This window comes from Bidens hawaiensis, unplaced genomic scaffold (genome assembly GCF_021521415.1).
Source record: "Bidens hawaiensis isolate Kalapana, Puna unplaced genomic scaffold, B.hawaiensis_p1.1 tig00004599_1, whole genome shotgun sequence".
Taxonomy (NCBI): Eukaryota; Viridiplantae; Streptophyta; class Magnoliopsida; order Asterales; family Asteraceae; genus Bidens; species Bidens hawaiensis.
Window position 1 is genome coordinate 353,703 of NW_027491280.1, and position 243,972 is coordinate 597,674.

The 243,972-nt window shown below is 36.4% G+C and overlaps 19 protein-coding genes, 1 long non-coding RNA gene and 4 pseudogenes across 33 annotated transcripts; 14 read left to right on the forward strand and 10 right to left on the reverse strand.

The window, feature by feature from the left end:
• Positions 1–2,640: 2,640 nt before the first annotated feature.
• Positions 2,641–6,487, reverse strand: LOC143627143 (acid beta-fructofuranosidase 2, vacuolar-like). The gene is made up of 7 exons (XM_077097033.1): positions 5,617–6,487; positions 5,092–5,100; positions 4,144–4,997; positions 3,831–3,992; positions 3,469–3,707; positions 3,236–3,323; positions 2,641–3,127 (listed from the first exon to the last, which is right to left on the reverse strand). Exons 1-7 carry the CDS (start codon positions 6,005–6,007, stop codon positions 2,852–2,854), a joined length of 2,019 nt encoding a protein of 672 aa, XP_076953148.1. The 5' UTR covers positions 6,008–6,487; the 3' UTR covers positions 2,641–2,851.
• A 128-nt stretch (positions 6,488–6,615) lies between these two features.
• LOC143627141 (uncharacterized) lies at positions 6,616–9,802 on the reverse strand. The gene is made up of 13 exons (XM_077097032.1): positions 9,706–9,802; positions 9,507–9,624; positions 9,340–9,418; positions 8,596–8,671; positions 8,437–8,520; positions 8,228–8,332; positions 8,073–8,153; positions 7,932–7,996; positions 7,631–7,700; positions 7,371–7,448; positions 7,188–7,285; positions 6,973–7,108; positions 6,616–6,885 (listed from the first exon to the last, which is right to left on the reverse strand). The coding sequence occupies exons 1-13, from the start codon at positions 9,763–9,765 to the stop codon at positions 6,739–6,741; spliced, it is 1,197 nt and encodes a 398-aa protein (XP_076953147.1). The 5' UTR covers positions 9,766–9,802; the 3' UTR covers positions 6,616–6,738.
• Positions 9,803–37,240: 27,438 nt separating this feature from the next.
• On the reverse strand, positions 37,241–42,443 carry LOC143627117 (putative trehalose-phosphate phosphatase F). Of its 2 annotated transcripts, XM_077097005.1 has the most exons (12): positions 42,297–42,443; positions 39,544–39,639; positions 39,044–39,471; positions 38,812–38,952; positions 38,659–38,730; positions 38,435–38,560; positions 38,283–38,339; positions 38,112–38,213; positions 37,954–38,031; positions 37,804–37,873; positions 37,656–37,726; positions 37,241–37,584 (listed from the first exon to the last, which is right to left on the reverse strand). In XM_077097005.1, the coding sequence occupies exons 3-12, from the start codon at positions 39,296–39,298 to the stop codon at positions 37,429–37,431; spliced, it is 1,128 nt and encodes a 375-aa protein (XP_076953120.1). In that variant the 5' UTR covers positions 39,299–39,471; positions 39,544–39,639; positions 42,297–42,443; the 3' UTR covers positions 37,241–37,428. The 2 variants fall into 2 exon arrangements, with proteins under 2 accessions (XP_076953120.1, XP_076953121.1); XM_077097006.1 differs by having other exon boundaries at positions 39,044–39,639.
• Positions 42,444–46,617: 4,174 nt separating this feature from the next.
• Positions 46,618–49,247, forward strand: LOC143627119 (uncharacterized). Its single transcript, XM_077097007.1, has 3 exons — positions 46,618–46,686; positions 48,634–48,840; positions 48,917–49,247. The coding sequence occupies exons 2-3, from the start codon at positions 48,655–48,657 to the stop codon at positions 49,106–49,108; spliced, it is 378 nt and encodes a 125-aa protein (XP_076953122.1). The 5' UTR covers positions 46,618–46,686; positions 48,634–48,654; the 3' UTR covers positions 49,109–49,247.
• A 3,052-nt stretch (positions 49,248–52,299) lies between these two features.
• LOC143627144 (protein SWOLLEN 1-like) lies at positions 52,300–61,360 on the forward strand. 3 transcript variants are annotated; one of them, XM_077097036.1, is made up of 16 exons: positions 52,300–52,695; positions 54,733–55,477; positions 55,559–55,675; positions 55,759–56,121; positions 56,490–56,752; positions 56,837–57,252; positions 57,345–57,397; positions 57,486–58,858; positions 58,976–59,084; positions 59,183–59,363; positions 59,461–59,528; positions 59,607–59,707; positions 60,304–60,792; positions 60,832–60,891; positions 60,972–61,044; positions 61,148–61,360. In XM_077097036.1, the coding sequence occupies exons 2-16, from the start codon at positions 54,742–54,744 to the stop codon at positions 61,156–61,158; spliced, it is 4,413 nt and encodes a 1,470-aa protein (XP_076953151.1). In that variant the 5' UTR covers positions 52,300–52,695; positions 54,733–54,741; the 3' UTR covers positions 61,159–61,360. The 3 variants fall into 3 exon arrangements, with proteins under 3 accessions (XP_076953151.1, XP_076953149.1, XP_076953150.1); XM_077097034.1 differs by having other exon boundaries at positions 52,302–52,695; positions 60,304–60,891; XM_077097035.1 differs by having other exon boundaries at positions 52,302–52,653; positions 60,304–60,891.
• Positions 61,361–62,013: 653 nt separating this feature from the next.
• On the reverse strand, positions 62,014–66,236 carry LOC143627145 (O-fucosyltransferase 29-like). Its single transcript, XM_077097038.1, has 9 exons — positions 65,776–66,236; positions 64,801–64,891; positions 64,548–64,624; positions 64,154–64,242; positions 63,874–64,063; positions 63,554–63,735; positions 63,284–63,386; positions 62,865–63,193; positions 62,014–62,631 (listed from the first exon to the last, which is right to left on the reverse strand). The coding sequence occupies exons 1-9, from the start codon at positions 66,079–66,081 to the stop codon at positions 62,253–62,255; spliced, it is 1,746 nt and encodes a 581-aa protein (XP_076953153.1). The 5' UTR covers positions 66,082–66,236; the 3' UTR covers positions 62,014–62,252.
• A 22,637-nt stretch (positions 66,237–88,873) lies between these two features.
• LOC143627120 (metalloendoproteinase 1-MMP pseudogene) lies at positions 88,874–90,061 on the forward strand (annotated as a pseudogene).
• Positions 90,062–92,673: 2,612 nt separating this feature from the next.
• On the forward strand, positions 92,674–95,428 carry LOC143627121 (protein NONRESPONDING TO OXYLIPINS 2, mitochondrial-like). 9 transcript variants are annotated; one of them, XR_013152539.1, is made up of 4 exons: positions 92,674–92,861; positions 93,562–93,680; positions 94,274–94,338; positions 95,250–95,428. XR_013152539.1 is itself a non-coding variant. In XM_077097008.1 (3 exons), the coding sequence occupies exons 1-2, from the start codon at positions 92,710–92,712 to the stop codon at positions 93,710–93,712; spliced, it is 303 nt and encodes a 100-aa protein (XP_076953123.1). In that variant the 5' UTR covers positions 92,674–92,709; the 3' UTR covers positions 93,713–93,733; positions 95,250–95,428. The 9 variants fall into 9 exon arrangements, 8 of the variants coding, with proteins under 8 accessions (XP_076953123.1, XP_076953128.1, XP_076953130.1 ...); XM_077097008.1 differs by lacking the exon at positions 94,274–94,338 and having other exon boundaries at positions 93,562–93,733; XM_077097013.1 differs by lacking the exon at positions 94,274–94,338.
• A 173-nt stretch (positions 95,429–95,601) lies between these two features.
• On the reverse strand, positions 95,602–97,316 carry LOC143627122 (putative pentatricopeptide repeat-containing protein At5g47460 pseudogene; annotated as a pseudogene).
• A 7,849-nt stretch (positions 97,317–105,165) lies between these two features.
• Positions 105,166–107,525, forward strand: LOC143627164 (peroxisome biogenesis protein 19-2 pseudogene; annotated as a pseudogene).
• Positions 107,526–110,315: 2,790 nt separating this feature from the next.
• Positions 110,316–114,525, reverse strand: LOC143627146 (asparagine--tRNA ligase, chloroplastic/mitochondrial-like). The gene is made up of 15 exons (XM_077097039.1): positions 114,113–114,525; positions 112,899–112,967; positions 112,682–112,792; positions 112,492–112,596; positions 112,254–112,391; positions 112,079–112,159; positions 111,915–111,992; positions 111,764–111,832; positions 111,586–111,660; positions 111,354–111,437; positions 111,170–111,256; positions 110,996–111,091; positions 110,846–110,920; positions 110,647–110,773; positions 110,316–110,529 (listed from the first exon to the last, which is right to left on the reverse strand). Exons 1-15 carry the CDS (start codon positions 114,497–114,499, stop codon positions 110,414–110,416), a joined length of 1,698 nt encoding a protein of 565 aa, XP_076953154.1. The 5' UTR covers positions 114,500–114,525; the 3' UTR covers positions 110,316–110,413.
• Positions 114,526–116,433: 1,908 nt separating this feature from the next.
• On the forward strand, positions 116,434–119,429 carry LOC143627147 (peroxisome biogenesis protein 19-2-like). 2 transcript variants are annotated; one of them, XM_077097040.1, is made up of 5 exons: positions 116,434–116,595; positions 116,676–116,724; positions 117,974–118,262; positions 118,850–119,166; positions 119,272–119,429. In XM_077097040.1, exons 1-5 carry the CDS (start codon positions 116,556–116,558, stop codon positions 119,315–119,317), a joined length of 741 nt encoding a protein of 246 aa, XP_076953155.1. In that variant the 5' UTR covers positions 116,434–116,555; the 3' UTR covers positions 119,318–119,429. The 2 variants fall into 2 exon arrangements, with proteins under 2 accessions (XP_076953155.1, XP_076953156.1); XM_077097041.1 differs by having other exon boundaries at positions 117,977–118,262.
• A 951-nt stretch (positions 119,430–120,380) lies between these two features.
• LOC143627123 (V-type proton ATPase subunit F) lies at positions 120,381–123,017 on the forward strand. Its single transcript, XM_077097017.1, has 5 exons — positions 120,381–120,475; positions 121,530–121,610; positions 122,133–122,214; positions 122,435–122,517; positions 122,639–123,017. Exons 2-5 carry the CDS (start codon positions 121,548–121,550, stop codon positions 122,801–122,803), a joined length of 393 nt encoding a protein of 130 aa, XP_076953132.1. The 5' UTR covers positions 120,381–120,475; positions 121,530–121,547; the 3' UTR covers positions 122,804–123,017.
• Positions 123,018–136,533: 13,516 nt separating this feature from the next.
• Positions 136,534–138,787, reverse strand: LOC143627165 (protein FAR1-RELATED SEQUENCE 6-like). Its single transcript, XM_077097051.1, has 3 exons — positions 138,352–138,787; positions 137,479–138,244; positions 136,534–136,966 (listed from the first exon to the last, which is right to left on the reverse strand). The coding sequence occupies exons 1-3, from the start codon at positions 138,785–138,787 to the stop codon at positions 136,534–136,536; spliced, it is 1,635 nt and encodes a 544-aa protein (XP_076953166.1).
• Positions 138,788–142,194: 3,407 nt separating this feature from the next.
• LOC143627166 (uncharacterized) lies at positions 142,195–142,728 on the forward strand. The gene has a single exon (XM_077097052.1). The coding sequence runs from the start codon at positions 142,195–142,197 to the stop codon at positions 142,726–142,728; it is 534 nt and encodes a 177-aa protein (XP_076953167.1).
• Positions 142,729–165,094: 22,366 nt separating this feature from the next.
• On the forward strand, positions 165,095–169,655 carry LOC143627148 (chaperone protein dnaJ 13-like). The gene is made up of 13 exons (XM_077097042.1): positions 165,095–165,311; positions 166,229–166,515; positions 166,609–166,806; positions 166,891–167,005; positions 167,275–167,361; positions 167,555–167,643; positions 167,775–167,859; positions 167,932–167,985; positions 168,130–168,210; positions 168,291–168,368; positions 168,446–168,685; positions 168,886–168,993; positions 169,331–169,655. Exons 1-13 carry the CDS (start codon positions 165,165–165,167, stop codon positions 169,385–169,387), a joined length of 1,626 nt encoding a protein of 541 aa, XP_076953157.1. The 5' UTR covers positions 165,095–165,164; the 3' UTR covers positions 169,388–169,655.
• A 1,860-nt stretch (positions 169,656–171,515) lies between these two features.
• LOC143627126 (vesicle-associated protein 1-1-like) lies at positions 171,516–174,362 on the forward strand. Its single transcript, XM_077097019.1, has 8 exons — positions 171,516–171,855; positions 171,939–172,009; positions 172,100–172,181; positions 172,927–173,042; positions 173,202–173,294; positions 173,380–173,421; positions 173,774–173,851; positions 174,152–174,362. Exons 1-8 carry the CDS (start codon positions 171,804–171,806, stop codon positions 174,260–174,262), a joined length of 645 nt encoding a protein of 214 aa, XP_076953134.1. The 5' UTR covers positions 171,516–171,803; the 3' UTR covers positions 174,263–174,362.
• A 2,285-nt stretch (positions 174,363–176,647) lies between these two features.
• On the forward strand, positions 176,648–178,365 carry LOC143627125 (small heat shock protein, chloroplastic-like). The gene is made up of 2 exons (XM_077097018.1): positions 176,648–176,932; positions 177,761–178,365. The coding sequence occupies exons 1-2, from the start codon at positions 176,698–176,700 to the stop codon at positions 178,195–178,197; spliced, it is 672 nt and encodes a 223-aa protein (XP_076953133.1). The 5' UTR covers positions 176,648–176,697; the 3' UTR covers positions 178,198–178,365.
• Positions 178,366–179,264: 899 nt separating this feature from the next.
• On the reverse strand, positions 179,265–180,176 carry LOC143627127 (uncharacterized). The gene is made up of 3 exons (XR_013152540.1): positions 180,108–180,176; positions 179,938–180,019; positions 179,265–179,443 (listed from the first exon to the last, which is right to left on the reverse strand). It is a non-coding gene; the product is annotated as an uncharacterized LOC143627127 (long non-coding RNA).
• An 8,880-nt stretch (positions 180,177–189,056) lies between these two features.
• On the forward strand, positions 189,057–191,349 carry LOC143627128 (uncharacterized). Its single transcript, XM_077097020.1, has 4 exons — positions 189,057–189,396; positions 189,720–189,834; positions 189,927–189,973; positions 190,695–191,349. Exons 1-4 carry the CDS (start codon positions 189,274–189,276, stop codon positions 190,851–190,853), a joined length of 444 nt encoding a protein of 147 aa, XP_076953135.1. The 5' UTR covers positions 189,057–189,273; the 3' UTR covers positions 190,854–191,349.
• Positions 191,350–195,062: 3,713 nt separating this feature from the next.
• LOC143627129 (uncharacterized) lies at positions 195,063–197,305 on the reverse strand. The gene is made up of 5 exons (XM_077097022.1): positions 197,027–197,305; positions 195,855–195,932; positions 195,678–195,762; positions 195,440–195,528; positions 195,063–195,319 (listed from the first exon to the last, which is right to left on the reverse strand). The coding sequence occupies exons 1-5, from the start codon at positions 197,282–197,284 to the stop codon at positions 195,176–195,178; spliced, it is 654 nt and encodes a 217-aa protein (XP_076953137.1). The 5' UTR covers positions 197,285–197,305; the 3' UTR covers positions 195,063–195,175.
• Positions 197,306–199,309: 2,004 nt separating this feature from the next.
• LOC143627130 (uncharacterized) lies at positions 199,310–199,874 on the reverse strand. Its single transcript, XM_077097023.1, has 2 exons — positions 199,639–199,874; positions 199,310–199,557 (listed from the first exon to the last, which is right to left on the reverse strand). The coding sequence occupies exons 1-2, from the start codon at positions 199,822–199,824 to the stop codon at positions 199,366–199,368; spliced, it is 378 nt and encodes a 125-aa protein (XP_076953138.1). The 5' UTR covers positions 199,825–199,874; the 3' UTR covers positions 199,310–199,365.
• Positions 199,875–210,892: 11,018 nt separating this feature from the next.
• Positions 210,893–221,355, forward strand: LOC143627150 (putative aquaporin TIP-type RB7-5A). Its single transcript, XM_077097044.1, has 3 exons — positions 210,893–211,101; positions 220,493–220,743; positions 220,931–221,355. The coding sequence occupies exons 1-3, from the start codon at positions 210,975–210,977 to the stop codon at positions 221,303–221,305; spliced, it is 753 nt and encodes a 250-aa protein (XP_076953159.1). The 5' UTR covers positions 210,893–210,974; the 3' UTR covers positions 221,306–221,355.
• Positions 221,356–228,002: 6,647 nt separating this feature from the next.
• Positions 228,003–229,368, forward strand: LOC143627153 (putative aquaporin TIP-type RB7-5A; annotated as a pseudogene). The gene is made up of 3 exons (XR_013152544.1): positions 228,003–228,170; positions 228,552–228,802; positions 228,994–229,368. The product of XR_013152544.1 is annotated as a putative aquaporin TIP-type RB7-5A (transcript).
• The last annotated feature ends 14,604 nt before the right edge of the window (positions 229,369–243,972 follow it).

Genomic DNA, 243,972 nt, shown 5'->3' on the forward strand with positions numbered 1-243,972 from the left:
ATGAATACTTAACTCCGTATTCACGGCTGTTTGATATAATAATAGGAAGGTAATTATTTTAGTTATTCCTTTTAAAAAGATTATTTTAATTATAAATTTTTGAACATGCATGAACATTAGCAATAAATTATAAAAATACCTTTATTTTTTTCAAAGCCGTGTCCGAAATTCATATAACTCGGCCGGAACGAAATAAAAAGATTTGTACCTAATGAGTAACAACATATATAAATTGAAATTTTTAAACAAAAATAACGTTATAACAATAAATATAATAATAAAATCAAATAAATTAATAGCCAACGATTAATCGATGATTTGTTCTCCTAACATTCTTTACCAAATTAATTATGAATAAAAACATTCTTCGGGCCCAATAATTTTAAGATTCTCAAATTCAATTATATTATATATAGTTTATTTTTTTTAATAATAATAATAAGAATAATTTTGGCCACCAAAAAAAGATGTGACTCGGCCAAGTGCGGCTCACACATCTTAAGAGCCGGCCCTTGATTCTACATATTTCTATAAAAATAAAAATAATGTCTAATCTAAAACATAATTCTGTAAGCTTATTTAACAATTAAACTATTAAATCTCAATTAATAAAACTATGTTTTATTAACAATTAAACTATGTTTTATTAAGGCCTAATTTTTTTCTCTTGTTCACCTAAATTTTTTTAAAATATTTATTTTTTTTAATATTAGATACGCAAATTTTAACATAAAAAAAAAGTAGAAGAACGTAACATTAAAATTTTAACATAAAAAAAAGTAGAAGAACGTAACATTACCTTTTCAACACTAATTATAATGAGAATTACTTATTTTTAGTGAAAAAAACATAACAATATCATACTTGATAGTGTTTTTTTTTAAATGGAAGTGAAAAACTGAGAATGTAATACAATATCCATAAAAATTGGTAAAAAAAGAAAAATCACATTTTTCTAACGGATATGTTTGATACTACATGTGAAAATAAAATCTATATTTGTGATTTTAATTGTTATTGTTATTTTAATATTTGTGTTTAATTGTTATTGTTATTTTAATTGTTATTGTTATTTTAATTGTTAATATAACATGGTGGTTCAAGTTGTTGAGATGAAACACCTCAAAGAATTCATTTAGAAATGGGGAGATCTTGTTCAAGTCTCATCCATGATAAAACTTAAAATAAGAAAATAGAGAGTTTTAGATTGAGTCAGGGTTTTCTCATCTTAGTCATCTATGATGGGTTTTCTCTAAGGATCGTCTCCGGTACTCCAAGAATAGAGAGGAACAGATAAGTTAGTGAAATCTCAATGATCCAAATTAGCCGCTAAAAAATATAACATGGTGTGAGAATGAATTGCATTTTAACTGTTTCTTTAAAACAAACATTTAGAAAACGTTTTGATGGAAACTTAAACATTACACATTACAACATTACGTGTCCTGTTTTGGAAAATGACTAGGATATTATTATATCACGATCAGCCAATCAGGTGAAATTTTCTAAATAAAAATAATATTATCTAGATGCTTGATCTAAAATCATGTACTATACTCGACTTCATTAGCATTCAATTCCCATTCACAAATAATTAATTTGCAACCGACACATTTGTTTGTTTGTTGCTTCTCATATTCTTACATGACATATTGACATGTCTTATTCTTTTTTGTTCATGATTTGCGAAAGAACTTTAGTTGAATTCTCATATAATAATTGCGGAAATAAAGTGAATGCTATAATTTGCTTCACATTCTTAGGACTATGTATGTAAGTAATAATGTGTAGCAAGAACACTCAACATATAAAGATAAGTTCTTAAATAATTTTACAGTTCTGTAATGATACTCATAATATATGTATATATATGTGTGTGTGTGTGTTTAAATGTACGGTTTGACCTTGACATTGGTTGTGTTTGTTGTGTAACATAAACACTTAACCTATAAGTAGTAACGTGTGACATGAATGCTTAACATATAAAGCTTATTTATCTATAGCTTAACTATTCATCATGTAGATGTATAGCTTGACAGTGACATTCACGTCGTGCTTGGTGTGTGGTTGTGATATCATTGATCTGTGCATCGACCATGGAACATTTCTGAATTTTTCTTGCAGTTTTTATTTATCAAATCTTGGGCACACACTATGATGGGTTCATTCATCGACCATTGAGCTTGTGTATCCACATGAGTTATTCTTTAAGAGCAACATTTATTAATATAAAAAATAAAAATACATTCTAAATCAACCAAATTATAATATAAAGATGTTTGTTGTCAGAATTGAGACTTGAAAGTATGGCATATGATAAAGGTCAATGGACTCGTGATTTTTTCACTTTGCCATTTTACAAAACTGTTCAATAAACTTGTGGCATTTGATTGTCATAAGCATAATGAACACATGAAACATATAAAAAAAAATACTTTAGTCGAGCCCTATGTGAAATGTGAGTGTATGTGTGTATGTATGTAAATACTTTTTCCTTTAGCTAAATTAGTTTGCTAATATGTGTTTATATCTTTTTACCATCATCATTAACCATAGAGGATATTTAACATGAATATAAACATAATAAATTCACCAAATGTCTACAAAAAGTATTGGGTTAGATCATATGGGTCAGGATAGCCCAAAGTAAAAGAAAGACGACCCTTTAATGATCTACTCAACATCAACCTCAGGCCCACATCTCTTGATGGGCCCAAACTAGCCATCCGCAGTCCGTCTATTTCATAATCTTATTTTGTGGAGTCTTTTCAACTTATTATTGCCGGAAGCCCGAACGCAATACCATACGGGCTAAGGGCCCGAGTTTGGGTCGGGCCATTTTTGTTCAAACTTAGGACCGGTTCTTTCTCTGATTTTGCCATGTCCATGCCACAAAGAGAAAGACAGCTAGTAAGATAAGTGTCGGGCCGATCCAAGCCCATCCGTTCTCATTCTTTGACGTGATGCCCATTTGCCATACCTTGAGCGAAGCTTTCACGGTAAGCTTAGTGGCATTGTTGAATAAGAATAGTTGAGCATCATCGTTGATCGCTTCTGTTGGATAAACACGTGAGGTAATGCATGTTCTTCCTCCTTGTGCGTAGCCTTCGACTATCGAATGATCCACCTAGCGAATGCCTCAACATTAGTAGATTGAGCTTTGAAAAGCTTGTTTTGTTAAAGGTTCTCATTTCTAAGTAGGAGTAGCATAATCTACTTATAAAACAAAATTTACCAAAATTCTCATGGATAGTTTTTCCCCTTTAAGAACGGGGACCGTGCTACCATAAATCGACTTATCGACGTCCTTTGCAATGGAAGATCTAACCAAAAACAACATTAACCAACAATAAGTAAAACAATGACACTAGAAACCCCCATATGTTCCATTTGTGTGGGATGTGCACCAATTGATCATTGATGCACACGCAAAACGCCTAGAGTTAAGTAAATAATAAAAAACAATACCTTGATTGGTCTATGCAAAAGAATGTATCAAAATCGCCATGTTTGTCTTTGACAATGTAAAAGTAAGCCGGCGTGTGTTCAGTTAAGTTCTTGTTTGCAAGAAGCAACAAACCAAATGGACCTAGTGCATCTCTCACACCAGCTCCACCGTGACCCGCACAATTATATGGGACAGAGCCTTTGCTGGGTAAACTTTTGGTAATCTTCTTGTCCAACTCGAACTCGACCATTATATCAACCTATCAATAAGATAATTCATCTATAAGTTACTTTTCAGATACAAAATAATACATTTTCTTATACAAATACAAAAGACTGGCCCATACTTAATGGTTGAGTTGGGTTAAAGATTTATAACATACCTGAGATGTTGAGCCCACATTAAGTGGAACAAGTGATCCGGGCTCTAATTTAACCTCATTGAACTCATTAAGATTGGACCTAAGTTTATCCAACTCTTCAATGGGCCATTGAAGCAAATTGGTACCGGTTAATGGATCTAGCGCAACCGTTCTTGGAACCGCCTAAAACATAGCCCAATATTAAGAATAAGAAGCCCAAAATTTAGCAATAAGAAGCCCAATTGAATATTGAAAGAATATATATGGTATGTATTTTTGGGGTTAAGCCCAAGATATTAACGTTGTTCATTTGAAAGGATATATATTTTTTTACCATAAGGGAAGCCCAACCCTTCTTGATATCCGAGCTTTCGCTATCGGTCTCCTTGATCCAACTCCATAAAATCCTTCGATTTTTTTTTTGGTCAAAGAACGTTTTCGACGCATAGTAAATCCCATAATCATATCTTAAACCAATTCCAACGTCTATTTTTGGATTATCCGGGACCCATTTTCCGGTTTTCGTGTTATAATCTCCAATTGCATAATAATCACATCTATCATCATCCATGCTAGCTTTAAGAACATGTTTTATACCGGGTCCGATAACCCCGGTATCAAGACCGGTATCATTTTTCGAAACTGGAAAAAAGTCAACACATTCCCACATTCCTGTACCCTTCACTTCGTGAAGCCACGTGTCTAGAAGCTCATAACTTTTGAAATCCTTGGTATCGTACACTAACGCGATTCCGGTTTTATTTACTTTTGATCCAATCACCATACGCCACTTGCCTTGAGGTGTGAGCCAGGCCGTGGTGGGGTCACGGAAGTCCTTTACGTGGATCCCCTTTGGTGGTAACAAGACCGGGTTTGCGGGGTCCTTGACCCAGTTCACAAGGAGTGGGTCAGATGGGTTGGCCGGGTATGCTAGGTTTTGAACCTGAATCGATTCATTAGTTGAACCGGTGTAGAGTACAACAAGTTCATTATTTGGAAGAATGGTTGTTGACCCGGTCCATACACCATTCACATCGTACCATTTGTCGGTGTCCATTGTAATTGGTAGGTGTCGCCAATGAACCATGTCTCGCGATACTGCATGACCCCATACGATTAGACCCCACACCGGGGCCGCTGAGCTGTATTGATAAAATAAATGGTACCATCCCATGTAATATACCGGACCTATAATATAGTTAAAAAATATATTAACCCACAAAAATCAAATTAATTAATTAATAATAATATAATATAATTTAATTACAATTGATGAACTTACCATTTGGATCTGCAAGAATATAAAGCACAAATTTCCACCATCAAAACACATTGCCGGTTCACCATATAATAAGAAGAAATACAGAAAAATAAAAAAAATCAGTATTGTTTCATGTATGATATGACATGCAACTGAAGAAACGGATATGCAACCGAAATAACCAAACTCAAAAGAAAACTGACAGTTTTGTTTTATGTCCTCGTAAAGCAAAAAAACCAATTTGAAACCAAATTTATGAATTTTCATTCTTAATTTTAGAAAAAAAATAGGCCTAAAATCGAAACATAAATGTTTTCTTTTGCAGCCCAATCAAAATACCAAAAAAACGACTACTGAACCGAAAGTTACAAAAAGAAAAAGCGAAACATAAATGTTTTCAAAAACCCAATAGTGAATTATCGGTTTTTGATTTGGTTTGAGTCCAAAATCAACCACACTAGTTTTATGTGTAAGATAAATTTAACAAGTTTACTGTATTCCCTTAATATTTTGTGAATCATGACATAATGTCATTGACATTCATACCGTTCATCCAATTCTTTCCAGGAGTAAAATGAAACACGGGAGCTTGCCAACTCAACATGTCGCCGGTCCATGAAAACGAAGGCGTATCGACCGGTAACCCAAACGACTTTTTAGAAACGCCTTGTTCGGTTGGATCCCTCCTTTCGGGCAATGGTGCGTCATTATTATCATGAGTTTCAATATGCACATTTCCAACTATCAAAGCCACCAACAAGCCAATGGCCAACAACCCGGATATCAAAAGGAGAACAGGCTTACTCGGTTGTCGGTTGGTTTCTTGAGGTTGAGACGGTTGATCACTTGCGTCTAGGGCCGGGACATAGCCATAGTCAGTGTCGAGAAGGGGTGCGCGAGTCGGGTTTTCGACATCGGGTGATGTTTGGGGTCTCATTGGGTAAATGTTTATTGTGGTTGTTAGTTTGGTTGAGTTTTGGTTACTTGTATAGTAATTTTTGTGAATTGAGAATAAAGAGTGTAGGAGAAATATAAGGACAATTAAAAAGGTGTGTGGTAAAGAGAAAATAAAGAACACATAACAATATGTTTAAATGTGTTTAGGACACTTGCCTTCTATTTTTATACATGTTGAATCAGTGTTCAATTTTTTTCAAACAAGCTATAGATAGAAATTTAATTTACAAATGTCATCCATGTGTTAAAAGACTCATACTTGGATCAACTAAACACAAGCAGATGAGCTCGAAATGGCAAAATTTACACTATGAAGTTACGGGGTCTATAAGTAAAGGACGAAAACGTCACACATTTATATCTACCGTATAAAAAGCGGTCGAAGACATTAGAAATTATATCGGAATTTCTTTGTTAGATCTACTTCCGCTATGCATCAAGTCATTATGTTCAAACCGAAACTTGTATTTACATTTAGACGTATCCAACATAACAAAGTTAACGTTCGCCCGAAGGTTAACATCAAACAGGTAATTATTATATCGAAAACATCATTCTAAATTACACATTAACGTGGTCTCACGAAACAAGTTGATTTGATCAAGGTTCTTAACATTATGACAACCTCCTAAATGACAACATACGAGATGTTTTCAAACAAGGGTTACAAAGCATAAACAACATACGTGGATGAGTCGGAAAACTTCGTATTCAAACGTTTGGTGGTGGCCATATTTTTCCAAACAGCTCTTCCACCCTCTTCGCTTGGTTAGAATAACCATCCATCCCGGATGTAAGGAGTTCCAAAGCCGCGGGCCCCACACCCGAAGCAAAGCTCAACTGGTCCCACTTTACCAGCTGCAAGTACAACACAAACATTATTCGATTATAAATATATTAATATTAGTTTTTTCATTTAGTGTAATATATAACATTTCAAAATACCTCTTCATCGGTGAAGTTATATGCAGCAGCTGATTGTGAGGATAATCTTTTCACAAATGTATACTTATCGTCATCGGGAGTCACAGATTCCTTAAGTGCCTGTAATATCTTCAAAGGAGTGATAATATAGTCAACCCTGCATAATTTAGTAGCCAATGATGAATGATCATTTATCGGGCCAGAATATTTTTTAATGGGCGACAAATAGGATGTAACCTAAAACATTGAAAACGTCCTGCTTGTTTCGGACTGATGCAACCATCAACTTTGATTTATGCCCGTATTTGTGAATATAATTGTAAGCTTTTGTAACCTGCAAGAAAAAAAACATATCTTAATGAAAATTTAGAAAAAGAATTTTTAAAAAAATAGCTAAAATAGCAGGATATGAGACTAACCAACGCCAAGCCCGGGTCTTCTCCTCTTTTAAGAGCGGCTTCTATTTCAGGATCACCACTGTGGTTGCGGGCCCAGTCCTGACAATGTGAGAAATTAGGGTCAGATGACTTATTCCCGTTAACTTATAACGGGTCAGTTTGGGTTTTGTTTCACGAAATGACATGGCCCATTTCATACCGCACTAAAAGTTAAGACCGGTAATCATACACAATACTGAAATTGAAACAATATTTTTAAACACGAAATAAGAGCATATTACCCTAAGGCGACCAACAAAAACTTGAATAACAGAAGCACCAGCTTGAGCAGCAGCTGCAGCTTGACAAAAACTGAAGAAGCACAAAGTGGTCAACAAGTTAGCATTGACCATAGTCACCATATGCAGGTAACACCTACTTTCTTGCTTTTTTTAAGTTTCTCCCCTTGTAATCTTATATCTTAGTATCATGCAGAATGCAGGTAGTCCAAAATTATGAATCTTATATCTTACTATTAACCCTTTTATAGTGGTTTATACTTAGTATTGAGTTTTGTGATCACTTTCATAGTTTCATTCATACCTGTAGACAAAGGTCATATGTGTTTGTATGCCTTCAGATTCCAACAATCTTGCAGCCTCAATTCCCTGAAGAAAACAATTATGTTATATACACCGAATGATTCTCTTAACAACATCATAACATAATATCTTGTGTACTCACTTGCCAAGTTGCAGGAATTTTGAATAACAAACGTTCTGCAGGGACATCAATACTATTGTACAATTGCAACAGGTTTTCCACCTGCAAATCAGTAGAATCATAATAATTTGATAGCAATATTGTAAATACTGACATTGCAATATACGAAGTTATACCTTTCTAACAATGGCATGTGTGTCATAAGCAAGGCGGGCATCCACTTCAGTTGAAACACGACCAGGCACTAACTTTGTTAGCTCACCACCAACGTTTACTAAAGCCTATTATTTATTTATTTGCCAATTTTTAGTCATAAACATTCAATAGATACAGTCAACCAACTGTATGATTATGAATGCATACTATCAACAGAAAACAGTCTTACCTTATTAACAAAACATGTCATCCGAGCATTCGGTGTCTCTAGACCATAACACTCCTTAACTGCCAATGCAGTATCCACAGCACCCTACAATTATAAGGAAGCCTTACAAATTGAAGACATGTTTATACAAATTCATGCAAACCTATACAATCTGCTTACCCTAAAAGCTGTATCAGGGAGGCTGCAAATCCCTAACAGAAGAGATGAACTAACAGTGCCAGCAGTTGGAGGAAACCTAAAAATGCTTACTTTGATCAACACAAAGTTATGTCCACAAAACTAAGGGTGTAAACAAGCCGAGCCGCTTGTGATTACTTGAGATCGGCTTGTTAAAATCTTGAACTGAGCCAAGCTTAAACAAGCCCGAGCTTCACATATCAAGCTTGAGCTGGCTCGCGAGCCTAAACGAGCTTTTTATGTATATACTTTTTGTTTGATGTATTTATATAATAACTATTATTATGCATAAAATTATGATAAAATAATTAAGTAATGCATGTTATATTATACATAAAATATATAATTATAAATATAGACGTATATAATTATAAAAATATACATGCTTGTACAAATCGGGATTGGTTATTCACTAATTCGTGAGTTACCGATTAAATTTCACCTAGTCGGACTAGTCGGTCAAACTTGTGAAATCGGTCAAAATTGATCAAAATCGGTCCAAATTGGTCAAATTTGAGTCAAAACCGGTCATAATCTTTAAAGTATTTGAATATTTATACTTTGAAATATTACATAAAAAATTCCAATCCGATTAATCCCGTTAATCACTAGTCGGTACCCCAGCGGCCGACTCGTTAAGGCTGAGCTCGAGCCTTAACGAGCTCAGGATCAGTTCGCCTCGTTTACACAAAAACTTTCAAATCCACAAAGGAATCATAATCGAACCTCTCGAAATCATCGAAGACGACGGTATCCGGAACGACTTCACTGTACTGTGACAAAGCATCTAATTCAGTCCTTCCACCTACAAATTAACCACATCAATTAACTAACTAACTAGCACACCTAAATCCACAAATTAATTAAACAAATAAAACCTAAATTAAATCTACCGGTGTTAGGTGAAGCAGAGTAATCAGTGTACGAAGCTCGGATTTGAGTACTGCAGGATGATCTGCGATAACTGACGAATACGGATCGAACCGGCAACCGTGTTGTTATTCGGTCATTCTGGTGATCAATTAACAACAGTCAACTAGAAGTATATTATTATATATAGTGTAATAATTGTAGTGGATGATTATTGATTACCTTAAGGAGAATGGAAGAAGATGTGAGTGAAGAAGCAGTGTGGAATGAAGTAACTGACATTTTTTTATCTGCAAGTAAGTGATGATAGTAGGTGTGGAGTTTCGGGAAGATGATGCTGATATTATGATATACAAGTGTTTTTTTTTTTTTTAATCTTCCCAGCTCGGCAAGAGTGAAATTGTTTTACTAATCTCGTGAAAATAACGTTAAAAGTGACGGAAGGTTAATCAGGCATCATGTGGTGGCGTTGATAGCCGAAAGACAAGGGTACATGCACCAATCAGCCGATGTCCCGATGATTAAGTGTTTTGTGCCTTATGTCCAAGGCTTGATGCAAAACTACTATCGAGCCGGAGGTCTCACCGAAAGCAGCATCTATATCACTATGAGGTAGATGTAAAACTGTCTACATCTTACTCTCCTCATATCATACCATAGCTTTTTTTGTTGTTAAAAGTAAACAAGTTGAGTTACTTGAGATCGACTTATTAAATATGCGACCTTGTTGAAGCACATTTAATAAACAACTTCGCGTCCAAGCTTCATAACAAGCGAGCATTTTTATGTCAGTTTTATGCTAGTATATTTCTATAATAACAAATTAGAAGAGAAAAGAGAAATTAATTATTTGATATATATTAAAGGTTTGGCTCATAATTCAAATTAAATTAATGTGAGAATCAGGTCGTGCAATTATATATACAACATAGTCTAATTACAATACACTATTTTTTTTGAGTAAAGACAATTACAATACACTATAATTACATAATTACACTATGTTGTATATATAATTACATTACTTGATTTTCACAGTTAACACGTTAATTTTATTTGCATGTTAACTTTTCTCTGTATATTATATATAAAAATAAAAATTACAAATATATATGTAACTAAGGATTTGAGGTAGGTCCTATGAGGTTGTCAGTTCGAATCATGAGTCAACCCGAGTTTTAATCTCACCGTGCGTTACGTCAGATAGTTTTGTTCTTGTGGTAGCCGACAGTATAATTTTTCGGGGAACACCCAAGCCAAACCCTGAAGTTAGCGTAAGCCCGGTTAAAACAACATACTCTGGTCAAAGTGAGCATCGTGGATCCCCAAAATTAAAGAATATGGTTGCCTAATACACAAGAAAATCACTTTTAAAAAAGGAAAAGCTAATACTGGAGATATAAGTAAAATAATTAATAAAAAGTAAACGAGTCACACTCGAGCTCGAGCCAAACCAGGGATTGGAAAATTTCTTATGGGTTGAGCTAGAGCTTTAGAGAGAGGACTTTAAATGAGTCAAGCTCGAGCTTGAGCCATCTTAAGTTAAAACAAGCCGAACTCAATTCTTAGCGGGATCGGGTTTGGGCTCGGCTTGGTTTGATTACGCCTCTATTATTTATTTTTTTTTATGTAATTTTCATGTTTTTTTATGGAATAGAAAGTAAACGGATATGTGGGCCAATAATACGACAGATCCAACTTTATCCTTCTAGTCGAGGTTTGTGATTTGAGTCATCGTTTAATCCGTCAAATGTATTTAAAATTTAAATAAACTTATATGCAATAAAAAACAAATGGAATGAAAAGAAACTACACATAGATTTTGATCTACTGCTACTGTTTTCTTTTGTTTAATTAAGTTGTTAATTAAATATGTTATCTTTAACTGTTTTCTTAGATAATCTTAAAATTTAAGCTCGGTATTCGTTTATATAGTTTTACCATTTTAAATTGTAATGTTTAATATTTAAATTTTTTTTACTTGAGTCACCGGTATGGAGCTCGGGGAGGAATGTCGTTTAAAAGGTTGGAAATTTCAGGTGTAACGGAAGTAACTAAAATCAGGGGCGGATCTACTAGTGAGGTACGGGGGTCGGCCGTCCCCTGTGAAAAAAAATTATTTTAGTTGTATATATACGATAAAATTCGGACCGACCCCTGTGAAATTTTGACACCGACCCCTGTGGAATTACTGATGATAGAGTATTTTAGATGAAAAGGAGAAAAGTGAAACTGGTAATCAGAATTTTCCAGTCGGCGTCAGCAACTGTGTGCCAAGAATTGTTTCAACTGAAGCTAGGTAGAAGATGACCTAGTTAGTGTTTATTTACAAAGTGTTGTTGGGCCTTTTTATTAAGTCACGGCCCAGTATTTTAATTTTTACATTTGAGTTTGTTAAAGTCGAACTTCAGACTAAAAACACATGGATCGATGGAATTCTATATTCAATTTACAATCACCATATAAACATAATCCAACATATTTATATTTTAATAGTGATCTTTTTAGAAGCAATTCTAATAATTGGTTCATTTATTAACTAACTTATCTAAAACTTAATATATGTAGAGAAGTTTATGATATGTTTTAATTTACTTTTTTACCCATAGTTTTTTATAGGCTGAATAATATCTTTTCATTGTATAGATATATCCACTTCAATTTTTTTGATTTCATCACTGGAGACCAACCCTAATAAAATTTAAATGTAAATTAACATATTTACAAATATGATTTTTTTTATTATCTTATATATATATGACTGACCCGATTTGACCCGACCGAAAAGGCCGAATTGGACGGTAGAAACACTATATACCAATTTGACCTGACCCGAACAGCTGATCTGGACCAAAAAAATTTTATGACCCAAAAAAAATTCCGACCCCTGTGAGAAATTTTTCTGGATCCGCCACTGACTAAAATGATCAATCCTAAAGACGAAAACTGTAGCTAACTCTGATCTTAAATGATAGTTGAGGAAAGAAATGCCTACTTAACAAAAAAATATATGTAACTTTAGATGAATAATTACAATTCTAAAGACCAAACACATGACCTAATAAATACGATAATAAATGAGAACAATATAATTTGCTCAAGGGATTTAGAAAAAAATGAATGTTTTAGTGTGTATTAGTTTTTTGATAACAGATGTAGGTCTTAAAGATAAATGCATATTAGTGATTATTTTTATTTTTATACTAAGGAAGTCAAGATGTCAAGTTTGTGAAAGTAATGAAACAAGGATTAAGAGTGCGTGTTTACCTAAATACTAACAAACAAATGGACGAACATCACAAACATATGAATGAACAAACATGCATATGATACTAACAGAATATACGAGACATTTCAAAAGAATGTAGAGCACAACAAAAACTAATAACTCATCGAGCTCATATAGTCACATAATCAACATACATAACAAATGCGTGCATAGAGCCTACATATTCCAATGTACCATAACTGTGTAATGGGTTGTGAGCACACAGCCATCCACCATAACATAATATCTTAAAACCGATCCATATGTCTTCTAACATATATTGTAATGGCCAAGTGCTATCACGAACACACATGAGAGGATACCTTGTGGGTTGTTCACAAGTTATCCTTTACAGATTCAATGGCATGCCTATGGATCCTTTATAGATAGGTATGATCGAGTATAAGAGTTGAAGCACACAATAAAGTGGTAAAAAAATTTGGAATTCATTGGCCCATTATGCATTCAAATAGTAAACTCTGATTATGCAATATATCACACGGAGCATGTGACAACGTATTCAAGGCAGGTAATATTTGTGGATGCATATCAACGTTATAAGCCACTTCAATGATGATAACATAACGATTGATATATCTAGAAGTGAACGACCCGTCAAAATTTTTTTTATAAATACGAGACATCTAAAGTCAATAGTCTAAAAATCGTATCATGTACCAAGAACATTTAATGCATCAAGAACATTTGAGAGTTCCTAAGATGTGTATAAAAGTTTAATAAGTTTGAAAACATATATAATGATTTACATATTTTAGAAATATATTTTACAACTATATAAATATATAGTCAATTTTAATATGTTTTTTTTTTGTTATTTTTCTATGAAATTAATAAATTTTCTTATAAAATAATTTGTTCAAAATCATATTAAAATGAAAAAGAAAAAACCATAACCACCATCCACTAACAACAACCAACCTAAAATCATTCGTTCGACGAACGAAATAACCAAGCTAGTGCGCTACTTGGCCTATCATCAATAGCCCACTAATTAAGCGTCATATATTGATTTTAAGTTCAACAAAAAATGTGTTGAATATAATGTAAATTTTAGTCGATTATTGAAATTAAAAACCAACCGGTACAAACCTTAGAATTAAATCATTTTCAAGATTCGGAGAAGACGATTATAAAATATCAACTTCAATCGAGATAATCATTGCCTAGAGATTCACTTGAATGTCAAACTCCCGCTATAAGGATTTTGAAACCCTAGGAGAAGACAACGAACATAAAAAGAAGTTGATATCCGTTATAATTTAGAAAACCAATCAGTACAAACCCTAGCTAGGATAATGCAAGTTCGAAGACTCAAAGACGACTAATATATTTGTTCCACAAACGATTTTTTGAAACCCTAGTGAAAGATGGAGAACGAGTCGGTTTAACATCAAATAGGATCCGAATTAAACGGGTTTGGATTCAAGTCGGGTTAATATTTTTCTTACAACATAATATAATAATAAAAAGTACAAAAAATTTGGCCGGGGTTTAAGAATAAGATAAACCCTAGAAGTATAAAATCTGAAGAGATGGACGAATATTATTGTTATTGTTCCTCTTACGCCTTCTTAACCAACTAAGCTACAAGTTGATTGATATACTTCTCAACTACTAGTAGTACCACCATCACCATGTCTGATTCATTCAACAGCCTTTTCAACCGAGACACTGCCGGTACGTAGTTTATTCATGTGTCCCATTCATCCATGCATGTTCATGCTCGATCACACCTTCTTAACCTTTATAAAACATCTTTTTAGGTATAGTGGGTTGGTGGCTATATATATATATATATAGGGGTGAGTTACTGTACAATAATCAGTTATCGTGCATTAGGTACGCGACTTCCTACACCACCAATTCTAATTGAAATTAAAACTGCTTAGTGGCATAATCGTAATTAACCTAAAAATACTTAACGCATACCCATCAAAGTCCACCATCGCGACCATCGTCTACAGTCATGAGCACCACCATCGTCGGTCACCACCATCGATCGTTGGTCACAGGTCAGTTAAGCAATTTCCAATTGAAATTGAAATTGAAATTGTTGATGAGCTTAATTGATCAATTAACCTTGAACTTTTTATCAAAATAATTAAATGTTTTAACCTAACTTATTTTCTTAAGGGATTTAGAGAAAAAAATAATGTTTTAGTGTTTATTAGTTTTTTGATAACAGATTATAGGTCTTTTTGATACATACATATTAGTGATTATTTTTATGTTTGTACTAAGGAAGTCAAGATGTCAAGTTTGTGAAAGTAATGAAACAAGGATTAAGAGTGTGTGTTTACCTAAATACTAACAAACAAATGGACAAACATCACAAACATATGAATGAACAAACATGCATATGATACTAACAGAATATACGAGACATTTCAAAAGAATGTAGAACACAACAGAAACTAATAACTCATCGAGCTCACATAATCAACATACATAACAAATGTGTGCATAAAGCCTACATATTCCAATGTACCATAACTGTGTAATGGGTTGTGAACACGCAACCATCCACCATAACATAATATCTTATAACCGATCCACGTGTCTTCGAACATATATTGTAATGATCAAGTGCTACCACAAACACACATGAGATGATGAGAGGATACCTTGTGGGTTGTTCACACAACTGCAAATGGTGTTGCGTTATTAGAGATTCAATGGCATGCCTATGGATCCTTTATAGATAGGTAAGATCGAGTGTAAGAGTTGAAGCACACTAGTAAAATGTAAACAAAAATTGGAATTCATTGTGACCCATTACGCATTCAAATAGTAACCACTGATAGTGATTATGCAATATGTCACACAAAGCATGTGATAACGTATTCATGGAAGTTAATATTTGTGGATGCATATCAACGCTATAAGCCACTTCAATAATGATAGCATAACGACTGATATATCTGGGAGTGAACGTCCCACCTAAAAAAACTATAAAAATGAGACATCTAAAGTCAATAGTCTAAAAATCGCATCATGTACCAAGAACAATTCAGAGGGCGATGCTGATATGAATAAGAGCTAGTTTTCTCATCCCTCTACTTATTATTACTGTACAAGAAAATTACTAGCTAGCTTTCTGTTGACTAACATATTTTTCTGGCTATATTTGTTGTTTCACAGCGACATTAACAGCCCTCAAAAGTTCGTGTAAGCAACAAAATTATAATTGTGCTTAACTCAATTGTCCAATGTTAAAAATTGTATACATTTTACTAAACTGTCCAAACTAATGAAATTTAAGGTAATTAAAGCTAAAACGTTTTTAACCAAAACTGTGTTTTATCTTTCAATTTGATCGGTGGTTTTTACATTCTATTCCCACTCAGAGTTTTGACATCAAAGTCATTCTCAATATTCTCCAAAATTACAATATGCAAAGTTGCAGTAGTATTACCATCATTTATATTATTCTGCAATATTACAAACTGAAGTTTTAAAAAAAAGAGGTCAACTTCAGTAGTTCAGTTTTTAGAAAATTGTATAATCAAACAACCAATTGTGATGTAAGTGTATGATCTCAACGACATAACCGAAGGAACCGAATCGTTAATAGGTGAGGAGTTATATGGAACAGCGTACCATGGTGCTAGGTGAAGCGGGCAAGTATAGTAGCCGCAATCAAGAAATTAGACTTTAGTAAGTAACAAGTTAAATAGTTTTAATCTGCAACTTTATAAATCTGGTTTCTAAAGATTTTGAACATATTGTTACAGTTCTTTATGGTATTCTGTCTTAAAAATGATAATGTTGTGGGATTAATCGGGTATTTCGTTGATGGATATTTAAGAGTGTGGGCTTATTAGTATGGTTCAAATGGATCCCTTCATGATATTCTACACGGTAAGTGTTTTCTGGTAATAAGTTTGTGATCATTCGCTTATAATCGGTTTATGTGAAAAGCCACATACTTTAATTTAAACGAATGTAGAAATCATGTAAAACGAACTTTACCCGTTTAAACTATTTATCTAAACCTATAAAATAGGTTGACGGGTAGGGATCATGTTGTCAAACGGGTTGATCTACCATCTAACTTTGATGTGCAGTGTTGAAAAGAGTGAAAATGGAGGTTGATCTATCCATGAGGTTTCTATGATTTAAATGGCTCATGCCTAGAATTCTCATTATTTCAACAGGATTTGAAGAATTATGAGATAGTGTAATTGTGATTACTTGCACAATTGATAAGAGAGGAATTGTGTCACTTGGGGGGGGGGGGGGGGGGGGGTGTTTACAAAGTAAGGTGTTAGTTACATGAATTCGTGTTAAGTTTGTTTTTTCATTACATTCAATTTGAACTATGTATTCATGGTTTTATGCCCAATGCCGGGTTTAAAACTTGGCTCGCCGCAACGCGCGGATACGATTGCTATTTTAATGTATCAAGAACATTTAGGAATTCCAAATATGTGTATAAAAGTTTAATAAGTTTGAAAACATATATAAAGATTTACATATTTTTAGAAATATATTTTTCAACTATATAAATATATAGTCAATTTTAATATGTGTATTTTTTGGTTATTATTCTATGAAATCAATAAATTTTTCTTATAAAATATTTTGTTTATTATCATATTAAAATGAAAAAGAAAAACCATAACCATATCACCCACAACAACCAACCCAAAACTCATCCATTCGACGAACGAAATAACCAAGCTAGTGCGCTACTCGGCCTCTCATCACTAATCCACTAGTTAAGCGTCGCGAATATTGTATTGTAGATAGTCTTACTAATTATATTTGAAAATATGTAATATACTGATTTTAAGTAAAAACAAAAATGTGATGAATATAATAGAAATCTTAGTCGATTATTGAAATTAAAAACCAACCGGTACAAACCTTAGAACTAAATCATTTTCAAGATTCATGGAAGACGATTATAAAATATCAACTTCCATCAAGATATTCATTGCCTGGAGATTCACTTGAATGTCAAACTGCCTCAAAGAGGATTTTGAAACCCTAGGAGAAGACAACGAACATAAAGAGAAATTGATATCAATTATGATTTTGAAAACAAATCCGTACAAACCCTAGGATAATGCAAGTTCGAAGACTCAGATGACCAATATATTTGTTCCACAAATGATTTTTTGAAACCCTAGGGAAAGAGAACGAGTCGGTTTAATTAACATCAAATAGGATCCTAATTGAAGAAACACTAACCGGACCCCGGGCAGATTACTGGTAACCTGGGGGTTAGATAGCTGTTTCCCACGAGGGGTTAGACCCTGAGAAGATGGTTCTTCTGATAACCTGCAAAACAGACACCGTGAGCTTGTCACTGAGAAGGGGGGGTTCCTCCTTGTAACCACCCTCCGGCGTGAGAATCAGACTAGATTGCTCTTTAAATATAAATGTATATTAAGAGATTGCTAGAGCAGATATCAGGTATAATATGATGATAATATGTTAAGATAAGATGATCATACCATTCGTGGTATTTATAGCCGGAGATAGGTTTCCAATGAGGTGTGGCCGGCTGCAACAGTGTTCCTGTTCCACCAACAGTGGCCTACGCACGTGCCCTGCTGGTAGTTGGTGGGTAGGCAGCGGCTGATAGTGACCAGGCCTGCTGTGTACTATTCCTTTTCCACCAACTGCCGGCTACGCACGTGGTATGGCAGTAGTTGGTGAGTAGGCAGCGGCTAATAGTGACACAGTACAGGAGCATGCTGCTCGCCATACTGTTGTCAATAAGCTGTCGTATCTTTAGTCAGATCTTTTTCCCATACCTCGTCAGGTACAGTACAGAAGATCTTCCCGTATCGTACGGACTGGCTTATTTGGGCGGGAGTATTCCCCCTCCCGCCCTTGTGCGGGATTGTTCCCGGCTTTGCTCATTCCCTCAGGTGACACTGAGTGATTGAGAGCTAAGTGCCTTGTGCGTGTAGCCTTGCTGCGCGGGTGGCCTTCCCTGATGGCTTGTATCCGAAGCTGCGGGAACAGGCGGAGTCCTTCACCATCGGGAGGCATTTCCTGCGGGAACAGCTTGCGTACTGCGCGTAAGGACGTCACGTCTCTGAGCATGGTTGGTCCTGCGGATCCAGTTGGTTTCTGCGCAGACGTCCCTCTTCAAGGTGAGTCTTGCGGGTCCAACTGGGCTCTGCTGGGACCTACCTCTTCAAGTCCCCCCAGTCCAATGTTCTTCTCATGAGTGTTTAATAAAGTGAGGTGAACTTTTGGACTTAAGCAGAGGGTTTTGAAAAGGGTTTTTTAAGGTTTTCCATGGGGATTCTTCCCGCGGAAGTCCTTGTCACTTGCAGAAATTCCCGAGTTTCCTGCTTGGTCTTTGGGTATGATGCGGGTAGGTCTGTAACCTCCTCGCAAGTCAGGAGCGTTGAGTCCCACTTGTGTGGATTCTCCATGAGGTTTTGGTAGTTTTGAACATAGTGATCAATTATGTTAAAACCACCAATTCCATCCTGGAGCTTCAAACAACGTAGTTCTCGACGTTCCCGCTATGCAGGGATGTTATTTCCGTTTCCGCAAGCATTGCCCAGAAGATCCTTCTTGGTTTCAATTCCCAGCGGAGCGCTAGGTATGTGAAGGGTTTTGCCTTAACACTGTACCTGCGCTCGTCTTACGGTTACTTTACTTCCAAGGTATTCCTGGCGTCAATTCCCTGCGGGTGCTAGGTAGGTGAAGGGTTTTGCCTTTACACTGTACCCGCACCCGTCTTATAGTTACTTGGTTGCCGAGGTATACTTGGCTTCAATTCCCTGCGGGTGCTAGGTATGTGAAGGGTTTTGCCTTAACACTGTACCCGCATCCGTCTTACGGTTACTTGTTTGCCAAGGTTTACTTGGCTTCAATTCCCTGCGAGTGCTAGGTATGTGAAGGGTTTTGCCTTAACACTGTACCCGCATCCGTCTTACGGTTACTTGTTTGCCAAGGTTTTCTTGGCTTCAATTCCCTGCGGGTGCTAGGTATGTGAAGGGTTTTGCCTTAACACTGTACCCGCATCCGTCTTACGGTTACTTGTTTGCCAAGGTTTACTTGGCTTCAATTCCCTGCGGGTGCTAGGTATGTGAAGGGTTTTGCCTTAACACTGTACCCGCATCCGTCTTACGGTTACTTGTTTGCCAAGGTTTTCTTGGCTTCAATTCCCTGCGGGTGCTAGGTATGTGAAGGGTTTTGCCTTAACACTGTACCCGCATCCGTCTTACGGTTACTTGGTTGCCAAGGTAAGGGGTATTTTCCCGCTTACTTTTTAATCTTTTTGAATTTTGAATTTTGAAATTCGAAGAGTTGGTGGAAAGATAAGAACAGTCCAAACCTCTGAAACGTCGTGCGACGGTTTCTTCTGACTGTGTCAGGACGTGCAGGAAGTTATGGTGACGTGACAGTACATGGTCATTCCAGACGCTTTTTTAGGCGCGTGGGCGCGATTTTTCGGGCGCGTGGCCGCGAAATTAATGGTATGCGTCCTGTCAACAGCTGTTGCCAGCTTGCTTTTTGCCACGTGTCATAGTTTCATTGCACCTTCGTTTTCTCTCTCTTCCGCATTAATTTCATCGCATTAATTGCGATTAGTATATAAAGGGGGAGAGTGTTTTTTGTAATCCACACTTTCACTCTTCTCTTCATCTTCTTTGCGATTTCCGGCGAATACTCACCTTTTCAGGCAAGCATTCTCCCGAAATCGTTTTCTTCTTCTTTTACAAGATGTCTCGTGATCTCGAATCTACAGCTGATGACAAGAGTACTGCTGGCGAGTGCCAGTGTGCTCTGCCTGGCGATCTGTATCGGTACGTCGTCAGGAAGTTCATGCTCGAGTCTCTCGAGCCTGAGTTTCCTGAACCCCATCAGACGGTGTACGATGCCCCCAGAGGCAAGATCGGGGTTTATGCTGCATTCTTTGTTTATGGGAATCTTAGGTTCCCATTGACAAAGTTTGTTTACCGTGTCCTTGAGAGGCACGGTGTTCATTTGACCGAGTTGCACCCCATGGTGATCGCCAAGATTCGCCACTTCGAGTGGGTGTGCCGGATTTTGGGCATTGAGCCCTATGTTGACCGCCTGATGACCTTCTACACTTGGAGGTGCATCCAGGGGTGGTACACGTTGATAACCCGGATCAAGGGTTTGAAGATTTGCGCGACCGAGCGCAGTCTTCGCGCGTGGAAGCGGGAGTTCTTCTTCATCCCCGCTCGCGCCATCCCCCTTGCCATGAAATTTAAGAACGGGCAAGTACTTCCTAGCCTTCACGCCTCCAACTACGAGGAGGCGGAATGGTTTTCGAAGATATCCCGAGTCCAATCTCCGGTTTACCGGTTTGCGGAGTCCGGGATGGTGATGCTGGGGATGAGCCGGGTGTGGAAGGCTGCGGATGCGCATAAGATCCCAATCGTCCTCGAATACGGTTCGAACTCTGTTCCTTACGGTATGCTTTGTATCTTTTTGTTGATTTTAAATTTCTTCTAACTTCTTTCCTGTTTATTTCAGAGGGGAACGACTTGCAGTCGCTCCTGAACCCGCGGGAGGCTGACGGTCCCGCTCGGATGGGTACTCGCGCTCTAGACGAGAACGAGTTGCCCATCCTAGAACAAACGGCGGATCGGTTCGTGGAAGTCTATCCACTAGGCCATGAGATCCTTAGCGCCCGTCGGCCAGGTAAGGCGCTATTCGACCCTCGACCCCTCAATGTTGAAACCTCTGCTGGAATTCCTTTAATCGTATGTTCTGATGAGGAATCCGCAGATGGTCCTCCGTTGGTGCGGAAGAAGAAGGCTGCCGGCGGGAAGGGGAAGGAGAAGGCCTCCACTGCCGATCCAGCGCCTCGGTCTGATTCGGAGACCGAGAGCGAAGAGGTGGCGGGGAATCCCGGTGGTGATAAGACCACCGCTCCGGAGGTTGCGACTGTCACCTCCGGAGAGCCAAAGAAGACGACGGTGACCGGCGCAAAGAGGCCGGCTCCATCGGGTTCGTCCCCGCCTCTCCGTACCTTTAGGCTCAAGAAAACCCGTAAGTACAAACTTCCTTTATCTTCATAGCTTAATATCATTTAACACTTATCTTCTTTACGCAGGCGTGGATGTTGACGCATTCCAGGGTGGAGCGCAGAGGAGTACCTCTCCGCCAATGACGGTAGGCTAGGTCAGCCTACCTGAGGCGTCGACCCAGGCGCCTGCGCCTGCTTCCGCTGGTTCAGTTGCTCACTCCTTTGAGCCGACTGTTCCAGCTGAGATGACGTCACCGCCGGCTGTGAGTGCTATTTTTACAGCATCTTTCACCGAGCCGGCGGTTACTTTTGCTGCGGAATCCGCGGCGGCGACCGCGGCGGCTGCTACCATGCCCCCGTCATCGGCAAAGACGGCCGATCCATCAGGTACGCATGGGGCTTCTCGCCAATCTCTGCCACCTTCCCATCTGCCTGACCTCTTGGATGGATTTCCCTTGGGTTCAGGTGATGGGTTCGGCGGCTATCGGCCTGTTATTGACCCTACAGGTGCGTAGGGTTCTTTTGGCCCTTTTCATATAATTTTTTTGTTTTTATCATCTTTTCCTAACTGCTTTATGTTTTTTGCAGTGTCGGATTCCAATGAAGTGTATGTTCCACGATGGAACATTCGCCGAGGAACAACCCTTCGCACCCCTGTGGAGTGCGTGGAGTGGGCTCGTCACGCTGCTCCTAGTGGTGTGTTGGGGGAAGCCATGGCTAGCTACCAGGAGGGTAGACTAAGCAATGAGCTTCGGGTTCTCCTGGCCCGGATGCAGCCGCGCGTCGAGCTGCTTTGTCGTGAAAACGACAAGTTAAAAGCAGCTCGCGTTAAAGAAGTAGCTCAGGCGCGGGCTGTCCTGGAGGAGAACCAAAAACTTACCGCAGTGGCTGCGGAGAAGGAGAAGGCCTTCAAGGCCCTCGAGGATGAAGTTCAGGCCCGGCTCGAGGCCCGTTCCAAGGCTGCCCAAGCTGTTAATGAACAGCTTCGGCTGGCTAAGGAAACTGCAAGGAACGCAACCGAGAGGGCCACCAAGGCTGAAGCTGTTGCTGAGCCTCTACGCGTGGAGAATGAGGAGCTTAAAGCCAAATTAGAGGCTCTCCAGCAGGCTCATGATGCCTTGGCGATGGAAGACGCCAAAAAGCTCCAAGAAATCCTGGACCAGAGGGGGGGTGCTTGACCATGCTGAGCGTAAGCTGAAGGGCGTCGAAGAAGCTGCGGCTAAAGAAGTGTTGCTTGCCAACCTCAACAAGAGTGAAGCCGATCGCGCCCGTAATGAAGCTCAAGCTGCCCTCCAAGAAGCCCTGGTTGCCAAGGAATGGCTTCTTCGAGAAGCGTTGTCTCAGGTAAGCTTTTCTTGTCTTTACGCTTTTCTTTGTAAATAGAAAAGGTTTTGACACTTGTATATTTTCTTTTGTAGGTTGTGCATCGGGTCTTTGCTGAGACCTCTTACGATGATGCTATGAGCGCAGCCCTCAACGCTTCTCACGAGGATGGGGAAAAGGTCGGCTTCCTGCTTGGTCTAGGGTTCGTTGAGAAAGGCATCCCGCCTTCCAACTTCCCTTTGTACAATGTTGATACTGAAGCTGTTTACGACCAAGCAGTGAATCAGTACGCCGCCTTCCCGCATCCGGTGGTGGAGAAGGTGAATGAAGTTGCTGCTGCTGATGATGGGCTAGCTATCCTTAAGGCTTTCCTTGAACTGCCACGCTCTACTGACGGTGCTGGTCCAAGTGGAAGTGGCCCTAAAGCCTGATCCTGAAGATCCCTTCCCACTGCTAGGATAGATTTAGCTTGTATAGATTTATTTTCTTGTAGGCGGGTAGTTACCCGGCCATTCTTGTAATGAATCGTTGTGAAATATAAATCTTTGTGCGGGTAAGACCGCTTCTTTTATTGGATTCCTTGCTTTATAAACGTTATATGACTTGCATACTTTAGTTTAAATTAGCAATTTTCCAAGTGTTGAATAAGTTAACCTTTGAACGTGGTAGATAATAGGTTGAAGTTTTGCTTCCTCTTTCGTGATTGTGCGGGTAGGACCGTCACTTGCACTTAGTAGGATGGCTAAACTTTACCTGCGTCTAACCTGCGTGTAGGTTTTCCTCATCTTTTCTGAGGATAAGTTAACCTTTGAACGTGGTAGATAATAGGTGTGAAGTTTTGCTTCCTCTTTCGTGATTGTGCGGGTAGGACCGTCACTTGCACTTAGTAGGATGGCTAAACTTTACCCATATCTGACCTGCGTGTAGGTTTTCCTCATCCTTTTTGAGGATAAGTTAACCTTTGAACGTGGTAGATAATAGGTGTGAAGTTTTGCTTCCTCTTTCGTGATTGTGCGGGTAGGACCGTCACTTGCACTTAGTAGGATGGCTAAACTTTACCTTTATCTGACCTGCGTGTAGGTTTTCCTCATCCTTTTTGAGGATAAGTTAACCTTTGAACGTGGTAGATAATAGGTGTGAAGTTTTGCTTCCTATTTCGTGATTGTGTGGGTAGGACCGTCACTTGCACTTAGTAGGATGGCTAAACTTTACCTTTATCTGACCTGCGTGTAGGTTTTCCTCATCCTTTTTGAGGATAAGTTAACCTTTGAACGTGGTAGATAATAGGTGTGAAGTTTTGCTTCCTCTTTCGTGATTGTGCGAGTAGGACCGTCACTTGCACTTAGTAGGATGGCTAAACTTTACCTTTATCTGACCTGCGTGTAGGTTTTCCTCATCCTTTTGTTAGAAATTCTGTTTTGAACCGTTCGACGCGCGGTTGTCAATAGGTTAGTGTTCAGTTCCCTTTTTCATGATTCATGCGGATAGACCGGCACTTTCATTTAATGGGAGGACTGAACTTTTCCCCTTCAACTGACCTGCGTGAAGGTTTGTCGTTTTTTGGGTTTATGCGGGTTTTGCCGCCTTCCCCACGCAACGACTTTCACACTTATGTATGCGGTGAAAACCGGCATTAGTGTTGATAGTTCATAAAAGTATAAATGTAAAATCATCAGCGTCGATGTTTTAAGGAGAATCATTTCCATTAGAAGTGGCTCTTGGCCTTTTCTTTACAAATTTGGAATTGATTTACATGCAAACTGTGTAAATTAGCTCCCTTCCATGTTGTTGGGATGGGAGTGCCATCGAGCCGATACGCACCTGGTTCGGGATCTCGTTCTTTACGCAGCATGTAGTCTCCACATTGAAGCTGGAATTTTATTCGTGTTTTCCCCAGCTGGGGTTCTACACGCAACAGCCTGCTCAGCGTTCATTGCGCCACGAGGTGCGCGAGCGTCCCATCTCTGACAAATGCTTCGACCATGTCCTTTACGTCTATGCATTCTTCGGTGTTGTGGCCTTTTGTCCTGTGAAAGTCACAGTATTTACTCCGATCAGCATTGTGACGATGTCGGATTATTTGAGGCTTTGGCCATGGGAGCTCCTCGGTGGCGAATATCTCGGTGACGCTTTTGGTGAGCGGCGTCCATCTGGAGTTCTTGTTTGACTGTACGTTATCCCTTCCGCCTAACCGATGTTGCAAGCCGGATGAGGTGTCAAAGTTTACCCTTGACTGCCAAATGCATAGCTTCCGCTTTTTGTTTAATCGGGCGGTAAGGACGTTGTCTTCTCTTGTTTTCTGGGTGTAGAGGTTTGTGCTCTGTGGGAGATCTCTACCCAGTTGCTTCTCCGTTTCCGCAAAGTGTTTAGCTGCTGTCATGATGGCATCCCATGTGGATGGCATGCCATCTTTACCCGTTAAGGTGCGGATGAGCTCTGGGTCGTTCGCGCCCTGAATAAAGGCAGCGCGAACAAGATCTTCGCTAATGTTACCCAGACTTAGTTTCTTCGAGTTGAAGCGAGTGATGAAGTCTAGCAAAGATTCATCTTTTTCTCGAATGCACTTGAGGATTGTCCATTGCTCCTCGGTATACTTTCGTTGTTGGCTGAAGTGTTGGCTAAACTTCTGTTGGAAGTCAGCCCAGTCATAGATGTGGTTGACCGGTAGACGATCGAACCACGCTTTAGCAGCCCCGACAAGCGTCATTTGGAACATGTAACACCACGTGGGCTCCGTCCAACTACTGACGGTTGCCCCCGCTATGAATCTGTTCAAATGATCATCTGGGTCGGATATACCATCATATGTGCCTATGCTGGACATTTGTTTGGCACTTTTTGGGGCGATTGCTTCCGCAATGTCCCTTGCAAATTTGGACGTTCCCGCATTTGCAACGTTTGGTCTGAATGTTTTGGAGAAGTCTCGTGGACTTCCACCTGTGCTTTTTGGTTTGAAGGCTTGTCCAAAATGCCTTCTCGGTTGGGAGTCCGTTTCCTTACGCTTCCCTTTTGCCCTATGGCGAGGGTTCGCGTCGGAGTCGGACTCCTCCGAGTCATCGTCCCAGTATCCTTCGAATTCGTCAGCCTGTTGGACGGAACGCAAGCGTTCGTCCAACTCAGCTTGGAATTCCTTTTGACGTGCCTCCGCCCATGCCTTAACCTCATCGAGTGTTTGGCGGGGGAGTCGTGTTCGTTTCTTTAACTGGGTATCGGTGATTCCCAGTGAGCGATTATTTACTGCACTTGCCCCAGCTTGGGTAACTGGGGTAGTGTTCGTAAAATTTACTTCACTTGCCCCGGCTTGGGCAACCGGGGTAGTGTTTGTAAAAACTGTGTAGCCGGTATTCCCCCCAGTAGCTGGGGTTGTGGTTACCGGAGTTTCTTTAACCATCTTAGAAGTTTGAAAAAACTGGAGAAAAATGTTCTAGCTTTATGCACGGATGGCGCCAATGAAGAAACACTAACCGGACCCCGGGCAGATTACTGGTAACCTGGGGGTTAGATAGCTGTTTCCCACGAGGGGTTAGACCCTGAGAAGATGGTTCTTCTGATAACCTGCAAAACAGACACCGTGAGCTTGTCACTGAGAAGGGAGGGGTTCCTCCTTGTGACCACCCTCCGGCGTGAGAATCAGACTAGATTGCTCTTTAAATATAAATGTATATTAAGAGATTGCTAGAGCAGATATCAGGTATAATATGATGATAATATGTTAAGATAAGATGATCATACCATTCGTGGTATTTATAGCCGGAGATAGGTTTCCAAGGAGGTGTGGCCGGCTGCAACAGTGTTCCTGTTCCACCAACAGTGGCCTACGCACGTGCCCTGCTGGTAGTTGGCCGGTAGGCAGCGGCTGATAGTGACCAGGCCTGCTGTGTACTATTCCTTTTCCACCAACTGCCGGCTACGCACGTGGTATGGCAGTAGTTGGTGAGTAGGCAGCGGCTAATAGTGACACAGTACAGGAGCATGCTGCTCGCCATACTGTTGTCAATAAGCTGTCGTATCTTTAGTCAGATCTTTTTCCCATACCTCGTCAGGTACAGTACAGAAGATCTTCCCGTATCGTACGGACTGGCTTATTTGGGCGGGAGTATTCCCCCTCCCGCCCTTGTGCGGGATTGTTCCCGGCTTTGCTCATTCCCTCAGGTGACACTAAGTGATTGAGAGCTAAGTGCCTTGTGCGTGTAGCCTTGCTGCGCGGGTGGCCTTCCCTGATGGCTTGTATCCGAAGCTGCGGGAACAGGCGGAGTCCTTCACCATCGAGAGGCATTTCCTGCGGGAACAGCTTGCGTACTGCGCGTAAGGACGTCACGTCTCTGAGCATGGTTGGTCCTGCGGATCCAGTTGGTTTCTGCGCAGACGTCCCTCTTCAAGGTGAGTCTTGCGGGTCCAACTGGGCTCTGCTGGGACCTACCTCTTCACTAATTAAACGGGTTTGGGTTTGGATACAAGTCGGGTTAATATTTTTCTTACAATAGAATAATCTCCCTATATAATAAAAAAAGAAGTTAAAAATTTACTTTGCTACCTTGTTTGTCATTTAGGTTATCCACGTCTCCACCCTTTACATGACTTCACCCTTGCAAACTACAAACACTCTCTTTCTTTCTTTCTTTCTTTCTTTCTTCCGTAAAATCCAAAACTGAAATTGAAAGATATGTTTCCCCTTCCTCATTTGCAGTTTCAAAATTCAAAACACAAATCTCTACTTCCATCTCTTTTTTGAAAAGTTTTCGAAATTCTCTAATCTCTACTTCAACGCTAACATTACCACCCAATCTCAAAAAACCCGAATTCGGTCGTTTGGTAATCCTGCGTCGTCAGAGCAGTTGCGTTGATGGAGGTGAAGTATGAAAGGTGTAAATCGTCGAAGAAGGTTAAAAAGGGTATGCTTTGTGGAAATTATGGTTGAAATTTTGGGTTTATTTTCTTAATTGGTACAAGTTTTGATTGATATGTTGAAAGATGATATTATTTTAGGTCACATTTTCCTCAAATTACTGAACTGGGTTATGATTATCTTTGAAATAGATTTATTTTTTGGTTGTAATAAAGGGAAATTAGTTTCAGTAACTAGAAACAAAAATACAAAGTATGAATGGAAAAAGTTTTCGATAATTCGATTTGATTTTTGTTGCAATCATGTTTTGTTAGGGACTAAATTGGATTGTTTGTATTTGGTGTAGTTTGCATCAGCTAATCTCTTGGAAAACATTGAGTCACAACTTTATGTCTTAAAATAAAATTAAAACATACTAGTCTACGTTCATAATTTCAATTTTGCTTCTCTTCCGTTTAGCTACTTAACAACCAACATTTTTAAATAAAATTATGTATGATATTATTCTTTTAGCCTTTTAAGTGTAGCAAAAATGTAAACAAATTGGTAAATATTTGTTGGTTTTATGTGAGTTTAAAATTGAAAGTAGTTAGTTCTTTTTGATGTAGCAGTATGCCAGTACGTTTATAAATTCCCAATTGGTTTGCTTTTCAGGACAGAGAATGGGTGATGATGGAAAACCATTGATGCGGGGACAAACAGTTAGAAGCTATTAGATTATGAATTCTGTATGCTTAGACAAAAGAGGGCCACGGAAAGGTACATCAAGTTGATTTTTTATTACTTCATGTTTTTTAACTTATACATTTATGTGTTTCAAAGGTAGATGATTTGTCTTCCAATCCGATTCGACCCGTTAACAGTTGATATTTTAAAGAGTTTGTAGTTATACGGATAGAGCACTAATATGCTTTTTGACCCATATGCATTTTGCAATTGAAAATTGAAACATAAATGAGGTCATAGTAACTGAACTTTTAAGCAGCCACTTGGCGATGGAACCTAGGCCTTTTAGCATTCGTATGCATGGGCATTTATGTCGTTTTTATTTTGAAAGGCTGGCCCAATTTGGTCCATTCGAATGCAAGGGATGCGTTGGTTTGACTTTTAAAGGTCAAACATTCATGAATATGGTTTGGTTTTGTGAAGACAAAAGGAACTATTGTGATTTTTTTATGTTTATTCTACTTACTTAAATGCTTCCTTAATGTAGGTAAACTTGGTTACAACTGCATTGAAGCCAAGGATGAAACCTTGGGATGAAGTGAAGTTCAAAGTTTTGTACATTCGAAGAAAAACATCCGTTTTGAAATGGAGTTAGGTAAATAAAATCGTATTGTATGTTATTTTTATGATTCTTTCTATATAATAGTTGCTTAATCATGATATTTTTTTTAAAGAAAGAACATATATAAAACATATTACTTTGTGTTGTAAATTTTCAGTTGATTGTAGTTGATATGTTTTTATTAAAACCCAGTAGTTTTAAACAAATACAACCACCAATATACTCAGTTAACCAACTAAGTATATATTTTAAAATTGTTGTAATGTTGTATTAGGGCATGTCTGATTGTCAAGTTTTTGATACCTAATTTGGGTTAATATTTTCGAACTGAGAGTTTAACTCTTTTGATTTGATTATTTGAGTTCATAAGTAATTGAAATATGGGTCAATATTGGTGTCAAAGACACTAGCCCTAGTGACTATGAAAGCCCAGGTCAACATAAGAAGAGTTATTTTGTTATTCTAATAGTGTTTTGTATTTTGTGTTTGATATATGTTTAAATGAAGCTTGGTGTAACAACACAGTTTTGGCATGGAGGAGAACGCCGCTGCAAATCGAACTCATTGAAGAAATATGTAGGAATGATGAGACAAATAGACAATGGATCTCGCCAATTGTTGGTTTCCATAGCCACCTCACCATCCCCGAGATGGAAAGAGCTGAAGTTTGTACCCAAGCTGTTTTTTTTCTTTCACTTTGTGTTGCTAACATGCTGTTAAGGGATTTGTAGAGATGAATATGCAAACTATGATTTTTGTTTCTGTGCTATTTGCCAGGAAAGAAACAAATTGTTCTTTCAAAAAAAAAGAATAAATATAAGTACCAAACTAAAGTATCAAATATAAATTTTTGTTTGATGTTCAATGCTTATCAATTCACTTCAATATTAGTTATAGAGTATACATATCGTTATATCTTTTGTCATTTGTCATCTTTTATATCAGCTACCTGTAAACACATAAACAAGCCCATGTGTCACAACACACGCCCCAATCAAGTCTATCAAGCTTTTGATGGAAAAAAATAATTAGATGATTAAGTCGGGCCCACTAAAGCATACAAAAGATAGTGTTTTGGCGGGAGTTTAAGAATGTCATAAACCCTAGAAGTACATCTTCTTCTTCCTTATTACTACAAGTACAACCATGTTTGATTCATTCAACAGCCTCTTCCTCATGATCATTGTTCAAAACTTATTGTCTTTACAAACCCTACTTACAGCAATCATCTTCACCTGCTTCGGCATCCTTCTCACCGTCGCCCGCAACAACCGAAACAACGGTGCGTAGTTTATTCATGTTCATCCATGCATGCTCATGCTCCCACGTTCTTAACCTGTGGATTAGTGGCTATATATATTATATAAGCATGTTTAAGCCTATAAATTAATAGGCAAGCTTGTTTAATGTTTTGATTATGAATAAAAATATTTACTAATTTATTTTGATTTATCGGTTGTTTGACAATGAATCTAGTGCTGAATAAACAAGAGGTCGAACTGAATAAGAATCATTCAACGTGTCTTTGAAACTTAACTATGAGCCATTAAGTTAAAACAGGATCCTAATAAAATCATTAAGAGGCTACCAAACAGTTCCTTATGTGTGGATTCTGTTTTAACTTGAATTGATTCACTTGTTATAATTATTTTTCTTCAATCACTCTTTTAGGTTTCGTTTAGTAACTTTCAACGTATATATGGTTGGTTATGTTTTACTTGAATTTTATTATTGATTTCAATTGTTGGTGTGAGTACAGTTGTTTTTCTTCAATGTTTGACTAATCGACAATTAGTTTTGGCTTAGTATGTATCATATGTTGTATGATTTTGTTTTACTTGCAGTTGAGTTGTTGTTGTTGTGTTTATACCTAGTTTTCTTCAGTCACTCTTTTCGGTTTTGGCTTGGTGTGTTAATATGTTGTATGAATCGTTGTGTACATGTCCGTTCATTACTCTTGACTGACTTAGCATGCATGGTGTTTTTCTCAATAGGTGTAGATTTTGTTGTCTTGGCTTATATCATTAACAAGTTGATTAATTTAATATTCTTGTTTTGCTGTAATAACATTAATAATAGGTGAAAAAGCTTCGGAGCACTCTCTTGTTAACTCTGCATCAGATACGGGTACGTCATCTATACTGTAGATATGAACTGCTGCTGTTTACCAGCCTTTCTTCAATCTAATTTTCTGGCAAACACACTCTTTTGTTTGGTAACTTTGATTAACTGGTTATGTGATATCAAGATATTTGAGTATTTGACCTCTTCTTGTTAATCAGTAATAGGTAACAAGCAGGACTCCGCGTCAGCAACTGCTGTTTCTGGTAACCAATCGTTGCTCTTTATTTTCTTTTCTATATGTTTTATAGCTTTAAAGTTTAAACAACATCTGTCATCTGCGAAGATATTGGTTACAAGTTGGCTATCTGTTATGAATTAACTAAAAAGTGCATAACGTCCTTGTCACAATGTCACATCACTGTCATACAGGCTTTAAATAACCCACCCGCAAGATAAAAAGAAATAAAAAAGAAAAAAAAATTGGTCTTTGGTGATTATATGGCTTTGGCGCGCGCAACGTATTTGGGTTAATTTGACATTTTCTTGTTAATTGATAACAGGTAAAAAGGACTCTGCACCCGTAACCGCGGCTTCTGGTAACCACTTGTTGATCCAAAATCTATTAATTTTCTTTTCTATATGTTTTATCAGGAGCAAAATATATATGTTTACATATAATCAACAGGTAAAGGTAAAAAGGCTTTCAACTACCTCCCTTCTGATTATCGCGTGCTCGAATATATAGGTATACTTTCTTATGTAAATTGGTTTTGTTAATTTCGGCTTTAATTAATCAAGATATCTGCAATCTCATCTTGTTTAATTTAAGTGCAGAAATGAAAAAACTAGCGAAAGGAGGGGGAGTCCGCCGCAGGCCCCCTCTTGGTAACCACTTGTTAAGATATTTGAATTGTTTGGTCTTTTATAAAGTAATGCCATGATAATTAAGTAAACTGTATAAGAAGCTAGCGCTTTGCTAAAGCTTCAAAAGTGAGAAAAGAGTGTGTTTTTTTTAATTAAAAGTATGTTTTTGTCCTTGGGTGGGTGGTATATTGGGCTGCAAACGAATTAAACGAACACGAACAAGGCCTTGTCATGTTTGTTTGTTAAGAAAATAATGTGATCATGAACAATTCACGAACACGTCCCGAACTAGATTTAATGTTCGTGTTCGTTTATTAAAGAATGAATGTGTTCGTGAACGGTTCATGAACACAAATAAAACGACGGGTCATAGAGATTGAAATCGATGGATTCATTAATGTGAATAATGAGAAAGGAATTGAAAACAATTCGAGAATATGGTTTTCTATTTTGTGTTAAGGGTAATAAATTAAAATAATATAAATGTTTAGATAAAATGAATAAATGTACAAAAAACTTTTATGAACAACATATACAAACGAACATGAACAAATGTTCATGAACACATTATCGGGCTCTGTTCATGTTCGTTTGTTTAACTGATCGAACGAAATTTCTTGTTCATGTTTGTTCATTTATTAAACGAACTTCCCGCTAAATGGTTCATAAACGATTCGTTGAACGTTTGGTTTGTTTATCTCAGAAAAGACGGATCTTGGCATTATGAATGGTAAGTTGGTGACAAGACCCACTAAGTATGATAAACGTCCTGTGTTACCTCGCACGGATATAGAAATCGTACCAGGGCGGTTTTATCCTCCAGGGGCTCCATGCTATGCACCACAAATATCCTTCTTTTGTATACAATTCTATGTATTATACTACTAAAATATCCTCCTCGTCATAATCAACTGTTCAACCTTTTGAGTTGACCCCAAACAGATTTCCACCACCACCACCGTTGCTACACCTTCGCCTAAAGAACAACCTGCTGTCACACATCAGTAACCAGCATCATATCATCGTCATCTCCTCACCACCAGCCCTACTGCTATTTCAATTTTTCCTTTAATCCTCAGTTTTGGGTCTGCCCGCCAGGTGTTCGATAAAATGTCTCAATGAGTTAATCGGTTTTATTGGGTTTACGGAGGGGAGAGCAACTGGCGGTTGCTCTCCTTTCTCCTCTTAGTTCGGGTTTTTACTCCCAAAACTTAGCTCGAGTTTGTTTGTTGGCCTTTTTGTCGTGAGGGGTTATGACAAGGGCTCAGATTGTCAAAGGAGCCCCATCGGGGGAGGTGGGCACGGGAGGTGGACATGGTTGTCGGTTCGACATCATTTCTCGTGGTGGATTAATTGATGAGGGTGCTATGTCTAAGACCCTAGAAAATAGTGTGGGTTCGGTGGGTGTTTGGCCATGTCCTTTTAGGGGGTTCCATTGTTGCCCGGATGGACGGGCGGGGTCAAGGGGGATCTCTCGGTTAATGGCGCATATCAAACGACTTCATTTGTCGTCGGATGAGCGGAAAGGGACCCTACGGGACGCCATTTCCACGGATTGTGATTTATTTATTTCGGTTGGGGAGGCTTTTAAGGCCTCGGACCAGTGGCTATGTGGGTGTGTATGCGTCCAAATGCTCTTAAACGAACGTGTCATCATGCTGATGGAGTCACCAAGTACAACGAGGGTGTGGGAGCTATGGAGGAGTTTATTGTGGGGATTGATAAACAACATGTTATGAGGGATGTTGCTCCCTTGGGAGGGATAGTGGTGGATGAGGTTCTCCTTGACCGCGTCTTCTCTCTTCCTATCACAACTGTTAAGAGCATCCCTCATAGTTGTCGTATGGCATTTGCTCAAGCGTTAACTGCGGCTCTGGGTAAGGTGGTTGCTATGCCAGACTCTGTTGAGGCATGGGTGAAACTTTTCTTGTTACCGCGGTGCACGCTGCGTGTTTTCAGACCTTCTAAACGTCAGGAACGCAGGTCCGGTAATAGAAAGTCTTTGCAATGTCAGAGTATTCAACAAGCACTAGCAAGTTGGGGTGCTAAGAATGGTTTTGATGCGCTTATTTTATCCCTTTTTTCCACACCTATAGGGGTGAACTCGAGTCATGGGGAGCCTCTCGCTAAGCACGATGATGTTGCGGTATGCGCCAATGTAAAACAATGTTTACGAAAAGTGGTGGACGGGCATTTTACTGCCGCCATTAAGTATTATGCTCTTCAGGGGTTGCACCTTTCGGCAATGACACTTTGAAAGCGTTAGTGGCTAAGCATCCCAATTTGCCCCCGCCGGTTATGCCTGCTTCATTGCTTTCTGAGCATCTTCTTGTTGTTGATGAGGATTGTGTGCTTGGATGCATTAAATCCTTCCCTAAAGGAACGTCATGCGGACGAGATGGATTGAGGGCACAACATATTTTGGATGCATTTTGTGGAGAGGGGTCGCCGATCGCTGTTGGGTTACTAAAGGCTACTACTGCGATGGATAATTTATGTTTGGGGGGGAGATGCCCAAGGGTTTTGGCAGAGTTCATTGCGTCGGCTCCTCTCACACTGTTGCTCAAACCGGACAATGGGATTAGACCCATTGCCGTAGGTGCCATTTGGAGAAGATTGATCTCTAAGGTGGCTATGAGGGGTGTTGGGAAAGACATTACTAAATACCTGTGCGACTTTCAGTTTGGGGTGGGAGTCCCTAGTGGTGCAGAGGCCGTTCTTCATAGCGCGAACAGGTTTTTAAGTAAGTTCCATTCTGATGGGTCATTGGCTATGCTTACTCTTGATTTTTGTAATGCCTTCAACTTGGTGGATAGGACTGCCCTTCTGAATGAGGTTCGGGCCCGATGTCCATCTATTTCCTTATGGTGAACTTTTTATATGGGCAACCGGCCAGGCTATATGTGGGGGATGACCACATTTGGTCCACCACTGGGGTTCAGCCGGAATTTTGACTAAAAAGGAAGCCCCCGTAGACTTTCTTACGGATCCTCAAGAAGGAAGATCTACATTACGACCGGCCGATATACTTGTTTTTGGGTGGGTAGGGGGAAAACAAGCTTGTGTCGACCTCACAGGAGTGTCCCCTCTTGTTGGGATTAGGGACACTAGATTTGTAGCAGGCCAGGCAGTATTGAAGGCGGCATCGGGCAAGGTTGCTAAACACGAGAGAGCTTGTTTGGAGAATCAACACGTGTTTATCCCCTTCGCCTTTGACACTTTTGGTTTCTTAGCTCCGGATGCTGTGGACCTTTTGAATAGGGTTTAGAAAGTTGTGTATAGTAACGTATCAGCCCATAAGAATCAAAACTTTGTTTTTAGTCGGATTGAGTTTGCTATCCAAAAGGAGGTTGCGGCGCAGCTTGTTGTCCGCTTACCTACCACTTCATTGTAAATCGTTTGGATGTTTCTATGAAATATCATAAAATTTTGATTTGCTATAAAAGGTATTCTAATTTCTAAAAAAAAAATGTAACACTGTTAACTATATTGATTTCTTGCATTTGTTGGTTATTAGGTTCAAAATGATCATGGGTGGTGAAACATTAATCATTTAATCTAAAATTCAACCCTCCTGCATCCTTTTTATTATTATTTTGGACTTTGTAATTGGCAATCCAACCCACATGTGATGTGTTCTTTTGGGTTTTACTATTTTTCATTAAGATGTAGGTTGCTCACAGGAAAAAAACGGGTTTGTTCGTTAATACGTTACCATGCGTATGTATGAAATTGAAAGTGGATTTGGTTTTAGTTCCCTTGAACTTTAAAATGGTAATCATCATTTTCTATGTTTTTGGTTTTAATTTGTTTCTACTATGTTGGTTCACCTTGAAAGATTGCTGTTTATGTGTGCTCTTTTATAGTGTTTATGAAATATATCACAAGAGCATTGTGATTATATGTATTCAAGGCAAGTAATATTTGTGGCATGCATATCAACGTTATAAATCAATTCACTAATGATAACATAACGATCGCTATTCCTCGAAGTGAATAACCTGTTCAAAAAGATGTATGTGATTAATGACACGCTTAGAAAAAATGTATAAGAATGAAGCATGCAAAGTTAATTGTAAAACATCCTATCATATACCAAGAACATTAGTTCCAAAGATGCGTATGCAAGTTTAATATGTTTGAAAATGCATATAATACGTATTCTTAATTAGAAATATCAAGTTTGCAAATATATATAAATATCTAGTAAATTATTATAATATATTTATCTTATTTTTTTATAAAATTATTAATTTTTCTTATAAAATAACATGTTTAACATAAAAAGAAAAAACAACTCCCATCCACCCATCGATAACTCGTTCGTCCGACATACCAAATGACCAAAACATTGCGCTCCTTTGCCTCTCATCACTAACCCACCCTTTAAGCGTCATGGACGCATGGATGCAGAACTACAAAATTTTAACCATTAAATATCAGAAATTATACTTTCTAATTACTTAAATCTTACACTATTTAAACAATATATTTTCAAAACTCACCAATAAGATTTAACATATTAGTAAAATCTAGTTACTGAATGCTTTATTTAATAGGAAAATTAAAAATTATCTACCAACTAGTAAACTTGTTTCAATAATTCACAAATTCGGTGCCAATTTTAAAATTATGGCTTCATTAAACTTCTGTAGGCTAAGAAAATAAGAGAAAGTAGGTTGGGCCATTAGTGGGATCAAAGCTCATATTTCACACCACATAATCACATATTCACATGTATAATTCAAGTCAAATATGGTTTCCTATATGAGGCTAGCTATGATGTAGCTCACAAGCTCAAAACTAGCACAACTATTTCTAGTCATATGCCACAATGAGCGGCCTTTTGCCTCCTGTCACTAACGAGCCACATGGGCTTCCGCCAACCCACAAACTTCTGCATTGTGGATGGTCTAAACATGGTATTAAATGACGCGGTTTTGTCATTTCAAATGTCTTTAAACCCAGATTTAGCAATCCCAACAACAGTGTTTGTTGGGCCCATTCGCCATACCGACAAGGCGACAACATAGGATGAAAATGGAAGACTTGAGGGCCCACAAATTAATATAAAATGCAATAAATCCAAAATGATATTCAAAATGTAAGACCCAAAATATAAAAAAGCAAATTAGACAATGCATTGCAGATGAACAATAGAAACAAAATAATAACCAATTAAAAAATAACTTGAATCTTGAAATAACACAAACAAAATGATAACATGCCTAGCCGTGGTTCCCGCAGGCTTAACCCGGCTTATTAATAAAAGTTTAGAAAACAAAACCGAATAGGCGTCATATGTCAGTATTAGACATTTGTTCCTTCCATTTAACTAAGGATTTAAGGAACTCTTTGACCTCTAAAGTGTCCCGAAGCGACAAGAAAGCTTTGCTTTCTTTGGGCACCGAAGATACCAGAATCCCATAACCACGCTTTCCTTCTCTTAAAACCTAGTAAAATTTGGAACATAATCAATGACTTGATCAAACCACATTGTTGAAACAAACTATTAGACTTATACCTTGAATGCATCTTCGTCTGTTTTATCATCTCCAATATAAATTGGAAACACATCATTAATGTTGCTTAGCCCTGTAATCATGCATATTATATTAACATAAATATAGTGATTTTTTTGCACCCAAAAAAAAAAAAAACTATGCACATACCAAGTGATTCAAGTAAAAATTCCACCGCCTTTCCTTTGTCCCAATCAATCGAAGGACGGACCTCTAAAACCTGCAAATGAATGACTTTATAGATTATGTATCATTCAAAAAGGACAATTTTTTTAAAAAATAATCAGTGTTTATATTTACCTTCCGCCCATGAGTTAATGTCAAACGAGGATAATCTTTCAAGACATCATGAACACATTGTGCAATCAAAGGCCAACACTGAAAGAGTTATAAATTGCACATGTCAACGATAATATATTTTTTAAAACATCAACAGTATGCAAAACAGAGTTCCTCACCTTTTCATCAACATTGCGGTAATGTACAGAAGTACAAAACGTGTGATCTTCCACAAATGCCCCTGGAATATCCTTCGTCACCTCAACAAGGGTTTTAAAAACCTAAAGTTTATACCCTTTGTTAGCTTAGTATTAGCTAGAAAATGATAAAAATTCAGAAACAGAACCCACCTCATTGATCATTGGTATGAACTCTCTAGCGGGCTGGAACAAATTTACTTCCTTGCCCTTCAAAAGAAAACATAAAGAAACTGCTTCAACAAAACATAAGACAATTTTATGAAAGAAAAATGTAAACTTGGATTCAATAATATATAAAATACCTGTTTGTCAGTAGAACGAATATAGTTTGTTTGGCTGTTAGAAATTGTGCCTTTGGCTGGGAATACAATGTCCATACCATGACTACCAGCATAAAATAGTTCTGTTAGTCCTACTAACTCATAAACCTGAATGAACATGTTTTACATAAACAATGTAAGACTTCAGTTTCACTGATTTTTCCATTTATTATATATGTTTTCACTGTACTGTGAATATGTGATACCTTATCACGGCTTCTTCCACTAATGATAGCTGTCGGGAAGTATTTAGCAACGCCTTTTACAGCAGAACGCATCTTAAAAAGGGATGTGTGTTAAAAGTTAGAACCTTTAGGTAGATGATTAAAAGATTGTAAAATTTGGATGATGTTACTTACATCAAGTGACATAAACGCGCGATTGGGATCATCTACAATTGGTGAGAGGGTTCCATCATAATCTAAGAATATCACAATCTTTTTCTTGTGTGCACGGTTTATAAGATGATGAAAGGACTTGAGAGCCGATGGATACTTGAGCTTTAAACAACAAGAAAACAAAATCCGCAAAATAATAAGAGAATTTAAACATGTATAAACTATAAAGTGTTATAATGTATAGAAGGCATACCATCCAAGAATAGTAAACAAGATCATTGTCATTAGAAGCAAGCTCACTTGCAAGATCTTTAAGCATCTTCTTACGAGGAGGTGAAGAAGCTTGCATGGCATCAAGCCAACCGTTGGATCTTACATCATCAAGTTTACTAGGTTTCTTTTTCGAGAACGAGCAAGAAAACACACTGGAATGAAACCCTAAAAGAGTCTGATTTATAGGAATAGGATCAGCAAGAACATGAGAAGCATTCACCGAGCTCAGGTCCATTTGATCAAAAGATGAAATTAAAATAAAAAGTTCAAATGCTTAATGTTTTGGGGATGACAGCTGTCAATCAATCTTTAACCAACCCTTTTGTCAATAAAAAACCACTTTTTCAATGTATTCTTATCACCAGTGCTGGTTAAGCAGTCCATTGTGAAGAAGCTAATTCCTGAAATCTGAAATAAAGCATTCATGTATTTAATCGTTATTCTTTGATTCATAAGTTATTATTATCGAATGTGGCGTACCTCATTTTCGAAGCTATGCATTTATGAAAAGTGCTAAAATCCCATTTTCGATCGTGAAGGCTCGTCAAAACTCAATAATTTAGATCTGTTTTCTTCCTGAGACACAAAGACTCAATTCACATTAGTATAAAAAACTTCATGAAAATAAATTATATTTTATGTAGAAGCACTGTATAAACGATGCCGAGTTTTGACTGCATATAACATGTTCTTAAAATATTAGATTCTGCATGATGATTTACTGACACTTTTCCAAAATTTATGTTCTTGAAATCTGTATTCATTTATAAAATATACAGCAGCTTTAACTAAAATAAAAAAAAATGTCTCAGTAGTATTTAAACTGTTTCATCATTGTCAAACACAAATTAACCGTTTCACCATTGTTAAACTTAGAACTCACAACTCACAAGATTCCAAGAAACATTAATCACAAATATTTTTAACTTAGAAATCACAGGATCCAGTTAGTTGCATGCTTACAAATGCCTGCAAATTTCTGACTAGAACAAAACATGATGCAGATTTGAACTAATCAAACTACTGATCACATGTTAGTTATTGATATTGTGAAACAGAATCTTTTAACTTTGCCCTCAAAAGAAATAGTAACCAGTAAACGTGTAAAAATCATTCATGATCATGGATCCACTGTTTTATTATTAAAAAACAATGGTATGGCCATTTTTCCACTAGCACATTGCTTCAATGACCAGTCATAAATGTGGTATATGAGTTGAAAACAGTCAATAAAATCAATTAATTATTCACACAACCACCAAAAGCAATAATGAGCCATGTACACTATGTTAATAATCTTGATGTGACACAGCAACCACCACAAACCCCACCAATGGTCATGTTTACTGCAGGGACATAAAACATCAATAATATTGTTTCTAAAAAGGGAGATCACCCATATGCAAAATTGCCTTATTTGGCAATGTTCCAATCAAAATTAATATCTAGTCCATAGTAATTATTGCTCTCACCAATAAAACTTATTTGGGGTGTTTCAAATAATTGATGATAACTGATAACCAAACGTATGGTGAATATGTTTCAACTGTATGGGGTGTGCAAGAAAACAACAAAACCGATCCGGGACCAAAAAAACATATTCCAAATCAAAAAAACCAAACATAAAACATAAACCGAAGATTTGGTTTTATGCTTTTGTAAAAACCAACTAACGATTTGGTTTTGGTTTTGCAAATAAAAACCGAAAAAACCGAACCGGATTTCTAGATTTTTTTTATTTTAAGTAATTTATAAAAATAAATATGTAACTCAAATACATTTGGCCACATGTAATTTATAAAAAACCGAACCGAAACCGAACAGTTTTAAAAATCAAAAAACCGAAGTTTTGGTTTTCGGTTTGGTTTTAGCCCAACACTGCACCACACACCCCTAGTTTCAAGACAGAATATATTATTTACCAGTAAGCCAAACACAGTTAAACAATTACATCGTGGAGAGCATATATTACCAATAAACAAACACAATGACAGCTGTAGTGTAACGAACTCGATACAAAAAAATAACTATATATGATATGAAGTTAGTGACTCAAATCCGTTACCATAAACCATGCTGAATTAAAAAACAGTACCAAACAACAAAATTACACAAATATGGACTCCTTTGCCTGGTTGAGACAAAATGCACATATTTTAAATCATAAAGACACTTCACTGATCATTGCATACCATTTTCCTTAGCAATCTCCGATTTTCATATTATTATGTTCATTCTTCATTTGTAAATTTTCAAATTAGAAAAATGCAATGCATGAAGCCTGCATGCAATGTTTCAAAAATCCCAATTAGTTGCCGATTAATTGCTAATCCGTGGGCTACCGATTCAATTTCACCTGATCAGCCCTAAAATCGGCGCCAATCAAAATCAGTGAAACTCGGTCAAAAATCGGTCAAAAGTGGTCAAAATTGGCTAAATTTCGGTCAAATATTTGGTGGTGTACAAACAACTCTTAACGTGAGAAGCGAACAAATAACCTGAGTAATTACTATTACTCTATTCGTAATTTTGTAGCATAATTACTCTAGTTCAAAAATTGTGTAGTAATAATAATTACACTAGTTATTTATACCTCCTAATTTAGGAGGTTAATTTCATTTGTACTAGATCCCACCCTGGAATTGAATATATAATATATATTATATAACTTTGAAAAATTACATAAAAAATTCTACTCCAGTTAATCCTTATTATTCGTGCCTAGAAGTGGGCAAATAAACCGGTTAACTTTTTTTTTTCGTGATAATGAAAATTTCATTAAAAACATCCAAACGATTTACAATAAAGTGGCAGGTAAGCGGGCAACAAGCTGCACCGCAGCCCCCTTTTGAAACCGATTAAAACTTTAGGTTCAGAACCGGAGTAATTTTCTCCACCAAAACCGGTTTCAACCGGAACCGAAACCGATGATAAACCGGTTTTGACTTTTGTTGACCAAACCGAACCGAGGCGGTTTCTAAAACAGTGTCTGCATGTAACTCAAACGAATGCGATTAAAACACATTAATCATATCTACATACAAACAGTAATCCTTACAAATCAGCTAAAACATGAACCGTTAAAATTAAAATGACACATGAAGCTAAATGTTGATCAAATTTGAAACAATTAGTTAAACGGTTAAACCTAACAACAAACACCAGCTATTAAACACGTAAATCATATCAATTAGACAACAAACTACGGTATTCGCATCAGTAATTGCGGTTACCTGAATGAGCAGTTGAGCGTAATTAGGCGGTTGAAGAGCGTTAATTATTATTATTATTATTATTAGTGGAAATGAAATGAAATTGAAAACCTAGAAATTAATTAAATTGTAGGTGAGAGAGTAAAGGAAGACGAAGGAGTGGTGAGTGGATTTATAGAGTTTGATAGGTAGAAGGTAAACATACAAACTTGACAAACAAGCAAACTTTTTAATCTATTTGTCAAATATTTTAGTTGTATGAATATTTTATAAATAAGTCAAATATTTTAGTGAGTGAATGTCATGTAATATATTTCTAGTGTTCGGCATTTTTTTTTATTTTTTAACAGTGTTTTGATTTTACGGTAGGTCATTCGGCCTGTCAATTATTAATATATGAGTTGAGTTTTGAGACTAAACGGAATTTTAACTATCTATTATGAGTTTGATGCTCTAGATATTCGAACTCGGCACCTCCCAATCTCCCATGAGGAAACCCCTAACCCTCTAGCCACCAGACCTGATGCTAGTGATTCTTATGCTTTGTTACTTAGATTTGATTATGTATTGAATATCACTTATTGAAGTAAACACATAGTCTGAAAAACTGTCATTTTAGTTATAGTGTTCTAAAGTATTTTTATAATCATATTAATATTATGTATTAAAATAGATTATGTAGTTGTAGACAAAAGGAATTTATAAGAGCACATGGAAAGAAGCTAGGAATGGCTTAGAAAACTTGGGACGGACTTTCGGGGAAAATGGGAGTTTTGGAATCAACCCCCCCCCCCCCCCTTTATCAAGCGGAAAATTGAAGGAAAATGAGAGTTTTGGGGAAATCGGGACCACTCCGTTTGCTCTACCATTTGTATTAAGATTGCGTTCATGCTATTTTAAAATAAAGAATACACGTGTTTGATTATAAAAATTGGTTGGTGACTAAGGACATGCTATATAGTTTTAAGGATTTTATCTTGGTCTTATGTTTTTATCCACAATGATTAATCTATGGTGTTATTCTTGCGACCGATTGATTGAAACTAGTTAATTATGAATGAGAATAACATGATTAAATTACCATCTTTTTACCTTTTTTTCCTAAACATATAAAAAATTATTTCTTCACAAGTTTGTCATATCACATGATCGTTATATGACTATTTTCACAAGCAATCATGATTCTTGACATGATATTCCTAACTCATGAATATTATCTAGCTAAAATTCGAACATGAATAAACTTTAATAATTGAAAAAAGTTGATAATCTTTGACTAATCCCATTTTCCATGTGCTGTAAAGAGGCAATGACCACTACAATTTACAACAAAAGGGTTCAAATTAGTTCATCACATAGAAGAGCCAAATATGGCCCAATGATCCTCCAAGGGCCAGCACTAGCTCATGAAAAGAAGATAGATATGGTTTTATTTTTATCTAAGGCTTAATATATAAAATAAATATGTTATGTGTTTTAATACGCTCAACTTGTTTGTTAATTACATACGTGTTGTATTTGATGTTCTACTTTATGTGTTGTAATGTATATTTAGATCTCTTTAGTTGTTGATGTGACAAAAAGGAATCTGCATTAGCATTTATACGAAGTATCAAAAGGTTGTATGATTTAATACTTTTTATGCACTTGGCATGCTATATATGATGATACTAATTTGAGAATCGTGTGCCACTTGAGTAATTCATGAAAATATAATATTTAATAAATAATCGATGTATAGTAAATAGTAACCTATAAAACATTGTTAATACATAGTCGTTTTACAATAATCTTTACAACTATTTTACAATAAACAACACATTTATTTTCTAAAGGGTTTACAATTTTAACACAAACTAAATAAACCGGAAAACAAGAAATACTCTTAAACTTTTTATCAATTCACTTTCTTATAAAGTTATAAATAATGAATAACATAAAAAAATGCACTTCCTATGTTTTTATACTTTTGATAACTCTATAAAAAAGTGCATTGATAAAAATGCACTCTCCGTTGATAAAAAAATTTATACTTTATGTCTTTTTAATTAAATAATATAAATTGCATAACTTTTTTTATATATTTTTAGAAGTTTTTAACACTTTGTAAAACCTATGTATATGTTAAAACTTGTGCATAAAACTTTGCCCAAAACGAAATCCCTTTAATTTCTAAAGAAATTAAATGAGTGTCATAAGTTTTAATAGCAAACACAATGATAATATTGAATATTGAACGTTTAATTTCTGACATGTAAATAGATGTTTAAAGCACCTGAAATTAAGAAGAAGAAGAAGGAAAAAAATCACATGGATCACATGTAACTCTAGAAAGGTAAAACCATATATTAAACAAGATCACCACTTCATAATAACTTAATAAGCAGCCAGAATCAAATCTACCTTTTATTATCCATCCCAAATATGGAAACCAAAGTACAACCCAATCATGTTAGTGTTAATAATTTATATTTGATTCATCTCACATTTATACTATTACCTATGAGTGATTAAAATTTATTTATTTGTCTATTTCGCCAAAACTGTTTTAAGGGTTTCGATTTTACTTCCATGATATGGTTTTTGTTTTAGCCTGCCGTTCACTAAGCTAAAAATTCAAGTTACTAATTATTTGAAATGACTACTTCACCGCACAATGATATTTGACGATTGGTGCAGTGAGATGTTAAAAAGATTTAGGTATTTTGTGGTATTGATTCCGTGGCTTAGACGAGAGAGGAGGCCGGATGATCTCCAATTCGATTATGAGGGTGTTCGGGTTTTACAATCAGGTGGGTGGGTTTTCCCGATACTGAAGATAACTTGAAGACGTTTAAAGGTTTCGTACGGCTATTTTAAGCCAACTGGCGGTGATCTTTTGCTTGAAAAATTGTATCATTTTAAGATTAAATAATATTGTTTCAATTAATGTTTGGTAAATCATCACATGAGTTTGGGGGAAGCACAACCACATGACAAGTTACGAGAGATTCTTTTGCCGGTTTTAATCACTTGCAACCCCAATAATCACACGTGGGTGCACAACTACAAAAAAACTCGGAGAGCGTCAATTAATTGGATCTTTGGCAGAACTGCATGCACCAAACTCAGAAATTAAACTCATTGTGGAATACTATAATTCACCAACAAAGACGGAATATTTTAAATTTTCAATGGGTTTCCTTTAACAAATATGAAGAATAACTATTACGATCATTTAATTCCAGCGACACCATGATGATAATGGAAGACTAAACGAGTAGGTGACGCTTATGGGTTGTATCCTTGAGCTAAATAATTGTTATCTCACCGTATGTCGTATTGACGTGCCTTCGGACGAGTGTTCACGGGCATTGACATTAGGCGAGGGTTTTCCCCGGATTGGATGACGAGTGTATCCCAATATGATGAATTTCACCAATAGCGTATTTGAATGATTCGTTGGTCATTAAAAAAATGATAACTATTACCATAAGCCCAAAAACAATATGTACCAAGTATATACACGCACACACCATATGTTATTCAAAACTCATATATCGGTATATATATTACATGAACTTAAAAGGAATCTAATAATTTGATTAAACTAGGTTTGTACATACTACGTTGAGGCGATGTATTTGGTTGGTATGGGTTAAATTCATTACAAAACCAACACTCCTATAACTTATAGAAAATAATATGTCGAGAGAACGAATTATATTGGCATCGGTGAGTTTTGTTACGATACTTACACTTAACCCACACACTATATCAGTAAACACCCATAACACTCGTATAACTTACAATACAAAAAAGCAACATATTTAAAACAACGTTTATTATGTATGTAAAACCCGACATGGCGAATCAACACGAAGTGAGATGATTTTTGTTATGTTCGCTATAATGCCGGAACTAAAAACAAACAAAAAAGTTACTATTTAAAACGGGAAAAAAACTGGATGACGTGGCATGAGCTGGTGCCGTCAAGTGAACCAACGAGGGTCTAGTAAACCCAAATCATTTCCGACTCCAGGGTCGAGCCACTTAACAGTGTTAACTGTTAAGTTTTAATAACACATAACCCTATTCCTTATATTTGTGTGAGGAGGTTTTGTAAATTATATGGTATGGTTATGAGTAGTTGTGAGTAGAGGAGATATATAATGTTATATGGGAAAGTTAAATTTGGGGTTTCACTGTTCATACCGTATAATATTTTAATAGTTTTTAAAAATGGTTATGAGTGAAAGAGAGAGAAATGATAATAATAAAGGTGTAAAAAATATTATTTAATTAGAAAATACTATAATTTTAGTGTAATTATACGGTATATATGAAAATATTGTAAGGAATGAGTAAACCCACCCGTGCCTCAGCCGCAAAAGAAGAAGCCCTATCTGTCTTCTTCCGGTGTCACTTCACGGTAAAGGTAACCGCTTCTCTCTCGTTAGCTACGACTAAACCCTGTACTATAATACTCTCTGTTACGCATTTCAATTATCAATCATTCAATCACTTGTTAGGATTTGTTTGAATGTTAAATCTCTGAATATAGATTAGTCCATTTTGTATCTTTTAGGGATTCTGATTATTATTATAAGTTTGTTTTGTATTCGTTGTTCTTTTTTATGCACTCCAACTGTTTGATAAAATGCCTTGTTCAAGTTTCGTTAGTGATTTTATCACTTTTTTGTCCAACACTTCTGCAAAATTGTTAGAATCCCCAAAATCTTTGTTTTTCTAGGTTCAAATTGTTGCACTCATAAACCGTGTGAGGTACGGTGTAAACAAGAAAAGCCCGAGCTCGGGTCATTTCGAGCTTCATCTGTAAAGATCGAGGTCAGCTCGGTTAGTTAATTTTTATATGTTTATAGTTAATTTTGTATATATATTTTTAGTTATAGTTGTATGTATGGCATAATCTAAAATCTAAATATATATTGAAAGCATTAAATAAAAAATATATATAAGCAATTTAACTGCTTGATAAAATGCCTTGTTTAAGTTTTGTTAGTTGTTCATTTATCTTCACTACGACTGTTTGATAAAATGCCTTGTTTCAAGTTTTGTTAGCGATTTTGTCACTTAATTGCTAACACTTTTGCAAGAATCTTATCCCCAAAATCTTGACTGTTCTAGGTTCAGATTGTGGCATTCGTGAATTGTGTATAGTAGGTGTAAACAAGACGAGGCCAAGCTCGACTAGGCTGGAGCTCGGCTTGTTTTACCTTTAGAAAGCTCGAGCCTGGGTCATTTCGAGCTCCATTTCCAAAGCTCGAGCCCAGTCCGTGATTAGTTTTCAAGCCTGAGCTTGGCTCGGGCTCAACTCGATTAGTTAATTTTTTATATGTTTGTTGTTAATTTTGTATGTATTTTTTAATATAGTTATATGTATAACATAATATAAATATATAATAAAAGTATTAAATAAAAATTATATTAGCAATAGGCTCGTTAGGCTCCCGAGCCAGCTCAAGCTTGATAAGTAAAGCTCGGGCCTGGGTCGTTTTTTAAGCAGGCTTATTTTTAGGCCCGAGCTCGGGCTCAAGGTGACGAGGTCGTTTGCTGAACAGGCTTAATTTTAGTCTCGAGCTCAGGGTCCGGGCCGGGTCGCTAATTAAGCATGCTTATTTTTAGGCTCAAGGTCGGGCTCAGGGTTGTTTTTTAAAACAAGCTTAATTTTAGGCTCAAGCTTAGGCTCAAGGTTGTTAATTAAACATGCTTATTTTTAGGCCCAGGCTCGGGGTTGTTTGTTAAACAAGCTTATTTTTACGCTCAGGCTTGGCCTAGGGGTTGTTTATTAAACAAGCTTATATTTAGGCTCGGGCTTGTTTATTAATCAACCCTATTCTTAAGCTCAAGCACAGGCTCGTGGCTGTTTATTAAATACGCTTTATTTTAGGCTCGAGCTCGGGCTTGGGGTTGTTTATTAAACATGCTTATTTTTAAGTTCGAGCTCAAGATCGGGGGGTCGTAATTAAACATGCTTAATTTTAGGCCCGAGCTCAGGGTCGTTTATTAAGCACGCTTATTTTTAGGCTCGAGGTCGGGCTCGGGGTCGTTTTATTAAACAGGCTTATTTTTAGGCTAGGGCTCGCGGTTGTTTGTTAAACAAGTTTATTTTTAGGCTCAGGCTCGGGCAGGGGTTGTGTATTAAACATTTAAACAGGATTATTTCTAGGCACGAGCTTGTTTAAGCTCGGCTCGGTTTGAGCTTTTTTGCGAGCTGATCTTGAGACTTGAGTAGCTCGCGAGCGGTTTTTTCCTGTTTACGCTCTTAAAATACAGACATGCTAAATAATGACAGTTCATCTGGATTCAATAGACAATAGAACTTGATGCTCTAATTGTTTCTGTGACAACAACATAGGTAAGGTTAGAGTGAAGAAAGATGAACAAGAAGGAAGTATTTAAGCTAGCCAAAGGTTTCAGAGGAAGAGCGAAGAACTGCATCAGGATCGCTAGAGAAAGGGTAGAAAAGGCACTTCAGTATTCTTATAGAGACAGACGTAACAAGAAGCGTGACATGCGTTCCCTTTGGATAGAACGCATTAATGCTGGCACACGCGTACACGGTGTATGTTATGTTTCTTATCTTATCACATACATGTATATACTGGCCATGGTTGATTAATTGTGGTTAATGATCTCAGGTGAATTACGGTAACTTCATGCATGGGCTTGTGAAAGAAAACATCCAACTAAACAGGAAGGTTCTGTCTGAGCTGTCAATGCATGAACCATATAGCTTCAAGGCTCTCGTTAATGTTTCACGCGCTGCTTTCCCTGGAAACAAGAACATGACACCAGCACCAAAGAAGGAAGGCCTTAAGATTTTGGTTTGATCACAACTCTTTCTTGTTATTCTTACTTTAAAAACCTTGTTTTAGACTTGTTGAAGAGTACCAAACACAATTTGTTACTTTCTCTGTGTTTTTCATAGTTTGATGACTTGGATGATTAAAAAGAGTTTTTACTATTGTATTTTGTTTCTGTTTCATGTGATTAGGCTTTTGATATCAGTCATGTAAGTGTGTCTGCTATTTATATAGGAGACATGTAATCAATAAAAGATCTTGTGTTGGTGGATTAAAAACTAAAGCATTATATAGATCATAGGCCATGTGTCCGCAATCGTTTTGTAAACTGTTAAAATATCACAATAGGGGTTAACCGAACCAGTGTACTTGTGCCTGCAGGTGATTGTATTTTAAACTTTGTGAGTTGTACCTATCAGTTTTTGTATACATTGCAGGTTATACTTATAGGAAAAGTCTGTTAAAACAACCTTTGTTTGGCACAGACCCAAATTTGTTGGCCCATTTGGTGGTTGACTGAATCAATTACACTTTACAAAACCGATAACTGAAGCGGCTCGTTACTAGAAATAATCCAAATTAACCCGAACTCTGTTGACTCGTTATCTAACTTGTTGACCCGGGTCGTTACTAGAATTATAGCCATCAATCCGTTCAATACGGATTGTTGTACCTTGAGGATTGATGTCAAAAGGGCTATGCAACTATAGAAAGTTTATATAGTTTTGTGACCTATTATTGTGATTCAAAATAACATCAAGTATTTTCTTAATGAATGGACAAATACATTTTGCATTTGATTAAATGATTATTTAGTGGTCAACTAAGTAGTTTTAAAGGTACAGTTTCATACCTACATATTATGAACACTTTAACGCGAATATCATTTCTAGTAGTTATATTTATTAAATAATTGAACATTTTGCAACCAAGGTGAATACTGATCGCATGATCGACAATTTTGGATCATCTCATGATGCGACGATGCTAGAGAATCCAAACAACCGATTTGAAAGAAAGAATCCACAAGTGGTCAATCACGTTTCAATGGTTAGGTCATAAACACGCTTGGTTTAGGTTTCCTCTTAATGAATATTGTTCGATTACTCTTGGTATAGCCAAGCATTCGTTAAATATGGTTAATGTGTGTTAGTACATTGGATATAGATGAGATGTTTACAACTAAGCGTACTTAGATGAGGATAGTCAAAAAATAGTGTAAATGAACCGAGCTAAGCCCAAGTTCATCTAAACATCTTTATTTTTAGGCTCAAGATCGGCTCCAGTCAAGTTTTAACAAGCCGATTTCGAGTAGCTTACAAGTAGTTTGAGCCATTGAGGCCCAATTAATCCATGATTAGTGACTTCCTATGAAATCTCCAACCTTGTAACAATAAAACAAATACATAAACTCTTAGCAAGCAAAACAGAGGATATTAATTGGTGTAATTGGTAGTGTACGTGAGTGAAAGTAATAATAATTGAAGATATATATATATATATATATATATATATATATATATATATATCATAAGGCTATGCCTATTGTGCTCATGCATGGACCACATCATCACAATTAGCACCCGACAGTGAACAACTGCCCCGCCATCTTGTGAATGGGGCGTTGACCTTTCCATTGTGAAGCCCTCCACGACACGGTTAATTTCTTGGGCCAATCACATTCACACAAAGCTGTTTTTTTATTTGTTTTAAGTTTTATGTAAAAGCATTACACATTTTAGTGAGTTTGGTTAGTAGAGTCACTCTTGGTTATATGACACTGACGTAACACCATTTTTTCCAATTTTTATTAAAACAGTTACACAAAAACTAATAAGTAAAAGAAACACGAGAGATATTATATCACACTTATAACACATAAACAAAAATATCCATGGTCTAAAAATACTTAAAATCTCTCAAACTCACAACCAGGTATTAAAAAGTCATTTCACCTACCAATAAATTCATACCCACCATAGTTACATTTAATTTCGGGTTATTGAATTTTAATAACCTAACTAATTATACGTTGGTCATTGTCACTCCTAACTCCTAAGTCCTAACTAATGAGTTAGCCGCCTCTACTACATACTTTGAATTTGTTTTCTCGTGTCACTCCCCAAACTAACCAGACACTAACTTGGTTAGTTTTGAGGCAAAAGATGTCATCTTATTAAGTTGAGGGTCGTAAAATAGAAATTTTGTTTAACATCGCATCGGCCTTCCTCCGTCGCTAGCCAACAAACATTTCCGACGAGTTGCAGGTTTTCTAGCGAAAATTTCCACCACCATACGTCCATACAACCTGTTGCCACGCTCAACCGTTATCTTCACTTCTTATTTCCCATATCCGATCTCCATAAGCCTTGAACCAAACTACCACAACTTGTTCACGTCTATCCTGTGAGCTTACTATACTTCTGGTAGCTTGCTGGAAATGTTTGTCATCAGTTTTTTTAATCACCAGAAACATATCACCACCATAGTTGTTCATCATCTCCGACGACCATTGAAATCACAAGCCACCTCTGATGGCCCACGCGTTTCCAGAAATCGTTCATCATCTCCGGCGAGTTGCCAGAGGTGTAGTAAGCTCGCTTGTTAGACGTGAACATGTGGTGATGGCTTTATTCGGGGCTTATGGAGATCATAGATGGGTAAGGAGTGGAGATAAAGGTTGAGGGTGCCAACCGGTGGTAGAAATGTTCGCTGGAAAAACTGCAGCTCGACGGGTGTGGCGTTAAAACAAAATTTCTATTTTATTATCAACTTAGCTAAATGACACTTTTTGTCCTAAAACGAATAGGTTAGCATGGAGAGTGACACATGAAAACAAAGTTAAATTATAGAGTGGTCGTGGTTAACTCGTTAGTTTTTTTTGAATGACCAACGAATACTCTAAACAAGATACGGGCTAAATTCATCATATCAGAATACACATCTTCCTATCGAAAAAACTCTCACCTAAAGTCAACGCCTGTGAACAAATGCCCGAATACACAACAGTACGATTAATTAAGATCAGTTTAATTCAATAATTCAACTACTAAACACCACTTACTCACCTAGTCTTCTATCATCAACTCATACCCATAAAACTAAATAACATGAACAAGAATTAAACATCACATGTACCACCAAGTATTTTTCAACTATTTTATTTTTAGTAAAATAATAATTATCCAAACATTAACATCACAAAAACAGAAAAAACACCAATTATTTGACATGTGAACAAATCACACCCCTCCACGTGTACCCACCAAATGACCAAACTACCCTCACACCACCAACACATAAAAACATTACGTACTATACTACTCACCATCCTCTCTCTAGGTTTCATTTCACTCATCACTTCATCGAACAAATTGACACCCAATTCAACTGCCAACAATCTTTATTATCTAATCCAATCACACCACCTTCCAATTCAGCCTTCAAACCCACCAATTACCCCTTCTTTCGCGTCTTCAATTCGACCAATTTGGCAAATTATTTGAGCCCTAGAACCAGAATTGGGGGAAACATTAATCGAACGCTCGGATTCAATCGCCGAATGGAGGGAGGTAGTGATACGGTTTCAATTTCTTCTACAGTTAATTGTTCTGGTAATTGTTATGTTTTCGTTACTGGTGTTGGTTCAATCTTACGGTGGGTGAATTTGAGCAAGTGGGTTCTTGTAAAGATTTGATTTTTAGTGTTTTTATATGTGAAGTTGGTGAGTTTGGGAGGTGGGCTTGGGTTGTTTTAGGGTTTTGAGTATGATAAGTATGAAAATTAGGTTAAATTGTATCGACTGTTAGGTGTCTGTTGAATTTGATTTTGGTTAGTTGGGTTTTTATAGAATTGAATTAGTTGAAATGAAAATTGAATTGCATGTTAGGGTGTGAAATGTTTTTTTTATATATTAAATAGATTTGGTAATAAGTTAATAGTTATGTTTTTTTTATTGATGTTGATGCAATTTTACTGTGGGTGAATTTGAGCAAGTGGGTTGTTGTAAAGATTTGATTTTTATTGTTTGTGTGTGAAGTTGATGAGTTTGGGAGGTGGGTTTGGGTTGTTTTAGGGTTTTGAGTATGATAAGTATGAAAATTAGGTTAAATTTTATCGACTGTTAGGTGTCTGTTGAATTTGATTTTTATTAGTTGGGTTTTTATGGAATTGAATTAGTTGAAATGAAAATTGAATTGCATGTTAGGGTTGGAAATGTTTTTTTTTTGTATATATTAAATAGTTTTGGTAATAAACTAATAGTTATGTTTTTTTTATTGATGTTGATGCAATTTTACTGTGGGTGAATTTGAGCAAGTGGGCTGTTGTAAAGATTTGATTTTTAGTGTTTGTATGTGAAGTTGGTGAGTTTGGGAGTTGGGTTTGGGTTGTTTTTGGGGTTTGAGTATGATAAGTATGAAAATTAGGTTAAATTTGATTTTGGTTAAATGAGTTTTTTACTGGGATTGAATTGTTTGAAATGAAAGTAAAATTGCATGTTAGGGTTTTGAAATGTTTCTTGAAGCTAATTCTTCTGGTAATAAACTAATAATAATTGTTATGTTTTGTTTATTGGTGTTGGTGGTGGCGGTGGTATTTTACTGTGGGTGAATTGGAGGAAGTGGGTTTGCTTTAAAGATTTGACTTTTAGTGTTTGTGTGTGAAGTTGATGAGTTTGGGAGGTGGGTCTGGGTTGATTTTGGGTTTTGAGTATGATAAGTATGAAAATCAGGTTAAATTTTATTGACTGTTGTGTATGTTAAGTTTGATCTTGGTTAAATGAGTTTTTGTAGAAATGGATTTAATGAAGTGATAATGAAGTTACATGTTAGGGTTTGAAATGTTTCTTGAAGCTCATAGGATGACTTTGTTTTCTGCATTGTTATTGAATGTGGTGAGGGTTAAGTTTAAACTTGAATTAGTTGTTGGTTGCTTTTAGCTAGTGATTGTATTCCGGCTTTGTGTTTGAAATGTTTTTTGAACTTGAGCTAAAGCTTCTACCCTGCAGTTCTTATGTGTGTCAACTTTTAAGCATTATTCTTTTTTCCCCAAATTGGAACAAGGAGATTTAACTGCAAATTAAGCTCTCTTGTGCTTTATTTCTTAGTGTTGAAAGCTTCCTCACATGGAAAGATTGTCGTGTATTCGATCGTAGTATTAGAAAGCTAGTAGTATACATTTTAAGATGAGAAAAAGTAGAAAAATATGTTAGCATGAAGGCTGAGGTTGAATTTTGATTATTTGAGTGCATGTAGCCAATGCAAGTGACTACTTTATTAATTAGATCTTTGACACAGGAAGTATGATTAACCAGATAAATCATTGTAATGTGTAGTGACTTAATGTAGTATCTAGTAACAAAAATGATAACACGGTTAAAGAATAAATTTTTTTATGTTTTCATTGTTTTCTTTGATTTCGATGTTGTAAATGTTTGAATTCAGGAAATTTGTATGTTGATACTTTACAGTCTTGCTAGGTCTTTGCTATTCTCTCTCTTGATTATGAAGCGTGGATCAGTTTTAGAAGTTTTAGTGTGAACATATGTGTAGTTAGGATGATACTTGCTAGATCTCATTATATTAAATGTATATACATGATCTGTTTTTGTATATAAATATATCTTCCTTACTACTTTATTTAAACTCTAGAGATACTCAATGGATATTGATGACAACGATGCTCAAGACCAAAATCTTTACATAGTTGAGGAAGGGAGCTCCAAAGTTTCTCCTACATCGCCTTCGTATTCTCTTCCCAAATTCGAATTTGACGATAGCTTACAGGGTCACTTAAGGTTCGATAATCTTGTTGACAACGAGGCTTTTCTTGTAATCACAAGTCAGGAAGATAATCACTGGATTGAGGAATATTCAACTGCTGTGAAATCAACGCGGAAAAATGTATGGTCTGAAGCAACATCTTCAGAGTCGGTTGAAATGCTTCTAAAATCAGTTGGACAGGAAGAGAAAGTTTTAGAAGAAAGTAATAGGCACAGTAGCTTAACTAATGTAATGGATCCCAAGGGGACATTAGAATCAGTAGTTTTAGGTGACAAATGTAATTCTTCCGTTGGTGAGGACACACTTGGTAAGATAGGTGATGATGTAAATCAGGAAGCCAGTAAAATCACAACCGAATCTTTAGCTAGTGAATTACAAGAAGACTCTTCTGTCTCTAAGGTAGAACTTGGAAACACAGGCTCCTCACAGAATGTTGAAAACGCTAGTGACGTGTCAAAAAATGAGTGTAATACCAACCCTGATAATACTATTGAGAGCAAAGAGAATAGTATCGATAATTCAATCAACAATGACACTGTTGCTGAAACAATTGTTTCTGTTAATGAGGAAACAGAAAATGGTGTTGGAAGTGATGCTCAACGTGTTACTTCAGGTACTAACATGGTTTCTTCGCACTTTCACCAATTTGTAATTAATATTTCTCGTAAAACATTACTAAGAATGTGTTCTACAGCTGAAACTCCAGCTGAAGTTATCTTAGATAAGGATGATACAGCTGGAAATACGGACGATGGAGCTGCTGATAGCTCAAAGAATGCTGAATCTAATATGGATGTTCTAACAGATGCTGGTATGTTAACTTATGATTATTTTTATAAATGTAGATAACAGTGATGTTATTTGAACTAATTATTGTTTAATTTTACTAATCAGTTGTGGCTGCGGAATTGAGTAAGGTATCATCTTCTGACACAACCGATGGTGTACAGCTACCTTCTGGAACTGTTGCTACATCTGATGTTGTTACAGAAGACCAACCAAGATCTCCTATACTTGGGGTCAGTTTATTGTCGGATGATAGTAAAGAAAAAGTAGAAGTGGGATCAAACAGTGAGGAAACTTCTCAGAAACAGGCCCCAGTAGTTGAACAAGGCATAATTTCTGATGGTGCTGAAAAGGATGCACACTTTGATGCGGGTCGAAGTGAACAAACAGCAGATGCTGACTCAGCAAGGCTTCTGGATCCTAAGGAGTCAAAGACAGTAGAAGATGGGATGGAACCTCTAAATCTATCAGGTGATCGTCGTTTTTTGGTTAGATATAAAAAAGTCTGTATAGTAAAGAAATGCTTTTATATATATCAGTGAAAGGGGAATTTTGCATAAATATGCTATAAGATCAGTTTTTTCCAATGGAGATGAATGCTATTTTCAAACATAAGTTTGATTAGATTATAGATGGTAGGTAAATGGTAGTGTACTGTAACGTATTGTTCACATATGTGTTTTTTGAGATGGTCACGTAATAGAAGTTGTGAATGGTAAAAACAACATAGGTTATTACTACATCTAATTTACAAGGCTATTGGTTTTTGTCAGATCAAAGATGTCTAGATACATTTTCTTTTGTGAATACTATCCTGATTAGTTATCTGACTTTTGCAGCTAATATGCCAGATCAGCAGCAGGCTTCTGTTGATGTAGATGGTTCATCTGGACTCGACACTAATCCTTCTTCTTTGGATAAACCTCAAACTTGTTCTTCTTCAGACACAAAAAGCATTGAACTTTCTCAAAGTGCAAAAGATGATCTCACCAAGGGTTCTGTGCGTGATAATGCCACAATTTCAAGTAGTGGTACAAACGAAGCAAAAAACTTTACTTTCGAGGTCAATGCAAGCTCAAGTCAAAACTTTAATTTGCCAATGGTAATCAATTTTTTTTTTACTTTTGTGCTTTGTTTCTCATTGCATTATAATTTAACAATGCTTTTTTCATTGACTTTTGCTTAGAATACGGTGTCTTCTGTTAGCTCTCATGGTAACCAGTTAGATCCTATTAAATTGCATGAAGATTCTCCAGTTAGTCAACCACCTAATGTCACCGCCACTAAGGCAGGAGCCAAGGGAGCCTCTGCACGTAAACCGAGAAGAAAACCAGTCGGGACAGAAACCACTAAGCAAACTAACAACTTGAAGGAGAAAACGCCTAGACGTTCGCGTAAAGTAGAAAAATCGGTTCCATTGCTAACACCCCCTGTAACTGCACAAGTTAGTCCAGTCAGCAATCCAAGGGCAGGTGACATGGCTTCTATGTCTACATCAAATCTACCGAGTCTGAATAACTCAACCTCTGTATTCCATCACTCGTTTACCGACTCTCAGCAAGTGCAACTGCGAGCACAAATTTTAGTATACGGATCAGTACTGTAAGTACTTACACTTTACATACATATACATAATTTCGTTTTTGCATATACACGCATGTTTAATTTTTTATTTGCGCGACTGAATATTTCAGATCTGGAGTACCACCTGAAGAGCCTCATATGATTGCTGCATTTGGTCAATCTGGTCAGTCTATGTTACAGTTTCTGTTTTCTATAATATTTGTGGAAAATACCAGATATCTCATATTAGTTGTGTCACATGGTTTTTGCAGATGCTGAAAGGAGAGCCTGGGAGGCTACTTGGCACGCTTATGTAGAAAGGGTCCGTGCTCACAAGGCCCAGCCCAATAACCCTGGCCCAAGTACTCCTAACCCAGGAGTTAAAGTAGGTTCTGCTCAAAGCAAAATTCTCTCTGGCGCTTCTTCACCGATTGTTAATCCCATTATTCCAATTTCATCTCCTCTTTGGAATATTCCTACCCCTGGCGGTGCATCACAGTCGAATGCTATGCCTAAAAGTGAGAATTTTGGCCCGTATCAAACTCCGGGGGTGCAGAATTTTCTTGGGCATAACCCTATGTGGCTATCTTCGGGCCCGTTTTCTGGCCAATGGGTTGCGTCTTCACCAGCTGCTTCTTTCAATGCTCGTTTTTCTTCATTGCCCATTACCGAGTCTGTGAAACTAACCACGGTTAAAGAATCAGGTGTTCCAAGTATACCTATGATTCCCGTGGGCCCTAATGTTCATCCAACCGCTTCTCCAGTGGTATCATCTGGTCAAACTTCAAGTGACCCAAAAAGCAGAAAGAGGAAGAAGGTTGTCGGTAGTCATGTTGCAACATCAGCTGCCTTATCAACACCTGTTCCCATCTTTCCTCATTTTGCTCCAACTATATCTTATGCATCTACCCATGGTCAACCTAGCCATGTGGTCCATGTTGACCAAAATATGGAGAAGATTGTAAAAAAAGAAAACACTTTGAGCAAAATTGAGGAATCGAAGGTTTTGGCAGCGGATGCAGCAGCGCATGCTGCTGATGCTGTCAAACATTGCCAAAATGTATGGAGTCAACTCGAAAGTCAAAAGAGTTCTGGTCTGGTTTCAGATGATGAAGCAAAGCTAGCGTCTTCAGCTGTTTCAATAGCAGCTGCTGCTTCTGTTGCTAAAGTGGCTGCAGCTGCTGCTAAAATTGCATCAAACGTTGCAGAACAAGCAAGATTAATGGCTGATGAAGTACTTTTATCAAACAGAACTGAAACTTATGATCAAAGAAGCACTACTTCAATCATTTCTGCTGCTAAAGAAGCTGCTCGCAGGAGAATCGAAGCTGCTTCTGCTGCTTCAAAACACGCTGAGAATCTAGATGCTATTGTAAAAGCTGCTGAGCTGGCAGCAGAAGCGGTATCACAAGCTGGGAAAATTGTTACACTTGGTAATCCTTTGTCTTTAGAAGAATTGGTTAAGGCTGGTCCTGAGGGTTACTGGAAGTCTCCTCAGTCCAGTCAGCAGGGTCGTTCTGATAAACAGAATGTTGAAACTGCTATTAAGGATAAAGAAATTTTGGATGTTGACCAGAGCATGCCTCAAAGTACCCCAGACACGTTGAAAGATAATAACATCATTAAAGAAGGTTGTCTAGTTGAGGTAAAGGAGTTGGATTATAAATTTTCAGATGTTTACTTTGCAATATTACACTTGTGATGTTTGGCAGTTTATTTTAAAGCACCATGCTGATTTTCTTATTTTAAAATTTTTTGCTAGGTGCGGAAAGATACCGACAAGAAGAAAAACGCCTGGTTTACAGCAAATGTATCGACTCTGAAAGATGGAAAAGCGTTTGTTTGCTACACTGGACTCCAATCAGATGATGGTAAGACCTTACAAACAATCTTTTATGAATATTCAGTATAATGTGTATAGTTGGCATGTTTTGTATTTATTTTATCATCTTCCTACAAAACCTTTTAGGGTCAGGGAAATTACAGGAGTGGGTCCCACTTGAAGCTGAAGGAACAGAGTCTCCTAAGATACGCATTGCTCATCCTATAACTACCATACAGTCTGAAGGCACTAAAAAGAGAGGCAGAACCACCCTCACAGATTATGCTTGGTGCAGTGGGGACCGAGTTGACGTGTGGGTCCAAGATTGGTAAGCACTTCATCCAATTACAGCTATTTTTTAAAGTAAAATGTAGCTCTGAGTAAAAAGTTGTATCTTTTTGCTAAATGGGATGATATTTTTGTAGCTGGTGCGAAGCAGTTATTGTGGAGGCAAATAAGACTGATTTAACTTCTCTAACCGTTCAATTTCCTGGTATGTATGGTTATATAATACAGTCTTAAATTTTTTTAATACAATATGCTGAAATCTTGGGCCCCACCTGGTTAGCAGAGCAAGGAGAGACATCTGTTGTTCGGTCATGGCATGTAAAGCCGACTCTTATATGGAAAGATGGCAAGTGGTCTAGTCTGAAAGGGTCCCACTCTTCAGAGGTAAAGACAATCTGTGTATTATTATTATTATTATTATTATTATTATTATTATTATTATTATTATTTATTATTATTTTAAGGGGTATTGGATATTAATAATCTCAACTGAGTTTATCACCGCTGGTGGTCTAAATTTAAAAAAAATGACTCTCAGTGGTCCCCCGTTAAAAAACTTAACGGCCTTAACATTTTTCCGAATTTCAAACTGTTTTTTAGGGCTTTTTATCGTAAGGATGATATGAGTCAATTGATGTAAAACTTAGCTTGAAACGATGCTCCAAAAGACTTGATTTTTGTTAATTGGAAGTTTAAACACCCGATTTGAAGCACTAATCAAGCCGTTTGGAGTATCGTTTCGAGCTAAGTTTTACATCAATCAACTCGTATTCTCCTCCAGATCAAAAGCCCTAAAAAATAAATTTTAAATTCGGTAAAATGTTATCGCCGTTAAGTTAGAGCCAATCTTTTTGAAATTTGGGACCACAAGTGGCGATAAACTCAGTTGGGATTATTATTGGCCAATAGCCTTTAGTTGTGATTATTAAAATCCAATATCTCTAATTATTAATTTTTTCTAATGAAATATATGGTTACAGGGTGATACGCCACATGGGAAGCGACATAAGATTGGTGGTAACCCTGTTGTAGAAGGTAAAGAATCAAGGATTATTCCTATATCTTCCCAAGGAATATCAATTGATATCGGCAAAATGGAAAGAATCGAAAAGGACACTTTTAAAACAAACAAGAGCGGTTTGCAGAAGAAACAATCGAGGGTTGTTTTTGGTGTTCCTCAACCCGGGAAGACACAGAAGTTCATGGATGTGAGCACGCATCGTGTTGATGATAAAACCCATAGTAGTAATAATAATAAACCAAAAGTTAATCCTAAAATCGATGCCAAAGAAAAGCAAGTTGCTGAAGTCAAATCCAAAGTTACCAAGACTAGAAAGCCACCCGTACCCTCGATCAAATCGTTGACTCAAAAGGACAAGTCAAAACCTGCTAAACCAGCTTCACATGATGAAAATTTGTCGGGTGAACCGAACATGATGGATGTTGACTCTTCTAATACCGAGGATGCAAAGGAAACTGCAACATTGAAGGGAACTAAAGTAGAAGATAAGCCAACTTCAGAAACAGAACCGCGCAGATCTGTTCGTAGAATCCAGCCGACATCAAGGGTAAAATGCTGTTTTTTGCTTATGTTTATGAGGTTTTGTTTGTTTTCTTAACCGAGGGTTTTGAGCTTTGTTTCTTGTAGTTATTAGAAGGGCTGCAAAGTCAATTGACTGTTTCACATCCAAGTCCAAGAAGCCACAAGGTTACATCAAAAGGTAAAACACATTTTACGCCATTTGAATTAAGCCAAAAAAATGTTTTCCTTTTTTTCATATATGAAATATTATTTTTGTAATGATACATATGGGTTTTTAACAGCGAGTAGCTGAGACGATCAGGAGGGAAGGGGTCCAACTCCAATAGTGTTGTGTGTAAATTAAGCCGAGATTTTAGAACTAGGAATGATTCCGGTTACAATAATAATAAGCTTTAAAAGCATGTCGTTAGCTTGCAGAAGATGTTCATATATTTTCCTGACCAGATTGCTCTGTATATCGTTGTTTCTATGGTTTACAGACAGTATCATGCTTATGTTGTCGTTCTTAAGATGATGATAACCATTCGTATCGAGTTATTACAGGGTTTGATTTATGTGGTTCTGTTAGTTGTTCACATGGTTGTTTCGATAACTCGTGCCTTGAAGCTAGCTTGAAATCGACTCGGTTTGTAAACGAGCCGAGCTTGGACATGTTACGCTTTTAACATGTCTTGAATAGGACCATTTCTGTGACAAGTTGTGTTATCCTATGTAGAGGTGCACAAACCGGGTATTTTTAGAAACCTGGACTGGGTAGGAACCGATTCTAAATATGGTCAACAAAAGTCAAACCTGGGTCGGGTTGGAACAGATTCAGGGTGCAGTCGGGTATTTTTCTGGGTATGGTCGGGTCCGGATACATGTCTTGGGATATTTTGTGCACCTCTAATCTTACTAGTCAGCGGTGTGTCGTGATGTGTGTAGGTCTGGATAACATTAATGTTGTGTGTGTATACATATACATGTATCCATGTGGGGTGTGTAGTAGGTGTGAAGAATTAATATGTATGTGTGTATGCATGTGAGATGTGGGATATGTATGGTGTTGACATTGCTATGGTGTGCCTGTGAGTGGATGTGTTATGTAGATGCAAGATTTGAATCATTTAATGGTAATTATTATATAGATTAAATATAATGATACATAGAGTTATCCAACTGATCTTATACTCATACTTTGAAGTCCATCAAAAAGTCAACTTTCTTATACACAATTGTTTTCAGTGTTCACACCCTAATGACACAAGGGCAAAATGAACATTTTAAAAAATATAATAACAACACTGAGCCAGCTTTAGCTCAAGATGTAAATTAAGCAAAACTCAGACCTAAAATCACCATTAGAATTCTTGCTACCATTAGTCAAACCAAAAAGCCAACATCATCCTATTCTAATGATGATGATCTTCCTTGAACTTCAATCAAACCTGCATTTTCTAAATTTTGCACATTATGCACACCTTGGTCTTCTTCATTACGCCTGTATTCAGATTTTGCTTCGGGCGATCTTGATAAAGTTTGGTTTTTGAGGTAATTTTTGTCAAGATCAGAAAAGTTGAAGGGCTTTTTGCAAATACAAGTCGAAGGGTATTCGTGGAATTCACCACGGCTTGTTTTCAGATCGCTTGGTTCGCCTAAAAAGCCTTGTTGTGCTGCTTTCACCTTTTTAGCAAAAGATTCCCACGACATTTTCTCGCTTTTAAGAAACAAAGCGTTAAGCTTTTTCACATTCGGCCGAATGGTTCTTTTTTGCCCCATGTACCTCCTTTTGAATGCAACAAAAAAGAGTTAGATGGCCCTTTAATATTAACAAATCAATATTCAAAAGTTTTTACTTGCGTAAGGGTATTTTAGTCATTAAACACAAGCAGACGAACACGAGTTCTTTAATTTATGCAATAAATGGCCAACGTATGAGTAAATTCATTTAAGCCGACACTATATAAAAAAATCACTTTTCATCCTTAACTTCTAAAGATTACTTATCTACTTTCGTACCTTCGGCCCGCAAGAATTTTCGCCATGTTTCCGTTATTATTGGTGACAAAAACATCACTTTCATCACAGACAATGTAGTCAATAGCCGCAAGCCGAGACGAATATGGAACAAAAGGTTCAAGTTCTTCATTTGCAAGCATCTCTTTAGTGTATAAATTTGGAAACAAATCCCTAAGAGGCTTCAAAGTTTCATCACCGCCATATATTTCACCCGATGCAACATAAAGATACGTGTTATTTTCAAAACCGAGTGCCCGAAGCATTAAACCGACTTCATGAGGAGTCAGAGGACATTTTCCTCGCTTCCGCTCTCCATCAGGACTTTTTTCCTAATCAAAAAAGCTTCTTATTCAAAAATGTTACGCAAAAAAGATAAATTTATTTTGTTTAAATATAAAAAATGTTTATAACAAACTCACGGGTAATGTCGTCCATCTTTTCCTGATTTCACCGAGGTCGTTTCTTTCTTTATCACCACCGCCATAGTAACAGCCCGAAAACGCAAGCATATCAGGCTCAAACCTGTAAATCAAATGAAACGGGCCAACAGGTCAAACGGGTTAAAAGTCAACCAACGATTATTAAAGCGTTTTTAAGTTCCTCAGTCGAGTTATTGAACCAAACTAAATGTGATGGTTTTTATGGCCCGTTTAGACCCACACAAAAAAGTACCCTATATAGTAACAAACCTTAAGTGTACTGCAATGAAGCGAGGGGCCATTTTTCTCATTTTCACGACGATTTTTTGACCAAGGTTTTGTATCGGTTTAGTAAACCTTAAAGCATGATAATTAACCCTACAACGCATTCGTTGTAGCTCTTCATCAAGATCATTAGCAAGCCTATAATCAAACTTTGTTAACTGAACAGCCTGCATTGAAAATACACATCACAAAATAAGTAAAAATAAAAAAATATGGACCATAAAGTGTTTTCGGGTCAACTCGGCCCGTTATCCACTTTTCCACCTATAAGATGTAAATTAACTTGAATTTAGGTAATATCTTACACGTCTCTTCACGAGTATTGGCAGCACTTCATCAAGGTAAAATTGAGGTTCGGATTTCCGTGGGACCCGCATTGTGTACGGTGGTTTTTCGAGTGATCTCGTGACTTTTTCGGGGACTCTTTTGACAACGGGCACCTCCTTTGCGAGATAAGATATGAACCAGTCGACATCAAATATGTTGGCAAAATCACTGCAAATTTAAATAAAAGTTATGGTAAGTTCTAAACCTTTTTTTTTAAATGCAGCATAAGTTATCAAAATAATATTTTTGTTCACTCACCTATCATCCTTCCAGTACGAGTGATGATCCAACTCGGGAATCACTAATGTAGCATTTAAAATCCGTGCAACGACTACAGCATCAGTAATCTGCAAGAAAGAAATTTATTTTTTTTAAAAAAGAGTAATTTATTATTTCAATATAAACTATGCTGGAAGTGAATGTATGTGTAACACGTTACAGATCAAAACGGATCATTTTTATTATGGGTCGGGTCAAATTGGGTTGACCCAAAAACCTTTTTTTCCATCTTTTAGTCTTTGAATAAAGTGATTTTAAGGGTTGTGTGTGTTTTAAATACATTTTAAGTAGTTTTTAGCCCGTTTGATCCATTGAGCCCGTTCGAGTAATTTGATCCGCTTGATTCAAGAGTAAGAAAATTATAAATGTTTACCCCTGTTCTTTGCTGGTTCAATCCACCACTTGCAGCAATTAGCAGATAACCATTTGAAACCAATTGATGATTATGAGCTGCACATGTCATAATTATAAAACTTATGTAATTAATACCACAAAGACAAAACTAAACTTATGAATGCTTTTCAACATAAATTCCTTAGCAACATATGCACTTCAAAAAAGTGAGTAATTATTAATGTCAAATATAACTTAATGTTGTAATTATTATTATAATTTAAAAGACTTACTTGCATAATAAGGGCTTCTCTCACTGCATCCATAGTATGATTTTGAGAAATTGGATTCCCATATGTCAACTTGTACATCATTAAACCGGTCCTGTGTTTTAAACAACAAACCGAACATGTTCATTAATATCTTACAATATGAAAAATAACCCAGATTCAAAGATACCACATTTTCAAGAAATTACAGATCTAAAAACAAAAACTCAAGAAAATAGATGCTCATAGTGCTAAAATCATGGCTGCAGAAGTCGCTAGGCGTTGCCAAGTCATTCGACTAGGGAGTTGCGAGTATCGACCTAGGCTGGGATGGTTGTAAAAATTGCGCATATGCGTTGATTAATCGCAGTTTGTTTTATATATAAAAATTCGGTATATATATGTATATTTAAAAAATTACATATAAGTTTCAATCCAATTAATCCCTATTAATCGCTAGTCCATACCCCGCCGTTCGATCACCTAGTGAGTCCGACAACACTGGCGGGTGGTACTCAGACATGGTAAATTCCAAATAAATCATTCTTCAAGAAATTATAACAAAATAAATGAATATCGACATAAATCAAAATGATACACAATATTTCAAAAACTGATATTCATTCTTTAATATTATAGATACAATACTAATTTAATTCTCGTCTTTTAATGTATCTCCGTGAAAAACAACAAAAATTGATAAAAATACATGAAAAACAGCGAAAATCCAAGTTTGACCAGATAATGTCCGCCGAGTTGAAGAAACTCGCCTCGGCACACTTAGTACTCAACCGCCTAGACAGATTTTTTCAGGAAAATTTATACCATTAAAAAAAAAGCCACCACCAAACATCATGAAAAAAAGTTTCAAGATAAAGCTAGCTAGATCTCTCACACATATCATGACAAGTGTTGATGAATGAATCATGTATGTATGTATGTATGCATGCATGAGAGAGAAATATAAATTAGAAAGAGAAATATAAAATATGTATATACATGTTTTTTGTTCTTCAAGAGTCTTCGTTTAGCAACAACTTTATGTGAACACCATTCAAGATCAGAAGTGACATGCCCAGTTAAAAAAGACATCAAACCCATCACAAACAACATCACCCCACACACCACCGTCCATGAGATCCGCCGCCTGTGTCCGCCGCTAGTACTGTCCGTCGGTGTCCATAACAAACAATGATGAACCTCAGCAGCAGCTTGTTTATTGTTGTTATTATTATTAACCAACACCAACACTCTTCCAGCATATATCCAAGATTTAGCTTTAGCTTTAGCTTTAGCTACCCCCATTGAACAATAATAATAATATTATTATTATTGTTATTGTGCTGCTGTTGTTGAAGTAGTTTCATAACCTCTAGTAAGAAACAGTTTATAGATGGATGTTTTGTGGAGTTTAAAGGGGTTTAAGTAACGGGTCTAACGGGCTTTTTATTATTATTATTATTATTATTATTATTATTATTATTAAGTGGGAAATGAAGTATGGAGAAGTGGGAGTTTTAGAGAGAGAGAAAATGAGAATGTTGAGTGAGAAAAAGAAAGTGTGTTTCTTGGATTATGTGATTTAAATGATCACGTAAATTAATCTGGTAGTGGGTCCAGTGGATTGTAATTTGTTTATGTTAGCCTGGGGCGCTAACCTGGGCGCGAGAGCCCCTCCGCTCGCGCCCCCAGGCGCTAACCCCACACCACCGGGGCGCGAACCGGGGCGCGAACGGGGCGCGAGCGCGAGCCCCCAGGCAGGCGTGAGTGTGGTCGCTGGAGAAGAGAGAGAAAGAGCCGTTGAGCTCGCGAGAAAGAGCCGTTGAGCTCCGAATTTTTTTAAAAAAAAACCTTAAAACCTCTATATAATACCCAAATTACTCCCATTTCAACCATATCAAAACACAATTTCACCTTACAAACTCTTATATAATATCCCAAACTCCTATATAATACCCAAAAATGTCTGGAAATTGGTACCCAAACCTAGATTCAGATTATATTGACGACGATTTATGGTCGTCACCAGACCAACCGATGTTTTATTCGGGGCCGCAAGAAACATCCGGCTTTCAACCATCCAACATACAACCGTCTCCTAACTTTGTTGTTCCAGAGACACAAGAATCACACGGTGATGCTACGGGAGCAAGAAGACGCGTCCACCGGAAAAAACAACTTGCAACGGACGGGCCGGGACCGGCTTCGACTCCGAGGACGAAACGGAAAACCACTCCGTGGTCATCGGATGAGAAGGAAGCCTTGTGTCGGGCTTGGATAGTCATTTCTGAGGATCGGCGTTGCGGTAATTGTTTTAACGTTTTTAAAAATGATTTTTAATAAAAAAGTTAAATAAAAAAGTTAACTGGAAATCTAATTTAATTATTCATTTTGCAGCCGACTACCAAAAAAGCAAGGTTTTTTGGACAAAGGTTAGGGAGACGTTCTATACGCTCGTTGGGAGTACAGAGCGAAACGCCGATATGATTTCGGGTCGGTGGTCCGAAATCAGAAAATTTTTCGGCTTGTTTACTAATCTTTTCAACAGGAACGCCGGTCGTATGAGACCAAGTGGCAGTGATGATTTGGCGGTTTACAATTTCACTGTCGAAGAGTGGAGGCAGGAGTGTTTGCGGAGGTATGGGACGGTGAAGACGTGGGACGATTTAAAGTTGTGGGAGAGGTTGAAAAGGTGTTCCAAGTGGGTTGAGCTTGTGGCGCCGAACCATGATGCGGAAGTAGGGCCGAAACGGACTAAAACTAGTTCGTCTGGAGCGTATAGCACTTCCGCCGGGTCGGATTGCCGCGTTGGATTCGACCTAAACATTGCGGGGGAGGAAACGTCTTCACCGCCGAGGAGGCGGCCATTGGGAAGGGACGCCAAGGGGAAAAAACCGGCTGAGGGGGGAGCCGTAAACATCGTCGATCTTGTTGAATCCCTCAATAAATTCAACAAAACCATGGAGGTGGTCTCTAATGACAAAAAGGAAAAAAGTCGAATGAGAGATTTGGACTTCCTTACAAGAGACTTCAGTAACCTAAATCCGGTCGATCAAATGCTGATGGAAAAGCAAAAGGAACGTATCCGAAAGAGGTTGATCGAAGAAGACCAAGCCGAAGAATAAGAATAATGTTTTTTTAGTACTTTAATTTTTATTTTATTTTTAGATATTAATGTGTTTTTTTTAATGTGTGTTTTTTTTAATAATTTATGAGTTTTTTTAATAATACGTTTTTTGAATATATTTATAAAAAAATAAAAAAAAAATCCGCTGGAGCCCCTGCTGGAGCCCCTCCACACCAGGGCCAGGGGCTCCAGCGGGGGCTCCAACACCCCCCTTATCCAGTTTCTCTCTCTGCCACACGTCACAATATTATTGGCTGGAGCCCCCACTCGCGCCCCCATTAGAGCCCCCCACACCCCTCAGCCTTAAGTGCGACATGTTTGCAAGTAATAACGGGTTTAAAACATTATTATTATTATTATTATTATAGTGGGGCTACTTCTCACTTCTCATTCTCTATCCACTTTGTGAGATGTAAAATCAAACCTAACTAAATAACAACCCAATGTTATTGTGTATCACACATTGTTTTTTGGTATATAAGTTTTAAATAATCTTAATTATTATTATTTTCTTTTTTATTTTGGTCTTAATTAATAAAATAGTTGGTGACAGTCTAATCTTTTATCATTTATTTCTATCAACGAACCCTAACTAACGAAATTCTAACGTCGTTAGTTTTTTTGTTATGTTACATGTTTGCGTGTCAAAAACTTAATTATGTGGCATATATGTGTTGTGCTTATGTGACAGATTGCACCACCACATGGTAGCCACCACGACGACGGCCACCACAACTACCAAAAGAAACATATCTATACTTGCCGAAACTAGCAAATCGTTTTTCCGGTGAGCGATTATGGTTCAGGCGAGTATACATTTGCCTCTTTTGGTCGTTGTGGTGGCAGGTAGTGATGGCGATGATAGCGAGAGGAGGGCATCTAGTTTGATGTCAGCATGGTGTTGTGGTTTTACAGCTGGTTAAAGCCTGAGGTGGATGGTGTCACCCCTTTTGACACCTCCACAACACTTGATATGATTTTTGGTTTCATTGTTACCCTTGGTTGCGTATAAAGTTTATACGATCAATGGAGATTATGTAAAGAAAATCTAATGTGGGTACCGTACTAATATGCCGCACCGTAGCAAACCAAACTAATACATTTGGTAAGATATTTGATACCGATTACATTCGTAGTTCTCAGTGTCCACTTTTATAAGGTATATAAACAATTACAACACCCAATTCTATTCATTTTACTCGTATACAAATAAATTTGAATCAAAATGTGAGATTTATCTGAAGAAACACTAACCGGACCCCAGACAGATTACTGGTAACCTGGGGGTTAGATAGATGTTTCCCATGAGGGGTTAGACCCTTGGAAGATGGTTCTTCTGATAACCTGCAAAACAGACACCGTGAGCTCGTCACTGAGAAGGGGGGGTCCTCGTTGTGACCACCCTCCGGCGTGAGAATCAGACTAGATTGCTCTTTAAATATAAAAGTATATTAAGAGATTGCTAGAGCAGATATCAGGTATAATATGATGATAATGTGATAAGATGAGATGATCATACCATTTGGGGTATTTATAGCCGAAGGTAGGTTTCCAAGGAGGTATGGCCGGCTGCAACAGTGTTCCTGTTCCACCAACAGTAGCCTACGCACGTGCCCTGCTGGTAGTTGGTGGGTAGGTAGCGCTTGATAGCGACCAGGCCTGCTGTATACTATTCCTTTTCCACCAACTGCCGGCTACGCACGTGGTATGACAAGAGTTGGTGAGTAGGCAGCGGCTAATAGTGACATACAGTGTAGGAGCATGCTGCTCGCCATACTGTTGTCCATAAGCTGTCGTATCTTTAGTCAGATCTTTTTCCCATACCTCGTCAGGTACAGTACAGAAGATCTTCCCGTATCGTACGGACTGGCTTATTTGGGCGGGAGTATTCCCCCTCCCGCCCTTGTGCGGGATTGTTCCCGGCTTCGCTCATTCCTTCAGGTGACACTGAATGATTGAGAGCTAAGTGCCTTGTGCGTGTAGCCTTGCTGCGCGGGTGGCCTTCCCTAATGGCTTGTATCCGAGGCTGCGAGGACAGGCGGAGTCCTTCACCATTGGGAGGCATTTCCTGCGGGAACAGCTTGCGTACTGCGCGTAAGGACGTCACGTCTCTGAGCATGGTTGGTCCTGCGGATCCAGTTGGTTTCTGCGCAGACGTCCCTGTTTAAGGTGAGTCTTGCGGGTCCAACTGGGCTCTGCTGGGACCTACCTCTTCAAGTCCCCCCAGTCCAATGTTCTTCTCATGCGTGTTTAATAAAGTGAGGTGAACTTTTGGACTTAAGCAAAGGGTTTTGAAAAGGGTTTTTTAAGGTTTTCCATGGGGATTCTTCCCGCGGAAGTCCTTGTCACTTGCAGAAATTCCCGAGTTTTCTGCTTGGTCTTTGGGTATGATGCGGGTAGGTCTGTAACCTCCTCGCAAGTCAGGAGCGTTGAGTCCCACTTGTGTGGTCTTTCCATGAGGTTTTGGTAGTTTTGAACATAGTGATCAATTATGTTAAAACCACCAATTCCATCCTGGAGCTTCCAACAACGTAGTTCTCGACGTTCCCGCTATGCGGGGATGTTATTTCCGTTTCCGCAAGCATTGCCCAGTAGATCCTTCTTGGTTTCAATTCCCAGCGGAGCGCTAGGTATGTGAAGGGTTTTGCCTTAACACTGTACCAGCGCTCGTCTTACGGTTACTTTACTTCCAAGGTATTCCTGGCGTCAATTCCCTGCGGGTGCTAGGTATGTGAAGGGTTTTGCCTTTACACTGTACCCGCACCCGTCTTATAGTTACTTGGTTGCCGAGGAATATTTGGCTTCAATTCCCTGCGGGTGCTAGGTATGTGAAGGGTTTTGCCTTTACACTGTACCCGCATCCGTCTTACGGTTACTTGTTTGCCAAGGTTTACTTGGCTTCAATTCCCTGCGGGTGCTAGGTATGTGAAGGGTTTTGCCTTTACACTGTACCCGCATCCGTCTTACGGTTACTTGTTTGCCAAGGTAAGGGGTATTTTCCCGCTTACTTTTTAATATTTTTAAATTTTGAATTTTGAAATTCGAAAGGTTGGTGGAAAGATAGGAACAGTCCAAACCTCTGAAACGTCGTGCGACGGTTTCTTCTGACTGTGTCAGGACGTGCAGGAAGTTATGGTGACGTGACATTATATGGTCATTCCAGACGCTTTTTACGGCGCGTGTGTGACATCTGCCCCGATCCGACCCGACCCAGGTACCCGTTTCTCTGACCCGATCTCTCTTTTATTATTTAATATTTATACTTATATTTTACTTTTAATAATAATATATATTTTCCTTCCCGCCTCTCTCTCTCTTTCTTTCCGCCGTCCCGTCCCTCTTCCCTCTCTTTCCGCCTTCTTTTCCCTCTTGTCGCCGTCCCGCCCTTACGCCTTGTTTCCCTCCTCTTTGCTTGTCCTTTGGTTCTTCCCGCCTAAGGATGTCTGCAGCTCCACGCGCCAGACTCCTTACATGGAAGCCTGCGTGAAGACATCTTGTTCCTGCGATGCGTGAAGAGAACTCTTCTCGCAGCGCGCTAAGAATGCATGTTCTTCCCGCAATGCGCTAAGAATGTATGTTCTTCCCGCGATGCGCTTAGAATTCTTGTTCTTCACGCAGCACGCTAAGGATTTGTGATTCTTCCCGCAGTGCGCTAAGGATTGTTGTGCCAGCCTTCGCGCTCGCGCACTCAGCCTTCCCGCGCTTAACCCTTGTATCTTCTGTTTAAATCTAGCCGTTTGCTTTTGTGTTGTCTTATCTTCTGTGCTGTTGACCTAACCTATCTAATGTCTGAATAGTTACTTTCGGCGCAGCATGCGTACCAACCCCCATTGGTTGGTAGAAAAAGTGACTGACATTATCTTTTGAGATCTGCTTTTGCCAAGCTTTATCCAGTACCTTTATCTGAACCGCCCATGCCTGTTACTGTTTCCCTGTCAGCTTTATCTTGCCCCCTGCAGCTGCCATATCTTTTGATATCTTTTGCTTTTGGAATCTTTTACTTTTTGAGATCTTTTCCCCTTTTTCTAGGGATTGTGTTCCCTAGGGTTTCTCTATAAATAATAACATTATATTTCATAACACATCACACACAAAACACTTAATCTCTCCTGCTCTCTTGCTCCTTGCTCTCTCTGCCGTCTTCCTCTCTGCCTCCGTCTTCCTCCTTGTTCTTCCTGCTTTTCCGGTAATATATATTATAATTTACTTATTAATTATGCTAACTTATAATCAAGACTTAAAACCAATCGTTAAAACAATAATCTTATTTATAGGTTAACTTGTGCTTGTTTAAAGTTGGTTCTTGCTTTATCTACCACCGCATCGTTTATCATGTGAGTTATCTCGTATCTAATCCCTTTTTATTTTAAATGCTTTGGGATGTTCATGTGTTCATACAAAACTTGAGTCTTAAACTTGTTTATGAACTTTAGTCGCGCAGTATCCCATGTGTTGAGGACGTTTACTTGGCTGTTTATTTGTATGTGTGTATCATTAACCGCTTTGTTCGGCCTATTCCGCAGTTCCGTTGGTACCATTAGTTGAATACGGGAGACCTATCGTTTACGGTTTTCTTTGTTTACACTTGCACAGATGTTTTCTCGTTTTTATGCTCAATTGGGAGCATGGATTGAACTATGATCTATGAACTATCTTAGGTTTGATCACAATCTGATTACACCCTTGTTAAACTCTAGACATACACGTGTTGCGCGCAGATTTACTATGATTATCTATGATTATCTATTAAACTTGATTTCTCACCAACACGCAAGTGTTTGACGTTTATTTTAACACATGTTCAGGTTTGCAGTAGCTGTTTTGGAGCTTGTGGACACGTAGGACGTTTTTACTTTTGGACCTAGAATTAAAATGTATCAAGACAAGTTCATGTTGTTTGAATGTTATAATTTATAATATATTGATTTATGTTTGATTTATGTTCTTTATTTTCCCCGCTGCGCGTGCGCGATAAAATGTGTATTAATAAATATTGACACCAATAGTGTCGCGAGTAATGAAGCAATATGTGGCGCCCCGATGTATAATCCGCCTTTGGTCGGGGTGTTACAGCGTGGGTGCGATTTTTCGGGCGCGTGGCCGCGAAATTACTGGCACACGTCCTGTCAACAGCTGTTGCCAGCCTGCTTCTTGCCACGTGTCATAGTTTCATTGCACCTTCGATTTCTCTCTCCTCCGCATTAAATTCATCGCATTAATTGCCATTAGTATATAAAGGGGGAGAGGCCTCTTTGTAATCAACACTTTCACCTCTCTTCTTCTTCTTAGCGATTTCCGGCAAATACTCCCCTTTTCAGGCAAGCATTTTCCCGAAATCGCTTTCTTTCTGCAAAATGTCTTCCCATGATGCTGAAGCTGTAGCCGACGATAGAAGTACTGCTGGCGAGTGCCAGTGTGCTCTACCTGTCGATCAGTACCAGTACGTTGTCAGGAAATTCATGCTTGAGTCTCTTGAGCCTGAGTTTCCTGAACCCCACAAGACTGTGTACGATGCCCCCAGTGGCAAGATCGGGGTATATGCTGCATTCTTTGTTTATGGGAACCTTAGGTTCCCATTGACAAAGTTTGTGTACCGTGTCCTGGAGAGGCACGGTGTGCACCTGACCGAGTTGCATCCGATGGCGATTGCCAAGATCCGGCACTTCGAGTGGGTGTGCCGGATTCTGGGTATTGAGCCCTATGTGGACCGCCTGATGACCTTCTATACTTGGAGGTGCGTCCAGGGGTGGTACACCCTGACAACCCGTATTAAGGGTTTGAAGATTTGCGTGACCGAGCGCAGTCTCCGATCGTGGAAGCGGGAGTTCTTCTACATTTCTGCCCGCGCCATTCCCATTGCCATGAAGTTTAAGAAGGGGCAAGCGCTTCCGAGCCTTCACGCTTCCAGCTACCAGGAGGCGGAATGGTTCGCGAAGATATCCCCGGTCCAATCTCCGGTTTACCGGTTTGCGGAGTCCGGGATGGTGATGCTGGGGATGAGCCGGGTATGGAAGGAGGCGTCTTGGTTTCCCATCATTCTCGAATACGGTTTGAACTCTATTCCTTATGGTATGTCTTGTCTTTCTTGCTTATATTAGTTTGTCTTCTAACTGTTTCTTTTCTTTCAGAGGGGAATGATTTGGAGTCGCTCCTGTACCCGCGGGAAGCTGACGGTCCCGTGCGGGTGGGCACTCGTGCTCTAGACGAGAATGAGTTGCCCATCCTGGAGCAAACGGCGGATCGGTTTGTGGAGGTCTATCCGCCGGGCCAAGAGATCCTGAGCCACCGGCGGCCAGGTAAGGCGATATTCTATCCTCAACCCCTCAATGCTGTACCCGCTGCTGGAATTCCTTACATCCTGTCTTCTTCTGAGGAATCCGCAGATGGTCCTCCGCTGGTGCGGAAGAAGAAGGCTGCCGGCGGGAAAGGGAAGGAGAAGGTGGCCTCCACAGCTGATCCGGTGCTTCTATCTGACACCGAGTCAGATAGTGAAGAGGTGGCGGGGCACCCCGGTGGTGAGAAGACCACTGCTCCGGAGGCTACGACTGTTACCTCCGGAGAACCAACGACGACGACGGTGACCGGCATCAAGAGACCGGCTCCATCGGGTTCATCCCCGCCCGTCCGTACGTTCAGGCTCAAGAAAACCCGTAAGTACAAACATTCTTCTTATCTTTGTAGATTTATCACTATAAATTTATTGAAACACTTATCTTCTTGTGCAGGCGTGGATGTTGACGCATTCCAGGGTGGAGTGCCGAGTAGTACCTCTCCGCCGATGACGGTAGGCTTGGTCAGCCTACCTGAGGCGTCGACCCAGGCGCCTGCGCCTGCTCCCGCTGGTTCAGTTGCTCACTCTGAGCCGACTGTTCCAGCCGAGTTTACGCCACCGCCGGCCGTGAGTGCGATTTTTACGGCATCCTTCACCGAGCCGGCGGTTACGATTGCTGCGGATTCTGCGGCAGCGACTGCGGCGGCTGCCACCATGCCCCCGCCACCGGCACCGACGGCCGGCTCATCAGGTACGCATGGGAGTACTCGCCAATCCTTGCCACCTTCCCATCTGCCTGACCTTCTGGATGGGTTTCCTTTGGGTTCAGGTGATGGGTTCGGTGGCTATCGGCCTGTTATAGACCCTACAGGTGCGTAGGGTTCCTTTGGCCCTTTTTCACTTTTATTTTTTATCATCTTTTTCCTAACTGCTTTTTTGTTTTTTGCAGTGTCGGATTCCAATGAAGTGTATGTTCCGCGATGGAACATACGCCGAGGAACAACCCTTCGTACCCCTGTGGAGTGCGTGGACTGGGCTCGCCACGCTGCTCCTCATGGTGCGTTGGGGGAAGCCATGGCTAGCTACCAGGAGGGTAGGCTAACCAATGAGCTTCGGGTACTCCAAGCCCGGATGCAGCCGCGCGTCGAGTTGCTTTGTCGTGAAAACGACAAGTTGAAAGCAGCTCGCGCCAAGGACGTATCTCAGGCGTGGGCTCTTCGGGAGGAGAACCAACGGTTGGCCGCAGCTGCTGCGGAGAAGGAGAAGGCTTTCAAGGCCCTCGAGGTTGAAGTTCAAGCGCGACTCGAGGCCCGCTCCAAGGCTGCCCAAGCTGTTAACGTACAGCTTCGGCTGGCTAAGGAGACTGCGAGGAACGCAACTGAGAGGGCCACCAAGGCTGAAGCCGTTGCTGAGCCTTTACGCGTGGAGAACGAGGAGCTCAAGGCCAAATTAGAGGCTCTCCAACGTGCTCATGATGCCTTGGCGATGGAAGATGCCAAGAAGCTCCAAGAGATCCTGGACCAGAGGGGCGTGCTTGACCACACCGAGCGGAAGCTTAAGGGCGTTGAAGAGGCTGCTGCAAATGAAGTGCAACTTGCCAACCTCAATAAAAGCGAAGCCGAACGCGCCCGCATATGATTTTTGAGTATAGACATTTCTTATAATTCAATGTTTCTTTTGTAGACGAAATAAACCAAAACAATGTGAGATTTTTTAGAGTGTTACGTTATGAGCACCCTCATTGGTGGTTAAATGAAACATATAATATGATTTTGAAATAATTAAAGCATATTTAGATACGCTATATCGCAAGTGTGTTAACAAGTTATTATCACAATTGATTGTATGTGATGAGCATGTGATTGTATTCAAATATAACACTTAGACAATGTGGTGACAATTGATTAATTTCAAAGGAAGTTATAGCTACAACATGCATTGTAAACCGAAGTGTCAAATTCAAACTTAAGTGACATATAACAAATATGAAAAATAATTAAACTTAAGTGACATATAACAAATATGAAAAATAATTAATTAGTTTATAAAAAAAATAAAGCACACCGGAAAATATAAAAAGCCAGATGGCGATATATGAAATCAATGTTGTAAAAATCGTTAAGCGACTACACTAGTCGGCTGGTATGGTAGGGTCTAAACAATCAGTCTCAATTAATCGAATTGAAATTTATACGTAAATTTTCATATATACATGTATGCACCAAATTTATATATAATTTTTTTGATGTTGATCATATAACGATTGATCAGTGATTTGACAACAGGATACCAACTAACGACTAGTCGAGAATAATCGACGCCTAGACGTTTTTTTACAATTATGTATGAAACAGGTCATCTATACTCCTCAAAATGTTAAAAAATCATTAAAATAATCAAAATAAATTGAAAGACCAACTAATAAAGCATGGGTTAGCGGGGTAGCCCAATGGTAAAAGTCGGCCCCCATTTGCCCCCAATTGCAGCTAGCCCTGGGTAGCGCAAGCGACCAAGCCCATCATCTCCTGTTCTGAGAAAAACCATTGCCCAAATGTCCATTACAATAAATCGGGGTCGAAATTGAATTCGAATTTGAGACCGTATAGTCTTTATCCCAAGTTTTACTCCTCTTTCATTATAAATTGAGCTAATGCTCATTAGCTAATACAATAAGGCTATGCGTAGTGAATGAGCTATAAATGGGGACGAATTGTGACATGTTACGCCCAGTCAGCAATGAGTAGAAATTTGTTTTTAGGGTGTAATGGTGTAGGAGCTACAAATTGGGTCCACAGTATCTTTTTTTATTATTTTCTTTTTATAATTGAACTAAACAAATAAAAACCAATTTATTTAAATAATTAAATAAAAATGCATTAAAATTAAAAAGAAATACAAAAAAAAGACATAACTAAAAAAATACGTAACTAAAAATTAAAAAAATACATAACTAAAAAAAATACTAATATCCATAATATTCGCACATTTTTTCAATTCGTTTTCGCGTCCCTTCGCGAATTCGCCCCAATCCACGCCCACTACACATTGCCTAATAACTTTAAGTTAATAACTTTATTTTCCACTCGTAAAGTATGTATTTGAACGTTTAGCTTTAAGTACATTTGGATAATTATTACACACTATTCAATACTAGTTTGAGGCCCGTGTATTACACGGGTAATTGATTAAAATTAAAAATTTTAGCCATTAAATGAAATACAGTCAACAAAATGATTATATATTGTTAATATAATTATAATTCACATTAATATTACACAAATATGTTATAAATAATTAAAACCTTACTTGTACACTACATTTGTGATTGTCTTGGTCGCTATAAATTGTTTATCAAAAATCAAAATTTTTAGTTCATGTTTGCTTGTTACTCTAGATAAGGTAATATACAGTTCTGCTTATAACTCTTCCATATGACAAATAAGGTTCTTCATGTATATACCAACTCTAGATAAATAATAATGTATCCATGAAACTAACAAAAAAAAAACTATTCATGGACATAAAAATATATTAAAAACTCAAAAAAAATTCAAAGAAAACAAAACTTGTTATAGAATCTTGGTGCAAAACAGAAAATAACCAACAAACACGAATGTCGTGTTCAGTTCATCTATATGATATAATTTGGTTTTGGGTCGTGTTTGGGTTAGTTGGACATACCAACCCAAGAACACAAGTACACGAACCGTGAAAAATGTTTTAAATAAAAACATTCAAAACAATATTTTGTCGACTATTGAATCTGAAAATATAATAAGGGTCCGATCGTCTTCGGGTTAGCTGGACCTACCAACCCAGGAACACGACGAACCGTGCTGCAATATTTTTTAAAAATCAAAAGAAAATAAAGAAAACAAAAGAAATCCAAGTGATACCTCGGTGCCCGTTGTGCTTTAGTTTTGAAAGGTTGATATAGTAAATTGCATCAACACCACCACCTGGTGTTATTTGGTCATGTTTTCAGAACCATAATACATCTTACGCAACTATTAAATCTGAAAATATATTAAAAAGTCAAAACTTTTGTTCAAAAGAAGCCAAAACTTGTTATAGAATTTTGGTGCAAAACAGAAAATAACACAAATACGAATGTCGTGTTCATTTCATGTGTACGATATAATTTGGTTTCGGGTCGTGTTCATGTTAGTTGGACCTACCAACCCAAGAACATGAGTACACGAACCACGAAACAATTTAAAAAAAACATTCAAAGCAATAATTTGTCGGCTATTGAATCTGAATATATAATAAGGTTTCGAGTCGTCTTTGGGTTAGCTGGACCGACCAACCCAGGAACACGAGTACACGAAGCATGCTGCAATATTTTTTAAAAAACAAAAAAAATAAAGAACATAAAGAAGAAATCCAAGTGATACCTTGGTGCCGATTGTGCTTTAGTTTTGAAAGTTTGATATAGTAAAGTTGCATCAATTACCACCATAAGGTGTTATTTGGTCATCTTTTCAGAACCGTAATAATCTTACGCGGCTATTAAATATGAAAATATATTAAAAAGTCAAAACTTTTGTTCAAAAAAAGCCAAAACTTGTTATAGAATCTTGGTGCAAAACAGAAAATAACACAAATACGAATGTCGTGTTCAGTTTATGTGTACGATATAATTTAGTTTCGGGTTGTGTTCGGGTTAGCTGGACCTACCAACCCAAGAACATGAGTACACGAACCATGAAACATTTAAAAAAACATTCAAAACAATATTTTGACGGCTATTGAATCTGAAAATATAATAAGGATTCGGGTTGTCATCGGGTTAGTTGCACCTACCAACCCAGGAACACGAGTACACGACCGTGCTGCAATATTCTTAAAAAACAAAAAATAAACAAAAGAAATCCAAGTGATACCTTGGAGCAGCAAGGGACTACGGTTTTTGCAGTATGAGCGATGTGGAGGACATCAACAATGGCAACAATAACTCCATATGCACCAAACCATATGCAATTTAGATATACAACCGGTATGTATAATGTTTATATCAAATGTGTAAAATAAAACATACAACATTGTCTTTACCTCTTTCGACAACAGATAGATGTAAAAACTTTCCATCGTGCATGCGGTACAGGGCGTCAACAATAGGTGTATCAATTGTAACACTTTCTGGATTTGGAGTCATTACCTGCATAATAAATCATGAAAAAATTTAAAAAAATTAGTTAAAAAGATAGAGAATAACCACTTACCAATATAACATCTTATTATCACATTAAAATTGTAATTACAATATAATATATGATGTTTATCGCTTGGAGCTGTTTATCGCTTGATAATCTATTAATTAAAAAGTGACAACTTATACATATTCAACAACAATCAACATCAACCAAACATTTAGATAACACCATCAAATCAATTTCAAAGGTCTCTTTCTCTTGTTTTAATCCCACCCCATTATTCATGGTAGGCACCAACAGTTTTAAAGCATGTAATTGTAAAATTACCTAAAAGTAAGCGACAATGGAACGGTCTGAAGCAACGGTGGAGATGAATGATAGCAGCGGCGAAGATAAACAGTCTCGTAGGTTTAATCATATAAGGGAGAAGGCAGCAAAATGATGGCAGATTGGCAGCGAAGGGAAGGGGCGCCTAATTGAATGTTTGCAGCGTAGGGTTTTTTTATTTGGAAGGGGGAAACAAATGGATTGAATAATATACGGATCCAGATAACATTAGTTGGGCGGGTTGATCAGAGATAATACAATTTTAGTGAATATGAGTTAAAAATGTGAGGAGTGATGAGAGGTTGACAAGTGTCAATATATAGTAGCCTTTTATTAGAGTAGTAAGATTGATATTGGTGAGAATTTTTTAAAGAAATTTGGAAGTTTGCGAGCAACATTGCAAATAAGAAAATCTGTCGCTTTTTGAGTTTTGACCATCGCCCGTATATGTACAAAAGCATCTGTTTAGATTTTTGCTTTAGATATTCTTATAAAAATCAAATTTTATATCATATAAATATACACCAACTAATTCCAAAAGGAAAAGCAACACTAATATGGTGAAGTGTATCAAAGTTTATAAAGAACTAAAATATAATTAAAACAACTACAAAAATCACATTTTACAATATTTGTTATAAAAAACTAGTATCATCTCAGGCATATACGAAAAAAAAACTATAATTGCGGGTTTATGCAATCTAAACTTAAATTTTTTAACTTAGGCTGTTAAACCAGCCAAAAATGTGTCAAACATGCCAGATAATCAAATACAACATGACATAATTCAAAGGGATGCTAAACAAGAAAACAACATGATGAACTAATCGTGTTATTTTCTTTAAAACATGAACTTGTTTATAAACATGTTACACGACATGTATAACACGATTAATATCACCAATTTAATGGCATGACCCGACCCGAGTCATTAATACATTTAACAAATAACAAGATAAGATAAAGACCACCAAAATGATAATTCATAAGACTCTGTGCTATGGAGCATGATTAGTTAACAAAAAATGTTGTTACAGTCACTAGGTGGTGAGGTATTAACTAACTAACTTTTAGATCATGTGTAGTGGAAATCAACTTTATAATCATTTTGGTTTTTATAAATATATTAGCTAGATAAAAAAGAGCTTATTATCATTGGATGTATTTGATTATGGTCCCACCAACTTGAGCCTCTTTGCTCATTACTTCACTAGCACTCCAAAAGGTTGAAGACGGGTTTGCCGCTTCTTTTACCGGTGGAGATGGTTTTGTGACCAAAAAGAAGGTGAGTTAAGGAGTGGTGTTCCTCACCTCACTGCAACACATAGTCTAATAATAACATATTCTTCAAAAACAACCCTTAACATTTATTTAAAAGTTTATAGTTTTAATTAACAATAAACAACCTTTTTTCAATAAAATTAAAATCATAGGTGTGTCGGAGTAACCGGCTAAAAGAACAAACAGAGGTTTTAGTAGTATAAATATGTATATATATTTTTATAAAAAGGTAAAAAATATGAGAAATAGGTATAATCATGTTTAAAGGTGCTAAGACCTCTTTAGACATTATTATAATCATGTTTTAAACGTATATTGTATCTGTTTATGACACGAAACCTGCTCAAACTCCGTCACATGTCATATGAATAGACGAATAGGTTCGTTTAAAAAATTGTCGGTCCTATGAAGTATTAATTAACAACAAACAAAAATATGTAAAAGGTTTATATATGTTGAAAACTTTTTAATAATAATAAAGATGTTTTCGTACAAGAATAGATGGATGAGAAGATGTTCTCTTTCACTCGAGGATCACATTTACTGACCAAACAAAGTGGAATCATGTGACATGTGGTCTTACTTTACTGTTGGATTGTTTAAAGGTAAAATATGTGATGGTGATAAGTTATTGGGAGACACCACAATTTCACTATCGTTATCATATTGTTTCGACTTATTCGCTAAAGGTGAAATTGGCTACTTATTCTTTCCTTATATTTCAAATCAAAGCATCTAGGCAGTGCCTTTATACATGAACAACTCTTTGAACCGAATATTTAAATGTTACATGTTTAAAAGAATAAAAGAAACATATATGATAAAGATATTTTTTTAGTGGAAAGTGTAATTTAGGTTCATGTGTTTACATAATTACATTACATCTTCCATATTAGTTGATATATTGTGCATGTGTTTATGCCAGGTTATAAGTTAAATTTGACAATTAAAAAAAAGTTAAATGAAAAAGAATCAATATTCATTTTACTTAAAACCGATCCAACCATCAAACCGGGTCTAATAAGTTAGGTTAACCCATATGAATAGAACTGACAAGTGGTCTGATTACCAATCCAAGCAACTAGCCCAACGATTTTTAACAACATTGCACATAATCGGTCTAATGTGAACTTCTTGATTCGAATTGCATATATGATTGTGAACTAATGCTAAAGTGAGAGACGTATCTTGTATCAGTTATAGGGTTTAGGCAAATTATCGAGTTTACAAGATTAATCGTTATTTTTTATTTCTTTTTTTAAAATGTATCTTATAACCTCAAGTTATAATAAATTTAGTTAGGTATATAAAACTATACTAAATTTGCGATGTGGTGTTTTTTTACTCATGGCATTTACAATGAGAAGCTTGAAGAACGTAGTCACGTCACCCACGCCCACCTTGTCCGTCTTACAGCCAAAAATAGGGCTGTAAACGAACCAATCGAACACGAACAAGGCATTGTTCATGTTCGTTCGTTAAGAAAATATTGTGTTCACGAACGGTTCACGAACACTTACCGAACGATATTTTATGTTCATGTTCGCTCATTAAGAAAATTAATGTGTTCACGAACGGTTCACGAACACAAATAAAATCGGTAGAGGCTAGAGAATAAAACCGATGTATTCATCAATGTGAATATTGAAAGCCCATAAATGAATCGAATGAACACGAACAATGGCATATTCGTGTTCGTTCATGTAACTTTATAATTAATCGAACAAATATTTATGTTCATGTGCATTTATTTAAAAATGGACATTTGTGTTCGTTTATATTCGTTTGTTTAAAATCTAAGCAAACATAACTAAACAAAGATAAACGAACATAAATAAACATATATGAACCAATGTGAATGAACACAAACAAACATAAACAAACTTAAATATGAAAACACATATATGAACACAAATTAACAAATATAAAACCTTTAAGCAGATGATATATCCAGATAATATTTAATTATTTTCTATTAATACATAAACGAACGTTCATGAACATAAATGAACGAACGGAGCATGTGTTCATGTTCGTTAATTTAATTAAACGAACACAAATTATGTGTTCATGTTCGTTCGTTTATTAAATAAACGAACTTCCCGCCGAACAGTTCACCGAACGTTTGGTTCGTTTACAGGCCTAGCCAAAAACAACTTCACCCCTCCCCCCCCCCCCCTTTTCATCTCTAATATATTCCATCTTGTAAATTAAAAATGGCTCGTATTTCTCTCTTATTCACAGTAATTGCATATCCTCGCTTTCTCCTTCATGTGAGCCCCAAAACGTGCGTTGAGGGAGCTCCTTACCCCACAAAAGTAGTGACAACTCTTTAATAAATTTTATACGACGAAGACAAAAAAAAAATGTAGATCAAGACATCAAAAGACAACAAATAAGATGAACTAAATGATTTGCCTATTTTATTTGGAAGGTATTTGGACTGGGGACCTTGACCATAAAGGTCTTTCAAGTCCCTGTATAAGTGGTCCATTAAACCTTTTATTCATCATTATGGTTATTGAACCATTTTTGTTGTGGTTTGGTAAGCTATATAACCTATAGACCCCAACCATTTATGGTACTGCCTCATTAAAACTAGTAAATAGTAAACCAATAATTTAACTTTTGGGACAATTATTTCGTCATTACACGCCAAATTACGAGTGTTATTAGTTTTATTGGTTCAACAGTGTAACTATTCTCTCTGAATCAAGCGTCATAAACCCAATACAAAAGTCCACATGTAGTTTTATGTCATATGAATTGGTAAAAAAGATAACTAGCTTATTACTAAGATTAGTTTTAAGTTTTATTTGTTTTTTTATGTCGGATGGGTTTCACAAACAATCCTTGCAACAAAACGAAAAATTACGAATCACGGTCCACTTGAAATAGATCTAGCGGTATCAAAGTGTTGGATAATACTGTAAATTCAGGTCTTATGATTGTCAAAATGGATGTAATTTAGGACTAAAGTTAAATTTGTTATCCTAAAAAACAATCTACACATTTTGTATGTCGTTGGGTTCATTATCATGACACTTACCCAAGGAGAAACACATCTAGTAGACCTTTGACGCAATGGCTACTCCTGTTATATTTATATTAATATTAGGCTTGTTTAAACTCACTAATCTAGTCAAACAAAGTATGTAAAGCGCAAGCTTGAGCTTGTTTCTTAGATGAACTTCAGTTTATAAATAAGCTCGTTTAAGCTCAGTTTATTTCAAGTTTTAAACGAGACAATTTCGAGAAGCTCATGAATGTGTCGACTTGTTTTGCACTCGTAATTGTAAGGATTCCAGACACTAGTGCTCCAAACATAATACTATCATGTGATCCATTAAACTTTCAGACTTCATTAAATTGTTTATATTATACATATAGATGAATATAAATGTAATATATAATATGAATATGATTAAAGTCAAATGTTTCATAAGATCAGAAAGTCAAACACAAATTACAGCTAATACAAACTAAAGTATTATGGCCTGAGTGCAAGTTTTTAGATTAATTAACGCCGTATTATATTTTTATTAAAGATCATTGTTGGTGAGCACTAACATATGCAGTACATCATAGAAACACATCCAACACTTACATCTTACGATATAATATTCTTATTCTTATATAAGTTATAACCAAGTTGGCCGTTATTTCTATTAATACTAAATACTAATATATAAATATAATATCACTACCTTTTTATTTATACGGGTAGCCAGGATTTGGGTAGACTATGGAAAAAATTGACATTAATTAAGTTTAATATATAAATATAAATATGGGTTTAAATATTATTGTGACTTGCATATGTATTCTTCTTCTCATAAGTCATAATTAACAATATATTGAAAACTGCGAGAAACGCATAATTCATACGTGCATATAAAAGATAATCAAAGTGGTCGAAGAGGATAAGTGCAACACTCAAGAGACCGATTTATGTATCACGTTTAAAACATTGTATACAAGTATATTATGCGGTTATTGCAGTTTTGGTGACATAAGCAATTGGTGTAAAATACAACCAACACATGCCTATTTGGTCCTAGATATTATGGATTTTTATAATTTTGTGAGAGAAACTAACATGAAAAAGGTGTTAATTCAAGCAATATTCCCTATTCCCGTGTTGGTGTATTTGGAGAGCGTGAAACGACAAGGTTTTCAATAACAAAAGCATCTTCGTTATTAAGGTCTTAGAATAGAAGATATAAAGTCACCTGGCTATCTTTGGATAAAAACAAACATCGAAAAATAACAACTTGAAATTAAGCAATTGATGCAACTTGATTTAGAAACTAACAAATTGTATCTTCTGGCGACTTAAGATAATTTTCAAGCTATGTCATATATTTGTCTTTTTTTTCGGGTGTTTTGTTTGTGGGTCTAGCTTCTTGCTACTTCGGTGCCTTTTCAATTAAGTTTATAGTAAAAAAAACATATTGCTTTCATTTGAAATGAGAATATCTATAGACGTGAACACCATTTTACTTTGAAGAAGCACACAAAAATGGTTTTGGATTATTAAACGGGATAACGTATAAGCTGAACCATATTAAATGGAATAATATTCTTATACTGAAATACTGAATTCAAGAACTACTATTAATTCAAATCATTCATTTCCAACAAAAAAATATTAAGTGAAAGATGCAATCAAAAGTCAAAACCATTAAAAAACTGAGTACCTCTTGCTGTCTTGCAAGTTAAACATAAAAAATGTAACATGTTTTCTAAATTTATAATTTTTATAACAAGTCAAGCCTAAGGGTGTAAACGAGTCGAGCCCTGGGGTGTAAACGAGACGAGCTGAGACCGAGCTCAGCTCGGTTTAACTTACGAAGACTTGAGCTTGAGTTCGGCTCGTTTCAAACTCTTTTTCTAAAGCTCTGTAGTTACCTTTAAGTTAATTTATATACATCTTTTATTTTTTTTTTATATTTTGAGAAAAGCCTTAAACATGTCTAAGCTCGGCTCGAGCTTGGTTGTGAAATGTTAACTTAATATCAAATAGGATTCCAAAAGAAGTAAAACTTATAAATTCACAAGGCTTGAGGAGCCTAATCGAGCTTCCCAAGTTCCCATACAAGACTTGAGCTCGGGATCAATAACCAAACGAGCTTTGTTCCAGGCTTGTGTCAAGATTTTTATCAATCTGAGCTCGAGTAGCTCGGCTCATTTGCACATCTAGTTGAGCCTAATTTTCAAATATATATGCTTCTTATTTTTACATTATTATATTAGAACCAATTAAATTAAAAGGGGGTTGCGACGTAACTTGTTGCCTGTTTTCCTGCCACTTTATTGTAATCGTTTTATAGTGAATTATAATTCTAAAAAAAAATAAAAAATAAACCAGTTGTATACTATAGCCGTTATTTTGATAAGATCTCAAAGCAATTACTTTTTCAAGCAAATTGTGTGTTTTGACTTCAAATCCAAATAAGGTTAATTAAATTGGTTAAAACATTTTTTTATTAGTTAATTAATATGAATAACTGTATGGAATATGATAGAATGAGTGTTATGTTGGCTTGAGTGTCAAAGTCAATACTTTATTATCATGCACATGGGACACTTTCAAACAAATTCTTGCACGTCATAGTGATAATCCAAAAACAATATACCTTAACTCCTCTTAAAAAAAGGGTAGGTGATTTTTATATCATTAACTATAAGTTTATAGTACACCATTAATTAAACATTACTATTATGTTACCCAATCCGGTAAACTCACAAGAGTACAAGACCACAACAAAACTCTAGTAGGCCCTAGTAGCCAATAAAATTAGATAAAACCCTGGTTTAGAAAAGCATATGTCGCAACGAGACGATAGAGTCTTGATAGTCAAGGCTTGTGGTGCAATATGCGCACATAACGTTTGTGGACTATGGCCCCATTGTATTTATATATATATATATATATATATATATATTAAATTTATCATATATTTTTGTATTGCTTATCCAAAATCTAGCTACAAATAATTTCTGTATACGATTTAAAATATTATCTCTATGCGTACAAGTGAACCTAAAAGGCTATACATAGGTGCACAAAATCTGCCAATGTATAAGTGGCGCGTTTAATGCCATTGAGCGTGAGAACGTCTCGCACCTAGCGCACATCAGGGGACCTTTTAACTAAAATCATGAGTAAAACGTAGTTTGAATTGGACAGGTAGTCTTCTAAGTGATAGAAGAAATTAAGAAAATTTAGTAAGCAAAATTATTGGGAAACTGGATTTTCTTAAGTGGGCTTAAATAAGGCCTGCTTAGTGCTTATATCTTAAGCTGGGTTGCAGCCCAGGCGAGCAAGTGTGGGCTGGTGCAATACATCTAACTATGTAAAGAATACAGCGTTGTGAGTCGTGGTGAGTTGTGACCATGAAAAATACTGAAAGCCCAACAACTTATTGTTGGTGTCTTATTAATTGTTGTTAATCAGAACTTTTGGTCATTTTTGTACTTTTGTTTAAGCTTTACCCAATATATTATTAGATCTATATTTCCACAATTAAGCTTTATCTAATGCAATTATTTGGAATAATCGCTCTTTAATGTTTGGTTTATGGCCATAGTTATTAACTTTGGAGACAAATATAAGAAATTGCTGCAAAAATACTGATTAATGCTTAAAACTAATTTTAGTTTTGATTACCAAAAACAATAAGGGGCTATTTGGCAGTCTTGTGCTTAATCGAGGTATAACTGATTAAGATTTAAGAGGTAGTCTCTGAATCATTCAGTATGTGTCTGAAATTTAATTGTTAAGAGTCTCCACTGGCCATTGAGGAGTAAACAAACTTTAGCTCTGACCGATTTAGAGATACTCTCTTAATAAAACCAAATAGCCATTAGCAATGTTTTAGCTGGTATTAAGCTTTTAAAACAAACCACCACGATGTAAAGAAGGTGGACTTTGAACACTTGGTTCTTTCATAATTAAAAATGCATTTTATGTTTTGTTCCATGATGTCTGTAAATAGGTTTTATTTAAAAATTAAAATCATAATTAGCCAAGTTATATATCTAGAACCATAAACCCTATATTCACGTTTATATGAATAAAAAATAGAATCCCACCCAAGTGGTTGACCCAACCAATGTGCACCCATGAAAGCTGGTCAGAATATTGAAAATGGCAAGGCTTGAATCAAAGAATCTTCCTAACTTTCTCCACCCCTTTTCTTTGTTGCATTCAATTTGTCCAACCCTCACAATGCAACCTTTGTAATTAACCTTGAAACTATCCACAAATGTATATTAATCTTGTCTAATATGCTTAACTACTTGTATAAACACATCAATTGTTTTACGATAAAAACAAAGTAAATCATCGTATTAGTCCTAACAAAGATCGTTTATATTTTGGAACAAATCTTAATACCATATAAGCCATATGCATTGTTCATTTGGCGTCGTATATACAACCGTTCAATATAAGACAAATATTAAGAAAAAAACACAAACAAAATCTGTCAACGATGATATTGTTATATAACTCGCATATAACCGTCCTCCTTTCATTTTCCACTATACTATTGACAATATTACGTACAAATAATTATACGGTTCTAACAATAGAATTGATTGATATTAAAACGATATATATTTATGGTATATTAATAAGTATATATTTAATTATCACAGTTGTTAAAAGTAAAAAAACAACATATGAATGTTATAACTCTTCAATCACATGGTTATTTTATTTTGATTTTAATAGTTACGGAGCCCACCCGATGGTCGGCCACATGTCTGTAAGAAGGAAGGTCTCATGTTCAAACCTGATAAAAATTCTGGTTTATAGTTATTGACGTAAAATAAAGCAAGATTAACATTTATCTTTTAGAATAATAATAGTAACCAATTTAAAAACATCTTTGCAATTTGCAATAGCTTTGTACATCATATGACAAAAGTTGTAGGTTACCTTGTACCTAAGCATATATATATAAACAACGTTCCATATCTAAAACAAAACTAACATAACCGCAATGCAAAGGTTTTTCTGTCATGTCATGTTTTTCTTCCTCTCTAATATTATCCCATGCATTTTACCCGCCAGAGTTATACCTCCATCACCTTCACCAAACTTAGCCATCAAAGACCTCTCCAAGATCAACAAATGGCAAGAGTTTTCGAAGTTCACCGACGCCGGCAAAGGCGCTAACTTACCCGGCATGTCCGACCTCAAACGGTACTTCCATCGGTTCGGTTACATCTACGCGAACAACAACTTTACCGACGTGTTTGACGACACTCTAGAGACCGCGGTATTAACCTACCAAACAAAACTCGGGTTACCCGTGACAGGAAAACTCGATCCTGACACGGTTACCGAGATAATGTCGCCCCGGTGTGGCGTCTCGGATAATATTTTTCGGAAGCGTGTTTATAGTAATAGTTTCCACATGAGTAAACATTACGCGTATTTTAGTGGGGAGCCGAGGTGGCGAAAACGCACGAAAACCGAGACGTTGACGTTGACTTACGCTTTTTCGGAGAGTCATATGATAGATTACCTTAGCTTTCCCGACATACGAGGTGCGTTCCAACGCGCGTTCGCGCGATGGGCGGCGACGATCCCCGTGGACTTTAATGAGGTGGATGATTATCGAAAAGCGGATATAAAAATCGGGTTTTATGAAGGGGACCACGGTGACGGTGTCCAGTTTGATGGGGTTTTAGGGGTGTTGGCCCACGCTTTCTCGCCCGAAAATGGTAGGCTCCACTTGGACGAAGCGGAAACGTGGGCCGTTGATTTAAAAATGAGTCAATCGAGTGTGGCCGTTGATTTGGAGTCGGTCGCGATTCATGAAATCGGGCATGTGCTCGGGTTAGCCCATTCTTCGGTTAAGGAAGCGGTTATGTACCCGAGTTTGGGTCCGCGGACTCGAAAAGTGGATCTTAAAATGGATGATATTACGGGGGTGCAAAATTTATACGGGTCGAACCCGAATTTTAGGTATAGTCCGTCTATGGAGTCGGATATTTCTTCGGGTTATCGACCCGGGAGAGGAAGATGGGTCAAGTGGGTTTGTTTGTTGGGATTACTTGTAGGTTCATTTAATTTATTCTTTTCTTAACATTAAAATAAAACATGAATACGGACCCGATGACTAAAACGGGTCTTGGGTTGAGCCATTAAAGTGTTTTTACCAGTACATTTTTTTTCTTTTTACTTTTTTTGAAGTGTTTGACCTTGTGGGAAACAATAGACATCACATTTGATTGAACCGAACATAGTGAGAAACATTAGAACAAGTAGGTTACAAGAACAAACCATACATGTTAAGGTTTGAAATTTTGTGTTTATGTTTTCTTGACCACATAAATTTTAATTTTTTAAATTTCAACCTTCAAAAAAGTTTTATAATCGAGTAAATTGGTAAATTGAAAATTAACAAAAAGAAACATTGAAATCCCTTATTGGTAAATTGATAAAACATTTTGAATTATCAGAAAGGAAAAAAAAAGAGAAAAAGAAAATTGAAATCTCATGTTGTTAAAGGAAGAAAAGGGTATCAATAAAAAGCAATCAATCATTCTCACAACATGTTTGAGAATTTGACGAGTTTGACATAAGGGGTTTTCTCCTACATTAGTTTGAACATTGGATGAATAAGCTTAGACATCAAGGTGATTGGCTTCATTTGAATCTAAATCTAACAAATTTTGATTGAAAAAACCGGTGAAATTTTAGTTTGGATTGTATTTATTAATTATGATTTTATGTTAATATAGTTTAAGATAATATTAAAATTAAAAAATATATACGTGTAGAAAAATAGGGATTGTCGTTCTTTGGATAGCGTAGGAGGGGCAAAGCCCATTTTTTTGAAGATGTGTAGTGCTGCTATAAGAGGCTTTTCGTGTAATATAGATGGACAAACGCGCATGTTGGCCCATTACATGGATCCTAAGGCCACCCCGTAGTGGGGCGATAAGGGGTGCGAACACCCCCCCCCCCTACGATAAAATGGGCGATAGCAGGGGCGATGATAACTTGTAACCTGTTTTGGTTTATGTTCTTTTATTATTATAATTGTGTGTGTGTGATATATATACATATATATATATGTGTGTGTGTGTGTATAGGGCTACGACACTATTACACCCCTAAAACAAATAACACACTTTTTGCTGACTGTGCGCCACATGACACAAGTCGTCCCATTTTGTAGCTCATCCACTACACATAGCTTAAAAAACATATGGCCTACGATATATAACATCAACGATAGGTTCAAACATCTCGGTTATACATGTGACGTGATTGTATACAAACGACAATTATAGATTTGAGAATTATGGTGAAAAACCTTCTTATGAGTGTAAAAACACACCTAAATGTCAAGTTTACATTGAGAATTATGGTGCAATTTAGTTTTGTTAACTTTTCAACGTAAGAGTGATTGTGGTTGTTTGTAGGTTGTGTTGTTGTTCCTTTATACTTTTGGGCCTTTTTTTGTTTTTGAAAATGTGGGATTTTCCATTAAAAAAAACTATTCTAGCAAGTAGCTAGAACAAAAAAACACGTAACATTACAAATACAATAAAGGTTTCTTCAGCCACTCGATCATAGAAATATTACATTTACGATTTCTATCACTATACACAAGAACGAGAAATGTAAAATTTCATCAAATATCGTTTCTTTTTATGGCGAGTCTTCTCAAATAACAAGTCATTTCTGAATCTCCAAATAATTCACAAAGTGAGAAAAATAATCAACCCGATCAAATCCTTCATATGAGTTTGAACTCTTAACTTGTCCCAACAGAACATCAGCTCAACTGGAAGTAAAGAGGAAGACAACGGAAGACCAAGCCAAGAAGTAACAAGACCCCAAAACTGATTAGCCACCGAGCACATACTGAAAACATGGTCAATAGACTCCTCACGATCATCACAAACATGACATAGACAACTCGAAATGTCTATACCCTTACTCACCAAATTGATTCTCATAGAAAGTCTTTTACGCAACACCTTCTATGCACAAATATTAACTTAAGTTTTATTTATAAAACTTGACATTTCAAAAGAAAAAAAAACTAAAGAGAAGTTATTTATTATATAAATTATTTTCATAGTAAATAAATAGTGTATGTATAGAAGATTATTTTTAATTTATCATTTTACCGCAATTAACAATTAGCAACTCGAATAATATAATTCTTTGTTGGAGTCACGTAGAGGTGTAAGTGAGCCGAGCTTGAGCTTGATTAAACTTGAGCTCAGAGTGTTTGACTTACTAGAGCTCGAGCTCAGTTTGTGAGTTGTTTTTTAAGCTCACAATCGGCTCATTTATTATCTATTTATTTATTAAACAATACATGTTTCTTAAGATTGGTTCGAGCTCGTGTAGTACTGTAATGATTACATCAAACTGTCAAAGTCCAAAAAAGAATAAAACATAAAAACACACGAGGCCCGTCAAGTCTCAAAGAGTCTAAACGAGCTTCCTATACAATGTTCAAGTTCAGAATCGGTAACTAAACGAGTTTTATTTGATGATCAGGCTCAACTAGAGCTCGAAAAGGCTCACCTTATTTCGAGTCTTTTATTGATTCGAGCTACTTGAGTATAGCTCCGCACGTTTGCACCCCTAGTGTCAATCGGGTCGGATCTTATCCGCACACCGTTTACCCACACAAAACACCCGGTAGGCAACTTCATAATACCATAAAACCCTGAACCCCAAAATCATCTCAATCGTATTGAAATCAATATTCAGATCTGTGGCGATAATGGCTTCAAGATGCAACAGATTCATGAACAAAGCTTCAATTTCAAGTCTAAAATCAGCATTTAAGTCTGCCTCTGTTCCTAAATCTGCTCCTTCGTCACCAAAGTTTTCTCTTCCGACCGCCTCACCGGTTCCTCGCTTTTCAATCTCTAGGTATATAATCATTTCACTTGTTCATTTGTTTTACTTATTTTTGTATATATTTTAATTATTGTTTTTATACATAACATAGTCATCGATTAATTTGCTTTGTTAACGAATCGGTTTTCGGTTAACTTGTTTGGTTATGCTAAATTTTTTGCTTAGAATTACATGAAATGGAGCTATAAAATATGAAATGGAGATATAAAAGCTAGAAATATATGAAAATATGAATGGTACGGTTCGGTTATTTTCGGTTATCCGAGGGTACAGAAAAACCGGTAACCAATTTTCATTTAATTCGGTTTACTCGGTTTTTTGTAAATTTTGTTTCATTTTTGTTCGTTTTTGGTTAACAGTTTAGTTTTTACTCGCACGTCATAATATATGTTATTTACTCAATTTTATCATAATTTTATAAAACTATTATAAAGCTATATATTTAACATATTATATAAAAATCTATAAGTAATAGGCTCGTGTAGGCACACGATCTGGCTCGAGCTCGAGCAAGTGAAACTCGGGCTTGGGCTTGTTTACTAATCAAGTTTAATTGTAGGCTCAAGCTCGTTTAAACTCAGCTCGAGCGGCTTGCCTCGTTTTCATCTCTTGTTGTGGTTGAATTTAATTTAAGACATTATGAATAGTTTTCTGCCGGTCATTAGTTTGCAAATACTCAATATTAAAGAGTTTGTGATGATGTATTTGGTAGGTGTCCGTCAGAACTTGGATGCGTGCAGTCACTATTGCCTTTACATAATGCCGTTGCTGCAGCAAGATTGACATCCTGCTTGAGCACTAGTTCAAGGAGTTGCAGATCTCTTTCACAGGGTACACTCTGCCGTACCTCTCCTGGCCTCTAATATGTTTTGTGTTGTTTTACTGTGAGTCACAACTTCTCTCATGTGATCCGTGTGTTGCTTCTATAGCTTGTGTTCATGATAATATGTTTTCTCACTTTCTGTATCGTGTTTGTTGGATATGAATCGTGATATTGAGCATTGCCGTGGACATGATTCTTTGATGCATGTGAAAATGTTTGTGTGTGTATGCTATATGAAATAAGAGTGTTGCATGTCTTAACCTAAAGGCCATGTAAGATGACAGTCATCATTTTTGTTTTGTCTTTCTTTATATTAAATGTGCATTATGAGAGTAGCGTGTATCAATTAAATTTCTACTGTGCATATAAATAATAATTATATATGTTATAGAAGTAAGTAATTTGTTCAGGGAAAAAGTCTCATTGCTTTCTCGGTTGATGTGGAATCAAAAGATGCTAGAATAGACGTTTGTTTTATGAAATTAGTGTGGTTAAAGCCATTGTGCATCAGAGAATGTAGAAACACATTACCGAGTTGATTAAGTATCTAGAGTGTGAGAGGATATTGATCAGGTATCTGACTGGAGTTTGGTTCCTGCAGGCACATAATTTTCTCAACGCATGAAAGAAATAAAGTGGGATTTACAAGACCTGTGTTCATGTCAAGTATGAATATTTACGAAATTAGAAGTTTTAGGATTATTATTAAACTCTGCCCAAGTCAATGAGGGGAACTTTTTGAGTGTTTTTGACTCTTGTTTATTTGCTATTATATGCAAAAGCTCAAACATTTGATAAGAGCTTTATTTCACTAGAAGTCTTTAGTGTTTATTCTGTTGGTTAATTTAAATTTACTCTATTAATACATTGACTTTCATGGTAGTTTTGTGGTGGTTTACCTATTAGATGCATATATTATTTGTGACATGCTTGGATAGTTATAATTTGAAGTCTTGTGTGTTGCAACAAAACACGTATTTGTGCTCAATTAGCTGAACTAGAGTATATGGTAACAAGAATTCTCGTTTTCCCAGATGCGTTGGATGGATCGTGATACGTTTTGCTGTTTGTAGAGGTGGGCTCAAGTCATGATGCTAATAGCAAGGAACTTTACTCGTTTATTGATTTGCAAAACCGTTACTTTATCTTGATAGTGAACTGTTTGTTGAACCCTGTGATTTGTTTGAAAGTAGGCTCCTTGTTATTTGAACCTGTAACAACATAATTGCGGAAATAATATAAATCTATAAGTATTTGCATTCATGATGAGAGTAGAGTATTTATAGTAACACGAGATTCTCGTTTTCCTCAGATGAATTTGATGGAACGTGATACATTATGCTGTTATTAGAGACGGGCTTGCTTCATCATGCTAATAAGACGGAACCCTACTTGGATTATATATAATTAATGTCTTTTGATGTTCACAAGTACTAGGAAGTCAAAACCATTTATATAGATTCAAAACAAGATTCTTTCTAAATCATTTTTTGCATGATCTTGAAATATTTGATTGTAACATGACTACATAGAGGGTCGTATCCGTATCTGATATGGGTTCTTTTTGTTTGAACTAGAGCTGGGTTTATCGGTTCCAAGGTGATCCGTTAGCTGACCGAAATCATTGAACAAGAAGGCAGGTTTTGTGATTCATCCCATTTATTTTTGCAGCTCATAAAAGATGCCTGAACTAGTCTTGCATTAAGATGTTTACACAACTTTAAGATGTTTCTTGTGTTGATTGCTCTCTTCTGTTTTCACCGTTTATTTTGTTTGACTTTACGCCTTTTTTGTGACATTATTCGTTTTTGTGTGTTTGTTCAGTTAAGATTAAATGGACGGAAATGAACAAATGCGTTTTATAGAAAATTATCAAAATCAATATACAAATGATGACATAGTGATATAAGTTAAACTAATATCATATCGAATTATCATTCAATCCAGCTAAAACCGGCCTCTTTCGACACCTTTTTGTCTCTCATCATCTTCCTCATGGCACCTGCATCCTCCCATTTACCAAACCGCGCATAAATATTATACATCATAACATAAACAAAGTCACCGTCACCTTCAAGATCAACCACCTTTCTAGCTGCAGCTTCAGCCACTTTTAAATCCCCACAATCGACACAAGCCGCCAGCAATGCCTTCCAAACACCCCCACACAACTCAAACCCAAGCTGGTTTATCATTCCTTCAGCTCTCCAAACCTCACCTTCATGACCCATAAGCCGGATCATGCAAGAACAATGCTCAACCGTTGGGTCTATGTTGTAACTGTGTATCATTGATTCAAAGTATTGGATTGCAACTTCTAACGGCTTCTTGTTATGCCAACAAGCCGATAAAACGTTCAACAACGTGATCCCGTCTGGGTGTATATCTTCCGTTTGTTTCATTTGCTGGAATAGTTCAATCACTTTACTTGAATTCTCATTATGAACAAATCCCGATATCATTGTGTTCCAAGTTATTAAATTTTTATCAGGCAATGATTCAAAAATGAACTCGGCTGTGTTTACCTGCCCGCATTTAGAATACATATCGATCAAAGCACTGCCAACGACTACCGATTCATCAAAACCAAGCTTCACCAAACAACAATGGATTAAAATCCCTGATTTATACGCACCAACACGCGCCACACCACTTAAAATACTCGAAAACGTGAACTCGTCCATTCGAACCCCGTTCGAGTGCATTAGATTAAACACCTTAAGGGCATTTCTTGGACTGTTACGGTTCACATACCCGGTTAGAATCGAGTTCCACGAAGATAAATTAGGGTTTGGCATTGTCGACAGAATCTCAATGGCTTGTTCCATGTCCCCGAACTGTGCAATGCCTGTGATGATCTCATTGTATGTTATCGTATTCGGGTTAGGCATTTGATTCAAAAACCCAACTGCTTGCTCGATTCTTTCATTCCGAGTACACGCACCAATCACCGAGTTCCATGAAAACACGTCTTTAAACCACATTTCGTCGAAAATCTTGATCACGTCTTCAACAACCTCACACTTTCCATACATATCAATTAAACAATTAGACACAAAAGTACTACATTCCACACCAGATTTAACAATCTTGGAGTGAACAGACATACCTAACCGTATAAAATTCAATTGTCCACAAACAGCTAAAACCGCAGTATACGAGTACGAATCTGAACAATCTGCCGACCTTTCTAGCTCAAGAAACAAACTCAAACCCCAACGAAACTTCCCCGAACGAACATACCCCGAGATCAACGCGTTCCAAGCAACTAAACCCGGTTCAGGAATTTCATCAAACAGTTGGTGGGCATCTTTTACCAAGTCCATTTTAACATAAAAATTAATCAATGCAGATGAAATAAACCCATTTGTATTGAACCCAGATTTTAGAACATAGCAATGAAGCTGTTCACCATAATTATAAAGACCCAAATTTGTACATTCATGAATCTTGTGAACCAAACCATATTCATTTGGTTTTGTACCATTATTAGAACAAGAATTAAAAGGGTGTAATTGGGTGAATTTAGTGCTGGTTATGAATTGTTTTGGATATAAAATGTGTAGTAAATGTTTATTAGTTGGTAAATGTGATTTTTTTACGGCAGCAAAAACCTTCATATGGTCCCTTAGAATTAGTAATGCAAACTGTTGCTTACTATTTGGATTTAGAACTAGTATTAAGCCACCCACGTTGCGGTGGGAGGTCGAAAACCGTGCCAAATAGCATCATTGCCGCACTGTTGTTAACGACCACCAATATTGGAATAACTCGTAAAACATGAAAATAAAAGCGAAAATTAAACCGAACAAAAAGTTTAATGAGTGTAGGAAATTTTCAATTCCGTAATCATATAAAAGTATCTAATTACAATAGAGAGGCAGATAAGAGGTCAACAAGTTGCGCTATCACTCCTTTTGAATGACAAAACCTTTATCTCCAAGCACTTTAACAATCTTTACCGGCTTGTTTTCGAAAATGTACTCGTTTCTAACCTTCCATAAGCACCAAATGGCCACCCTAACAATTGAATATACCAATTTTCTTTTATGCCCCACGTCCAGAATCAGTTTTACAACCTCAATTAAGTCTTTGACTCCTTTAACCTGGAACGGTTGAATACTGCACCACTTTCTAATTCTTTGACACACCACAGTTGCGACATAGCAAGATGTAAAAATATGGTCCACCGATTCCTTTGACAAAACAATTACTACATATATCCGGACCAAAAAAGATTTTTCTTTTTATCAGATAATCGTTTGTTGGGAGACGGCTATGAAGGGCCCGCCAAACAATCGCGTTCACCTTCATGCCTTCATCAGAACCCAATTATTCCATTTTAAGATACTCTTCGGGCAAGGAGGATCAACTCTATAAAGTAACTTCTTTATCGAAGCAACTCAGAAAGACCCCGAAGCATCACCACCCCACACCCACTCGTCTTCCCCACCCTTAAAACTGAAATAATAAAGCAACTTTTACAATGCCATTAGTTCAGTTACCGCTTCCCAAAACAGGGGCGTAGTTTTCAGATTCCACTTTATCAAATAATTAACTTTAACACGATCAACCACCACACAAGACTTCACCCCTTCTAACGAGAACAAAGTAGGGAACCGGTTTTTCAAAGTATCATAGGTTAACCAAAACCAAAAGCGAATATTAAACCCATTACCCACCTGCCCTTTGAAAGTTCCGGTTAGCGAAGCCTGAGCGGTTGCTAGTGATTTTTTCAATCTTTACCATTCTATCCCATGTGCCATTTAATCGTTTGTTGTGGGGAATAGACGGCCAAGATCTAAACGTGTGATATGAATAGCTAACCTTTTTTTAAAGACTATCATTTTCTACTTTAAAGTTTATAGTGCCACCACCATTTTGATAAGAGGAATAAATTTGACTCTTTGAGAGGACACAAACCCAACCCCTATCGTCTTAGTCGAAGTTTTTTAACTCATGTTGGACTCTCTTATGAACTTTTATTGTAGTTGTTTCTTTGATCATGTTTTATTCACTTTATTTCTAATTTATTTCTTCATATATATATATATATATATGTGTGTGTATATGTGTGTGTATTTTTCTCACTTGTATTCCTTTGACTTGTATTATATTCTAAAACAAAAATTGAAAATTTTGTAATTACATATACGATACACGGAAATTGCTCGATGAAATTTAAAGTAAAATTTATAAATTATGTGAATTCATTAAGGGCTTTGATTTTTTATACGCTTTAGGTTATCAAATAGTTGGGCCGTCCCTAAAATTCACAAAAGTAGTTATTTTATTTGTGTATGATGTATATACATAGTTGACCATATCAGATAGAGGTGCACAAATCGGGTTCAACTGGAAAACCCGAACCGGTTCGAAACCGGTTTTTTCACACCGGGTTGTAAAATGGCACCGGTTCCAATCAAGAACCGGTTCGGTTCCCGACCCGAACCGATGCCCAGATATGCTAACTTTTAAGAACCGGGTAGGGTATGAACTGGAACCGGTTTTTACGTAAAAACCGGTTCCACCGGTTTTTTTTTAAATTTAAATATCATAGCCGTTAGGAACCGGTTCCAACGGCTATATAGCCGTTTTTGACCGTTGGAACCGGTTTTTTAACTATAAATAGGTTATTTTTTTACTCTAAATAGCAAGGTTTGTTTGTGTACTTGTTAAACCACTTCCAAAACTATAAAACACACTCCAAACCACAATTAACCTTAAACCGACAACAAATGGCAACTAATGATGACGTTATGGTGATCGAAACAACAAGATGCCCCGATGTTTGGGTTCATTATGATTTGTGTCTCATGACCGACTCACATGAGTTGGCACGTTGCAAATATTGCTCGAAGTTTCTTAAAGCAGGGTCCAACTCGACATTACGAAAACATACGAATAAGTATTGTCGAGAGAAAAGAAGTTTGGAAGCTAAAAAAACGGAAGTGGGAGAGTCGTCCGGCTCTACAACCCAAAAATAAGTATTCCCGGATTAAAACAACGGACTTTGTTTTTTATGTTTTAGTTGTTATGTTTAGTATCGTTTATGTTTTAATAATGTTTGTAATAGTTATTTTTTAAATAAATAAAATGTTCGTCGTTATTAAAAAAGTAACAAAAATTAATCATGAGTAACAAAAGTAATTATAATAAAACAAATCAAAACTAAATATTAGTTGAACAAGTTACAAATAATTTTACCAAAACAAATAATTACAACTCTTCTTCGTTTTCATTCTCGTCTTCACCCTCGTCTTCGTTATCGGAAGAAACCCCGTCCTCCGCCTCCTCATCATGAATATGACGCTCTATTGGTATTTCGTCTTCAAAGTTCGCCTTGTGTTGTACACGATCCACCGCATCCAAATGGTCCTTTAGGCAAATGCAAACCTCTAGAGACTCGGGAGTTAGTTTTGTTCTTCGCATAGGTAACACCCTTCCACTAAGAGAAAAAACCGATTCGGAAGCAACCGTTGAGACTTGTACGGCAAGCAAATCACGAGCCATGGCGGATAGAATGGGAAATTCGTTTTGTTTACCTTTCCACCAAGCCAACAAATCAATATTGCGAATTTCATCGACCGTTGCGCCCTCAACATAGTTTGCTCCACTATATCGACCAAGTTCGCTACTTGGTGTGTTTCCTCTTTGCCTCTTAGATGCCGATTCATGAATCCCATTCATCAAGTTTATAAGTGGGTCATTGCACGGCCTACTAGTTGTTGTTTTTTTCACAAAAGACGATCTCGTGCTTGGACCATACATTTGAAAATAATGGTCATAAAGGTCTTGAAGGTTTTTGTTGAACTTGTCATTCGCTTCCGTCGACAACTTCGGGTCAATCTCGTGCATACCTAAGTTGTCGAATATTTCCTCAATCGTTGTTTCAACCCCATTAACATTCCAATAGGGGTTTAATGCGGCGGCACAAGTAAAGACCGACGGTATGTTTTCAAAATATTTTATGAACTTTTCTTTCATCACCGCAACAATATTTTCGAAGAGTTTGTTCTTCTCCGAAAAGCTTTTAAAAACACAAGACATATAGTAAAATTCTTGCAAAACCCAACAACTAGTAGGGTAATAGACTCCTGATAATTTTGTTGTTGACTTTTTGAACACGTCAAGATACTCCAACAAATAACCGACTTGGACCCAAACACTTTCCGGAAACATATCGGCCTCGCGTTCTTCAACAAGATTGTTATGAAAAGCTTGTAAAGTTTGGCGTTGGGCCAAAGCACACTTTAACATATGACAAGTTGAGTTCCAACGGGTTGGAACGTCCCAATTCGGCCCCAAATACTTTCTTTCAACCGACTTGCAATAGTTCTTATATTCAAGATGTCTTCTTTTACCACTTTTGAAGACATCTTAAAAACATAAGTCTAAAGTATTTTAAATCATCACAAATGTTTTCATTGTCAAGACCTATTTGAACAACCAAGTTGATAATATGTGCAACACATCGGACATGAAAAAAATCTCCGAAACAAGGTGGTGAATATTTAATGATAAATTTTTCAGCCGCCTTAGTATTGTTTGAAGCGTTGTCAAACGAAATCGAAAATATTTTATTTCTCAAGTTGTAAGTCGTTATAACTTCATCAAGTAATTCAAACAATTTTTCGGCAGTATGTGGGAACGAGAAGTTTTCAAAAGCGATGGTGCGTTTCATCAATTGCCATATCACCGGATCAACCCAATGAGCGGTGACACATATGTATGATTCGGGCAACCCGTGTGGTGCCGACCAAACATCGGTAGTTAAACTAACCATGGCTTCTAAAGAATGAAAAGACTCGATTAACTCTTTTTTAGCACACTCCCACAACCTGATACAATGACGTCTTAAGGTAGTACGACTTACATGTGTGTATCTTGGTTGTAGAGTTTCGCGAATCAACGACGTCAACTCCGGGTCATCAAAGTGGTTAAACGGCAAACCTCGTTGAATAACGAACTTTGCCATTCTATCTTGAACTTGAGTCGTGTTGTAACGAAATAGTGTACCATCTTTACCCAAGTCAATTTGATCGGTCGCGCCAATCCCTTTCAACGCCTTGCAATATGGCTTTAATATTGAACCACTAATATGGCTTCTCGATGTGCTTTCTCAAAGTAGAGTTGGAATCGTGCTTTAATATTGAACCACATAGTTTGCAACGAGCCTTTTGATAACCTTCGTCATCCACAATCAAATCCCAATTCTTCCATATGTCTTGGTTGCGATTATGGTTGACTACCGTAACAACCCTTGGGTTCTCCGTAACAGGAATGGGGGCAACAAAAACACTCTTATTAGCCTTCTTGTTAGTTTTTTTGATGGGTGCCATAATAATATTTAGTTGGATGGTCGGGTAACGGAACGGGTTTGCTAAAGGAGTAGTATTTTAGTTTGTTTTTGAGTTTGGTGGTGAAATTAGTGATGGAAAACAAGTTATATATAGGTTTGGGCATCAAAAACCGGTTCCAACGGCTATATTACCGTTGGAACCGGTTCTAACGGATCTATTGTCTCTCGAAAACCGGTTCCAACGGCTATATTACCGTTGGAACCGGTTCCAACGGCTAATTGGTGGCTAAAAAACCGGTTCCAACGGCTATATTACCGTTGGAACCGGCTCCAACGGCTACTTTGACTTTTGTTTGACTCTTCAAAAAAAACCCTCCGGAACCGGTTTTTCCGGGTACGAACCGAACCGGTTACAATTAAGAACCGGGTAGGAACCGGGTTGGAACTGATACTAACATACAAATATGAGAACCGGGTACGATTTTCGGGTACAAAAATACCCAAACCGGGTATTGTACCAACCGGGTTGGAACTGGAACCGGTTCCGGTTCGGTTCCACCAGTTAGGCTTCCGATGCCGGAGAATGTCTTGTTTTTTATGGTCGTGTATGTGGTGGCCATTTTCGTCGTATATTTAACTTTTAAACTGAAATAACAAATTTGAATAAAATAGTGGTATAAAAAACACACTTTGGTGATATAGGTTGTGAAACTTATTGGGGTGTGTATAAGTGCGTGCATATATATATATATATAAATAAAGGATGTTTATATGTGGGACATGCTTAGATTAGAAGTAGGATGATGTGGCAATGGGTTACTTCTACTCATCAAATAACAAACGGTTCTTCTAAGGTTTATACAAGTCTTACTAAAAATAATTAAAGGTATGCTGCTGCTTATGATTAAGATGAAAGGTGTTTTTCAACGTTACAAAGTTGAACATATATCTTAATGTATTACGTGTAATTATGGTGGACTTTTTCACCTAGTTTTTGTAATAACAAAAGAGGTTTAAATATTAAAAAATAAATCGGTTGTGACTCAATGGTAGAACACTTACTTTACAAGTGAGAGGTAGGAAGTTCAAACCTCATTATCACCAATTTATATGGGAGATATGAGAGATAACCCTGGCTTGCCAGGGTTCGAATCCTGATATCACCCGGTTTTACCGGCTCCTCGTTGTCGTGCCATTTGGCGGGCGTGGGGGCCGGGTTTTATCCGGTGAATCCCTCAATAGGTGGACCGCTAGGGGCTCCGTCCGTCCGGACTAGTGGCCGGCTCGAGCTACCTTTAGCCAATGGGGGCCGCGTACGAAATATCCGGCGTCACTTAGTTGGTCGTTCAAAAAAAATTAAGGGATTTTGATTAAGTGGGTTTATTTAATATCAAAGTGAAATCCGAATAAACATCTACACAAGTTAGAAGATTTGAATCTAATTTGATATCAATGCCACTTGTGAAATGCGAACTGAAAGACTATACCTAATTAATATATGGTTTTTCGGGTTAACCATAAATCTAGAAACGTACTAGAACCATTAACCGATCAAATTACTACGATTTTGGTTTGGGTTTTCTTAGGTGGGGTTTCGGATTGCGGTCAGGTGACATGCCTAATCATGAGTACATGGAGGGTTAACACTAACCGGGTAGTCAGCAATAAATAACCATATTATCATAGACAGCTGACAAAGTTCCTGTTAAGTTTAACCGCTACACGTTTCAACAAAACTTTGTGATGGTCTTCCGCTATTAAAAAAAATATACATATTAAGGGGGTGTTTGGGATTCCTTATTTTCATCAACTTATAACTTATAAACTTTTTGAAAAGTTAATAAGGTGTATAAGGTGTTTGGCAAATCATAAGGCCTTATGAATTTTAACTTATGGTGAAGGCAAAATAGAGGGGTTTTGAAAAGTTATGAATATGTAACTTATTAACTTAATGAGTTTGATTTACCTATTACACCTTTCTCACCCTTAAAACCCATTACACTCATTTTAAAAAAAAAGGTCAATTTTTGTCATTTTGGTTTTCCCCAACACATAAGCTAATCCAAACATTCTTTTAAAAACTTCTTTTCAAAATTTCATAAGTTTATAAGTCATTTTAATCAAAAGTCATTTTTACTTAAATAAGCAATCCCAAACACACCCTAGGTTTACTCCAAGTTGAGGAAGTTGATAATATAATATATTAATATTTGTATATTATTTTTAATACTGTGTCGTAATCCAAATTTAGAAAATATGTTGACAGTTTACAAATATATTTTTTATATGTTCGGCAGTTTTACAAATTTATTTTTTTATGTATTGAATTATGCAGTTGTTTGAGAAAATGTGTTGGCAGTTTTATTTACGAGTCAAGTGTGGTTAATTTAGAGGTGCATAAACCGGTTTAAAACTCAAAACCGGTTCGGGTTAAAACAGGTTCGGTTTGGTCAGCAAAAGTCAAAACCGGTTTATGATCGGTTTCGGTTCGGGTTGAAGCCGGTTTCTTATCATGTTAAGATCGGTTTCGGTTCGGGTTTCGACCAGTTTTTGTCCGGTTTCGGTTCGGTTAACCTATATGAAACCGGTTTTAGTGGAGAAAACTACAAACCGGTTCCGAACCTCCGGATTCAATCGGTTCTAAACCGGTTTCTACATGATCGGTTTCAAACCGGTTCGGTTTCGGTTCAATTTTCGGGTCGGTTCGGTTAACCGGTTTGTTTACCCACCTCTAGTGGTTATCGTCCTATGGTTTATTCAATTTGCTATTTTAGTCTAAAAGTTTAAAATTTTGTTATTTTCATTCATAGAGTTTCATTTATTTTCGTTACAATTTTTGTTCATTTGTTTGTAAAATTTGCTATTTCAATCCAAAATATGTTAATGAGATGGATGAAATTTGCAACGAAAAGATAAATTTTAAACTTTTGAACTAATATAATACATTTAAACATATCACAAGGACGAAAACGCATCTTACTCTTTATTTATTTAATTATGTAATGTACAACTATTTTACGTATCAAATTCATTAAAATTGGTTTTGACAAAAAAAGTCTAATGTTTCTCTTTAAGGGAATGACATTAATTATCAAAAGATAAGGATGATTATTACTATTTTTGGTTAGATAAATTAGAATGAACACGACAAGCCATTCCATATTTTGTTAAATTGCGAATTTAAATTGATAATGGAGTCTGACAATATTAAACGTGAAATGATATATTCACCAGATACCGATATGTTGGAATATCTATTTAGGTACGCATGTTTATGTAAATGGTGATAATCTTGATAACGTTAAACTTTAGAAACCAAGTTTAATATGGTTTCTAGTAAGGGTGTAAACGAGCAAAGCCAAGCCCCAACTCGACTTGTTTAGAGCTCCTTTTTTAAAGTAAGAGCTCGACTCATGAGCTGTTATTTACTCATTTATTATTTATCAATTACATTATCTACATTTTTAAAATAAAATCAACTTTTATATTTCATGGAAACATCCAAACGATTTACAATGAAGTGGCAGGTAAGCGGGCAACAAGCTGCGTCGCAACCCCCTTTTGGATAGCAAACCCAATCCGACTAAAAACAAAGTTTTGATTCTTATGGGCTGATACGTTACTATACACAACTTTCTAAACTCTATTCAAAAGGTCCATGGCATCCGGAGCTAAGAAACCAAAAGTGTTAAAGGCGAAGGGGATAAACACGTGTTGATTCTTCAAACAAGCTCTCTCGTGTTTAGCAACCTTGCCCGATGCCGCCTTCAATGCTGTCTGGCCTGCTACAAATCCAGTGTCCCTAATCCCAACAAGAGGGGACACTCCTGTGAGGTCGACACAAGCGTGTTTTCCCCCTACCCACCCAAAAACAAGTATATTGGCCGGTCGTAATGTAGATCTTCCTTCTTGAGGATTCGTAAGAAAGTTTACGGGGGCTTCCTTTTTAGCCGAAATTCCGGCTCGCTTAAGAACATCGCATAGAACATCCCTCACCAAATCATGCCTGCACTTAAACCCAGGCAACTCTTTGCAGTGAACCGCATGCTCGCCAAAAGAATCCAAACAAACCTTACGGCAAATCGGGCACGACTCATCTACCGGAAACAAAGGGATCATTAACCGATACTTCAGGATGGCCCGGTACTCCAAAGCCGATATATGTTGGCCCAATCCTTCAATAGGGAGAACACTTAAGAAATCTTGAGCCCGAGGAGCCCGAAGACACTCAAATACCGCTTTCTGACGAGAGGATAAATCAAACTTCATTTCCAAACTCTTGATGATTCCACTATAAAGGGCACTCGCCAAAACATGTTGGGCTTTAGGGGGGCGGTGTCTTTATTAGAGAAACCGCTAATGTCAAAATCGGGAAGTGAAATGTGCAACCGATCTATCGCACTCCCATAATCGGAGTCAAACCCATCAATACCACAACCTCGAAGAATGTGGTCTTGTAATTCCCAAGATTGCGCCCTCGAGGCCACAAACGCACAAGTAGAAACGTCTGAAGCTGAACATAAACCCAAACCTCCAAAACGAGTCGGAAGTGATGCCAACATCCATTGAAAATCTCCAAAGAAGGGACCACCACAAACCACGATGTCCTCAATCGCCCCCCGAAGGCCATTGTCAAACACATAAACTGCTTCCCCTACATACACAGGTTGGCATGTTCTGAGACCAAACAACAACTTTCCAACTCCCATACATGAGCGGAGCAAAAGGAGCTCGCATTGAGGGTCCCGCAAATGCGGGAGATAGCTCATCAACTCCACAGCTCGCGAAGCCCTTTTCATAGCAAGTTCACTGATGAACCCGGCATCCCGGCTAATAGCTCCCCCGAGGAGTTTCACACCTAGCACTGTATTTCATTTAATGATTGAAGTAGAGATGGTGGAGGGAACAAAGAAGAGGCGTCTTCATTACCTAGTGAGGTTCAAGAATTAGGGCTGGGTCTGTCTGATTTAAGAAGCAAAAACAAAGGAAAGAAAAAAGTGGCACCAAAGGAGTCAAATGCTTCAGAGACTCTTAATAAGTTGAGAGAGCAAACTCGGGAGACCGTTAAGGGGTTGGAGTCTATAGCGGGTTTGAAGCCAAGTGGCGTTAATGGATTGGGTGATGACCAAATGATGGAGGATTTGGTTAAGCACTTTGAGGAACTTGCAAAATCTCAGGTACTTTTAATAATGCTGAGGTGGCAAATTTTTACTCAGTTACTTTTGAATGGGTTGATTCGCTTATGTTTTATCTGTAATGTGCCAAATGGATAAAGATAAAAAATTGTTTAAAGAAACAAGCAACTAGTAGGGTCCATTTCAAGATAATTATATGACTTTAAAAAATACCTCAAAATGTGTCATCTCTAACGGGTCAGTTAAACATGTCGGAAGTTGACCAAAGTGTATTCTTAATGTATAAAACCTCGATTGTTACCAAATAATATAATATCTAAATATTTGACGCATGGTTTGCTATGAAATAAGCTGTTTCTTGATATTTGTGACTTTTGAAATATTTTGTGCTTATTTGTTATTAGTTGCATATCTAATTAGCACCGGTCTTCCAATCTCACAGGGAAACACCCCCTCCTGCACCTTAACCCCATTGCACGACGGCCAAAATACTTTGGTTTTCTTAATATTAAGTTCAAGGCCCAGGCGGGGACCCTCCGACCTGATAATATCTAAAGCTTTGGCAACCTCTTTAGAGTCCCCAATAATTGTACCATCATCTAGGTACCAAGCATGAAAGAGAAGCTTACAGGAACTCTGGACTAGATGAATAAGTGGGTGCAGAACTAAGGCGAAAAGAAGAGGTCCCAAAGGGTCCCCCTGCTGAACCCCAGTGGTGGACCAAATGTGGTCATCCCCCACATATAGCCTGGCCGGTTGCCCATATAAAAAGTTTACCCATAAGGAAATAGATGGACATCGGGCCCGAATCTCATTCAGAAGGGCAGTCCTATCCACCAAGTTGAAGGCATTACAAAAATCAATAGTAAGCATAGCCAATGACCCATCAGAATGGACCATACTTAAAAACATGTTCGCGCTATGAAGAACGGCCTCTGCACCACTGGGTACTCCCACCCCAAACTGAAAGTCGCACAGGTATTTAGTAATGTCTTTCCCAACACCCCTCATAGCCACCTTAGAGATCAATCTTCTCCAAATGGCACCTACGGCAATGGGTCTAATCCAATTGTCCGGTTTGAGCAACGGTGTGAGAGGAGCCGACGCAATGAACTCTGCCAAAACCCTTGGGCATCTCCCCCCCAAACATAAATTAACCATCGCAGTAGTAGCCTTTAGTAACCCAACAGCGATCGGCGACCCCTCTCCACAAAATGCATCCAAAATATGTTGTGCCCTCAATCCATCTCGTCCGCATGACGTCCCTTTAGGGAAGGATTTAATGCATCCAAGCACACAATCCTCATCAACAACAAGAGGAGGCTCAGAAAGCAATGAAGCAGGCATAACCGGCGGGGGCAAATTGGGATGCTTAGCCACTAACGCTTTCAAAGTGTCATTGCCGAAAGGTGCAACCCCTGAAGAGCATAATATTTTAATGGCGGCAGTAAAATGCCCGTCCGCCACTTTTCGTAAACATTGTTTCACATTGGCGCATACCGCAACATCATCGTGCTTAGCGAGAGGCTCCCCATGACTCGAGTTCACCCCTATAGGTGTGGCAAAAAGGGATAAAATAAGCGCATCAAAACCATCCTTAGCACCCCAACTTGCTAGTGCTTGTTGAATACTCTGACATTGCAAAGACTTTCTATTACCGGACCTGCGCTCCTGACGTTTAGAAGGTCTGAAAACACGCAGCGTGCACCGCGGTAACAAGAAAAGTTTCACCCATGCCTCAACAGAGTCTGGCATAGCAACCACCTTACCCAGAGCCGCAGTTAACGCTTGAGCAAATGCCATACGACAACTATGAGGGATGCTCTTAACAGTTGTGATAGGAAGAGAGAAGACGCTGTCAAGGAGAACCTCATCCACCACTATCCCTCCCAAGGGAGCAACATCCCTCATAACATGTGGTTTATCAATCCCCACAATAAACTCCTCCACAGCTCCCACACCCTCGTTGTACTTGGTGACTCCATCAGCATGATGACACGTCCGTTTAAGAGCATTTGGACGCATACACACCCCACATAGCCACTGGTCCGAGGCCTTAAAAGCCTCCCCAACCGAAATAAATAAATCACAATCCGTGGAAATGGCGTCCCGTAGGGTCCCTTTCCGCTCATCCGACAACAAATGAAGTCGTTTGATATGCGCCATTAACCGAGAGATCCCCCTTGACCCCGCCCGTCCATCCGGGCAACAATGGAACCCCCTAAAAGGACATGGCCAAACACCCACCGAACCCACACTATTTTCTAGGGTCTTAGACATAGCACCCTCATCAATTAATCCACTATGAGAAATGATGTCGAACCGACAACCATGTCCACCTCCCCCGATGGGGCTCCTTTGACAATCCGAGCCCTTGTCATAACCCCTCACGACAAAAAGGCCAACAAACAAACTCGAGCTGAGTTTTGGGAGTAAAAACCCGAACTAAGAGGAGAAAGGAGAGCAACCGCCTGTTGCTCTCCCCTCCGTAAACCCAAAAAAAACGATTAACTCATTGAGACATTTTATCGAACACCTGGCGGGCAGACCCAAAACCGAGGATTAAAGGCAGAATTGAAATAGCAGTAGGGATGGTGGTGAGGAGATGACGATGATATGACGAGGAGATGATGCTGGTTACTGATGTGTGACGGCAGGTTGTTCTTTAGGCAACAGTGGCAATTACAACTTGTCTTATTTGCTAAAAGTTCTGAATTTGTGTACTTTCATCATGTTCTCATACCAGATAAACAAACTAATAATTAAGAAAAACCCTAAACGAGCTTAAGCTCGGTTGTGAAGAATTAACTTAATACGCATAAGTCAAAGGGGGGGGGGGGGTAAACTAAAAAATATTCAAGGCTTGTTAAGACCCGCCAACTAAACGAGCTTTGTTTGAGACTCGGGCTCGAAAAAACTCCGCTCATTTTGAGATTTTTATCGACCAAGCTCGAGTAGCTCGCAAGCAGTTGGCTCGTTTGCACCCCTTGTTTCTGGTTTCTAATGTTTTATATAGCATAATCACTTGTATAGTAATAAGTTTTGCTTTAAAGTGTATAGTTTACTGTTTGTTATCAATGACATGAGCCACCCTTCAAGATGTTCATCATAAGTCAAAAGATGTAACTAATATAACTGCAAGCATGCATCTATACAACTAAATTTGTAATGAATAAATAAAAATAAGTTGTAATAATTAAACAATTGAATAAGTTTATGATAAAGGAATCTTCCCTTTTATGTTTAAATTTGCATATGAAGAAGTTACAACGAGAAAAAACGTGTTTCCCGGATATAAATGAACCTAAAATTCAGCTGAACCAGGTGCTCGGGGGAATGGAATCGTGTCCCGAATGTTATCGACTCCAGTTGCAAATTGCACAAGCCTTTCAAAACCTAATCCAAATCCCGCGTGTGGAACTGCATAGGACAAAGCAATTATGTTTTATTCACTTAACATTGACACTTGTATGAGCATGCGACAGGCCGATTTCAAGAAACTAACTTTTATAAATTTTAAAGAAAAACAATGCTGACCTGTACCATAACGCCGAAGATCCAAATACCACCAAAAGCTCTCCTTGTTGAGGTTGAGTTCATCTAAGCGGGCTTCCAAATAATCGAGACGTTCTTCCCTTTGACTCCCACCAATAAGCTCACCAACCTAACAGACAACAAAATTTATAACTATGAAGTTATTAGGAACATGGTATTAAATGAATGCAAATAATATTACCCGTGGGACCAGCATATCCATGGCCGCAACGGTTTTCCCATCATCATTTAGTCGCATGTAGAACGCCTTGATATCCTGAATGTTTTCAAAAACAGCAACTTATTAATTAGTAATAGTTTTTGCTTTCATGCAGTAGGGGAAAGATCATGCCTTAGGGTAGTCGGTTATAATAACAGGACATCCATTAAAAGCCTCCTCGGTTATATAACGTTCATGCTCACTTTGTAAGTCACATCCCCATTTCACCTATAATACACGTTTGACTCTCAAAAGTAAAGTATTTGGCAACTTTAAGATGTACATAACAAAATTAAAATTAAGTACCGGAAATTCAAATTTCTTCTTTGATTTTAGAAGCAGGTCAACTGCATCTGTGTAAGTCATTCGCACAAAGCTTTTGTCAACAACATCCTGTTGAACAAACTCACAAGTTATACATATATAACAGTGAAAACCATAAATTATAATTTACAGATGGATGATTATAAGTTGCACAAAAAAAACATACACTCAAGCGGTCGATGATTCCTTTCTCAATCCAGTTATTGAAGAAATCCATATCTTCCTTGCAATTTTCAAGAACATGTTTCACCTAAAATGTGGAAAATTACATATTAAGTTCATATCAAAGCTTATAAAGTGGAATTTTTATATTACACCTTTAGACAGTAAAACTTTTTTCAGGGCAGAGGGGTTATACGGTAATTTACTAGCTATCAAGGGTCGATGAAGTAACATACGACATACTGTAGATAGGCAGTGGCACATGCCATGTCATCATTCAAGTCCGCAAATGCAAGCTCGGGTTCAATCATCTTCAAAATATAAATAGAAAATTAAAAACCAAAAAACGCATTCTTTAATACTGTAATGTAAAATACAAAACTCAAATAGTTTTAGAGAAAACCGAAAGAATACCCAAAATTCAGCTAAATGTCTAGAAGTGTTGGAATTTTCTGCTCGGAATGTAGGACCAAATGTATACACCTGAAAGTAAATGTTTTTCATAAATAATAAAATAGCATTCATTAATCGGATTCAAAAACTTCATTAACACATGAAGAAGTACATCAGAAAGAGCAGTCGCATATGTTTCACCATTGAGTTGACCAGAAACTGTCAAGAATGCTGGTTTTTCAAAAAAATCCTGTCAAAACAGAAAGCAACTCATGAGTCATGAATTAAATTAAATCAAAAAATACAATTAAAAATTAAGAAAAAAGCGAGCCTCACTTGTGACCAATCAATTAAGCCATTTTCTGTTCTTGGAATGGCATCAGCCCGAGAATCAACAACTTCTTTGGAAGTAGGTATCTGTTACCATAACAATAAAGATCAAGAAGTAAAATAGAACTGAACTGACTAACAAAATAATGTTACAAAAATGAAAAACACATAAGGTACATACCAATGTGGTTACACAAAACTGTTCACCTGCACCTTCACAATCTGAAGCGGTAATAATAGGACTTGCGACCCAAACGAACCCGTTTTCTTGAAAGAATTTGTGTGTAGCATAGGCTAAAGCATTTCTAACCCTTGCTACCTAAAGATAAAATAAATATTAAACAAGTTTAATCAGCATACTAAAACGAACACAACTAATATTACACTAAACCAATTACCATTACATGATAAAATCATACCGCACCGAACGTGTTTGTTCTAGGACGCAGATGCGCCTTACTTCTTAAAAACTCTCGGGTGACCTTCTTCTTCTGAATGGGAAATGATGGATCACTTTTACCAACCTACAAGTGATTCAAAAAATCTGATCATAATTTTTTTACAAATAACTTGGTACAAATATATTTTAATGATGTGTCAAATTTATACCGTAACAAGTTTGCTAATTTTCAACTCTATTTTTTGCTTCTTTCCTTGACTAGGTACCACAACTCCTTGTACACAGACTGACGCACCCGTTGTTATGAAACCATTCTCAACCTATCAATAACTCAGTATACGAAGAATATATTATGTGATAATAAAAATGGAAAATTTTGGAAATTAAGTACCAATGTTCTATTTTTATATGGTTTTGACATGTTACCTGATCATAACCTTCAGCATCTGAATCAATCACACATTGCATGTTTGAAACGCATGAACCGTCATTCACCTGCACTGAATGCATCACTAACTAACTATCTACCAAATACATATAGATGTATTTAACTTTACATGAAAGGTACCAACTTTTTTAATCTTTAATCAAATGTAGCTTATATATGATACAACAAGTGTTATAGTTTGCAGCAAATCATATCAAGTTTGCATTCCTAAGGTAATAGGTTTGAGAGTATATTGTAACATAGCCTTTTCTTTATAACAGAGACCCTAACAATACTAAAATGAGCACAAATAATATCATCTATTGCTTAAAACAGTGGTGTTCAAAGTCGGTAAGGTTATGGGAGCTTAACCATAACAGAATGATCGGTTAACCATAAACCGCTTAACCGTCGGCTATAGCTTGGTTTTAGTTAAGTTCTGTTAATTGTCTAATCATAGTTATTAAAAGCCCTCGCTTCTTGCGCCTAGGCCCATTTTTCAGGCAAGGCTCAATAAATGCGCTTTTAGTTCCTAAGTGTGCGCTTTGGCATTGTCTAGGACAGACATGAGAAGATAAAAACTGAGCAAAAGAAATGCAGGGAGTGCTATAGAAACTTAGATCTAGGAGAGGTCAAATGAATTACATCAAACATTTTGTCATTCAAGTTTTGGAATTACATATGAATCTTGACTATGTTATAACTTTTCGTAGTAATTAGATGATATTAAATGTTATATAATAGTTTTTGTTTATTTTATCTGAAGAATAGTATTGGTTTTCATATACATAATATATCTTTATTTTTTTTATTTAAATACATTTTTATTTTTCTGAAGACCTCACTTTTTTTGCGCTTTGTGGTTAGGCGAGGCCTTTGCGCCTTGAGTGCGCCTAGCGCATTTGATAACCATGTGTCCAATGCATTTTTTTTCTTTTGCTCTAGTTGAAATTGGTTCGATTATAGTGTTCCCGAGCTCAATTATGAAGCTTCTAACTTGAAATATGCCAGTTCCAAGCACAGTTATGCAACATATATATAAATGTTCGAAGGAGAAACTTGGAAAAACATAAACATACAAAATTCGGTTCGGTTTCAGTTGAAACGAAGATGCATTAACCGCAACAATAACCAAATGATCAGTTAATAACCTTAAAACTAAACAAACTCTCAATGAATTAACAAACAATACAGCAATTAGTTAGTTAGTTACCTCAATGAAAGTAACACTGCTTTGAACCCGCAGCGTTCGAACCCATCCCTTAACCGTTAACGTCTGCCCTAACTTATCCAAACCCTCACTCTCCCCACCTTTAATATCACCTATCCTCAACCGCTTGCGGAACTCACCAACAGATTCTGTTTTCAACTTCTCAACAACCTCGTTCGACGTTACGGAGGCCGTTACGAATCGGCGGGTAGTTACAAAGCCGTTAAAGCGGTTGGGGAGTTTAAGCGGGTGATGAGGAGTGGTGATGAATTGGAATATGCTTTTGTTAGGTTTTGGTTGGTGGTTGTAGAAGGATAGGAACCGTAAGGTGGAGGATAAGGGTTTCAGGCGGAGGGATGCGGTGGCCGGTGACAACGCCGCCGTTGCCATTGGTTTACTTCAGCGGTGACCTGTATGTCTATCTGAGCTGTTGCTTGTAGTTTACCGCATAAAGGATTTTTGGCCCATTTTTTTTGCATCTTTTTTTTAGTTTTTTTTTAATGTTCAATTAAAAAAACTGAATTTTAATAATTCAAAGTGTCATATGCAGGCCTGAAAACGAACTGAACATTCGGTGAATTATTCGTGAATCGTTTGATAAGAAGTTCGTTTAACTAATAAACGAACGAACATGAAAAAAAAATCATTCGTTTAATTAAACGAACGAACATGAACACATGGTCCATTCGTTCATTTATGTTCGTTTATTTATTTTTGTTTATGTATTAATAAAACATAATTAAATATCATTTGGATGAATCATCTACTTAAAAGATTTATATTTGTTAAAGTGTATTAATTTATGTGTTTTAATTTATGTTCGTTTATGTTTTGTTTTGTTCTCATATATGTTCATTTATTTTTGTTCAGTTATATCATTTAAATTTTAAACAAACGAACATAAACAAACACAAATGCCCATTTTTAAATAAACGAACATAAACATAAATATTTGTTTGATGAAGTGTTAGTGTTTGTTTAAAGTTAAATGAACAAAAACAAGCATGCTCTTGTTCGTGTTCGTTTGATTCGTTTACATGTTTCATTATTCACATTGACGAATACATCGATCTCAATCTCTAGGCTCTGTTGATTTTATATGTGTTCGCAAACACATTCATTTCCTTAATGAACGAACACGAACATAAAATCTCGTTAGGTAAGTGTTCGTGAACACGTTATTTTCTTAACGAACAAACACGAACAAGGCCTTGTTCGTGTTCTTTCGGTTCGTTTACAGCCCTAATCATATGTTCTTGATAATATTCCATACTTACATGTGATACTGATGATATTAATTTATACTTACACGTTAACCAATGATAATCTTAACTTTCGGTTTTGTTGATAAAAGTATTCCTGGTAACATGATCATCATAGAAATTCATACTTTTTTCTTTAGCCCATAACCTTTATCCTGCTTTTTAAATAGTGTTGCAAGCTAGACAAGCCGATATCGAGCTTGCCTTGTTTTGATATCTATCTCTAACGCTCGAGCTCGGCTCATGAGTTGTTTTTCAAGCTTGGCACAGACTCTACTTGTTTTTTCTTGTTAATTATTTTTTATATTTAGAATTATTCTTATATATGTATATTTATAATTATGTTTTTAATATTTTCAATAAGAAACAAGTTTAGAGATTGTGATAATATATTTTGTAAACAAATTAGTAGTTGTTAGACAATGTGTAATAAGTTGTAAATTTTTATGAAAAAGAAGTGTGAAGTGAGATATAATGAACATGTAAACAAACTTATTGTATTCCGAAAACTTGAAGCGAACAAACGAAATCATAATTTTTTATGAAAAAAAAAGTGTGAAGGGCAGTTAAACAATCGTACATACTTATAATCATGTGTTTTTGTCTATATATTTATGTTTTTGTTTCTATTTAATTATATATAAAATAAATTAAAAACATTCGAGCTGAACCGAACTGAGCAGACTTTTGCTCGTTGCTTGTCTCGTTTACAAACCGAACCGAGCAGAGCGGCTCGTTTACAATCAGACAAAAAAACGAGCGAACATTTTCCTAGCGAGCGGCGAACGATTTTGACGGCCCTACCTATTATGAACCTCCATTAACAATTAAGAGGTAACTATTAAGGGAACCAACACAACATACTTCTAGTAGGTTATTTATGAAATCATTAAAAGACTACAAAACAATCACATAAAACTGGAGCAATAAACAAACCAAACGTTTAATAAACCAACCGTGTCTTTTTAAAGTTAAATAAACGACATGAATATGCCCTTGTTCGTGTAAGTTGGGTTCGCTTAAGAGCCTACTCACAAGTCACAACAGAATAATGTCTTATGTGAAAATATCCCGTGGGGCGACGTCACTACTCTCCCCGATAAAGATTTCCCCCAAATTCCATAATCAGAATCTTTTTCTTTTTCAGAGAGAGAAGAAAAGCGTTTCTAGAGAGAGAGTAAACCATGGCCGACCACTCAGATGATTTAGACCAACTTCTAGACAGTAAGTGCCTCAAACTAACTTTAATGTTGTTCATTTCTACTAATTAACTGATTAATTGTGTGTTTAATCTAATCAATTAGGTGCTTTGGACGATTTCCAAACCCTAAATCTTGCTTCTTCTTCCCAAAGGTTTGTACTTCTTGTTTTGTGGTTAATTGTGTATAAACATACAATTTTTAGATATTTGATAGAGTGATTTGACATGTGCTGCTGCTGCCGCCGCCGCCGCCGCCGCTGCCGCCCCATTTGATAGAGTGATCTTGGAATTCATTGCTAAATAAATGAATCATGGTTGACACTTTTTTGTCCAAAATCACTACTTATTTGTTGAAAGTATGGTTCTAAAGGTGGATTATTCTACATTAAGTTATGCTCAAGACGACGCAATGTTTTATATCACTATGTATCGGTTAACTATTTATTTAGGGGCTTGGTTTTAGAAAAGGGGAAACTTACCAAGATAGGCTTTCTTGACCAAACAACTTGACAAAATAAACTTTGACTTTCAGCCTTAGCCAACGTAGACATGTTAAAACCAACCATCCGAGAGATGATATATAGGAAGTGGCAGCTAAGACAACTAGAATGTAGCTGGCACAAAAAAACCTTAAAAGTACAATGGGGCTCACAAGAAAACGAATTGAAAAAGATGCATGTGTAACGCGGGGGCTAAATTTAGCTGGCGGATATAAAAGCACGAGCTAAATCCCAGCTTCCACCTAAATATCTTTAAGTCTGAATGGCTATTGTGTGCACCCCTTTGTACTTAACCATGAGTTTTTGGGTCGGCTGAATTTTGGCTGTGTTAGTTTGTATATTCTGTTTGTCATCTCTTGATTGGCCATTTTGGAGATGTCTATTGTGGTGAAGGCTGAAAGCCAAAGTCTATTTTGTTTAGCTGCTTCATCAAAAAAGTTAATTTTGGTTATTTTCTCTTTAAAGTGCATGAGGCGCACCAAGGTGATAGGGTCTAAAACTGAGGCACAGTTTTTATCTATTTATTATCATAGGTTTTTGGCGTCAGTTACTCAAAATTTAGACATAAGTAAGCACTATATAAGAATTAATATGTAAATAACCTATATGCGTAACATTCTGTTTCACAAAACCTTCTCCCGCACGAAAGGCGCGCGTCAAGACTGCGCCTTAGGTCGACTTTTATGCGCTATTTGCACGCCCCATGTTTTTTGTAGATGGAAGCGCTGCCTATGCGTGCTTTGTAAAACCAAATTTAGGTGGCATCAGTACATGTATGCTGTGTTTAAAAAAACAAAACTGTGATTCTTGTGTATTTGACTTTTTTGAAGCTTCCTGTTTGGGTTGAGCTATACATAATTAAGGGTTTGCTTTCTTTCTGTATTTCATTTAATGATTGAAGTAGAGATGGTGGAGGGAACAAAGAAGAGGCGTCTTCATTACCTAGTGAGGTTCAAGGATTAGGGCTGGGTCTGCCTGATTTAAGAAGCAAAAACAAAGGAAAGAAAAAAGTGGCACCAAAGGAGTCAAATGCTTCAGAGACTCTTAATAAGTTGAGAGAGCAAACTCGGGAGACCGTTAAGGGGTTGGAGTCTATAGCGGGTTTGAAGCCAGGTGGCGTTGATGGATTGGGTGATGACCAAATGATGGAGGATTTGGTTAAGCACTTTGAGGAACTTGCAAAATCTCAGGTACTTTTAATAATGCTGAGGTGGCAAATTTTTACTCAGTTACTTTTGAATGGGTTGATTCGCTTATGTTTTATCTGTAATGTGCCAAATGGATAAAGATAAAAAATTGTTTAAAGAAACAAGCAACTAGTAGGGTCCATTTCAAGATAATTATATGACTTTAAAAAATACCTCAAAATGTGTCATCTCTAACGGGTCAGTTAAACATGTCGGAAGTTGACCAAAGTGTATTCTTAATGTATAAAACCTCGATTGTTACCAAATAATATAATATCTAAATATTTGACGCATGGTTTGCTATGAAATAAGCTGTTTCTTGATATTTGTGACTTTTGAAATATTTTGTGCTTATTTGTTATTAGTTGCATATCTAATTTGCCCTTTATACGAAAAAATAAAGAGCGTCTTATGGATGAAAATTATTTAATCATCTAGGAATCGTTAAAATAAACCTTTTGGGGTCAAAAGACCAAAAATACCCTCATGTGCAGTTCTTTCTGTGACAACATAAAGGATGATTTATGTTATTTTCTTGGTTTAAGGACAAAAACTGTAATTTACTAAACATGATTTTGTCACTTTGGTAGGACATGGAGTCTATAGTAGAGACAATGATGCAACAACTTTTGTCAAAGGAAGTTCTTCATGAACCCATGAAAGAAATTGGAGAAAGGTACCCGAAATGGTTAGAAGATAATAAATCCAAACTAAGCCAAGAGGAATACAACCGTTATTTTCATCAACATGAGCTCATTAAGGATTTAAACGTGGTGTATGAGACCGAGCCGGGCAATTTCAACAAGATCATTGAGCTCATGCAAAAAATGCAGGAATGTGGTCAACCCCCGAATGATATTGTCAAAGAGCTCGCTCCTGACTTTGATATATCTGCTCTTGGTCAACTGTGAGTAGTTTCTTTTTTCATTTCTTGTTTACTATTCAATTTGTTAACTAATTCTATTATTAATTCTATTTAATGTGATCTGAATTGCGGTTTCTTGGCTTGCAGATCGCCTGAAATGTCTGGGTCTCAAGAGAACTGTTGTATAATGTGAAATAAGGGTATCGGTACTGTCGTTTATTACATTTGATGTATTGTTTTTATTAGATTATCAAGAAAATAAAGTTGTTTTGATTTGAAAATTTGACTTTTTATATCAATTACCATCCGATCATGTTTTTGTATGTTTCTTTTAGGCTGAGGACAATCGATGAATTATGACAAACAGTACCACGTTGTGAGAGGCATGCTTTGACCTTCAGGCTCCCCTCATGTTTTGTATAACACACTTTATAGATAGTCACATGTTATATGTGGTTTTATAGAACCAAAATTTATTTTTCCTTTTAGAATTATCACATACAAATAACTACATATTCTTTGGTGAGATAATAATCCTGGATATAATCCATAACCGACCTAGCACGAATTCGTCCAAATAGGGTGGGGGTGTGACATGCGAGAAACATGGCTTGATAGATAACCTACGTACCAACGGTTACTCTGCACGTTCAGACGACATGCTCATGTTGTGCCACAAACATCAATATAGTTGGTGTAGCAACCTTGAGAGAAAAGACTAGAGCGTATCTCTCTTGCAAACAAATACTTACTCTCACGTTGGAGGTTGAACCCAGGAAAAAAAAAACCCTCTCGTTATGACTAGACTAACCGTGTTATGCTTTTACAACATACAACTCTTTTGATATGCTCATATCTTCAAACCTTGTAACAAGATATCTATTTCAAGTAACATACAGATGTTCTAGTTTGGGTTGAAACTGGTTTCTTGGCCAACTTATGGCCGGTTTTCGGTTCGGGTTTTGACTGGTTTAGAGGTTCGGTTCGGGTTTGACCGGTTTAGAGGTTCGGTTAACCGGTTTGGAACCGGTTTTGATGGAGAAAATTACAAACCGGTTCCGAACTTACGGTTTCAATTGGTTCTAAACATGTTTCTACAGTTTTAAACCGGTTTATCTGCCCACCTCTAGCGTACAGTATAGTGCATTTATAATAATAATAATAATAATAATAATAATAAAATAATTATTTATAAATAAATAAAATAAATCAAAAAATATATTAAATATATTTTTCGATCTGTAGAAATTAACCAGCCCCAAAATAAATAAAAAATTTGACATAATAAAATCTCATCACTACGATTGTCTTGTCGAAACCATCATAATCATCATCTGTCGATCAACACCAGGTATGTATGATCTCTATTTCTGTCTCTCTCACACACTCATCTGCTAATTCGAATTAAGATCGATGTTATGTGTACCGATGCGAACTGTAATATGCATCGAATTCATTTCGATCTGCTTCTTAATCTGCCCAGCTCACTTATATTAGCCTACAGATTTAATTACAATACAGAAACCCTATAAATTGTAATTATCGTTAGAGTGCAATCGATTCATTATCGAATAGATCACACTGTTTGTTGAATACCTAATTTCATCAATCATATAAAAACACCTTGTAATATTGTGCTGACTTCTTAATTCTGGTTTGCCCGTAAACAAACCGAGCATTCGTGAACGCTCGATAATGTATCCGTTAATGTTTGTTTGTTCATTAAAGGTTTTTAATACTTTTTAATGACTTTTTATCATATATACATATGTAGATTTAGGACCATAAAACAAAAATATACATGAGTATTATGTGATCATGTATATGTGAAATTAACAAATAACATACCAATATGAATATTTCAATAACACCAACTGGTAGCCGGACCTAACCGTTGACACTGATCATTTTCGGTTAGCCAAATCAAATAAAACATTGTTTGTGTTTGTGAACCGTTCACAAACATGGTATTTCCTTAATGGATGAACACGGACGAGAAATTTCGTTTGGTTAGTTGTCCGATAAAAGCTTAACGAACAAACATGAGGCCTTGTTCGGTTCGGCTCGTTTACAACCTTAACTTCTGGAAAATCATGCTGAATAGAATTGAGCCCTAATTTCCTCGTGCCGTAGTTGTTTTTCATCATTTATGATATGAGGTAGCATGTTGAATTGTTATGTTTACGATAGACTTGATGCTTGATCTAATTTGTTCTTAACTTCAAGTTGTGCATAACTAGTGGTCTCGGTTATTTTCTAATGGATCAATATAATGCTATATTATAAGAATGGAAAGTGTGTGATCAAAGGAAGATGAAAAAGCACATATAGTTAGGTTTTTGTGTAGTCACATACACATACCATGGTTATCATCTGCTTTATTAACATTTGTTTATTCCATGTAGTTTTATCTTGCATCACTAATGGCGGGCCGAGCTCAAATTCCTACTAACAACTCAGCACTCATTGCTATGATTGCAGATGAGGTAATATTAATATATACTTCTCTGTTTACATTTTACCAAGATTTTTCACTCTATGGTTTGCTTATTTATATCTTTAATTCCTAGATAAAGTGTATATATTTCATCCCATTGACTTTGAGAGAGATATGTATATGCAACGAAGAGAGAATAAAATTCTCCAATTGAGATGAATTGAACTAGCTAGATCGCATCTTATTATGATTTTTTTTTAAAACACAAACTCATAACTTGTATAATTCTTCTAATTGATATGCGTTCATTTGACTTGTTCTTCAAGATTAATCATGTACATCAAAACTTTCTTTTTATGATTTTTGATGACTTTCAAGAAAATATGAGATACATTATGTAATATTTATATTATATACGCTGTATTTGCCATGTTTTCTTGGTTAGTAATAATAAACTTTTTTTTGGCTTTGGCTGCTGGTGATTTCGTTTTCTTGGGAAATTCAAGTAACGCTCCGTGTTTTTGGATATTCTTGTTAAGTTTTAAGTTGTAACGGTTTATATCTTATGCAGGATACTGTAACTGGATTTCTACTTGCTGGAGTTGGTAACGTTGACTTGAGGAGGAAGACGAATTACCTCATTGTTGATTCAAGTATTATTCCTTCTTTCAACATTCTTTTAAATTTTCCATTAAAGTTTTCTGATGCCATCTACACAAATTTAATCACATTAATTTTCGATCTATGAGTGTTGATTAAAGATCATTTTGAGTCACACCCAAAAACTGGATTTTTGTTAAAACTCTTATTCGTGTTTTGTTAATCAAAAGAGTCACTTTGCTTTCTTGAAAACAATGTATCATATTGTTTCAGAAACAACCGTTAAACAAATTGAGGATGCATTCAAGGAATTCACCACAAGAGATGACGTGGCGATAGTCTTGATCAGTCAATATGTAAGTAATCACGTCAATTAGTTATAAAACAGTCACTACTGAATCCGGTTTACACACAATGATTCGGTTGCAAATATGATGCGGTTGCTTGGTCTTTCTTGCAATTTTTTTATTATTACAGGTTGCAAATATGATACGGTTCTTAGTCGATAGCTACAACAAACCAGTTCCAGCTATTTTGGAGATTCCTTCGAAGGACCACCCGTATGATCCTGCACATGATTCTGTCCTATCGCGTGTCAAGTACCTCTTCTCAACTGAATCTGTTGCCTCCGATAGGCGTTAATCGATTATCACTTTCTTCAGCATCAAGTTGTGTGGTTGGTTATCTAAGCACTATAAAATTATTCTGAATACAAATTCTTGCAACAATAAAAAAATGTAATCTTTCATGTATCTGTGGTTGAAAAGATCAGGCTATGGATTGATCTAGATGGCTTTATATCATGTTTGTTGGATGATTTTGAACAGGTTTTGTATTTATTTTATTTTGTTTCTTTTACGGTCTCTTACTGGAATATATTTTACAAATATTTAAATAAATAATTACATCTGTTTGATATGGTTGAGGCTATAAAACATTGTTAGCTAATGAAATTAAGTAGCCTGATTGAAAAAGATGATATGAAATTTGGTTTTTGATGACTTTTTAACCCTATTTTTTTAATATATATTTGTTTTCCACCTTTAAAGAGTGTAATTAACCCTATTTTCTGATCCTTGTTTTTCACTTTTTAAATGTTTTTTTTTGTTACTAAAATTCATAAGTAACACTTTGTTTATACAAAAAACACTTTGCTTATGTGGTAAGTTCATTCAAAAATTCTTTAAACTGAGGTTTTATTTATTTACTTTGGTAATATGCAAATATGTAATCTTGCCTGGTCAAAATTGCAAAAACTCACTAAAGGATACGCGACATTATAAGGTATCTCAAGTAACTGGTCGTATCAAATGATGTTTGGTTATGTTTGACCAATCTTTTTTCAATCAAGAGAACTTGTTACTGAAATACTCACGAGACCTCACTAATACCCTGTTAACTAACAATATCTGCTGATAAGTCATGGCTATGACCGTTGGGCCTAATAAACCTTGATCGGTCTCAATATCGAAGGGCGGCCTGTGGAGAAGTTCAAACAATCTCCCAAGACCATTCTTTTAACTTGAAATTAAATTTAAAAAAAAAAGACCTTAGAACAAGTTAAAAAAATCTTTTCAATTCTTCATATCCATAAAGCAGTGAAAGAAACTTCAGCCATGCATATTTCTTTTAGGTTTCTGACATTTACTCATCAGGATGATCCAATTATTAAAGTTACATATGTCTAAAATGACTAAAAGTTCAATTATTTTTTAAGAAACAACTCAACAAGAGCCCAGATGAAATAAAGACTTGGCCATCAAATAAGCTACTTTTACTATTTTTTTTTCTACTTTATATTTACATCATTGTTTATATGGCAAATATTTGAATGAATTATTAACATTTTATAAATAAATAAAAAAACAGTTAAAGGACCCTATAAGATGAGGAACATTGAAAATAGGCATGTCATAAATTCATAATATACAACTATAGTTATGAGATCCCACTAGTTTTCCAGTTAAAGCACACTACATATATCTCATCTAAAAGGTATATCCATAATCCAATGAGCTATAAAAGTAACAGAAGAGAGAAAAAATAATGCATCCATGTGAAATAAATTAGTAGTTTTTAAAGTTTGTGTATAAAGTTAAAACCTGTGTGTATATATACCTCATTTCCACTTAAAATCTTAAAACAAATAAAATCTAAAATCTAAAAAGATAATAAAGATATAGTAATTTATGCTGCAAATATAAGAAGTATATTATACTACAGATGCTACAGTAACCTTTGGTTATTTACTTATTTTGCAATTTGTTAACTTAATTAATTTCTGAATTTTCAATTACCACCTTAATTATGGAATTAGGATGCACAATGTGAACCTTAATATTTACCTTATGGTTTGTTTTGAAATCTTTTGAACCCTAAAGTTTATAAACCAAGTAAACTATATTTAAACACTTTTTTTTCTATTGTAAAAAATACTGAGTGCCGTTAACATACCTGTTGCATGACAAAGTGAACCCATACCGACAAACAACATAGATATGAGTGTCGTTATTATGGTTTTCGATCAATGTAAAACACATGTCGATATCCTTTACAACCGGTATCGATATTCGTCTTTATGGTTTTCGATCAAGGTAAAACCCCACCACAACGCTCAGGTACGTTTACCGGTTATAAACTTATAATGAAATAAAATAACTAATTAAGATCTAAATATTACAGCATATATATTATCAAAAATAAACAAATCATAAAAAAAAGGTTTCAAAAGTAACAACAAAAAAAAGGTTTCAAAAGACGTGGCAACCCAGTGCTGATGCATCATCATCTGTGAAGAACAATATACAGTAGAATACTACTATATATCCTGCAAACAAATATCAACATTATCTTTTATTTGAGATAAATGAATAATATATGTTTTTTTATTTTTATATAATTAACTTGATCCAAAAATGTAATGATTTAGCTCTTGTCACCATTTCTAGCAGTCAGGCTAACAAACAAGTTTTGGAATAATATTGAAGTACCATTTTGGATCCATCAGCATTAATTCCAAAATCTATAATATTATTATTATTTGATTATACAACAAGCTTATAATTAACCTTAGAGAGCCACCATTGATACAGTATGCAAGTTGTGTTCATCTCCTAAAGAAGCTATTGATCTTCCAGTATGAACCAACCGGTCGTAAACAAGACGACGAACTCGGCTCAATCTTCTTTCTCCTCCTTCATTACTGGCCTCTAAACCGATGATCCGGCTTAACTGAAACACGAAAAGTCTTGAATCTTGAACCATGGATTTAACAATGTCTTGGGCTGGACTCAAACTCATTATAACTTTAAAAAGAAGGGGCATATTAAGGTGGCTAAAAATGGTGAAGTAGTGACTTTATGACACTTGATGAGTCCTAATAGTTTTATTTGTGTTGTGACAAGAAAATGCATTTTGTTTTTGAAAGTGCAAGTTTTTGAGTTCTAAAGAATTTTATGGATGTAGAGTGGGTGTGTATATATATATAACATGTGTTATACTTGAACTAATTTGGAGTAAAATAAATTGAAAAAAAATTAAAAAATCTTACTCTATTTCAAACTTTACTGATATAACAGGTTCTCCTTTATTCGGGTTGAGGACCAGCAATAATAACTAAAAGAATTATAGTTGCGAGTTAAGAACATATTGTTTTTGTATATTTTAATATAATTATGTGCATAAAAATGCTTAGATTAAGTATATATATTTTTCTAGCTTTATATTTAAACAGATTAATTGAATATTTGTAGTCAACTAACAAATCTTTTTCAACTTCAAAATAGCTAATTTTTTAAATATATCTTGTGAACATCGTGATCTTAAATAATATTTTAACCACTTTAATTTGAAAAAACTTTTTGAGTAAATGCCAAAATCGTCAATGGGTCATTTATGCGACTTTCGTCCAAAAACTTTATTTTGTGTAAGTGTTCATCTGGACCATCGAGGCTTCCCACTTCTCGTCAATTACGTTCAAATCGTTAACTCCGTTTAATTTTGTCGTTAACTTATAATTCGGGTGATTCGCCCCTCTGGGTACAAGTTTATCTTACCTTGAACATACCTTTAAAATGATGGTTTGGTTAGTTTATTAGTTTGTTGCATTATCTAAACGTGATGTCTTTTCTAAAGTGAGTGAATGAAACCAAAAGGGTTGAGTTTATTAGTTTTCCAAAAGCTCTAATTTAGGCATATTTGAGTTGTATGTCTTTAAAGTTAACCATGATTTCTTTTTTCTTCGTCATCACCTTTAAAGGTGTCGTCCTTTCATTTTGTTAATAAAGGAGAGGTTGAGGGATAGCTATTAGGTTGTTGGCTTCTTGCCTGTGACTTAACTTTCTTGTACTCATTCTTGTAGAAAGCGACCGTTATTTGTTACTAAAACTCACAAGTTAATCCAAACACTATTTGAGGTGTGTGCGTACGCTTTATGAGAAAATTTGAATTATTTAAGCTTATGCAACCACGTTTTAAAGAGAGTTTATGCAACCACACTTTAAAGTGCCCAAAATTACACAAATTTATTGCACATTTTTGCCCCATATCATGCACATTTATTGAAAATTTTATGAGATCAAACACTTATATTTATATTATTTGTGAGTTTCTAGGTTTGATTGGTGATTTATAAGACTTTGGATGTTATGTGAAGAAAAAAAAAAGAACAAGAAGAAACCAGCCTTTATGCAAAGCATGATCATGTAACAAGAGTGACCAAGTCATAAATCGACTCCTTCACCATGATCATGTCTTTGTTATGACATTCAACTGTTGGGAAGGGTGGGGGGTATGTAATATTGGAAAACTTATGATTTAAGCATCTATTCATGGATTCATATATGTTTATGTTAGTCTATAGCTTTTGAACTAGGAATATGGTAAATCATGAAATGTTGATTATTTATAATACACACTTGAATGTGCATATATCATGATGCTTATGTTTGGAAAGACAAAAGGACTTGTTATGATTTGTCATGTTAGGTGTTAATTTTATCCAAGGTTTGTTAACATGAACTTCTAATTTATGTAATCTTAACATGAACATTAATCATAAGCTGAAAAAGTGTATGACTAATTATTGCTTAGTTTAATCAGCTTTAGGATTACAAAGAACCTAATAATGATTACAAAAGGGAATTTTTAGATACACCATGGGGTGTTTAGGAAACACCCACCCATTAAGCCACGGATCTGCCGATCCGCTGCTTATGGCTTGGGTGTTTTTGAAAGTTGTGTTTTTTTTTTTGTCATTTTGTTGTCTTTTTTGTTATTTTATTATGATTTTGTCATTTTGTTGTCTTTTGTTTTATTTACCCCTTATTTTTGTTTTGTTTGGTTTGTTTTTTTGTGGATCGGGTGTAACCGTTTCTTGATCAGTTTTGGAAGGTGACAACGAAACAACAATTTTGTATGTCGGGTGAAAAGGAACAAGATTTATATAATAATAACGACTTATGTTTGTTTTCTTTTTTTGTATGTCAGGTGTGGTAACAGAATTTTTGTTGGTTTTAAACTAATAACGAAACAACAATTTTAAAATTGAATACGAACAAAATAAGCATAACGCATAACCGGGTTTATAAAATAATAATAATTAATACATTACGAGTTCGGAAAAAAAAAACAAACGAGTTCGGGCAAAAAGTAACAGCATACAAAAAAGAAATCTAAAATGCGGCACCACCCGCGTCGTCATCGCTCCCCATCTCGTCGAAACGTGGCGCTGGTACTGTGTACTGGGCTCCATGCTGCTGGGCAGACAAATAACCAACCATCCAGCTCACTTGACGCTCTAGTATCCGTAGGCGGGAGTTAGTGGCCGCATCCAAACGCACGGCGCGATGTGTACGCGGAACGCGCTGCGGGTGCTGATGCGGTGGCTGTTATGAACACGATAAATTAACGTTAACAAGATACAAAAAAATCAAACGATAAAATATAACGTACCTGATCACCGTCCTCCATGTCCTCATCACTGTCAACCTCGGCGCCCTGAATATACACCTCCGGCTCCTCGATTGGCGGAGGCTCAACAAGTGGGACCTCTACATATGGGCCAGAATTGAAATTAGTGACCAGGTGATACTGGCGCCCAATCTTCTTGACGATTTGCATGCCTTGTGCCCGTACACGGTCCAGCTCTCGCGGAAGAAGCGGCGGCTTAATGGGTTGGTCTTCCAGTAGGTGCTCGTAGCCCAAAGACAACGCAATCCGCGTAATGAACGTGCCACCGACCAATTTCCCGCGGCCCTGCCTGTGCGAGTAAATGGTGAAGTAGTCGCCGAGACAACGAGCTAGGTTGCAGTGTCTACCCGTAAGCAGGCATCGCAAAAAAAAGAGGTCACGGAGGTTGCAGTGATCTGCCCCCCCCCCCCCCCCCCCCCCGGTGACGACCCTGTACGGTATGAACAATAAGCCTGTGTAGGTACCTGTACAAAAAAACAATAAAATTTAATATTATTATATTATATTATATTATATTATATTATATTATATTATATTATATTATAATAGAATATAACATTATAATATAATATAATACTAATATAATATAATACATATACGTGTACAAACCTGTGCAACGGGTCCCTGATGACTGAGGCTTTGGCGCCTGGCTTGTATTCTCCTAGGGGGTAGTAGGCCAAGGTGTATTGCTAATCGCCGTCCAAAAACGTCTCAACACGTCATCTGGTGATTTGTGTATGCTCTGCGTGTAAACAGTGGCGGTTATATCCTCAATTGTGTACAAGCCCAACGCCTAGGCAAACTCCTCCATCGACAGATAACGCCAAATCCCGAAAATACGGAACCGAACCTCCGCCTTACTGGTATCCGCACCCTCAACCAGCATCGGGACCTGCAAATCTCCCTCCGGGCAGAGGTGCACAAATCGGTTTTTTTGAAAAAACCGGTTCGGTTATTAACCGGACCGGTTTTTTTTATCCAGAAAAAAACCGGTTCGGTTAATAACCGGACCGGTTATTAACCGGTTTTTATTGCTGAAAACTCAAACCGGCCAAACCGGTTTGGACCGGTTTAAGAACCGGTTAGAACCGGTTATTAAACCGGTTTTTTATAACCGGTTTTTAATAACCGGTCTAACCGGTTAACCGGTTTTTTTTTTTTTTTTTTTTTTTTTTTTTTTTTTTTTCTTTAGGGTTTAGGGTTTAGGGTTTCGTTGTTAGCATTCTTTGCTTGGAAGATTAAAAACACATAACTTTCATTTATAGCTTTTACATTAAAAATACAAACATTAAATCGTTATCGCATATTCGTAACTCAAAAATACAAACATTAAAGAATGCTTAGACACGATTACATTAACAAGTTGATGTTTGTTACTCATTTTCTTCGCTACCCGATCCCGAGCTATTCCTTAGGTAATCGTCGTACGCGGCTTCTTCATCGGTCATTGGTTGAATGTGTCCTTGATTGACCTCGTCTTCATACAAGGCCGCCTCATAGTCCATTTCCCCCTCGAGTGAGCGTTGATGTTGTGCCCTGTCTAAAGAGTCCAAGTAATCCTTGTAGCAAATCGACATCTCTACAGCTGCTGGAGTGAGTCGAGTCCTCCTAATCGATATAACCCTGCCAGAAACAGAAAAAGCAGACTCCGAAGCTACCGTGGAAGCTTGGACCGTTAGTAAATCTTTGGCCATGGCGGCGAGGATCGGAAACTCATCCTCCTTACCTCTCCACCAAGCCAGCAAATCAAGACTTCTAAATTCATCCGGAGTCATGTGTTTCACAAAGTTGGTACCACCATACCTTCCAAGTTCACTGCTTGGGGTGTTTACCCTTTGACGTTTACCGGCGTCTTCCCAAATCATGTAGTACATCCCCATTTCAAGGTCGGTTTGGGATTGGGATTGGGCAACAGCTCTTAACGAGTCATGAATTTGGGAAGACGACCCGTGTTTTGTAAGGTAAACATCATACATGTTTGCCAATGTGGTGTTGAAATCATTCTTTAAAGTTTGGCTATAATAGGGGTTTTGATCGTCGTTTAACCCTAGCTCATCACAAATTTTTTCTATTAAAGCTTCAACACCACCAACATTGATGCAAGGGTTTAACGCAGCCGCACAGGTCAAAACAGCGGGTAGTTGTTGAAAATATTTTATAAATTTTTCTTTCATTTTTGCACCCATATCAAAATAAGGTGCACCCCTACAATGAATTTCAGTCAACTTTGTGCACATGACAGCAATTTTTGGTAAAGCAATGGGGCTTGTTGGATAGTAAACCCCGGATAAACTAGTTGTGCAAGATTTAAAAATTTGAAGAACCTCCGTAACGATCTCAATCAATAACCAGTTTCTAGGATCGTACGGTGCACATTTACCCCTACTTGACATTATTTGATGAAACGCAACTAGTGATTCTTTTTGTTGGATGGCTTTCTCAAACATATCACAAGTCGAGTTCCATCTTGTTGGACAATCCCAATTGGGCCCCAACCATTGACAATTAGCTTCATCACAAAATTTTTTGTATCTTGAAAATGTTTTATTGTTGCTAAAAACATCTCGTAACATTCTTTTAAAATTGTTTCTTTGCGTTTCGATCACGTTTAACCCATCTTGCACGGCCAAGTTGATAATATGTGCAATGCATCGGCTATGAAAAAACGCTCCATCACAAATAGGTTTATACTTTAATTTTAAATGGCCAACCGCGGCCGTATTGTTGGACGCGTTATCAAACGATATTGAAAAGATTTTATCTTCAATCTTGTATTGTCGAATGACTTTATCCAAGAGTTTAAAAATATTTCTACCCGTGTGCGGGTAATCAAACAATTGAAACGCAACGGTTCGTTTCATCATTTGCCACGACCGGGGGTCAACCCAATGAGCCGTCACACAAATGTATGAGTCGGGCGAACCATTAGGTACCGACCACACATCCGTTGTTAAGTTCACACCAGTTTGTAAGTTTGAAAAGTATGAAATTAGTTCGGATTTAGCGTTTTTCCATGCTTTAAGCATATCTCTTCTAAGGGTCGAACGACTTACGTGTTGGTAGCGTGGTTGAACATACTTTTGCATCATCTCCGTGAATTGAGGGTTGTCGAAGTGGTTGAAAGGAAGTGATTGTTGAATCACAAAGTTGCCAAACTGTTGACGTACCGCTTCAAGGTCGTACGTAAACACCGTTCCTTGATTCGTCATCTCCGGCTGCGAACTACTTCCGGATTCGTCCTTCAAGACCTTGCAAGAGGGCCTTTCTACATGAGCTCTTAAACTGGAGTTTGCTTCTTTGTTATAAAACTTCAAACAATGTTTGCATCTAGCTTTTTGGGTTCCGTTAGACATTTCGCATAGGTCGAAATGTTGCCAAATATCTTGGTTTCGTTTCGTGGGGATGACCCGAACGACGGTTTCTCCCGTGTTCGAGGCACCCATGTTGACCGATGAAGCAGCACTTTGGGAGGCCATGATAATCGACTACGAATTAAGAGTGGTATACTCGAGTATGAAATAAACGACTACGAAAGAAGAGCGTTTGGAGTTATAATCGCGTATGAAATAAACGTTTAGAGCTTTTGGAGTTGTATAATCAAGTGTGATCTAACCAATACCCAACCTAAACTATATATAGATGTTTGTGGGGGTAAAAAAACCAAAAAAACGGCTAAAAAAACGGGCAAAAAAAAAAAAAAACGGCTATAAAGCCGTTTGGTAACGTTCGAAAACCGGTTTAACCGGTTAACCGGTTATTAAAAAACCGGTTAACCGGTTTTTTTATAACGGCTATAAACCGGTTATTTTAAAAACCGGTTAACCGGTTTTTTAATAACCGGTTATTAAAAAAAACCGGTTTTTTTTATAACCGGTTATAAAACCGGTTTTGGCTCCAAAAAGTATAACCGATACGTAAACCGGTTACGTAAACCGGTCAAACCGGTTTTTAAAAAAACCGGTTTTTAAAAAACCGGTTTTCCGGTTAACCGCCCAAACCGGTTCCGTAACCGGTTTTTTTGAACACCTCTACCTCCGGGCGTGGCCTGAAACAATATTTACATGTTGGTTAAATCTACTTTATTTATAAGTAAATTGAAAAGGAAAAAAAAATACCTGAAAACGAACATAGAGTAAAACTCTAACGTGAGAGCCCGGTACGCTCCATGCTCTGCGGTAACCAATCTCTCCCACGGTGTATCCTTCCCAACAATTCTTTCTATCCTGTATTCTGCCCGAACCATATTTATAAACTCCGTAGACAAGGTCGAGGAAGGTTGTGGCTCCATTTTCCGAAGCTGCGTAAACCAGATTTGATAATCAGACTGCGGGTCAAACCTCAAATGCTCGTAAACATCAAGTACTTCGTCCCCAAAAATGTATGTATCCGCCATCTATGTTTAACACATAAATATGATCGGTTATTGTCAAACCCGTAACCCAAAACCCGTTTCATCATCAAACCCGCCCGTAAGCCAAACCCGTTTTCTAACCATCCCGTAACCCAAACCTGTAAGCCTAACCCGTTTTCTAACCATCCCGTAAGCCAAACCTGTTTCACCATCAAACCCGTAACCCAACCCCGTTTTCTAACCAACCCGTAACCCAAACTCGTTTCATCATCAAACCAGTAACCCAAACCCGTTTCCGGGTCAAACCCGTAACCCAAACTCGTTTATCATCAAACCCGTAACCTATACCCGTTTCCGGGTGAAACCCGTAACCCAAACCCGTTTAACATCATACCCGTAACCCAAACCCGATTTCTATCCATCCCTTAAACCAAACCCTTAAATCAACCAGTTTGATTAACAAACCCGTAAACCCTTAAATCTAAATGAACACCTATATCAAAATAAAGTAAAACAGAAGTATCATAGTTACCTTATTGTTGCCGGGTCGGAGTTGGTGTTGTTAAAGACAGAAGAAGTTCGGGACTATTGGGGGACGACGATTGAGGGTTTTTGTGCGAAATATGGTGTTGTTTGAGATTGAATGTGAAAAGTGATGGTGGGCGGCGGGTTAGGGTTGTGTTTAACTTTGATCTGCGGCTTATCGCCCAATCCGCCGCTTAGTAGTATTTTTATTTTTTTTTAATATAAGTATCTAAGGTATAAATAAATTTTATATAAAATAATTTTATATATTCATAATATATAAATGGAATTATACTAATAAAAACACAAATTTGATATGGAAGCAATACTAAATTACAAATTTGAATATATAAACGAATTGAAACTAATAACAATTAACAACACAAATTTGATATTAAACCAATAATAAATTACAAATTTGAATAAATACAACAAAAGGCACTGGATATTACATCAAATTCTATACAGAGACTAAAATCTAAGATCATCTTCTGATAAGCACTCCAAAAATAGCATAAACACAACAGCTTTTTGTCGTGGCTCTCCACTCACCGGCAAGCAAGTCACCGGAATCCGTGTCGGCCCACGGCTACAGGTTTGCCCCACTAGAAATGGGGAATAATCAATCATTACGCCCGGGTATCTTGGCCGACAGCAGCTCCCCAGCCACCGGGAATGTCAATTCCGGAGCACTCCCGGATACACCGGAACTAGTACCGTATACAGGTACCGTTATGCCCGCATATTTCCCCCATTAGCTGGTTCAGTCCTTTGCGATCTATCATGTAGTTATGACGAATTTACATCGGCAAGGCGACTGTTTGTGGGGACACCGAATTCATCAAAGATCGGTGTCATCTTCCTTATTACATTGGAAACCCACCCCATGGAGGTTGATACGGGACTTTATTATTACAGAGCTACCAATGCTTCCCGACACAATCACCAAAATCCCAAGTAAAGGACACTGTCGGGATATATGAAGGGGGGCTACTAAAGTGTTCCGCCTGCTCACGGCAGTTGCACTGGTAGCTCAAAAGTTCAAAATAACATCTACACAGTCACCACTATTATTTTTAAAATATATGTAAACAACCGAATGCAAAAAACCAAGGTTGAAAAATATATATTTTTAAAATCTATTTTATATATATTATTAATGTATATATATTTATATATATATATATATATATATTTAAAATCTATTTTATATATATTATTAATAAATATATATTTATATATATATTTTTAAAATCTATTTTATATATATTATTGTTATTTTGTAATAATAACGGACTCCAAAATAACATCTATGCAGCCACAACTATTTCAGAACGAAATTATTATTGCTGCATATAAGCTATTTTTGGACTCCGTCGTCATTATTTTCCGCCAACATACGGTTTTATCTGGGCCTTTATTTTGTAATAATAACGGACTCCAAAATAACATTCACACGGCCACCACTATTTCTGAACGAAATTATTATGGCTGTGTAGATGCTATTTTCGGACCCCCGTCGTCATTATTTTCTGGTGGTGGTGGTGGTTTTGGTGGTACAATCTGGGGGATGTTTTGAGTGAAAGGTTGAGCGTTTATTTTGATTTTGGCGATTTGAACGGTTAGAACTCGTGGGTATTTAACATCTTCAAAAAAATAAATTCGATAAGCCGCGGATCGACCACTAAGCCGCGGATCTGATTTACATCAGAATCCGCCGCGGATCGACCCCTAAGTGGCGGATTCGATATACTTTTTGAAGATATTTATTAATATTTTAATATTTCTGGTACTTTTTTATATTTTTTTAAAAATAATATATTTTAACATGATATATTTAATTATTTAAAAATATATATTATCGAAAGAATTTTTTTAAATATCATTTTCTTATATTTTTTAAATAATTTTTTATCATGTTTTATATTTTTAAATATCAAAATTAAAACTTGTTAAAAATATATTATTTTAAAGTTATATATTATATCATGTTTTATTTTTTTAAATAAACATATTATCAGATATATTTGTTTATAAAATATATTATTTTTAAGTTTATCATGTTTTATTTTTATAAATAAACATATTATTTTTAAGTTTTTATCATGTTTTATTTTTATAAATAAACATATTATCAGATATATTTGTTTATAAAATATATTATACTAATAAAAACACAAATTTGATATTAAATCAATAGCAAATTACACTGGATATTACATCAAATTCTATACAACGACTAATTCATAATCATCTTCTGGTTTATTATCAGTTCTTCTGGATAAGCACTCCAAAAATAGCATCAATACAGCATCTCTTTGCCCCACTGAAAATGGGGTAGAATCATTAAGCCCGCGTATCTCTGTTGGTCGGAGCACTCCAGCCAACAATATATTTTAATATTATTTTAATATTACTAGTACTATTTTAAACTAATAACAATATATTTTAATATTATTTTAATATTATTCTAATATTACTCCCACTAAAAATGGATTTAAACTAATAACAACACAAATTTTATATTAAACCAATAATAAATTATAAATTTGAATAATGACATAAAAAATCACTGGATATTACATCAAATTCTATACGACTAATTCCTAATAATTTTCTTGTTTATTAGAACTCCCAAAATAGCATCAACACAACAGTTTTTTGTAGTGGCCCTCCACTCACCGGCAAGCAAGTCACCGGAATCTGGGGGGACTACTAAAGTGTTCCGCCATCTCTCGACAGCTGCACTGGTAGCACATAAGTTCAAAATAGCATCTACACAATCACCATTATTAGAATAATATATATTTAATTTTATAAATACATATTTTTAAAATATATTTTATATATATTATTTTCTGGTGGTTTTGGTGGTATAATCTGGTGGTGGTTTGGGTGGTATAATCTGGTAATCTGGTGGTGGTTTGGGTGGTAAAATCTGGTGATGTTTTGAGTGAAAGGTTGTGGGTGGTATAATCTGGTGATGTTTTGAGTGAAAGATTGAGCGTTTTTTGTGGTTTGGACGAGTTGAATGGTTATAACCCGTGGGTATTTAATATCTTCAAAAAATTGTCTGGATACGCCACGTATAGATCTATCCGTCGCGTATTTGTTTGAATCCGTGGCGTATCGATCAATCCGCGGCGGTTCTGATCTACTTTTGAAGATATTTATGATTATTTTTAAATTTCTGGTACTATTTTATATTATTTTTAAATTATATATTTTATCATTTTAATTTTTTTTAAAAATATATTATTTTAATTTTAAATATAATTTTTAAATAATTTTTTATCATGTTTAATTTTTTTAAAAATCGAAAATCTTAAATATCATTTCTTATATTTTTAAATAATTTTTTATCATGTTTTATTTTTTTAAACAAATATATTATCAAATATATTTGTTTAAAAAATATATTATCTTTAAATTATACATTTTATCAAGTTATTTGTATTTAAAATTTGATGATAACACAAACATTTTAATCGTAATTATTCATAATAATACAAAACATTTTATTGATTCATCCTAAATAAACTGCCTCTTCAGTTTGCACTCGCCAAGTTTCCTTTATTCGCATATACTCTTTTATACGATCTTCGTACAAAGACCTCCATTCGTGCACCGCTTCATTGGCGTATCCTTCCCATTGACGTGCTAGTAGCGGCACGGGGAAATTCCCTTCTAATTGTATGTTGAGCCAATGATTATCCGCCACATTTAAGACTCCTATTACCGGGATTTGAGATAGTGGTTCCGGACTCTTTCTCATTGGGAAGTAACTCTCACTGGAGGTCAGATGGAGATTGATTAAAACACAGTCATACGTCTGAGCCACTACGTGTCCGTGCCCTGGTAACTTAAACCACCCACTTTTTTGCTGGAATAAAGCAGACGTTGAGTAGTCCAGCGAATCACGAACCGTGTCATAATTACCGTTTATCTCGTAGTTCAACCTGTGCGTCCACCACGATTTGTTAGTGTCCATCTCATTCCTCATACTTGCTCTGACCTCCTTCCAGTTCATTTGACGCATGCCTAAGCCGACTGCGATGCGATTGCTCTGAAACCGCAATTACCATCTGGCTTTACATCTTTTATACCTGAAAAGAACGGGTATGCCCAGGTGGGAATGAGGTGCCTATAACTTTCTATGATTCGGACCCCCTTTGGGTTACGCAGTAATAGAAAACCAAGGTCGGTTGGAGTCTCTTGCTTTTTAGATGAGCGTTTCGGTGGTTTAGGTATCTTAAACCGGGCTTGAGACTGAGACTGTGAACGCGGCAACGAATGGGTGGGGGCTTCGGGTGTTGGTTCCTGTGACAGAGAGGGGGCATAGGAGCTGTGTCTGTGGGGATCAAAAGACATGGAGGGGGCGTAGGAGCTGTGTATGTGGGGATCAAATGACGGGGAAGGGGCGTAGGAGCTGTGTCTGTGGGGATCAGTTGACGGGGACGGGGAGTACGACCTGTGTCTGTGGGTATCAGTTGACGGGGACGGGGAGTACGAGCTCTGTCTAGGGGTATCTCTTTTCTTGGCTTGTTGGTTTAGATTTGGACGCCCCCTAGGGTCCTCTCGTTTCTCAGGCTCCTCCTTGTTTGATTTCCCAGGAAGAACAGACATTATCTTTGAGAATAGACTTTTTTTTTGCATTCGGTTGTTTAGTCCTAAAACTTGTTTTTTCACATCTTCCAGTTCCGCTTCATAGTCTGGTTCTTCGTGTCCAACAGACGCCGGACTGAAATCGAGCTTCCTCCAAAAGGGGTCTATGTATTTTAATGGAATGCGTATATTGTTAATAGTGTACCAGTTAAGCTTACAAGCACACGGCAAGCCCCATGATGTTTGTAACCGGTGGTCGCACTCCACCCCCGTATCTTGCAATGTGTCAAGCATGGTCAGCTCTTTGTCAAGTTTAGCGATAGCAAAAAGTGACACCATGTTATGTAGCTTGTCAAACAAAGTCAACTTATAGTACTTCTTGATCCTAACACGAGAGTCTTCAAGGGTCGCACTGATTTCTTCCATTTGGGAATTCACGACTTCAAGGGCAAACGCCGCAATAGAGTCTAGAGAATTGTTCGGCCCCGGAAGGTATCTCTTCAAGTTCGCGTGTTGGCCCTCTACTCTGTTTGTTGTATGCTCGCCGAAGTTTAGTCGGTCGTCAATCCAGCACGACACGAACTTCTCTTTGTAGGGTACCAACCAGTTGTCGCGAATATAATACCAAGCCTCTACAAACAAATAATAAAAAAAACATTTTAGCCCATGTACAACTAGAATCTAAAATCATGTGTACATATAAGACAAAGACTTACCACGTTTGTCGTGTCCAGCTAACGCTGCTTCCATTTGACCGCAATTGTAGTCGTACATAGATTTTGTTGGCGAGGCATACAGTAATTTCCAACAGTAATTGAATGATTTAAAGATATCATTCTACAAAGACTCTTATGTTTTCTCTGTATGTTCTGCATGATGTGCCACCTACAAAGGTTTTTGGTAGCATTGGGAAAGATTGTTTCACATGCATTCATCAAGGCTTGGTCCTTGTCAGTCAGGATGACACGCGGCTCCCTGCAATCGACGAGCATGTGTTTAAGGCGTTCCAGGGCCCATGTGAAGTTACACTCTTGCTCCCTAAAGATAACTGCGTGCGCAATACAGAAAGACTTTGATGTCGACGTCACACCAACAAACTGAACGAACGGCCACTTGTACATGTTGGTGTTGTACGTCGTGTCAATCAACAACAAATCTGGGAACACACGCCACATGGTATGCGACTTCTCGTGACAAAAGAAAACATTCTCCGTCCTATTGGTGGAAGGATTCTCCTATGTGTAAAAGGTAAACCCATGGGTTTGAAGAAAATTTTCAAGTACCTACGTTGGGTTTAACAAAAAATTAATAAATATTACAAATATTCTTATTAAACATCATTATTATAATAAAATGATATTATAAATAATATTCTTATTAAATCTTACAGTGTATATATATATATATATATATATATATTATATAATAAAACAAAACAATATATATTCTAAATAATATATATTAAAAAGACACTTACAAAATAATAATATTCTAAAAACAAGTACCTGCATGGGGGTTTCACCAATTTTATCTTGGTCATCAATAAGCTTCATGACGTTGTATATATCCCTAGTAATACATTTGTTACCGAGAAACCTTTTTCTTTATGACTGACTTAATTTGAGCAGCCCTCAGACCCTGCCTATGCAACGTTGCAACCATATCAATTTCCTCGTCGATTAGTTTCCTTAGTGCCGGGTGCCCCTCCTCAAACAAAACAGGTTCGTGGTTGTGTGTCTCGTTGACAACCTCTAGCTTCCAACAACCACCTGGCGCGTGGTACCTCCCGACAAGTTTAAATGGACAGCCCCTTTTAATACTTCCGGTATGCCTCACCGTTCCCTTGAGTTTTGGTTCCCCACCTCGATTGTATACAAGTTCAACACTTCTCTCCCTTTAACGTTGCACTGAGATAACACAACCATGCTCACGTCATGTCTTCTTAACCCAATCCACCAACTCAGTAACAGAATCAAAATACTGATATCAAATAATGTAAATAAAGTAATATTTAGTAACGTGTTGAAAAAGAATAATACTTTTTTTTAAAAAAAAAGGTCATACATTATTAGTTATATAAGAAAATGTCGTCTCCCGTATGTAACGATCACCATCATCATCATCATCATCAACATCAACATCGCCATCGTCTCCTTCGCCGTGAGCCTCTTGAATGCCATCGACGACGTTGCTCGTGACTGGTCTTGCCATGTATGGTTGCTCTCCTTAAGGTAACTGGTACGAATTCTGGGTTCCGTAATACGGACCGTCTACATGTAATTGCTGCGAAGACTGACCATAAGACTCCTCGACTCTGGCCTCATAAGTATTCGACAATATCCTATTATCCTCCAGCCACGAAGGGTGACTACCTCCGTATATGATATACCCCTGATAAAAAATATTTGGCAAGACAACGTATAATATTTAAAAAATAACTAACGCGCTGTTGTACTATACACACACACTAAATAACCTGGTCAGGATTTGGTAAGTCGTACTGCTCGATATTTCCATACCCCGGCTCATGGTTCAAGTCGGGAAGTTCATTCAAATCTGGCAAGCCCAACTGCTCCGGCTGATCGTTGTATGCGTAGCCCAACTGCTCGTCGTTCCCGTCACCAAACAAAATATCATATAAGTCCATTATATTTTAGCAAACACAAAACACAAATACTTTCTATATTTTCACAACAAATATTTTCACAACTAAGAAAAAGAATCGATGATATATGTCTGGTCCGGATTTCATGATATATGTAGAGAAAGGGAGACGGATGTGCCAAAATTAAATTATTGTCTTGATCAGCGGCGGATCGATCGATCCTCGGCGTATTAGGTACGATTTATGACGGATTTGATCTGCCGATGTTGACTTGTACTCGATAAGCGGCGGATCGACCACTAAGCCGCGTATTTGGTATAAACATAATAAGACAAAAGCTGTTGACATAATAGGACAAAAGAGGGTGATCATCGGCGGATCAGGTGATAAGCCGCGTAGTGGGTGGGTGTTTTCATTTTTGGGTGGTGTCTCTAGTAGGACCCTTACAAAACCCTGATAATTCTTTATTGATCTTGGTTTCAAAACACTCCAAAACATACAAGTATATAGGACATCAAGACTATCAAGTGAAAATGTACTTGCTATATACAAGGTAATTAATAGACGGTACTAGAGGATCAGTAACATTTAAGAGAGATGCATGTGTCATAATAATCGTGAGTACGATTCGTTTCCAAATCAAAGTATATACTAAATATCACAACCAAAAGGTAAATTCAATGAGCTAAAAGTAACAGAAAAGGAAATATAACGAACCTAGGTAAAATAAATAGAGCTTGTGCATGTAAGTATTAAATCCTTGATAAGATATTATAAATATATTTTGAGTTATCTTTAAACAATAAATTTATATTTTATAAAAACTAGATCAACCATTTCTTTGTAACTATATCAACAGATCAACAAGTAACTATATCAATCACTTCTTCATAAGATGCTAAAGCATTGCTAACGAATAGTTAACCATGGAATAAACATACGAAGTGTTCTTGTTCGAATCAAATCAATCGGTGCCCCTGTGTTCATCAATATATACAAACTCCAACAGGTATCTCTCTCTCTCTCTCTCTCTCTCTCTCTCTCTCTCTCACACAGTTTCATTATGATTATTGTAGGATTTCAACAATCTTCATGAAATTTACCCTCATCCACCACAAATTAGGAACGCTAAAGCTAAACAACAATCAAATGAGTTATTGAAACACAATATCTGAGGTTTTATTAGGAATCTAGATTCTGCACTATGATAAATAGATAGAACCATTATGCCATTAAAAGCACATTCAGGAATATAAAAGCTTGAAATCGTACAACTATTTGTTGTATAAAAGCATAGGCAGTAGAGTAAATATTTTTTATAACAAGGAATGTGAGGGATGTTGGGCATTGTTGTCATTGTGCTACTATTGTTGTTATTTTATATATTCATGTGATTTGTATTTTTGTGTTGCAACACATTTCACTACAGTGGTGTGATTTGTTTATGTGTTTTTATTGTGTGAATTGCAGCAGTGGTTGATCAGATTTATAAATCATGGGTCAACGAGTTACTGGTAATGAAACGGGCCATTAATAGGCTGCATGTTAAAGGGCTCATACCCATGTTTTGAAGTTACACGTTTATTAGTTGGACACGGTAAGTTAGCGTTTGGAAGACTGTTAAAGTTATACCGATTCTTTGCATTAAGTTTAGTATTTATATTGTTTTTATATTCCAATGTGTGTACTGTGTAAGGCTATTTATAGATGATTTATTTTAATTAAAAGAGGGTTTAATTGTTTGAAAATTGTTTATAGTAACATTTGATCCAAATGCAGTAGCATTATCATTAATTTTAGATTAAAAATCTCTTTATTGTAGTGCACTTTGTTTAAAAGGAGTGCTTGTCACTCTCTAATTTGTGTAAATCTGAATCACTTTTCTTATTATACAGGCTTGTGTGTATGTTAACAGGTTGAGTTAATTGCACATTTGATCACATGGCTCGTACATTTTTTCGCAAATTGTTGTCATACATGTCTTCTGAAGATGATAGTGATGATTTTAATGACGATGTTGAAATACCGTGTATTCGCAAACGTCGTAAGTTTATTCGACGTAATCGTATTCAAGGGCACGAGCGTCTATATCGCGATTATTTTGCAGAAGATCCAGTTTATCCTTCAAATCTATTTCGACGAAGATTTTGTATGCGTCGTCCTCTATTTATCCGTATTCTAAATGAGGTAGTGGCTCACGAGCCATACTTTGTCCAAAAAAGAGGTATGTATTCTGGCCACATTCGTGAACCTACTATTATTTTAGAGGCGGTTGCCTCATACGATCTATGGATATGGCATGCGTTTTTTGGTATGCCCGGTTCACATAACGACATCAACGTGTTAGAGAGGTCTTTTGTCTTCACGGAACTTACGCAAGGGTGTGCTCCTCCGGTTAATTACACAGTCAATGGTCACGACTATACTATCGGGTATTACCTTGCCGATGGTATTTATCCTAAGTGGCAAACTTTTGTGAAGACGATTCCATCCAAGAGGGAACAAGCATAAACATTTTGCAAAAGCACAAGAATCTGCAAGAAAAGATGTCGAGCGAGCATTTGGTGTACTTCAACATCGGTTTGCAATTATACGAGGACCTTAACGAATGTTCAAAGTGAAGGTGCTAACAAATATAATGAAGGCATGTGTTATTCTTCACAATATGATCATTGAAGATGAACGTGATGATGGTGACAATCTTAACATTGAGTATGATCAACTTGATGATGATCTCCCTGAATTGTCGCGCACTCATACATGCGATTTTATGGACTTCATACAACGCCATCTTTGTGTTAGAGATAGCTCGGCACATCATCAACTTCAAGAAGATCTAATTGAACATCAATGGTTACTCTATTCTCAACAATAAACGATATCGCGTTATATTTTATTATTTCGTGAATGTTAATGGTTGGAGCATGCAACGGGTACGACCCGACCCGACCCAACCCAACAATCTGTTGCTTTTCTTAATCTTTTGTTAGACTTGTTACTGCTTTTGTAATGCTTATCTATGTAAGTTCAATTTGTTGACTGGTTAGAGGGGCATTATTATCATTCTACTACTATTGTTGTTATTATATATGTTCTTTGTGATTTGATGTATGTTCTTTGTGGTAGTTCTTTTGTATTGCAGCACATTAAATGCTATTTGTTCATGTGATTTCTTTGTTTGAATTGCAATAGTGATTAATGTGATTTGCATTAGTTAATGTGTGTGGGCATGATTACCAAAGATGGCAAAAAATTGAAAATGCTACGGACGATATGAGGTTTGAAATATAATTTGATTCCTACCTGTCATAAGTTTTTTGGCAACATGCATAATTATTGTAGAATTGGTTTTGGGTGAAACCTGTTGTAAAAGTTGGCCTGGCAGTTTGGAATCATATAAACAAGAGGAAATGCAAACAAACGACCAAATGGAACCAAAGAGAATAATTAATTATATTTTCAAAATTTCCAATACTTTATTACTTTTATAATTCATAATTTCAGTACAAAGAAACAAAGGATTGATCTTTTTGAACATCTAGAAATTAAATTAGTTCAAATACGTTCTAAGAAATATATATAAAACAATTAAACAAAATAGTAATTAGTTAAATTTTATATAGATAGAAAAAGGAAACAATAATAAAATAAGAATATAGAGAGAGATATAGTGGATAGGATGTGGGTGTTTTTTTAACATGAGAGGCAAATTTTAAAATGTGGTTGTTTTTTTGTTAAATTATAGGGTTAAAGATAGTGGAAGGGTTGTGAATGCTCTTATGTCCTGATATTCCCTATGAAAAAACTACTTAAGGTTTAAGTCAGAAATCAGTATGGTGGTATGTACGTAGGTGGCTCGATTATAGGTTGTTCGGCACCAACTTCTTATACCTATATTTTCTTTTCTTGATATATCAAGGTCTCTACATTTGAATATTGTTATGTATAAATCACCTTTATTACATTTAAATCCTAAGAAAATTACAAAATTAATACTAAACATATAGTATTTTATGTTGCACAATTTCATGAATTTTATGCGAATATAAGATTAACTTAATCAGAATTATTATTTGAGACAAAGCATCAAAAAGTTAATAAAAATTTTATAACTTTTTTAACAGCCATTTAAGTCACTGACTAACCCAATAATTAATTGAAACTTGCAGCATACTATTGGAGATAAATTAAGGAATAAGGATGAAGGTTGCTCTTTAAAAACTCATTTTAATCGAAAACATCTCAACTTTCAATTTTATCCATTTAGGTTTTGTCTCTGATTATAATAATATGTGAATACATTATAAATTAAAGTATGATTCACACAAATTAATTAAGAAAATAAAATAAAGAAGTCTATTAATCAACAAGTTATAGGAAAAAAATATATGTACAAAACATGTCTCAATATCTCGTTTTTAATTAGCTCGTGATTCATATGAATTCTTGAATCTTGCATCATCATATGTAGATCGACTTAAATAATTCTACAGCAGACTTTAACTATATATCCTGCAATAAAAAAATAACTTTTTTATTTGAGGATACATGAATTAATGAATTATCATGTTATTAATTTATATTTATACAACACATATATGCTAGATCTAATATTTTGATGTAAATAATAGTGTTAGATAAACAAATATAGATCAAATATAAATTAAGTAGATTTAACAAGCTAAGCGTACAAATAGCTAGAGTAATTATGCTAGCACTAGAGTAGTTGTAATTACTCTACTTTATTTTTGTGAACATGTGTACTTTAATCTTACCCTTAAAACTATAGAGTAATAATAATAACAATCATTTTAGTTATTTGTATATTTAGTATTGATTTAGCTGTGGCTAACAAACAAGTTTTGGCATCATATATAATGAAGTACCATTCTGGATCTATCAGCATTAATTTCAAAAACTTTAATTAATATATGATTGTACAAGAAGCTTATAACCTTAGAGAGTCACCATTGATACAGTATGTAAGCTATCTTCATCTTCTACAAAAACTAATGATCTTCCGGTACTAGCCAATCGGTCATGGAGAAGACGTCGAACTCGACTCACTCTTCTTTCTCCTCTTTCATTATCATCCTCTAAACCGATGATTCGGCTTAACTGAAACACGAAAAGCCTTGAATCCTGGCCCATGGATCTTAAAATGTCTTGGATTGGCCTCAAACTAATTACAACTTTCAAAATGAAGGGCCATATTAAGGTTGCTAGAAGTGGTGAAGTGGTAACTCTATGAAACTTAGATAACCCTAAGAGTTTCACCTTTGCAAGTAGAAGAAAATGCATTGTTGTTTTTGAAAATGAGAATTTTCAGTTGTAAAGAATTATGTGGAGGTTGAGTGACATATATAAGCAAGACCCACATATATATTTAGAAAGATGCATATAAAAAAAAGGATATTTTGAGTTACATATTTGGTGAAATATATTACTTTGTAAGTGGTTTATGGGTAGTTTTGTGTTAAAAGTTAGTGACATATTACAAGCACATTCAAATCATGAAATATATTATATAATTATAACCAGCTCACTAGGCGCTAATCAGAGGATAGAAGTAAGAACTAGCGATTAATTGAGTCTGAATTTATATGTAATTATACAAATATACATGCATATATATACCAAAATTAATATATAAAGTTATTAATTTTGACTGATTTTGATCAAATAACAATTAATCAACAACTAGCGAGTAATTAGTGATTCATTGACGCCCATGCACGATTTTTACGACCATGATTATAATACATATTATATAACATAATTATATACATATAAAAACATCTAATACCGGTATATTCTATATACAAACTAAAACTCTTTACGATGGTGATAAGAAGATTTTTCTACTTTGGATAATTCTTTAGGGTGACGAAACTAAAATTTTATTTATTGATAGAATTCTTTAGGGTGACAAATCTAAAGATTTAAGGGTTATGATATAATTTTTTTTACATTTGGTGATTTTTCAAAGTGATGAAACTATATAATTATGTGTTTAAAACTATTAAAATTTGCTCATTTGAGTAATTTTCTTTAACTTTTTAAATATTTAATATTTTTTTATGTTATGGACTAATATATAGTTGTCATTGATCCTTAACCCAAATGACTGAAATGAGACACTAAAAGACTTCAAGTTCTACTTGTTATTAAAAATAAGAGGTTTGGTTGGGTCAGGGGTTTTCTCACTTATTGTGGGTTTCCCTACGAAGCTGAATGGATATGACAGGTGGGTCAGTGACTTGTCAGTGATTCAAATGACTGTTAAAAAAAACTAAAATTAAAAGTAAAAAAATCCAAAGTCAACCTATAATTTTCATCAATTTTGCTATAAATGAGACACTTTAAATAACCAATATAATCGTTTCAATAGTTTATGTTAATGAATTTTGAAAATTAGCTAGAGTGCTTTTTGTGAATGATAAGAAATTTCAACAAATAATATTTATGCTTGAACATTTCATGTATTTTTTTTTTTATTTTTCCTTGTTAACAGCAAATTTCTTTGACAAAAGAGCTAAACCCCTCCTATTAAGACTAATCCATATCCGAACATTTCGTGTATTTGCAAGCTTGATATATATTATACAATAATAATAATAATAATAATTTAATTTTTTTTTTGTGAAAATATAATGTGAATATGATGACAAAATCACAAAAAGACTAGACGAGTAGTGTGGATATTGATTTAGGAAACTTCCTTGAAGCTACTATTGATGCAACATTCCAAGCAATGGTTGAATATGGGACAACATATCACATGACAATGAAATTATTTGAGAAATTACTAGTCAGAATATTTTATTTTCTAACTTTTTATTTACGTGTTCGTACATTCGTACCCCAAGTATCTAAATACATTCATCATATATTCGTCACCTAACTCCTCAAATACGTTCATCTTATCACTGTTAGTCTGTTAGTAAGATGAACAAATATGAATCCAACTCAATATGGTGGAATTATAACGTCTAACGCTTCTCCCTTGTATTCACCATCACGGTCACATCTAAGAAACTTTTTGTTCACGTTACCATCAATGGTTTTTATTATTCAGGACTTTACATATTGAGATTGAGAAGGTGCTTTAGAAATTTCAGTTAAAAAAGGTTTCATTTAAAAAATTATCGAGAAAGGTGGTTTTAATTATTTTTTTTTCAAATTGTTTTTTATACAACAAATAACTCTGAAAAACATGTTTCGAGAATCTATGGCAAATACAAAATTATGGTTATGTCACACGATTCATATAGCAACCTTTTTTTTATTTCACTGCTTCTTCTAATAAGCGTGCATCTTAGATTTATTGGGCCTTATAGTTCGTATGGCTATGCCTAGAATGTCATATTGATTACTCTCGATTATGCTATTCGTATAGTCTGTCATACGACATAATACGGGAGATAAAATCTAGTTTTAATATATATTTAACTAATGTGGGCTGAAAGCTTGTGATGTGTTTATTGTACGAATGTACGCTCACTCTCTTGATACCACAAAAGTGATCCTGGTTACTAACGTCAAATTAATGTTTTATTAGCCCTACAAGTACCCAAGCCCATAAATAGATAATGATAGCTGGTCTTTTCAAAAAGGGCCATGGTTTTCCTAGAAAGCCTTAGATAGAATTTTAGTTTTCTTAAACGATTGTTCATTGATGGACGATTAACCCACTTCATCATCTTCATTTCACTCTCATAACAATTTCTATCTCAACTTTGATCCTCCTATTTATCTTGTTTTGCATAAGGTGGACTAGAACCCAAAACTCTTTTTAATAACAACGATTTCATTAAGCAATCAAGAAGCCGGAGGAAAAGGAACATACAAACACTTACAAATTACATCGAAAGTTACATGCAAATGAAATCCGTAATTTCTCCCAGTCGTAGCTCTTGTTATTCGCTATATCTTTGATCCATAGGTCAAAAGTATTTTACAATTGAAAATTGATTTGTTTCTTTCTCGCCAAAAAATCAAACATGTGATTGGAATAATAACTTCGACCAACTGTATTTTCTCATAATGTAAAAGTAACCGGAACATATCTTTTAAAAAATCATTAGTTTATACTTTGAAAAGATGTATTATTTCTAGAAAGCGTAGTCATAATTAGTGGTGGGGCCATGATTTTTTTCCCTATGAGTTCGGTGCCTTTTAGTACTTGATATCAGACTTCTTAGTCAATTGATTATAATTAGATAATTATTCGCTAAATCCGTAAAACTTTTTTAAATATTAACATAGTCTCTAAGTAAATTATCATAATTCTATTAGTTTTTTTATCGTATTCATAAAACAGGGCAATTAATAATGACATGTGTGTGAAACATATTTAATTAAAAAAAATCATTACTGATGATGGTTAAAGGAATTATGTTTTTTTTGAACGGCCAACAAATATTCCGAATGTATACCGGTGGTAAAACTGGGATGTTCTTAGAATCGAACTGGAGATCACAAAGATCCTAGTATTCCTTCATTGAGCCACCTATGTCTCCCCCCCCCCCCCCAAAGTGTTGTAAAACTTGGGTCTCTATTGAGAAACCCAAACTCCCTACCACTACACCACATTGGAAAGGACAGTGAAGTTATGTTTTTGACCTCGTTCTTATTATTAACTAGTAGGTTGACCCGCCGCGTTGCGGCAGTGTCTAGATAACGATTATAAACCAAATAAACTCTTGTCCATTAAGATTGCTATGGCATGTTGAAATTTACAAACAAAGATGTATGCTAGTGAAGAAACACCAACTGACCCCGGGCAGATTACAGATAATCTGGGGTTAAATAGATGTTTCTCACGAGGGGTTAGATCCGGCAAAGATGGTTCTTCAGATGACCTGCAAAACAGACACCGTGAGCTCGTCACTGAGAAGGGGGGGTACCTCCTTGTGACCACCCTCCGGCGTGAGAATCAGACTAGATTGCTCTTGAATATGTGTATATTAAGAGAAATGACTAGAGCAGATATGATGGTATGAGATGAGATGATAATACCGTTCCAAGGTGTTGGAGTATTTATAGCCGAAGGTAGATTTCCAAGAAGGTACAGCCGGCTGAATAGTATTCCTGTTCTGCCAACTGTGGGCTACGCACATGCCATGCTAGTGGTTGGTGGGTAGGCAGCGGCTGATAGTGACCAGGCCGGCTGTGTACTATTCCTGTTCCACCAACTGCAGGCTATGCACGTCCTCCGACAGGTTGGTGAGTAGACAGCGGCTGATAGTGACATACAGTACAAGAGCGTGCTGCTCGTCATACTGTTGTCAGTGAGCTGTCGTATCTTTGGTCAGATCTTTTGTCCATACCTCGTCAGGTATAGTACAAAAGATCCTCCAGTATCGTACGGACTGGCCCATTTGGGCGGGAGTTTTCCCGGCTTTGTGCGGGAGTATTCCCGGCTTGCTCACTCCTTTTTCAGGTGACATTACTGAATTATTTAAGAGTTAAGTGCCTTGTGCGTGAAGCCTTGCTGCGCAGGTAGCCTTCCCTGATGGCTTGCATCCGCAGCTGCGGGAACAGGCGGGGTACTTCACCATTGGGAGGCTTTTCCTGCGGGAACAGCTTGCGTACTGCGTGTAAGGACGTCACTTCTCTGAGCATGGTTGGTCCTGCGGATCCAGTTGGTCTTTGCACAGACGTCCCTCTAAGGTAAGTCTTGCGAGTTCAACTGCGCAGACGTCTCTCTTCGAGGTGAGTCTTGCGGGTCCAACCGCACAGACGTCCCTGTTTAAGGTGAGTCTTGCGGGTCCAACCGCGCAGACGTCCCTGTTCAAGGTGAGTCTTGCGGGTCCAACTGGGCTCTGCTGGGACCTACCTCTTCAAGTCCCCCCAGTCCAATGTTCTTCTCATGAATTGTTAATAAGTGAGGTGAACTTTTGGACTTAAGCAAAGGGTTTTGAAAAGGGTTTAGTTTTAAGGTTTTCCATGGGGATTCTTCCCGCGGAAGTCCTAATGTCACGCAGAAATTCCCGACTTTTCTGCTTGATCTTTGGGTATGATGCGGGTAGGTCTGTAACCTCCTCGCAAGTCAGGAGCGTTGAGTTCCACTTGTGTAGATTCTCCATGAGGTTTTGGTAGTTTTGAACATAGTGATCAATTATGTTAAAACAACCAATTCCATCTTGGAGCTTCAAACAATCTAGTTCTCGACGTTCCCCCTATGCGGGGATGTTATTCCCGTTTCCGCAAGCATGGCCCAGAAGATCCTTCTTGGTTTCAATTCCCTGCGGAGTGCTAGGTATGTGAAGTGTTTCGCCTTGACACTGTACCCGCACTCGTCTTATAGTTACTTTACTTCCAAGGTATTCCTGGCTTCAATTCCCTGCGGGTGCTAAGTATGTGAAGGGTTTTGCCTTGACACTGTACCCGCACCCGTCTTATAGTTACTTGGTTGCCGAGGTATTCTTGGCTTCAATTCCCTGCAGGTGCTAAGTATGCGAAGGGTTTTGCCTTAACACTGTACTCGCACCTGTCTTATAGTTACTTTGTTGCCAAGGTAAGGGGTATAGTTCCGCTTACTTTTGAATCTTTTTGAATCTTTTTGAAATTTGAAGAGTCGGTGAAAGGATAAGAACAGTCCAAACTGTTGAAGGGACGGTTGCGGGAGTGTTCCCCGGCTTTGCCCGGCGACCAAGTAACTATAAGACGGGTGCGGGTACAGTGTCAAGGCAAAACCCTTCACATACTTAGCACCCGCAGGGAATTGAAGCCAGGAATACCTTGGAAGTAAAGTAACTATAAGACGAGTGCGGGTACAGTGTCAAGGCGAAACCCTTCACATACCTAGCACTCCGCAGGGAATTGAAACCAAGAAGGATCTTCTGGGCCATGCTTGCGGAAACGGGAATAACATCCCCGCATAGCGGGAACGTCGAGAACTAGATTGTTTGAAGCTCCAAGATGGAATTGGTTGTTTTAACATAATTGATCACTATGTTCAAAACTACCAAAACCTCATGGAGAATCTATACAAGTGGAACTCAACGCTCCTGACTTGCGAGGAGGTTACAGACCTACCCGCATCATACCCAAAGATCAAGCAGAAAAGTCGGGAATTTCTGCACATGACATTAGGACTTCCGCGGGAAGAATCCCCATGGAAAACTTTAAAACTAAACCCTTTTCAAAACCCTTTGCTTAAGTCCAAAAGTTCACCTCACTTATTAACAATTCATGAGAAGAACATTGGACTGGGGGACTTGAAGAGGTAGGTCCCAGCAGAGCCCAGTTGGACCCGCAAGACTCACCTCAAAGAGGGACGTCTGCGCAGTTGAACCCGCAAGACTCACCTTCAACAGGGACGTCTGCGCAAAGGCTAAACTCGCAAGACTCACCTTGAAGAGAGACGTCTGTGCAGAAACCAACTGGATCCGCAGGACCCACCATGCTCAGAGACGTGACGTCCTTACGCGCAGTACGCAAGCTGTTCCCGCAGGAAAAGCCTCTCAATGGTCGACGTACTCCGCCTGTTCCCGCAGCAACGGATACTAGCCATCAGGGAATGCTACCCACGCAGCAAGGCTACACGCACAAAGCACTTAACTCTTAAATAATTCAGTAATGTCACCTGAAGAAGGAGTGAGCAAGCCGGGAACACTCCCGCACAAAGCCGGGAACACTCCCGCACAAATGAGCCATTCCGTACGATACTGGAGGATCTTTTGTACTGTACCTGACGAGGTATGGACAAAAGATCTGACCAAAGATACGATAGCTCACTGACAACAGTATGACGAGCAGCACGCTCTTGTACTGTATGTCACTATCAGCCGCTGCCTACTCACCAACCTGTCGGAGGACGTGCATAGCCTGCAGTTGGTGGAACAGGAATAGTACACAGCCGCCCTGGTCACTATCAGCCGCTGCCTACCCACCAACCACCAGCATGGCACGTGCGTAGCCCACAGTTGGCAGAACAGGAATACTATTCAGCCGGCTGTACCTGCTTGGAAACCTATCTTCGGCTATAAATACTCCAACACCTTGGAATGGTAGGATTATCTGATCTTATTATCTCATTATCTTATCACATCTTATCTTCTCTAGCAATCTCTTAATATACACTTATATTCAAGAGAAATCTAGTCTGATTCTCACGCCGGAGGGTGGTCACAAGGAGGTACCCCCCCTTCTCAGTGACGAGCTCACGGTGTCTGTTTTTGCAGGTTATCAGAAGAACCATCTTTGCCGGACCTAACCCCTCGTGGGAAACATCTATTTAACCCCCAGATTATCCGTAATCTGCCGGGGTCGATTAGTGTTTCTTCAGCTAGTTATATTATGTTAGCTGCTTTGTGATATTAGCAACACCTTTATCGTTTGCCTACGCCCTACCAATTTTACAAAATATTGAACTGCGTATAACTACTTGTAGATGCAGTACGGGACGATATATGTTGTCAGGCGCTATCATATGTTATTCTGCAGCTTCTATCTGCATTAGATGCTAAATTGTTAGAAATATGAAATTAAATCATAATACTCATAGCATTAAGAGACATGATTACCTTATATGTATTTTCCAAAGTACATTATAAATATGTGGTCACCTGCATTAAGAGATGGTTAAAGTAAAATATTATTGAGACAAAGTGCACTACAAAATATATGTACTATCACTAAAATCATTATAACATATAAGTACAATAATATTCGGACCACCGCCAACACCAAACCACGGGCATCAAGAATCCGGAAATCGAACCGGACTGTTGTGTCACAACACTTCCGTCAAATTATGAAGCCAACAGCCAAAATGCAAATGCATTATGCATATGATAGGCGTCTGCTTAAAAAGTAAATTTAAATTAGGATTACAAATAACTATTTTAAAGCACCAAATTATACACAATAAAATGATTGGAAGAACAATAAATAAATTTACTATTATTATGAATGTATAAACCTTTTTGATTTATTGAGGCCACAATTGAGGTATGACTTTTATGATTTTTATTTAATGAAGTGTCTCTTATAACATGATCATGAGGTGCTTGCACAAACTCTATCATGAGTAGTGAAAATGTAAAACCAAAGTACAATAGCAGATGCATAAGCTACAACTCCTAATGCTAAAACCTAGATGAAATTGTATGTTTATAAATAATAAAATAATAATGTCGAGTACTATGTTAGACGTAGACATGTCATTGTTGGAGAAGGACAATTATATGCATGGTGGTCAAATGAGTGCCGTATAGAGCTTGTGACACATTCTTTTAGACCTTTCACTGTGGACGGATAAACCACCTAGGGGCGGCATGGACGGGGCGGCTTGGGTTGGGACTTCACCCGGATACCGCCCGGAATTTGGGGAAAGGGTGGGGCCATGTTCTTCTCTCTCTCTCTCTCAAACACATACACACATACAACATGATAAAGGGGCTTTAAACTAGAACAATGTGTTATGAAGAGGGGCTTCGAAGCCCCATTTTCTACTGAAAATACTATGAGGTGTTCAAAATGGTCGAAGTAGTTGAATAGGAGGATTACGATGACTATAGACCTTGGTAAATTGACCAAAGACGAAAAGGACTTGTTTGATATTATGGATGACTGGTTACGTAGGGACCTTTTCGTTTTTGTAGGCTGGTCCGGCCTATTGCTCTTTTCTTGTGCCTATTTCGCCGTATGGGGTTGGTTCACGGGTACAACCTTTGTAACTTCATGGTATACCCATGGATTGGCCAGTTCCTATATGGAAGACTACAATTTCTTAACTGCCGCAATTTCTACTCCTGCTAATAGTTTAGCACATTCTTTGTTATTACTATGGGGTCCTGAAGCATAAGGAGATTTTACTCGTTGGTATCAATTAGGCACGATGACGTGAAAGGGTGGCGAAGCCCCTTCACAATGAACAATCATGTGGTAACAACCAACAAGAAATTAAATAAGCCACGTGTTATGTTACAAGATTTTATAAATTGTTATAGGTAATACATTGTCATATTTTGTCTTAAGTAAAATGTTCAACTTTCAAAATTCTAAAAGCCTTATTAAGTTTTCAAATATCATGTTATACAAAAAATAGGCATGTCATAAGGTATGGTTCGCATATCTGAAGTCCATGTAGTTCTACTGATTGGACTACTAGTTATTGGACTTCAAAAGGGTGACAAAAGATGATTTGGCCCTGCCATAATGTTGCACATACCGAAACCTAGGCGTTAAGGTCTTGGCGGTAAGGGTGGAGATTTAGCAAACTTACAGGGTGGCAAAGAAGAAGCGGTGGGGCCTAACGCAATAACAAGGAAATGGTGAGGCTTTAAACCACAACACAGTAAGGAGTGTTTTAGTTAAAACTTCACTATTTACGTGACAGTGACAGTGACACTTTTACTTCAAAGTTTAAAGCCTCAACACAAACAAGCAGCCTTAAAGTGGGTGATGCATGGTAGCTTGTTCATACATCCATGTGGACATTGAGCTACGAACAAATCACACAACTCATCCCCTTGTAGCATGTTTGTTGACTTTTTTCTAAGATTGAGTGATACGCCTTTGTGTTCGTACACAACGAACATTGTTGCTCTTTGAGCTTATAAGCTTGAGACTATGTATTCAAGTCATCGCCACGACTGGTGATGCCACATCATTTTATACCATAATGATATAAGTAAATGATGGGTTGATGGTCATCCTCACATAAAAGAGACTTAACTTGAGCAACATAATACATGTACATATATAACATGATTGCAAACTTGTGATCATTTAAAAAACTTATAAATTGTAAACATGTAAGCTCGTATATTTGTACATTATAAACTCTCTAAAATGTACTCATTTGAACGTGCAAACTTGTAAACTCATAACAAATGACTCAAAACGATGTCAGCATTTTTCATAATGTTTTTAAATTTCAACATATATTTTCATAACAGAAACATAATGTAGAATATAATTTCTATAATCGGATGCCCGAAGGCCAAACAAAACGTACATAAAAATAGAATTCAGGCTATTTGTAATTTTATTACTTGTAATATATTTCATAAATGATGTCAACTTGCTCGTAAGCGTTTACAACAATCTTCATTTTAGTTATTTCTCTTACATAGAAAGTTACATGTAAACGAAATTGAAACTTCGTTATTTTTCTCAATCCAACCTCTTATGAACAGTTTTATCTATAGGTCAGATGTTGGTTTCTTTCCACAAAGCCTGCTGTAGAAGTATTTTACAATTGATATTTGGTTCGTTTCTTGCTCTCTAAATAATCAAACAAGTGGTTGTAATAATGCATTGGCCACTGATTTTTCTCCATCGTTAACTTCAAAGTAACCGGGATATATCTTGTAAAAATACTTTAATTTATACTATGAAAAATTATTTTTAAAAAGTGAAGTAGTGGAGCCATTATTTTCTTCCCACGTGTTTAGTGTGCTTAATATAAGACTTTTTAGTCGATTGTTTATAATTGAATATTTATTCGTTAAATTCGTGTAAAAAAAGTAAGGTGTTTTTTTGTTTTTTCAGAGGTAAAATGTATGCAGTTTGCGGATTACATCTACAGACATCTATATAAGAAGATTTGGACCAAACCTCTGTAGTGTGCAAGAAGAAGATTGTTTGTTTTTTAACGTTTGTAGGCAGCTAAAATAACTGCTGGTGGTGTATGAACTGTGGTAGTGAGTGGTGGTGGTGGACGGTGATAGCGGTAGTGAACGATAGTGGTGGATAGTGGTGGTGGTGGACGATTGGTGGTAGATGATGGTGGTACGTGGTGAACGGTGGTGCTGGAGAATGATGGGTGGTGGTGATGGACGGCGTAGTGGCGGACGATGGTTGGTGGGTGGTGGTGTTGGTGAACAGTGGGTGTTGGTAGGGTGTGAAGAAGTTCGAAGAAGTTGGATATTAATTTATTTTTTAAAACAATGAAAGCATTTTTAATGCCTTTAAAAAATATGTTTTTTTAAGCTTATGTCTACGCGCCCACATACATAAGCCCACATACATTCTCAATTTTTTTAATCATTAAATCTTAAATATATACAAACGAAACCTTTTTAAAAACTCTTTGGTTGCTCCATACATTCTATCAAGTCACCGGATTGCTTTATTTGTAAATTAAGGTTTCTCATGCATTTGACTTGAATTGGTCTCACCAAACCATAGCCCTTAAATTGGTTATAACATCTAATTAAGCTAAAAATTAATCTCACCAAATATGTGATATGAAAATTCTATAAAATAAGGATATACTAAAATTTAATATTCGATTTTTTAAAGTAGATATTATTTATAATTAAAAAACACTTTTATAATATAAAAATAAGCGGGTCATTGGTCTCACCAAACCCAGCTGACTTTTAAATCGAGTTATAACATCTCATTTATTTGTGAACTCTTTCATCATTAAATCCTAAGCATATTATCAACTTTCTTATAATAAATAAATTAAAATAAAAAATAACATATTAATTTTAGAAGTATATAATGTGAAATAACCCCGTAATATATGGGATGGGATGTAAAATTAGTATTTTTTATATTGACATTGTATTCCATGCATGGACGCATGGTGGTTAAATTAGAGCCGTATAGAGCAAGCCAGTGGGACATTATATATTTTATGGTGACAACCAATAAGAAATGATATAACCCACGTGCTATATATAATACAAGATCTAATTCATTGCATTTAATTTTATAAATTGTAGGTAATACAATAAATGCCATGTTTTGTCTTGAGCAAACTTTTCAACTTTTCAAAATTCTAAAGTTAAAAGACGGAGTTTTCAAAATCATATTAGGCTAAGGGGTGTGGGGGGCGCGAGAGGGGGCGCGAGTGGGGGCTCCAGCCAATAATATTGTGACGTGTGGCAGAGAGAGAAACTTGATAAGATGGGTGTTGGAGCCCCCGCTCGCGCCCCTGGCCCTGGTGTGGAGGGGCGCGAGCAGGGGCGCGAGCGGTTTTTTTTTTAATAAACTTAAAGAGCCAACGGCATTCATCATCATCCATTTATTAGATAATATTAAGAGCCATATCATGTACCATCATTATAATCATATGAAAAACGTGAGACACTCAAACACACAACAAGTTTCAACAACTTATCTCTCTTTCCCTTGTTTACGTCGCCCCAAACATACCACCATTCACAATTACAACAACCACCTTCGCCATCTCCAACAACTATCTTTGTCACCACCGGCAGCAACTCTCACTCGCTCCATCTCAACAGTACCAATTCTCTCCATATGGCCACCAGAAAGCCATCGTAACACCCCCGCGCGATGCACCATAGCCAACCCGTCACCACCGGGAACCACAACCAGCCTCTAGCGACCGCCGTATCATCACCAAACTCCACCCCTACTTACTACAAAATCATCTACCATCACTATATCTCGTTCTCCCTTTCTCTTGTGCTCTTCTTTGCAACGAGCTCCACCACCAGCAAGCCACTTTCTCTTCGGCCACCATACTACCACCGCAACGCCGCCAGTTCACCTCCTGGCTGTCGCATCAAAACTAACGTGAAAAAGGAATCGTCATTCTTAAAATTTTTTTTTTTTAATAAAAATAAAGAGCCAACGGCTCTATTTCTAAGCCCCAACGGCTCTTCACGCATTCCCAGGCCACCTTTACGCCCATCCTCACCCGCGAACCACCTTGCGCCTGCTTTGTTTTTCGTGCTCGCGCCCCTCTCGCGCCCCTCTCGCGCCTCGGTGGTGTGGTGCTCGCGCCCCGGGGCGCGAGCGGATGGGCTCACGCGCCCCCTCTCGCGCTCCACACCCCTCAGCCTTAGGTTGAGGGTAGTGAGGGGTGATCGGGTGTGCGGCCGCCTAGTGGCTTGCGAATACCGTTACACCCCTCAGGTGATCGGGGGCGCGGTTGGCCATCGTGGTTGGGACCGCGGGCTAGCTAGCCGTTGGGAGGTTTTGGTTTTTAAAAAATAGCCGTAGGGCTATTTTAATTTGTTTTTTTTACAAACATATTATAAATAACTACCCCATTTTATAACAATAACATACCATTCTCACTACATTTCTCTCTAATAATTTAAGAATCTATCAAGTTACAAACCATGTCGGGTTGGGGTTACGGTAATATCAACATCGACACTCAATTTCCCGAGGGATTGAACTACATGGACAACGAATCGTTTCAAGAGTTCATTGAGATGTCACAACCCGGTTATTCGGTCCCGGAAACACAACCGGAGCCGGCACCGGAGAAGCCGGCAAAACGATCCCACAAAAAAAGGGGAAGAAGACCGGCGAAGCGGATGGTCCTTCGGCACCGGAGAAGCGGAAGTCTACTCCGTGGTCTAAAGAAGAGAAGCTTGCGTTGGCGAAAGCTTGGATTGATGTAACATCCTAAAATTTATAATGTTAAATAAAAGAAAGTTATGTTTAGTGATTTCACGTTTTAGTTATTTAATGTCGAGTAAGGAACGGGTCATGGGCTTAGATTACGTAAGATGGGTTAAATGAGAATGGGCTTTGGGTCCGTGGGCTTATAAATACCCATCCCAAGCCCAAGATATCATTTTATTTCCATCTTTCTCTTTTACACACTCAAAAACACACACATAACCGACCGAGATCCGAAGTCGAGACCCGAGATTTTGCTGGTAGATCTGAGTTGGAAAGGTAAGAACTAATCCCGCAAAGCTAATATTACTGAAAATGGTTAGGATTTGACGGGTTAATCGGACCCGAAACACAACTGCCCAAATCGGACCCCTAAAACGTCGATTTTAGGCCGATTTGATGGTTGGGATTTGTAGGCGCCGATCATACGATTCCGTGGGTACCAAAATCGAGTTATTTGGCTAAGAAACGAAGGAGTTATGGGCAAACAGATCTGCAGCGCGACAACTTCGCCTTCATCTGGGCAACTTCGCCTTCAAGCGATGAACTTCGCCTGCAAGCTAAGTTCGCCTGATGAACTTCGCCTGCAAGCCAAGTTCGCCTGATGATAAGTTCGCCTGAAGCCAAGTTCGCCTGATGGCAACTTCGCTGAAATGGTAACTTCGCCTAAGGTTTAACTTCGCCTAAAAGCCAAGTTCGCCTGAGGTTTAACTTCGCCTAAAAGCCAAGTTCGCCTGAGGTTTAACTTCGCCTAAAAGCCAAGTTCGCCTGAGGTTTAACTTCGCCTAAAAGCCAAGTTCGCCTGAGGTTTAACTTCGCCTAAAAGCCAAGTTCGCCTAAGGTTTAACTTCGCCTGAAGCCAAGTTCGCCTAAGGTTTAACTTCGCCTGAAGCCAAGTTCGCCTACGGTTTAACTTCGCCTAAAGTGAAGTTCGCTTAGAAAATAAATTAAAAACCTAATGGAAAATGTGTTAAGGCAGTTATCGAAAATAAAATTTTTCCAAGCTGACCTGGCAGCTTAACCCCAGCCAGGGGCTCTGCCCCTTGGACCCCGCTAGGGGCTGCCGCCCCTAGAACCCCGCTGCCAGGGGCGCTGCCCCCGGACCCCCGTTCGTTGTGGGTCATATATAGATAGAAATACAAAACGAGTAGTAGTAGTTAATTGATATGTGTAAATATTATACAGTTAGCCGCCCCCAGTTAAAGAAAGGAATTGCGATCAACGGCGAGCGTAACAGGATCCAGGTGAGTTTCTAGCCCCATTCCTTGTTATGTTTTCGGGGCTGTGTGCATACTTGATGTGTTGTTAATACATTTATCCTAAGTGATAAGTGTATGCCATATGTGATATATGTGATATGTATGAATGATTGCTTGATGGTACGTGAACGATCTTCGGATATTGCACGTACTGTCAGGTTGTAACGTTATAAATATGGTAAGTATGATATGTATGAACGATTGCTTGATGGTACGTGAACGATCTTCGGATATTGCACGTACTGTCAGGTTGTAACGTTATAAATATGGCAAGTATGATATGTATGTTTATGTGTATGAACGTAATAAAGTTAATAAAAGAAGGAAATGACGGTTGTATGGTTGTATGGTTACGAAAAGGGTACCGAGCCCAAATAATACTCGAGGTATGATGTATGGTTGTATGGTAACGAAGAGGGAATCGAACCCTACTAATATTCGAAAACAAGGGACCAGACCCTAATAATATCTGTGATGTTAGGGACCAGACCCTAATAATATCTGTGATGTTAGGGACCAGACCCTAATAATATCTGTGATGTTAGGGACCAGACCCTTATAATATCTGTGATGTTAGGGACCAGACCCTTATAATATCTGTGAGGTTATAGGGCGAAAGGCTCTTTAAAACGTATGATTATGAATGTAAAGAAAGTATGTAAGTACGAATGAAGGTATGAGTACTTATGTGTGTATGAAAGAAAGTTATGAGGTTAAGTACGTATGTATGTAATAAGGTATTGTATGGTATTGTATGATTAACTAGAACTCACTCAGCGTAGCTGACTTTTAGTATGCACGCAGGTGAGTAGGTTGAGACAGCTGGCTTGAGTGGAGGACACATGGCAGAAGACTAAAGCCTGGCATCTGAAGATCTGATATGTTTTATAAGTTATGTTTTGATTTTGAAAGACAAGTGGAACGTTTTAAGACATGATTATGAATTGATATGTAATGTTTTATGAAAGTTTTATATTCTGCGTAAAGTTTTTTATTAACTCTGATATTTAGAACTGTGTTTATGAGTAAATCCAACACGAAAGTAGGGTTACCTGTGACGGGACCTTACAATTGAAATATCCAAGATCGGAACGCGGGTAAATTATTTCGTGAATTTTATTGTTTAATATATCTTTTAAGTTTTGTGTGTACTTATTACATTTTTTGTTATTTATTTTGTAGCCGACTTTCAAAAGGCTAGAGTTTTTTGGGCCAAGGTTCGGGAATGTTTTTATGATCAAGTGGGGGAGTAGGGCTCGTACCGATAATATGATATCGGGTCGGTGGACCGATACTCGTAAATATGTAGGATTGTTTACCAACATACATAGCCGTAATGCTAACCGAATGCGGCCGAGTGGGTCCGATGATCTCATGGTTTACCAATTCACATGTGAAGAATGGAAACAAGAGGTGTTGAAGAGGTACGGGGTGGTGAAGACGTTTGATGAGGGCTACTTGTGGGAGGTGTTAAGAAAGTGCTCGAAATGGATTGAACTATGTGCGGAGGACGTGGGCGATGGGGCAAAACGTACAAAAACTAGTGCGTCCGACACATACGTCTCTTCGAGCGGGTCGGAGAATCAAATTGACTTCGACCTAAACTTGTCCGAAGGTCATTTAAGACCAAGGTTGTAGCCGCCCCCCCGGGTAGGGATCGTGGGAAAAAACGGTTGTTGATGGCGACTATAAAAAAGAAATTAAGGAATTGTCAAGTGGTCTCCTCTCGATTGGTGAAGCTCGACACAAAAGAAACCGTTTCAAGAGTTTGGCTTTTCTAGCCAAAGACTTTAGCCACCTACCGCCATACGACCAAGCGCTAATGGAGGAAGAAAAAGAACGTATTCGGAAGGAATTGACAACACAAAAATAAAAACGCTATTTATATGTATTTTTTTTTATTTTCCTTTTTATTTATGTTTTAATGAAGTATTTTAATTTATATTTGTGTGTATAACAAAAAAAAAATAATAAATAAAAATCAATCAAGCCCCTGATCACCTGGACCACTACACCTTATGGGGCTTGATTGAGGGGCTTGATCATGTGCCACATCAACTCCTACGTGGCACAAATATATTGGATCACTTGGGGCTCAACCAAGCCCCACTACCCTTAGCCTTATGTAAAACAATAGGCATGTCATAACGCAACATTAAAATATACCCCAAGTCCATGTGATTCATGGTAACGAATTCATACAGGCCCGGCTCCAAGAACGGCTAAAAACTTTTGGGCCGAAGGCAAAAAAAATTTTGGACCTTAATAAAAAGAGGTATATTGTTGGGTTTAAACAATTTATTTTTTAAATAATCTTTAATTTTTTCGACCTTATGATTTTGTTGTGTCAAAAACTTTTTTTTTATAAAAATAGATTAAAATGTCTCAAGTGAGGTTAGAACTCACAACCTCTTGGTTAAAAGTCAAACATATTTACCACTAAACCAATCTAGTGGTTGTGTAATTAAGTTTGAACAATTATATATACATATTGTTTTTCATAAAAATATATAAATATTTATTTTATAAAAAAAAATCCGAGCATATCGGGATGTCGGGCCGAGGTCCGTCGACCACTCGGCCCTCCCTTATAGCCGGGCCTGAATTCATACATACTTTTAATGCATCTATGTGGTATTAAGTTGAGAAAAAATTACACAACTCATCCCTTGTAACATGTTCATTGGCTTTTTCCTAACACAGTTGTACTATATTCTTTGAGCTTATAAGCATGAGACTCAATAATGAACTCAACTCACCGTAACAGATGGTGGCGCCACACCATTTTTATGCAAATTTGATAAAAATAAATGATGGGTCGCTAGTCATCCTCAGACTGACTTGAGCAACATGATAGATGTACGTACATGTATGACATGATTCTAAACTTATGAGCATTTTTAACTTCTAACTTGTAAATTCTTAAAAATGTAATCCCTTTAACGTCAAACTCGTAATAAGTGACTCCACAAATACTCAAACTTGCAAGCATGTAACTAAGAATTTTTCATAAACCATGTTTGGAAAAATATGTAACACACTTTTTGGAAGGTTGTTTGCTTTTAACACATCGATACTCTCATGATAGAAACTTGATATGAAATATAAAATCAATAATCGAATGTTCGAAGGCTAGACGACATATATATAAAAAATGAATTTTAACTATACGCACGCACTTTTATTACACGTAGTGTTTTTTTGAACAACGAATTTCAATTTTAATTTTGTGTTGTTTGTGGGACTTGGCCCAAACCCTTCCAACCTAAGGTGTTCAAAAGGTTTGTCTATTATCAAATAATAATATCTTCACCGGCTATTTGTTATCATATACAATAATTGTGAAATATATTGAAAAAAAATACTTGAAAACAACTATAATTCTTAATTTATTCCTAAAGTTTATCATAAATATACACGTCTTCATCTTTAAGTTTTAAGATATCTAATGAACATACTATTTAAAAGAATATTTTTCAAATATAATAATCTATACAAATTTTATAAAAATATGTCTTATAAAAAGTTCATTGAATAAGAAGTAAAAAGTAAAAAATGTAAACAAACCCTTCATATAAACTGGGCTTCAGAAATTTGGGTTAAGTAAAGTGGGTTGATGGGAACTTGGGAAGTTTGCGGCTTGCGTAAGGTGACTTTGATTTAGAAAAAAAAACTACAAAACTACAAATAAAAAAAAAGAAATAAAGATGGTGAGTTTCGATCACCATATTTCCTGTCTAATGAGAGATGCACAACTACCTTTATTGAGTTGTGAGGCCTATAAATGAATCGTATGAACACAAACAAAAGAATTTCATGTTCATTCATTTAACTTTAAATAAATATAAATAGACACAAATAAACAAAATTGATTAAACATAAAATAACATAAGTTAAAACTAATAAGCACAAACAAGTCTACACATCACAATTCTTCCCAAAACACAATGATTCATCTAAAAAAACATCCACATTTCTTCATGAATGAATACAAATTCAAGGGGATGATCACAATAATTATTATTTTTTCAATAAAAAATAACCACGTAGATATCTAATTTAATTAAGCCTCTTTATGTTTATATTAATACAAATATAACTGCTTACACATTTATTAAAATTTTAACAACATATAAACGAACGTTTACAAACATAAGTGAACAAACAAAATACGTGTTCACTTCCGTTTGCTTAATAAATAAAAGAGCATAAATGAACCGTCCGTCGAACACCTCACGAACATTCTATTTGTTCACAAACCTAGTCATCATAAAAACAAAACCACTAAAACAATAGAACAACTTCAAACACCCGTACACTAGTATACTTGACATTGGTTTTATTCTTCATTTAACCAGTATTGTAGAACTTATTAAGCGCCATCTAGACAATTGAGCAGAGACTAATGATTAATCAAGATTAATCATATAAAAATTCATATGTAATTTTTCAACATGCACGCGCACGCGCTCACAAACACATACATTTTGACCAAATTACAATCAATCGACAACCAGCCGATGAGATACCATTATAGGGGTGCAATAAACAAGTCGAGCTGCTTGCGAGCCAATCGAGATCAGCTCATTAAAAGCTCGACTGAGCCAAGCTTATAACTAAGCTCGTTTAAGAAACAATGCCATTCACTTATAGAGCTTAAACCTAAACGAGCCTATCATTAATATAACATTTATAATATATATTTAGTAATTATTAACTGATGTATCTGTACACTATTATGAAAATAAACAAAAAAATAATGTATATATCATCTTACAAAATTATTAATTGAAAAACTAAATAAAAATAGTATAAATATAAAAAAATCAATTACAAAATAGTAAACGAGCCGAATCTGAGATTCAAAAACTACCCACGAGTCAAGTTTGAGCTATAGAAACAACAATCAAAACGAGCTCCGCTCAGCTCGTTTACACTCCAGGTACAAACTAGCGATGAATCGACGCCTAGTCGCGATTTTTATAGGCAATGGTTATTCACACACTCTTTTTGGTTATTCACACACTCTCTTATCACACATGATATCTTTATATACACCCTAGTGTATAAATAACACATCGCAAGCGAATTTCTTGGGACCCACGTTCTCTACAAACACAAGTCACAGTATCATATCATCGTCACAATACAAACCCCTAAAACTAAAACCCCCAAACACAAACAAACCCTGACACACATGCATTCCAATTCCAATTCCAATCAATTAAAACACCATACCACTATTAATTAACAGATTCAATCAGTACAGCACCTATTTATTTGATTCTGAGTTTATATATATAAACCCTAGAAATAAATTGGTAGTAATTTGAAGTGATGACGCAAGCAGCGGAAGATGGAGGTTCGAATAGAGAACTGTATGCGTTACTTCACGTCTCGCCTGAAGCTTCCGATGAAGAGATTCGTAAAGCCTATCGCCAGTGGGCCCAAGTTTATCATCCGGATAAGTATCAGGATCAACAAGTAATAATGTTTATTAACTTATTATTATTATTAAGTTATTGAATTGATTTGGTGAAATGCTTATGCTAGTAGCTATAGGCTTTGCATCAGATTTGTTGATTATGTGAATAGTTTTGATGTTTGTAAAACAAATGCTGCATTGTTACCAGATATTGAATAATTATATAATAGAATTAGTAGTAGGGATGAGATAGGTACGTTGCAGAAAATACTGATACCGAAAATGAGTGAAAGTATAAACTGAATAGTGAATAGTACGTCTAGGGCTGTAAATGAACCGGGCCAAACAGAACGAGGACTTGTTCATGTGCGTTTGCTAAGCTTTTATCGGACAAGTGAACGATTCACAAACAATTCGTGTTCGCTCGTTAAGGAAATGAACTTGTTAAATGAACAAACACAAATGAACACAAACAATGTTTTATTTGATTTGGCTAACCGAGAATGGTCAGTGTCAACGGTTCGATCCGACTATGTGGTGTTTTTTTTAAACATTCGTACTTATATGTTATTTTTCTTGTAAAGTAATCACTAAAAAATATAAAAAAAATCTTGAATGAATAAACATCAACAAACAAACATTAATGAACATGAACGGATGTAAACACACGTAAAGGAGCACAGAATCGAACAAACATGGTCTCGGTTTGAGTTTGTTCAATTAGTTAATTGGACAAAATTTCTTGTTCATGTTTGATCATTTATTGAATGAACGAATATAAACGAACTTCCCGGTGAATGTTCAGTTTGTTTACAGCCTTAATTATGTGAATAGGTTAATTTTGATGTGAATTTTGATTTTTGTAAAGCAAATACTTTTTTTACTAAATATAGAATAATTTTATAATGGATTTACTAGTATCAGTAAACCAATTATGCCATAAAGCATAAACATTGCCTTTTTAATTATTCTTCAGATGAAGGAGGTGGCTACAGGGAATTTTCAGAGGATATGCGAAGCATATGAGATATTAACTGATGAATATAAAAGACAGATATATGATATATATGGTATGGAAGGGTTAACCTCCGGCTTAGAACTTGGTCCAAGGTTAAATAAAGTGGATGAAATTAAGGAAGAACTTGAAAGATTAAAACGCAAACAAGAAGAAGAAAAAAAGTCGGCGCATTTTCAACCAACTGGTGTAATGCTTGCACAATTATCAGTTCCAAGCTTTCTAGCTGGGCGTGGTTTAATGAGAGCGTATGAGCTATAATAATGTTTCTGATTTTGTTGAATGCATGCTTGACTTCTAAAATCTTCTAATGCTTTTAATCTCAATTCTTGAATCTGCAGAATGTCGATGAACAGTGAGATTCAATCACAGATATCAAAGAACAATGTTATTGCATTTGGTGGGGCCCTTGCGGTTAAAGGAAGTGATGGTAATGCAGCTGCTAATGCGGTGTTTAGGCATCAGTTATCTTCTGTATCCTCTGTAGAAATCATGGCTTCTGTAGGTTTGCAGGGATTAATAGGCGTGCAGACATCTCGGTAAAAGCGTAGTTATTTCTAAAAGCATAATTTTTTTCTCGGAGTTAATTGTTTTTATTTTAATTTCTTGGTATGTTGCTTCAGCCAGCTGTCTCGTCATGCCAATGCAACAATGGGGCTTGCGGTCTCGTTAAGAGATGGTTCGATTAATCTATCTAATTCTTGGAATCGTCAACTTTCCACTACATCAAATGCTAGGGTAAGAAGCTTTTATTATTTTATTATTTCGCTTTTAAAAGATTTAGAGAGACCATTTTGTATTTCATGCACATTTTACTGGATGTTTGGACTGCATTATAAAAATGATTATGTGATTTAACTAAATGTAATTAGATAATGAAGGTTTATAAACAGGGTATGACATTTTTGTACATCAAAGTTTTAAAATTTGATTGTTATTTAGAAGTTTCCTGTTTCAAATTGCAATTGATATTTTATAGTTTTATATTCTTTTCTTCTGTTTTCCAGATAGAGATGGTTTTAGGCTCAGAGTCCTCAATTGCTGTTGGATGGCGAAAGAAAGACCAAAATATGGCTGCAGCTGGAGAGATTAGGGTATTTTTTTGTTTAATTATTTGTGATTAGTTCTTGTAGCTGTAAACGGTAATTAAAGCTTAAGCAAGAATAGAAAGCATGACTCAATGCTTCACAATTCATTTTTATAGCCAAAAAACTCTCTTTAAATATTAGTTAAGTTTTCATAGGTGACAATTTACTATTATAATAATTATGACCCCCAAATATACAGATTGGTACAAGTGCAATGGGTGCTGTTGCTCGTTATACGCGCCGGTTCTCTTCTAAATCTCATGCGCGTATCACCGGAAAAATAGGAAGGTACTTTTTGATTAATTTTTTTTACAGTACTTTTTATTTTAACAATCTATTTGAAGTGTACATGTTTTTTTTGTTTGTTTATGTATTTGAACTTGTATATTTACATGTAAATAAATCCGTCATTCTTGTAGTACCGCGCTTGAACTCGAAATAGGGGGAGGAAGAAAAATATCAAACTTTAGCACTGCCAAAATGTTGTATACAATCGGAATTCAGGTACTTGCTACATCATTATTTCATTTTTTTTGCTTCTTTTTAATTTCATCTAATGCTCTTTTCTATCTGTAGGGTATATACTGGAAGCTAGAATTACACCGTGGCGCCCAAAACTTGGTTGTTCCTGTAAGTGCAGTTTTTGCCATGTAGTCGATCCAAAATTATATTTTTGGTTTTAGTACTTTTGACACCAAAATTAATTTTATTTCTACATGTAATCATTATTTAATTTTGTGAAATATCATGCTTATGATGAGTTATTGCGTGCAGATTTTTCTTTCGAGGCATATAAATCTTGGATTTGCTGCAGGGGCTTTTCTTCTTCCGACTTCACTTTATTTTACACTCAAGGTATGTAATTTTATATAATATAATGTTGTATTAATCATTGACTTGTATTACGTTGGATGATTCTTTTTTAATATATGCAGTCACTTGTTTTTAAACCTTATTATCGTAGACGCGAAAAACAGCGGGCACTTGAGAATATGGAACAGACTCGTACTCAGGTATTTTTTAATTACTTTCGTATCCATAAAATGAAATGTTCGACCAGAAAGTCGATTAACCCTCATGTGATGTGTAGGTTCAAGAATCAAAAGCAGCAGCAGAGAAGGCTCAGAAGTTGCTGCAAAATGTGGCCAATCGGAAACGTAATAAACAGTTAGAGACTAATGGATTGGTCATTGTTGAAGCGGTTTATGGTAACCCTGAAGTTATTAAAGGTATCAATAATCCAGAAGAGAAAAATGATGAATTAGCTTCACAGATGTTGGATGTCACTTCGCCCTTGAATTTTCTAGTCAGCGATTCTGGTCAACTTAAGGTACATCAATTTAGATTATTTGAAATTTTATAAACCAATATGCTTTTATGTGTCTCCATGGTCTTGACATTTGAATATGAGATTGAGAACCGACATGTTTGACCTTGAAAGTCAAGATTTTTTTATCTGATTTTTTATCTTGTTTAGACATAAACACGAGCTTTTAATATCATATAAAGATTTTGTTTTTATTGTTGTAGCTACATGAAGGTGTAAAGAAATCTGGAATTATGGGATTTTGTGATCCTTGTCCTGGTGAAACCAAGAAATTATATGTGAAGTATACTTATGGTGGCAACAGATATGAGGTAACGTAACATGAGTGGGTGATATTATATGGGTAACCGGTTGAAACTGAAACATTATATCTCAATTACAAAAGTTATATTATTTTAAAAATAGTCTAATTTTTGAAATTAAATGGTTTGGGTGGTTTTATGAATTATGTATACAACTTTGGGACCTGTTTGATCTGTTCCGCCTGTTTGACCAACTCGTTGGAAGATAAACTTTATGGTTTTATTATCCATACGGCCTATTATAAATAAAAACAAACCTGTAAATGGGTTGAAATGGGCACTTCTACCCCTTACATTTTAATTTCATATAAAACCGGCAGCTGACAAACTGTGCAATATGAAACAGGTTGAAGTTGATGATCTTCAAGAACTGATATTACCTCGAGAAGAACACAGAATATGATACTATGAAATAAGGCAGATCTCTAAGGTTTCTGCTACCATTTTTGTGTACGCATAAAAGGTACCGCAGAAACTAAACTAGACACGTTTATACCTTTTTTGCAGCGGGTTGCCTGTTGATGGTACTGACTGGAGTTTTTTTTATTTTTTATTTTTGTAATTTTTGAGGATTATTTTTCTTGGTTAGTTGTTTTAAACACATCTTAAAAGAGAAACAAAATAATCGAATAATTTAGATATTTCTTTTATCGGGTTTGATAGCTATGTTTATCGTCTTTGGAATTTCCATTCAGTTATAACTATTACAAAGATAAATAATGTAGGAAACTAATCCAAATATGTTCTTGCTACGTTTATATCAAATCAACAAAACATTTCAGAGATTCTAAAGTAACTGTTAAATTAGGGATGGGTAAAGAGCGGTAGAATACAGTGAATTTGTGATCCCTGGATACCCGCAGGTGGGGTATATGTGACCTGCTGGTTAATGTCAGCTTAGTGATGACCGTGCACTGTTTGTTATGGGAAACCCGGTCCACGAACCATAAACCTGTTTGCTTTAACTGTGCAGTCAACCATTTTAACAACCCAGCACCATCAAACCACATTTTCGCTAGTCTTGCGGCCTATGAAGCACATACATCGGAATAGACAAACAATCACCTATTCAATACATGGCAATGTATCTGCTGAGTTATGGCAATTGATGGCTTGCTTCTGGTACGAAGCTCTGCTGAATGTCTGCGATGTGCGGTGAGGGTACGAGAGTCATCTTATATATAAAAACTTTAAAATAAGATGTTAAAATACAAATTTGTTATAAAATGAAACCATGATCTAGAGAATTCACATCATATCATTTTCTAAATATCTCACATTTTATAAAAACATCACTTCCCATTCATTCTCCACTTCTTTCTATAACTTATAACAATGATAATTTTTTCTACGTGTTTTAAGTTACGAATGCTATTGCATCTTTAAATTTTAGAGGTACGAATTGTAAATCTTTATATATAGAGATTTATTATTTCTCAATCCATAAATTTTTGTGACTGAGATACAGATTGGGATGGATAAGAGAAATTAAAATATACTAAAAATTATAGAGATGTGGATAAATAATTAAATGTGGATTTTAGGGTTGAGATAGAAGATGGAACAACGAATATGAATGCTTTTAAATATAAAAGTTTGAAACTTGCACCCCTAAAAGTGTGAGTTGAAAATGTTATCGGGGTAACTTTTTAAAGTTGGACTCCAAAAGTATAAGTTATATCAAGCCATATAGACCATTCGAATAGCTTCTTTTTCTTTTTTATAATGTCAACTTTTATTAAACACGCACACTAACAAGACACAAGGCCAAGACAACAAAAAACAACTTTCATTTAACATGGACCTATCTTTTATCCAAGGATACCTCTACAACTTTATCTTTTCCATCACTCTAACCATTATGTTCTAAGAAAGAAAATAACCTTGTTCCTAGTCTTTCAAATATATCAAACAAAAATTAACTTCAGAGCCGGTTTAAAACTCAAAACCAGTTCGGTTCAATCAACAAAAGTCAAAGCCGGTTTATGATCGGTTCTGGTTTGGGTTGGAACCGGTTCTTAATCAGGTTATAATCATTGTCGGTTCGGTTAACGGTTTTAATAGAAAAAATTATAAACCGTTCTGAACCTACGGTTTCAATCAGCTTCAAACCAGTTAAGTTTTTGGACCAGCTCAGTTAAACGGTTTATTTGCCCTTGCCCACCTTTAATTATCTATCGGAGTATTGGGTGGTTTATTAGGCCATACGTAGTGGGGCGAGAAGGATGGGCGAAAAGGGGTGAGAAGTTTTGGAACACCGCCCCCCCCCCCGGGTGATATTTGGGCGAAAAGGGGCGGGGGCGTGATGTTTTTGTCGCCGGAAGAGTAGAAGGAATATTATTATATTATTTTGTGTGTGTGTTATATATACATATGTGTATATATATATATATATTACTATTCGTAGCCCCTACACCATTACAGCCCAAAAACAAATTTTCACTCCTTGCTGACTGGGCACCACACGACGCAATTCACCTCCATTTGTAGCCCTCCACTCGCATAGCATTAAACTAAATAAAGGTAAACGTTCTTTTCATGAATCATTCTTTTCCCTAAAAAAACATAAACCAACACATGACGTCACAAGTCACAAACATCACATTCTTAAACCAAATCCCAAACCATAACAACCTCGTCAGCATCGACATCTCCGTTCGTCTCATGTTTCAAACTCCACTTCCTTAAAAAAACACCATTTTCACAACAAACCTCAACCTACCTACCCTCTTTCTTTCCCAATAAAATCAACTTATTATTATTAATATTATTATTTTAAATTTAATTATTGAAACTCGAATTAAACATCCATCGAAGAAATGAGCACGGGAGAACTCGTCACCGTCGATCCTTTAGACCTCAAATTCCTTCGTAAGCCATCCGATCACATCACTCTATTAATATTAATAATACTTTTAATCTAAATATTAATTGTTTTTGTTTGGATGAATTAGTTGAATTAAACAAACAGATCTCTTCATCTCTCAAGTTAACCAATAACACCAATAATCATGTTGGTTACAAGGTTAGATTTTAATTTGGATTTTGATTTTTTGATATTAAGCATAATGTACATACATAATAATATAATGTTGTTTTGATGGAAATTGTTTAGGTGAAAACGACTAATCCGAAGAAGTATTGCGTTCGGCCTAACACTGGAGTTGTTTTGCCTCGATCAACATGTGAAATTACAGGTTTACGCTAGTCCTGTAAACGAATCAAACGTTCAGTAAACTGTTTGTGAACCGTTTTGAAGGAAAACATGAAAAATGATTTTGTTTGCTTAGTTAAATGAACAAACATGAGCACATTTCTTTTTCGTTCATTAATATTTTCAGTTTATGCTTGTTTAAGTTCGTTGGTTAATATATCCATTCAAATTTTTTTGGCCCATACAACTTAGTTTATTTTATATACTTTTTAGGCCTCACACATTGTGTTACATATTACTTTTAATTGATTTTAGCTCAATTTTGTTTGTTTATACCATTAACGAACGAGCAATAATTAAACACGAACATGTTCATTTCTTAACGAACGAACACAAACAACTAACCTTCGTTTCTCCGATCAAAGTTAAACAAACGGACATGAACATGCTCCAACACATTGTTTTTCACATTACTTAATTTAAACTAATTTTGGCTCAGTTATGTTCGTTTAAGTTTGTGAACCGTTCGGTTATACAGTTAATGAAGAACATAAACGAACATGAACGACAAATCCCCGTTTGTTTATCTGTTCGTGTTCAATCATTTGTTTAGTTAAAATTAGACTAATGAACTCAAACATGCTCCGTTCACATTTGGTCGGTTCGTTTATTTTCCTAATTTACACCATTGTGAAATTCATCTTGCTTATAACTCAATTTAATTAACCTACATGTACATTATTAATTATTATTATTATTATTTTGTTAAATTTATGGTTTCATTACAGTAACAATGCAAGCTCAGAAGGAGGCCCCACCTGACATGCAATGTAGGGACAAATTTCTCCTTCAGAGTGTAATTGCAAAGCCAGGAGCAACCACAAAAGACATCACTCCTGAAATGGTAATAGTTGACTGGTCAACAATTGATATTTAAGTAATAATATTAATAAGTACCTACTTGCATGTTATACCTTGTAATTATAATGCATCATGTTTTGAAAACTAGTGATAAATTTAGAAACTAAATACTAATAGTTATAAGTATGTTTTTGTGTTGCAGTTTACTAAGGATTCAGGGAATGTAGTGGAAGAGTGTAAATTAAAAGTTGTATATGTTTCTCCAACCCCATCAACTTCATCTAATGGATTAGGGGTAAGATACGGAAACTTTTAGTGACACTAAGGGTGTTTTTGTCTTTTTGGTTCGTCAAATTTTTTATCGCTCTTGATGCTTGCAGGGTTCAAGAATGCAAGTGGATTCTCTTGACAAATCCTCAGAGGTGAGTCGACACGTATGTATGTTGTGTTATGTTATGTTATTATCCATTTTGGCGAGAATAGTTATTTACATGTAATAAAAAGACAAGTATATGGTGGTCCAAAAAGGCAGATGAGTGGAACTAAATTTTAATAAAAAATAATAATCTTTTTGTATTGTTGCAATTTGTCATACATATTTCTTTACCTTTTGTATTTTTGTTAGTTGCTAGGATGCTATCTGTTTGTTTTGGCTGTTATATGCTTTCATGTTATGACTTCTATTTGTATACTGTAGTCATGATTGTGGGTCCTGTTTACATAAGTGGACCCGCAAATGCGATGAGCTGGATTAACCGTGCTCATGAATTTTAGGTGAGGGCTCTCATTTTAAAGTTGACCAACGAGAAGAATGCTGCTATTGAACAAAGTAACAGAATTCGACAAGAACTGGTGAGACCCTTTTCGTTTATTGTGTCAATTCGGGTTTGTTGTATGCAAAATAAAAAAAATATAAGTACAATGGAAACGGGTCAAATAGGTTGAACTAATCAAGGTTACAAAAATGTACTTTTAGTGCATTAGATCTCCTAAACTGTTATTAAAAATAAAAGTACAACTAAAACATAACTGATTCGGGTCAATCCAACCCGTACCCGTTACCCAACCCATCCATTTTGTCACCTCTCTGCACTCCGTCCTTAAATTTTTTATATTTGTTGAATTAATTAGCGTTTGCGTTGCAATGATTAGGATCTTTTGAGGCGCGGAAGCAACAAAAGCCAAGGAGGCGGTGCGTCTTTGGTATTTGTCATCGTCGTTGGCTTGATTGGTTTGATTCTCGGGTACATCATAAAGAAATAATCGTTCATCAGCGTTGCTGGTTACTGAGTTGAAATTTGTTAACTTTTCTTAAATGGTCATAACTGATGTAGTTTGTTTAAATTTTCTTTTCGCCTTGACATGTAGTGTTATTATGCCAATTGAAGAGAAGCTTATAGTTTTTACTTTTTAGCTTATTTGTTTGAGGGGTGTTGTAGACATTTCACAAATAATAAAGCATAATAATAATAAAATAAATAAATAAATAAAGCATTTACTAAATTAAAACTTCAGATGAGGCAATTTCATTGAAAGGATGACGTGATTTTCTTTTTTAACCCTATTTTTACAGATTCTAATATTGAAACTGAAATGGAGCCTGAAAGAATCAGAGTTTTAATGTGTAAATGAAACCTCTTTTATTAATAATTGGTTGTTTTAGATTGCCTATTTGCATAACTATAAAAGCTAATGCCTATATGAGTAAAAAATGTGGTCAAACATGGCTATTTTCTGTCAGTAAAATGCTAACAATTGGATTCAACCGTTACATGTGGATGCAGGGCCGGCCATAGGGGTGGCAGGGTAGTCGACGGCTAAAGGCCCGACATCCCGCTAGGCCCGAATTTTTTAATTTTTTTTAAATATATATGTATTTTTATGAAAAAAATATGTATAATCAATGTTCAATACAATTACATATCCACTAGCTTTGTCTAGTGGCAAAAAGGTATGAAATCTAACCAAGAGGTTGTAAGTTCTAATCTTGTTTGATACTTTTTTAAGTTTATTCTTATATAAACGTTTTTTACGCAACTTAAATCATAACCAAGTAAGCCTATTTAAAATTAAATTGTTTAAACCTAACAAAATGTTTATTTTACTTAAGGCCAAATTTTTTTTTCGTATTTGGCTCATAAAATCATTCGTCTTCTCAGAGCCGGCCATGTGTGGATGTGACACCCTAGGTTAGTGATCTCTCTAGTCTAAGCATATTTCATTAGCCATGAGGCTCCATCCCATATCAAGGCCCTCAACATCACTGTGCAACCACATTTATCAATGAAACACTTTAAAGATGAGCAAAAGTGATCAAAGTTCACACGTTAGCACAGAAGTTTTGGTTTGTGACAATACAAAAAGTGATTAAAGTTCACATGTATACAAGAATTAAAATGGTTTATTTCAAGATTTGTAGTGTGTTTTTCAGCTGCAAGAATTAAGCAACTACAAGGTGCGTAAGTGTGTTGCATTTAGCTAAGGCAGCACAACTCACTTAAAACAAATTACACATCTACAATAAGAGCACACGTTCATCGATCAGGGTACATCCAACCTAACAAACTTAATCTCGTTTAATATGGCGAATAAGAGTGAATTCACGTGACCAGGTAGTATTAGTGCTTGATGTTGGCAATTAAAGATTAATGCCACTTAACATTGGGAAATAAGAGCTAGCCGACTATTATCCAATACAACCTAAAATAAATCAACTATTTTTACTCTTGAAAAATACATAATCATTTGACATGACTTTCCACCGATAAGTTTTTTGAAAATGTATTTTCTTCACCTACCAAGCATTTAGTTATGACGTAAGTGTTATGAAAGGTGACTTATTTTTCTTTTTATTTTCTTTCTATGAAACATGCAACTTGTATTGTACATTTGTGGTAGTTTATCTTTTAAATAAACTTTTAGTCGTATGCTATGGATTTATTTTTTTAACATATGTAATTAATTTAATAGGCTTACTTAATTTTAAATGTCATATGAGAAACCATACAAACCGAAACATATTGGAACGTTTGATAAAAACATAATATAGTACAATGATAAAATTTTTAAAAATAAATCAGTCTCCCACATATGATTAAATACCTAAAACATACACTAGTCTTAAAAAAATCTACATTTTTTTCCTTTTAACTATCAAAATTTAACTATATCCCCTTTATTAAAAAAAAACCATATTAACTCGCTATCAGATATAACTTAGATGTGGCTCAATGGTAAACATTTACCTTACTATTGAGAGGTAAGAGGTTCGCACTATCACCAATTTATATTAGGGAAATGAAGGATGAGGGTTCGAGTCCTGATCTTACCTGGTTTTACTGGCTCCTCACTGTCGTGTCGTTTGACGGGCGTGAGAGTCAGATTTTATCAGGAGAATCCCTCAATAAGTGAACCGTTAGGGGCTCCGTCCGTCCAGACTTGTGGCCGACTCGAGTTCAAAAAAAAAAAAAAAAAAAAACTCGCTATGAGATGTTAACCTTCCCGAAGGTTCTTTTCACATGAGATTCTCCACATGACCGACTCTCCAGAACATACTCTTACTTTCTCTCCACGTATATAAAACCAACCCACGTAACAACATAACATAACAATCACAGTGCCTGCCTGACGTGTTGAATACTCAAAACAAACAAACAAACCTCACCACCGTTTTATCACACTCAGTTTCAGTTCAATTGATGGCTACCTCACTACTTGTCAAAAGAGGCGCATCATCTGCTGCAGCTAACCTCTTCAATAAGCTTTCTGTTCCAATCCGGTCCGTCTCTGCTGCCGCACCGTCCGTTCACCGCAGCTTCAATACTAACTCCGCTCAGGTGTCTGCTTATGATGATTTTAATAAAAGTGTTGATGATAACAACCGTCGTCAGGATTCCTCCGTTTCTAGCCGCCGTGATAACGATTTCTTCTCAGGTGAGTTTTTAGGTTTTAATTCTATTGAAATCTGATGGATTTTAAGCCGAGCTGAGCCTGAACTCGACTATTGTTTCGAGCTCTTTTTCTAAAGCCTGTGATTAGTAATTAATTTGCTTATATTTTAGTTATTTTTTCATATTTAAAAAAAAATGTTAAACGAGCCTAAGCCAGAGCTCAAGAAGGAAATTGATTAGTTATTAATTAATACACATTTTAATTTTTCTTTTGTATATTTTGAGAAAAAGAAAAACGTTAAATGCGTCTAAGCGCGGGTCAAGCTAGTGTGGTGTACCTTAAATGAGCCCAAGCCTGACTCGAGCCGTTGAGCTTGGTGGTGCAGTGTGAAAGTAAATAGAGCCCTGAATGAGTTAAAACTTAAAAATACACAAACTAGCTTGTTAAGGCTCAAGCTGATCTCAATAATTAAATGAGCTTTACTCGGCTTGGGCTCGATGAACATAAACAATCTTCTCTATACAATGATCGAGCTTAGGGTACGAGAGCCATTGGAGGCTCATGTTCAATACCTAATAACTAAATGAGCTTCATTTGAGGCCTAATAAATAAATCTAGACGAGCAAACGATATTACCATACATGACTCGAGCTCGGGCTTGATAGCTAAAAAAGCTTTATGTGAGGATCGGGCTTGATAGCTAACTAAAAAAACTTTATTTGAGGCTCATAACTAAGCAACTTTATCTGAGGCAACTCGGCTCATTTGCATGTCTATTTCAATGATTTTCATATGCTAGCAATGAGATAATTTCTTATGATTATTATTAGATAATGTTGCTGATTAGTTTTGTTTTGATTTCATTCGCAGACATGTTTGATCCGATTTCTCCAACTCGAAGCCTGAGCCAGATCTTCAACATGATGGACCGATTTATGGAGAATCCGTTCATGACAGCACCTCAAGGAGGATTAGGATTAGGATTAGGATTGGGAGCAAGGAGAGGATGGGACGCCAAGGAGACCGACGAGAGTCTGAGTCTGCGATTCGATATGCCCGGTTTGGACAAAGAGAATGTGAAGATATCCGTGGAGCAAAACACTTTGATCATCAAAGCAGAGGCAGAGAAGGAGTCTGAGGATGAAGTCGAGCCACCGCGCAGATATTCTAGCAGAATTGATCTGCCGGTGGACGCGTATAAGTTGGATGAGATCAAAGCTGAGATGAAGAATGGTGTGTTGAAGCTTATGGTTCCTAAGGTGAAGGCAGAGGAAAGGAAGAATGTGTGGGAAGTTGAAGTGAAGTGATTATGAGATATTGTGATCAGTGTGCATGTTTTGGTTAGGGTTTTGACTTTTGTTTGTTATCAGTTTATGGTTGAAGTAATTGGCATTACCAGTAGCAAAATAAGTGGTTTTGTCAATTTTACAATAAAAATAATAGTGTAATACCACTATTGCCTTGGTAAAGAGTTATATCAGTTTTGTTATTGGTTAAAGTAGTTTAAATGAAGTGTTGGAAAAACGGATAGCGGTACCAATACTGATTACAATGGTAAAATACCGATTACAATTGTAACTTATGCTCATCCTTAAGAAGATGATGATCGGTACCATCGTACACAGTAAAAGATGTCTTAAGCTTCCGTATACGGTAAAAGATGTCTTAAGAGATGCTTCCTTAAGACGATGCTCGTCCGTGCCATAGTTTCTTGATAAGACCGAGTGTTATGGAAAGGGATGCTCCTATGAAACTAGTCTTTGAAGGATGAAACAGATTCGTGGTTTCTAGCCCTGCATGCTTAATCTTAATTGTTATTTAAACAACTAAAGGTTTTGTCTTAATCCGAGTGGGTACCTTCACCCTTCACATGGGTTCGATTGATTGGGTTGCAGGCTAGAAAGGGGCTTTGGCACCCTTACTACTATAAAGGGGTTTTGGCGACGTTACTCTGGTGGCACTAAAATCTACCCCATTTTGAAGGTGGTGGTGTGGAAGACTTTGGTGACACTCAAAGACGCCCATAAAACACAGGTTTCCAATGAAGATGTAGACTTGTAGAGGACGCACCTTCAATACCGTTCCCACTAAAATATTCAATAGTCTCAATATTCGGATTTTTGGGTTTGTTCCAGGTTTTCTTAGGGTTTGGACCGAACCAGCACGTTACTGGTCCGAACCAGAAACTGGTATACACAGGTTGGTCCAGGTCGGTTTTTCAGGCAGAAAAGGGGTGCGAATTGTTAACAGGTCATATGAATACATGGTGTTAATCAATTGCTTAATTGCATCAAATATGAATTTAACTGCCAACCAATTTCTTTTACAACAAAAACTGAGTAATATCTACAACTTGGGTTTCAAACCATATATCAAATACATACAATAGCATTCATAACCGAAACCGAACAAAACCTTTGGTAATCCAGCCGATCAAGAATCGCCTTAACGACCGAGTTTTCACCAATTTGATCTTCAAATTCTCGTAAACTTCCATTTTCCCTCTCATGATCACTTTGTTATTTCTTACATCCACAGTGTACTCTTTTAGCCCTGCAATTCAAGAATAAAAGTAGGTTGTTCACAACACTTGTTCTTACTCGGGTTTTCTGTTTGTCCCTATCCCACCCTTCCAAGTCCCTACCATCGGTAAGGTTGCTGTCATATTTGGGTTTGAGACTTCGAGTTGTGGAAACAGCCCCCCGGACCCGTGTATCGGGTTTGCCCCTTATTTTATTTCAAATTTCAAAAGAAAATATAGAAATTTAAATTTGCAGCTTAGACGTAATCTTTTATATAAACATCTGTATTTTTAGAGTATTAACATGCAAATATATTCAATTGACACTTTTTCTAACAATGTTAAATGGGTAGTGTTCGTGTCAACCTCTTATGAATACCCCGTTTCCTTTAACTTCACGTTTAGGACATGATTATCGTGTTTGTATCCGTCTATCACACCAACACGACATGCATAGCAACGCTGCAGTTACAACTTACAACTTACAAAGTACCTTTTAATAACAACAAAATTTCAAGTTCCTCACCTCTGATTCTAGTCATAATTTTATGAAATCTTTCTCGACAGCACGCACATCCCAAGTTCGCGTTAATCACAACTACCTGAGACTAATCACAATCAACAAAAACGAATAAATTCTAACGAACCAAATCAGAAACAACCAACAACTTAAGGGTTGGCGAGTCGAGTACTCACAGTCGGAACTGATAGACGTGCTACATATAGGAGAGCCTGGTTGCTTACTTTCTCCATGACCGAATGGGTAGCCTTTCGGACAAAACTCTAATATGTTACTTGATTACAAATACATATAAACATTTGTTACACTTAACCATTAAAATAGTACAATCTTAATTAAAAATGTAATCCAGTTATGAAAAAGCCAGCAATATGATTCCTGATTATACACTATAATAATATATTTTAAATATTATTGCTACCAGGCATGCTGTTGGTGGTATAGTGGGTAATCGAAGTTTTATATAATTTACTATAAAACGATTACAATAAAGTGGCAGGCAAATGGGCAACAAGCTGCGCCGCAACCCCCTTGCATCTTATTGTTAATTGCACCATTATCTATCTACCTTTCTATTTTAATGATTAGGACTTAGGACGTTAGGTGTAGATATGTACAACTACAAATAGGTTATAAACTAATTCGGGTTGGTCAAAGGTTCGAGAAAATTGAAAGGTAGACAATGTTTAGCCCTATCCGGCTGGTTTGGATCGGGTTGTAACCGGTTTGGGACTAAAAATCAGGTCCAAATCCGGTTACAAGGAATGAAATTACGAACCGGTTTACAAACTGGCGGGTTGGGTTGTGTCAACTGATAGGGATGAACAAAAAAATCGGTTTGGAACCGGTTCATTGCAAACCGACCTGAACCAGTTTGACAAAAAAAAACATTTTCAACCAAACCGAGTCTCAAAAGTCAAACCGACCGCTGGTTGTATCACCGGTTCCTCTTCTTAACTACCAAACCGCCTTTACAACCTGAGCAATTTTAAACTGAACCAATTTGGACCAGTTCGACCTTTCATGCTCCTAAACCGGTTTCTAAACTCAAACCGGTTCGGTTTAATAAAAAAACTGGTTTTGTACACCTTTTTGGTGAAGTGGGTTGAGTTATATATCAGATTGACTGGCCCAAACCAATTTTTTACACCTCTAGTTAGAGGTGTACAAAACCGGTTTTAAACCCAAACTGAACAGGTTTGGTTAACAGTTAGTCAAAACCGGTTTAGAAGCAAGATAGGCCGTTCTAGTCATGTTGATTCGGTCCGGTTTTTAAACCAGTTTTTACGGGTTTTAAACCGGTTTTTCTCAAACCGGTTCGGTTTTTAAAAAGGTTTGGCAGATCTTAAGGGGAACCAGTCCTGAAACTGACGGTTTGGGTCAGTTTGAGAACCGGTTTTAAACCCATATCGGTTCGGTTTGCATAAAACCGGTTTTTTTTACACCTCTACTTGATGCAATTTGGGCCCAACACTAAGCTGCTATCTTATGGGCCATATTGCCATAATGATGGCAACACACTGAAACAGGATACGAGACTAGCATGTTGCTTGCTTGCTTGCTTTCATCCTATAAGCCCAATAACCGAGGTATTAAGCCAACCTTGAAACATAAAAAACTTGTATTATTTTAACAAATCTTTTCTTATTAGTTTTTCTAGTTATTAGGTTCTTAAAAAGGTGACTTTGTGTCTTAATTAATAATATGTTTAAGCAATAACTCTATTTATTAAACTATTTACTTATCATTTTTTCAATTTTATTTAATTTGTGGTAGTAGCTGACACTGAATATTCGTTCGTGGAATAATACATTCTACAGAAAAGTGATAAAAATTTAATAAAATCGAATTAATACAAATAAAAATATAGTACTCCATTCTACAGAAAAGTGATAAACATTAGTAAAAAAAATCTACAATAATGATCAGTATATAAGAAATACTAAATAAACTTTTAAAAAGCCTTTAAGAAAATAATAAATTTAAAATAAAAGAACTTGATGATAAAAAAAATTACTTTATATGAATAATTAATATTATAAAATATCAACGTATTTTTCATTTTTGCCATGATTTAATATTATAGTTTGTTTTGTTTCATTTGAATCATTAAAAAAGGTCATGTAAACCCGACAATCGAATCAACAAACAAAGCCATTTTCTGATGACTGAATCTTACAAAAACTTGTAAAATTACTAAATAGTGACAGATCGTAGCCGCGTTGATGATTAATTTTTCCTTTTTAAAAATCGCAAATGATTTTGTGAGACTACATATGGACGTGAAGTTTAGGGATGTCAATCGTGTGAGGTATTAAGGTTTGAGATTCTTTTACCCTAACCCAACCCAACCCATATATTTATTCGTATCGTGTCGACCCATTTAAATTCGTGTCATGTTCGGGTCGTGTTTCGAGTCAACCCATTTGACGTTCTTTTACGAATATGTGTAATACCTAGTGGCTTAATAATAACCTAGACAATCAATTACTCTTATTCATATAAAACATTTTTAATAATTTTGTGATAAATCTAATTATTTTTGTGTATTTCATTCCTAATTTACAAACTTAAGTTCACATATTATGCTCAAGATAAGAACAAACGAATGAAAATAATAAGATAATAGATGGTTAGAACTAATAAAATAAAAATATTGGAAGTGAAAAGTGAATAAAAATATTTTAAAAAGTAATTAATTTAATTTTTAAAAGTTAATATATATATATATATAATTATACATCAAAGTATTTAACTTTAAAATTTATCACTTTTTATCTCTAAAATTATCAAAATATTAATTTCTCTAATATTCTTAAACCGGTTAACAGGTCAACTAACTTTTTAACAGGTCGGGTTTGGGTTAACCCATTTTTTAGACGGATCGGGCTTAGGTTGACATGTTTAAAAAAACGGGTCGTGTCAGTCAACCATAAGCCTATATTTTTTCGGGTCGTGTTAAGGATTGACAGCCCTAACGTTGTCCACATCATCCCCATAATGCCCTAAACATCTCGACATGCTTGTTGAAGGGTGTTAAAGACAGGAAAGTGTGTGTGTGTGGGGGGGGGGGGGGGGGGGGGTTCTTAAATCAAGTGGGGTCCACCAACAATGTATAAATAATTTTTTTCTTTTTATTTAATCTCTAGTTAGCTCAAAACGCATAGTTAAAAATGTTGATTGGTTAATGGATTCATGTCTATGTGACATTGACATCAGTGGCGTAGCCATAATTTTTTTTCCTATGGGTTCGGAAAATTTTGATGGACGGATGACCGATTATTTATCACTTAGATTTAGATTTTCTACGGGTTCGATGTTGAAATTTCTACGTGTGCTATGTCAAAATTCACTAATTTATTTTTACGGGTTCGATGCCAAAATACACTTATATATAACACTAAAACAAAAATTTGTACGGGTTCGACCGAACCCGTTCCCCTAAAACTACCTACGCTCCTGATTGACATGACGCTTTAACCACATATTTGTAGTTAACTTACAGCACAGTGCCTGAGTAAACTTTAGCAAATATAATATACGAAAAAATATTTGGATTCGAGTAATCCGACTTTAAATATTTGAAAAGAAAAATAAGAAGAAAGAGAGACGTAAAATAACATATTGTTCAATGCCCATCACGTGGAACAAACGTGATGACCGTTAACGGTTGTTGGGTAGAAAAAATGTGAAAAAGAAAAAAACAATTTCTATACATAAAAAAACTATGTTTTTTTTTCTTTTTTAACTTTTTCTAGATCATATCTACCATCTAGGGGTGAACAAATTAACCGTCATAATCGCAAACTGAACCATAACCGACATAACCGAACCGATTTTAACCGATAACCGATATAACCAGTGGGTCGGTTTATTGAATTTTTGTAAACCGCCATATGTGGGTCGGTTTTGGTTAATGTTAATTCCAAACCCGCCATAATCGAACCGCCCCATTTATGTAACTAGTAATAGAGAAATAAGGGTTTGGAAATTAGAATTAGTGCAAATATAGGATAATTTTCACACTTATTGCCATTACATATTAAAAATGCTCCACACCAACAAGGATTTAGGCCAATAAAATTGGTGATATTGGTTACCATATACATTCCAATGTTTCATAATTTTCGTTCTGAATTTTCATCCAAATTGTCATTTCAAATATTTAATATGTCAATTAGATATGTATATTCCATAAATTGCAGTAAAAAAGAACATATATTTGAATTCCACAATATAGTTAGCGACTATTTAGTATTCACAATCATATGGAAGGATTGTTTATTTTGGTCACGGTTAACCGAACCATAACCGACTCGCTATAACCGTTAAACCGATTAACCGCAACCGCCATGACGGATCGATTATGGTTATGGTTTTTTATTAAACGTTATATCGGTTACGGTTATGGGTTTGACAAAAAACCGCCCCAAACCGACCCATGCACACCCCTACTACCATCTATTATACGTTACAAGTATTTACATAGTTCTCCTGATTCTCTAAATAATATTGGTGTTGACCGTGTTGTATTAATCAGGTTAACATATATAGGGGAGGGTTATTTTGAGAACCATGGTGAGTTTTAAGAACTTTAAGAACTCAATTTTGGATCACACATTTAATTAAATGATATGAAACATGTGGCTGAGATTAAATGTAATTAAAAAATGATGCAGGAGAGATAATAAGTATTTTTGATAATTACACAAGTTTAAACGTTAGTTACACATGTGTAAGAAGTCGATTCGGTGTGTAAAAAAACACCATAATTTTTTGTACATCACTTACACTTACGTATTACACATGTGTAAAAAAATTTCGGAAAAAAAAAATTGTTACGTTGAGTTCTTTCGAATTCTTAAAACTCAAAGTGGTTCTCAAAAGAAATCAATCCAACGTATATATATCTAATCCATAAAAAGTTAAAAACATATATATTAGACTTACGACCGTATAAGATCCGACCTAGCTATCAGGCTCAATATGGCCCACACTGCCTGTAATATAATAGAGCTAACCTTACGTTCACAATAACTACCTCTCAACCACTTCTCACTCACTACTTACTATCTTCAGATACCGTCTATATATACATACATACAAGACCGTCTTCGAGAATTTAAATGTCTCGGCCGAATCGAAAAAAAAGGGTTGTAGGCTCTAACAAGCCGCAACGAATATGTAAGCTAGTTTTAATAAACGACGATTAATGTTAAAACAATAAACATAACAAAAATATAGTTTAATGCATATATACACTTGTTATACGATATACTGAATATGACCGTCTGAGTTGATTAAAAATTTTGGTTTTATGTAAGATTCGATGATCCGAGATCCAACATGCAAGTGATGCTACAACACTAAGGATGAACCAAATATAATTTAATATTTGGTAATTTAAAAGTTTATTATTATATATATTAAATCACAAATTTGGTTTGTGTCTGGAAATCACTGTTCATTCTAATTTGTGCATAAAAGGTTGTACATGATGTTGTAATTTCACATTGGTTTCTATATGTTGCCACGTTTCTTTACTTTACAGCTCATAAGATGACATTTGTTCATCTGCTGCCACCTATCTTTCATCTGAGCTTCTTTTCATTTGGTGTCCCATTTTGTCACTGTCACTTGGTACCTCATTTTTTGTTTGATGCCTCATTTTTGTGATTTGGTGTCTTTGGTTTGTAAATAAGTACTTGCATACTAATTGTCTAATGATCACACTAATTCAGCATGTACACAATGATAGTGGTCTAGAAATGGCTTTCGTCGCCCATGTGACCCATTCAACCCATCTGGCTCATTATAATTTGTTTACCCATTTTAAGCTTTTAAATACATTTCTAAATATAACACATTCACTTTGGGTGACTTTGAATTTTGACCTGTTCAATTTTTCCGTTGTGTTTTCTAAATTACTAATCTGGTGATGAGTTTGGTGGCGGAGTCGGTCTCCTTTTAATTAGGAAGTGGAAGCCTTTTCTTTGGTCACGTCATGCTGCTATTGTCATGAGAGATTGTCGTTTTGCAGGTGATAAACATGTTGAATTTGCCGCTCCTGATGCAGCTCAAAAGGTTTGTGTTTTACATATCATAACACAGATTGAAGTAACTGTTTGTTTTGCCAGTATTAAGTTAATTTGGTTGTTTGTTTACAGTTGGTTCATGCTACTGAAGTTAAAGAGGTATACATTTTGGATCAACTCAGGAGCCATGGTAGTGTGGCATGTGGATTAAGGCTGGTGCGCTTAACCTTTAAGTTTTCAAACTCGATTTGTTTCGACGTATATGATGTTTTGCGGATAAACTTTATGTAACTTTCTACGCGGGTCCTCATTACTAGTTTTAGTACAAATAATAAGTTTAAGAGGATAACACGTGTAACAACTCATTCACATATACTAAATATGACATCAATTGCATATCCTCCATCTCCCTCTAATTGCATACTTACCCATCCAAAAAAATCAATTAAATATTTCTCATCCTTTAATGAAAATTTTACATTAACAAAATTGTTCTTTCATAACTTAAAAGACTTTAATTTGGAACCACTAAAAAATCACTTCAAAAATAAAATAAAAAAAGTTAATAAAAAATCATTAAAAAACGCAAGATAAAAAAAAATACAAAATGTTTATCTAGAGTCATTCGTTAAAAAAATGGTTTAGCCTTTTGAGTTTAGCGTTTAGGGTTAAAATTTTTTGGAGAGTTTAGGTTTTTAGCGGGGTGTCGAGGAGTGGGGGATATTTTTTTAGGTTTTTGGTGGAAAGCATACAAAAGTAAGGGTAAAACAGTAATTACATAAACTATTTTTAATTAATATAAATCAAAATGATTAATTTGTGAATTTTGTACGGGAAATACTCAATTGAATATTGAGTTGGGCATATATACAATTAAAAATTTACTTTATAGTTTTTCTACCGGTATCGTGATGAACCAAATCGATAACCAATCAAATTCTCGATGCATCCCCACCAGAGTGCGTGAGTTTGTCTGCCAGTTTAAGTTAAGAACTGAAAACAAAAGATGATCTGACAGAAATACGGTGTGTTAGATCAGGAAGAACATCCAAGGGTCATGGCCGGTAACCATTTGTAAATATACAGAGCAATGCCACATGGGGAAGATGCCACGTGGCAGGGAGTGATGGAATTATCGGTGGTAGCCCCGTCGCTGTCGTATAATGATGGTGCAAGTGGCGGTCTAGCCATGCAACCTTGTCTCTGCAAACCCCACTCCTGTGAGGGTCCCACCTATGAGAAAATGCAAGTGTCACATAATTGATCATTCTTCTTCAAAATCTAATTAATTTGGCAAAAACTATGATCATAAAAATATTACTATTACCTTTTCTGTTCTTGTTATATAATAGTTAAACCAACATGTATAATTGTATATAATATATGTTTTGGTAGGATCACGGTGTTTGTATGTAATTTTTGAGTTAGGAAAATTTGGGTTAAATGATTAAATCAAGAGAGATAGATTAAATGAGTTGAATTAATTAATATATTATGATACATGGTGATCGAAGGATGGTGTTCTTGATGATATTATCATAACGTTTAGCTAGGTGGGTGATTTGTCGGGATGATTTTTTATTAGACAACAAAAGAAGGAAAATCTTTTTTTTCGGATGTTAGCTTTCCCTTTTTGTGGTTTGTGAATGTATGTAGGTTGCGATAAGTTAGATCTTGTGCGTATCCTGTAGATGTTCGGGATTGGTTAGATCCTGAAGGAACGAATGCTAAACCAACATTCTATGAAGAAAGATGTTGTGGAAATATAGCAGACAACTTTGGGGAAATCAAAACCCAAGAGAAGAACTAGAGGTTATGGAAATGACCCGCCCGAGAAGATTTATAGAAGAGATGACATGAACTGAATGGTTCAAAATGAAGTGAAGAGTTAATTGTATGTGTTAAGTAATTAAGGCCCTAACCAAAAGAGATGTGTGTGAAAAAAATTAGTCGGTTTAGAATCGATCAAAGTGAAGAAGTCACGTGATATAGAAATTGCGTGGGAGAAGTGTAATTTGGGATAGATAGAGAAGAATTGTAGTGAAGGATGGTGTGATCAAAGATTCATGTAAGTCGACGATCAATGTAGTAAATGAAGATGGATACAATTAATGCTGGAACAAATTAAGGGGCCGGTATGTAGATGCATAAGAGAAGAACAATGAAGTGATGCAAGTATGATGAATGTAGGTGAGTAATTGATGATGAAAGAGTACAAATTTAGAGTCGGGACTACAACCAGCGGCGAAGCTTGGACAAAATCACAAAAACGCAGGGGAGAGGGAGGCTACACTAAGCTGCACCCCATGATTACAACAATGGATGAACACGAATGTTTGAATATTAACCATGCCTTGATTAGGGGGGAGAATGTTTGAACATTAATCAAGCAATCTTGTCCTAAGTTTTATTAATAACTAATTAAAGTTATATTAGTTAAGCGGTAGTTATTTGGCAGTTAAACTAATCTTGCTGGTAGTACGTACAGTTAGTTATTAATGTCTATAAATACTTGTAAACCCTCATTTGTAAAACATATGTGTGCGTTCTCTCTAAATTGCAGTTAAACATATCGATCTTCGCCTATTTGCTTGCAGGTTTAACAAGTTTCATTTACTTGTTCTATGTTTATAGTTAATATATATTAGTCCCAATCCTAATCCTATCTTTAGCTAATCTACTCTCTTAATCCCAAAGACCGATCCTACAAAAATTAACGATAAAACACGCATGAATAGTTGGAATTTTGCACGATTAACCGAATATTAACATGCATGACCATCATGTGTCCGGAGCTTGCATATGTGTGACATAACTCATATGCTAAACCTGATCAATAAAAACAAAAAAATAAGTTCATGAATCATGATATATGTACGTAACTCTACATATATAATGCATTATATATATATATATATATATATATAATTTAAGAAATTAAATATCCATGATAGAAATTTAATAAAAAGTGATTAGAGGAAGGGGACGGTAGAGGATGTCAATATCTCCAATTAAAGATTCATCACCAAACACTTCCATGTTCTCTCTTTAAACATCCTTCCTTCCATTCCTCTTACAATATCTGCATTTAATCATCCCCTCCCTAGCTATATATCTAGTCTTTGTATATATATATGAACTTCCATGTGCAATCAGAAACCAACACAACCACATATTCTAACGATCGCCACAGTCGTAGAAGCAAACCAACTTCAAACTACTTCAGATTAGACTTGTAACTCTACAAGATAATATATAGTCCATAAACACACCTTGTTTTTTCATCTCCCACACTGAGAAACAAAACATGTCATTTCTTGTTTATTATTTCATCCTCTACCTATGTGTTTCCATGCATGCATGTAGCTCCCGCCATCTTAGCGTGTTCCACAAGGAACCGGGGAAAGAACTCCGTAATATAACTAGCAAGGTCTGTATCTTTTATATATATAATGAGAGAATTATGAGAAAACCAAAAATCTTCATACTACATATATGCAGTATATCATATTACACATATGATAATATTATAGGAGTATATATGTAGTAATGTAGTATACTGCATATATGTACGCAGTATGAAGTTTTATATATTTTTCACGAAGAAGTGCATATATATGTAGTACGAAGTTTTTATTAATGTTATTTTTTCACGAAGAAGAGTTTTCTTAAGATCCCTCCCTATGTATACACACACACACATATAGTATAGTGACTAATACGATTATTGGATTCATCTTGTATCTAAATCAGATAGTACCGGTACTAATGGCTGAGCTCGAAAGAACAAATTATGTTAATGAAGACAGGGTTGAACTAAAGGAGTCCAAGCTTGAGTTTCCTTTAAATGAGTACAAGATCCATAAAGGTTATAATTTGATGATATTTCAGAGTGAATAATTTGTATGTTTGGATTGCTATGTGGATATATTGATATGGTATGCATGTTATAATCTGCAGGAAGTGATATCAAGGTACAAATTTCTCAAGAGGAATACAAAGTAGAGGTAAATCGCTTTACATGCATCATTTATAGATTTTTTTCGCAAGTGTTTTTCGAAACTAGCTTCTTGTACTTGTAGTCGGTTCGGTATATATAGCTTGTAAGTAAATTCTATTAGTAAATAAAGAGTTTTTCGCCAAACTTAGCCGGCCAGGCTAGTATGCGAAATTGCGAATTTCCAAAAAAAAACAACTAGAAGTACCAGTCTAGTTGATTATCTGATTATAAAAAATAAATCCTCTTTTATATTACAAAACTTAAGAAACTATGCATGTGTAGCTAGATCTACAAACATTCAAGCATGACTTAATTTATTTTAATATGATCTTTGTCACTACGTGCATGATTGCATGCAAAATGATAATACTTTCATTATCCAATTTCAAGCTATAACTTTGAAAGCAGAAACTTCCATAACATTCAAATTTTTATATATCTAGTATGTGATATATTTAACTTTACACAAACATCTTCTCATCTTCTTGATCTTGATCTCATGTTTCTTATATATTATCAAACTTGCATGCATCCATGAAATTAAGATTCATTGGTTTTTAAGAAGTAGCCAAGTGATCAGATTTTTAAAAAGTCAAATATATATGTCTCTACAAGAATATAAAACCATTACCAATAATTAAGTGTTTGGCATATGGTGTTATTTACTATAGTCTAAACATCACATCAAAACTAGAAAATCATAAAATTTTTCTTATCGGTTATCGTAGGGATGGAAGAATCACGTTCGATCAACAATGGAGTCTAAGATACAAGATTCAAAGGAAGATATAAATAAATCAGAGGTTAATAGTATTACTGAAGATGTTGTAGTCATGGACTATGCGCAGCCACACCGTAAGCCACCAATCCACAATATACAGCCTTGAATGAGTTATGTTGCTGATTCTACTCCAATTTGCAAACGTTACATTTGATTAGTTAGTCAAAATATACTATATATCTTGTATTAATGTAAGCTCAAATTATGCATTTGGAGTTGTGAACAACCCTTTTGGGGGTATATTATCAACTATAGCAATGCTAATTTGTTTCTATGATGTATGATAAGTGAGTAATTGTAATGAATCATTGTATGGTTACTTGCAATGATCATGTCTATGTTGCAGTGTTAACTTTTCTATCAATGAAGAAATATCAAAAATTGATTTGTGGTCCATTGATGTACCCATGTCTTAAATATGTTGGTTGGTTCCTTCATGAAGCAGGAAGACAGTTATATGGTAGTTTGATCAACTTGCTTCTCTCTCAATCACTCTCTCTCTCTCTCTCTCACACACACACACACTTTAATATGTATAATATACACATGATGTAGAGATGTTATGAGAACTCCATTAATTCTTGTGATAGCTTGAAGAGCCTCTAACACCATTGATCATGATCGATAAACGGCTAAAATTAATCGATTGGTATATCTATATATATTTATATGGAAAGTTTGTGTTTATTTTTGTCTTTCTGGGTAGTACAATCACATTTTTGTTGTTGTGAAATTACCCTTCTTTAGACCATGCGTAGTGGTTGCCTCAAAACGTCCCACATTTCTCTATATTGGCTTGGAAGAAAGTCAAACCCCACTAGGCGTTTCCTCTAAAATTAATCTATTGGCATTATGGGTAGTAAAAATCACATTTTTTGTTGTGAAATTACATATCTTTAGACCATGCATAGTGGTTTTGGCCAAAAACACCCCCACCTTTCTCTCCATCGCCCTGGAAGAAAGTCAACCCCCGTCAGACGTACCCTATAAAACACTCAAACCCAAATCCGCCCCCAATACACCCCACTACATTCGGTATGGGTGGGATCCTAAATCCCCCCCCCCCCCCAGCTTACACTATTACACACATGTAGAGCATTAAAAATATGTAAATGGTTAAGTGTAAGCGCTTAGAACAAATTTACATATACTGTTGTTACATATGTGTAGTGTTCTAAGTTACATATACGCATATAAAAAAAACAAACATGATCGGACATGAAAACGGTTATTAGAGACAGATACAACTAAGACAATTAAATATGTTTGAGTAAATTGATAGGAGATCATAGTGATCGTCATGCTCGATTTCTTGATCAATCGATTTAATTCGCCATGTGCTTGTAAAATGTGTATAATTAAGGATTTTGTTCTTCGTCTTCATCCTTAGATCGACGAAATAATCCACGTGCAAAGTGGGGACTAGGCCTTAGCCGGCGTCCAGAAGGGAGGCTAAGGTCTAGTACCCGCTTTACATGTGTATTATTGTTTTTCTTTTCTTAGCGTTTCATCTATATTATGAATCGTATTGCTTCAATGCTATATATAAAGTGTCTGTCACTAATTTTATGCACCATTTTCCATTAATTTTATAAAATTGTTCCAGATGTGTGTTTTAAAAATAATGCATACAGGCACAAAAAGGTTGTGAATCAATATGCATGTCATGCACACATTTCCCTTTTGTTTACTATGAAAGATTTAATCCTTGTTATACACAATTGTTATATCATACAATAAAGAATATACTGGCTACTATGATTAGATTGACTCTTTTTTATCATCAAAAATTTAGTTTCAAGAACTAATTTGGTTCATAATAATGAATCACACACAGAAGTTAATAATAAAGACTATCAACATGCTTAATTCAAGTGCAAAATTTCACCAAAATAAATCAAAACGCGTTAAATTTAATCAAAACATGCCAAGGAAACAAAAGATCAAATCGATAATGGCAATGCGTTCAGAGGAGTCATCAAGCTGATCATAATCACCAAATTGCTTCTGCAAGCTATTCAGTCTTATGCAATTATAAACTTTATCTTGTTTCATGGATCAACACTACAGACTACAGTAAATAAAGAAGTTTATTAACTGAGTGAACTAGGAGCATGTAATCTTTTTTATTGCTTCTTTAACTAAATGATTAAGGATCAAATGCATACAAGCTAGCACAGATAAGACGTTCGAATCTTGCTTCCACCGGTTTCCTACCATAACTTCTCAAAGGTCATCTGATAATGACTTTTCAATGGTTAAAGGAAAAAAAAGAAACAGAGAGAAACTAGTGGACCAGAGTTCAGTAGCCATGAACATAGACAAAAAGTAGGAATTTTTGCTCTAGGATATTGACTTTTACAATGTCTATGACACATGAGAATTCAAAGGGCTGGCATTGTGTTGATTTCCATTAACTCTAGCCTCCATTTGAGCCAATCAGATAACACTTGATGTGAGCATAGGCCATAGAGATTAGACTTGTCCCAGGCAACTGAACTTCATTGACCCTGTGTTGTCTTAAAATTAATATCATGTGGAACATTGCATGTGCAATGATAAGGACCTTGTTCATGTTCTTGGAAAACTTCATAAATACCAAGTGAACGGACGCAAAAAGGACATGTATTTCATGTTTTGAAGACGTCAGCTGCTTAGTTTATTTTGCGTTTTCACTAGTCGTATCAAATTGCATTCAATAGAACACAAACGCCACATTGTAGTTAATTCCCAACATAAACACTTTCTTGTGTGGCTGGTGGATAAACGAACTGATCCTCTTCTGGTTCCGCTCTTGACTTAGCCCGGCCATAGAACGGAACATGAAATTTCCAACATCCAATGCCTTTAAAGTTTTTATTATTGCATATATCTTGTTATTATTAAAGGATGATGTTGGCTTTATAATTCATTATGGCAAGGATAACTCTATAAATCATGATAGGATCACTTTCATAAATATTTTATTAATGCTATAAAATTTTTTGAGGGATAGTTCACAAAGATCAAAGATCATCCTTTTATAAGGACGGACCGTCACAACAAGCTTATTGAAACGTTATGACTCTTCGTGAAAGAGTATAACTGTGGCGCTTATGACTATAGATATAGTTAAACAGGTAAGTCAGTGAAAATTTATTATTAGAAACCTCTTCAACACTAATCTAGTTGCTACTGATGACCAGTTACCTTTGATTAGTAGTAACTAATTGTTATTGACGCATATTTCCCACAAACCGATTTGGCACCGCACGGTAGTAACTTACTATTGTTGATTTTCACTTATAGTCAATTATGGATGGCCATTATTGATAATCAATTACGGCTGATTATCAGTTTACTTGCAAGTTTCCACCAGTCACGCCAATTCAACCATGGGTGCCCCGCTCCCTTAAACCTTCGGGCGTGTCAGTTCTTGAAATTGTAATAGTATCTTAAAAACGTGTTACGTGTACTTTACTTTGTTTTTAAGTAAATCACAATTAATCAAAATGGCTTGATTACCATAAAATCCTCATTTCAACTTACAACCCAACACAAATGTGGCATACTAACATTAAAGAAATCAAATGTGGACTCTACTTTAAATGTAAGATTATTGGTAGGGTAGCTAGAATCGATCCTATCATTATTCATTTGTAAAACATGCACAATACCTTTGGTCCTCAATGTCGGTAGAGAAGGGTTTTTTCTTAAATACTTAAATCAAGTAGAAAAAATGAAGTCATCCATTCCTAACTGCAGCCCAAATTGCAGGCATGCAACTACTACATCACCAATTGTACGTGATGAGCTTTTAAAAAATCCACATGCATTGATACAACACAATAATAAAAAGCCGCTGCCCGCCTGCAGCAGGGTTTAGCAACGAGGCAGCAGGTGGTTGAAGAACCGTGTTTTTTTTTGGTGGTGGTGTGTGTGTGTGGGGGCAGGGGGCGGGGGGGTTAGTGTTAATCCTTTTATAAATATCGTAGCTAGCATTTAGCCGTCTATGCACAATAAAATGTAACTTTCTTTTAACAACAATTTTCTAAATTTTTCAGAATACTTACACAATAACCTGTATTCTGCAAAATTTGAACGTTCAACCTTTTGGTTGTGAGGCAGACGCTTTAACACCACCTAGATGTCCCATTGAGGACAATAACAATGTACTTTACATCACGGGTCATAAGTTGGAGCCACGTACTCTCTGACAAGTTCATGACAACGCAGGTCCTTAGTGATTCAAAAACTCCACTCTCACAAATTTATATCTAGAGAAGAAAAATACATTGTGGTGTATTTTCAAACAAGGAAGATTATCATACACTCTTTCAAAGGAGTAGACTACAATTAAAAATGGATATAAAATATAAATATAAAAGACCCATACAACCACATCCGAAAGTGATAATACCATCTTCTGCTAACATTTGAGGCAAATAATCAAGAACTGCTACAATTCACGATGAAAGGTTTTGTGAAGTTGATGAATTCAGAAGTCCTAATTCCTAGTTTTAGATCGATCTCGCCACCACCTAGGCAAAAGTAGTCAGGTTGAAGCTTCACAATTGCTTCATCCAAAATAACCTGCCATTTTTCACCCCAAAAAATAACTAAGTATCATAAAACACATATATTGATGTACCCTGAAAATTACAACATTCATTTTACAAATATTCAAACTAAAATTAGTTGATAGCTGATTACCGGGATGTCTGTTTTCATGCCAACACATGTAACTCCATTGTGTTCAAAACCAGTCAACTTGTGTGATATGTCTTCGGGAGCAAGTCTTACTGCAAGGCCAAATTAAAATGAAATTAATGATCATGAGTCATGGCACAAAATTAGAAACAACTCTGAACCAAATCCGAAATTTTCATCTGAAGGAGGTATCATAAATTTACAACATGACAGTTAACTATTAACAAAAGATGTCACTTACAGTTGAATCTCTTTTTGGGTATCTTGCCATTGTTGAGTGTATAAAGAAAATTTTTTACAGTATCAGCACTAAAACGAGCAGTATACTGCAGCAAACAGATATTGAAAAGATAAGTTAAGAGCAGTGTGGGTTGCATTATTGCCAACAACGACATGAAAAACTGGAATAAAATAGTACCTGAACGACAACAACGTAGTATTTTGAATTCTGGCGGTCACTGCAATCTGTAATGTCAGATGCAGCTTGAGTATTTACCTGTAAGTAACGTAAGTATTAATATACAAAATTATGATGCAAAGGAAGCTCTGAAAACCTATTTGACAAAGACTTGAATCCACTGTGTAATGCAATTTTATTTTTGGTGTCAACCTAACGGTCCTCAGTAACTAATTATGTGTGCAGACAAGCCGAGCTGCTCACGAGCTACTCGAAATCGGATCGATAAAAAGCTTGAATCAAGCCGAGCTTTTTCGAGCTCGAGCCAAGCCTGAACCTGAAACAAAGCTCGTTTAGTCATTGAGCCAAAGCTCGAGCCTTGTATGGGAAGCTCGTTTAGGCTTGTCAAGCCTTAACGACCATTGTGTATTTTTAAGTTTTGTCTCAGGTGGTGTAAGTGTGCCGAGCCGCTCGTGAGCTACTCAAGATTGGCTTGTTAAAAACTCAAATAGAGCTGAGCGTAAACGAGCCCGAGCTTCACATATCGAGCTCCAATCGGCTTGCAAGCCAAAATGAGCTTTTTATTTATATAACTATTATTTAATATATTAATATAATAATATTTGTTATGTATAAACATGTGATAAAAATAACTAAATATTAAATAATATATCATATTATCTACAGAAATTATAATTACAAATATATACGTAAATTACAATATAATTAGAAAAATAACAAACGGGCCAAGCTTGAGCTCGAGCTTGACAAACTACCCGTGTGCCGAGCTCGAGCTCGAGCTGTAACTATGGCTCTTTTAAGATACTATACGAGTTCAAGCTAAGGTTAGTCTCGTTTAATAAAAATATATAAGAAACATATATAAATTAGATAATAAATAACAAGCGAGCTGAGCCTGAGCTTAAAAAACAACTTGCAAGCCAAGCTTGAGCTTTAGAAAAAGAGTCGAGTTCTCATTTACAACCAACCCTATAAGTACAATACAAATTAATAAATTTTGGTCAAACACCAATACCACTTAAGATAGTAACTGATAAGTTCACCTAAATTAGCAATTTCCTCTATAACTCCCAAAATGCACAACCATTTAGGGCTCAAAATCAACACACAACAAATATATTGATATTAAAAACTGAATACAGTTAAATACTAAAAAATTAGTAATACAACACCAGGACAATGCTTTTGCAGAGATGATGAATAGAAGCAGCGGCCAGAACGTCTCTTCGAGCTTCTAATGACCAATCGTAGTAATCCGATGGAACGCGTTTGAATGCGAAGTCCTTCACGCCGCCGGCAACGAGGACGGCGGTTCCGGTGGTGGAATGTTGTTGAGAATTGTTGGATTCAGGAAGGATTGAGAGCTCCAGTTGTTTGATTTTGTTGAGGATTTGAACCTGTCGACTCTCTAGGGCTGCCAATTCTTCCATCTGGTTTGATCGTCCGTTAATCAGCTAGCCTAGGTTAAGGCTGGGTCCTCCCGTGTAAGAACCCAACTATTTGTGTTAAATAAACAAACAAATTCCTTATGTCTGTTTATTAAAAGTTACTTTCATATATTTTAGTAACATTTTTAATTTTAGCATATAGGTTTAAACAAAATTATTAACTTTAAAACGAAGATATGCACGAGTATAAAGATATATGTAAATTAACGTTTGAAAATGAATGTTAAAAAAACACAAACTAGGTAGCTAGACCGAATTCGTTTGACATGCCTGATTCTCGGTTAGCCAAATCAAATATTATATTACATTGTTTATCTTCGTTAACCATTCACAAACAAGTTCATTTCCCTTTTTAAGGAACACGGACAAGAATTTTTGTTCGGTTAGGTGTCGTGAATTATTCGTTTGTCCAATTAAAGCTTAACGGACAAATATGTGATACTAATTAAATTTAATTAGGTACTATCAGAGCAACTTAGATACTAATCATAAGAGTTAGTGCCATTTTAGTACCTGTGGTTTGGTCAACTACGCAACTTTAGTACCTATTCTTTATTTTGTGCAAATGACTACCTCAGTTTCAAAAAACTTGTAATTTTAGTACTTTTTCCTAACCCCGTCTAATTTTGTCCGTTAAGCCAGGGTTAATTTGGTAATTTCCTACTTCCTTATTTTATTTATTTTTTCGTTCTCTTCTGAAAATTTTTCACTTTATATCCTTTTAACATCCCTCCTTTCTCCACCGGTCGTCTATGGATTCCGACCACCGTGCTGGAGTCCGGCGACCTCACCTGCGAATTAGTTCACTGTCGACACACGAATTCCTCTTCCACCTCCTCCCTTCAAAACTCAAATCCTAACCCTAACCTACATTTATAAAAACCCAACTTTACATATAAAAAAAAACACCCCCGCTGCAGATCTGGAAGCTCCGGAAAGTCGCTCCGTTAACATACCTGAAATCAGCAACCAAACCACTGTTGCACCTTACCAGAACGTCGCTCCATTGATGCTCTCATATTCGACGACGGTGTCCGCAGCAGATCTGAAAGCTCCGGCCATTTGATGTTTTCTTGGCTTACCAGAGGATAAATGATATGTTGCTGGAGATACTTTGTAAGGTGTTTTACAAAAAGAAGAAAAAGATTTTGGTGCTGGTGGATTTACGGTGAGTTGAGGATTGGAAAAAAGGAGATTATGATGGAGTTTTGTTGTTTTTTTGTTGTGGTTAAGTAAGGGGACTTGTAGTGTTGTGAAATTTGGGAAATTTGAAGGGATGAACTAGGAGTAGATTGTTGATAGTGTTGCGTAAATCCATGACTGGTGTGTTCGATTTGGGGCTGGTTGACCTTTGCCGAAAAACCGATCGAGCTCACCACCACAAACTGAAAGCTCCGGCCGAAGCTATGCTTTTTAACAGTCCATTATCTTACAAGAAAACAAAAAGATAAAAAAAAATAACAAAATTACCAATTTACCCATGACTTAACAGACAAATTAGACGAGGTTAGAAAAAGGTACTAAAATTGCAAGTTTTTTGAAACTGAGGTAGCCATTTGCAAAAAATAAAGAATAAGTACTAAAGTTGCGTAGTTGACCAAACCACAGGTACTAAAATGGCACTTAACTCCTAATAATAATGTTTTTAACATGTGACTACGTTTTTTAATGTAATTACGTTATGATGTCAACTTTTATATCTTGACTTTAAAAATCTTACAATAAGTTACATTGCCCCCAAAAAGTTATCCAAACGATCCATGTTCCATTCATCCCAAAAACATCTTAATGAATAAAACTGAATTGGAGTTGGTCAGTTGTATTGTTTAAGTTGGATCCAATGTTTGGACTTTGGATTCTTGAGAGTCGGATATGAGACTAAGATTACCAAAATCCGCCGTGGTTTGTAGTAGTGTTGAACTGGTGATTGTTAATTCAAGTTACAGAACCAGCTCTACATCAAATCCTCATGGTACAAAGTACAACGTGCTCACTTATGTATTTCGTATTCAAAAGGTCTAAAACAAGGTTTTTAAAGTAAGAATAACAAGAAAGAGTTGTGATCAAACCAAAATCTTAAGGCCTTCCTTCTTTGGTGCTGGGGTCATGTTCTTGTTTCCAGGGAAAGCAGCGCGTGAAACATTAACGAGAGCCTTGAAGCTGTATGGTTCATGCATTGACAGCTCAGACAGAACCTTCCTGTTTAGTTGGATGTTTTCTTTCACAAGCCCATGCATGAAGTTACCGTAATTTACCTGAGATCATTAACCACAATTAATCAACCATGACCAGTATATACATGTATGTGATAAGATAAGATAAGAAACATAGCATACACCGTGTACGCGTGTGCCAGCATTAATGCGTTCTATCCAAAGGGAACGCATGTCACGCTTCTTGTTACGTCTGTCTCTATAAGAATACTGAAGTGCCTTTTCTACCCTTTCTCTAGCGATCCTGATGCAGTTCTTCGCTCTTCCTCTGAAACCTTTGGCTAGCTTAAATACTTCCTTCTTGTTCATCTTTCTTCACTCTTACTTTACCTATATTGTTGTCACATAAACAATTAAATTATCAACTGTTACTATTAAGCATGACTACATGATAACCTAATTCAAAGCATTTAGCATAATATTGAATGCGTTTATTTAATAATGAAGTGTTTGGATATTACAAACCGAAACATACGGATAACAAACTAAGCATTATTAGGCTAGCAGAAGGTTTGATTCGTTGAAACAAACAATCAAACACTTCGAGTGCAGACAAATGAACGTGTCTACATAGACGGAACACTAACTATAGTCCAACGGCGGAAATTATGTACAACAGATCACACATAAATTATACAAAGCAGCAGTAAAACATGTATTAAAAAAAGCATCTATACAGCGATAAACAACAAACTAGCTGATATGCAGCATTAACGAGCTATGGTTTAAGGTGTAAACCAGCCGAGCCGTGCCCGATCTCAACGGCTCGTTTTGACTTACGAGAGCTTGGCTCGTTTCAAGCTCTGTTTCAAAAGCTCAAGCTTGGCATGTGAGTCGTGTTTTCAAGCTCGAGTTCGTCTTGTTCAGTATTTATCAATTATTATATTATATATATACTTTTTATTATTTTATATGTTGAAAAAAGCCTTAGACGAGCCTAAGCTCAGCTCGAGCTAGTGTGCAGTAACTTAAATGAGCCAAAGTTAGGCTCGAGCTTTTGAAATTAGTACATAGAAGTCCAAAATACTTAAAAGTTAACAATATATAAGGCTCATTAAGGCACAGCAAGCCTAAACAATCTTTTTCATACATGGCTCGAACTCGGACACAATAAGTTTAGTTTTATTTGAGGCTCTGGCTTTTGAGCTTTTTAATTCAATTTCGAGTAACTCTAGGCATTAAACACTCAAATTAAAAAAAGTGCATAGCATAATAACACAATAGCAACATATTACATGTACTACATAATTTGACGGAATCAAATGTAGTCTAAATTTCGTTATCCCTAAATAAAAACTAAGAATAAAAAGATGTTACCACCAAACAGAAATCAGACTTCGTATGTTCTAGGCTTTAAGAGCAGTCAATCTTAGCAAATGAAAGAATCACAGGTGAGACTTGAGAGGTTGTGTTTCGGTTTTGAGTTAATGGGCCGGTCAAAGTTGGGCAGAGGCCGTATGGGCCTTTTTGTCTTTTACCCGATTTAGAAGTGGGCAAAGAACCCGGTTCCGTACAGTGTACCCAACCAGAAATGTGACCAGGTTTCAGTTCCTCTAGAAAAATCGTACTCCAGGACTAGTCAGAACAGTTTCACCTATATCCGGTCAAAACCTGGATCGACCTGGCCAAAACTTGATAAAAACCCAGAAAACCAGTCAAAAACCAGACCATACCCGGAACAGGTTCATACCTGCCCCAGTTCTTGACTTTTGATGAACATACCCGAAACCAATTCCTGAAAATACCCGAATTGTACACCTATAATCTCATTCATTGGTTATAGACATGTAAATGAATCGAATGTTAGACAAAGAGTCCGTTTCTATTAGACTTTTCAATAAACGAACGGACATGAACAATTTCTCTTTATTCGTTAAGTTAAACCCCCCGGAACGAATATATGTTGAGTTCATTAATTTATATCCGTGAACGTTCATTCGTATAAATTCGTTCTCTTATTCTTTATGCAAAACTCGTGAGCACTCCACTTTTTCCATTGATTCTTTCACTTCACAAAGATCGTCTTTTCATGATCAAACTCTTTATATGTACTAGTGTGCTTGTCGGTGCCTTAAGTACCTCGCCATTACTAGACCTGATCTCTCTTATGATGTGAATCAAACAAGCAATTTTCTCCTCCTGCCCGCTACACATTTCATTTTTAATTCATTAAACATATTTTGCGATATGTCAAGGAACCATTTCACATGGTCTTATGTTTGATAGACTAGCTCGTAGACCGGCTAAAACTCACCTAGTGGGATACTCATATGTGAATTGGCTCATGTGTATTGAGACTCGACGGTCTAAATATGGCTACCTGATTTATTTGAGTGGAGAACTTGTTTCATGGAGTGCTAAAAGGCAACCAATGGTTTCTCGATCAAGGAGTGAATCCATATACCAAGCTATGCCTAACACACCTGCATAGATAATATGGCTCACCCGCCTTTTGCTAAACTTCTTGTTTTGCCATTGGTACGCTTCTATGTGAAGAGTTCCTTGTTCCTTGTCAAAATCTTGGTTCATATTAATGGGCCAAACTTATAGATATTGACTACCGTTTTTATTCGGAAACTTGTATCATCTTATTGTCAACCATACACTATAATGCTATATTTTTTCCAACCAAGCTACATATGGCTCAAATCTTCACTCTTCACGAAGAGTCTTCCTCGGCCGCTATTTAACAATTTCGGGGCTTGCTATGTACAGGTTGGTCACCCACCGGGGGGGGGGGGGGGGGGGATCAAAGCTTCATGTAATATTTTGTTCAAATTTTGTATATTTTAAGCTAGTTAAGATTACAGAAAATAAGTTTTATCAAACTCCTTTAAAAGGATTTGGTGTACACAATCCAAAACCAAAATACTTATCAATTATACATTTATATGAGCTAGTTAACCAGCGAGCTGATCATGGCTCAAGCTCGGTTCATTTGCAACTAGACTAATCGAGATCAAGTTCTTTTTTTAAATTAGTTTCTAGTCACGAACAATTTGAACAAGTTTACAAGAAAAAAAATCATCACTTAACTTGATAATTGATAATTTGATATCCATAGGTTATGACAGCATTTAAAGCCGCTTTTAAATGAGATCAAATATTATAATCCATATACTCATTTGACCACATTTACTAATTGTGGATGCGATCTTGTTCTTAACCTTTACAATACTAAACGCTTTGTTGTATCGGACCTGTAGGAATCTTTTTCTAGTAAAAGCCTCAATAATTGAGGTCGTCGGAACTCTAGAACCATCGTCGGAGTCAGATGATGGTACTCAAGTGGTGGTGGTTGGTTGGCGGAGAGTCAACTGGTGTTGGCGACGGTGTTCAGGTGGTGTTTTCCAGCAAAAAATGTGACTTTTCCAGCCAAAAACATTTTTCCATCGACTTGTAACTAATGGTGTTAGGACTTTGTTAGTCGTGGATCGTTAGGAACAAATACGTTAAAAATTGAGATCGTCAGCAGCCAATTCGTTAGTTGGGACCGGCAGTGACCAAAAGACAATAATTAATATTAATAAAAACCAATATACCTTTTTACAACTATGCTAAAGGATATTGCATCGTTCTATAGATTCAATTATTTTTATAAGAAAGAAGTTCTCGTTTTACCCCAATCCATCTTGAGTTTTTTTTACCAAAATAGGGTGGGTGGAAAATTTATTTACTAAAATGAGTGATTTTAAAAGTATTTATCAAATTATGTGATTCTTGAAAACCCTATTTTTCTCGCTCCTACTTTTATTGGATAAAAACAATTTCTTTACAAAATTTTTATCTAAAATAAGATAAAAGTATAAAAAAAACTGAATTGAAAAAAAAAATAATATACATGCTTATTTCACCTTGTTTTCTTCAGATGATTAAATATTAAAAAAAAGGTGTTTTGAAATGTCGAGTTATTGTAAACGGCTTACCAGGTGGTGCAAAAAATGATACAAAAAACATTTTTAAATTAAAAAAAAACTTATGTTGTTTCTAACTATGCGAAACGTTTATTAGAAAACAAATAATAAAAAAAACATTTTTAAATTGAAAATAAGGAATAGAAAAGCTCAACAAAACAAAACCTACATGATTCAAAATCGCGCGGGCTTTGCGAGGCTCGTTTACATATATATGATCGAGCTTTTTTCGAATCGACTTTAATCAAGCGAACTTTAAACAAGCGGCGAGCCACGAACATTTAAAACATCCCTATAGTTTTTCGAGCTAAGCCTTTTCTTTTCATTAAGTTAAAAAGACGTTTATTCGAACTCTCTTGATTGTTTTCAAAAAGTTTTTGAAACATATATAAATAATAGTATTACCATAACAAACATAAAACGAATGAGCTAATACTTTTCTAGAAAATAACTTAGTAAGTGAAAAGAATAAATCTAAGTCTAAAAAAATTGAATAAAAACGAGATGAGAAATAAACATGTAAAATTTATTTTTCAATTTAATATTGTGGCCCATTTAATTTGGATAAAAATAAAATTATAGAAAGTTTTTATACCCAATAAGGTTAGGAATGAGAAAATGAGGTTTCAAGAATCACCTAATTTGGTAAAATACTTTTAAAGTCACCCATTTTGGTAAATAAATTTTCCACTCACCCCATTTTGGTAAAATACTCAATCCATCTTTATATTCTCTCGATTTCTTCATTTGTACCCTCATGAATCCGTTCATCGTTTTGAGTCCCCATTGTGTTCTAATTTTGTGATTTTTCTCTTCCATATGTCTTAATTTCGTTTAAATCATTACAAGAAAACACATGTGTTCCAGATTCCAACTTTTTCGTGTTAAAATTATCAACCCTAAGTTGCATGCATTCTGAATCGTATAACGCAAACACGACACATTTAACCCATTTATCTATACACGTCAAGTGGGTTGGTGGGTAATAATCAAGTTACAAACGTGTTACATCGGTTTGATGAGTAACAAAGTAGGCTAAACTAGTTAAAATTGGGTTGGTGAGTCGACTGCTTAATTAAACATATTGCTGTAAACGGATTAAATATATCAAGTTGAGCATGACTAGTTTAATTAACCGATTAACCCGGACACAGTTTTATTAAACATGCTAAATATGACAATCTAAAACTTGTTTATTTTCACTGCCTAGCATATTCTGTGAAGGTTTAGAGATGCTTTTGTGACAACTGATCTTGTTGGCAATCCAATGCAATCATTAAACTTTGCAATCTTGTTGGCACGTACTTATTTAAAACATGACAACTAATCCCCAATTTTTTGTTCCACACTTTTAATTAAAAATGCACCATGATCGTCACTAATCAAATTAAATAAACATATTAAGCTCTTGTTTTGTGCTAATATTTAAATGAACGTCGCTTATCCACTCAATTATTCAAAGCTCCACATACTTGATTTATTCAATGGATATTGATTAATACTAACAATACTTAAATTAAAGTGTCATGTCTTATTAATCAGCATATTCTGGATTTAAATTGTATGAGGTGTTAATTGTTAATGTTAACTTTTTAATATCCAAAATTATACTTTGAACCATTTAGAAAAAGATATTTGCAATTTTGCATAGCTTTCATGAATCATGATAATTTTGTTTGTAGCGATGAGTTGGGGGGCGACAATTGTTGACACAATTCGAACCTGACACGAAGAAAAACAGGTTTTTGGTTGATTAACACGACACATTTAATAAACATGTCAGGTTCACGTTGACCAGTTTTAAAAACAAGTTGGTTCGGGTTGTCACGCATAAAAATGGGTTGAGTTGTTAACTCGTTTAATTTAAGTATATGAAAGTAACTTTATAATTATATTATATTTTTGTTTTTTATGTTTTCATTTTCTAGAAGAACACTTCCAATTTCCAATCAATTTTATTTTTTTTAAATATTTTTCAAACAATATATTCATATTAATCATCTAACTCTAAATGGGTTAAACGGGTTTATCTTTTGATCAACCCGGGAATATGTGTTTGTGTTTGTGTTAAGGGTAAACGGATCATGTTTGGATCGACTAGGATTTATATGTGTGTGCGGGTTATGGTTCGAATATTTGATAATAATAATAATAATACGGGCCGGGCACGGGTAACACATTTCAACCTGTCAACCCGCAGCCTGTTAACCGACCAACCAGTCAATTAGACAATATTGACACCTTTAGTGATAAGTGTTCAAATACCATAAATAATCTTTTTTTAATTAGTCTGAGAGAAAATATAACTCAAATATTATTAAAATACTAGGATATAACCCGTGTGTAACACGGGTTGAAATTTGATATGTAACAAAATGTATATAAACAATCATAAGATATCATAAAATTTACAAACAAAAAGATATCATATATCTCTATACTGGAGATATATAAAATAACATTGTCTACATATAAAGTTACTAATTAAATAAACTTAAGTTTATAACAAAAGTCATGAAAATATTAGATATTAACAGTCTTATACCAACATGATCTTCATAATTTCCGTCCTCCAACAAACCAATATAGAAAAAAGAAATAACATCATATAAATTTAATGAAATGCAAATGTTGTACTTGTAAACAAATGATAATTTTACATGAATTATAAGATATTATAACTTATTGAATCATATATAAAAAATACAAAGAATAACAAAAATAAATAAAAAGTTAACTTATTTTATAACTTATACCATTAGTACAATAATAAGCAAACAAAAGAAATTAGTCTCCAAATCAATAAAACAATTTTACAATGTCGATACAACAAAACTATTATCTCAATGTTGATTCAAAAGATGAACTCTATGTAAGAAATTTATTACACACCAATAACCGTAATGCTTATTACTCTAAAATAGTACCCGTGTTTATTTACACATCAATTTAAAACATTTATTACACATCAATGTTAAAATGTGTCAAAAGATGAACAATATTTAAGACAATTCTTTTTATAAGTATATTATAAAAATATGTTACAAAACAAATTATTATGACAATCAAAAATCTAAATTTAGTTTTTTATAATACAATAATTAATTGATCTTTAAAATAAAGTATTAATCAATATTCAATAACATATTAAGTTTCAATCAACTATAGTTACATATATTTGATTCCTAATATATATTATTCAGGAAATATGAAAAAACTTTCTCATTCAATTTTGTATAACTCTTTTGTAGATAAATTGTGTTAAATAATCATTGAATACATATAATAATAATAATCTTATATTGTTTTAATAGATTGTGCTTATTAACTTTATATTTATTTCAATATGTACCCATTTAACCCGTTTCCTTTGTAGCTATATATTTTTTTACCCATTTAGAGAATTGCATCTACTCAGGAGATTAAATTTTTTTTTATATCTCGTACATGCTAATTTGGCAGTGACGAAAATAGAAATTTAATTTTGTTTAAACTTTAAAATTATAAATAATCAATAAACATTTTTTCCTTATGGAATAACATGAATAAATTAAGAAAACATTCCATGTTCATTAATAGTTATTTTACGGAGAAAAAATGTATAAATTGAAGAGAACATGTGTTTTATTTTTTAGCAACCACTATTTGTTTGACAATTATGTTTAAATAATTTTATGCCTTATTATTATGTGTTTAAAAATATAATATTTAATGTAAATTAATGGTTGTCAACTTAAGAATTGATTTGAAGTCAAAACTTATATTAGGTCAAGAAAAGTATTATCCTTTTGTACAATAAACATGGTGATTAAAATACAATTTAAAACATATATTAGTAGATAATGTATTTGAATATGGTTTATGGCTATCTATGAAATTTAAAATGAATGATCAACTGTGCATTGTAAGTCTCTCAGACTTGCTTGGTTGCTGCAAATTTGAAATATTTCTAACAAATGTCAGACTGAAAATATATATATATATAGTTAGTAAATTTTCCATCTTAAAAAAATCCACTTTTGAATTAAATAACCTAGCGACTGATCCGTGTAATACATGAGCAGGAATTATAGAAAACGTAAAATATACATATATGTTTTGAATTTAAATGAGTTGTAAATGTTATATTTATAAGAACGGATTATTTTAGACGAATTATATGGTATTACATCATGAATATTAATTAAACGGTAAGTGCATCATTTGAAATTAAGTTATTATTATTAATTATTATAATTAAAATTATAATAACATACACATTTATCAAAATTAGAGTCAAGTAATATTAATAAAAATATTCAAATTCTTAACCTATTAAAATTCGGTTTTTGAAAGTATGGTCAAAGTCCAACTGTAAAAATTCGGTAATTGTTTAATAAAAAAACAATTACCTTATTTACTTTAATATTAAGTTTAATAGTTTCGAAAATTAATTTAGTCAACATATACCAAAAATATATGGATACTTTAATATTCAAACGACCTACCTTAATTCGTTTAATTATTTATTTATTTACTTTAATAGCTTTAATATTAGCTTTAATATTTGAACTAACAATACACAATTTTAAACTTTGACAATTAATTTATTTGTAAATATAAAAAGAATTAATTTATTTACTTTAATATTAACTTCAATAGTTTCGAAAATCAATTTAGTCAACATATAACCAAAATATATGGATACTTTAATATTAAAACGACTTATTTGTTTAATTATTTACTTATTTCCTTTTCAAATAATTCAAATGTGTTAGAAGTTACCTTAAATCATCTAATTATTTATTTATTTCCTTATTACTTATTTACTTATTTATAAATTATGTAGTATAAATTAATAACTTATTTATGTAAACTTTAATATAATTAGAAATGATAAATAAATGTGTAATTATAATATATTGTACTATAACAAACATATAGTAATTATGATATTACCGAGAAATCATGTCGTTTTTTACTCCGTATTATGTAAATTTTTGATTTTACATAACAACATCAATAAAACATCTAATTATTTGTCTTTAATTCGTTTGAATATTTCCTTATTTACTTAAAATTAACTTATTAACTTTAATATTTGAAGTAACAATATTCCATTTTAAACTTTGACAATTAATTTATTTTTCATATAAAAACAATTACCTTATTTACTTTAATACTAACTTCAATAGTTTCGAAAATCAATTTAGTCAATATATAACCAAAATAAATGGATACGTTAATATTCAAACGACTTATTCGTTTTAATAATTACTTATTTCCTTATTTACTTTTCAATAATGCAAATGTGTTAGAACTTACCTTAAATCGTCTAATTATTTATTTATTTCATTATTACTTATTCACTTATTTATAGATTATGTAGTATAAATTAATAACTTATTTATGTAAACTTTAATATAATTAGAAATGATAAATAAATTTGTAATTATAATATATTGTACTATAAATAGAAAACATATCGTGTTTAAATTTATCAAAACACGACATTAATTTTTTTTTTATCAATTTTAGTAAAATTATTATTATGTAAAATATGGATAAATATTTTAATATTAACTTGTACCAAAAATATAACAAATTAACTTATTTACTTGATGGTCAAAAAACATTAAAATTAAGTTTAATATTAACTTGAATATTTTCGAATACCAAATAAACTTATTCACTTTGACTATCAACTGATTATTTAGAAATAATTCAAATTAAATTAAAATTTTGTTTGTTTATAAATTAAGGAAAGTCAAAGTATATCAAATGTGTTAATGGGATAATTAATGTATATAAATTACAATATTCATGTTAATTAGGTTATTTAAAAAGATAAGGAAAGTCAAACTAATAATAATTTTGGGACAATGGATTAACACACGCCGAAAAAAAAAATACAGATCAACTAATCTTGGATCTCCGATATACAATAATATTATCTTTTATGTAACAAAATTTAAAATGAATATACATGAATATTCAAAAATGAAATATACATTAATATTAAAATTAAAATCTATACATATTATAAACTCATGATCAATCCGGGAATTAGATTATATGAATCGGACATTTACCTGAAATAATAAAAACGAATATTAATATTGATATTATGGATTATTTTAATTGTAACTAATAACCGGAAAAAATTAAAGGTGTTACCGGAAACAGGAAAATTAAAGGTGTCACCAGAAAATAGATTATATAAGCCGTGACACTCACCTGATATTATAAAGTAGAATATTAATGTTGATATTATGCAACCATTGTTATAGGTAAAACAAATATCAGGAAAACCTAACCGGAAATACTTACCGGAAAAATGAAAAAATGGAATATAAGATTTTGATTAACAAACTAAAAAGAAAACTTAAGCAAATAAATCGGGTAGATAACCTGAAATAATTAAAAGCAACGATTGTTAAAGGTATAACACATAGCCGGAAAAACTCAACGAAAAATCTTACCGGAAAAAATTAATACGTCAACATATAACCTTCATCGTCGTTTATGATTTACAACCTAAACTGATTTTAATAAAATCAGTTAACAAAGAGAATAAAGATAAAAAGGTTAGAGGAAACAATAACCGGAAAAAAATTTAATGTTGCCAGAAATAGATAGATCAAGATCGGAAGTTTATTATAAAATATATACTTACCGGAAAATTAATACAAATCTACATCCATATTCGTCGGAATATATGAATAGGAGAAAGGAGATCCGGCTAAAATATAAAAAGAGAGAGAAAAAGTTGATTAGGGGTAAAAATTTAAGAAATGTTATGGTTTAAATATAGTAATTGAATTTACGGGTTAATGGGTTAAATGGATATCCAAGACCCGCGAGAAAATAAGCTTAAATGGGTTAATGGGTTAGATATAGGTTACTTGCTGAGTTGGAATGCTTAAGAAAGGTAAGGGGTGACACGGCAATAAGGTGGCATCCTATGTGGATACCTTAGAATTATGACATGTGAAAATTGTTCCTTGCTTTAATAGTATGTATAAATCTGTTTATAGTATTACATTTCGCCTCCCACTTTCGGCCCTCAATAGAAACAAATGAACAAAATTTGTGGACCAAATCACTAGTACCATGAATCCATGATGTATTAATGTTGCACTGTTGTGAACTAATAACTGATAAGGACTAACAATTAAAATACATATAAAAGTGTTACTAAAGTTATTTAAAACTGTTTTCACATTATTCATTTTACACTTCTAATTATATAAATGAGTTATTTAACCTATGAAATGTCTTATGCAACAAATATATTCAAATGGAGGCCGGTGGATCGGCTCCAATCAACGGTCATAAAGTAGCCATCTTGGCCCCACGGTCGGTGCCAGCACAAATTATCTATACAATGGGCCCTTCATAGCCACAAGTTATATCAACCCCACTTAAAAGGTAAATAATTGAGTTATTATAAAATTATGAAATCATGCACTATATTAAGCTTGATGAACCCATTTGCAAATCACACATTTAGCAAGTCAACCATATCACATTCTCACTTTTAGTGCTCTCTCTCCAATCCTAAAAATGGTGAAATTGGCTATTGGTTCCATTGGTGACTCTTTGAGTGCTGGTTCACTCAAGACCTACTTAGCCGAATTCATTGCCACCCTTCTTTTTGTATTTGCTGGTGTTGGATCAGCCATCGCTTACGGTATGTTAATGTTTCTAACACGTGTTCATATTTTGTTGTTGAGTTTCGAGTTTTACAAAATTCTATGACTTGAAGGTTTATATGTTACATAAGGACACCATTTACACTTAAATAAACCAAAATAAAGCTATAAAAATGGATTTCAATTTTGAGCTTGACATATGAAAGTTCTGATTCTTGGTTAGTGAATGTACTTATACATGCATTTGATTCAATACGTATATATGATATAAAGTTAATTATTATTGAAGAAACACTAATCAACCCCGGGCAGATTACGGGTAATCTGGGGGCCAGGTAATGTTTCCCACGAAGGTTAGGTCCGGCAGAGTAGGTTGTACTTCCGGGAACCTGCAAAACAGACACCGTAAGCTCGTCACTGAGAAGGGGGGGTTCCTCCTTGTGACCACCCTCCGGCGTGAGAATCAGTCTATATTGCTCTTTGTATATAAAAGTATGTGAATACTATTAGAGCAGTTATCAAGTAAGTTATACGAGATAGTAGATGATCTTACCATTCCAAGATATTGGAGTATTTATAGCCGAAGGTAGGTTTTCTAGAAGGTACAGCCGGCTGAATAGTATTCCTGTTCAACCAACAGTGGATTACGCACAGGCCATACTGGTTGGTGGGTAGGTTACAGCCAACAGTAATAAAGTCGGCTGCACTATTCCACCAACTGTAGACCATGCACGTCCTACTGACTGTGGATTGTACGCAGGCCATGCTGGTTGGTGAATAGGTTACGGCCAACAGTAATACTATTCCACCAACTGTAGGCTGCGCCTGCTCCACAGTGAGAGTTGGTGAGTAGGCAGCGGCTAATAGTGACAAACAGTACTAGAGGGTGCTCCTCCTCGCACTGTTGTCGGTGAGCTGTCACCCTGTGATTGGCTCATGGGCTGTTCTGGTCAGATCGTCTGTCCTATCCATACCTTGGTAGGTATGGTACAAAAGATCTTTCAGAATCAGACTGGCTCATTTGGGCGGGATTGTTCCCGCCTTGCTCATGCCTTCACGTGACTGCTGAAGTAGCTAATCTTGTACGTGTAGCCTTGCTGTCTGCGGGTAGCCTTCCCTGATGGCTTGTATCCGCAACTGCGGGAACAGGCGGGGTACTTCACCATTGGGAGGCTTTCCCTGCGTGTACAGCTTGCGTACTGCGCGTAAGATTCTATGAGCATGGTGGGTCCTGCGGGAGCAGATGGCCTTTGCGCAGACAACCCTGTTCAAGGTGAGTCTTGCGGGACCAACTGGTCTCTGCTGGGACCTACCTCTTCAAGTCCCCCCAGTCCAATGTTCTTCTCATGCGTGTTTAATAAAGTGAGGTGAACTTTTGGACTTAAGCAAAGGGTTTTGAAAAGGGTTTTGTAAGGTTTTCCATGGGAAGTCCTTGTCACTTGCAGAAATGCCCGAGTTTCCTGCTTGGTCTCTGGGTATGATGCGGGTAGGTCTGTAACCTCCTCGCAAGTCAGGAGCGTTGAGTCCCAGTTGTATGTATTTTCCATGAGGTTTTGGTAGTTTTGAACATAGTGATCAATTATGTTAAGACCACCAATTCCATCTTGGAGCTTCAAACAACGTAGTTCTCGATGTTCCCGCTATGCGGGGATGTTACTTCCGTTTCCGCAAGCATTGCCCAGAAGATCCTTCTTGGTTTCAATTCCCAGCGGAGCGCTAGGTATGTGAAGGGTTTTGCCTTTACACTGTACCCGCACTCGTCTTACGGTTACTTTACTTCCAAGGTATTCCTGGCGTCAATTCCCTGCGGGTGCTAGGTATGTGAAGGGTTTTGCCTTTACACTGTACCCGCACCCGTCTTATAGTTACTTGGTTGCCGGGGTACTTGGCTTCAATTCCCTGCGGGTGCTAGGTATGTGAAGGGTTCTGCCTTAACACTGTACCCGCAGCCGTCTTACGGTTACTTGTTTACCAAGGTTTTCTTGGCTTCAATTCCCTGCGGGTGCTAGGTATGTGAAGGGTTTTGCCTTAACACTGTACCCGCAGCCGTCTTACGGTTACTTGTTTGCCAAGGGGTAAGGGATATTTTCCCGCTTACTTTTTAATATTTTCGAATTTTGAATTTTGAAATTCGAAGAGTTGGTGAAAAGATAAGAACAGTCCAAACCTCTGAGACGTCGTGCGACAGTTTCTTCTGGCTGTGTCAGGACGTGCAGGAAGTTATGGTGACGTGACAGAACATGGTCATTCCAGTCGTTTTTTCAGGCGCGTGGGCGTGATTTTTCAGGCGCGTGGCCGCGAAATTACTGGCACACGTCCTTTCAACAGCTGTTGCCAGCCTGCTTTTTGCCACGTGTCATAGTTTCATTGCACCTTTGATTTCTCTCTCCTCCGCATTAAATTCACCGCATTAATTGCGATTACTATATAAAGGAGGAGAGAGTTATCTGTAATTCACACTTTCACCTTTCTTCTTCTTCTTAGTGATTTCCGGCAAATACTCCCCTTTTCAGGCAAGCATTTTCCCGAAATCACTTTCTTCTTTCCACCATGTCTTCTCATGATACTGATGATCAGAAGACTGCTGGCGAGTGCCAGTGTTCTCTTCCTGTCGATCTGTACCAGTATATCGTCAGGAAGTTCATGCTCGAGTCTCTCGAGCCTGAGTTTCCTGAACCCCACCATACTGTGTACGATGCCCCTAGTGGCAAGATCGGGGTTTATGCTGCATTCTTTGTCTACGGAAACCTTAGGTTTCCGTTGACAAAGTTTGTGTACCGTGTCCTGGAGAGGCACGGTGTGCACCTGACAGAGGTGCACCCCATGGCCATTGCCAAGGTCCGGCACTTTGAGTGGGTGTGCCGGATACTGGGCCTTGAGCCCTTTGTTGACCGTCTGATGACCTTCTACACTTGGAGGTGCATCCAGGGGTGGTACACTCTTACAACCCGTATAAAGGGTTTAAAGATTTGTACCACCGAGCGGAGTCTTCGCTCATGGAGAAGAGAGTTCTTCTTCATATCCGCTCGCGCCGTCCCCATCGCCATGAAGTTTAAGAATGGCCAGGCGCTTCCGAACCTTCCCGCCCTTAACTACGAGGAGGCGGAATGGTTTTCGAAGATATCCCGGGTCCAGTCCCCGGTTTTCCGTTTTCCGGAGTCGGCGATGGTGATGCTGGGGATGAGCCGGGTGTGGAAGGCGGCGAATGCGGATAAGGTTCCGATCGTCCTTGAATATGGTTCGAACTCTACCCCTTATGGTATGTCTTGTTTCTTTTTTGCTGACTACGATTTTTTCTAACTTTCTTGTTGATTTCAGAGGGTAACGATCTTCAGTCGCTCCTGAATCCGCGGGAGGAAGATGGTCCTGCGCGGATGGGTACTCGTGCTCTGGACGAGAACGAGTTGCCCATCCTCGAGCAGACTGCGGGTCGGTTCGTGGAGGTTTACCCGCCAGGCCAAGAGATCCTGAGCCACCGACGGCCAGGTAAGCCTATCTTCTACCCTGAACCTCTCAAAGCTGTGCCTGCTGCTGGAGTTCATGACATTTCTTCTTCTGAGGAATCCGCAGAAGGTCCTCCACTGGTGCGGAAGAGAAAGGCTGCCGTCGCGAAGGGCAAGGAGAAGGTGGCCTCTACGGCCGACCCGGTAGTCCTATCTGACTCGGAGTCAGATAATGCAGAGGTGGCGGGGAAGCCCGGTGGTGAAGAGACCACCGCTCCGGAGGCTGCAGGTGTCACCTCCGAGGAGGCAGCGGCAACGACGGTTACCGGTGTCAAGAGGCCGGCTCCATCGGGTTCGCCCCCGCTCGTCCGTGCGTTCAAGCTCAAGAAACCCCGTAAGTACCCCCATAATTCTTGTCTAGATTTGTTGTTTAAAATAAATTTTTCTAACACTTTTGCTTATGTAGGTGTGGATGTTGACGCATTCCAGGGTGGAGTTGGAGCAAGTATTCCCCCGCCAATGACGGTAGGCTCGGTCAGCCTTCCCGAGGCATCGACCCAGGCGTCTACGCCTGCTTCCGCTGGTTCCAGCCTTCCTGAGGCTGTTCCAGCTGAGGTGTCTCCGCCGGCCGTGAGTGCAATTTTTACAGCATCCTTCACGGAGCCGGCGGTTACTGTTGCTGAGGAGGTGGCGCCAACCATGGCTACCACAGCGGCTGCCACTATACCTGCGCCACCGGCACCGACGGCCGGACCTTCAGGTATGCGCCAAGCTTCCCGCCGATCTGTGCCACCTTCCCGTCTGCCTGACCTGTTGGATGGATTTCCTTTAGGTTCAGGTGATGGGTTTGGCGGCTATCGGCCAGTTATTGACCCTACAGGTACGTAGGGTTCCTTTTCCTTTACATATTTTTATCATCTTTTCCTAACTGCCTTTGTTTCTTTTGCAGTGTCGGATTCCAATGAAGTGTATGTTCCAAGATGGAACATACGCCGAGGAACAACCCTTCGCACCCCTGTGGAGTGCGTGGACTGGGCTCGCCACGCTGCTCCTCATGGTGCGTTGGGGGAAGCCATGGCTAGCTACCAAGAGGGTAGGCTAACCAATGAGCTTCGGGTTCTCCAAGCCCGAACGCAGCCCCGCGTCGAGCTGCTTTGTCGTGAAAACGACAAGTTAAAAGCAGCTCGCGCCAAAGATATATCTGAAGCGCGGGCTCTTCGGGAGGAGAACCGGCAGTTGGCCGCTGCCGCAGCCGAGAAGGAGAAGGCATTCAAGGCCCTTGAGGTTGAAGTCCAGGCGCGACTCGAGGCCCGCTCCAAGGCTGCCCAAGCTGTGAATGAACAGCTTCGGCTGGCCAAGGAGACTGCGCGAAACTCAACTGAGAGGGCTGCCAAGGCTGAAGCTGTTGCTGAGCCACTTCGCGAAGAGAATGAGCAGCTTAAATGCAAATTAAAGGCTCTACAGCATGCTCATGACGCCTTGGCAATGGAAGATGCCAAGAAGCTGCAGGAAATCCTTGACCAGAGGGGGGTGCTTGACCGTACTGAAAGGAAACTCAAAAGCGTCGAAGAAGCTGCCGCCAAGGAAGTTCAACTTGCCAACCTTGATAAAAGCGGAGCCGAACGTGCTTGTAAAGAAAGTCAAGCTACCCTCCAATGGTTGCTTCGAGAAGCGTTGCCTCAGGTATCCTCTTTTTCTTTACGCTTTCTGCTCGTAATTAGAAAATGTTCTAACTTTATTCTTTTGTAGGTTGTGCGTCAGGTCCTTTCAGAGACCTCTTATGACGATGCGATGAGCGCAGCCCTCAACGCTTCTCATGAGGATGGGCAGAAGACTGGCTTCCTGCTTGGTCTAGGGTTTGCTGAGAGAGGCTTTCCGCCCTCCAACTTCCCTTTGTTCAATGTTAACACTGAAGCTGCTTATGACCAAGCTGTGAACCAGTACGCTGCCTTCCCGCATCCAGTGGTGGAGAAGGTGAATGAAGCTGCTGCTGCTGATGATGGGCTAAACATCCTTAAGGCTTTCCTTGGGCAGCCGCGCTCTGATGGTGCTGGCCCAAGCGGAGGTGGCCCTGAAGCCTGATCCTGAAGATCCCTTCCCGCTGGTAGGATAGACTTAGCTTTGTATAGATTTCTTTTAGGCGGGTAGTTACCCAGCCATTCTTGTAAATGATTGTGAAATATTAATCTCTTTGCGTATAAGATTGTTATTTCCTTCCTTGGGTTCTTTGCTTTATAAACTTATGACTTGCATACTTAGTTTAAATTAGCAATTTCCCAAGTGTTTAGAATAAGAACCTTTGAACGTGGTTGATGATGGGCTAAAGTTTCGCCTCCTCCTTCGTGATTGTGCGGGTAAAACCGTCACTTGCACTTGGTAGGATGGCTAACCTTTACCCTCTATCTGACCTGCGTGTAGGTTTTTCAAAATTTCTAAGGCATTAAGTTAAACCTTTGAACGTGGTTGATAATGGACTAAAGTTTTTGCTCCCTCTTTCGTGATTGTGCGGGTGTAACCGTCACTTGCACTTAGAAGGATGGCTTTAACTTTAGACCTATATCTGACCTGCGTGTAGGTTTTTCTTATCCTTTTTTAAGTGTTCATAAGTTAACCTTTTAACGTGGTAGATGGTAAGTTAAGTTTGGCTTCCTTGAATGTGATTGTGCGGGTAAGACCGTCACTTGCACCTACAAGGATGGCTAAACCTTACCTACATCTGACCTGCGTGTAGGTTTTCCTTAGAACTTTTTTAACATTTTGGCGTTGTGTTTATGCGGGTATTGCCGCCTTCCACACGCAACTACTTCTTCCTGTAAGGGAAGTTCATAGGTTACAAGCTATCAATACATCATGAAAGGAGAATCATTTCCATTAGAAGTGGCTCTAGGCCTTTTCTTTACAAGTTGGAATTGATCTACATATAACATTTGCGTAATTGAGCTCCATTCCATGTTCTAGGGATGGGAGTGCCATCGAGCCTTTCGAGCCGGTACGCGCCCTTTCCCAGAACCTCTTTGATAATGTATGGCCCCTCCCAAATCGGGGCCAACTTTCCTGGGCGTTGTTGGTTCGAAGCCTCGTTGTTACGCAGTATGTAGTCTCCTTCCTTGAAGTTGCAGAGTTTTACCCGCGTGTTGTAGTATTTTTGCATTTGTCGTTTGTAGTTTTCTTCACGCACGGCGGCTAAGTCTCTGCGCTCTTCGGCTAGCATAAGGTCTAACCGTCTTTCCGCATCATTGTCTTCTGGTTGGATTAAGACCCTTGGTGAGGGTAAACCGATTTCGACTGGGATCATGGCTTCAGTGCCATAAGTGAGACTGAACGGGGTTTCTCCCGTACTGGTCTTCTTCAGCGTTCTGTTTGCCCAAAGGACGTGCGGAAGCTCGTCCACCCAGCCGGATCTGTGTTCCAAGAGTCTTTTCTTGATGCCTTCGACGATGCTCTTGTTTGCTCTTTCTACCTCACCGTTACCTTGCGGGTGTGCCACTGAGGTAAAGGTGTGGGTGATTTGAAGTTCTTTCAGCCACTGCTGTAGCTTCTTGTCAGCAAAGTTGGTGCCATTGTCGCTTACCAAATTCTGTGGAAGTCCAAAACGACAAATAATAAATTCCCAAATAAATTTTTTGATATGCTTTGCGGTCGTTTGGGCTAAAGGTTTCGCTTCTATCCATTTGGTGAAGTAGTCAATGGCTACCACTAGGAACTGAACATTCCCAGCTGCTGTTGGAAATGGGCCTGTCACGTCGATGGCCCACTTCTGAAATGGCCACGAGGAAGTGACAGGAACAAGATCATTTTTCGGGCGATGCGTGTTGGGTGCGTAAAGCTGGCAAGATCTGCATTTTCTGATGTATGCCAACGCGTCCATATGCATCCCCGGCCAGAAGTATCCTGCGTTGTTTAGCTTGGCTACCACAGCGCGGGGGCCTGCGTGTACTCCACAGATGCCTTCGTGAACCTCCCTCAGGAGGTAGTCAGCATCTTGGTTGTCCACGCATCTTAACAACGGGCCAAGAAAGTTACGTCTGTAAAGGGTGTCATTGACCAGCTGATAATTTAGTGCTTTACAGCGTAGTTTTCTTGCCTGTGACTTCGACTCTGGTAACGTTCCTGCTTCAAGGTATTTTATTATTGGGGTCATCCATGTTTCTGTACCGGTTTGGATGACACAAATTTCCTTGTGCGGGACTGATGGTGTTTCGAGGAGTTCCACGCGGATGTCCTTTCCCAAGTGGGTGAAGGCCAGTGATGCAAGCTTGCTTAACGCATCCGCAGATTTGTTTTCGCTGCGCTTGACGTGTATCACTTTACAATCATTAAAATCGCGCATGATGGCTTTGGCTTGGGCAAGGTACAGGGCCATTGTGTGGTTCACAGCCGTGTACGTCCCGTTTATTTGGTTTGCCACTAGCATGGAATCAACGTGGGCTTCCAAATTTTTGACACCCATCCTTCGCGCAATCCTCAATCCGGCCAGGAATGCTTCATATTCAGCTTCGTTATTCGTACTTGGGAAATCCAGCCGAATAGCATAAGTATATTCCTGGCCTGCTGGGTTTGTTAATTTTAACCCTGCGCCTGAACCCTCGTTACTAGCTGCTCCATCAGTATAGAGTCGCCAGACCTCATCGATTTCGTGTGCTGGGGAGGGTTGAACCTCCTCCTGGCACTCTTTCTCCCGCGCAGCGGGGACTTCGGCAATAAAATCAGCCAGGACCTGGCCTTTAATGGCTGGTCTCGGCTTGTATTGAATCGCATATTCTCCCAATTCAATTGCCCATTTGGCTAGGCAATGAAGAAACACTAATCAACCCCGGGCAGATTACGGGTAATCTGGGGGCCAGGTAATGTTTCCCACGAAGGTTAGGTCCGGCAGAGTAGGTTGTACTTCCGGGAACCTGCAAAACAGACACCGTAAGCTCGTCACTGAGAAGGGGGGGTTCCTCCTTGTGACCACCCTCCGGCGTGAGAATCAGTCTATATTGCTCTTTGTATATAAAAGTATGTGAATACTATTAGAGCAGTTATCAAGTAAGTTATACGAGATAGTAGATGATCTTACCATTCCAAGATATTGGAGTATTTATAGCCGAAGGTAGGTTTTCTAGAAGGTACAGCCGGCTGAATAGTATTCCTGTTCAACCAACAGTGGATTACGCACAGGCCATACTGGTTGGTGGGTAGGTTACAGCCAACAGTAATAAAGTCGGCTGCACTATTCCACCAACTGTAGACCATGCACGTCCTACTGACTGTGGATTGTACGCAGGCCATGCTGGTTGGTGAATAGGTTACGGCCAACAGTAATACTATTCCACCAACTGTAGGCTGCGCCTGCTCCACAGTGAGAGTTGGTGAGTAGGCAGCGGCTAATAGTGACAAACAGTACTAGAGGGTGCTCCTCCTCGCACTGTTGTCGGTGAGCTGTCACCCTGTGATTGGCTCATGGGCTGTTCTGGTCAGATCGTCTGTCCTATCCATACCTTGGTAGGTATGGTACAAAAGATCTTTCAGAATCAGACTGGCTCATTTGGGCGGGATTGTTCCCGCCTTGCTCATGCCTTCACGTGACTGCTGAAGTAGCTAATCTTGTACGTGTAGCCTTGCTGTCTGCGGGTAGCCTTCCCTGATGGCTTGTATCCGCAACTGCGGGAACAGGCGGGGTACTTCACCATTGGGAGGCTTTCCCTGCGTGTACAGCTTGCGTACTGCGCGTAAGATTCTATGAGCATGGTGGGTCCTGCGGGAGCAGATGGCCTTTGCGCAGACAACCCTGTTCAAGGTGAGTCTTGCGGGACCAACTGGTCTCTGCTGGGACCTACCTCTTCAATTATGAAAGATAATAATCATTTATCTTTGTTTTATAAACATATATGGGACCAAAGATAATACACTTGCAACTTTCCAATACCGTATAAGAAATTTAATGTTCTTAATCTCAAAATTATTATGAATTTAATACAAAGTTGACTTTTATAAATTTCAGGCAAACTCACATCAGATGCAGCATTAGACCCAGCAGGGTTAGTTGCGATAGCAATAGCCCATGCTCTTGCATTGTTTGTTGGCGTATCAATGGCAGCCAACATTTCAGGTGGTCATTTGAATCCAGCTGTCACATTCGGGTTGGCGATTGGCGGTAACATCACCATCATAACAGGCTTGTTTTACTGGATCGCCCAATGCCTCGGTTCCATCGTTGCATGCTTTCTCCTTCAATTCGTTACTGGTGGATTGGTAAGTTTTCTTACACTTTTATTCGTATAATATTAGTATAAACTCATATGTAGTTTGTACCCACTTTGCATCTAAAAACATATTAAGTCATCATACATGGATGGTTACTAATAAAAAATATATATATGCTAAAATAATGTTTGGTCAACAAATTTAGATGTGTGCTTATATATCCGGCATTTGACAGGCCGTCCCAACACACGGAGTTGCAGATGGCTTAAGTGGTATTCAAGGAGTTGTTTTCGAGATCATTATTACTTTTGCTCTAGTCTACACGGTTTATGCCACCGCGGCTGATCCTAAAAAGGGTTCACTCGGCACTATTGCACCAATCGCAATTGGGTTCATTGTTGGAGCCAACATTTTGGCCGCTGGTCCTTTCAGCGGTGGATCAATGAACCCGGCTCGATCATTTGGCCCTGCTGTTGTTGCTGGAGACTTCTCTCAAAACTGGATTTATTGGGTCGGCCCATTGATCGGTGGTGGGCTAGCTGGGCTCATCTACGGTGATGTGTTCATTGGATCCTATGAGGCACTTCCAGCTGCTGGTGACTATGCTTAAAAACTTCTTTCCTGTTCCGCTATCTTTTCAATCTGTGTTTCATGATTTCATTTATGGTCGAAGGTGTAACATCCTCATTGTTTGAGGACCATTTCAAATATTCTTAAGGGTTGGTGAATTATTTACATTAAACCCTCATGAACTTGTACTCTTTCTTTCCCCGTCTTTCTTCCTTTAAACAGATGTAATGTTTGCAACTTTGAAATGTTAATGAGAAGGAAGTGTCCATATAATCAAGTATTCTTATTATTTACTGTTATCATTGTTTATTGGTTGCACTGATTCATTTAGATACTTTATTTGTTTGTTTACTGAATTATTGGTTTTTTTCTACTTCATATATTCATATATTGTATGCATCGATTCATATAGATACTTTGTGTTTTAATGAGCCCGGAGGTCTCAACGGAATCAACATCTCTAACCATAAGGGTAGAAAGGTTTGTCTTCATTACTTCTTCATAAAAACCTACCAATGACTCTATTATTAATGAGATTATATCAGGTATGTTGTATTATTATTGGTTGAAAATAGGTTAATATTTTATCAGGTATTGCTAATAATATATGTACAATATATCTTAAAGCAAACAAAATAATAAGACTAACAAAGATAATGCCATTACTATTTGAGTTAAATAAGGTCTTCGTTCTTGTGCTTGAACCATAATGACCGGTTCAACCCTTTACTTTCTTTCTTTCTTTGTCTAGGACGCTTCGCTATTTCAGTTGTTTTGTCATTTCAGTTCAGTAGCTTAGCGTCATCCATTGGTCCTGTTAACATTTATGTGATTTGAATAAAATACATATTGCAGTTTCAAGTTTTTGTCATTTCAGTTCAGATGATTAACGTCATCCATTCTGTAAACATTTATGTCATTTTAATAAAAATATGGTTTGAAATTGCTATTCTGATCAAACTACATGAATAAAACTGTTACTTGTCAATGAATAAAAATTTGAATGACTCACAAACAGGTGTATAACCTAATCGTTGTAGACCTAAACTTTAAATTAATCCTTTGTATTTAATAATGATCTTGATTAGTATGACATATAATGTTACTTGTTCATTATTGATGATTATTATATATATGTCATAGGGATGAGATCGGGACCGTACCGGTACCGACCGGTCCCGGTCCCGAAAATTCCGGTCACGAAAATCGCGGATTCTTGGTACCGGTACCGGTACCGAAATATTCGGTTCGGTACCGGTACCGGTACGGGACCGGGACGGTACCGGTATTTAAGATAAATTTTTGGGAAATTTCGGGAAATACCGGTCCCGTACCGTACCGGTACCGGTACCGAAATCCAAAACGTTGGTACTGATTCGGTACCGACGGTACCAAATCGGTACCGATTTCGGTACCGGTACCGGTACCGGTACCGGTACCAGTCCCGAATTTGCCCATCCCTAATATGTCATAGTCACATTCAGGTCTATAAGCACTTAATGATCATCTTAAGTCATAACAACAAAAATAAGCATACATCAAATGATTAAAGCTCGAGCTTAGTATTCACATGAAGATCAAGAATGATGATTTTACATCAAATGCTTGTATGAAGTTAAGTAGTTAACAATAGCTTCACAAGATGGAAGTACAACATTAGTTAATGTTGTGATCATAAAAAGATTAATAATTAAACCAAATACTTAACAAATTAAAGTAAAATAATAATTGAAAATCATATAGATTTAAGTGAGAATGTAAGGCTCTAGAATACTAAAACCAAGAGTAATGTGATCGTGTTTTACACCCGCCATGAAATGCAAGTTTCCCTAATAGTAATCTAACTATACTATTAAACCAAAAGAGTTTAAGTCAATTTCTCCTCTTTCTATTGGTTGTTGATTAAACTTTTCATGTATATATCAATGACTTCTCTAATTTTCATCTTAATAAAATAAATCAATAATAAATTTAATAAAGATTCATCAATTCTCTTTAATATTCTCTATCATCTTTCATTTAATGTTTAATTTTGAGTTTGAATTTTGAATCTTTTATAATTATGTTTCAACTTAATAATTATAATTAATATTCAATTACGATTTGTTTACTACAATTATAGTTATACTATAACTATAATTACGATTTATTTATTATGTATAGTATAACTATAATTATCTTTTAAAACTAATTTTATTTTATTATTTTTGTTTGATTTTATGCACAAGCTTTATGTTTCTTCCCACCAGGTTTAATGTTTTTTAGAGAATAGATAATATATAATTTAGATAATTAATTTCTTTGTTATGTATACTATAACTATAATTATCTTTTAAAACCAATTTTATTTTATTATTTTTTATTACGGATTTTTTATGTATATTATAACTATAATTGCGATTTCTTTATTATGTATACTATAACTATTATTATCTTTCATTTAAATATTTGATTAATTGATTAATGATAACTATTTTCAGAAGATATTATTTGATTAACTATTTTATTAAAAATCATTAAGCTTTACTATAATTACGGATGTAGACCCATTGACTTATTAATTACGGAAATTGTTTAATTACGGAATTTAGTTATTAATGGGTAATCAAATAGTTAATCAAACCTTTGATTAAGGAAAATGTTTAATTACGGAATTTTTCAATTAGAATATGTTACAATATTTAAATTTAAATCATTAATGGCTCAATTGATTAATGATTTGATTAACCATTCTTAAGATTTACTAAAAATACAAATGTTGACCATGTAATATGGTGTTGATTTTAAATTTTATATATAACAATTGATTAAGGATTTGACTAACCATCCTTATTCCACCTCAATTACCCGTGTAATAAGGTGCTGATTTTAAATTTAAATATTCTAATTGATTATACTGGATTGATTATATTGGATTTGATAATTAGTGTTCAATTATATTAAAATTGTGTAATAAATAATTATATTATGTTGACTATTATTATAACTTTCAATCATATGATTGAGTAGTTCATTATATCAGAATTTATTATAATTTTATATATTACATACATGGTTATTTTATAAATTATATATTTACATTATTCATATGGTTTAGTAGTTGATTATATCAGAATTGATTATAATTTTATATATTAGATACATGGTTATTTTATAAATCATATAATTCATGGTTATTTTTATAACTTATATTTTTACATTAATAAATTTATTTCCGTATATATAAATATAGTCAACATTTCAATAATATTACATTTATAATAATCTAATTTTTGAACATTACATATTAGATAATTCAAAATTTGAAAATCCATTAATGCTGGTTCCCTAATTTTCGTTGTCACTTAAAGATATTCCAAATTCCCTAATTTTTTGTTTCTAATTAATTCCTTGTATACCTTCCTTCTCTAATCCAGTCTCCTATGATTAAATTCGTATAAATACCTAAATTTGATATGGTAATTCTTACACCATCAAACCATCTTTAACAAAAACCATTATCTTTGTGTTTAAGGTTTTTATTTTGTGTTGTGTTTATATCGTCTATTTTTGTATTCAATTTTGGCTTAAAAGTGTTATTGTTCCTAAATGATTTTTTTGTTTTGTTTATTTTAATTTTTCATCACTAGAAAGATGGAGCCAACGAACATCACCATGTTGAACCAATTGGATGTTCTTAACAGTGAGTGTATCCTAAAGGTGCGTATTTTGAAACTTTGGTGGCTAAAGGACAATTCAAAGCCGGGGCAAGATTGGTCGATCGAAAGGATCGTGCAAGACGAAATGGTATTGTTAACACATTCATTAATTTACTATATTATTCATACAACTTTGTACTAATCTTAATAATAATTTGGCAGGGCAACAGAATGCAAGTCTATGTAAGAAAGCCATGCATTCCCAAGCATGACGTGTGGCTTGGCGAGATTAGATCTTTGATTGTTCGGAAGGCCTCACTCGGTGCAAATATGTCTACTTACAAATATTTGTTTCACATCATAATTATGTATATATGTTTTTTATGTATTTTTTTTATCATAATTACATTTAATTATGTTTATTTTGTGCCACCATTTTATAACCATAGTCCTCGAAGTTTTATGCTATTTTAATAATTTTATAAACTTTAAAGTGTAACTCAAAGGTAAATTTTGTAAATCAATGGTCAAACATTTCATAATGTGTAACATTACTACGATGAAAACTTATTATTTTAAAAGGATTTTCAGTTTTAAATTTTAAACTTTTAAATTTAACTGGTCAAACACTCCATAATGTCTAAATGTACCATGATTAAAAATTCATTATCACTAAAAAGATATCCAATTTTAAATTTTAAAATTTACAATAACTTAAATATTTATACAATCTGGTCAAACAATCCATAAAAGGTATTCAAATTTCGTCAACATTTCAACCAAAACAATCAAAATTTGTTCACCATTTAATTACATGTATACAAGTATGTTTTGTGATGTTAAATTTCTCTTACCTATTGCTATGAATTTAATGATTTATATCGTCACTAAATCCAAATCTAACTCTAATTGCATTTTGACATGCCTTGGAATATTGTAAGGTTAATTTATTCAACGATGTATATTGAAATAAAGTTTGTATTGTCTTCCTTAGTACTATTTTCTATGACAATTCGATTTTGGAACATAACAATTTTTTTCTATTGTCTTAATTAGTGATATTTTTATCATTCAAAAGTATATATATAAATATATATATATATATATATATATATGTTTTTTTATCATAATTACATTTAGTTATGTTTATTTTGTGTCACCATTTTATAACCATAATCATCAAAGTTTTATACCATTTTAATAATTTTATAAACTTTAAAACTTTAAATTGTAACTCAAAGATAAATTTTGTAAATCAATGGTCAAACATTTCATAATGTGTAACATTACTATGATTGAAACTTATTATTTTTAAAAGGATTTTCAGTTTTAAATTTTAAACTTTTAAATTTAACTGGTCAAACACTCCATAATGTCTAAATGTACCATGATTAAAAATTCATTATCACTAAAAAGATATCCAATTTTAAATTTTAAAATTTACAATAACTTAAATATTTTTAGTCAAACAATCCATAATTAACCTATTAATGTAATTATGATATTAATTATTCTAATTATTATTAGAATTCAAAAACATATTAAATCATCTCATTTACATTATATAAATCTTAAGGTTGAAAATCCTAATCATTATAATCTCTCTCTCTCTCTCTCTCTCTCTCTCTGTTTCTGATTACTATCTCCATCATCGCCAATTCCGGCAAGGAAGATTAATTATTTTTCGGTAAAGTTTAATTTGATACTGTAATAGTCGATTCTCATATTTCATTATTTCATTAATAATTTTTTTCTTTTCCCTTTTTGTTTGTATTGATTTTAATTATTATATAATTTTCTTATAATCTCTTTAGGTTCCATATCAAAATAAAAAATTCAATGGAGATGTTGAATTATTACGGTTTTCCGGTAAGGTATTATGGAAAATACTATAATATCAGATGGGTTATTAGCATCTCTAGTTGAAGTCATAACAAAAGCCAATATTATAGTGTATACAAGTTATGGCTCTATGAATCGTTAAACAAGTCATATAAGCCAATTGATGTTTCTAAGTGTTTAGTTATTAGCTATTAAAAAAACCAATTTATTTCTTTTTATATTAATCTTTGACAACAACGAAATGCTACAAATTAAAGTATAAACCTTGTATAAAAGGAGTATTTAGGGAGTTGTAAATATTAAATTTATGATACTTTTGTTAAATAAATAGTTAGATTGAATAGACTTTTGTTCGTGTTTATTTTAAATTATACTTTAATAAGTTCTTCCTACATCTTGTCAAGGTGAAAGGTACTTTAACTATAAAAAAAACATGAAGCTCACAGTTGGATGTCAATCCTTACATGTTGAAGAGATAAAATAATTTGCGAATTAATTATTGAATACAGGTGAAGGGAATGTTGGGGATGGGGGTCCAAATGACGACAAATGAATGTACAAATTCCCGATGATCTTCTAATTAACAATTCATTATATCCGGTATATGATTTAATAGACTTTGTGTATCCTTCGATTTTAGACAAGTTCAATGAACTTACTTTCAAAAACGGCGATATTGTCGATTAAAATTATTTGTGTTTGTTAGACGAATAATACAATATTCAAATATATAATCAAATTTCTTTACGTGACGAATTTCCTCTTTTCCACCCGTGTACTACACGGGTTAGTAAGCTAGTGATGTAATATTAGAGCATCTCTTTATATTAATTTCAACGCTCTCACTTTCGGCTCTCAATAAAAACAAAATTTGTAAACCAAAATTTCTAGTATCATGAATCCATGATATGATGATAATTGATAAGGAGTAACAATTTTAATATTTATAAAAAGCAGTTATAGAAATATATTACATAAAAATATTTTATAACTTGTAATTATAATGTCTTATATTGAACTAACATATTCAAATGAAGGCCGGTGGATCGGCTCAAATCAACCGTCATATACTAGCCATCCTGGCCCCAGAGTCGGTGCCAGCACAAATTCTATATACATTGGGCCCTTCATGGCCACAACTTATATCAACCCCACTTAAAGGTAAATGATTGAGTTATTACAAAATTATGAAATCATGCACTGTATTAAGCTTGCTGAAACCATTCACAAATCATACATTTAGCAAGTCAACCAAATCATATTCTCACTTTTAGTGCTCTATCTCCAATTTCTTAAAAATGGTGAAGTTGGCTCTTGGATCCGTTGGTGACTCTTTGAGTGCTGGTTCACTTAAGACTTATTTAGCCGAATTCATTGCGACCCTCCTTTTTGTATTTGCCGGTGTTGGATCAGCCATCGCTTATGGTATGTTGTTGTTTTAAGCATGTGTTCAAATTCCGTTGTTGAGTTTCGAGTTTTACAAAACCCTATGACTTAAAGGCTTATATGTTACATGTACAAGGATATAAAAACTCATTTCAGTTTGTGATACGTTAGTGAATGTACTTATACATGCAGTTGACTCAATATGTATGTCTAATATAAATTTAATTTATCGTGAAACATTAAAAAATATTCATCTTTATAGATGAGACCAATGATAGTATTTTATAGATGAGACCAATGATAGTATACTTGTAATTTCACAGTACCATATAAAGAACAAAGAAATTGAGAAATTTGAATCTTTATAATCTCAAATTTATTTATAATTTAAAGTAAAGTTGACTTTTTATAAATTTTCAGGCAAACTCACAGCAGATGCAGCATTAGACCCTGCAAGGCTCGTTGCGATAGCAATAGCCCATGCCCTTGCATTGTTTGTTGGGGTATCAATGGCAGCCCACATTTCAGGTGGCCATTTGAATCCAGCTGTCACATTCGGATTGGCTATTGGGGGTAACATCACCATCATAACAGGCCTATTTTATTGAATCGCCCAATGCCTTGGTCCCATCGTTGCATGCTTTCTCCTCCAATTCGTTACCGGTGGCTTGGTAAGTTTTCTTACACTTTTATTCGTAGAATCTTTTAGTTCAAAAACGTGTACGTAGTTTGTACCCTCTATGCATCTAAAGCCGTATTAAGTCATCACACATGAATGATTACAAATAAAAAACAATATGTATGCTAAAATAGCGTTTGGCGATGAATTTACACATGTGCTTACATATTTGGTATTTGACAGGCCGTTCCAACACACGGAGTTGCAGACGGCTTGAGTGGTATTCAAGGAGTTGTTTTTGAGATCATTATTGCATTTGCTCTAGTCTACACGGTTTATGCCACTGCAGCCGATCCTAAAAAGGGCTCACTCGGAACCATTGCACCAATCGCAATTGGGTTCATTGTTGGAGCCAACATTTTGGCCGCTGGTCCTTTCAGCGGTGGATCAATGAACCCAGCCCGATCATTTGGGCCTGCTGTTGTTGCTGGAGACTTCTCTCAAAACTGGATTTATTGGGTCGGCCCATTGATCGGTGGTGGGCTAGCTGGGCTCATCTACGGTGATGTTTTCATTGGATCATATGAGACACTTCCTGCCGCTGATGATTATGCTTAAAACTTCCTTCTTGATTTCATTTATGGTCGATGGTGTAACATAGTCATTGTGTGACGACCATTTCAAATATTCTTGAGGGTTGGTGAATTATTTAAACCAAACCCTCATAATATACTTTTTTTTCCTTTAAACAAATGTATGTTTGCCACTTTGAAATGTTAATGGGAAGAAGTGTCCGTATAAGTACTCATATTTACTTTTTATCATTATTTATTGGTTGCACTCATTAATTTACGTACATTTATGTTATGTTTTTGGAGCCTTAGGGTATTAATGATCAGCCTCTCTATCCTTAAGAATAAAAATGTTTGCTCTCATCAAAATCTATCAATGACTCTACTATGAATACGATTATACGATGTATGCTCTTTAATTATTTTGGTTGAAAATAATGTAACATTTTATCGATTATTGTTTGTAATATATTTACAATATATTGAAAAGCAAACAAAATAATAAGAATAACAAAGATAACTTGATAGCCATTACAATTTTGAGTTAAATATTGTTTTTGTTCTTGTGGCTGGACCAAAGTAACGATTTCAAACTCTTTTTATTTATTTTTCTATTTTTCTTTTAATTTTTAATTTTTATTTTTTTACCAGGACTCTTTGCGGTTTCAACTTTTTTGTCATTTTACTTCAATTGATTAATGTCATCCATTGGTTCTGTTAACATTTATATGATTTGTATAACATATGGATTGCGGTTTCAAAATTTGTCATTTTAGTTCAATTGATTAACATCATACATTAGTTTTGTGAATCTTTTTTTGTGATTTGAACATGAATATGGATTGACACCACTATGTTAAGTAAACTACATGGATAAAAACTGGTACTTGCCAATGGATAAAATTTGAATGACTCACAACATGGTGTATAACTTATGCCTTAAAACTTCCAACGGCCCAATTTTTTATGACAATCATGGGCTCATGGCATTATGCAATTTGATCTATTTTCTAATTTCTATGTTATCAAATTTTTTAGTTATTCAATACAGAATAGATACATTTACCAAAGATACGGACGAACCCGGCACCGAAGCGGTATCGGTACCAAAAATCCCAATACCAATTTTGGTATAAAAAGTTCGATTTGGTACCGGTACTAAAGTGAAAAGTTCGGTAAATACCAGTACGGTACTGAATCGAGCCATACTGTACGAATCCCGAAACATCAAAAATTTGGTACCGAATTAGTACCGGGGGTACCGGTTCAGTACTAGTTGTTTGCTCATTCCTATTACCAGGTATATCATAAAAATTATTGACTTTTATAATTTATCTAGCAACTGTTAATTTTACATATAAAAGAAAACCAACTAACACTAGTTTCGCAGAGCGTAATTTTTCACATAACGTTAGACATCGACACGATAATACAACATTTTTGTGTTCACAACCAATAACATGATACATGTAACTATTGTGTCAAGTAAGACTGTGCGTAGTGGGACACTTTCTTTACCTAAAGTGCCCCCAAAGCACCCCCACCCCTCCCGAGGATGTCTTTGTGGTGTTTGGATGTGGGGCGCGCCTCCCACAAAGCACCGAGAATTGGCCAATTCTATTGGTTACATGCTTTACTTTTAATTAAAAAATAATAATGGGTCATGTTTATAAGGGATTTTATCCACTACACCCATTTTATGTATAATGGGTTTAGATCAAATACAAATAAAATTAACGTACTAATTATGACTAATTATGAGAATCAAGTAGAGTATATATATACAAATAGAGTAATTATGTAATTACATTATAAAGTAATTACCCTACTTGTATATATATATATATATATATATATATATATATATCTATTTGATTATCATAATTAGGACGTTAATTTCATTTGTACGTTAGTTTTCCACTATATATAATACCCTTATGATGACACACAAGAGCATTATCCAGTATCTACCACACACGGTCTAAATAGGGTCGTTATATTCAAATACCACCCCCCATGGTGTGTTAACAACTTTATACGGTTTGTATATGGGCTATACGAGTCGCATAACTCTCACATGACTAACTAATGTACGGATGACAGCTTTTCCAATTTATAAGAACGTATAGCCCCTATACAAGTTGTATAGGCTTCAAACACCTGATACGCTCTAACACAAAAGACAAAACTTTGAACCTATACGGCTCGTGTAGCCTCTATACGAGTCCTATAGACACATATGGTGTCCAAATAACCTATACCGTGTAGGAATAAGCTATGTCGTCTAAATATTATGTCAAGTTCAGCGTTATTTTACTATGATTCGGTCTACCAAAAAAAATAATCATTATTTTAATACACATTTAATAAATATTTATTTTCTTGATATTTTCCTATTTAAACTTATAAATCAATTTACTTTCTATAAATAACTGATCGAAAAAAGAAAGTTAAGTAATAGTAAATCATCATCATCATCATCATCATCATCATTCATCATGTATGATATTTCGTGACTACGTGTCAGAACTTGCTGGGCACATCAACCTTGACCATTCATTCAGTCGTTACCCAAAACCGACTACCAAAAATAATAATATAAAAAAATAATAACCAACCGCCTTAACAGCTTGACTCTTTACCGCGTTTGGCGTACGCGTTAAGTTATAACCAACCGACGTTCATCCCTATATATATCTCACCCTTCATCATATCCTCCACAATAATTCATTATCATTATGTTCTGTAGGTTATTATTATTATAATTCTATTACCGGCTATCATCATCTATCTGTTTATAGTTAACGACGTCGTTTAGCTAGCTTCCGGTACCTTCTTCTTCTGTATTCATCATCTATATATGCAGCTGTTTGTAGATCAGGTTTATTATTCTATCGGATTATCTGCGTTTGCTGATTAGGAATCGGAAGCTGTTTGCTAACGGTATTGAATTACGATACGTTTGATTGATTTAGAAATCTGTTTGCTGTGTTATTATTGATCGATAGTTTCAGATCTGCTTGCATAATACTAATATTAATACCGGTCATCAGCATCAACGACGTCGTCTACGCTTACGGTATCTTCGGTATATATCTTCATCTCTCATAGATCAGGTTTATTATTCTATCGTGTTATCTGTGCGTTCGGTGATATGGATTCAGATCAGGTTTATATATTATTATCCTTGTCCGTTCAGTGATTTTGATTCAAAAGCTGTTTGTAACGGTATGGAATTAGGATGCGTTTGATGAAAGTCTATTTGCTGTGCTATTGATCGGTAGTTTCAGATCTGCATAATATTATTACTGTTCATGATCTTCAACGACGTCCTTCAGTTTTATTATTACTCGTCATCATCTTCGACGACGTCCTTAACTTCCGGTATCTTATATATCTTCACATGTAGATCATAGATCAAGTTTTTTTCTTTCTTTCGTGTTATCTGCGTTTGGTGATTTGGAACCATTCAGAGTTTGATTTATGTTTGCCGTGAAATTGATTGATAGTTTTGGTTTGAAATCTGTTAGCTGGACTAGGATCTGCATGATATATATTATTATTGGTTTTTTAGATCAATGATTCCTAGATCTATTCATTATGCTAGTTTTTTCCGTACTTGTGAATATTGCTGTGCAAGCATACCTTACAGCCAAGGATTGGTTGTCGTGGTCCAAAGTGCGAGAAGGTGTAGTTGTCCATGGGCGTTAACGGTGAGCCCGAGGCCTAGGCGCAAGGTGCATAAAACACCAGAGGTTTAGACGTACTTTAGGTTTGTTTTGTGATAGTTTAGTATGGTCCCATCCACTTTTTTTTTTTAATGAAAAACTACTGCCAGGAATTTTGCTAAAAAGTCACCAGATCTCTCCTGGATGGCGGAGAGGCGCTTTCCCTGTGCCTCAGCTCGCCCGTGGGCCTAGGCACGCTTGAAGAGCCTCTTGTCAGCATAGAAAGAAAGTATAATTACTTATTGATTTTATGATAACCACTGGTTCTAGATTTTTTAAGCATTGGCTTGAGGTGATATCTTATATTTTGACTCGGTGGCTATATTTTATTACAGATAGCTAAAGGATTACATAATTAGGTATCATCTTCTGAGCTGTTTATAGCATGATGACAGCAGATTACAGGTTTTCTTGTATCTTCTGCCTTGGCTCATCTGTTATTTATTAGGCTGATGTCTCTTTAAACAATGACCACCAGTTTAGTGTTTTTTTATCCTCCTGTGCTTGGTGGCTCAGGTGATACGTACACAATTGCATGACTAGTTTCTGTAGCCTGTGCTTGGACAATTATGAAAGACTTCCCTTTTTCTGTTGGATTCCCGCCTTTAGTTTGTCTTTCTAACACCCTTACTTTACGTGCTTGAGGCTACCAGTGCAACTAATAATGTGCTATATAACGTTTCATCTTTGTTTTCTTGGTAAATAACTGCAGTTGATTATGAACATGTTCACTTGGGTGGGATGATCATTTGAGGTTTGTTTGGTTCGTGAAATTTGTGCCTGGGGGCTTTTGGTAGGATCATACTGATGTGTTGATAGATCTTGCTTACTTTTTCGGAACTGGCACGGGAAAGGGTAATCTTGGTTATAGATAATAGAAACCTTAAGTGGTCTGATGGTTATTGCTGATGCAGTATAGGGTTGGTGCGGCGTCTAACGTTGCTTTCTGGTCACTAGCTACTGGTTTTTCTTTAGTTTTTGTGATTCTTCATATGCTACCATATTAACTGTTTTTCTATCTTATTATCATGAAGAACTTGTAAAAAGGGCATAAAGTTAATGTTAACATGCATGTGTTTTGCAGAAAGAGCGACAAATGATTGGATCTATGCTTTTCTATCAGTATCATTTCTTGTCCTTAAACTGTCCTTTTGTTCTTCTCTCTTTAATGATCATCCTTCTTTCTAGGCCCCCAAACACAAGAGAATTGTATCTTGCTTGTGGATCGCACCTCTTGATTTGTTCCTTCCAACTTTTGTCTTTTTTCTTATTTCTTCTTGTGTAGGTGAATAATTAAATTTGATTGGGTGGCTATATTTTATTTCAGATTGCTAGGTGACTTTACATAATTAGGTATGTTATCATCCGGGAGGATTACAGGTTTTTTTGGTAGTACGTGTTTTCTACCTTGGCTCTTCTGTTCATTAAGTTGATTGACCACACGTCTCTTTTTATCCTCACATGCTTGATGATACACATTGTTACACAATTGCATGGCCAGTTTCTGTAATTTGGTGTTTGTGCTTGGACAAATTGGCTGTTTTTTTCTTATCTGGTGGATGCTCTTCTCATGGTTCTATTTACAAGTCGTGGCTCTAATGAGTTCGTTTCTCTAACACCCTTACTATGCGCTCTTGAAGTTGTTGGTGCAACATATACGTGTGTTATATGATGTGTAGGTTAGGCAATGCAAGTTTGGATCATGTTCTTTGGCTATTGGGGAATCATGATCTCTTTTCATATATTCTGTTGACTTCGAAAGTTGTTTGGTTATCGGTTTGTGTTATGGTATATATGTTCTGTATTCCGTTGGATTTGCCTTAAGTTTCTCGCAGCTGGATGGTTAGCATTAGTGTATTGGACTAATGTGTGCTTGTTTGCTATATGTCACTGTGGTTACAGGGGTCTGCAGGGTTTCTGGTTTTGCTTGAACTTGGATCATTATCTCCAATTGAGTAATTTTTCTACCAACTTTGGACTTTTGAGGCTACTTATATCGGGATAATTTCATTTATAGGCCCTTTAATTTTAGTTACCGATCATAACATGATTGTGGGTGTATCGAATGCGTTATGTTCTTTGTTTTGGTGGTAGGTAGTGGAGAATGATCACCACTTTCATCTGGTTCTATCTGATCTCATATGATCTTCTTAGATGACCGTCTTATTATCCGACTTTGGAAGTCATTTTATATTAGTTATTTATGGACATGTTCACTTTATTTGTTGGTGGTGGATGATCATTTGAGGTTAGTTTGGCCAGTGAAGTTTGTACCGGGGGTCTTTGGTAGGATCAAATCGGCGTGCGTTATTAGCTTAGATTCAGACGACTTTTTTTGGTATTGGCATGCGAAAGGGTTATCTTGTTTTTGTTGTTGATATAGATAAGGTGTGATGATTATCGCTGAAGCTGTGTAGGGTGGTTGTGGCATCTGACACTGCTTTTCGTCTGAAGCTACTGGGTTTTCTATAGTTTTTTTGATTCTCACGCTATGATTAATGCTTATATTATCATCATGAAGAACATGTAAAAGGAGCATGGAGTTAATGTTACTATGCATTTGTTTTGCAGAAAGGGCGACAGAATTGGATTTATGCTTTACCAGTATCATTCCTTGTCCCTAAACCCTCTGTGGCTTGCACCCCTTATTAGTTCCTTCCAGCTATCTTCTTTATTTTTTACCTTCATATTCTCTCGTGTCTGTCGCCTGTGTGACGAAATCATGTTTTCTATGTAGGTTAGTGTGGTGTTGAACATTGCTGTCTGATTACCACCTACCGGGTCATTCTGTCGTTTTTGTGATTTTCCCATTTCTATCTTGCCATCACTAATTTTGTAGATTTTATAGAAGAAAGTTGTGGTTAATGTTGTTCTGTGTTTTGCAGAAAGAGCAACAGATGGTTATGATTGGACCTATGTTTCTCCATTAGTATCATTTCGTGTCCAAAAAATCGGTTTTCTTTTGTTAATATCGACCAAACTTCTTTATAGGTTCTTCATACAAGAGTTTTGTGTGTTATTTGCAGGTTTGTTGGGTAACCAAAGCAATCAATCTTATCACCATCACTTCATCAGGGGGATTTTCTTTAAATCTTCTTGTGATTTTTGTGCATTATTTGTCCTTTCCCTTTTTACCATTGTGCAAGTATTTATAGCTTTGCTTATTTGCTGTTAGGGCCGGAAATCTCGTTTTTTGCTTGGACCTGTCCTCTGGTTTCTTGCCATATGTATTTATGCCACTCAATCCAGTTCAATATTATAGCTTTGCTTATTTGCTGTTAGGGCCTTCTTATGAAAAGTGAACAGTAACTGGTTATATTTTTATGACATTGTTGGGTTTCTGTCTTCTATCATCATACATTATTGACCCGCTACTTGCTCAGTGTAACTGAAGATGATTGGACTGCCGTGCTTGCTTGTGGATCGCCCATCAATGGATAATTTCATACTATTCAGTTAGGTCTTTGGTTTCTTCTTTTCTCTTGTGCACCTGTATGCCGAGATTACGTTTTCTGTTTAAGCTAGTGTGTTCATTTGGTCATTTGCTTCTACATGGTTCTATCTAATCTCATTTGATCTTCTAACACAACTATCTTATTATCTGACTTTTGGTGCTGGCACGGGAAAGGGTAATCTTGTTTTTATTGTTGATTCTATTAATAGGAATCTCGCGTGTTGTGATGGTTATTGCTGATGCTGCTCTATAGGGTTAGTGGGGCGCCGAACATTAACATTCTTTCTAGGTCCCTAAAACAAGAGACTTGTATTTTGCTTGTGGATCATCAGCATCTCTTGATTAGTTTCTTCGAACTTTTCTTTTTTTCTTATTTTTTCTCGTGTATGCTTGCATGACGAGATCATGTTTTCTTTGTAGGTTACCGTGGCATCGAAAGTTGCTGTATGAGAAACAGATGCCTTGGTTTCATTTCGTAAAGTAGAACTTTCTTTGTTTTATCTTACTTAGTCATCGTCCTATTATCCTCCTTTGGAGGCATTTGGTTCATCTGTTTTGTTTCTTGTTATATGACTGTAGTTTATAGGCGTTTATCCTTTATAGGCGTGTTCATCTTTTTTCGTGTGTGGATGGTCATTTGAGGTCAGTTTGGTGGCTGAGGTTTGTTACTGGGGTTCTTTGTGATGATAAAAATGGTTTTTATATTTGGCATAGATACTACTGACCTTTTTGCAGACTGATGAAGTTCTTAGGTAGAAGGTGCAGGACAATATGTTTAGGTTTTATCAACGAGCAATTTTATGGAATGATGACTGGATTCCAGGTTTTTCTGTAGTATGTTTTTACTAGTCTCACCTGTTGTGCATTAGGTTGATCGCTATCTTAAACCATGACAGCTAGTTCTTTTTTTTTTCTTTAACATGCTTATTGACTCAGATGATACACAATTGCATGACTAGTTTCTGTAGATTGGCAGTTGCTTGCACTTGGACAGTATTGAATGATTTCTTCTTACCTGTTGGTTTACTTGCAAGTTGTGGATCTTGTATCACACTTCTCTTTTCTTGAGTTTGTCCTTCGACACCCTTATTTTGCGTGCATAAGGTTACTGGTGCAACAGTTAGATGTGCTGTCAAATTTGTAGATTAGGCAATGCAGGATTGGATCATGTTTTCTAGCTAGGAACTCTTGGCTTCTTTGTAAAAATCATGTTGACTTCGAAGGATGTTTAGCTGTCGATTTGTGTTAAGCCTACTTACGTCTGGTTCTATATTCAGTTTTATTTGGCTCTAATTGTACATACTGATCACAACAATTGTAGATATCTTTTGTTGTTATTATCATGAAGAACTTGTAAAAGGAGCATGGAGTTAATGTTACTATGCATTTGTTTTGCAGAAAGGGCGACAGAATTGGATTTATGCTTTACCAGTATCATTCCTTGTCCCTAAACCCTCTGTGGCCTGCACCCCTTATTTGTTCCTTCCAACTATCTTCTTTATTTTTTACCTTCATATTCTCTCGTGTCTTATGTTACTATATCATTTTCTGTTGTGTATGAATGTGTTATGTTTTTTGTTTTGGTGGTAGGTAGTGGAGTATGATCATTGCTTCCACCTGGTTCTATCTGATCTCTTTTGAACTTCTTACATGACTGTCTTATTATCTAACTTTGGAGGCCATTTGATTAATCTTCATTTTTGTTAATATGTAACTGCAACTGTCTATGGGCCTGTCTACTGCGCCAGTGGATCATCATTTGAGCTTAGTTGGTGGGTGAAGTTTGTGTCAGGCGGCTTTGGTAGGATTATGATGATGTGTGTTACTAGCTTAGATTCTGCTGACTTTTTTTGGTATCGACACGGGAAAGGGTCTTCTTGTTTTTATTGTTGATAGATAATAGAAAGCTCAAGTGGTGTGATGCTTATTACTGATGCTGCATAGGGTTAGTGTGCTTTGAACATCGCTGTCCAATTACAAGCTACTGGTTTCTCTATGTTTTTTTGTGATTTTTCTTGTGCTACCATTATCGTTTTTCCATCTTTCCGTCATGAAGAACTTGTAAAAAGATCTTGAAGTTAATGTTAACATGACTTTGCTTTGCAGAAAGAACAACCGATGGTTGGACCTATGCATTACTATTAGTTATCATTTCATGTCCCTAAACTCACTATGTTGATATTATTTCTTCGTTCTTCATTCCATAATGACCAACTTTCTTTCTAGGTCCCTGAAACCAGAGAATTGTATTTTGCTTATGGATCATTACCACACCCCTTATTTAGTTTCTTTTCCAACTATTCTCTTAATATTTATGAGGATTAATTTTCAGAAGGATATGGAGTTAATGTTACAATATATGTGTTTTGCAGAAAAAGCGACGGATGGTTATGACTGGACCTATCCTATGTGTTTCCTTTAGTATCATTCTCCATTAACCCTTTTTGTCTGTTCTAATAAAAACTAGACTTTTTTCTAGGTTCGTCAAATATGAGAACTATATTTTGTTTGCAGGGTGGTTGGGTGACCAAGCAATCACCTTATGAACATAGGAGGGATTTTCTGTGAACAGTGTTATGTCATCAGCTGGAGGGTTGTTGGGTTTTTGTTCTCCCTTTTTACCCTTGTGCAAGTATGCATAATATTGCTTGTTTGCTGATAGGTCTGGAAAATCTATTACGTTAGTCGTCGTTTAATTATCCTCCATTGGAGGCATTTGGTTCATCTGTTCCCTTTCCTGCTATATGACTGGAGTTCATAAGACTTGTTCACCTTTTTCATGTGTGGATGATCATTCGAGGTTAGTTTGGAGGGTGAGGTTTGTCTTGAGGACATTTAGCTCAGATACTACTGACCTTTTTGCAACCGAAAAAACCAAATCAAAAAACACGAATTGAACAAAAACCAACAGTTTTGTTTTATGTTTTTGTAAAAGTAAAAACCGAACCATGGTTTTGGTTTTGCATGTTATAAAATACAAAAAACCGAATCGAATCTATGTATTTTCATTTTTTTTTCTTTTTTATTTTAAGCAGTTTATAAGAATTTAATAAATATGTAACTCCAAATATATAACGATCAGTTGTTAATTAACAGAACAATTTAGGGCCAACTTATTATTTTTAGCCAAAAAAAAAAACTCAAATGCGAAACCCAAAAAACCGAAATGAATTTCTAAATTTTTTTAAAACCGAACTATGCACACCCCTAGCTTCTGGTATACTTTCATAGCTGGATTGATATATAGGCTGGTTTCAAAGATGTGGCAGATCTTCATACACCAGGTTCTTTCTGTTGCATTATCTGCGTTCTAGTTGTACATACCGATCAAGTCATGAAATCATCGAGAATTGTAGATTACTTATGCTGTTTATATTTTGATATCTGAAGAGGTAGGTCCCAGCAGAGCCCAGTTGGACCCGCAAGACTCACCTTGAACAGGGACGTCTGCGCAACGACCAACTGCTCCCGTAGGACCCACCATGCTCAGAGAAAACCTTACGCGCAGTACGCCAGCTGTACCCGCTTGTTCCCGCAGTTGCGGATACAAGCCATCAGGGAAGGCTACCCGCACTGACAGCAAGGCTACACGCACAAGGCACTAGCTACTTCAGTAGTCACATGAAGGAATGAGCAAGGCGGGAATAATCCCGCCTAAATGAGCCAGTCCGTATGCTTCTGGAAGATCTTTTGTACTATACCTATTAAGGTATGGGCAGAACAGACGATCTGACCAGAACAGCCCATGAACCAATCACAGGGTGACAGCTCACCGACAACAGTACGAGGAGGAGCACCCTCTAGTACTGTTTGTCACTATTAGCCGCTGCCTACTCACCAACCCTTACTATGGGACGTGCGCAGCCTACAGTTGGTGGAACAGTGCATAGCCGGCAGTAAAGGAACAGTATACAGCCGACCTTGTTACTGTCGGCCGTAGTCTATCCACCAACCAGCATGGCCTGTGCGTAGTCCACTGTTGGTAGAACAGGAATACTATTCAGCCGGCTGTACCTTCTAGGAAACCTACCTTCGGCTATAAATACTCCAACACCTTGGAATGGTAAGGACATCATCCATCATCTGATATCTCATTCTTATCTAGCAATCTCTTAATATACACTTATATTCAGAGCAATCTAGTCTGATTCTCACGCCGGAGGGTGGTCACAAGGAGGAACCCCCCCCCCCCCTTCTCAGTGACGAGCTTACGGTGTCTGTTTTGCAGGTCACCTGAAGAACAACCTTCTCTGCTGGACCTCATCCTTGTGGGAAACATTACTTAACCCCCAGATTATCCGTAATCTGCCCTGGGTCACTTAGTGTTTCTTCAATATCTTAAAATGTTGCGTATGAGGAAGTGTTATGTTCTTTTTTTGGGGTTAGGTTGTGAGAGTATGATCATTGCTTCCTTCTAGTTATATCTGGTATCCTCTTACCTTACTGGTAGTCTTATTATCTGACTGATTTCAGAAGCTATTTGGCGCCATCTGTTTTTTTTGGCAAATAACAGCATTCTCTGTGGACTTTTTGTTGACTTTTGGTTATGGGTGGATGGTCAATTGAGGTTAGTTTGGTGGGTGAAGTTTGGCTGGGGGGCCTTTGGGGTTATCATAAAGATGAATATTATTAAGCTTAGATTCTGCGTACCTTTTTTGATGCTGGCATGGAAACGGGTCATCTTGATTGTGTTGTTGATAAGATGATAAAAAGCTTAATTGGTGTGTTGGTTATCGAGTATGCTGCATAGCTTATAGCTACTGGTATCTTCTGTATTCTATACTTTGGATTTTATAGAGGGGCTGATCATCTGATTTCAAAGATATCGCAGCTGATCTTCATACACCAGGTTGTTTTTCTCGTATCATATGGATTTGGAGATTTGGAGTCGAAGGCGTCGAATGATGTGTTTGATTTTTGAACCTGTTTGATGTGTCTATGATTGATAATTTTGATTTGAAATATGGTTGCTGGACCAAATCTCGTCGGTTTTCAGATTCAATGGTTTATTGGGATTTTAGGAAGAAATCGCGAGAGAATATGTATAGGTATTATCAATCATCTGTGCCGTTCATCGCATGACGACAGTAGATTCCAGGCTTTCTTGTATCTTCTACCTGGTATTGTCTGTTGTACATTAGATTGAATGCTATCTAAACCATAGTCCCAGTTTATTCTTCTTTGTTCTCACATGCTCGGTGGCTTAGGTGATACAAAATTGCATGCCCTGTTTCTGTAGATTGGCGCTTGGCTTGGACAGTTTTGTATGATTTCTTCTCTCTTGTTGGATTCCCTACACATGGTTTTTTTGTAAGTCGTGGATCTTGTATGCGCTGTCTAATTTGTAGGTTAGGCAATGCGAGATTGGATCATGTTTTCTGGCTAGTGGGGAACTTTTGGGTTCTTCGGAAGTTCATGTTGACTCCGAAAGAAGTATTGAATGCCATTTATCTGTTTCTAGTTCTGTCAGCTGTACGAGAACTGCAATCAGGGTATTGCACTTCTGTGTTTCTTTTGTTACTTGTCGCTATGATTGCAGACGTCTGCTAGATTTATGGTTTTGCTTTCACTTGGATGATTTTCACAGCATTCTTCAGTGAATAATTATTCTGCAAATTTTGGATTTTAAGGCGTTTTCATGCTTAGGAGTTAGGGTCTAATTGTACATGCTGACCAGTCATCAACAATTGCAGATTCTTTATCTTTTCTAATGTTTATGTATGAGGAAGTGCTATGTTCTTTGTTTAGGTGGTAGGTTGTGGAGTATGGTATGATCTTTGCTTCCCTCTGAGTACGATGATGATGATGATGATGATGATGGTTCTATCTGATCTCATTTTGTTTTAGTTTACCTTAGTTACCCCGTCTTATATATTATGGAAGCATTTGGTTCATCTGTTTTTTGGTAAATAAATGCAGTTTATCTGGTTATCTTGCTTTATTTGGTGGGTTGTTTATGATTCAGTTTACCTTCTGTGGTGTCACATGCCTTATAGGTTTGATGAGATAACTACTTTTTGCTTATCTTTGCAAGTTCTTTTATTATCAGAGGTTTTTTATAACTATCTTTGATGGGATGCCTAAAAGAATATATTGTCAGCCCATTATTGGCTGACTGAAGTTGGTTGGATCATTGTCATTGCTATTTTCTTCTCATTATTTTCTTCATTTTTAATTTCTAATTTTCTTACTCGCCTATGCTTAAATGACAAGACTTATCAGCTTTTGGGTCATTGTTCTCACTTTTGTGGTGTCCATACCATTAAGCTTTCTAATGTTATCTATGATTTTTTATACACATGTTCTAATTTTTAGACTGGGGTGGTAATTAAAAATCTTTATTCATTTCCACATATATCCTATGATAAATTACATAATTTGATTTTTGATTTATTTTTTATCATATTTTTTAGCCTTTCACTACATCATAAACAAAATTTTATCCAAAGGATTCTTTTAGAGGGAAATTTTTTGCTTCTGTTCTTTGAAATTTATCTAGGCTTATGAGTCCAGTTCATTTGATATTGCTTGCTACCCTTGTTTGTGTATTTATTATATACCTTGCTGGTTATGTGTGACAATACTCTTGGTTTTCTGTATACTATTTCATTTGAAGTTAGTTTCGTTAATATATTTATGTTACATATTGGGTTTCATGTGTTTGCTGTGTTTTGTTGCATATGCTTTGATTGATGTTTTGTTTTTTATATTTATAATACAAGTTTTAACTCTGCCTGGGTTTTGTGTTAAACTCAGCCGGTCCCAAGCCCGGGTAAAACGAGGAGGGTTCAACTTTGCTAAAAACTTGTATTCATAATCACTGCTTTAGTTTTGATCAGAATGGTCAGGTTTTAGATTCCATCCATGCGTGCGTAACACGAATAGATCTTTTCGTCTCATGAGGCTGCTAAAAAGAGACCATGTATGCCGGACAAGTTGGAATCATGCCTCTTGTGGCAAAGCTGACAGATATTCATGTTGAACCTAACAAATGGCAAGTTTGATTTCAACGGTCAAATTGCTATGGCTCTTATGTACTTTGTGATTGAATTTGTGTACGGCATTGGGTGATGCATATGTTACCAGTTCATGTTTATTTCTCTCCTTTCCTGACTTTAATTTGGACCATTTATGAAAGCAAAATAGGTGGTTGTGGTTATGTTATTTTTAAACCACAAGGATCCAAATAATAATCACCTATCATACTTTATCGACACTCTTGATTTCAGAAAACACGTGATAACATTATAAATTCTTTTAATGTTACGACCATTCTACCAGTGTCACCAACACCATTGTAGATTCCACTTCAATTAAATTGAAAATTGATTTCAATTGATAAAAGTTTAAATATTTTCCAAATTTGTTTATATGATCAAATCAATGATTGATTGATGATATTTGATGATAATGAGATTATATGAAGTGATTTCAGTGATCAATTTCATATTATAGAAAGCTTAATGAG

Coding starts and splice junctions, on each gene's coding strand:
- LOC143627150 (XM_077097044.1), top strand. CDS start 210,975: ATGGTGAAATTGGCTATTGGTTCCATTGGTGACTCTTTGAGTGCTGGT. Junction 211,102..220,492: donor TGGATCAGCCATCGCTTACG/GTATGTTAATGT, acceptor TATAAATTTCAG/GCAAACTCACATCAGATGCA. Junction 220,744..220,930: donor AATTCGTTACTGGTGGATTG/GTAAGTTTTCTT, acceptor GGCATTTGACAG/GCCGTCCCAACACACGGAGT.
- LOC143627128 (XM_077097020.1), top strand. CDS start 189,274: ATGTCATTTCTTGTTTATTATTTCATCCTCTACCTATGTGTTTCCATG. Junction 189,397..189,719: donor TCCGTAATATAACTAGCAAG/GTCTGTATCTTT, acceptor TATCTAAATCAG/ATAGTACCGGTACTAATGGC. Junction 189,835..189,926: donor TGAGTACAAGATCCATAAAG/GTTATAATTTGA, acceptor TATAATCTGCAG/GAAGTGATATCAAGGTACAA.
- LOC143627130 (XM_077097023.1), bottom strand. CDS start 199,824: ATGAACAAGAAGGAAGTATTTAAGCTAGCCAAAGGTTTCAGAGGAAGA. Junction 199,558..199,638: donor CTGGCACACGCGTACACGGT/GTATGCTATGTT, acceptor TAATGATCTCAG/GTAAATTACGGTAACTTCAT.
- LOC143627148 (XM_077097042.1), top strand. CDS start 165,165: ATGACGCAAGCAGCGGAAGATGGAGGTTCGAATAGAGAACTGTATGCG. Junction 167,362..167,554: donor CTGCAGCTGGAGAGATTAGG/GTATTTTTTTGT, acceptor CCAAATATACAG/ATTGGTACAAGTGCAATGGG. Junction 168,369..168,445: donor TGGAACAGACTCGTACTCAG/GTATTTTTTAAT, acceptor TGTGATGTGTAG/GTTCAAGAATCAAAAGCAGC.
- LOC143627166 (XM_077097052.1), top strand. CDS start 142,195: ATGTCTTCTGAAGATGATAGTGATGATTTTAATGACGATGTTGAAATA.
- LOC143627123 (XM_077097017.1), top strand. CDS start 121,548: ATGGCGGGCCGAGCTCAAATTCCTACTAACAACTCAGCACTCATTGCT. Junction 121,611..122,132: donor TTGCTATGATTGCAGATGAG/GTAATATTAATA, acceptor TATCTTATGCAG/GATACTGTAACTGGATTTCT. Junction 122,215..122,434: donor TTACCTCATTGTTGATTCAA/GTATTATTCCTT, acceptor ATATTGTTTCAG/AAACAACCGTTAAACAAATT.
- LOC143627125 (XM_077097018.1), top strand. CDS start 176,698: ATGGCTACCTCACTACTTGTCAAAAGAGGCGCATCATCTGCTGCAGCT. Junction 176,933..177,760: donor TGATAACGATTTCTTCTCAG/GTGAGTTTTTAG, acceptor TTTCATTCGCAG/ACATGTTTGATCCGATTTCT.
- LOC143627147 (XM_077097040.1), top strand. CDS start 116,556: ATGGCCGACCACTCAGATGATTTAGACCAACTTCTAGACA. Junction 116,725..117,973: donor CTTGCTTCTTCTTCCCAAAG/GTTTGTACTTCT, acceptor TAATGATTGAAG/TAGAGATGGTGGAGGGAACA. Junction 118,263..118,849: donor AGGAACTTGCAAAATCTCAG/GTACTTTTAATA, acceptor TCACTTTGGTAG/GACATGGAGTCTATAGTAGA.
- LOC143627126 (XM_077097019.1), top strand. CDS start 171,804: ATGAGCACGGGAGAACTCGTCACCGTCGATCCTTTAGACCTCAAATTC. Junction 173,295..173,379: donor CTTCATCTAATGGATTAGGG/GTAAGATACGGA, acceptor TGATGCTTGCAG/GGTTCAAGAATGCAAGTGGA. Junction 173,852..174,151: donor ACAGAATTCGACAAGAACTG/GTGAGACCCTTT, acceptor TGCAATGATTAG/GATCTTTTGAGGCGCGGAAG.
- LOC143627129 (XM_077097022.1), bottom strand. CDS start 197,284: ATGGAAGAATTGGCAGCCCTAGAGAGTCGACAGGTTCAAATCCTCAAC. Junction 195,763..195,854: donor ACTACGTTGTTGTCGTTCAG/GTACTATTTTAT, acceptor TGTTTGCTGCAG/TATACTGCTCGTTTTAGTGC. Junction 195,320..195,439: donor GCATGAAAACAGACATCCCG/GTAATCAGCTAT, acceptor GAAAAATGGCAG/GTTATTTTGGATGAAGCAAT.
- LOC143627121 (XM_077097008.1), top strand. CDS start 92,710: ATGGCTTCAAGATGCAACAGATTCATGAACAAAGCTTCAATTTCAAGT. Junction 92,862..93,561: donor CCTCGCTTTTCAATCTCTAG/GTATATAATCAT, acceptor TGTATTTGGTAG/GTGTCCGTCAGAACTTGGAT.
- LOC143627117 (XM_077097005.1), bottom strand. CDS start 39,298: ATGGACCTGAGCTCGGTGAATGCTTCTCATGTTCTTGCTGATCCTATT. Junction 38,731..38,811: donor GCGCGTTTATGTCACTTGAT/GTAAGTAACATC, acceptor TCCCTTTTTAAG/ATGCGTTCTGCTGTAAAAGG. Junction 38,214..38,282: donor TCATACCAATGATCAATGAG/GTGGGTTCTGTT, acceptor TATAAACTTTAG/GTTTTTAAAACCCTTGTTGA.
- LOC143627165 (XM_077097051.1), bottom strand. CDS start 138,787: ATGTGGCGTGTGTTCCCAGATTTGTTGTTGATTGACACGACGTACAAC. Junction 138,245..138,351: donor TGCGGTCAAATGGAAGCAGC/GTTAGCTGGACA, acceptor ATTTGTTTGTAG/AGGCTTGGTATTATATTCGC. Junction 136,967..137,478: donor ACTGATACCCACAGACACAG/GTCGTACTCCCC, acceptor GTGGACGCACAG/GTTGAACTACGAGATAAACG.
- LOC143627146 (XM_077097039.1), bottom strand. CDS start 114,499: ATGGCAACGGCGGCGTTGTCACCGGCCACCGCATCCCTCCGCCTGAAA. Junction 112,793..112,898: donor ATGCTGAAGGTTATGATCAG/GTAACATGTCAA, acceptor AGTTATTGATAG/GTTGAGAATGGTTTCATAAC. Junction 110,774..110,845: donor TGGATATGCTGGTCCCACGG/GTAATATTATTT, acceptor GTTGTCTGTTAG/GTTGGTGAGCTTATTGGTGG.
- LOC143627145 (XM_077097038.1), bottom strand. CDS start 66,081: ATGGGGGTAGCTAAAGCTAAAGCTAAAGCTAAATCTTGGATATATGCT. Junction 64,243..64,547: donor TGAACCAGCAAAGAACAGGG/GTAAACATTTAT, acceptor TCTTTCTTGCAG/ATTACTGATGCTGTAGTCGT. Junction 63,387..63,553: donor TTCATTGCAGTACACTTAAG/GTTTGTTACTAT, acceptor TTTGATTTACAG/GTTTGAGCCTGATATGCTTG.
- LOC143627119 (XM_077097007.1), top strand. CDS start 48,655: ATGAACAAGAAGGAAGTATTTAAGCTAGCCAAAGGTTTCAGAGGAAGA. Junction 48,841..48,916: donor CTGGCACACGCGTACACGGT/GTATGTTATGTT, acceptor TAATGATCTCAG/GTGAATTACGGTAACTTCAT.
- LOC143627141 (XM_077097032.1), bottom strand. CDS start 9,765: ATGTCAGTTACTTCATTCCACACTGCTTCTTCACTCACATCTTCTTCC. Junction 7,997..8,072: donor AAATTCCTGCAACTTGGCAA/GTGAGTACACAA, acceptor TGTTTTCTTCAG/GGAATTGAGGCTGCAAGATT. Junction 7,449..7,630: donor TTTTTGTTGGTCGCCTTAGG/GTAATATGCTCT, acceptor TCACATTGTCAG/GACTGGGCCCGCAACCACAG.
- LOC143627144 (XM_077097034.1), top strand. CDS start 54,742: ATGGATATTGATGACAACGATGCTCAAGACCAAAATCTTTACATAGTT. Junction 59,364..59,460: donor GACGTGTGGGTCCAAGATTG/GTAAGCACTTCA, acceptor ATATTTTTGTAG/CTGGTGCGAAGCAGTTATTG. Junction 59,529..59,606: donor TCTAACCGTTCAATTTCCTG/GTATGTATGGTT, acceptor CCTGGTTAGCAG/AGCAAGGAGAGACATCTGTT.
- LOC143627143 (XM_077097033.1), bottom strand. CDS start 6,007: ATGAGACCCCAAACATCACCCGATGTCGAAAACCCGACTCGCGCACCC. Junction 3,708..3,830: donor ATGTGGGCTCAACATCTCAG/GTATGTTATAAA, acceptor TCTTATTGATAG/GTTGATATAATGGTCGAGTT. Junction 3,324..3,468: donor TTTTGCATAGACCAATCAAG/GTATTGTTTTTT, acceptor GTTTTTGGTTAG/ATCTTCCATTGCAAAGGACG.